The sequence below is a fragment of the Serinus canaria genome, chromosome 9, assembly GCF_022539315.1.
Source record: "Serinus canaria isolate serCan28SL12 chromosome 9, serCan2020, whole genome shotgun sequence".
Lineage (NCBI taxonomy): Eukaryota > Metazoa > Chordata > Aves > Passeriformes > Fringillidae > Serinus > Serinus canaria.
Genome location: NC_066323.1, coordinates 16,164,677 through 16,453,034, shown reverse-complemented (window position 1 = coordinate 16,453,034; position 288,358 = coordinate 16,164,677). Strand labels below are relative to the sequence as shown.

General features: G+C 42.0%; 4 protein-coding genes across 15 annotated transcripts; 1 reads left to right on the top strand and 3 right to left on the bottom strand.

Annotated features, from left to right (window-relative positions):
* Positions 1 to 4,874: 4,874 nt before the first annotated feature.
* Positions 4,875 to 9,502, bottom strand: FAM124B (family with sequence similarity 124 member B). 3 transcript variants are annotated; one of them, XM_018913340.3, is made up of 4 exons: positions 9,375 to 9,502; positions 9,004 to 9,113; positions 7,132 to 8,462; positions 4,875 to 5,732 (listed from the first exon to the last, which is right to left on the bottom strand). In XM_018913340.3, exons 3-4 carry the CDS (start codon positions 7,858 to 7,860, stop codon positions 5,103 to 5,105), a joined length of 1,359 nt encoding a protein of 452 aa, XP_018768885.3. In that variant the 5' UTR covers positions 7,861 to 8,462; positions 9,004 to 9,113; positions 9,375 to 9,502; the 3' UTR covers positions 4,875 to 5,102. The 3 variants fall into 3 exon arrangements, with proteins under 3 accessions (XP_018768885.3, XP_050833881.1, XP_050833882.1); XM_050977924.1 differs by having other exon boundaries at positions 7,132 to 8,457; XM_050977925.1 differs by lacking the exon at positions 9,375 to 9,502 and having other exon boundaries at positions 7,132 to 8,457; positions 9,004 to 9,344.
* A 9,503-nt stretch (positions 9,503 to 19,005) lies between these two features.
* CUL3 (cullin 3) lies at positions 19,006 to 71,323 on the bottom strand. Its single transcript, XM_030227007.2, has 16 exons — positions 70,878 to 71,323; positions 52,104 to 52,301; positions 46,849 to 46,962; positions 39,984 to 40,144; positions 38,991 to 39,105; positions 37,499 to 37,727; positions 35,751 to 35,896; positions 32,712 to 32,888; positions 31,505 to 31,675; positions 30,053 to 30,160; positions 26,842 to 26,966; positions 26,383 to 26,479; positions 25,273 to 25,407; positions 21,014 to 21,200; positions 20,127 to 20,272; positions 19,006 to 19,486 (listed from the first exon to the last, which is right to left on the bottom strand). The coding sequence occupies exons 1-16, from the start codon at positions 70,941 to 70,943 to the stop codon at positions 19,355 to 19,357; spliced, it is 2,307 nt and encodes a 768-aa protein (XP_030082867.1). The 5' UTR covers positions 70,944 to 71,323; the 3' UTR covers positions 19,006 to 19,354.
* Positions 71,324 to 92,569: 21,246 nt separating this feature from the next.
* Positions 92,570 to 111,301, top strand: LOC103815438 (guanylate cyclase soluble subunit beta-2-like). Its single transcript, XM_030227344.2, is given in 20 exon segments — positions 92,570 to 92,587; positions 92,590 to 92,674; positions 92,677 to 92,751; positions 92,754 to 92,795; positions 92,798 to 92,847; positions 93,852 to 93,925; positions 95,160 to 95,254; positions 95,443 to 95,603; positions 96,036 to 96,135; positions 97,252 to 97,472; positions 97,560 to 97,665; positions 99,305 to 99,408; positions 100,868 to 101,084; positions 102,604 to 102,924; positions 103,674 to 103,822; positions 105,992 to 106,138; positions 106,457 to 106,611; positions 108,081 to 108,295; positions 108,384 to 108,506; positions 109,218 to 111,301. Coding segments are annotated over 20 exon segments (2,610 nt in total). The 3' UTR covers positions 109,370 to 111,301.
* Positions 111,302 to 128,326: 17,025 nt separating this feature from the next.
* On the bottom strand, positions 128,327 to 264,044 carry DOCK10 (dedicator of cytokinesis 10). 10 transcript variants are annotated; one of them, XM_050978018.1, is made up of 56 exons: positions 263,877 to 264,044; positions 213,095 to 213,214; positions 205,692 to 205,781; positions 197,469 to 197,551; positions 193,743 to 193,815; positions 193,293 to 193,427; positions 192,863 to 192,997; positions 189,118 to 189,301; positions 187,418 to 187,503; positions 184,810 to 184,893; positions 183,798 to 183,953; positions 182,051 to 182,272; positions 181,237 to 181,359; positions 180,559 to 180,641; positions 176,193 to 176,315; positions 174,840 to 174,919; positions 173,586 to 173,773; positions 172,906 to 172,971; positions 171,949 to 172,041; positions 169,996 to 170,119; positions 169,736 to 169,857; positions 169,001 to 169,087; positions 168,366 to 168,458; positions 167,059 to 167,177; positions 164,726 to 164,795; positions 162,877 to 162,990; positions 161,724 to 161,795; positions 161,173 to 161,319; positions 160,038 to 160,121; positions 157,352 to 157,448; positions 156,703 to 156,747; positions 156,092 to 156,267; positions 155,864 to 155,980; positions 154,767 to 154,878; positions 153,929 to 154,050; positions 153,729 to 153,843; positions 153,497 to 153,563; positions 152,710 to 152,757; positions 151,955 to 152,056; positions 150,965 to 151,089; positions 150,463 to 150,575; positions 149,641 to 149,778; positions 147,946 to 148,128; positions 147,280 to 147,390; positions 145,686 to 145,901; positions 144,837 to 144,894; positions 144,404 to 144,502; positions 142,697 to 142,803; positions 142,108 to 142,230; positions 141,072 to 141,185; positions 136,345 to 136,491; positions 135,806 to 136,016; positions 133,340 to 133,530; positions 132,594 to 132,694; positions 132,119 to 132,257; positions 128,327 to 129,063 (listed from the first exon to the last, which is right to left on the bottom strand). In XM_050978018.1, exons 1-56 carry the CDS (start codon positions 263,973 to 263,975, stop codon positions 128,944 to 128,946), a joined length of 6,552 nt encoding a protein of 2,183 aa, XP_050833975.1. In that variant the 5' UTR covers positions 263,976 to 264,044; the 3' UTR covers positions 128,327 to 128,943. The 10 variants fall into 10 exon arrangements, with proteins under 10 accessions (XP_050833975.1, XP_050833977.1, XP_018768604.3 ...); XM_050978020.1 differs by having other exon boundaries at positions 213,095 to 213,211; XM_018913059.3 differs by lacking the exon at positions 263,877 to 264,044 and adding an exon at positions 244,251 to 244,549.
* Between the last annotated feature and the right edge of the window lie 24,314 nt (positions 264,045 to 288,358).

The following is a 288,358-nucleotide window of genomic DNA, read 5'->3' as shown; positions in this document are numbered from 1 at the left end:
CTGGGACAGGGATGTGCCTTCACACTTACCATAGCAGGGCCCTGAAGACTGAAGGAAAAATGAGTTTTCATTTCCCTGAGGACAAAAGAAAGGTGCGGGCAAACAGGAAAACACTGTCCTGAGAAGGGGACAAAGCAGAGCTCCAACAGCAATGTGCCCAAGTTGGGCAGCTCCATCCCAGCTGAGCCCCCTGCCTTAACATGTGTGTGCTCCACTCCTGCATGTCCCACCCCAGCCTGTCTGCCAGACTGGCAGGACTGATGCTTGGAGCTTTGCTCAGCACAATCCAGCAGCAAGACCTCACATCTTCAGCACACAGGCCCACAGAGCTGCTGCAGGGCTGAGTCTGTGTGCAGGAGTGCCAGGAAGGATGGGCAGCAGCTCCAGGCTGCAGTGGCCTTCCTCCCCTGAGCAGTGTCAGCAGCACCACGGGCAAAAGGGGCTGCAGAGAATTCTCCTGACTGCCAACCTACATGAATGATTGGAGGGAAGAGAAGGATGTGTGCCACACAGACAGGGCACCACAGGGAGACCCCAGGCCCTCTGTGCCCCTCTCACAGCCCAGACCTCTCCTTTGGCTTCACTTTGGCTTCTGCAGAAGTTTCCTGTTCCTGATTAGACAAAAGCAAAGCCTCAGGACCTTTGAGCTTCATAATCCACTTTGCAAGTAAGGCACAGAGAGAGACACTGGAACACTCTGTATCTGCTCCTGCTCTGCCCTGCCAAAGCAAAGGTCCCACTCCTCACCTCATCCCTGCTCTGCTCCATTACATCTGAACTAGTGATCATTCAGTGCTCAACTACTGATAGAAAGGGATAATTCATAGCATTTTTTAGTAAAACGTTTTTATAGCAAGCTTGTCAGTACTATATCAACTCTTCTTACACACAGCAGATGCAGTGACCACTGCACATGACATTGCACAGCATCAGTGGCTGAGGCTGCCAAAAAACAATAAAACACATCAAGAAGAACTCTATTTCCCCCTGTCACTTACATGACAGATCTCCCTAACTGACTACTTGCTGTCAGAGAAAATTAATGAATGAGAGAGAAATGGGCTTTCTTTGTTATTAGTACCTCTATTGCTTCCTAATCCATCCGGTTAATTTCGTGTTAATGACAGTGAGGATTAAAAGCCCCGGTTGCTGGAAGGGTGGGGACAGGGAGTGAAGCTCCATAAGGAGCTCAGACACACTGGAGCACGGCTGGGCTGGGAGATCTGCTGCTGCAGAAAGGCAGAGCCTGGGGAGGAGAGAGGAGAGCAGGCAGATCCCCCGGGCGGGGCTGGTTCTGGCAGCTCCGTCCTTCTGTCCGGCAGTGCCCCCGCAGGAGCAGCATCAGCCACCCGAGGCACCCCGGGCACCGCCCGGGGCAGGAGGGGAGGGGCAGAGACTGCACAGAGAGCAGGGCAGAGAAATGCCTTTCTGACCTTAATATTCCTATCCTGGTCCTTTAAATAAAATCTTCTCTGATGACCAAATATTCTGATCTTTAATGTGATTAATCAGGTTATATCCATGTGTGTGGGTGATAAAAAGATGACCAAGGCTTTTTCAAATCAAAAGGTTAACTGAGTTTTAGTAGGTAATTGCTATAGAGTTAAAAAGGCTAAATTATTGTGATGATGCCAACCTATAAAATAATCTAAGGAAAAGACTAAAAAACTGTGACTTATGCCAAAAATTTCTGAAAAATAACAAAAACTTACAGAGGCTTAAAGCTGCTGCTTGTCCCTTTTGAATGTTTGCTTAGACAAATTATGTTGAGGCATATATAGATGGAAGTATGGAAAAAATAGTGCATTGTTTATCAAGAATAGGGTCAGTTCTAGAATGACATCTTCTGTTTGAGCCATTGGTAATTGTTGTAAGACAGATAAAAAATGAGTTTTGTTTAAACTCACGTTTTGTCATAGAAATTTTAGCAAAATCTTTTCTGTTCGCTGTCCCTTTCCAAGAGCAATTCTCTGGTAAATTTTGAGCAGCTAATGAATGATAAATGATCTCATCCCAAGTGAGGGACACAGGGCGGGGGAAGGATGCTGTGTGCGGGCAGCAGGCGGAGCTGCTGTGACCGGGACAGCAGGACCGGCCCCGCAGCCCGCCCAGCGCAGCCGCGACATACGGCGACAGCAGAAACCCAACCAACCTAACTATCATCACAACAGCAATACCACCAGTAACAATAACAGCGATAATCTGGAAAGAGGTGACAGTAGAGGAGGTGGCCATCCCTGCTCCAGCCCTGCCCAGGTGACCGGTGGGTGCCGATTACACTCAGCCGGGCAGGGGCAGGAGCTGCCACACTCACCTTCAGCAAACGAGGCAGTTTCTGGTTCCTGCTCCCCTTACAAACAGGAGAGCTCTGAAACATCCGTTCTCCCCTGCCAAGGGGCTGCCAGGTTTGTTTGTACTGGGTGCAGAGCACGGCACCAACACGGGTGAAGAGAAGGAAAGCCCCAGCCCAGACTCAGTGTAAATCTGGGAAGCTCGGCTGCGCTCACAGAACTGCCTCGGGATTTACCGAGGCACTCATGAGAGCTGAATTTGGCCCAGAATTCAGGAAAAAGGGCTTTCAGCGTTTGTTTCCCCGAAAGAATCAAGGCTGCCAGCTTCTTTTTAGCAGGAGGGGCCGAGCCTGTGCTCTCACTGACCACGGCAGGGCTCTCCTGCCTGCCCACACCATGCCAGGAGTGGGGAGCAAGGGAGCCCCCACACCTTTGTGCTCGTATCCAGGCATCAGGGAGTGCTCCCGCTCCTCCCGGGCAACTCACCCCTCAGAAATACCACTGTGCTGGCTTCAGAGGAGACAAAAGACACAGTTGCTGTTTCCAGGGGCTAAACAAACAAAAAGCAACAGCACTCACCCCTTCAGGTTGTGTTAAAGTGACCCCAGAGCAAGTTCTCCTGTTTCTCGTGAGCCCAGCCCACAGCTCGCTCTGTCAGCACACACCCTGCTCCTGCAAGGACAGATTTCCTCCCTCCATCACCCAGACTGTGCCAGGGACCCAGGAGAAAAGCCTTTCAGTTCAGGTGGGCCTGTTCATCATCATCCCCTGTGGGTACACGGCAGTATATGTGCCCCCTCTGGGAGCAGGGTCACCCTGTGGGTCACAGGAGTCCCCGGGCCATGTCCTGAAAGAAATGGCACAGTGTGCAAGGAAGAAGTGTAAAAGAGAGGCTGCAGAGATCTGAACAGTCAGGAAAATGTGAATCTTTCCCTTCCACTACTGAATGTGTCTGTGGAGAAATGTGCCCTCTGACCCAACACACCCTGCACACCTGCCTGTGTAACACAGAATTTGTACTAGATATATCCTGTGCTTAAAATACACAGATTTTACACTGTTAAAGGCAGTATTTTCAGAGCCATCTTCCTTTGACTTGAGGCCCTTTTCCATGATCTGTTGCAGGCAGGTGAAACTTGTCCCTTTTTTCTCCAAATGAAGTATTTCCCCCAGGCTAGATACTGACCTTCTGCCTCTTTCTTTTAGATAAAATAAGATTATGCTAAGTAGTCACACTCAAGTACCTTTGGTATGAAAGAGTAGAGAGAAGGCCATGAAATCTCTTTAACGCTGTTTCTCCCAGGAATCCCACTTCTGCCTGGATTCCCAAGTTCATGATTATCCCATGCCTGCCCAGTGCAGGTCTGCAACCTCGTGTTTAGAGAGCACTGCCCTGCTCTGAGCCCCTCCTGTCCCCGTGAGCCTCCAGCCCACCCTGGCACACCCACAGCAGGCCTGGGGAGCCAGCCCCTGCAAGCTCCTCTTGCCTGTTCCCTACTGACCAGACATTCTCTCCAGCTCTGAAAAGCTCTGCTGAGTTTGCAGGAAAAATTAAATAATCACCCTTGGGGATGTAACATATCACAGTAGGATTCATTAAAGTCCACAATTTTTGTGGAGCTTGTGAAAACCTGGGGGAGGTTTGTTGAATGAAGGGTCCTGTTCTGTAGGTTTTGGTGCCCAAATTGAAGGGTTCATGAGCATTACTTGGCAGGGCAGAACCAGCTGGAAGGGCTCAGAGCAGGGACTTCCCTATATCCCCTCTAGAATTCAGATATATTTAAGGGAGAAAATACCTCTTTGCTGTACTCTTTGGAAGGCAAATATGCCCAGATGTGGCTTTTCTCTGTATAATTTCACTCCTCCTTCATTTTCTTCCTATCTCTTTCCCGCTGAGATTTATTTAATCCCACTTGAGACAGAAAACTGATCAAGATGGGAGTTATTTCAGCATCTGTTGATGCTGAATCATGATTTCATTTCTCCCGTCCTTTTTACTCTTGAGGATTTAGCAATTCCCTCCAAGACTCTCAACTTCTCTTGTCTTCTGTTAATTAAAAACCAGCTAGGATTGCCAGCTAATTGCACACTGGTTTAACAAAGCCTGGCCTGTTGCTGTGTTTATTTTAAGTGTCACATGAATAGGCAGCAGCAGGTTTTACTGGCACTTCTCTTCAAGTGTGTGGTTTTTGCATGTACTATGCTGAGCTGGGAAAAAGGTCTCAATAGAAATAGTTATCTTCAGAAGTATTTAAAAGAATATTCTTATGTTTCAAATCTTGCAAAAAAATTGATAACACTGACAGATTTTAAATACCAACAAAGGAAAACCAGCATGACCACTGTGACCATGCCACGAGCTTGTTCCAGTATGTCCTAGCAAGGATGGTGAGTCCCCACAGCTGAGGACATCCAGCTGCTTGGGCAGATCAGCCAAGCTGCACCTTCAAAACCCATCTGAAGATGTCACTGTCTATTTTTTAGCATCTTAGAACAGCTGTAGGAGTCACATGGCTTATTCCCATTCATTACACAACGTATCCCTCACCTATTGTGCATTAAAAAACCAAACCAAACAACAGCTTTCTGTAAATACAGTGTTATTTTTTTCCTGCAGCCTCCTCAGCATCTCTCCACGGAAATTCAGTGTCTGCCTCAGTGACCCCTAGTGGGATGTCACAGGACAGAGGTACACCCTGAGCAGCAGCAGCAGTCACAGCACAACCAAAAGCTGTGACTTTTGGTTGTGCTGTGACTGCTGCTCCGCTGTCCTTCGGCAAGCATGAGTCCATCAGGCCCGTTTGGTTTCGGTCATATATAGAATTCCTGCTCTTCGTCCCCTGCAGGCCGTGCCGGGCAGGACCTCGGGGCTGGCGGGGGGCAGCCCGGGGCTCCGTGCGCGGCTCTGTCGCTCCGGGCCGGGGCTCGCAGCGCCGGGCCGGGCAGGGCAGTGCCGGTCCCGGTCCCAGTGCCGGTCCCGGGGGCTGGCAGCGGCTGGAGGCTGCTCCGCAGGGCGCTGGGGAACAGGCTCAGCGGGCAGCGGCCGCTGCCGGGGCTCCGCACGGCCAGCCCGGTGTCCACGTCGGTCTCCGTTCCCCGCTGCCCGCGGCTGTCGGCGGGAGCCGCCCGCAGCCCCGCGCCCGCCTGCCCGCGCAGCGACAGCAGCGCTGCCCAGCACGGCTGCGGGGCTGGGACACCGGGAGCAGAGCGCAGGGGCCTCGGGAGGTCACTGCCGGCCCGCTCCGAGGCGAGGGCTTCACTTGGGGCAGATTTGGCTTTACCCTTCGGAGCTCTGACCTCCTGGCTCCTCCGCCCAGGATCACCCTGTTTTACAGCGAGAGGGGCTGGCACGCAGTCCTGCGGGATTCTTCCACTGCCTGTATTGTCATGCTGCTGGGAAAGCCCGATGTTTGTTTCGAGGGTCCTGGAGCTGCTTTGAACCTGTTGAGAATGAGAGAAGCCGGTTATCACACCCCTCTAGCCTGACCAAGGATGATGCTCGCTCCAGGCCCGGCTGTGCTGGGGTCACCTGCAGCCTGAGTCAGCACACCTGGGGGACGTTGTGGATACAATTCCATGTGGAGTCTGCGAGCAGAGCCTGGGATTTAGTTTGCAATATGGCAGGAGGTCGGGGCAGGGGGTAAATTGCAGGTACTCGAAAGAAAGATTTACAGTATGGGCTGAAGAGCTGCAGAGTAAAGCACTAGGCTGTCAGCCTGCTCTCTGGAACTTGGACACAAGATACATCCTCAAGTTCAAGTGGATTGCACCTTCCTTTGTGAGGGGCACAGTGCAGCATGGTCACATCCCAAAAAAAGCTTCCAATTTTCCTGCCAGTGTATTCATGTACATCTGTCATCTCAAAGACCTTGTACGTACAGCAGGAAGAGCCACAGGGTAATTTAGGAAGGGATCTCTGGAGGTCACCTGGCCCAGTCCCCTGCTCCAGACAGGACCAACTTCAAAGCTATGTGAAGATACCCAGGGCCTTGATCACTCCAAGAGGGTGAAAACCAGTTTCTAAATTGATATTGATTGAGGCAGCAAGGGCTGCCCTAAGATTAGTGTTCAGAGCAGCACAAAAATAGGCTGAACCAAGTAATTAACTTTACCTCTAAGAGAAGACTTCTGGGAGGAAAAAGCCAGGTCAAATAATTTAAAATCCAAATTACAAGAAAAATAACCAGAGGTGGGAGGGGTTATTAGAATGGAAAGAAAGCACACTGTGCCAAACTTCTATTCTACTCAGATGTGTAATTCTCACTACATATGATCTCAGCACAGACTTTGTCTTTTTTTTTTTTTTTTTTTTAAATTTGTATTCATGTAACCTCTGGACTGCACGCCTCAACAGAAAAGGCAGAAATTTCCTAGTACACATCTCTTTGTCACTTTTGCCCAACTGCAACTCACTTGTGATCTCACAACCTTAATTGCAGGCAGTGCTGTATCAACATTACACTTACAAAACTTCTGGTTTTGGATGCCAAAAATTTGCTTTGAAAAACATTTACACAGCAATGACTTATCAGAAAAAGATTAGGCTGCTACAGTCATTTTTTTGAGGCAGAGGAGGGAAGATGTTAAGCTAGTGTGCCCTAGAAAACATCAATAATCTGCATTTCAGGCAAGCAGTAATGATGTTAATTTAACTGTATAAAAACATCCCAAGGATCAGTGCTTCTATTTATCAACAGCATCACAGCACCGGCAGACACCGATTACTGTATTCACAAATTCAAAACAAAACATGAACAAACAAAATCATAATTTCCATTTTCAACCAGTCCTGCTTTCCTTGAAAACAAGTAGATAAAAGAGCTCAGCACCACAGACCCACCTTGAGCAGAATTGTATTTCCTTCATAGTCCTGTGTTTGCCACCTGGTGCTGCTGATGGGCACGCAGGGGTTGGGCAGGAGGGGCACCAGCTGCCCGATTTCCTGCACCTTGAACTGCAGGGCTGCCGCGTCGGGGGGCTCAGCCGCCACCCCGATGGGCAGCTGCTTCAGGCACAGCTGCACGGCCACGTGCGGGGTGGAGTGCAGCACGAAGACACACAGAGTGCCCTTCTGCAGAGTGCCCTCCTTCCGCAGGATCAGCTCGTAGAGCCGCACTGCATCCTCGTAGTTGTCGAAGCTGCAGTGGAGGGTGACGCGCAGGATTTCGGGGCCGCGGCGCACCCGCCTGATGCCCCACACAGGCAGCTGCTCCTCCAGGCCATAGAATTCCTGCTGGGATGGGGCCCAGGGGGGGCTCTGCCCGTTGGCAAACTGGGCACGCTGGTACCGCCAGGGAGGGCGCTGGAATTGCTCGTGCACCTGGAAGATCCGTTCTTCTCCCCAGTCCTCGTGCAGAAAAAGGAGGATGGATATCCCAGGAAAGCCGCAGCTCCTCCTGCGGTATCTCTCGTAGTATCTCAGCGGAGGAATTCGCTCGGACACCAGGAAAAGGCGAATGTCCAGGCAGAGCCACTCCAGAAGCCGATCCAGAGTTTGCTGCAGTGGGAATGAGCGTCCCAAATCGGTGAGGAGATGCACAGTCATCAGAGACTCTGCTCCGTCATCCATCGCAAAGACTCCAGGCAAAAAATGAAACCGGACAAATTGGTGCCTTCCTTTAACTCTGCCTCGGGAACACAAGGGTGTACTCTGAGCCTTGAAGAGAATGAGCTTGGACTCCTACAGGCTTTGCAGTAACCAGATGAAACACGTGGGTAAGCACAGCGTGCCCCAGAGGGGCCTGGTGCAGAGTGACAAGGCTTTAAGCGAGCGGTCCAGGTCACATCCCAGCGGAGCTCAGCTCAAGGCTCACTCCCAGCTCAGGAGCTCTGGGCACTGAGTACCTGCAACCCAAGCGTCCAATAACAGCACTGCATCCTCCTGCTCCTGCCGTTCACAATGCAGGACGGCAGAGCTGCACAGCACTGCAACACCAGCAGCGATTTTCCAGGGTGAGGCGATGCCCACTTGTCTCCCGGCAGTGGAAGTGGCCGCTCCGGACCCAGCCGAGTCCCACCAGTGCAGTCACTGCCTTTTGCAAAGCCCATGTGGCACTCATGGCTGAAACCCTCAGCAAATTTCCTTGTAGTCAGCAGGCTGGCTTTGGCTCATTGTAAAAAGCCTGTGATCTCTGTGAGTCCCACCCTTCTGGGGCACACAGATAAGCTGTTCTTTGAAAACAAGGAAGGAAAAGAAAATAACAAAAGAGAAAACCCAACCATGTGAATATAACAGATAACAATAAGGGCAGATATAAATCAGGAAAGAGGAGCTTTGGGAAAAAGTCTCAACTCATAGTTACACCCTTCCCAACACAGGTGACTTGCTGCCTAACTGGAAACCAGGTCCTGGGTTATTGTACATAGCCCATAAAAGCTGGGTACCAGGCTTTCCATTCTCAGTGCCCTCTTTTCTTCTTTTTCCTCCTTTATTTTTTTTTCCTGAGATACCCATGTAATCAGCAGCCTTAGTCAAAGTCCAAGGGTTTTTTTCTTGCTCCTTGTGTTTACATACTGGTACTTAGCTTACTGCATAAGCTACAATAGGAGTGCTGAAAATACACTGCTTTCCAGGTCTCTTCTAGTGTGGACAATAAATCACACTGTCCCTTCATCTCCCTACTTGCCAGCCCAGCAGCAGCACAGTACAGGTCAAGCCAAACCCACTTCCTATACAGAGCTGCCCCCACTGTAGCCAGTATTCAAATCAAACCTGGGCCTCTGGTGATCTGTCCAGCTCCATCTAATTAAGGGCAGCACGTCTCTCTCTCCTGACATCCCAACTTCCCTCTCAAACAGCCAAGCACACAAAGCAGTGGTTCACTGTTAAGAAATCCCAGCATTAATAAGTCAGTTATTCAAAATTCTGAACTACTTTTTTTAATATGACCCTAACTTTATATTCAACAAGTAAAATCTCCAAGGGCTAAAGGTATAAGCAGCAGTGCCTTGGTTTCTTTTAGGGAGATCCCTCTCACTGGTAGAAACTCATGTTCGTGCTTTAAAAGCTACACTGACACCTATGTACAATAAAAATTAAAAAGACTGTCTAGAAAATGAGAAAAAATATTATTTTGCACCCACCTGCAGCACTTCGAGCAAGTGACTGCTGTTGGGAGGGAGACAAAAACAAAATCCAGCCTTCAGACAATTGCAGGAAGAGAGTGAAGAGTGCAAGTGCTCAAAACATTAAAATGCTATAGATGAGCTCTGAACAACACAATTTCATTAAAATATGGAAAAGGAAATGATTCATCAACTCCTTGCTACAGGGCAGGGGCAGGCAGTCATCTGCCTTCCTGCCTGTGAAGATCAGGGGAATTTGCCTGTACAGGAAAACACTGAAACTAAGTGAATTCATCAGGCCCTGGGTTGTGGCTGGAAGCAGCTCCCATGAGCAGGGTCCCCTATTCCCACCCCAGGTGAGAATCCTTGGGCTGCTGCTGCACCACAGCCCCACTGCCCCCTCCCTGGGAGCCTGCAGGACCCCCACTCCTGCCCTGCAAACTGCTCCCACTCAGGGCACTGAGGAGGGAGCAAGGTCAGCCTCTCCTCGTGCAGAGCCATCGCTGCTGCCTTGGCAGCTCTCAGCCCCAGCCCTGCTCCAGTCTGCTGGATAAAATCTGGTGGGCAGCTGCAGCTCCTGGGTGAAGGTGACAGGGGACTGGGGATGAGAATTCTTGCAGAGCAGCTGTGGAGAGCAAGGGCTGGTTAGGGAATGATGCAGAAACCATGGCCCTCTCCAGCTCCTTCTGTGGCCAGAGGGAGCCAAATTGTTTTCCATATGGGTAGGTGCCTCCCACAGAGGCTGCTGAAGGTATGCAGCATCCCTCCTGTTTCCACAGCAGCCAAAAACCTGAGCCTTACTCACAAAAAGGGCTAAACCCTAAATCCTCCACTGTGTTTCCTCTGTGCTTGCTGGGGTGAGTCAGGGAAACAATCTCAGCTCTGAAACTCCACCTTATGAAGCTGCCTGGAGAGCAGTTTTAGGGCTGGTTCTCAGCTCCCCAGCAGCTCTGGGTCAGGAGAACCCACCAACCCTCCTGCAAGGAGCAAGAGAGGAGCTGAAGCTCAGCCTTTGCCTGACCCTCTCCCTCAGAGGAGGGCAGCCCCCCCACCCAGCTGAACCCTCCTGTTGCTCTTCCACTTGCTCTGAAACTCAATATCCTTGGGGAAGGGCTCACACCAGGCTCCTCAGCCTTGGACAAGTGTATCCTCACGCCCTCCCTTCATGTCCAATCCACTGCCCCCAGGCCTTGGGACAAAGCCTGGGTGCAATGGCCCTGACTGCTGAGCTAAGAGCCTTCATCCACTGCTGGGCTCAGGGGCAGAGGGATGGCTGCCACCAGAACAGTGCTGGCTTTTGCTGGGTCATCTAAGAAAAGCAAAGTGCTGGTTTCACTCTGATTCCTGAATGGAATGAGTCCTTGCCTTCCTCTCTGCCTCCCCTTCCCCCAGCTTCCCAGTCTGGCTGCCAAACAGAAAAGCACATTTTTCACAGTGACCTCCTGAATGTGCCAAGAAAGATTTCTTCAAGAGATTAGAAAAATAGCAGTTCAGTGGTATGTGAAAAGTGGCTTTGCTGAGGGGAGGAGGGGTGAACAATTCTGATATGGGACTCAAAAAAATTGGGGCCCCATTCCCTCCTAGCAGTGACTGGTAACACATCAGAACATACAGGAAGCCGCTGGGGCACTCCAGCTGTAAGAGCAGGACAAATATGAACAGGCACTAATGCATACACTGGTAAGCCCTGCACAAATTAAAGACCAAACATAAACAACTAATAAACACTTTATGGTATGAAACCTCAGAGAATACTATCTGCTGTAAGTCTAAAATTCTAGTGGAAAGGTTTTTAATTAATTTAATTAAACAGTCATTTTCATAATCAATTCCTGAGTTGTGCCTAGTCCTCTGCAATGTTCCAAAGGGCAAAGAGCCCTTTGCTCCAGCTGACACCACCAAAATTGATGATGCATCACAGGATTTAATAAGTTCAGAGCAACATCTGTAAGGATGGTACTTTACAAAGATTATTAGAATGTAATTAACTGGAGAGAGACTGAGTGTGTATTACCTAAGCATCTCGGGAGAAGGCCTCATTAAATACATGACTCAGGCGTCCTAATTTCTTTTAAAAACTTTCTCTTTTTGTTTTACACCAATCTCAAGCTCTGCCTATAACAAGGACAAAACTACTAAATTAACCTGCTAGATGACAGTTATATACAGCATACACAGTACTGAGATAAAGACCAAGATTAAGGCCTTACTTGAATACAAAAGCCTTTTCAGAGGTTTTCCCTGGCTTCAAACCCCTGTGACTCCAATCCATCACCACTTTGGTGGAACTAAAGACCCAATGACCAAAAGACCAAAACCCCATCTAACCTACTGCATTTATTTAAGTAGACTTCTTTCTCAAACGATTCTTATTTCTTCTTTTTAGCCAGCTAGCAGAAAGTAGTGATCCAGCAAGGGTCTGTCAGCAGGTGATGCAGACTTTGGGGCAAGGGCAAGGCTGAAAGCAGCACTGAGACACAGAGATGAGCTTCCTAGTAGTTACAAATATGCTGTAGAAAGGCACTGCATGGCCTTGGCTGGTTGCCATACTCAACTCTCACCAGGTTATGTGTCCTCAGCCAGCTACAGGGCACCTGCAGACAGTTCTATTTTCCCTCAGTTTTCAGTTTGTCTAAAATATTTTTTTAAAAACCCAAGACACTCCACCCAAACCAAGACCCACGAAATGTAACGAGCCAATTGGAGGTTATAGCAGGAACAAGTATTTGGTAACAAAGATCAGAGGAGGGGTCAGGTTGGAAGGGACTTCCATGGGACCTCCATCGTGTCCAACCTCCCTACTCAGGCAGGATCATCCCAGAGCACATGTCAGAGGATTTGGGTCCAGATGGTTCTGGACTATCTCCAGTGAGGGGAGACTCCACATCCTTTCCGGGCAACCTGATCCAGTGAAGTTCTTCCTCACATTCAGGTGCAACTTCCTGGGCATCAGTTTCTGCCATTGCCTTTTGTCCTATTGCTTCACACCATGGAGCAGAGCCTGGTCCATTCTCTCAACACCCTCCCTTCAGTCCCTTATAGACATTGATTTGATCCCCTCTCAGTTTTCCTGAGACTGAACAAGCCCAACTCTCTCAGCTTTTCCTGTGGTGTCCTGACTTTGAAGAGCCAGAATTTAGCACTGAGCCAAGATGGCATCTTCAGGATCCCTCTGCCACATTCCCAGTGTCACACTTCCACAGGTCAGAGTGGGACAAGGGGGAAGTCATCCTGCTACACATGCCCAACTCCAGAGACTCGTTTCTGAAAGGTTTAACCCAGCAATTTTTATATACATTACGCCTCAATTAAAAATCTTCCAGAAAAAGAAAACAGGCAGATCTGAACAAAGCCAAGACTTGCAGGGCCAGTGTTTGTTTAATCAGCTCACATTTAGCATTGTTGAAGGCCACTCAGCAGAATTCTTGGAAGGCCAGCAGGGCCCGGGTGTGACTGCTCCCTGCCGAGTGCTAATAAGAGCGAGTCCCCAGGAGGTGCTGACCTCGCCCGCCAGGACAAGCTCCAGCTCAAGGAACAAGTCAGACCCACGCACTGTGGAGGCTTCTAATTACTCCCATTCCTGAAGACAGCCTTCCTGAGATACAGAATAATACACCCAGAGTTTTAATTAGGAGAGCCTTGGCCTGGATCCCACATTATTCTGGAATTGCAGATTTGCATAATTAAGTTGATACCAAATGCTGTGACAGACTAGCTGCAGGAGATTATTAGCCTCATCTTTAACAAAATTTCAAAAGAAGCAAGACCCAAACAGCCAACAAATATCAGCACAAGTGGCTCTTGAGGTCTAGGAAGCTCAGGCATTACTGGGATTTGGGCATGTTCTGGTAACTTTGCAAAGGAAAATTTGCACATGAACTCAGAAGCCATTGTAGGGTACCACCAGGCTCTAATGCAGCAGCACTCTAAGGGCTTCAGGACTTCATATTGTGAGTGTTTCCTCCCAAAACCAGGACTGCTAAAATGAATGCTATTCATAAACAGGGGCTGGAAGTTGCACCTTCTAGTGGATGCCCATTTTCTCCCTCCAGTTTTACTCAGGCAAACAGGAGCATGGGGCCCTCCAGACAACTTCCTTGTCCTGTCTTCAGCTGGTCCAGATCAGCAGTTGCCCAGGACTGGGGAGGTGGAACAGGCCTTTCCCTCCTAGGCAGTAACTTGGTTCTTGCTTTAGCACAAACAGCTGCTGAGAGCAGGCAGACTGTCAGGCTGGCTGCAGACCCAGGCAGATACTGATGTGAGGTATGATCACACCACATTTGCAAGATTTTCTTTGCAGGTAAAAAAATGTGAAAAAAAAAAAAGTCAGAGATTGTGTTTGAAAAGACCAGAAGCACCAGCCTAAACCTCAGTGGCTTAGAGTGTAATGGGGCAGAGTGCACTTACCAGTGTGTGCATTTCCCTAAAAAAGCTGGGCTGTCCTTAAAAAAACTTGGCTTAATTTAAAAGATTGTAAAAACAGAGCCATTTACATTATCATATTTACATCTAAGTTCCTTAAAGCAAGGACTAATGCTGTGGCTTTCTTTCCACATATTGGATAAATACAGTGCGGTCAAAACTGAGCCTTCAAGTACTAACCTAATAAAAGTAAATAACTAAGATTAAAAACAAGAGGCTAAAAATACCACCAGACTAAACATGATCTTAACAGCCCACCTGGACAGAAAGCATGATTCTCCCTGGGCAACAAGATCACATCCATGGATTTTTCAGAGCACACTTGTTACTGCAGCTGAAGTGCAGAAGATGCCAAAGAAGCTAAAGATGCTGAAAAGTACAGAAGCAAGAGTGATTTGAGAACCTGGAGCCTATCTCCTGTCCTTTGTGATAGTATTTTCACTCTTTTCTGCTATTCACCAATTCCTAAAAGCTCATTTTTCTGTTGCTCATCCTTTTATGATGCCATTATTACCTGAGCAGATTGAGAATGAATATTATTCCATGTGGATATCCTTCTATATCACAACAATCAGACAAGAGCAGAGTGGTGTAACTTCAGACATTACTCCCTCACTTGGGTTCCAGTTCAAAAAAGACCAACAGCTGCATTTGAATCACATTTCCTAGAACCAGAATTTTTACTTGCCTCTTGGTGAAATTTGCATCCCTGGAGGAACACAATCCCCAGCTTCATCCAAGAGTGCAATGAGACACAAACTGCAGGAGCAGCTCGTTGAAGACGCTACTGGGTGTTTAACAGAGCTTCAGTCAAGGAAAGCAGGGGGTGAGAAGGCGCACCGGGGAGCCCTGTGAGGCACCGGGCAGCGGGGTCCCTGCCCCAGGACACAGCTCCGGATGTTCACAGCAGGTCTGTACTGCACACCCCACATCCCAGTAACACACATGGCGTGCTGACAGGCCCCCAGCACAGGTTAACGTCTTACACATGGTGAGCACAAGTTACTGAACCTGCCTTTTGCACCCCTCTGCCCCGTGACATTCGGCATTACCTCGGAACACGTTTTACTCCAGCCCTCCGTCGCTCCCCCCGAGATGCACCTTCCTCCCCGCAGGGCAGCCGGAGCGAAGACAGCACCAGCCTTCGGGGCAAACACACCTCCCTCTGCTGCCCTGAGCATCCCCCACCTGTGCTTCAGCTCCTGCCAGACCAAACATCACTGCTCTGACAGGTTTGAAGGACATAGCACACAAATGAAGTGAACCACAGCAGCACAGTGTTCACAGAGGAGGAAGAGAGTAGCTCTAAAATCCAAGGGCTCCTCTGCATCTGTTGTACCTGGAATAAAAGTTAACTTTTAAACTGCATTTAAAGAATGATTAGCAAAACATCACTGCTGTATGTTCAAATGTTACTTTTTTTCCTACACATAAGCTCTGTGTTCACCTAAAAGCTACTGCATGCATTAGCTCCCATGGACTTACACCCCATGAAAGCTCCAGTTTTGGAGAAGAAAGGAAGGAAGGAAAGAGCAGAAGTGAAGCTGCTTATACAGTTGACACATACTAATGCCAGCACAACACGACTCTCCTGGGACAAGAGGTCCAGCCATGTCCATGCAGTTACACCAACCACAGCTGAAAAATTCAGAATATTAAATGCAGTTTGGGGGCACAATCTATGAACACTTCCCTGCACAGAAGGACAGAAAAGAGGGTGAACTATTGTTCTGTATCTTTATCCAGCTTTCAGCTAGATATGTAAGTTCTGCATCTTACAGTCTTTTCAAATGAACATTCCAGAGGACTGAGGAACCAGTAAACTCACACTTCAAACTGAGCACAATGGTTATTACATTTTGATAGCTTGGTTATTACTGCCCAAGCTATCAAAATGAGAGTATCAACAGAAATTCAGCTTTGTCCCAGACACACACAAGATGATGCCAGCTGTACACATTATTTAGTCCAGTTCCAGGCTGTCAAACCAACCCTTGCTCTAAAGGGCTCCGTGGAAAGGGGAGCTCAGGATCAGAGTGCAGCTCCCCCTAAGCACCATGAGGAACAAAGCAGAGCCAAAGGGTTTGATTGAGCTACAGAGGTTCTGGCCAGTTTTGGACAAGCAGAGGCCATAAGTAGTTCCAGTTTTTGGTACTTCTGAAAAGACTGGAACCCCATCTCTGTGCAAGCTTATCCCAACTCTGCATTATGAAAGGCTCTATTACGATATGTATATATATGCAAGTGCCACCCATCAGGCACTACACAATTTGACTGCAGTACGTGTGAATGAAAATACTTCAGCCATCCAGCATATTTAGTGCAAAGCTTCTGTTTTCACAAGGTGAGGGAAAGTAAATCTGACACCAGTGGCCGATTCTAAATAAGCAGTAGCCCCTAGAACAAATTGTGTTGCATTGGAAGCTTCAGGGTCAACAGAGCAAAGTTTTTCTTTGGAAAAGAGGAAAGACATTGCATTCAGGAGTAGTTTAACATCACAGACTTGGTCTGCTTGGCATTCATTTATTCTGTGAATTGCCAGTGGGTAAATTGTATGGATTAATTCCAGAGGACATAAAGAGTAAATCAAAGCTGTAAAGGTAGTGAACAGGGAAAAGACCAAGAACTGCACCAGGGATCCATGGGATCATCATTTTTGTTATGATGGTAAATGAGGAATACTCTAAATCCTTTTAAATAAACTCATGCACAAGGAAAATACATGCCTACACATCTTCAAACAGCTATAAAACTCAAACCCTACTTTTAATTTTAAAAATTCCAAAGAATTAAACTCCAAGTTTATTAAGTCTTGTTACTGCATTTAGCTGCACATTAATGCAAAGAAACCAAACTTATAAATAACTGCACTCACACATGTAATCCATACAATCCTACAAATGAAATTTTAACAAAATTACAAAGAAGCTTTAAGTATAAATTAAGAGACAACTGAAATAAGGCTTAGCAGAATTTTACTATATATTGTAAATGAAATCCCACTAAGATACAAACATGTAAACATCAAACTCACCTTAAGCACAGTCCTAGTGACGTCTTGTTCTCTTACTGGAACTTTCACATTCTCCATTTTTCAATCCTCTACCTCATGTTCAATGGTAAAGGGCATATTTTTGAAATCTGACTTCAGCAGAAGTCTCTTCCTGAATAGCATCTTCAAAATTCTATTAAAATGGAAACTATACTCTTAATATTTTTCACTGAAGACAGCCATCACCACCTGCTGTTCTTCTGGCAAACACTCTTGCCCACACAGCTTTTAAAAAGACACTCTTCAACACCTAATTATACAGTCATTCACACAACATTCAGCCTCAGCCTCCCAAAAGCCACCAGAAGTAGGAAACTTCAGCTGCTGTACAACAGAAGTACAGAGGCAATGCACAGGACAGAGACCTCCTGTCCCAAATCACAACACTCACATCTCTGTAAACTTCATAGGGAAAAGGACTTGAACCCAATCATCCCTGCAAAGCACATGGGAAAACATTAACATACAATATCACAACACTGATGCTAATAAAGAGTCAGTTATACATAAAAGAAAACCTTCATGTTGGTGCATGGAAGAGTGATTTACATTTTGAGGAAGATGTTTCTGTTGACTTTAAACAAAAATCAAACCCCCAGATCAGCTCCCTATGTTTAGTACTGTTGTACTGGCTAAACAATGACATCTCAACTGAAGATTTGCATACCCTGTGCAGAGACAGAGGTGTTTTAGTAACAGCCAGCTAACACCTTTTCAATAGGGCCAATGGCACAGCTCATTTCTTTTGGGGATAAATTCCTGATGGATAAGGGCAAGAAAGTTCTTCAGCCACCACCTCCTGCTGATTCAAAAACTGCTCTGTGTGTGTGTGTGTAGGTGTGTTGGGGGTGTGCAGTAAACTTAAAGCTTCATAAAAAAATCTTCCAAATAGTCAAGCTAAAATATCATGCTAATTCCAGTCCCTCTCTTTAGAAGAAATATCCTACTTTTGAACAACAGCCAGGAGTTGTACCTTAACAGGCTGGAGAGGGGTAAAATTGTGGACACATTGTGAAAAACAGCCTCCAGTCACACTGGACTGTTGCACCAGCACCATGCACTTGTTTAGCACAGCCCATCAAGAACTGCTCTGGCACATGCTCTACAATCAAGCTTTTCTTTTTGCTTCATTTCTAGCTCTTCATGTTGGAAAGTCCATCCTAACAAAATTTTCGAGATCTATGGGTGAAAGTAATGTGATCCAAGACAAATAAATACTGTTCTGAATTAAAGCAGAAAAATACTTATGGCTGGGAAAGCACAGAATATGTGCATTGGAATGTCAGAAATATGGTTTAATAAAAACTGCAGTACAATGCACACTCAAAAATTTCTAACTGTGAGAAGAATGATGCCACCAAACTGCTATTTTTAATCTATTTTTGCAGCCTACTGTCAAGAAGAAAAAAAGTTTCAGGGTAAGAACTAAAATTTTCATTACAGTAACAATTTTTTATTGCATGTTTAAAATGCATTTTTAAAAACAAATAGTGCACGCTGGCTTCACTTTAATCTCCTGAAATATGCATTTATGATGGGAAGCCCTGGGGCTACACCTCCATCTATGATGTTCATTAACAAAATATAATCCCAGTACATACCCAGGGGACAGTATTTAGTTCCAAATGATTGTCAACCCTGTACTCTAACACACTTGAATTAGTTGTTTGTGTACACTAAATCCATTTATTTTAAATTTATTTTGTCCACATTTAGTGAAATAAAAACATCGCCCTGTACAATCCACCATCAGCAGTGAGTACAACAGCAAAAATTATTATACAGTTTATACACACTAAAATCTTGTCCTTTTTCCTATAAAGAAACCAGAAAAAAACCTAATCAATATAGAGTTTAATTTAGAAGAACTCAAATTACAGAAGGGAAAGCCAAAATTATTACGGTCTTTTCTGAGCCCCCAGAAGTTCCTGATTCATGTTGTTGGAACAGTGAGTGCAGCTGGAAGAGTGAAGCATGCTCAAGTTGTCTTCTTGGGTCTTCAAAAAATTAGCAAGTATTTAAATAAACATGTCTAGTTAAAAAAAAAACATTTGAAGCAGAGCAAGGTAAGTGGGAATTTTGCCTTACCACTTGTGGTTTCTTTTAAACCCAACTTATACAATGTGCGAAGTGCTAAGCAACACTACAGAAACACATTTACATCAACACTGAAGATCTGGGGAAATGAAATTCCAACAAATTTATTTTTTTAAATGAGCTGTATTTTCTAAAGTCATTTTTATTTCTCTGTTTTCATACAGTATTGAAAACAAACGCGGCACATTCACATTTTCCCGAAGAATTGTAAGGATGATCTCTACAGGGATAACGTTGAAAAGCCTGAAGCTCAATTAATTCATGTCAAAAACTCTCAAAAGGAGTAAAAGGCTTGATCTGAATGGTCTAGAACATGTACTGTAATTTAATAGAGAAGATGGTCGTCTTAATATTAATGATTTAAAAGAACTTCCCAGTTCATGCGAAGAGTATAGTCCAAGAATAAATCAAATTTTCTGAACGCATTTTATGCTACGTAAGTGTATACTTTGCGATCCTCAGGTGTTCGTGCCAAATATTCTCTCTCAATAAGTCCTTCAATACGTTTTTTAATAACAACTGGACTTGGTAAGAATCGGGCCTTCAGCTGCTGAGTTACCTAAAACAAAATAAACCCAACAATATAAAATCACAGCACAAGCAAGATCTTGACGTACCCTAACAGAACACAACAACCAGAAAAATGTATTAAGACAGAGATGGTGACAACAACAAAGAATAAAAAGCAGCTTGCAGACTTCTGACAGTCCCTCCTCTTGCATGCTCATGTTGGGGTATGATTTAAAGCTCCACAGAGGCATGGTCACAAGGTGAGAATGCTCTCAGTTTCACAGCTCTAAAGGCAGTCCAGGAGTGCAAAATGTGTCATGTCCTTGAGCTGTGTGAGCTTAGCAGTGAAAAGCAGCAGGACAGCTTCTCTGCTAAGAGCTCAAATCACTCAAACCTGGACCCAAGAGTCAGTAACAAGATCAAAGCCAAAAATAATGTAAAGCACACTGGTTTGCTTTTCAAGAAATTTAACATCATAACAGAACTAAAAGTAGGAAGGAAAATTACATACACCCATGAGTACATCCTAAAGTGAAGGGTAAGGATTTAGGTATGTCCTCAGATAGACATGGAGAAAAAACCAATGTGTTTAAATACAGCATCTCTCAAAAGCCTTTCAGAATCATGTTAGTAAGAGCCGTGTAACTTCAATGAGATAACAGCAAAAGCAAAACTCTGTACCAGCATACCTCTGCTACTAGCACATTGTGCTGCATCTTCTTTCTAGATTTCATTATCCGAACTATAGCAGCTTCTATCTCATGTTTTCTGTCATCATCTACTTTCTGCCTTGTTTCTTTCCTTTCTGGATCAGATTCTCCTTGTTTGGCAGCAACTTAAAGAAAATAGAGAATGTAAATTATGTTAGCAAAATTAAAATGTGTTTCACTGTGTGTTAGCTTCACTACTTATTTCATCTAGACATCAAGTTATATTTTCCAGAGTTTTGACATTTTCAAAGTTGATTATTTTTTTTTAATGAAAAGCAGCCACAAGAACATACTAACACTTCCTGGCATATTTTGATAGCAACTGACAAGATAACAAACTGTTATTTAATTACGACTATGTTAAAATTTGAACAGTACTTAAATCTGCTTTACAGGCACAAGCACCAACACTTCTATAAGCTAATGAAGTGGTGATCATACACTCAGCTTCCTTATTTGTTAAACCCAAATCACTGCCCAAAACCATTATAAGCTACCTGGTACTTGAAAATGGCTGTTGTATCATGGGCTAAAAACATCACTCATTTCACTGCAGTACAGCAACTTATGAGGCAATTTTCCTACTTCTGAATCAATCAGTAGCATATTTTTCATTTTATTATTTAATTTGAATTCTATTTTTCTTTCAGTATTTCCTGTAAGAGATAATTACAAATTTTGTAAAGTAAAAGGCTTAACTGACTTCCACACTTTTCTTGGCATTTGAATTTTAATTTTGATGCAACTAATCACCAAGAAAATAATTCTCTCCTTTTACCTCTATGGACATTAATCCTGCAAAAGATAATTTGAAGTTTTAAGGCAGATTTGGGACTGCAAGAGAGTAGAATATAAGGCTGACTTACCCGTCTGAATCTTGACTCTGTGTAGTTTAGATGTGAACTGATCATTCACTGTAAATATATGACCATTTTCTATTTCTTTTGACTTGGGCTCTTTTGTGAGAACACGTTGTGTTGGTTTGCCACATGCAAGGGACTGTAGGGCTCTAACCAGTTCTCTTTCAGGGATATCAGTTTCTTGCTGAATTTCCTAAAGAAGAATACTTAGTTAGCTTACGGCTGTGGTAGATGTATTGTGTGTTGCACACAACATCAGGGATTGCTAAAAAGTAATACTGTGACAGTTGTGGCACTTGAAAGGTAGAACTCATTCAGCAGCAAGGTCTCAGTGGGTACTGTGCAAAATGATCCACCTGGGTCAGCAGTCAGCAAATTCTGTCACATGAACAGCCACCATGAGCTGGAAGGAGAAGAATGAATAACCAGCTGCTCCATTTCCCTGCCATTTCTGAGAGGGCTGAAAGGATTTGTTAACTGTTTCCAGGGTTTGTTGAACAGGGTGAACCAAACCTTCTGACTAACTCAGTGATGCTGTTCATGACCAAGAGCTGCACAAACACTTTTGTGTTCAGCCACGCTGTTAAAAGACCTTTATAAATGGAGCAAACAATGTCTGGTTTCACTGTAGCATACAAATTCTCCACATCATCATACCTCTCTCCCTTCTGAATAGCTTCAACAATTTATTTACAGCCCAGATGCCTTTGGCTAGGACTTCTCCAGGTGAAATACAAAAAGAGCCCATTACAGTGCAGCAAATATATGAACTTTGAAGAAGACTGTTTGTAAAACATGTACATAACCCGGTGTACCTCTGTCACGTGAAGCCACACAAAACTATTTTGACATAAGGTCAAGTTAACTAGAATGAGGTAAAAAGAATAAAAACCAAGTCAAAAAAAAAAAAAAAAAAAAAAAAATCAGGATTTTTGATGTCTTCTGCTTATAGAGGATTTGGAAATACTAAAACGTTCCTAAGAATATTCTTAGCATAATGTATTCAGAAATATCTATACCATTTAAAATTGTGAATATCCACATATTTCAACTATTTCTTAGTATCAAATTGTTTCTTCCCTAGCCGCTCACAGAAAGTTACTATTTCTTCCTTTGCTGCTTTATTTCAAACACAGTCGTCACCTTCACACATTTTTTTCAGATTCAGTACACAGTAGTATTTAAAAAAAAAAAAATCCCAAGAAGGTATAATCCTTTACATGGTCACAACAAAAAAAACTTACTGTACTGATCAGCATAAGATTTACCAAACCAAGCGAAGGTGAAAGACTTTAGAGCTTAGATAAATGAAAAGCCTTGAAGGTTACAAACCAAACACAGCTTATTAATGATGTAATGCCAGTGACATGCAGGCTCCCAAACTTTGATTTTTCATCAACAATTAAAATTAATCCTTTTAAAACAACATGGGTTCTACAAGGCCATATATATATAAAAAATACTCTGCTTTTAACAAAAGTGAAACAAAGAGCAAAAGGGAATTTGAGGGGGTTTCATGCTATCCATCCTTATATAAAGCACTATTTGCTGTTGTACTTCACTCTGCAGCTGAGCCATGAACACACTTGAACCGTTTCACTTTTAGAATTTATAACCCCGCATTAAAGAAAGGACCACAAAGAATTGCACTGCAATATGCTGCCTCAGAAGGAGCCAGAAATTTCAAGCTGAATAAAAAAAAAATGCAGCTATGAATGTAAATGGGAATAACAGATGTTCCTGTGCTCTCTATGCCTCAGCCTGTGTATAACATTTTCCTGAACATATTTTTATGTAGATATTTGATGTAGCAGTGAGAAATGTATACTACTTCCTCATGTCCAAAAAAAATAGATTTGTGCACAGGAGTAGTACTGATTACACAATCTCAGTGGTAAAATATTACCAAGTGAGAGCTCTGAGGGCTACAAAAGGATCATTCCAGGTATGGAACTCTGTCAAGAACACAGATTATTAGAAGGAAAATGTGCAGAAAAAAACAAAGGAAAAGAACTGTCATCTTGTTGAAATAATAAAAAGTATTTTTACTTTTATTTACAGACTGCAACTTGTGTACTTTCCAAAGTAGACAGCAAAAGAGGGAACAGGTAATCCAATTTGCAGTTCTAGTTTACAGTTCTAATTTCACATTTTTGTGGAATTATTCCACAATTCTGCTATGGTCACATTTGTATTTCTTGTTTGTTAAACATAAAGAGCCACACTTATTTCTGATGCCATTACAAAAAGTGAGCATTTCACCTTTGAAAATACTGAGCTGTAATGTAAATCAACTGAAAAATATGTTGAGTATAAGACTTGATTAGAAAATGAATTTGTAGAAAAAATTAGCATTCTTTGAAGGCTTGCATGAAGATTCTTCCTCTTCCACTTCAGTAGCATTAACATACACCTATATGGCCAACAGCTATTTTGCATATATAAATAAAATGTTGCTGTGCAGGAATACAATAAATGTATACATTTATTGTGAAGAAATTTTTCTATGCAACAATCTTTTAAGTTTCCATAGTATTTTATGGATAATTTTTGCATTATCAGTATCCCATTTTTTTCTCTCAATCACATGGCTATTAGGATTATTATGAGGATCTTATCAAGTTTGCAATTAATAATCACACTGAATGCAAAATAAAACAGCAAAGTCTGTTCAGCTGTGAAGGCAACTTCAGATGAATCTGTTGAGCTGTGAATGTGCAGAAACACTTTGTGTATCAGACAGCTTTAGGATACACCAGCACACACAAGTCAGCTCACGTGCTGTGCTGCACTGAAAGCACTCATCTGACACAACAGAGAAGGAATGGTTGCCCAGCACTCAGCAGTTCATCAGGGTATCCAGTAATCAATGAACAAAGATAAAATGCATTCTCCTCTGAAGTTTTCATAAGCTTTCCTGGCTGGGGTTAAAGACAACTCCCACACACTTCACCAAAGAAACCAAACAACACAAATATGCCTCCTTAATGTTTTAGTTCAAGTTGGACCCCAAGCAAGAGCTTAAGAACTCCCAAACCAGAAATAAACAAAACATACAACCTGAAAGCAGATGGACATATTTCTCTATCATCTGGTCTTGGTAAAATAAAGTATAATTTAGAGCATGTATTAAAAACTGTATTTTTCACTGCTCTCTCAAGTGTTATTTATTCATATATGGGTAAGGCTCTACTATCATTAAGCTTGCAATTTGGTGGAAAAAGGCAGCTACCAGCCCAAAATCAGCTTCAAGAAAAAAGAGCTGTTAAGTTCCCCTCCTTGTTTTCACTCCCTCAAATATTCTGCAAAGTCCTCAAAGCTGTAATGCTCCTGTGATGGATCTCATAACACAGAGGACTTTGTGTTCTAAAATAATGTCTAAATTATCAGTAGTTTATTAAGAGTCCCTTATCAAATCCTGCCTTCCTTAATCACGACTGAGACCATTTCAAAGGAACTTTCTTTATTAACAGGCTAGAAATATGCCAAATAAGCTGAAAACACAATCCAAACAAAAAGGCAGATGATTACTATGCATAGCACAGTCAAAAGCAGATGAGAAAACCTGGAAATCAACTGTTTCAAACTGCACCATAGTGCTTTTCAAGGCTGCCAATGCTCTCTCAAACAGAAGATAATGTCCTAAACAAAACTAACAATTTATCTTAACAATATAGTGCTAACACAACAAAGCACATGATCCTCCTCCTCTCCTTAAGCTGTCTTCATCATTATCATCTCTTAGCTGACATTTCAACCTTTCTCAGCAACACCCCTCTGGTCTCCTTGTTAAGAATCTATCCAGACCCTTTTTCACTGTCCTTTCTGGCTGATCAGCTCAGAGAAGGGCTGGAAGTTCTTTGATTCATCCTCCAAGCATGGTCCAGCCTGCCAATTTTACTTAGGTATTCAAGAAGCCAGGATACAAACTCTTCCCCACCCTCTGGCCTCTTAATCCAGCTTCTCAAAGACAAAATGAGGAAATGGAGCCACCTGCTGCATTTCAACTTCAGCTTTTCTACAGCTCAGCGGCCTAGAATAACCACACTCACAATTCTCAAACATTTCTGAAACCTTCAGCTCCCAAATAATTTCCTCCCCCAGAACTGCTTCCCAGGTGCATTGCTAATGATCTGCTTGGCCTGATCCATACTCATACTCTCATAAAATGAGAGGCACCTGTTCTTCAAATGCCTAACTCAAGAGGACAAGAAAGTGCCCAAACCAGTTTTATTTAGAATCAGGTAAGAAACCCACACACTTACCTCAAAAGTGTATTTTTCTCTGTTGTTAAATAGCATTAATATTGTCATCTGGAAAGTGGAGACTTGCAATATGTGCTTCCGTGTATTTGAGCCAGTTACTTGGGCACCTCCTACACCGACTTCTGAGCCATCTTCCTATTTTAAAATTCCAAAACTACTGTTAGATTATTCTTCGCTGAAAAATGTTTTATCCTAATAAGATCAAAGCTTCACAGTGACACATTTCTCTAGGAGATCAGCCTACAGAAGTGACAGAAAAGCAAACACCTTGGGGCATGGCCAGGATGCTCCTCCAGCAGCTGCCTTACAATGCCAGGGATGCTGAGCTCCATACAGAATCCAGGCCAGGCCATCTACAGCCACCAATCAAACACTGACCATTGCTAAGCATGGAGACTTCACCAACTCTGAGGCTCCCGTTCCATTAGTTATCTACCCTTCAAGTTCTCATAAGCTTATCTTTAAAGTTATCAACATATTTATCCTACACTAACACAATTTCAACATCCTCACAAGTGCATGTTATTAATACTTTGTTGTAAGAATTTTGCTTTCATTTTGCATTGCCTCCTACATCCCCAAACATCATACCATTACTAGTTCCAGCTTAGCATTTTAGTATTGGTCTAATCACTACAAAATGCCTTTCCTGTACACATACAAATTAAGCATTGTACTTTTATAAACTCTGCTCAAGTCTTGGTTTTGAAAAAATGTTGTCTACATTGCACTCTGCATATGAAAAGCAGGCTAAACTTGGCTTAGCAAAAATAAGTAACAAGTCTCTTTTCACTTTTCACTGACAGTCAAAAAAATCCAAACCACTCAAACCATTGAGGTCCCTTCAAGATCACATTTATTCCTTTTCTTCAAGTAAAAGATGATGCAGAGTGATGCATTCAAATTAAATTCAGAGGGGAAAACATGCCAAAGCAAAACTACTGTACAGAAAGAATTAGACTATAAGGCTGATGGAAAGCATCTTTTTCTTATTCTTACATTCTCAATGGGTTTGCTTTTATTTTACAAAATTCTGAAGTTACAAAAAAAAAAAGGCGTTTGCAAACTTTTACCAAAAGATACAATATTTATATAATCTTGATTCTCTACCTTTTTAACAGGCCCATAGAAAGTGGCATTGAGATCTGCAGAACCCATGTGATGCTGGAGTGTCAGCTGTCGCCCACTGTGTTTGGCTAAATAAAATCTGTAATAGAATTGAAATGAAAATAATATATAGCTCACATTTTGTATTGAAGAGGAAATACATTTTAAAAGTTACAAAGCCTTTTGGAGCTATTGAGAACATTCTTAAAACATTTTTGCTTTTTCAAAACATTAACTTTTGTCAGAATTTTATTTAAAATCTCCCAAAACCTCAAGCATCATAATGCAAGTATTGCATTCTCTAATTTTCACATGAGCTGAAAAAGAAGAGTTTGCCAGCACATCTTTAACAGTAAAGCTGTTAAAAAAAAAATCTGTGCAAGTAAAAAAAAAAAAAATGTATAGCTAAGTTTAGAAAGTTTCATCTTAAACCTCTACCTAAAAATCTGCAGTAATACATACCTTCTAAATATTTCAAAAGCATGTCTGGGAGCTGGAGGGATGTTGCACTTTGGTGTGGCTGACTGGGTAGGCCAGTAACCTGTTGTGAGGACACGCACTGTGAGATCAACACCTCCTAGTGAGACCTAAGGGTAATTGGAAGAAAACATACACTGTTTTAAAACAAGACCATGTTTCACCACTTTGTCTGTATCAGTGTAAAATATTTAGAATTTTGTCTAGCTACAAAAGAAACAGACATATCTGTAAACGTTCCTTTTACAAAAACCAGACAAATACATTGATTCATCACTATTAGAGTAGATGGTACAGCAAAAATCCTCTACATTATTCCCCTCTAGCATTTAAGAGCATACAGAATTGAACAAAAGGAATTCTTAATCAAGAACTAAGTGTCTGTGATCATAAACAGAACTTGTGATACGTACAACAAATCTTTGTAAATGGGGTTTTTGATGACATGCAATAAAGCCAGGTTGCATGTAATGTGTCAGTTTCAAAATAACTCTTTCTAAATGCACTCTCTGGAAGTAGAGAGGAAATACTGCCTATCTAATGTTAAGCTCCCTATGGTTCATCTCTGGGCTGCAATGCCAACAGTTACTCACTTTTGCACAGCCTACCTACCGTCTTTCCCTAAGGACAGCCATGACTCTCAATATTCAGCACTGGTGAGGAACCATTCCCCAGCTCAAGTGCTGATCTATAAAGATGTGTTGGTAGATGATAAAGGTCTGGCTACCAGTGATGCATAATCCTCATTAGGTATCTCAACTAAGTTGAGTATTATTAAGCTTAAAATTGACTTTCAGCTTTAGGAGTTAGAACCAATACCTTCAAAGAACACACATTATGGACAAAAAACCCAAAGCAAACAATATTCAACTTCTATAAATCCACTACCCAGAAGTAGAACACATTATGTTTTAAAAGATCAAAACCTGCCACCTGAACCCAAACTTTCACTATTCAATAGCAGAGTAGCATTTCCATGCACTACAGAAGAGTTTTTGTCTTGTGTGTACTGAATGCCTGTATGCACCAACCAGCTTGTGCTCAGGAAAATTCTCATAAACCTAAGCAAGCTTCAACAGTTTTCTTCCTTCAAACAAAGTGTGGGAAAAGGCCATCAGTGCAGACAGAAAGATAGAGAAAATATATTTATCTGGAACTGAAACACTTGAGCTGAGATGGCAACAATTTCCCAAAAATTTTTGGTCTTTGCCAGACCAGAACACAGCACTAATTCAGAATGTCCCCCATCCTACACTATGAGCACTAAGCAGTTGGTAAGACAAAAAAGTTTTGGCAGCACTTTATTTACAAGATGTCTTTTCAGCATGAAAATGTTATGAATTAGTGGAAAGTACCCTGAAGTGACCCAGTCTTTACAGAACTCCAAGAAATGTTTCAGGATCACAGTTACAGAAATTTCTCAATCTATAAGCCTGGACTTCCCCTGGTGCTGAGCTTTCCACTTTCTGAGAGCAAATCAATCATCTACACAGACCTTGGCACTGCCCACATCTCAGGATAGGGGATGCAGAAGGAAACTTTGCAGGTAGGATTACTGTGAGAAAAGCAGATGCCTGACACCTCTAGGAGGCACTGTACACATTCAAGGCACTGAAACTGTTTAAAAAGGAGCAGAACAAACTATGTCATATAAAACACAGTATAACCAGCAATTTAACAGTAACAAAATCCCCCAAATCTTCCTGTATTTCCTAAATAGTACTTCTGGAAATTTCATTAAAAGGCCACAATTAGGCTGGCCACAAGGAAACCATCACATGAACTGCTGGTGTCTTGCCAAGAGAAAGATGAAGTTTCAAATAAAGCCTAATGGAACATCTGTTAACATTTTCAATTCATCTTCTTAGCTGTATATAGCTAAAAAGAAGATAGAGATATCATTTATTAACTCACTTATTTTAAGATTGTCACGTAAAGTACATGAATCTTTAAGAACCCCCTCTTTCCCTACATGTCCAAGCCTGCCATGCTACCAAGAAAAGGGAATACTCCAACAAATTTTTATTGAAATTTATATTTCAAGCATTCCAGAAGCAAAACATGACTAGCCTCTAAAGTAGAGAAACCAAACAAACCAGTAGTAAAGCTGCCTGTCCAAAAACACCTTTATCCACTTCCTCTCCATCCTTTTCTCATTCCCCTTAGAGAACATGCTGTTCTCCTACTCATGATGAGTCACAGAATGCTGATGAGGAGGACTTCAGCAACTGCTTCAAGACAACAAAGATTTCATATCACCTTGCACAACCAGGGACACTGGACAGAGTATATCCATGAAAATATTCCTGGCTTCAGACTTCTGAAACTGTCTCAAACAGGTTTGATGTACTGACCCTACTTACCTGCACACAGGGAACTACTTGGCTGTTTATTATACACTATTACACGCTACTGTAATTTTTCTGTACTGAGCATCAGTACAGAAAAAAAATGTTTTAGAGCAAGTAAACTGATAGCTCAAAAAAGAATGATGTCTCCCTAAAATATTAGAGGGGCCTACTTTTACAAGACAGAGTAATTTTTCTAATTAAACAACTAAATAAATATTTGACAATTTGCAAGAAAACTTCAAAAACTAAACTTTGAAATTTGCAATAAAATAGCAGTTTTAGCAAAGACATTAACTGTGTGAGGAAAGCTCAACATGAGATGGTGTGCTTTGCAAATACCTGCAGCACACAGTATTTTTCTTGCTCTTAGCAAAAAAATACACATCACAACTGACGATTAACCTTGAAGAATGGGAGGCTTTGCTGGGAAATACTCATGGGAGCTGGCAGCTGGGCCCTGGCGGGCAGCACAGCTGGGCTGGGCCGGGGGTGGGCACAGCTGGGCAGGCACAGCTGGGCCGGGGGGTGGGCACGGCACGCCCCCTGGCGGTGCCGCCCGGCAGAGCCGCTGAGCCCAGTCCTTTGGACACACGGAGTTTGTGGAATGGAACTGGCACCACTCGAGCTGTGGATGGAAGTCCCAACTGACTCTGGCATTTCAGGAAATGCTGATACAGTTTATAAGATAAGACACACAGTAAAAAAAGGAACAAGCTGTACAAGCTGACCAAGTCCTTATCACACATGCATTTACCAACAAATGAAGAACCACAAGCATGGGCACATGTGAGGGTGTGTACTGAAGCAAAAGATCAAGCACAAAGCACACAGACCCCAGCACTTACCCCTGTTGCCTGAAGATGTTGCCTGAACTCATCCATCGTTGTGTTTGAGATGCTCATGTCCCTGAACATTCCTTCCAGTTTCGACGTGAATTGACATCCACATTCAGTCTAAAACCACACAAAATAATTTGTTGTACCAGCACTATGATAACAAAGCTTCTGATAGGCAAACTGCAAGACTAAATTTAGTTATAAATCCCCAAAACTACATTTCTGTACTTTTGGTTACTGGAATTTCCATTTGCATTACATTCAGCTCCCAGAAAAGATTCCTATCTTATATAAAGATCTAACCCTACACAGATCTTAACTTGCTTTCCTTCTCTTTTCTCCATTATTGTATTTTGTCTTAGACTTCTATATCATATTAAAAACCGTGAAAGCTTATCAAATCAAGACATGCACTTTTACCTGCTTTTAACACAATTCTGTAAAGGCGAATGAACCCTATTTATATCACAAGGAAACTCCTGTTGTCCTAGGAGTGTTTTATTTTGAAGGCTGACTACAGATTACCCAGCAAGATTCCTAGGCCTTGTGAGAATGAGGAACACCTGCACATGGACAGATGTGCACAGGCAGGTCTGTGTGCCTGTGAATACATGGGAAAGGAAACCTGCTATTCAGCATCCTGACCACTCTGCAGCTCTGTAGAAAAGAGGGCACTTCATGTGCAATGATTCACCTTGCAAATGCATGTGTGCCCTGTGCTTTCTGAATCACCAGGCTCAAAGTGGTGGAGGGGTAATTGAGAAGGAATTAATACTGAGAGATTTGGAGAAATCTGATACAAGCAGGCTTGGCTCACTGATAGAATATGAAGTTCAAAAATAAGCATCAGTGCGGTTTGATTTTAGGATCCCTCTACTTCAGAAGTGCTCTAATAATTTATCATGCAACTTGAGAAGAACAGAACTTTAAGGTCTAGTCAACTTCAGGCTTTATCTTCTTCTCTAGCTCTTGGTCTATTTAATCAGTATTTACCCAGCTAAGGAAAATGTGTTTCTAGAGACTGATACAAAGATTATTTTTTCTCACACCACTTAATCAAAAAGGACTTGAGCATTATAACCAGTCTGCTGATAGAGACAACTGAAAAACAACACAAGCAATAACAAAATTGTACTGTAAATAACCGAAAACCCAGGACAAAACACAGTCTTCAAATTCAGTCACAGCAGTGGTCCTATTATTTAAAAACTTAGGAAAAAATTGTTTTCTAGATTGCACTCTCATCACAGGGGCTTTTCAGTACTTCCTTCCTTTTATTTTCATGAAAATATTTGAAAAACCTTTTGTAGTTTCTCTTGGAGCTTTCAAGATCAGCTCTGTATTTAGCAGCCATCAACAGTAGTATCATCTATATGTCTCATGTAAAACCAGAAGAAACCATATTTATGAAAAATAAAAAAGAAAGAAAAAGCCCTAAAAAGTATGCAAGTACTGCCTTACCTTTAATTTGGAGATCATATTTTTCTCAGAGTCATCTGAAACACTCTTATTTGTCAGAAGCCTTCTTGCCAAGTGCTGCTTGTAATAGCGTTCAAAAACATCTTTCTCTTGCATAAACCTGAATAAAACCATTGCCTTATCCAATATAGTTTCTACTTCTTGCTCTGTTAGCTGTAAAAGAAATAATTTGCTGGTTTTATTCTTCCAGCATAAGTGTCTTCCACAACCTAAGCACTTCAAGTAATTCAGAGCAGCAGATGGTCTAACAGTAGCCAACAAAACTGGTCCAATATATGATTGACAGCTGAAAGAACAGTGCACTAACTCAATAAAGTGGAGTAAGAAATAGATCTAAAATGAAGGGAAGGCAAGAGCAAGGGAAAAGAGAAACAACTAATGGGTAGAATTTGATAAATACAGTAAAAGTTCCTGGGTAAGTTTAAAACAGCATGAGGGAAATCAGTATTAGGAGTAGAAAAGTTCATTTGGAATTAAAATTTTTAACTGTTGAAACATCTTTTGCAAAGCCTGTCTAGTGCCACACAAATAAAACAATTATTTGTTTTATAAAAAACCAGAATTTACTCTTTGATTACCAAAGCCCAAGCTGTATGCTCTAATGCTAAGTTTTATTTGGAGTAACTGAAGCCTCAGCTGAACCATCCTGTCCAGTTCTGGATTCTGTACCTCAGAAAATGTCATGAAAGAAGCTAAGACTGAAGGCAACAGATGTACTCAGAACTAGAAGACAGATATGATAATAGTTCTCTGGTATGTAAAGACAGTAAAAAGCAGCAAAGACAAACCCTTTTCTCTAACCAAATTAATTTTCAAAAGAAATTATTAGATAATGAGAATAGCTGCCGAACTATTAATATACTTAAGGAAATTATATGTAAGGTTTCAAAATAAGAGAGCTGCAGAATCTACCAGAACGTAATTGTTTTTGAGACAGTATCTGCTGTAAGTAGTTCAGGTATGCTGCTTCAGAGGTAGGTGACAAGCCACACAGATCTCGTTATGTCTGATTTTTCTGTCAGTTTAGATCCAAGTTGTTATGAGCTCAGACGTGTTACATACACCTTTTTTGAAGGTAAAATTGTAATTTCTCTGAATTTAAAAATAATTCTTAGAAAAGTAGCTTAGTTTAATTCCATCCAAGTTTACAGAGCAAAAAGCATGATATTTTGAGCTCATTTATACTTACCCCTTTGACTCCCTTTTTCAGCTTATCATCAATAAATAATGAGAGGTACTCTGGAGACCTGGAGTTGAGGTTGAGGAAGTACTCGAAGTCACCCGCAATCGTCTGCTTGAAGAGCCGGTCGTTATTGAAAGACTCTTGGAGGAAGCGATCAAACCTACTCTTCAAGTCCAGCAAACCCTGTCAAAAATGAGAAGAAAGCAAAACCATTTTCACTGATGTGAAGTTGTAAGCTGGGAAACAATAATAATAGATGAGGCCATAGAGAAGACCAGATCTACAGTCAGAGGTTCTGCAATGCTCTCTGTTCAGCATTGTTAGAAAGTATCTGAAATGTCATTTGCCTTTCTAAATTTCTATTGCTGCCGTGAATCTCTTAGAGAAGCAATTTTCACATAAACTAGCTAAAAGATTGGTGTCAAACACTGGTGCAGTTTGTTATAATACACTTCTCAGATTAAGAAAGCTTTTTAACACCCTTGTTAAACAGGTTGACTTCCTGTATTTTTGAATCAACAACTTAAAGGAGGTATTTGTTGCACTCATTAAGCCTTTTCTATTCCAAACAATATAGACAAAGTCAGTATCATAAACACAGCATATGGGAAAGCTGAGGCTGAGCACCAATTAAGTGCATCCCTAGGGCTACTGAACAAGTTTGAGGAGAAAACACACTGCAACAACAGGCCTAAACTTGTCAGTGTTTGCTTCCCCAATTTAATCCAGGGACATGTTCTGTATTATTCAGTTGTGTGTTTCTTGCTGATCATCAGGTGTCACTGGGAGCATATGAAAGTTAGATACATGCATCAGGGTCCCGAACTGAACCACCTCCTCGGAACTAAACCATTGGACTCTCAACATCATTTTTAGATCTCCACCCAAGGTTAAAGCAACTGAGTATAGAAGCGGGAAGCATCTTAAAATCACCTGAGCACCTTGCTAAGTAAGTATGATAAACACAGGTTTTAACTGAGACAGCATTTGGCAGGCAGGGAGAGAGATTTTCACTTGAGAGTTAGATTTGTCAGGGACAACCACTGCCTGCAAAAACTCTTTAAGTTAAGTGATATTTACATCTTTGGGTTCTTAAGAAATTATTCATATGCGGTTACTTAAAGAAGCCATTCAAGAATTACTCAAAGAAGTAGTAATATTTCTTAGGAACTCACCATCTCACTTAAAGGAATGATCTTTAGACAGGCTAATTAATGCGTATTAGAAATTTTAAATTCAAAGTAAATCCCACTATCTCTCTGTTTACCAAGGTTAGCTCATGTCTCCTCTCCAGGAGTACACCATCTGAACAACCTGGTGTTAAACAGGAGAAACTGTTAGTACCTTGAATTACAAAAGCATTTCAACATCCCTTCAAACTATTATACAAAGTTTTAAATCTAATCCCCTGGCAATGCTGTTGCAAGCATCTCACCAATTATGCTCAGGGTGATGTCATGTTGTGGAAGTAGTGCTGAGCTATGATGGAGTTTTTTTCTTGATGGTTTAATGCAGCTTCCATGTCTGTCTCCTTAGTGCTATTGTCCTTGACAGAGTCACATGAACATGGCTGAGATGAAAAGAGCAAGGTGGTTTCTCAATTCATAGATATTCCTCTCTGCTTCCATCCCCTCAGTGGAAGTGGTGGATAAACCTTTCTGGGCATTTTTCAGTACCTGAATGTCAATCCCTGCCCCAGGACATCTTCATGAGATGCTGGAGGCCATACTGAGGGGCTGAGCTCTGCCGAAGCACATGGGCAAGTCCTCCTCAGCCTCATTTTGCCTTCCACCTTTGTGACAGAAAACCTTGATACTATCTTTATAATTAAGATTTTAGATCTGTTTTTCTCAGTTAAATTTTTTACGATACCTCTTTAGGCCCATCAGGAGCTAAAATTACTTCAAAGTAATCCAGACCCTTATTTTCCACATAATTTGCACACATTCCTGCCCCCCCCATCCTCACTTTTTTTTTTTTTTCACTACCACAAATGTAAGAGTCCTTAATCATTAAAGCTAATCATTTTTCAAGGGCATCCTCTCTTTTTTTAACCAGGCCTTGAAGAGGTGACTATTGTGCAAACCTGGTAAGAAGTTTGCTTCAGCATTGCCAGAAAATTAATAATCCAATCAAAAATGTTTTTATACTCAAATGGCTTCTTCAAAGAGTAACCAGTTCTAGCACAGTTATTGTCTTCAAACAAAACAGCAGAGATTGACAGACATCCATTAAACGTTTCTCATGAAGCACAGACACAAGGACTTGAACCACACATTTAAAAAACCGCAATGTTAATGAATACACACTTTCACAAGAAATATAAAACATCTTCCAGGTATAGAAACACAGCTTTAAGGTTCAATAAACTCCAAAGGTTTTATATGCAAATTTCAAACCATCTTCTCAGAGACAATGGAAGAGAAAAGATGACAATTCTGAAGCATATTTTGTGATCTTGATAAATTAATGGTACACATCACTTAGTGAAAGAGAACAAGAAAGAACACTCACATCTTTCAACATGCAGAACTGTTCTGTTTCTTATGGAGACAGAGAATGGAATGAGTAATCTGTTATGACTGATAAACACATTCACCCCTCAGTCACAGCTAAGCTTGCCATGAAACATTGCCATGTGATTTTTGCCTCAATAAACACTGATAGCTAATGTTACATAAAATTAAACAAACTGGACACTATAAAGCTATTTGTCAGCAGACATACAACTCACTCTGGAGGCACAGCATTTAGGGAAATCCAAGAAGTTTCCACCAGTTAGATAATTAGGCTGAGTAGGTTGTTTATTAAAAGCAAGTACGGAAAGCACAAAAACTTAGTATGTGCTTTCCAACCAATTTCAGTAAAAGTTCTAAACATGCCTGAAGATTCAGAGAATGTACATTAAAAAGCATTTATAAATTTAGCTTATTAATAACAACGCCTTTTGAATCAATACTAAGGCATACCTTATAAATTGTGTATGTGATGAACTGCTACTGTGGGGAATGTAGGAAAGAAAAGGAAGTTAAATACTTTAACTACCTGAATGTAGTCAACTGGATTCTTTCCTTCTCCCTCTTCAGAAACCAGTGCTTTGCCTTGCTCTCTCAGGTATGAGCTCATGCACTCACACATTGTCTTCAGACCATTTGGCACACGGCTGAACAACTTGTACATGCAAGCAAGGTCTGCAAGGAAGAATGAGAGATTATGCAGGACGCCTCTGTGTGTTACACTTCTGTAACTCATTCATCTCAGAGCTAAAGCTGACAGTTGAAGTTCAGCCTCTTGAGCCACAGAAAGCATCCTGTAACAGCTCAGGCACCAGATTCTTCTGATGTCTTTCCTTGAGCCCTGACAAGATGCTGACTGCAGCAGCACCAAACTGAAAAGCAAAGACTGTATTCAATTATTCTAGGTTGTCTGTAGCAGGGAACCTGTTATTGCTGACCTCCAGGCCAGCAAAGGATGATGCTAATTCTAAAGGAGAGTGAACAAGATTATGCTTTCCAGGGGTATTTAAGAAAGTAGCTTCCAAGATTATCATTCCCAAAATCAAGCGTTGCATCCAACTTTTTTTTTTTTTTTTTGAAAGCAAATAGGACAGAACTAATGAGATGCTTGTTTCTGTATTAAAAGCAAAAACTGGTAAAAACTTAAAGAGTTTAATTTATATTTGTCTTAAAGCCAGTCATACACTTTTACACTACTATGTTTCATCCACCTAAAATAATGAGAAGTGGGTTAGGCTAAACATTGCTTTCCAAAAGAACAATCCATCCTTGTACCTTTGTGAAAAATCTCATTTTCACAAAGCAGCATTTCCACTCTACTAGTTAACTGAATCAAACCAAGGCTGATAAAAGTTAAACAAATTCCTGTATTTTATGAATACCCTTCAATATCCTTGCACCCTCAGCCTGAAGTGAATCTAAACTGGATATTAAAGAAGAAAGTGTTAAGTATAGTATTATCACTTTCTTTTTAAACAGAGTAATTCTTTTTTACAGCTAGGAAATGTGCTCACTTTGTGCTCTGAGTTACCTAGTAATTGTGAAGCTGCTTTAATGAACAAAGGCCATTAATCAGAGCAGCAAGGCTGCTCCCCGTTTCTCATGGCTTTAGAGTGAGCACTGATTTCTAAACATAGATACTACAATCCCTCTTCGTTATGCTGCTTTAGAAACTTAGCTTCTATTTCCATAATAACTTTCATTCAGTCACTCTGTCCCACATCAACCTCTGTAAGGGAAAAGCAAATCAAGCCAAGCCCTTCTGTTTCAACCACTTCAATAAGCTGCTTCATATCCTGAAAAAACAGCCAACTCCTTTCTGCAACAACACCCCCTCCCAAGAATTGGTCCTGCAATGCTTCTGTTTAAGTCTTTTACACAAGTACTTCTTAAATAACTGCCTGTGGACCAAAAAAATGTGATTCATTTTCACAAATACATATTAGAGGAATGGAAATAATAAAATAAAATGGCTTGTGGTCAACTGGTGACAAAAACCACTACAATATATTTGCACTTTTCTTATGAGATACTTGGTTTACCAAAAAAACTACCTGTATCTGGCACTAAACAGAAACAAGTTAGGTGTATAGGCTCTGTTTTAAGAGGCATCTAATAGTCACTGAATATTCTCAGATGTTTGTGAAACAGTTACTAAATGTTGCCACAGAATGATTACACAGAAACACAGGTGTTAAGCTTGACTTATCTATCCCATGTTTAAAAACAATAAGCAGTATCAGAAGCATTTGTGTCACACAAATGATGCAGTCTTACCTTCTGTCTTCCCATTCTTCAGCATATGAACTAGCCCAGAGTTCTCCATTTCCACTATAGTTTTCATGTGCTTGGAAATAAGCTCCCTCTCAACAACTTTCACAATGGGTTCTTCTGTTGATTTATCCAGACAGTGCATCACCCGCTCTATTTCTTCATTAATTCTAGCTTCTACTTTCTTTATATATACAGAAGCACTGTTTTCAGCTAAAAATTTCTGACTTTCCATCTGTGATTAAGATAAATTAGTACTTTAGATTTTTTTTGTAAAGGGTAAAAGGAAAACATGTCAGATCAGCATTTATAAGCAAGTTCAAATCAAACACAGAATGTCCAACACATCCAAGATTCACATACAACTTAACACAAAATAAAGGTTCTATTATACTAAATGTGTTACATAAGGGGGTACATGCAATATAAACAATGTATTTTTCATAGTAAAACAACCCAAGCCAACTTAGTTTCCAGTTACCAACTACAGTTTTAGCCACAGGTTCAAAGAAAACAAAGATGGGGAAAGGGAAGGATCAAAAATTCCTTCCAAATACCAGTTTATGGTAGTTCTCCTTATTCTCATTAGTGACAATGCTGAGCCCATTATTTCATGTCAACTTGTTTTTATTCATACTGGTCAGCAGAGTCTTTGGAGAAAAGAAGTCTTTATTTTCAGGCAAAACTAAGTAATAGAACTTATATAAAATTAAGAAAAAGAATTACTTTCATTTAAGCACCAATGAAAAACAGAACACTGACATTTAAAGGGCTGTGCAACATATGCTTCTGCTTTTCAAGGAAGTTAGTAGATCAGAGCATATGACAATTGATCCTGCATGAGAAATGGGAGACTAACAAATTACCTTATCTAGATATTTTAAACATAATTTTTAAATTTCTACAAGTTTCCAGCAATAGATGATCATGATTACGCTCAACAAGCACTTAACTGGCTCTCCTCCTCCAAGTATCACACAGAAAAAAACCCTCAGAAAATATTTGGAATGTATTATTTGATGTTTGATCAGACTGGGATATGCTTAGTTTCTTGATTTGGTTTATTTTATTACAAAAAACCCTCACAAATGTGAAACTATGAAGGTATCAAAGTTTCCTCATAGGCAGTTTGACAGGTTTCCAAGCCTGAAACAGTCTCAACCTTTCATGGTACCGTCATTTCAAAGAGACTGTGGGGCAAAGCAGATGTAGACTAAGATACATGAAATAATCTAAAGCAGGCACAAGATTAGCATGGTGATTACTGTACAGGTCATTGGCACTCATAGCTCAAAACTACATTCCAATTATGCTAATTCTATAAAATCTGTGTTACTTTTTCCTGCCAAGTTAGCGATTATTTTTCTTACCTCATTTAATGGAGATGGACATACTCATCAAAAAAGCAACAAGTACGTAAAGTACCACCAAATCTGACAGTTTATTGATCTGAGAGTTATAACAGCATTCCAAATTTGGTATTAGAAAATTGCTGTACCTGAAAAAATTCTGCAGACATCTCCAAAAATGGAGCCTCAAAGTCTTCTTCATAGACTGACCTTCCTTCAAGACCTAGAATCATTAACATCTGGCAAGCATTTCTTATTGCGCCTCTGCCAAAAAGTAAGTTGTTAACAACTTGAGAAATCTATGTGGTTGTAAGACAGAGTACACAGCAGAATAACAACTCATAAGACAATATTAACTTTAATAAAATGTAGCAACAGAAAGTCCATTCTAATCTGTTTGGTACATGGCATTTTACACAAGCAAAATTGTTTGGTTTTGTTCAAAACTGAAGAGCTGACAATGTTTATTAATTATTTTAAATGCAATGACAGGGACAAATGACTCAAGTTCTACTAAGTCATAAAATTATGAAGAATACATATTAATATATAAGAAATATAACCAAAAATAGTACTTCAAAGAAAACTGCACACATAGGTCAGAACTGAGCAACTGCAACTTCAAAACAACTGCACATGTGGAAGTTGCTATGCAAAGTTTGAGGTTTTTGGATGGCTGGCTGTTTAAAAAAAAACAAACAAACACACAAAAATCTAAAAAAAAGAAATAAAAACCCCAGCTGAACACAAAATAAATGCCACCAAAATTCAAATGCATCAGCAAGTTAATGAAAACAAAAGAACTGCATCTAGAAAAAGATTCCACTTTCTGGCAGTAGGGGACAATACACAGCTGTAGCTGGAGAGTCTTTTTCTTTTCCTGAATTGCAGGTTGGGCAATCTTAGTCACACAGAAATGCAGGCAGAGTAGCAAGGTAAATATTGAAAATTATATTAACAAGCTACCCTGTTTACCATTATGCTAAAATACAATACACAAAGAAATGTTACTCTAGAATTGAAGAAATTTTAGTCACAAATGTGATTTTAAATAACGAATTATTTGTATATGTTCTTGAGTCACTCTTTAAAAATCGACAGCTATTCTTTACAACAAAAGACTCCACTTACAAACATCTTACCTGTCTACAACTTCTCCTTTCCTCTCTCTTGCAATCATATCCAGCAGGGTTTGCCTCAGGTGATCCCTGATGCAACCATAACGTACAACCTGATCTCGAAAAATGATCAGGCCCAAGTTGTAGACATTCTCCACGTTGTTCTGCTGCACATACACTCGGTCCTGCAGCAAGGGCATGAACAGCAATAACACTGTGAATTCACTGCAGCAGTGCTGCTCAAAAATACAAGAGATTGACTGCTTCTCCACAGTGCAAATATGACCAAATGTATCTTTTCTCTTAACAGAAAAAAATTATGCATACCCTTCAAAATTCAAAATCAAAACTTCATTTACACTGGAAGTTCTACGAGGCTTAGGAGTATCAGCACAGCATTTATGACTAAAGCATGCCATAGCAGATCTACAGCCTTCCCACTTTTTAGTCTGGGTGCAGAGGAGTCTCCAAGCACTGACTAAATGCATAGCACTAGAGGTTTTACTTACCTACTCAAACCCTTCCATCTCTTTCTGATCTTTTAAGAAAAATAATTTAACTTCCCCCTCCCCTCCATGCATTTTCCTACCACTCCTTTTAGGCAAAAGATATTCACTATTCAGTGGAATTTCCTAAAATAGCATCATTAGATAAAGAGCAGCAAATATAGAGCCAAAACAAAAAGAGTTACAATAAAAATCTTTATGGATTAGTACTACAAAATTTTACATAAGACTTCTGCAGACATCCCCCCCTCCACCCTCCCCAAATTCACTTTCATTCCACTTGAGCATTATTTCAAAACTTTGTTATGTTTCATTATAATCTCACCCATACACCACCTCCTCCCCAAAAAAAGAAGAGGGAGAGAAGAAAATATTTTTTACATTTCCATGTGTGCTTAAATGCTATCTCCCAATATAATCTCTGTCTATGGGAAGGATCAAGCTCCTCAACTACCCATTTTTTTATACACCTAAAAATCAACACTGATCCTCAGATCAGCATTTTTAAAACTGCACAGTCCAAAATCCATCATACAGATTTGACTGGGAATGCTAAGCAGACCCTGAGTCTCTTACTGCTACCCAAAGAAATGCTTCAAAAAATTTGTCTCTCCTTTCCTATTCCTCTCTCCCAACCCAACTCTGAAAAAAGGAAGGCTATTAATAAAGTCACTAGCAGACAGAAAATGCATGTATTTGATTAATAGCTACTACTGGGTCAGGCCACTTAATATTATGAATAGAAAAACTGTGAGTTTTTACAACCCCTTTCTGAGATGAGCAATCATTATTTTTGCTAATTTCTGTCAGGACATAGTCCATTTCTCTTATAGTTTGGGCAATTACTAAAAATACTGCTTTGCTATCGTTTAAGCATTAGGACAATGACATTAGAAAAAGCTAGGTGTACTCACAAATCTGACTAGGATGAGGTTTTGTAAGAATGCATATAGCTATAACAAAAACAATACTACTTTAAAAAAGAATCAAATTCTATAAAGGATGATGGTAATTTATGAAAATGAGTATAAAGATTAGCTTCTCCACTGGTTCCATCACAATCTTAAGTGCTTTATCAAGCACAGAATTAAAGAGTAAAGCTACTCAAACACCTGGAAAAATGAAACCATTAAAAGAACAAATGTTATGCTTCAGACTATGGAAAAAATATTCCAAAATTCAAGTTTGCATAAATTCCACAATTTCAAAAAAACAAGAAGGAAGAGACAGCCCAGCACTTAGCACCTGTATTCACATGGCAAAATTATTCCTAGACTAATTATATGCCAGATTGCCACTTGGTGACCACAAGAAAGCAAAACACTGGGTTCAGCAATTAATGTGTGATTTCCCACTCTCTACCTTCAGAAAGGCAGCCCTGAATTTAAATGAAAAAACAAGCTGGGAACATGTCAGATATGCCTCCTCTGTGGCTCCTGAAGCAAGCTCAGCTGTCTCAAAGCACAACATTTACTAACTGCTCTCATGAAGTCAGTTCAGATATGTGTAGTGGACTAAGTCTTTGCAATAGGTTACTTTTGCTTTTCTGTTTTTAGAAACAGGGTTGTTTATTTCACTTCCTTATTTACACACATCAAGAACAGAAGTAAATGTGATTCTCAAGTAAAACAAGCTTAAAATACATTTTCAAAGGGATGAAAGAGCAAATTAAAACACAGTGTCTAATACTGTAACTTGAAGAGAAAAGAATATAATTATTATTTCAAAAAAATATTCAGGCCTCTGAAGCACAAGCAGCAGGGTATCTAAAAGGATTAAGGCCATGGCCATGACTCATCTGCATAGCTTCTGTTGTGGCAGTGCTGAACACTGCCATTGTGAAAGAGTGACTCCTCTCAGTTTATCAGCAGCCTCTGTAGTAGGCCAGACCTCTCAACAATACCCAAACCAGAGCAGCAACATTAACATTTCTGATCCTGCTGATTTGCTCACCCTTGGTAACAGATCACATTTGCTGGAAGCTCTCCCAGCCTAAAAAAGAAAATCACAGAGAGCCCCGTTTGGGAACAGGTTTGACTGACAAGGCTACATCCTACTGAACAGAAATCACTTCCCATGGGGAAAAGTGGTGGGTGCTTAAAGGTAGGAGTAACTTTCAGGAGACAAGGATGGAGTTTCAGACAGCAGTTATTGATGAATTACAATCCTGCTTCTACTCCAGAATAATTCTACTGTAAGGTACAGGTAGCCACATTTTACCCATCTCTGCATGGATGCAGTACCTGGATGATGCAGCAGCCTTCAGACACCCTTGTGTATACAGTAAGTGTCTTTGATCCTAGTTCTGGAAATAAAAACAACACTTCTCTCTATCACCTTCTGAGTAAGCCATGGACAATGAGAGTCATTCGTCAAAACTCCCATATCCAACCTGTCAGTGCTGGCCTAAAAAAAAGACACCAGCTTTGTGCACAGCAAGATGAGAAGGGAATGCTCTGCCCTCTGAAAAATCCACAGCTGTATTTGCAGGAGCAATTGTTCACTTCTGACAGTAACTGGCACTACCCATTAGCTGTAATGCAGCCAGGGGTGTGACTGCTGCACTTGCATACCTGAAATTGCTTTAAATTTGGCAAGCACAAGTAATAGAGACACCACAGAATCCAGTTTAACCCAGTTTCCATTTGACATTCTAAGAATAAAGACATCTACACTGCTTGGAGAAAAACCTAAACTCCACCTCCATTGCTCCCATTCCATACAGCAGCCAAATAAAGCCCACTGTAGGTATGTTTACCTGCACTGCCACTGCAAGGCTGAATTTCAGATATGCCCAAATGTACTTCAGTACTTCAACCTTAGTACCTGACTTGACTCAGCAAGGATGCTGCTTAGCACATGACTTGACTGCTTCAGCACCTCACTGCTTGTCACAGACAGTGCCAGAATTTACAGAGTGTATTACATCTACTCTGGCACCAATTTCTGCAACCTAAACATGTAAAAAGGAAGAGAGCTTGTGCTGTATCAAACAAAATCCAGTGGAACTATGTAAACTTGAAATTCAGTCAGGGAACTGGAATGTCTCAAAATAATCAAAACAAACCTTGCACAATAAGTGCAGAAGATTGCAAAAACCTCATACTACACCTGCAACAGAAATGAAAGCAACATACTTTTACCAGAGAGCAATCACAAGAGACAAGGTAATTCACATTTTTAAAAGCATAACTATAAGGCAAATTTGAGAGCGTCTTGTGGAGGACGTTCTGCATGAACAATGAAATCCTGCCATAACCTCAAACAGCAAGTGTTCTAGTCATTAAGCACCATAATGCACAAACTGCACTATACAAAACACATACTTTCCTAAAAAAGATTTATTTGTATTGATTTTTATTTTAAAAATGGAAAAATTAAACAAAGGAAAGAAATTAGGGTGGGTTGAAAAGGTGTTTGTTTTGACTTAAATCATACAGCAGCTAATGGGTGAAACAAAGTTGGAAAAAAAAACGTGGCATTAAAACAGATACAATTTGGTTTAAGATGTTCAAGATGTAAAATCACTTGGCTGAAGCAGGAATTCAAGAGAGTAAGACCAGAATTCAAGAGGGTATTAAATGTTTTACTTTCACTGATGTCACAGTGTGGCCTGTTGGGCAATAGGTACATTTCCTGAAACTGATGTGTAATCGAGATGGCCTACAAAACAAGAGAAGGATTGGGTCATGCTTTACTTACAAACATAAGATAACTGCAGATACTCCTCCTGCTAGAACACAAGCATATTAATTTACAATGCCTGGTGACTCAGGTTATACAGTGTTTGGTGCTTTTTTTAGATAAAATATTTTTAATGTCAGTTATATTAGATTTGCTTGAATAGAGGTGTATAAATTATTTCTGACATAAATGATATGTTTATTTTATAAACATATCATTATAAACCTACGTGTCAGTCAGACTCAACATCAGAAAGTAAGGACAAATCACTCTTTATTTTATAAAATTCCTGAAAATGGTTTCTTTGAAAATCAGTCAGGTCTGATCTTTCACAGGTGCTTTATAATTCTGTGGCACTGGCAGCTTTCCCAAGCTTTTTGAATAAACACATGTTCAAGACTGGGAAGTTTTTTACTCTTAGTCTTTTGTGAATGAAGAAAATTATGTCTGACTCAAGAGAACATCCCAGTGACAAAGGTGAAAATGCAAATCTTTCAAAGTAGTCCTGTTTTAAATCATTGATTATTCTTTAATTTGTAATCAAAACATGTATTACTGACAATTTGTCTTATGCCCCTCCAAGTCAAATGATGAAGACTGCCCACTGTATTATACCTTCATACTAGATAGTTCTACTTAATAAAAATTAAAATTATAGTTGTGAACCCCATATTACATTACAGAGGTTTAACAAACAAGTATCAGTGCCCCTAGGTTTATATAAGCATTTTGAAAGAAAATTCTGTTCTATTTTTACTACTATACTATAAATATATTTTATTGTGGATAGTTTTTTTCTGTTTCTGTGGTATAGGGAAAAAAAACCAAACCTGTGGGAGTCAAATAATTAGTCAAGCAGAGGGCTCAACTGAACACCCACTTGAAATAATTAGGAACTGTCAACAGCACACAGAAGGCTGCATAGTCCAGAGGTATTCAAGCTTATTTGTTATTCTGTCTTGAATATAAAAGACAGCCAATGAAGTTCAATTTACACTTGAAGGAATGCTGCAGCTTTCCTTTTCCTGGAATCCTGGTGGAAAAGAAATGGCTGGCTGGATGTTTGAACAGCACTCTCATGCTTCAAAACCAAGTCAAGGCATTGCTCTTCTGACTGCAAATAATACTCAGGAAACAGCTCCCCTGCTCCCCCAGGAGTAGCAGGCCTTCCTCAAAGAGAAAAGGTTTTGGTCTTTAATATACTGGTCAAGCCACTAAAACAAGGAAAACTTATAAGCCAGTTTTCTCTGCCACTGTTTGAAAGATCAGAAACTTACTGATTTTAAGAGCAGCAGATAACATTGCAGTATCTATTACTTTGGACCACCCAGCACCTCCTGTGCTGAAATAATATATAATATTGGGCTAAAACACAACAGCTACTCCCCTAGAAAGCTCTGGATTCCATCTTCTAACCTTTCTGAAAATTCACCACTATCTTTGCTAGATTAATCTAATTATTAGATATTCTTGAATATACCTAGATGCAGTTAGCAGCAATTGATTTGTATTTTTCCTACACAAACAAATTAGGGAGTCCAGGATCTCTCACAGCAAGGACAGTACATCTTCAAAACAATCTGTCCATCTTCCTTCTGGCACACAAATCATTCCGTGTCACTGATGGCATGTTATCCAGCACTCTATTTTTTGATATGTGGTCTTTTCCCTACTGAAATAAACCAATTCCTCCAACATGAAGGCCAGTAAATCAATTAAAAAGAATTTATTGTGATTCTCTAGTTACTTCAAATTCTTTAACTTGTAGTAGCTTCTTGACCAAAGGGGACTTCACAGCTAATACAAACATGGTCAATGTCAGCACGAGATCTTTAACAGCTACAAGACAAGATCTTAACTCCTGTTGTTTAGCAGATAGAGTACAATTCCAGTTCATCTGCTTTTTGGACCAAAAAAATCCATTGTTGTCTGTCCTTCATTGTCAAGTACTGCATCAATAATTACATTTAGTATACTTTGGAGGGAAAAAATATTACACAAAAAACACAGTATCTCAAAACTTCCTTTTGAAGTCAAAACCTTTGTCTAGAAGCTAAGCAAAATTATTCTCTTGCATACTAAAACATCTCCAATATTACGGGAATTTTAATACTTACCCACAACCTAAAACATAACACAAAAATATTAGGACCTCTCTCTTAAAAAAAAAAGTCTTTTCTGTTGGCAATAGGTGAGAAATGGAAAGCATGCAACCAAAAATCACATTCTACATACACTGCTTAATCTTCTACACAAGTTGTTCATGAACAGCAAAGGATCCAACTACAATTTAACATTCAAGGACACACACTGTACCTAAGCAAAGTTATCTCTTTGAATCCTAAAGCTTAAAGAACAACCACACTGGAACTTTCAGGAGGCTTTACACCATAGTGCTTGCCACAGTAAGAAAACACCACTACCTGAACTAACATCTAAAATCTGCCAGAATGGGTCTGACTAGCTCATTTTTTAAGAACTGCAAAGTTCAAATACTTTTTAGATCAATTTTTCAGGTGATAATGAGATCACCTAAAACACAAATCCAATTACAATTTGTCAAACACCTGTAGCAGTCTTGCATGCATACAGAAAATTGAAAAAAAGGGACAGAGAGTAGTCCTTGGAAGAAAACTGATAAGCATGGTAAGAAGACAATTTATTACACTGTGAAATGTGTGAAATAGCAGAATACCCACCATATACATCAGGATGTCTCTAATCATCACCATTGCTGTTTGATGATCATTCCACGCTTGGTTTAGTGTTTGTAGGAAGTTGTTATTCAAGGAGTTTAACACATCTTCTCGCACCTGAAGAGCAAAAAAAAAAAAAAAAAAATTGACATTAACTCAAGTCAGTTTCTCCTACAGCATTTAAATCTAAAACTTAGCTTCAGCACAAGAATTCTTGCTCCTCTATGGACCTGAATTTTGCAAGCAGGTTCTCTCTTTTCCTGGGTGCTGACTATCCCTACCTCATGTTTCCCTTCTCTGGAAAAATAAGTAAGAAAAATTATGCTAGAAACAAGAGAAATAAAATAAACATGGGTTTTAAATTTCAAAGGAATTCCTGAAGTTTCAAATGTTAAAAATAGTCTTTGATGACTCCTCATAGCTTTCATTTCCTGTGTTATAGTGTTTCAATTGCTGGTAATTTTACTATCAAAAGTAATTTCAGAACATTGAGTAGTAGCAGTAAATGTTATAAACAGGAACAAGTACAGGTGGAAAATTGGCCATGATGACATTTAGAGAGACAAGCTGAGATAGCATAAAGATACAGCCAACAACAGTTCTGAAAGGAACCAATTGCTTGGTAAAGATCAGACTCTTACATTGATATCAACAACAAGACTCCATAGAAAAATAGTCATATTCATTTTTTATGAATGTATTTGCAATTTGCAAGTTAATCAGTCTCATCAACTTCAGATTTTATGCCTCTTTGCCACTACTCTCCCTACTAATAAAAAAGCCCATCCAGTTTCATATTTTGATTTTTTTCCAATAGGCATATACTGCAGTGCTCAAACTTGAAACTAATGTCAAAGAGAAACCTGTGTAAATGTAAAAAAAATTTTCCAGAGTTAATAAAATGTGGGAATTGACTTCTGCAGCAACATCTCATGCACTCACCTGACAGACTTCACTCTGTCATTCCAGTTTTATGAAGTTATTAGGCCAAACCAGAGTAACAGAATCCTGTCTGCCACACTACTGTACACACTCACAAACTCAGATGAGCAAACCAGAGACACAGCGTGGAACATCATAAGCTTTCAATACCTTTAAATAACTCTTGATTGAGTGTACACAAAGAAGACTTATGGCCTACTATTTCTATCTTACAGTGCCTGGCCTGATGCAGCAGCACAAATAGTTCAATTATGTAATTTCCACTACTGTAAGGACAGCCAGAACATCCTGAGGGGAGGAGCAGTACGGAACAGCACTTTCTGAACCAATGCTCAAGCTCTCAGAAATTTTATTATAGAGTTTCTTTTAGAAAAATCCAAGTAGTCTAAAAGATAGTATTCTAAAATCTTAGGAGTCCCAAGTAGGTTAATGGATTGACTACCAGAAATGTCTGTTCATCCCTGCAGCTGCTACCCTATTGCTAAAGGAAAAAACAAACAATGAAGAATACTGGGGATTCTCAAAAGTTATGTACTTTCGAGCAATTCCCTCACATCCTTTTGCCCTCCACATAATAGCAGACTTGATCAAGATCATCTGAAAACATCATTAAGAAAATATAAAGGCAGATAACACTCACACATTGCCAGTCAGGCTCACTCTACTGCTCAGTAGGTAATTTGCCTCCTACACAACTTCTTGTGTCATTCCTCCCTATTTCATTGATATTATGGAAATAATTTCAAACTCCCTGATGGAGATGACTCTTATCTCTCCCTTTTCTCTGCAACACTAACATAGCAAATTTTACAGCTTGCAAAGGACCCCAGACATAACTTTCTAAGTCCCAGAACAGACACACTTCTTTCAGCCAACACCTGCACCAGCACTCCACTCCTGCACTCACAGAGAGTGGCTGGTCCACTACATCAGCCAACTCCCCTGACTCTGGGATACCCCTTATTGGCCCTACTGACTTATACATAAAATGAACATTAAAAATATTATCCTGTAAGCTTTTTAACTTCAACTTTTTTTTACTGTAACACAAATGATGTTGCTTATCATCAAATGGTTTAGAGAGCTGTAAACTAAGGTCTGTGTGTTTTAAAAACACTTAACATTTGTGTGATGCAATAACAGACTAGGCTTGAGAAGTGTAAAGGAGGACCATCCACATTAAGCTACAAGATTGTCAGTGGGCAAGAAAGGCAGAAATTAGTGAAATATCAGAGGCATAGGAATTAAAAAATAAGGATGAAAGATTTCAGTACTTTCAAAATTCAACAGTATTTTTAAATAGCTCTAAATGTACCATAGGTAAATAATGATGTCAAGACACAGGTAAAGACAAGTTTTAGCATGTTCCTACCCCGTAGTAAAAACAAGGTAGCTCAAGACACCTGACTTATCTCAGTGATGCAGAGTACCTGGCTTACCACAGCCTTTATCCCACAGACAGAACAGGGTGATTTAGAATTGCAAACCACTGGGGTCTGCAAGTCTGAAACCAACCATTCTTGATAATAACTTGCTTGCACACACCTTGTATTGATCACATTTGCAAATATTATTTTATTTACAATTAAGCTGTCAAGACAGTGCATTGTATTCTCTTGTTGAGAAGTTAAATACTTTTCTCATTAGTGTTTGATTGCTAATTAAAATGCTGAATAAGCACAACTTTCACCAGGCAATTAAATTAGCATAAATCATAAATACAGCTCTTAACCATGCCTCACCAAACATGAAGGAATGCTTTCCAAGCTTTAAAACTATTTGTAAAAACAACTGAAAATATACACTGCCTCTACCCAGTCTCTTCATCTATTGCTAATTAACCAGCATGACTGGAATACCACAAGAATGCAACTTTTTCAAGAAGATAACCTGGAGATGTGGGCAGCAAATGACAGTTATGGCTGAAGGATTACTGCAGTTTCAAATCTGGGGTAGGCTCCTCAGCAGTGGTCCCTGAACTCAATACAGTTCTTCAGTAAAATCTATTAATCTGTGAACATTTCCATTTTTATAAAAGTTAAAGAATTTAATGAATAATATTTCAGTTGGCAAAACCCCCCTCTTCTAAATTCTAGCATTCACCACTGAATCTCTGAATAGAAGTTTTACAAAGACTTGTGATGAGATAATTTATCATTCATTAGCTACTTAAAATTTACCAGAGAATTGCTCTTGGAAAGGGACAGCAAACAGAAAAGATTTTGCTAAAATTTCTATGACAAAACGTGAGTTTAAACAAAACTCATTTTTTATCTGTCTTACAACAATTACCAATGGCTCAAAGAGAAAATGTCATTCTAGAACTGACCCTATTCTTGATAAACAATGCACTATTTTTTCCATACTTCCATCTATATATCCCTCAACATAATTTGTCTAAGCAAACATTCAAAAGGGACAAGCAGCAGCTTTTAGCCTCTGTAAGTTTTTGTTATTTTTCAGAAATTTTTGGCATAATTCACATTTTTTTAGTCTTTTCCTTAGATTATTTTATAGGTTGGCATCATCACAATAATTTAGCCTTTTTAACTCTATAGCAATTACCTACTAAAACTCAGTTAACCTTTTGATTTGAAAAAGCTTTGGTCATCTTTTTATCACCCACACACATGGATATAACCTGATTAATCACATTAAAGATCAGAATATTTGGTCATCAGAGAAGATTTTATTTAAAGGACCAGAATAGGAATGTTAAGTGTCAGAAAGGCATTTCTCTGCACTGCTGTCTGTGCAGTCCTCTCAGCCTCTGCACTGCAAGTACAAACTCAGAACATTCTGCTCTTTTGTTAGACTGCCACAATCAGCACTTCAGAATAATTAATTCTGCAAATGCATAATTTTTAATATGCAAAACAGCTAGGAACTAAGATAAGTGGCAAAATACCTAGGAACAAAGATAAAAAGACAACCATCAAATTAAACCAGGATAAACTAAAGCCTCGGAATAATAAAAGTTTAGTGTCACAATTATTAAATCCATAGACATATATAAGAACAAGGAAAAAAAAGCCTCAGCCATTTGCCACATTTTATATGAATAGTACAGATTATGAATGCACAGATAATGAAACCAGAAGTTTTTGAGAATCACAGATGTGCTACAATTATAGAAAAGAACTGCAAATTATTTAACCACTTCATAGAGGATGTCTCCTCTGGTGCACACAGTAAAAAAGCCCCACATTCAAAGCAGTTTTGGACTATACTTATCTGGACCACACCTTTGAAAACTAGGATTTTAGAAAAGAACACATTTCACAGCAGTAACTCCAGCTGGAACACACAAAAAATGTCCCCAAGCACCCTGCATTATTTAGCCATAAATCTCCTATCCATTCTCTGTAATTCAGCCAGAAGTAATCATCCAAGACACATGATGGTCTCTGACTTTCCTTTTCAGATCTTGTAAAAACAGGACAAAAATCTAATAGTCCATCTGAACCATGGCCAGAATATGGGATCAAAGTAGACACGTACCTCTCTGCTATGGATGTTACCATGAGGAGTAAGGCAGGCATCTCCCCTAGGCTTAGAATCCTATTGCCATGAAATATTATCTGGGGTCCTAAAAAGCAACTTCCAAATTTTCCACTTACATATTTATTAATCAATTCTAAACTTCTCTCAAAGACTAAAGAAGTGGTTCCATGGTTTAACACAAGACCTGAAGATTCCTCTTCTCAGATGACAGATCTTCGGAAAGTTTCTGCATGTCATTTTGACTGACATGGTTTTGCAAAGGCTGACATGGCAGAACGTGAGCTACTCAGGACTTTTGCTATTGCTGAGTTGCTGTTTTTGAACAGTGTCTACCGCCCCTTTAAAGAGCATAATCCCAGCACAACTGTCTCATTAACTGGGAATTAGTTCATTAGCCTATAGAAAACAAGTTCTTACATTGGTATTTATTTGTTCCACAGATGAAAAAAACTGACTGGCAAACAAGAAAAAATTTTGGCCTAAGAAAGTCACAAAATGCCACCAAAAATGACACAAACTGTTAAAGAAAAATTATCAGCTTTTAACAGTTATTTTTCAAAAAAAAAGTTGTTTCCTGTTACACTCTTTCAAGTGCTTCCTATGGTCTGCCTTCCATCAGTAATTTGCCAGAAACAGTACCAGGAACATGGAATCCTTTGAGCTTGATGTTAGCTCTATGCTACCATTTTTGAGAGAAGCTACACAACCACAACACAAGTTAACATAATAAAGTTAGATTTTCTGTCATTTAAGTAACTGTTCGGAATTCTTTCCCATAAGACACGTCTATTTTAATTCACAAATGGACAAACCTTATTTATTAGGTGCTCAGTGACCACTTCTCTTAGTCCAGTGTAGAGTTTTTCACCATGTTTATGCAACACCATTGTATAAGCATTTCTATACAGCTCCTCAAAACTGAGACCACTATTGTTCTTACGCTGAATCTCTTGGATTGCATTTTTCAGAAGATCCCAAATGCTGTTCACATATTTCTCATCCATAGTCATCTGTAAAAATAAAACATTACGTTATTGTTTTGAATAAGAAAAAGAATATAGATAATATGAGGTAATTGCTCTGCCCCATCTTGTTCATTCCATTATCACAAGATTTCTCAAACTTCATCAAAAGAAAAACAGTTTTTATGAGACTAGTACAGATTTCAAGAAATATTTATGAACATTGTAACTTGTAAAATTTGAATGCTTTTTTTTTGTCTCAGAATTGCAAATGCCCAGAATCCAACCCTAGAGCCTTTGGGGGTGGAAAGGCAGGTAATTGTGGACAAAAGTCTCTTCCTCACACTTCCTTCACAGGTTAACAGTGATAGATGGTTCACTCCCATTCCATATTAACACATTATTTGGCACCTGATAAATTGTACTGCCATCCTGATCTGCTTCACCAGACCTGAACAACAAAAGATAATAATGTCTGACACAGATTTAGGAAACTTGGTCATCTGCCTGAGCTAACTAGGGACTAACAGCTAAAGAATTACATACCTACAACATTGTACCTACAATTTAAATAATTATAGGTACCACTGACAACCCCAAGTGCCCAACTTAAACACCTGCATTGAACATATTCCCTCTGCACAAATACAATTAAATACCTTTCTAAAGAACATGTGCCAAGCACTAAGCATCTGCCTGATCTGTTATTCAGATGCAGTAAACTTCAGCAAATACGCAGAAAGAAAGAAAAAAGAGATTCAGAGAAGGAGAAAAACTCTTATTAAAATAGCCTCAATACAACAGCAATCTTCTATCTAGTACCTAGTGTGAATCATTTCACACACGTTCTTTACCAATGCAAAGATGCTTCAATATATGATGTGTTATAGATAAAGCAGTATCTGGGATTGAAGTAAGCATAGCAAAAAAAATCAGATGCCAGTATTGCTTAAAGTCTGTGATTCAGCCAAGTTTTATCACCCAAATGAAAAAAAAAAGCCAAACACTTTTAAGAGGAACCAATTTTATTTAAAGTTAAGTTTGGTTTAGTTTATACAAAATCAGGAACAGATTTAGCATTTTATAGCTACAGAAAAGGGCTGAAGAGAGAAGGGAAAAAGCTGCTATTCCCAGAATTACTACGGGAAGTGAAAATATCCCAGTCTATCAAGACTGTCAAAGTAGTCTTGAAAATAGGAACTGAAAGTATTAAAAGAGTAAAGAATAATGGTATAACACTATTGAGGAAAATCATGACCACCCCTAATCCACCTCTCCTTCTCCTTCCACAAAACCCACTAAGTAAATAGAGGAAAGATATGAAGACTAGATTTGACTGCATTTGTAATCAAATGCAATTAGTTAGCAGAATCTTTTTATTCCAAGTATATTTTTACTTGTATTTTCAAAATATCATATCACGTTTTCTAGGCATGATAAATAACAATATAGCTCACAATAAAGAGAAGCCATTCACTGCCTTGGGAGGGAATGGGCTGCTGAAAAAAATGAAAACAAGACATACAATCTTCTATCAAGTGCATCTTTTGGAGTTTTAGTTGAATACAAGGATTTTTATTATAAAAATAATCCTATTGTTACTTTTCCCACTTCTCTGATACCAGATCCACTTGACTACTAAACTCTATGTATCCCAAACTTAAGATGTGCCATTATATATCTAAAAGCAAAAACAAAATAAAATCACAAACACGCTGAAAAATTTGGAGCTCCCTATCTCCTAAATTCAAAGCCTCAAAGTAACAGAGGAATGGTGGATGGAATGTCACAGGTCCCTCCACACTTCCTTTTTCTGCTATGCGCAGCATTGAAAGGTCAGTAATTTTGTTTTTAATTTGCATTTGCTACATTGGTGCTCCTTCAGGGAAGTTATTTTCTACAGCCTTCCTGAACCAGCAATTTCACAAGTACTGATAATGAAGGCAACCATTTAGATTTGCAGACAGCAATCCAAGTAAAAGCTTTTCAGCTTTCCTTTCACAAACCCGAGGTTTTGTTTTCAAACAAAGGAGAGGCTCCCCCTGCTAATTAAAAAACTCTCAGCCAACACAACCTTTTTATCTCAACTGCAATTTAATTGCACTTGTGTTCTGAGCAAAGGTATGATCTGTATAAACCAGGCAAATCACTGGGCACCAGTCTGCAGAAGTATTACAGTGCTCCTGTTTTTGGGCGGGTCACAGGGAACATCTCAGTACAATACATACAGAGATAGAGCAGCACATCCGGTAATTCAGATCCCTTCAGCAAAAAGCTAAAAGCAAAGCGTTAATTCTTGTACTTTTAATCCAAATGTTATAAAATAGAAGGAAGGATTGCAACATTATTTGCTCCAAAGTCCCTGAATACAAACAAGAACACTGAGCTTTTTGCCACTTCACAATTGACACAGAATGAGCTACTCTGACAGCACAAGAAAGGTTAATAGAAGATAATTGTAAGGAGTACATATCTCCATGAGGTAAATATTTGAAAAAGTACTATAAAATTTTCTTATTACCTTTTAGGATTAAGCATTAAAAACTCTGATTTTCAATGCAGCTTCTTATTCTGTTTCTCACTCAGATTAACATCAGTGAGGTTTTATGGGAACAGGTTTGCTCAAGTTCTAGAATATCACATTAGAAGAGCACTGTCTTCCAAAAAGATCTAGCATAGCTAACTTGTTTGCAGCAGTGTTTTCTAACAAAGCAAAGACTCCTAATACTTTAAATAATCCCATTCTATTTGGCAGTAAGTCACTGCAGTAAAGTTTGAGCAAAAATGAATTATTTCCTCCCTGCTGCTGAAAAGTTGTTCAGCATTTGAGCAGAAGAGATCTTCCTGTATTCTCAAGGGTATGTAAGAATTGCAATGACTAAATCTATTCTTGGATTATTTAACTCACAGGTTCATGTCTTTTCATCCAATTCCTTAAGTCAGGCTTGTAGGCAGATATAAAATCCAAAAATCCAGTAACTAAGTTGTTGATGCTACTAGAACACTGGCATTTTTCAGAATTCTCTACAAAGGCATCCATCTCTGACTACACAACTGCAATCCTAATCTCCCAGTCTGACCCACCAATGAAGATTTATGCAACTCTCTAGATCCCTAGCAACAAAGTTTGTAAGAGATCGTCTTCCACAAATACAGGATCAGAGCCAAGATGCTTTTCCCAGATTTCTTCTAATGGTTATATTTTAGAACTAAAATCCACAGTTAGAATGCAGTTGTCTTGCTTGCGTCTTTGTATTCTCACAGATTTAAGCAGAATGCAGATTGCTGCTTCTGCTGATTTTTGAAAAAAATCACAAAGGTTTGAAAAGGCTTTCAGAAGCAAAATCCCAGTAATTTCAGTAGTGTCTACAGCCAGATTCACCAAGATAGCAAGAAGCCAGTGTCCAAGCAGAGGAAACGTGGTAATGTACTCCTGCTTATCTGAACATTACCTTTCTTGGGGAATGGGAAAGCGACCAAGTCTGTTATTGGCAGGAGAGAGAGCTGTTTATAAGAAGCCGCTGGTTGGAAAACTTCCACATACTGCTGCCCAAACGCTAATGATTCAAAGATGCAACTCGAGCACAAACATCTGAACTCAGAGTGTAGCACAAGTACATCTTGAGGAAATCAGACTAAAATGTCAGTGTACATGAAAGTACACTCATTTCACAAAAAAGAGACTACAAAGGACTCTAAAGATCCTTTATTCCACAGTGTGGAATAAAGCCTCTTCCTTTAACAATGCTTGCCTACCCTATTAAAATCATCAAGTCAAATAAACAATCTGTCAGCAATCTATTGTCATTATCACCTGAAAAGCAGGTAATGCTGACAACACTCCTGAAGAGACTTCTCAGTCTCTCCCTCCTAGAAGCTTACAGGCACCACCTGTTCCAAGTAACCTACCACAGCATTCAATCAGAATGAGCAAACAGCTCAATTCTTGTTATTTTCTGATCAACATGTAACTTCAAACAAAATGTTATCAGCTCCTTCTAGACGTGTAGTTCAAAGAGAAGAGCAACATTCCATCCCTAGGGGGAAGGAACAACCTCAGGCATTAATGCCTGCTGGGGCAAATGTCTGGAAAGCACATTTGGCAGAAAAGAACCCAAGGCTCTTGGTGGACATCAAGCTGATGACAAACCAATGGGCCCTTAAGGAAAGGAGGATTAATGGCCTCCTAGGCTGCATATGGAAGAGTTGCCAGCAGGCCAAGGGCTCTACTCAGCACTGGAAAGTCATATGTAGAGCACTGTGCCCAGTTCTGGGTTCCCCAGTATAAGAGACACAAACACCCTGGAGACAGTCCAGTGAAGGGCCACTAACAACTCTCTGGAGCATCTCTCATTGGAAGGACAGAGTCAGCCTCTAGAGCCAGCCTAGAGAAACCCTGCAGAGATCAAATCAGTATATATAAAATCCAAAAGGAGGGTGTACTGAAGAGGGAACCAGCCTCTGCAGTGGTGCAAGTGACAAGAGCAGAAACAGCAGGCACAAACACAGGAGATTCCCTGTAATCATCATGAAAACTTTTTTTTGTGTGGGTGACCAAGTACTGGCACAGGCTGCCCAGAGAGGCTGCAGAATTCTCCATCCTTAGGGACATTCAGAAGCCATTTGGATACAGTCCTAAGCAACCAGCTCTAGGTGACCCTGCTTGAGCAGGAGCAGTGGGGCAAGACAGGATTACTTCCTAAAGTGCCTTCCAGCCTTAACCACTGGTTGATCTGGTGACACACATTACACCTGGAGGCTGAGGAAGCTGGAAAACCAGGGCTCCCAGGAAACATGACCTTTTCAAACTGCCTGTACCAGTCTTCCAATGGAAATGCATTGTATGGTAACAAAAGGTGAGCAACAAAATACTTGAGGTCACCAGTGGAACCTGGTGTTTGCTTCCTAGCTTCTACCAACTATAGTCAAAAAAACCCCCACTAAAACTCACAGATTCAGGAACATCCAACACGTCTGTTGCTGGAAATCCAGATTACTTTGCAGAGAAATAAATGTTTTGGGGTATAATTTCCATTTTATTTACTTTAACTTCTACAACAGTTTCCTCTGAACACAATTTCATTCCACATTCATCTTTTTTTTTTTCTTGTCATCATTTTGTCCTTAACACTACACAGCTCACTCCTCTTATATAACCATGCTTGAAATGCTGTGAATTGCAAGGAAAAATTACAGAAGTAAACTGCTAGGAGCCTGCTGAAATCTTGATAGTTTATACCAGCTTTAATTAGCTATTTAGTCTTCTTAGCAAGAGGGGGTTAAGAAAGAAGTGAGAAAGAGGTAAGCAGATGTCCTACAGAGTGTCAGCAGGAAGATCCCCAGAAGACCACCAGCAGCAACAGGAGATACACAAACCAGTATTTCAAGATTAGTGACCAGACACAGCTTCCTTTCCTTCATGCAGAAGAAATTTCTAGACAAGTTCTAGAAAGTTCACACAAACATCTCATATCAAACTTGTTTTAACAGAGTGTCAACACATTTGCAGGACATTTTTACTCTCAAAAATGTTACAAACACTACTACGTTTTTCTACAGCATGGCTGGAGAGTGTTTACCATGATTCTACACATTAGCAGGTGAAACACGTCAGTCTGGAAGTGATTACTGCAGAACAAGGCTTCTCAAAGTTTTCAAAAAAAGCAACCATCTGCCTCATTCCTTCCCATGACATCCCTCACATGTCTAATACCACAGAGCACTGGCACAAGAACCAACTGGAATTACAGAATCCAGGTGTTTATGCTCTCTACCTTGAAGGAAGTGAATGGATACCAACATTTAAAGTTAGTTACCAGTGCTGGGAGTAACATTTGCACCTAATTGCCACCTATTCTCACACCACCATTTCCTATCCCTTGCAGAAAAAATGAAAAAGGTCCAACTGCTGTCATCTAAAACTGCCACCACAGGGGTGCAGTCCTTGAGGCAAAGGAGACTGTCACCAACACTGTTCCCTTCCACTGCAAGACTGGGCATTCATCAAGAAGGTATTAAATAGACTGTTACACAGTAACTCAGGATCCTGAGCCTGTATCCTTCATTCTGGATGAAGTTTGGCTGAGGTTATCCAGAAAAGGGCAAGAGCAGCACATTTCCTGCCTCAGAACCTAATCACTATTTGAATTTTTATAAACCCTTTGAATATTGTTAATATAAAAGACAAGAATTTACAATGACAGAGATACATTGTCTAGCATTTGCTCCAAGAATATCTCTGAAAAATGGCATATTAAGATATGGAACTACATTTTTTTTCAACTACAGAGCAGATAAAATGTACTCCTATTAATGTCAAATTCAGAGTTCAATGTCCACACTTTTCTGAGTTCTTAAGTTTTCCTCACTATGTAACAGTGAGTATATCTGGAAGAGGATGCATGGGCTACACACAATCTCCCACAAATAAAAATAACAGATCTCTGAACAACAAAAACCACCACAAACAAAGTTCCCCAAAGTTCCTCAACCGTGTTATCTGAACAGGTCAGCTGTGACACACCAAAAGCATGACTGAAGGCTAAGAGAAGGAGCATGAAGAAAGTAAGGGGCACCCTGTCACACTGCTGTTCTCCTGCTTCTGGGCTATTCATCTTAGGACATCTGCCAAGAGTCACAGGGAAGTCCTAGAAACGCTCTACCAAAACTGTCCTAATAAGTAGGACACCTTTTGCTCCTAGGTGACCTTTAGCAACAAAGATGACAATACAGTATTATCCCCATCTCCTAAGGAGTGTCAGGAAATGCCTATTACAGTATTATACTCGCTCAGAGGGTGTGTGTGGTGGGGGGAAATCAATGCCTATAACTTGCTTATGACATCTGCCAGTTGTCATTTACAAGATTAAATACTGACACAATTTTTAATATCTGTGTTTTGTTCTTCACTCTTCCCTTGATATTCAAGCATTGCCCTTGTTTGGGTGGGCAAATCCTCCACTAAAAGTCTCCAGATTTCTCTTACAAGGAATATTTCCAGCCTGCACCATGCTCCATTCCAGGCTCAGCAGATGCGTAACCAGTGCTGAGAGAAATCCTCTGAAGGCCAAGGAAAAAATCAACTCTAGTCTCACACTCAGAAAGGCTCAAGCCTCTGCAGGCAGGGCTCCCTGACAATACCCCATCAGTGACAGAAATGCAGGAATTGCAATATCCACCTCTCCTTCCCAGGCTTTACTCAGCAGAAGCAAGCAGAACATGCAATGAAATCAAAGAGAAGTCCTCTTTCTCAACTGAAACATCCAAGAGCTGCAGTATTTTAGACTAAACCATTTCCTTCTCCACTTGGCTTGAATGGGTGCTGCAGCACTGAAAAGCTGTTCTGCCAGCACGAAGCAGTTGGGTTGAGCAGCTTCAAAAGTGATGGCTCCTATAAAGCAGGAGTCACTCCTGCACCATGACTGACACATCTGGTTTACCTCCAAGGCATTGTCTCAGAGCAGGCTGGTCTCCTCACCAAACAAGGGCTGCTCTGGGGTAGGAGCTTGAAGAGGAAGGCAGGTTGGCTGGTTGGTTTTGAGCTTTATAGCAAAAGGCAATATCCTCCAAGAACTTCCTTTTCTAGTAAATCCCAGGGAAAAAGGATTTGTTTCTTCTCTCAAAATGTAACCCTTGCCTGCATTATAGCTAGGCCTGATAGGAGTTTCACTACACAACAGCAAAATTTAACAGCCTACATGAAAAGTTTAAAACAATTCTTTATTAGAACATGTAATACTGCAGCAACAGTTTTGACATGCTTAGGTAACTGAACAAAATTAAGGATCAGATACTCATTTATCTGTCAAATTTTAGGAACCAACTCAGAAGGATGAGACTAATCTTAAACTACCAACATTCGTCTCTTACTCTAGATTTCAACTTCAATTTAATACAGTTTCTTTGTTTTTCCCAAATGCCCTTCCTCATCTTTAGTCTTGCAAATCTATGGAACATAAAAGGGGAGAAAATTGAGAAAAAAATAACTCCCAAACACCTGCTTCATCTGAACTGAGACAAAGAACTATATAATTTTGAGCAGCCATCACTTACCAGATAAACACAAGGCAAAAGATAATAAAGGTTTTGTTTCATTTCTTTAAAAAAAATGCAAGAAGCAGAGAGATTCTGAAGAGGCAAACTGAAACATGAAGTTACACAGTGGTGATTCTGTGAACAAAGACAACTTTCTTCTTACAGACCTTTGCACACTTTCCCAACACTATCTCATACTAATGGGCAACTACAAACCGTTATACTCCCCAAAAATCAACTTATGGGTTCACTTTGCAATTTATGATGTTCAACCTACAAAAGGCTCCTTCAGTCACTCTATTATTACAGAAAAAAAAGAACTCTTATTAATACAGACAAAGGCAGAATACTGCTTGAGTAGGCCAATGAAAAATGGATGCTGGCTCACCAGTCTCATTTTTCATCCATTTATTGGTGTATATGTATGGATTCACACAGACCAGTGTTCAAGGCTCTCTCTGAAATCTGTATCAGCAGGTTAAGTAACAAGAGGGGATAAGCTGGTAGCACCTGCATCTGTGATCATTTATACCAAGCTTAACTCTGTCTCTTCCTCACTCATCTGCCTTGCTACTTATTTCCCACAAGACTCAAATTGCTTGAGAAAAGCATAAGCTTTATTCAGCATGGATTAATGGATGTTGTCCTCCAAAAGGGCTGGATACTGAGGAAAAACAAAGAAAACACACCAAAATAAACTTATTTTCAACATTAACTAAGATGCTACTATTTACACTAAAGAGCTTATTTTACCAGTTGCATGCTTTGCCCAAAGACACCAGAATAATATTAATTAAAATACAGAAATCCAAGTTTTTAAATAACATCTTTTTTCCCCAGCATGTGCAGACAAATCTAAATGCCTTTCAAATATCAAAAGGCATTCACTGTGAATGAGTAAATCTCCCCTGCCATGATGCAAGCTTCTGCCCACCTGACATTACATTATGAAACTTATTTTTTAAAAAGTTGTATTTAAAAGAAAACAATTAATTGGTTTTGTTCAAGCATCTAGAAGAACTGAATTGCTAAGAGGCTAAATATAGGAAGTTCTAGCTCAAAAGATAGTTGTCACTGATACAGAATGGAAGTGCTTAAACAGCCAAAAGAGTGACATTATTAACCAAGGCTCTTTTCAAAAACATTCAGTGACATTTCTACAGTGCTCATTACTACAGCACCTGAAAAGAGAGGAGGATTATAAAACACCTGCAATGAAAGTACTGATTTCCCACGAGCACTTCAAACTAACAAGGGTAAAGAAGAGCTGTCTATACTGCTGTATATATACACTCCATATACATTGTATACTGCCTAGACTCTTACTTCTCGGGGAAATTCAGAGCTGAAGTCCAGATCAAAGCCACAGTTCACAAAGTCTGATCTTTCACTTTCAGCTTTGGAAATGAACATAAGCATTTTCAGACCTGGAGTAAGTTTTTGACTTATTTTAGTAGATGTACTGTCACTTGTGGTGCAAATAACATGCGGGGGGGAAAAAAGTGCATTGTGTCAGGATTGCTTAACTCAAGAAAAATCCATTCTGAATGAAACAGAGGAAGAAATACAACAAGGATTTGACACCAAAGATCTACCTTCTTCCTCTGTCTACCGAAAAGAATAAAAATTATTATCAGTATTTTGAAAACTAATGAGAAGTTTAGAGTCCTCCTGACTCACTTCAGAAGTAGTAATACTGAAACAACTTTCCTCAAACTAAAGCTGTGTAAAAAAAAATTTAAAAGGCTTTTGTAACAGGAGGAAATATGTTCCTGAAAGAAATACAATAGCTTTGTTTCTATGCTAAACAAAGTTGGTGTTAAAAGAAAATATTTGAAGCTAATTAGAACAGCAGAATATTGAACAAAGAAAACCTGGATTTCTGGCAGTGAATCATCCCTCACTTGTCAGTAGGATCCTGGAGATCTGTAAGTCTAGGGAGGGACAGGTACAACTCAGCTGTGTGTCTGGCTGTCAAACAGGCTCTTGGCAAAGGTGAAATGACAAGACAGTGCAAACAGTGGCACAAAAAATTATAAATTACTGGGAATGCATTTTCCCACTTACAAACAGGAGCAAATCCTAAAAATTTCATTCAAGCCATTTAGCATTCTACTGCAACAAAAGCTTGTAAGAGCCAAGGACAAGCTCTTCAAAACCTGAGGACTGTGTGACTGTGAGCAAACTACATAAAATATACTCGCCTGCAATTTCCTCAAAGCTGCTTACTTGGGATAAAGGGACATGTGCAGGCTCTTACACTGCAGGAGAAGGAAGGTGGCCCCTTCCTCTTCCACTGGAGTTACTTCCAATTTACCAAAGACTTGAAAGCAGAAAGGGAAGATGTTTGCTTACAGATAACCTAATAAGATTTACTAGCAAAGACTGAAGACAGCTGGAAATACCAAATTTCAGTGGGATTTAGGTCCCTGACCCTCTTCATTTCCTTTTGTAACAGTGGGAGCTCAGCACTGCAGGTGATGAACAGCAGGTTGTCCTGAGAGTGCCATACCTGACAACAAGTCACTGTCAGCAGAAGCAGCACCACTATACCCCAGACTGCTCAAATCATTCCTAACTCTAAATTAACAGAAATATTGTTTTTAACCTAGTCAGAACAGACTAAAACTTTGATTCAATATGTGATCATATGTCCATTTCGTTTTAAGACCACTACCCAACAAACATTAAAAAGTAAAAATAAAAAAAATCTTTAATTTAATAAGGGATTAAATTAATCAGGTTTTTTGGCAAATCTTTTGTATTGTTGACTTCTATAATATGAACATTATAATAACCCTAAAAATGACAGATGCTGCATGCCTCAATCCCAGTTAAGAAGTGCCAAAGGAAAGAGCAATGCTGTTCTGCCCATCCATACCTTCTGTGGAAGGCACCAAGTCTCCTCAGAGGTATCATCTCTCCAAGAGAAAAAATCCATTAGTTCATTAACTTTCCAGCTTTTATGACCTGAATTCAGAAAGCTTCCCTGAACTACAAATAGCCCATTCCTCACCTACTCAACACTGAAGGCAAATCCCACAAGAATTGTTTCTGGCTTTTTTCAATTAACCTACAAGTAGCTCAGTATTTTACTATTGTCCAAAAATCAACACTATGTAAAGAGGAAATCTGTGAAATACACAGCAGTTTATACAGATTGCAGACACATTTCCTGTAGTAATTTCAAAATAAGGAACACAATCAATGATGAGGGGGATGAAGAAAGAGAGGGAGATGGTGGGGCTGAAGGGCCTTGAGAGGTTTTGGGGGCCTGATGAAAATTCCTCCTCCATAAAAATAGCAGCAGAACAATTTGAGAACTTGCATAGGAATAGCAAGATAAAATTTTATGGTAAACAGAGGCCAACAGAGGATGATTCTTTTTTCCTCCTCAGCTTCAGGTAGGAGAGAGAAGACACAATTAATAAGCGTCTTACAAATTTACAGATAATCAATACCACTGTGTCCTGATAATAACCTCTCTCTGGGGCATTTTTGTATCACACAGTGCAAACACCATGATCAGATGCACAGATCAGCAGTGCCTGCAAGACTTAAGACTAACACTGAAATTTTTGCAAAAGAAAAAAATTCACAGCTATACAGAAAATTAAATCCACATATGTAATATAAAAAACCAGGTCCACTCAGATGCTATCAACACTTTAAAAACAAAACTAGTGTGGAAGTAAAATGTTTATTTCAACAAAAATTTTTTCTTACATTTTGTAAGTGAAGAAACATGCACAGCCTATGCTCAGACCACATGCAATCTGAGAAATTCATGTTATGAATTTATTATATAAGCTTGTCCAATTTTATATCATTCACATGTATAATTTAAGTTATTGCCCTAATTTATGTTTATGCTCATTAGCATTAAACAAGAATTGTCTTTTCCACAAATGCACCTCATTCATAACCATACACCAATAAAGCAAGTTATCTGCTCACATTTTGCATAGTATTATACCTTATTTAAACTACAAGCAAGACAGTTTCAGCCCTCAAACACTGATTTTACACACAGCTAATTAAAGAATTGAGGCCACTCCACTGCAAACACCATCCACACATAAGTGTTTATTACAGTTTTGTCCTCCTTGCAGTGCTCATGTATGAAGTGCACTTTTTACCTTTCCTAAAATGTTGAAGTCAATATGGAAGTTCTTTTGTTAAGCCATCTAACAGTATTTACTTATGCTGAGATGTCAGTACTTGCACCTTCAGAAAAGAAACATCAGTCATTTAAATTCTACCAGCTTTAACTGACCTTCAGAAAAATAAAATAATCATGTGATTAAAAGTGTGTCTGGCCAGGCTGGTGTTTTCTACAATGCTACTTTCCTGCTCTGTGTTCCCACAAAACCTGACTCTGAATGAAAAGCATGACCTTACTTCTCAAGAGCTGCTTTTCCACTTGTACAGCTACTAGAAATCAAAGATAAGATCCAGTGAGCATATGTACAAGGTCAAGAACCTATTACAGACTGTAACACAATCACTCTGTTTTATGAATGGACTCACTCAAACTATCTTAAGAAAAATCTGTCCCAGTCTGTCACAAAATGTTTTCACCTCATACAGAGACACTGACACTGCACATCAGTCGTGGTGATGGAAATTTAAAAGCACCTGCACTTGGACTACCTGCCCTACAGATCAAAGCCTAAGACCTCAGAATACTTGCTTGAAATTCTGAAAAATGGGGTCACTTATGTTGTGTGTACCCGTCCAGAGCAGATTAAAAAGAATATTTTGAGAAATTTTACTATATTTTACAGAAAAGAGCCTAATTGTACATTACATACTACTATTACAATTATTCACGTAGAATATCAAAAACTCTTCATCAGTTTTGTAGTACTCTCATAGAGTTCTTTTACCTACCACTACCAGGGAAAAACAGTAATTCCTGTTTAATAATGCATTACTGTACAACTTGAGTGAAGGGATGGAGAACCCTAATGAAGCCACTTGAAAAGGCTCAGATTGAATGAGCCAGTATAAAAATCCTAACAGGTCACTTCATCTTTAGCCTTGCAGTCCTGTGCAAAATCAAGCAAATTTCAAATACAGCAAGATTCATAAATGGCACTGCTCCTTCCTGAGCCACACAAAGGCACTGCCTCAAAACTCTATACCAACACAAATGATGACTGCTCAGAACTTAAGATCCAGTTAACAAGGAAAATCAAGAAAATTTGTAACTGAAACCTGAACATCTACAGAACTGAGGAATGCTAATGAGATTAGACAAAAACTAAATGATAATATCCACCATGTGTTACAAATTAAACAACAAAATAAAAACCCACCTACAACTAATTACTCAGACTGCCCTGCAATTAGTGCTTTCACCTTTTAAAAATTCTAAATGTATTATCAGGACATTCAGTTTGCTCACAGCATTTCATAAAAAAAAATTAATTGTGAAAACTGCAAGGATTTCATAAGCTTAATTGTGCAGTAAGCAAGTCTTTCCATGTTTTTCTTAATTTGCACAACCCCCCCCTTCCTTTTAATAAGAAAGAGTGTTTTAGTGTTCTGTTCCTAGTTTTTAAGCCTACCAAAATTTCAGTTGTGAATGTGAACTCATGACAGTGAACGCTACATGGGTTTAGCTAAGATGCTCTCATAAATATGTCTGAGAACACAAAGTAATCTAGATTCACAAGGCAAGCATGTAAAACATGGAGTTAACCAGGTGATCTCACAGCACTTGGTATGTTCACAATATTTTATTCAGAGCTGAAAAAGCCTGCAGTAAACCACCCCCCATTCCACTCTTTTCCCACATTCCATGCCTCTTCCTGCTCTCCCCAACACCTCACACAGGCTCTGAGGGTTACAAGCCACAGCAGATCCTCACATACAGCTTACATAACCTGAACGCTTCAAAATTTAACCACACTTCACTGTTTTTTCTAGGGGCTATCTGCTCTAAGATGTTCAAGATGGACCAAATTTACATCAACTTCTGGATTTGATAGATCTTCATGTTGTAGGCTGAAGCATAAATTTAACAAACCTCATCTCAACTTGCATCATCAATTCCCCAAGACTCAAAACAAACCACAGAAGCAGTTGGTGCTCCCTGAAAAAAAAAAAAAGCCTTCTGCCTACACAAAGCCTAGAACAAGTGGCTGTTAGACCGAGGAGAAAGGAGTGCTGGCAATGAAAATATGAGTCTTAATACTTTCTCATGGAAGAGCTGGAGTTATTTACTTCTAAGTTTATGTAACTTTCTTTAAGGAAGAAGTAACATAAATCGATAACCAGTTGAAGGAAACCAAAGGTTGTCTGTCTTTCTACACAAGATTGATCAAAATGAGAATTTCCTTGGGCACAAGTATTTCAAATAAAACTAGTCAGAAGCTTCCACATTTTTTTTAAATGACACAAGTAATTGAAAGACTTGTTCTAGTGCAAGTGCACATGTAGGATCTCTCTAAATGCTGTGAAGAATTCATAATGTAACTGTGTAACACTGATCCACCAAAATAGTTCTGAGAACTGGCAAAACACTACTTTGTAGCACTGCTCTAGAGAAGAAAGATATCTCTGCAGGAAAGGAAAATTATTGTAAGCATTCAAAAAAACCACTCCAACTGCAATGATCAAACCAAATAACCTACGCTGGCTCATGCTGACTTACAGAAAGATCTGTCCGACCAATTTTATGATGATACCTGCACTGAGAGAAAAATGAGCTCTTGCAAAAAAGTCCATTCAACACAGCTTAATGCTGCTTGTTTAAATTTTGAAAACTAATTCCACAAATGCTTTCTGAATTCCCACATTCTAATTATTTCTGTAAGAAATGTCAATTTTTTTTTACTATGTACAACTTTCCTGTCAAAATACATTTAAGGCTACAGTTTTCCACTAGCTAACCAGTCACAGCAAAACAGCTCAAATACAGGAAACATAATTTATGCATAAACTTGCAGGAAACATAATTTATACATTCTAGATCTCCCTTACAGAAATCACATCTCTCCAAAAGTTTTAAGTGCAAACCTACCATTTTTGGCAGCATTTTGACAGATCAACTAAATCATCTCAAAATTAGATTTGCTGCAAACTTGCTTGAGAGCTTTGAAAGCATTCTTGTAGCCAGCAGTAATGGGCTCACTGAGAGTTAAGGAGTGAGAGCCACTTTGAGACCCTGAGAGCACCTTTAAACCTGGAAGAAAACAACTCTCAACACTTCTTCAAAACAGGTGCAATTAATGTTCTGCAGATGTATCAAACCTGCATTTTCATATCATGTACATGAAATCAGTAGACCACTGCACTCTTCCAAATAATTTTAAAAATCCCAACTTACTAACTGCAGTCAATGTATATACTGGACAATTACATGATATTTCTGAAATATTGTTATTTTTAGCATCCATATTCATATCTGTTGCAGTGTGTATGAATTTGAAACATCAAAGCTTGAAGAGTGCTTGAGAAAAAGGAACCTTCTGTCTTCTGAAAGCCCTCTTGCACTGTTCCATTTCTGGCTTTAACATCACCTTGAATGCTCTCTGGATAGACCTTAGGTAAATGTGGAACAGCTAGATTTCATGGAGGTGTTAAAAGTACCAGAAGTGGATCCTGAAAGTAGCACACTGGAAGTCTTCTGTGGTGGTACATAAGGATAACTGCACAAGCTCAACCTCATGAATTTGCTTTCCTGAATATACAACAAACTGTCTCAGGTTTGAAACATGCTCAAGTCTGAAGCCTCAGAGAATGCATCCTCATCTGGACTACCTCTAATGTAAAGATTATCACCGTCTTTAAGTCATGATGAAGAAGAGAATACAAAGTTATTTATAGTAAGATAGTCTATAAATTAAGAAAAGAACAACTGGTTAAACATACAGAGAAACATTCTTCTCAGTTGCTCTTGATTACTCTACAACCCACTTGTGCACAACCAAAACAGTGTACCCACGCCATTGACCCTGAGGTAAGAAAAAGCACATCACACACCAGGAGCTAGCAAATCTTAATGGATACTTGGGATGACAGATAATCTGGCACCAATTACAAGAATTATAAAAAAGAAATCTAGAATGAAACTAGCTCCTAAGAATTAAGATCTCCAGGTAGAAGACTGGTGCTTTTCCAATGTTTTGGTCCACTTCTATCAAATTTTTCATAAGGTAGAAAAGGTAAACTTTGGTAATGTTTGGCAAGTTACTATTTCTCAATTCCTTTAGCTATTATAAAACATAATAACAGAACTATGAAGAACATTATAAAAATGTAAAATATTAAAAACCCAGAACCTGCATGAAGGAAGTTATGCTAGTATAGCTATGCTCCAGGAACACCACCATTCCAATTTGGCTGTTTCTAGCATAATGTAACAGTAAATAGCTACCTCCATGCAAGAAGAAAACTAATCTAAAACAGAAAGACCTCCTGAGGAAAGATGATCAATAAGAAGACAAATTGAAGCAGCCTACAAAACCACCTCTGGAAGCACTCTTAATTGAGAGCCAAAGAGCAGAACCACCACATTTGGGACAAAGGAGCCAGGGTCCATAGCTGCTGCATGAGTACCACATTTTCTAAACACAGACTCTACTCCCCACGAAAATGCAGCTCATTGACACAAACAATCCCACTGCAGTCTCTAGCACCAAGTCATTTCCTGGACCAAGCTTCAGAACCACTTAGGCATACACAAAATGTGTGCTAAGATTTTTACATCACCTAAAGCTGCTGACTTCTGCAATTAACAAAGGGAAACCCCTCCAAATCTCTCAACAAAGTACATGCTTCTTTTCTATAAACACTTTATCAACAGGATTGTCAATAAAAATGTCTTAGGTAAGAAAAAAAATATCTGAGGGGACACCTGGAAAGTTGCTATCAAGAGATGTCCCCATACAGTTGCAGGCCTTGATGACTTCTGACTTACTGAATTATTTTAGGAAGAAGACACTTTGTTTTTAACATTTTAACCTAGATATTCTTTAAGCAACTGAAAAAAGAGACAACGCTAGTAAAAACAGTTTTAAAAACTTGACAGTGTTTAACTTTATGTAAGAACAGGGCCCCATTAGAGTATTTCTCACCCCTGCAAAACAAATTTCACAAAGAGAAGAGGTGAAATATACAAGCTTCAGTTTATCACATTGTCAAGTCTGCCTTTGTTGTCTGACCCATAGCTACATATTCACAGTTGGAATACATGAACCTGTTTATCAAATTAAAAGACTGCTATCTTAGGTGCAGTTTGTTACAAAACATACACGTTGCTTTCGTGGTGGTTTATTTTTGTACAGGTTTTCCTACTGCTTCTTAGTCAAACCATGGCCACATGGCAGGAAGTCTTCTTTATTTCTACAATCCAAAACTGACATTCTTGGAAAAGGCTTTTTAAAGAAATAAATGAAATATGGAAATTAAAAACTATCATCAGCTAAAATTCCTAATCTCACAGTCCACTTTTTTCTTTTTACTTATACCACTAAATACAACTATCAGCGATTAAAAGTAGAGGAAAGAGTAAAACAGCATAACTCAGATTGCTGTAAAGCTGGCTGCTGAGACTATAAAGAATCTTCTAATTTCATCAGCAAGGGTTTGGATGAAGCAAATATATTGATATATGCCTTGCCAGTGAAATGAGATAAACAGGTATGTCCAGTTTCTCCATAAAGGCACAGCACATTAGTTCTACAACACTGCATACTGGGACCAGACACAGCATTGAAAAGTTCACAGTAAACCTGAAAAGCCAACGCTAAGCCTTAAAAGCCAGCGACTCAACTAAGTATCTTCTTTTTAACACACACCCCGCTGCACACACACAAGCTTCCTGGTCATCCTCCGGCAGACTGAACCTTTCCTATTCCTCTCGTTCCCCAACGCCATTACTCGTGCTGTAGTTGTTATTCTGTTGTAAGCTTTAATTGAACCGATTGTCAAAACACAGCAGCGTTATGGCACTTCAAATTAATAATTTGGCTCCTTCCCCTCTGTAACTCAATGCGAAGGAACGCTCACGACTCCACCGAACCTGCAGAAGTTACCTATACCTACATGTTTATAGTAGCACCTTCTCAACAGCTGGCATTGTGCCACCTACATTTTATAATCATACGACTTAGTGCCTCTTCTACGGAGCGGAGAGATAAATTCAGCAAGAGGAAACTCCGCAGAAGACATAAATAAATATTCCCCCCCTCACCTTCCGGGGCTAACTAATTTTGTTGATGAAGGCGCATAACCTTCGGGTCCCTCTTTGAGGCCTTTTCCTTGAAAACAAAGAAATCGTTGCCCACTGCCCCCCTTCCCACTGCCGTACGTGGATTTTCATAATTGATTTGTTTGACGGGGGAGGCGATAATCGCAGGGACCAGCTCCTCCGCCTCCCACTCTCCGTGCGGCACCGCTTCCCCGAGGAGCGCCTTCCGCACGCTCCCCCCGCCGCGCAGGGCCCGGGGGTGCCCAGGCCGGCTGACAGCTCCCCCCGCCCCGCTCGCACCCGCTGCCCGCGGCCCCGCCGCACAGCGCGGCCCACGGGGCGCCGGGGCCTGCGGAGGCCGCTCGGCCCGGCCCAGGCCCGGTACTCACGGGGAAGGCGCGGATCCGCATCTTGGTGTCCTTCCGGCTGCCCGTCCCCTTGCTCAGGTTCGACATCTTCGGGTCCGGCGGCGCCTCCGGCGCGGGGCGGCAGAGCCGGGGGACGCGCGGCGGGGCGGTGGACCCGGGAACGGGGCCGGGGGAGGCCGCTGGCGACCTTCGCTGCGAGCGCGGCCCCCGGAGGGGCGCGGAGGGCGCGGGGGCCGGGCCGACCGGGCCGGGCCGGGCGGGAGAGGCGGCGGCGCGGGCCCCTCGCTCCGCTGGCGGCGCTTCCTTCAGCCTCCGCCGCGATGGCGGACAAACATCGCTCACTGCGCAGGGCCGGGCGCCCCCCCTTCCCTTCTCTTCCTTCCCTTGCTCTCCTTCCCTTCCTTCCCTCCCCTCCCACCGCCCGGCACACTCGGATCCGGCCGCGGTGGGGCGGGGGCGGCGGGAGGGCCGGGGGCGGGGGCGGAGGGGGGCCTCGTCGCTCTCGCGAGGTTTCCCCCGCTCTCGCGAGATGTCCCGTCTCCGGCGGGCCGACACGGCCGCGGCGGGCGGGGAGTTGAGGGCGGGCGAGGCGCGCGGGTGGGGAGGGCCCCGCTGATTGGCGGAAAGCTGCGCCGCGCGAGGGGGGCGGGGCCAGGGTGGACGGGCGGCGCGTCCCGTGAGGGCGGCGGGGCCGCGGCTGCCTGGGATGGTTCGCAGCCCCGCCGGTGCCACGGGAGCGGGGAATCGCGGCATCACGGCGTCGTCGGGGTCGGAAGAGAGCTGTAAAATCATGCAGTCCAACCGTCCACTCAGCGCTGCCCCGTGACCCCTAAGCAACTGAACCATATTACCCAGCGCCAGACCCAGACGCCTCTTAAACACCTCCAGGAATGGCGACTCCACCACCTGCTCCACATCCCACTCGTCGGGCTTGTGGCGGTTGTTTTATTAGGTTTAAAGTGCAGGTTTTGGTACCACTACAGGGTTGTGCCCGTGGGCCTCGCAGCAGCTGCAGCCCCGCGGGCAGACGGGGCACGTCCCCGGCCGGGCAGCACCTGCCCCTTGCCTGGTACCTGGTGCCAGCCTGGCATCGCGTCCTTCTTTCTGTTCCTTGCCCTTGGCAATCTCCCGGCTGCCAGTGCTGCCCCTGTGAATCATGCCAGCGGCACGCGGGTCCCGCCGCACAGTGCCGTGATGCAAGGCAGGTGTATTCACCGATGCTCCCTGTCTGTGCAGTGCCAGGTGTATTCACCGATGCTCCATAGCTGCACACTGCCAGGTGTATCCAGCGATGCTCCATAGCGGCACACTGCCAGGTGTATCCAGCGATGCTCTGTGGCTCTGCAGTGCCAGGTGTATCCAGCGATGCTCTGTGGCTGCATTGCAGTGCATGCTTGGGAAATGAGGGTGCTACCTGAGGCAACGCTTACATGTGCCTGGAGTTAAATATAGGTCGTTCAGCCAAGGGCAGTTACTGTAGAATGGTTAGAAAACGTCAGATTCTGTAAGTTAACAGAGGGGCACTTCTGGAAGTTAGGCTGGTCAGCCAGAAAGAATCTAGGTCCCAGATGCCAGGGGGCTGACTGAAAAGTTAGTGGGTTTTGAAGTGAAATGTGCATCAAAACATGTCTTGCTCAAGATTCCCCGAAGGAAGGAGGTGGCATAGCCAGGAAGAGAATTTCTTTGGGATGACTCTTGAACTGGACTCTGAATACCATGGCACATTTTGCATTCTGCTCCACGTACCTCGATCATCAGTGTTTTCCTATGGTGCCTGTATGCTGCACCTGTTCACAGGGCACAGAAACAGCTTTCCTTCTCTGAGCTAGTTTACCTTCTGTACCAGTGATTTCACCAGTTTTGTCTCTTGAAGTTGGGTACAAACACTTCCTATTGGGACTATGCATGTTCATCTACAACATATTTTTTTAATCTCCTGATCAGAATTAAGTATATACGCCTAGAGTAGGTGTTATATAAGAGCAACACAATAAACAATGATTGCAACATGACTATGCAATGGGAACCAGTCCTTTTCAAAATTACAGTATAGTCAAAATGCAGATCAAAGATGAGATGAGAAGGGAAAGATTACTGGTTGTTAATATGAAGAATATGGCTTACACAGTGTTTCAATATAATTTCAATGCCATTTCCTCTCCTAGGCATTTTCTTTGCCAAATGAGGACAACCTCTTATGTTAATGCAGGTTTTTTCCCAGTCCATAACAGTTAGGATAAAATAATTTGAAAATGTTTGACTCCTGTAAAAACAGTTTGCAGAACAGAAATAAAAGTAAATTTCTACTAAAACACAGATTTTTTTTTCATTTTGAAAATGCTGCAAGAACACTTTTCAACAAATTTAGTGCACTTTCAAAACCCAAAATTTCCCCCAGACACCATTTTTGAAGAACTGGCATTTGTTCTTTCAAGAAAGAAGAAAACCCCAACTTTTACTGTCCCCATTACTGCATTTGGCTGTGGATTAACTTCTCTAACGATTGCTTCTGTGCTTCCTGCCACTGGCCTTATGCTTATGGCAGCCCTGGACAGCCAGCCTTTTTGCCTTTTAAGTTACTCTTAATGCACATTTTTTATCTAAAAGTAGAAGAGTGCTGACTCACCCTCAGACACTGTTCAGGCTGGCACATAACACCCAACAAAAAATAAAATTATGCTCCTACTAAGGAATCTCAATTCTCACATCAAATAGCTTTCTTTTACACATGAGTTTATAGCTACCACACACTAGCACAAGTGCAATGATGGCTCTAATTTTATTACTAAATGCTGAATTTGGAGCCTGAGCCTTCTTTTGGTGCAGATTTATGACCCAGTGTGTCACATCTGCTAAGACAGATTCCTCTGGAGCTCCTCCTTTCATGTCTGAGCTCTGTTCTGTGACTGTCCAAGGTGCGGACAATTACCATTTTTTAGTACAAATTTTATATTTCCATACATAATATACAGAAGTAGGTTTCACTAAAAGTTACCCTTTGAGCTTACACAGAGAACTAATTGAGATGTTTGTTAAGTGCTTATAATCTTAATTCTAGGCGGGATTAAACCTGAAGGAAGACAGGCAGGTGGAAGAGAACAGATCAGCACAGGAAGCATGATGCACCCTGTGGCTTCCCAGGTCAGCCCAGCTGTGTCCCAAACATCTCATGTCCTTCTGTGGTCTAGCCACAGAGGAATGGTTCTTGTGCACAGGGTGGTCACCCCTGTTGGAAACTTCACCTTTGAGCATTGAGCAGCCTGAAACCCAGCTTACAGCAACCACAACAACTGCAGAGCTATGAACACCCCCAGAATCATTTACCCTAGTGCAGAGAAGAGCTCAGCATGATCCTAAGAAGTCATTTAAAGCTTGGATTTTATTTTTTCCTGAAGTCCTATCAGTCCTCTGATTTTAGGTACTGATGATCTCACTAAATGACACGGAGCATTGCTTAGGTGCCTGCCAGTCCACACAGAATATCTCTACCCAAGTAACACATCACCTCCTTGCTGTCAGCACCAGAAGGATGGCCCTTTGCATTGACCTGTATATCTTGCAGGTCACAGCAAAGCTTTAATTATTTAAATACTGGTTTATAATTTGATTTATATCTTAACATAAAATCTTAATCATGTGAAAGGCATCAGAAATTTTAGAAGAATGTAAAGAGTACATTATATTGGAATTGATCTAAATTTATGTTTTTATAATTAGGCCTTTAGGCAGAACATAGCTTGTATTAACTTCAAGAAAAATATTCAATATATACTTGTGCAAATATGATTTCTTTATTTTAAATTATGATCTTTCTGCTTGGTAAGGCTTAATTGTGTTTCCCATGCCAAGAACTGTGACTTTTCTTTTTTTAAGTAACCATCCTTTCCAAGGAATCATACATGCATATTCTCAGGTCTTCCTTACACAGGGGTGAGGGATTGAAATACAAAAACATAAAGAAAAAAGTATTTTTATCACAGAAGGATGCAGAAGGACCACATCCTGGTTTGCAGAGCACTAAATGCCTGACTGCAAATGCAGGGACAAACATTGCAGGGATTGAACTCACTGTAAGGTAGAAAAAAAAATTCTTTGGCAGGAAAAAATGAGATCCCTCCCTGTAAAGCCCAGATTCAGGAGGAAGGCTTTTCTCACCCCAAAATCTTTAATTTTTTTCACTTTTTTTTCCTGTGAGTGCCTGCATCAGCTTGCATGCAATGGTTGCTTTCAGATTTGCATAATTGATACCTGACACTGTAACCATATACAAGACAGCTCAAGCATCCAATGAATGAACCACAGACTGGCTTTTAATTGATTATATTGAGGATTCTGCCAAAAGCAGAATCTTATTCTAAGTCACTGAAAGAACAAAAAAAAAGCTCAGGAAAACCTGATAAATGTATACTTGTAGTGCCTTAATTCCTTCCCTGCAAATCACAACCAACTGACTGATTTGTGTACAGGGTTCTTAGATTCCAGTAGGTACAGGGACAATAGCTTGCTGTAGAAACAGGATCAATATTCAGAAATATGATTTACCAGGACACTATTACATTTCTCTTTGAAGAAACAGAACCATTTCAAGCCATAAGGTTTCACATTATTATTTCTCTATCCATTGAGAGACTTTTTTTCCCTTTCATGTGTGTCCTTGATGAAGAAAAAACTTGTTTTTATCTTCCTCAATCACTATTTCAGAGGAGTTTAGGTAGAGGTATAATTCACTGTAATAAAGTTGCTTGCATTTCGGGTAAATCAGTAAATTTGGAGTTGGTTTTTTTCCCCTTATTTCTTCCTTCTCTGGAATAACGTACAAAATATTTTGTTTGCTTTAAGAAGGAGCACACTTTGTTTTTTTTTTGGGGGGGGGTTGTCTTTTTTGACATGATAGGGGTGGCTGAGAGGCCTGGGGGTGCAGTGAAAGGCTGTGGAGTGGTAAGACAAGAAGGAAAACAAGCAGCATAAAGTTACTTGCTTGCTCACGCATGGAAACTTGTTGCTTGGAACATTTAGCTAGGATGTGTTTAAATTTAATTTCTGTTGCATTTAAATGCCACCACAAACACAGTAAATGCTAAAATATGTCAGTCTAAATAACTCAACAGTTTCAAAATTAAAACAGACTAAATGACTTTCAAATATTTTTGCAAGCAGGAAGAGATGTTGAGGTAGTGTCTCAACCCTGTTTTCTCTGTTCCTGCCCTGACTTACAGACAGAGCCCTTGCTGCTGGGCACAGCTGAAGGCAGGCTGTCCCTCAGAGTTCTGTGCATGGCTTTGCACAGCAGCAGCAGCAGCAGCAGCAGCAGGCTCCAGCAGCACTGGTTGCACAAGACCTGCCTGCAGTGCCGGCCGACTCACAGTGGGCTGTTTACAGCACCGTGCTGAGGATGGGCAGGAGGAGATGATGAGGCTGCTGTAATGAGCACATCATGTAGTGGCACATTTCAAAAACAGGTCTAACCAGACAATGCACATAATAACCAAAATTAATGCTGTCCAAACACCACTGGCTTCCCTTTCAGTACCTGACCCACTTCAAGTTCGTCGGAATAACACTGAAGTCCTTAACAGGCTAAGTCAAGTGTCAGTTCCAGTGCAAACTCCCATCTCTGATGCAGGTCGTTGACGGTGATCTTGCACAATGTGACTGCAAAAAACACGAGCAAACCATGGCCTGTAATTCCTGTAATTCCCCAGCACTGGAGCTTCCCTGATGGCAGCAATCCACGCCCTGCCTGGGTCTGTGTCAAACAGGGGCTGCAGCAGCACCGTGGGTCAGTGTCTGTCCTTGCTGCAACAGGAGAGGCTGTCCCACCGGGAACAGACAGGCTCCTGGCCAACTGCCCCCGGTCTGAGCTGTGAAATCACTGCTTCACTGTCAAGGGCAGAGTGTAGACAGGCTTCCAGCAGTGTGACAGGAGATGTAGTTGGAGCACATTGTTTGTGCAAAGCTCATGTTAGGAAAAAAAAAAACATGCTACAGAGTTGCAGCCAAGGGTGAAAGCTGCAGTGGTGTGGTCAGACAAATGGTTCAGGTTCAGATGTCTTCCCTATCACATCACAACAATATGCTCTCAAGAGGTGAACAAATGTGAATATATTGTGTCAGAAGATAGCCTCAGAGACCCAGATGCATCAAAACACTCAAAGCAACCTTTCAGGAAAAAAACCAGCCTGTTTTCTGTGACAAACTACAGAAGAAAATACTGTGCACCAGCCCAAGTAAAATTAAAAAAGCTGTACCAGTACCATCATACTACACAAACACCTACCAAAAGGTTAGGGGTAACTTGTCCTTGGTGTATAAAACACCCACCTGGGAAAGTGGTTTCTGAGAGTACTGCCATTTACATCTAGTAGGAAAAGAGAGCCCGACAAATTGGTTGGAAACTGAAGCACGATCAAAAACAATGCAACACCAAAGATAATTATTCCTTACAACTATTTACTTACATATGTGACAGATCCCGCATTATTCACCTGTCAAATGAAGCTTAGTAACCTGCTAAATACCAAGTCAGAGTCCAAACGGGGTGAGTTCTGTCAGTAGCCACTAATGCCACGTTCTTCCAGAACCTCTGGATTTATTCACTTCAGTAGTAATAGCAGCAGCAGCTCTTGGCATCATCTGCAGATGCAGGTGTGTAATGTAGACTTTTGGGAGCATTTACCCGCTGCTTTGTGTGGCACAGACAGGGCTGATGGAGAATGTCTGAGATAGCTGACAAATCTTTCTTCTTATGAGATCTAGTGTCTTAGCACCAATTCAGTTTCTGTGGGACTGGAGGAAGTTACTTTGAAGCTTGAGGGAAAAACACATTTCACATTTTTCATGGTTACACTCACCAGAGATTACTTTATTTGTGGCTGTTACTGACTTTCACGCCTCAGCTATTCTGACGTTTCCTGTTTGCTAAGTGACAGAGAATTGCTTGCCTTGAGTACTTAAAATGCCTGTACATTTGTGGCCTTTTCACATTCTCTAAACCTGGGTAAAACTCTAGGTTTCCCACATGTACATTTCTTTTAAAATGTACACATTGTTCTAAAAGTTACCTCTGCATGGGAGAAGGCTCTACCCAGGTGCAGTTTGCATCCTTTGCAGGTCCTTTACACTGCCACAACAAGCCTTGTGCTGTACAGTGACTAATGTTCAGTGTCACATCATGCATTTAGTGGCCAAGCAGCTGTGCCAGTTTAAGATGTGACCAACATTCAGGTGTTTGTCATCACTCTGCAGCAGCTGTACAGCCAACCCAGGGTATGAAAAGCTATATAAAAAAATCAGTGTTTAAATTCCAGCAGAAAAGTCTGGTGGGTTGTTTTTTATTCCAATAGTGGGTGAACTCACATCACTCCTACCAGCACTTACTAACCTGCTGTCTTTGCACTAAAACCCATGATGAGAGCCCAGATGATTTATTCTGACATCTAAGTTATAGCAGGAAGAAGGTAATTTTCAGCTTATGGCTGGGGATGGACATCTTCAAGTGCCACAAAGCCATTTCTGCAGTGACCATGTGACTGAAGCCTCAGAAAACAGTCATTATTTTGCAGACAGCTGGTAAACATCCTCTTCCAGACCTGGTTCTGCAGGCTAAAGATGCCAGGTATCTGGAATGGGCATTCCCAGAAACCAGGGCTCTCCCTGGAATGAAGTGGAATTGTGCTGCAGTTTTCCTGATCTGCCTGAGACAAAGCATGCTGGTTAGTCAAGCCTGCCTTTGGCAGCTGTTTGATCTAACCCAGCAGAACTTGCCTGAAACAGAGTAGTGAGCATTAATTGCCCTGGTTACACCTTTTTGGCAGAGTTGTGCTGTTGGTAACTCCTGGTTGTGATGAAAATGCAAAACTGGAGGCAGAGAGAGCAAGATTTCAGCAGTCAAAGGGGTTTGCAAAATGGTAATGGCACATGACCATCAAATAGTCAACAAATTGCATAGTACAACTGTCCATTTTTTTTTCCTAGTTCTGATTAAAAAATACAAAACATCAATGAAAAACACAACTGTCTTTCAGCCCTTAAACAGCTCTCAAATCACAAGGTTGAGTTCAATGCAAGAAATGATCTTTTAATAGTCTTTATTCCATGACAGTAGATTCAGATAAGATGCCTCTTTAAACCACAAGATTATTGCTACTATCTTTACTACACTGGCATCTGAGAGCCAACAAACAGTACTTTTATCTGGCACTAGACAAGAACAAAAAATAGACAACTTCTGCAAAAAGGTTTGCAAAAGTTGCAGATAAGGCAGGTTATAGGAAAGGTGTGGCAGGAAGGAAGATGTGTTTCAGGAATGGGATTATGGCCCTTGGCCTTGCAGTCTGAAAGGAGGCCTAAAGCAAGGGAGAAAAAGATCACATAGTAGATATATTGAAGCTGGTGTGAACATGCATGAGATCACCTTGGTGTGCATCTGTTTCTTGTGCAGAGCAAAGCAGGCCCACGTGTGCTGAGCCTGGCTTTTGGAACAGTCATGACATGGATGCAAGGTAAAAACAACTGGATGCTAATGTGTTATTTATTTGATCTTAGAGAAGAACCTAAATAAATAATGTCCTCATGAGAGAGCATGGTGTGTTGGTAGTGCAGACCCATTCCCATGAAATTGCTACAGTTTCTCGAGACATTAAAAGACAGAGTGCAGAAAAAAGAAGAGCTACATAAAACTAAATAAAAATCTATATGCAAGACCATCTTCCTAGGATGGGTATATCAGATGCATTGCAAAATTTTCCTAATGTAAATACAATGTATCAAGAAAAGTTCATTGGTACTGGTGTACTTTACACAAGCTTCCTCTGCTGATAAAAAGAAAATAAATATTTGATCAAACAGTGACACCTTTTCAAGGTGATACTCAGGTTGGCAACCACATTTCTTAGTGTCTCTCTCTGACCCAAATTCTTTCTAGGGATTGAACTCAGCTGTGGCCAGATCTCAAGGCTTATTTGGCTCTAGCTTCATGGCTAGGGGATGTTTTATTCATGTCATTACTAAAATCACTACTTCAATTTAAAATGCTGTCAGACAGTCTGCAGATTCTGCCCGTAGAGGATAAGCCAAGCAATATTCCTCAAATGAGCTGTATTGCACATAGCACTCTTGAAAATCAATTTTTATTGCATATACCATTGATATTTCTTAATTTGAGCAAACAGCAAGTTCGATACCACTGTAAAAAAATATGACTCTGTAAAACACTTCTGGTTTAGTATGGAGAGAGGATAGTAGTAATGTTAAGACAGACAATAAGAATTATTTCTAGGAGATATTTTACTTCTTCTCTGTTTAATGGGATCCTTCCAATATCTAACTGGGAGTGGAGGACTAAAAAAAAAATTCTACAAATTTCTTAACCATAATCTCCCTCACCAACTTTTCTGGTTCTTCTAATTGAGAAATTATAACAGCTAGGGATAGGCACATGTTATTATCAGAAATCTTTTGCAACTGGTAACATGGATCCAGTTATATGCTTTATTACTTTTTGTTGGTTTCATGAGTGTAGTATAAAAAAATGCAAAAAGGACATGAAAACACAAAAACCCCCAATATTCTGGCATTTTAAAATGCTACAATTTATTTTTTTTTCAACATTATTACAAATTTCTTTCTATTTTGCTTTAAGGCCATTGTAAGGGATATTTCTGACGTCTGCAGTATGCAGGACAGCTGTGTGTATGCAGATTTATTGGAAACCCCATCAATCCACCTGTCTTTAAAAATGCTCTTAATTAACTTGCAAGGGTTTGGGTTCACATTAGCTAAAGACCCTCAGAAATTCTCCTCCTCAAAGATTTCCAATTTTATTTTATTTTTTAAGCGAACCAGGCATCTTAACAGAACATGAATTTAACAAATGTGCATATTAATGAAGTGAATGTGGGATGAATGTTAATTGCAAACCTTGTCTCCAGTACCAGATTGTTCAGGAAAATAGAAGTAAGTAAATTCTAGGGTAGTCTTGAGGTGTTTTAGAAATAACAGGAACGACACTTGTGCTATTTTAGCCATTTTGTTGTTGAAATGCTATCACTGTTTAGCAACTCCTAGACATCAGGCAACAGATCAGCAAATCTGAGCTAGGTTTGCAGATTTCTTAAAACCAGGAGCGTCAAAGAGTTTTCCTCTGCCAAATTAGACAAAGTCAGCCAAATGGAAAGGTGTAAATCTGTCCTCTTGAGCTCGGAGCATCTCTAGCCCCCTCCAGGGCCTGGCAGAGGTCGAAGCTGTCAGCTATTAGCAGCTGTAAAGAGCATGAGGCATAATGCCAGCTTTTAAATTAAACAAACAAAAGTACTTTTCCTGTTGACTTTTAAAGGCATGTATATTTCTTTCACACTTAGTGCTCAGTACATGGTCTTATTTAAGTGAGTGGCTGGAAAAGTACCAAAGACTTTTATATGCTTTCATTGCCAAAAGGAAGACTGCAGGATCTAGGAAGACATCCCCCGCTTCATCTCTGGACCAGCTGGACTATTAGGAGTAGGGAGGATTTTTGACCAGATTGGAAAGTCCTAAAGGTCATTTCACAAGCCTCATCAATCAGCCTAATGCTGGGCCACTTGCCATAGCAGAAACATGTTTAAAGAATTTCTGATTAGTTAAAAGGGCGATTCATTTAATTGTAGATTTTTACCCAGGAAGAATGGCATGTGTTTGTTTTTTTATTTATTTTATTAATTTTTTTTAAAATTAAATGCTGCTTTCACATTTCAGAACTACCCTGACTTAAAGAATTTATCCTAATGAATGGACATCTCTTATTCAAATACAAATGTTACACTTAATAAAGTGCTCCAAACACTTCTTCACCATGGGTAAGAGAAAGCATATATAAATGCTTTTCCAAAAGGGGGAGAAATTATTAAAAGTGACTCACTTACTGGAGTTTTGTGTAAGGTGTAGCTGGTACATCATATACAGGAGTGGTGTTGTTATTTAGCACACACACGTGGGTTCCAGTAAATGCAGTGCTGGGCTGTGGAAAGAGTGACATACAGTGCTTACTAACAAGAAAACATGTTCAGTTGCCTATGAGAAGAAATGCTAAGATATTCTAGAGCTGCTTTTTTCCCAACAGATTCCCAGATGTTGGAAAGCATCCAGAAAGAAGAGAGTAACTTCCAAGTCTGACTCTAGGTACCTTCTGCCAAACTTCAAAAATACTCATCTGATCTGAAGAGGGCTAAATAGCTGAAAAAAAACATGTGGTGGAACAGGTGCAATTCTTTCCAGAGGGAACACAAATTTTCTAGTTTCCAGAGCACAAACCATTAGCACTCTCTCTCTCTCTTCATGTCCCTTTTCCATTTCTTGTCTCTTTCCTAGATATTGCTCACCAAAAAACCCCAACTAAGCCAGCCTTTCCTACATAGAAATCTACACCACACCAGTCAGTCCTTTACATAACTCTGCCAAGCTCTTTCCACACATTTCAGCACTAGCTTGTGGCATTATTTTTAGGCTTTTTCTTTCTGATTGAAACTCTTTGCACCAGAGTCTGGGACGCCTCCTCCAGAGCAAGCTTCCAGAGCCACCATTGTGAAACTGCTGCAGCACTGAATGCAACCAGAGCAAGGCAGGAGGCTTGCATTCATTGCTGCAGAGGTACTACTGGGCCAGATGTCTTGCTTTACAAACATTTACATTGTATACATACATATATATGTATATTTCTTCTCAGTGGAGAAGAACCTACCTACTCGTCCATAGCATTGTACATATCACCGACACATCTCTTGAGGAGGCCTTCTAAACCTGAAAGTCAAACATTTAATTAAAAATTACTCTGATTTCTATGCCTTTTAGGCTTCCATTGGAGCCCAGGTGCTGCATGTGGTGAGGCAGTGCCAGGCTGGCTGTCAGGTGCACAGTGCTTGGTCAGACCCACTGCTGACAGGAAATTCATCCAAGGTCCAGTTTCTGCAGCCATAAGGAAAAATGTATCTGCTTTTGGATGGCAGTAATTTAATGATTCAAACAAGATTTTTACTCACAGTGTTTTCTTCTCAGTATTACACAGAGGGTGGAATGCAGAGGACTTTGCTCTGTGTTTTAATGAAGACCTGTAGCGATGGCAGAATTTTTCATTCAATGATTTTCCAGGCCTACAAGAATGACTTTGCTTGAAGGATTGGGTGTCCAAACACACAGATTACCCAATGCAATCTATTATTTTCCTGGTGTTCATTAGTCCAAGTCCTGTGAATCAAGAGTCTGTTGGGTAATCCTGCATGCACTCTGATGACATGTGGATTCACAAGATTCTTCAGGATTACTTTATGTACCAAGTGCTCTGATACTGGATGGCTGTTGAATTGCTCTGCCTTGTCTTCCCTTCTTTTAAAACTGTGTAAGGAAATATTTGCACTACATAGAAGACACAGGAACCACAGAAACAATCCTGAATGTAGGATGGATTTCCAGACCATCATGTCAAAGGCATTACTTGCAGAAGAGCCCAAAGCCTGGGCAGTTTCCATGACAGCAGTGACCTTGTTGCTTGTGTCAAGTCACTGTTTTGGCATGAGAATATTTCATTGCTATTCCCATCTCTTTTCCCCAAAGCATGGAAACCAAGGCATTAAGTTGAGGATGTTAGCCTATGTTAGAAAAACAGCCTCAAAAGGTACTCTAATATTTCTTACCCAATTAACAATTCTCTCACTTTCAGGCATGGAAGCAGGAAATGATATCTTCTCTTTAATCCCATTAAAGAGATAACTCTTCCATGTGAGAAAAGAGGTGTTGCCTAGAACCCTAGCAAGTTTCATAAATAAAACACCATTAGAAATTTTGGTAGCTGGGTGTTGCCACAGGGCAAAACGAGGAATTAAACTGTTGGCTTATGGGTAGCAAATGGAAGTCTGGGAAGCAGTGGAAGCCCATGTAACTTAGACTCTGTCATCCTAATGGGCAAGCCTTGAAAATACTTGTCCCTGTAGATTTGGGTTGGCTTTACCTGCGATATTCATTCCTGCATCTCTGCATCCAGCTGCAGTTAAGACTCTAGTAACCAGCCTGTACATGTTACTGGACAGCAGGATTATTGTTGTTTTTAATGTATTACACCATCAGGCAAGCTGTTAGGACAGAACAGCTGTACAAGTTGGTGCTAGCCTCCTCCCAATTAACTGCATGGTGGTTCTTCTTCTCACTTAGAAGCTCACATCTCACCACCTATGCATTTGTACTTGCTTATTTCAGCTAATAAAACAGGTTCAGTGTACAAGTCTGATGGCCAGCAGCTCTGGCATTACATGCTGGATCATCAGCCCTGTGTCCCATTGCACATTGCACTGCTCCTCTGTTTTCCCCCTGGGAAAATGTGGACATCACCATTCCCCTGCATTACAAGCACCACTTGTGCAAGGCTTTGAAGAGAGACACAGCATACTCTGGTGTCTGATGTTGACTTTATACAGTACTCAACGCCCATCAAACATGGATAAAATTAACATTTTAGCACTAATTCACAAATTAGTTTAAATCTATTTCTCACAAACACTGTCACTGTCAAAGAACTGAAGTCCTTCAGGTCGTTCAGGCTCTTCACCTGCCTGGCAGTCTTTCCTGGCAGCTCACACATACTGTGATGGCCACACTGTGCAGCACAGATTTTCCCAGTCAAGGTTCAATTGGAGCTGGTTTGTTTGCATTGCAGTGCTTCAGAAACACCCTGCTTTGCCTTCCCCACAAGGCTACTCTGTCAGAGTAAGGAAAAGAAGGGAGAAAAGAAAGGGGAACTAGCAAAGCAGCACGAAATGAGGGGAAGAAAGCCCCAGCACACTCCTTGAGGGGCTACAGGCACTGCTGTGCATGCTGCAGGGAAGACAAATTGCTCCAATGTGATCCTGCATGGTTTGAAATGGTTCCATGCACACAAACACACGGCAGCATGCTCGCTGGCCACACAGACAAATGCAGGGGCTGGGCTGAACCCTGTAACTCCATGCAGCCAAAGATAGCAGGCACCTCTGAGCTGTAGTTCGTGCTGCAGAGGAGCTCCTGTTTTCCATGTGCACACGTCATCCCACTGCACTGATTCCACAGCCAGCTCCCACACTCACTCATGTCCCTCCACCTCCGTGAAAGACCAGGATTTGGATTCCCCTTCTTTCAGCTGGGAAATCCAGCATCAGTCCTGGTCACGACAAAAAATGGAGCAAAGCTGGCATTCACACAGCAGGAAGAAGTTAGCTGTACTTGCAAACCATGTTTGTAAAGGCCAGTGATGCCCAGATTTGGGCAGCTCTCTGCTACACCCACTGTGCAGTCAGTGCCAGTGTCCCAGTGTGTGACACATCTACATTGGAGCATGGCACAAACATTAATTCTCTGCTTCTGATCCTACTGGTGGCCCAGAGATGAGCACCAGCAATTTATCTTGCTTCTTGGACAGATCTTACACTCTTTGGCAAGTTCTTTGTTCTTCATCTGTCTGGGGCAGAACTAGTTCAAGCAGACTAGACAGGGGTGCAGATGTAGGTTCTTATTCTAAAAAAAAAAAATAGCATTTCAGTACAGCTGCTCCCTAGCCTCAGAGGCACACTAGAAAAAACAGCTTTGATGAAACCAAGATGGTTCAAGTCAAGAAAGGAAAACACTGGTTTTGGCAAAGCAAATTATCAGAGGAAAAAATCAATCTCAAGGGAATTGCTGAAGATCTCAAATAGTCCTAACTCCACATTTACATTAAAACTCTCAAAATCTCAATTTTAGTATATCTAGTGTTCAAATCAGTGCAATGCCAAGCACAAAACCAAAACCAGAATAAAGACCACTACTGTCCCCAGATTAATCCACAAGGGCTATTAGATGGCTACAGCAGAGGTCAGAAAGGTGCAGTGCATTTTCAGTAGCTAGCCTAAGCTAGAAAGGCTTTTTAAATTATTGTTAGTTTACAGAAAGGTAGTTTCTGTTCCTGAGGATGAGTGTGACTAGCTGCAGCAGAAGTCAGAGCAATAATTGAAACTGTTTGGTGAATCTTTTCAAACATCTAATGCTGGCTGTTTTGGCTCTATTGTTTTGATTGGAGAGGTAGGGAAAGACCTTCATGCATTACAAATAAATCAAATACAAATACACAGGGAAGTCAGAAGAGAGAATAATCATCAGCAAGAACCAAAGGGATCATTTCTAGGTTTTCTTGGTAGTACAGATTTTAGCTCTTTTCCTCTCTGCTCAACTGCTTAACACACAGGGCTTTTCAAGTTTGTTCATTGTTGGTTGGATGGAAGGGTGTGGTTTAAGGCTAAAAGGAAAATGACAGAGATTTTGGGGTAATCCTCTGAATGTTTTTGCCAGGGTGACAGCCACTCCCCCATCACATGATCCAGCTGCCCTCCATGTACAAATGTCTGGCTAGTCAGGTGCTGGTTAGATCATCACCAACACCCCCAGTTTCGAAAGCAGAGATCAAAAAGGAGATTGCAGTTGTAGGCAGAGACAGAGGAAACACAGGGCTACTTCCAACTTCTTCTTACTAACTGCTCTCAGCTAGCCTGTGAGTTTCTCATCCCCTCAGCTCACCTTACCAGAGACAGGTGTGTCACTTTAATTGTCCAGCTAAGCCCTAACCCCTTGTAGAGCCCATTACAAAAAATAAAGCTGCTCTAACTTCCAGCAAGCACCTGCCATCTTCATCATTCCTGATCACAGCATTTCTCCCTGTGCAGGAGCAATGGGAACTACCATCCCTTTGTGCCTTTAAAAACCAAGTTGACACACACTGGTCACAGAGGCAAGCACTTCATGCTTTCAGTCTTCCTTTTCCTTTTACTTCAATAGAATTTACATTTCTTCCTTAGAACTTGAATTTTTTAAAGTCAGTAACCATTCTGGCTTTAACATTTATAAACTCCTGGCCAAGAGCCCTGCTATTTGACAAACAGGGATTCCTCAGAGCTTCAGCCTTTGGATCCCTCCTGTATTACCATCAAAGATCTCCACTTCGATTTTCCAGCAGAGTTTACTACTCCCTATTTAGCATTCCCTACTAAATTAAAATTTTTGCTTCTCCTGCTTAAACAAGGGAATTGTGTTTTGTATACTTCCTCCTTTTCATGAAGTGCTTTGCTGTCAAAGCTCAGGTCCAATTCTTCTTGGGGATCATGGGAGCTGTTGTCCTCTGGAAACTCAGACCTAAAGCTGTAGAACAGCTTGTCCCTAGTGACAGAAAAAGATATTAAACTTCACCTTTGTACAGAATGGATCCAGGTATTTTTCAGAGATACCCCATGGGATATAGTTCAGAGATTCAGTTCAAACAAGGAAAGCTAGAGTAAATATGTATTTGCTAATAATGGTATGAGAAATCTAAGCATGCTGTATAATTAATATTCTTGCAAAATGTTACTTGGAGGAGTACAAGCAACAAGGAAGCAGCAAGAAGCTGAAGCACCAAGAGAGCATCCGTGGTAGGTGGTTCAGTGGGAGAAGATAGCCAAGGAGAAAGCTCACTGGATTATCAACATACCCATTAAGATTTGCAGTTTAACAGGTAGAGGTCTTCATACCCACAGGCACAGGAAACCTGGGCCCACCTCTTAAGCACAAACCCCAGATAGTTATTATGCTACAATGGAGGATATCTAGATTATAATTTCCAAAAGTAAAGGAGCAATCTCTCACAATATGAACGACAAATAAAGCTACAGCCAGCATTTACCATTTGCTGGTTTGACTTTCTCAGGGCTGTGCTGCTAAACTGCTTTGGGTTCTTCAACTGGGCCTTTGGAGATTTTGAGTTACATGGCAGATGATTGGTGACATGAATATTCCAGGAAATGCCCTCTCTTCAAATCACAGGAGAGGGACACTGGTGAGATGGAAGGGAAATACACCACAGATCCCTCAGATACTCCCTGTTTAGCAGCACTCCTGCACAGGCTGGTACTACACTATTTCTTCATTTGGCACAGGCACCCTGTCATTTGGAGTTACATTTCCAAAGGAACAAGGTGCCAGAAAGTGACCAAACAGCTCCACAGGCTGCTGTGTTGGAGCCACGAGGCTGAAGTACAATACAGATACAACAGCAAAGCACCAAAGATTGATGAGCCTCAGCTTTTACCCATTTTTGCATTATTCTTGACTGCATTCTTCCAGTCTCCTGGATAACTCTGCCATCTGGGAGCTATAGCTGAAGCGAGGCTGGCCTAGGCAGTTGAGCCAAGTGAGTCTTTGTAGCTCATTGCTGCAGTGATGTTACAGCTGGAACCAATTTCATTAACTAGCAATCAGAGGGGGAAAATACAAGCAACGAGCCATTTTCTTAGCAGAAAACAAAGATATCAGATGGGAGCTCTTGAATGGGAGTAGCCATACAAGAAGTGAGAGAAAGAAAATACCCAGAGGAACGTGCACAAAGACTTTAACCAGAAAGTTTCATGCAAATGTCCCTCCAGGGCCTGTTTCTCCTTGGCATGAGACCTTTCCAGGGGTGCATCCCTGACTCCCACGGATCAGAGGAGTGCTGAGGAAGGGAAACCTCAGGGGGATCACACACAGGGAGAGCAGAGCTCCATGGCAGCAGGCATGGAGAGCCAGGGGAGAGGGACCTGTGCCAGTGACCATCCAGCTCTTGGAGGAATCATTCATTTCCTCAGTTCCCTCCCCATCTGTGTGCTCAAGAGCACCTGTGGATAGATTTTGGACCTGAGCTGGTGACTTTTTCCAAGTTAATTCCCCTCTAAAATATTATTGATGTCCTGGGGTTTTGAAAGCTTTCTTGAGGACAAAGCCTGCACTTGTGCAGTTTCACTGCTGTTGAGTTAGTCTACAAAAATGTCATTTAAATTTTGCCCAGGGTCTTTAATAAGAATTCAAATATAACTGCTGGGGGTTTAAAATATGTGTTTTGAAAATTGGAGCCATCCAAACTATGCAGGACAGCACATCTCCTGTGTTTATTTTTATTCCTGATCTAGACTCTGCATCAGCTGTCTTCATGGTTTGGTAGTGTGAAGTACTGGAAGCCTACCAATGCACATATATATATAAAACTTCCTTTTTGGTTTGCATCAGTAGAAGGACAGATTCTTTTTCACTTTGAGTCACTAAAAAGTCACTGTGCAGGCTAATTTAAGACAAATGTGAACACATGATATCTGAACAACGGATGTGAGGCTGTGTTTGAAGGAAGTATGCTGAAAAGCTCTGCATCCTTAGGGGTCTTTGGTAGGAGACAGTGCTGGCAGCCACTTGCAGAAAGGATTCTGTTACTGCTGTGGTATTTTGGGCTCCAGGGTGCAACATTTAGAATGTGCTCTGCTCAGACAGTCATGGAAGGAGCCCCTCCACCACGGCAAATCACATATGACTTTGCATTGTTGGTAATGATCACACAGCAGAGAGAAAGAGAAGAAAAAGGAGGATGGCCTTGCATATGCAGACCATGACAGTCTATGACTGCATTCTCCAAGGCTGTAACCAGGAGTTTTAAATTGCTGTATTGCATATTTTCACCTCTCATCTAATTGAAGAAACAGAGTATACAGCTTTGCAGATGGCCCATTTATTTTGCTGAACTACCAAGGGCTCAAGGATACTGTTTAGAACTAACTGGGTACAAGCACAACAAAGGGCAGGGGAAATTGCCTCTTGAAAAAATCAATTGTCAGGTATGGATGAACATCTTTTTTGCAAGGCCACAGCACCTCCCTTCTAAATTAATGAACCTTTTGCCACAAAGGCAGAAAGAAAATATACGGCACACTTGCTCACAAACTGCCAGGAACGTTGCAGAAATTTCCAGAATTTCACAGCAGCACAGTCCTCAGGCTGCTGTTTGGATATCAGCACTGGATGCTGAGTGGGCTACAGGAGGAAGGAATGGCTATGTGCAGGTGCAGCCCCTGGAGGACTCTTCAGACACATTTCACCCGTGCCCTTTGCAAGAGCCTCAGCCTTGCAGGAGAATTCCAGCGTGCAGTTCTGTCTGAGCCTATGCCTGAGCCACCCTCTGTGTTCTGGGAAGCAAGAAACCCTCTGAAACAAAAGGCATCTTGTTCCAGCCTCCCCTCTACATCCCCAAACATACCTACTCTGCTGCAGCAAGGGGCAGGCTGGGCCAATGCCAGATCTGTGCAATGAGGTCCAGGATAGGCTGGGAGACCTGACTGTGCTGTGCCAAGAGAGAGCAGAATCACCATCACCAGAGCACAGCAACAGATTGGAAAGGGGAGTATTGTTTCCTTCATTTCACACAGAGTGGGCTGAGATACAGAAACATGTTGGATGTTGTCTTTGATTACAGACTGGGGGTTATACACAGAAATGGCTGCTGATTTCAAAATTCTAGGAAGTGTTGATTACATTGTGCCAAAGGAATAAAGAACCCCTAGTGACACCAGAAGTGCATTACAATGTTTTTACCTTTTGATTTCTTTTCTTTTACTTGGAAGGTTTCTGTTATCTAACTTGAGACGTCAGAGGTGACTTGAGATGACCAAGGACGCATTATAGGCTGTAAAGGATGAGCAGCCTAATGACCAAGAAAAACCCATCCTGACTTTTATATTCTTTATACAGATTTCTTTAATGATCCCAAACAGACCAGAAAAAACTAATAGAATCAATTCACTAACCAAAGAAGGGCTAAAGCAATAATAAATTAAATTACAGTATGACTTACCTTGAACAATACAGATGTAGTATATAGATATTGTATTTGCAGGGATCCCCATGGCAGGGAGGAATGAGGAATCTGACTCCATGTTCTCAGAAGGCTCATTTATTATTTTATGACACTATATTATATTAAAGGATACTAAACTAAACTACACTAAAGAATACATAAAGGATACTTACAGAATGCTGATAAGATAATAATGAAAACTTGTGACTCTCTTCAGAGTCTGACACAGCTTGGCCTGATTGGCCAGTGAGTGAAAACAACTCACACCAGAATCCAATGAAACAATCACTGTGGGTAAACAATCTCCAAACACATTCCACATGTGAGCACAACACAGGAGAAGCAAATGAGATAAGAATTTGTTCCTTTTTCTCTGAGGTTTCTCAGCTTCCCAGGAGAAAAATCCTGGGCAAAGGGACTTTTTTCAGAGAATGTGAATGCCACATATAGGTACTAATGTGAGTTTTGGAGAGCTTACCTGAATTGCATTTCCAAATCTTTTTGATAGTTGCTAATCTTTGCTACTAAAGTGACTGTATTGCTTATAAGAGAAAAAGAAAAGATACTAAAGTACTAGAAGAGAGAATACTAAAGTTCTTACTGTAATTGCAAATCCCACCAGTGACTCAAGTTTTATAAACCTTAAAATGAGTTTCATTTCTATATAATAGAAATTAATTTATAGATCAAAGGCAGTAAGCATACCTATCCAATTCTTAGATGACATGGTGTTTATTCCCCTCAGGTACTGCTGGCTGGGCTGTGGGGCTGAGTCTGTGGTTCCAGGACCACCTTTTGCCCTGCAGCAGGCATGGATGCTCCTTGGAATCACAGCAGGGAGAGAAAACCAGGAGATAGGCCATCTGTTGTGCTGGCCAATGCTATCTCCAACAGGTGCGTGTTTGAACAAATATTTGATATTGTCCAGGGAATACAGAGGGGTTTGTGTACATGTTTCTGTGCTAAACTAGTCCTCTGCACACAGCACTGGGAACACAGCAGGGCACAAATTTTGTTAGTTCTCTTCCCCTGGGCCTGGCCCTGACCAGGCTTTGGCTCACGAGGCAGCTTTTGAGAGGAGACCCAGGTCTCTTAGTGAGGTCACAGGGGAGTCACGGGTGGTGTGGGACAGAAAGGCTGTGGGAGGGCAGAGAGAGCACAGGGCTGGTGGGAAGGCTGTGATTGCCAAAAAATCAGCAGTTCTGTAGCCTGGTGTAGGGCTTTGGCCCAGATTTTGATGTGCCTGCTGACCACATGCAGTAGTGGAGGGCTGAGGATCAAAGAGCCGTGAAGATGGTGCCTTATAATCGCCACACCAAGAGCAAAACCCTCCCTGCCAGACAGGCACAGAGCCCTGGCTCAATGCACAATCCCCTGCAGCAGACAGCAGCAATGGGGTGGTGGCACAGGACTTCAGCATCCACTGCCTCTGCCAGTTTGGCTGATGGAGGACAGAAACTCATCTTTATCAAGGGGAGAGGGATTTTCTCCAAAAAGTTCTTCATTCTGTTCCTTCAGGACTCTCAAACCCCTCAAATCTCTCACTCCACAAATAATTATTAAATGGAGGAAATGAGATAACTCTGCCAAGCCCCAAACCCCATGAATTCATTGCACCTAACACCAATCAATCACTGTGCTCCCGTTAACATCCCTGCTGCTGTCCTTCCCTCTCAGACAGGCTGGGTGGCTGCAGACACAGCTTGGATGATGGCAGCCGCATGCAGGGAGCTTCACCTCCTGCTTCTTGTCAGGCCTCTGGCAGCAACTCCCAGCTCAGTAGCAGTCGAATGGAAAGTGCTGCTTCTCCCCACAAACCTCCTGTCCTTGGGTGGGGGTGGCTATCGACTCCACCATTTCTGCTCCTGCTCTAAGGGCAGTTTAAAGAAACCCTTGGCAAGAAACCTCCTCCTCTCTTGTCACTCTCCCGGCTCCCTGCCCTCCGGAGCTTGGGACCCGCTGATCCCGGCCGTGCCAGGCAGCGTCCAGCCGGGGCTCAGTAGCGGGACGGGGGACCTGCCGTGAGCTGCCGTCGTGCCGGCGATGCCGCGGCCCCGGGATGCTCCTCGGCATCACCCGGAATTCCCGACACAGCCGCAGCTGCGGGGAGCGCGCCTCTCCTGCGGAAAACAGCCGGGCCCGTGGGGGGCGCGGAGGGGACCGGGACCGCGCCGCTCGGGGCCGCTCCGAGCTCCGGCGGCGCCTCCCTGCCCGCGGCCACTGGCTGCCACCGGGTGCCACCGCCGCGGGCGAGCGCGGCGGGGCCGGGCCTGGCCGGGCCGCCCCCCCCGGGCCGGCAGCGGGCGGTGCGGCGGGACCGGCGGCAGCGGCAGGATGGTGAGCGGGGCGGCCGGGACAGACAGACACACAGACAGCCAGCTCTTGCCGGGGACAGACAGACAGATAGACAGGTAGCTCCTGCTGGGGACAGATATGCAGACAGGTAGCTCCTGTCGTGCACAAACAGCTGCGGCCAGGAACAGACAGGCAGCCCCTGCTGGGGACGGACGGACAGACAGACAGACAGACGGGAAAACCCTGCTGGGGACGGACAGACAGATAGACGGGCAGCCCCTCCCGGGGACGGACGGACAGACAGGCAGGCAGCCCCTCCCGGGGACGGACGGACAGACAGACAGACAGACGGGCAGCCCCTGCTGGGGACGGACGATCAGACGGGCAGCCCCTGCCGCTGGTCCCCAGCCCGAGAGCCGGGGCTGAGCGCCGTGCCGGGACAGGGTGCTGCGGGGCACTCGGGCACACCGCGCCGGGGCTGTTGCGCTCTGTTTCCCGGGCCGCTCTCTCGGCGTTGCCCCGGTCCCAGCGAGGCTGGCGGTGCGGAGGCGGCAGCGCGGCTCGGCCGGGTCTCCGCGGCTGCCGCAGCCGTGCCGGGATGCTGTGCCGGGATGCTGTGCCCGAGCCGCAGCCGTGCCGGGATGCTGTGCGGAGCCGCAGCCGTGCTGGGATGCTGTGCCGGGATGCTGTGCCCGAGCCGCAGCCGTGCCGGGATGCTGTGCCGAGCCGCAGGGCCCGGCTCCCGCAGCAGCCGCGCACAGGGCACCCCCGGCCGGCCCGGCCTCGGCCCTTCCCTGCGAAACACCGCTGGCTGCGTGCTCTCACCTGCTGAATGCTTGTGAAACGCTGAGGGAAACGCTGCGCTGTTTACTGAGAGACATAATGGCTGTCCAACATTACTTTCTCTTTAGGCCGTCAAGCATTATTACTTCTTCTCTTGCAATATAAAATTAGCAGAGGAATCTGAAATACAAAAAGGTGGCATGTTGGGGCAGCATTTGAGAAACCAGTACATTTTCTCCATGTTCGCGTATTTGCTTTTGCAGTATGGATTTATAAACACGTGCCTGAAGTCTTTGGTGGTTGAAAAGTATGGTGAAGAAACATGGGAAAAATTAAGGTAATGTGTTCCCAATAAATGCAGTGTGTTGAAAGAAGGTGCTCAGGAATTCAGCAGCAGGGGACATAATTTCTTATAAAATGGTAGCTGATGTGTATCTCAAGTAATAATTAGGAGTAACTTAAAGGGCAAAAGCAAGAGTTTCTTGCCTTGTAACACTTCATCCTCTGATACTAATTTGTCCCAATTAATTTGTCATATCAGATAATTAAAGATGACATTTAGTCTTATAGACAAATTTGCAATAGACTTGGTGGATCACAGTGACAATATTGAGAAGTAATTACACTGAAAAGGTGTCATCCTTAATATAAAGTCAGTTTAATTCCAGTACTCAGAAAAGCAGCTAAATTACAGAATCATAGGTCATCTGGTTCCAATCCCCCTGCCATGAGCAGGGAGCCTGCCACTAGGCCAGATTGCTCAAAGTCCCATTCAATCTTGTTATCATATCTGGTTTTGTCTTGTTTTTATGAGCTATATGGTATTTCCAAAATACATGAGTGATACTTAGATGCCGTATAATCCAGCCACGATATATAATCATCCATTGAATGTAGAGGGTGATCTTGCAAGCCCAATGAGTTGCAGCTGGGTCAGTTGCTGAAGATTGGAGGTGGGCCTGATCTTAACAGGCCACACACTGCAATCAATAAGAACTAGTGATACATAAGAGTAAGGAAAGAGGAGAGTCAGATTACTGTGAGGACCTGGAGAAGTCAGTGTGTAGAGGAGCTGCCTGTATCAAGAAGGTATGAAGCTCTGATAATATGAAATCCTTGTACTATGATGATGATAGAACCTTTGTTATCTAAGACAACAATTGAAGCCAATATAAAAAAATCACCAGGTTTGAAGAGCCCCAAGAGCTTGATATTGTGGCCACATTGAACAACAAACCAGTGGACCAGAAGACAAACTAAGACTCCACTTGCTCTGGCACCCCACAGATGTCCTAATCCTTGAAAGAGTTCACTGTAATACCATAATGTGAAATAGCAGAAATGGTGAGGTGGACACCTCCATTCAGCCATGTTAAAGCAATTGAATTAATTTAAAGCACTTTGATATTAAACTTACATCATTAGGTGAAGCAGTGTGTTCCAAGAGAACACTTGAGGGAGTTGAGGAGTACGTTCACAGCAAACAGTACTTAACAAATGCCAGCTGGGTCACCCAAGCATCTTGTATTTACAGCCCTGCTGAGACAAGGATGTTGTCTTCTCTGTTGTAGGCTGCAGGCTGGAGTCCAGGATTCTTTCTTGACTTTTGAGGTTTACAAAGATGAGATCACAATGCAGCTTGTTGACAAGGCCTGCAAAGTATTAGGTATGTGTTAGCATGCCTCAAGGATGGATAAGCCTGGGTCAGGCCTGAGACTGCAGCCCAGCTTTTGTCTCCTGTGCCCTTGGGAATACCTTTGTTGCAAATCTTCTGCCTTCAGTCTTAATCCACCCGACAGCATTGCAAGAACTTCCAAACCTTTCTTATTCCTTAAGGTATCTTTATTTTGCCAGGTGTCCCTGCTGACATTGTTCTGAGGGAGTTTGGAAAGTATTTCTTTGAATTCTGCAAGCGCTCAGGCTACGACCACATGCTGAGGACACTGGGGGGAAATCTCTATGAGTTCATAGAGAACCTGGATGCATTGCACAGCTACCTGTCCCTTTCTTACCAGGCAAGTCTGAGTAGTAACTTCTGAGCAGGTATGGATGGATGGACTCTGCCAGAGTTCATAACACAAGGAACAGCACCTCGTAGGTGTGAATAAAAGGTATGAAAAAATCACCAAAACATGTTCTCTTCTGCTATGTTCTGAAACAGATTACTCCAAATGTTAGGATGTTTTCTAAAAATGATTGGTTTTGTCTAGTCCTCAGCATTAGATGCTATTTACTACATTGGCTCTAATGCATAGCAGATTTTCTTCACAGGTGAGAATATTTAATTTTCCGTTTTTCAGCTTATTTATATTACAGTTTATATTATCAAGGCATGAGATGCTTTTGTACAAGTGGAATTCATCAGTCTACTTTCTGAAAAAGTAGACTTTTCCAGAAAAAATATATTGAGGTTCTGGCTTTGGTTTTTTTTTTTTTTTTTCCCTCAGGAGATGAATGCACCATCATTTAGAGTAGAAAAGAATGAAGATGGGTCAATGCATTTACATTACTATTCAGACAGAAGAGGTCTGTGCCATATTGTGCCAGGTAATGAGACTTAATGCAGAGTACAACAATGCAATGTACAAACAGGGTAATCAGATATTTGCAGGTGCACTCAGAGTTCAGTATCTTTTTTCAGATGAGGTCTGGCCATGGAGTTGAGGCGTGGTAGAGTTCAGTGTCCAGACTCTGAACTCAGTATTTCCCTACTGCCTGATCCCTCCTGGCTCCCAGTAAATTTCATCAAAATTTGAGGAAATTTTTGGTATGACAACCCCAGGCCATAAATGTCCATTCTTGCTCTAGAATTCCCTCCCTGGAAAAAGAATTGACATTCATGGTGTGTATTGTGCCTGTTTATTAATTAATTAATAATGCTTTTTAAATTCCTGTGAAGTAGAAGTTCTAGTTGAGTTGAAGTCATTCATCCACCCTGTCATACATCCAGTCTGTGAAACTCCTACTGAAACCTGCTCCAAAATGAATCTTTCACCAGCATTTACCAGCATCTCCAGAGCTGTGCTTGTACAAGCATTAGAGAGCTATAAGTCTGTAAGAGATGGTCATATTCCTTTCTTTCATAAATGATGGTGAATTTAGAAGTTCATCAAAACTTCCCCCGTTGTCAAAACTTACTTGATATTGAAAGCACAGAATTATTTGGAATTTCAGACAGAACTTTTGATGTAATTTTGATGTCCAGTATTTTGCCTAATACCTGACCAGAAATGAGAGAACTGCTTGTGAATCTGCATGAAAGATATTTCCTTCCTTTCAAAATACAATATTCTTCAATGACTGAAATAGATTGTATAGCAGCATCTCTTTAGACTCCCTGCACTCTTTGGGTTGATGGGAATTCATATTCCTGCTCTATGGCTACTTGAACACATTCTTCAGCTCTCCTGCTGAGCTGCTCCTGGTGAAAATCAGCATTTGTCCTCAGCCAAGGCAAAAGCAGCAGTCGCTTTGAAGCTGACCTCCTATGATCATATTCTCATCATGGCAGCTGGAGCAAGGACGACATACGTTCCTTTCTTCTTCCAGAGTTCTTTGGGAAAGTGATTTCTGAAACAGTGAAATTCCACTGGGGGCCCTCTAAAAGGGGAATTGAAAAGGTTTTGTTCTTGGCAATACCTTGTCTTTTTGTTTCCCCTTCAGGAATCATCGGTGCAGCAGCCCTGGATTTTTTTAACATTGAGATTTCAATGAAAATAGTCAATCAAACAGAAGAAGAAGAACGAACTGGGAAAAAAGAACATATTGTTTTTCTTGTCACTCAAAACCCTCTATTTCCATGCAAGGAAAGAAAAGAATTTTCTTCCTCATCTCAATGTCTTGTTGACTCTGAAAAACAAATTGAGAACCAACTGAATAAAGAGGTATTTTAATATTCATTATCACCATATTACTAAAATATATTTAAAATAAAAACACCCTTGAATTTCCCTTTGGATTTATTTCAACAGGACCTTGAAAAAGCCAAGAATGCAATTGGAGACAGAGGAAACTCTGTTTGTCCTGTTAAGAAAAGTCACTGGAAAACATTGAGAGGAATAATCACATTAGGAAAAGGTGAGAGAATTCAGTGGGAGCTTGTCATCATTTCTGAGCCTCTTCAGCTAGAAATTCAGTAAGCCTCCCTATCCCCACCCACCCATCCATTTTGAAGTTACCATTTATATTTCCTCTGCAACTTTTCAAAATGTTTCTGGTTAAGTTTCTTTCAGTTTGACATTGATGCACAAAGAAAAATTGCAGATAATAAGCATGCTTAGTAATGACAGATACTTAAGTGGAATATGACCTGTCACTTTTGTCTCTTAAACAGGGCTTTCATCTGAAAAGTGTTCTTCTGTAAAATGCCATTGTGTGGTGGATTTGATTCTTCATTTTCATGTCACTTAGTTTAAGATGCTGAATTTAAAAGTGTGTTTTTTAACTTGATAGATACTACTCCTTTCCAAAATTATCAACTGTAGTAAATTTTGAAAGCCAAAATACATCCTCCACTTCAAAAGTCTACTGCTGATCTCTCTGTTCTTGCCGTTATGTATTAGATGTTTATATATGTTTATAAAATGGAAGGAATTTTTCAGTTAGGTTCTTTTGATTCCCCAAAAGGAATGAGAATCTAGTTCAGTATTGCCAAGATGTCTGCATTCTGGGATGAGTGAAAAATTGAACCTGGTATCACCTGGCATTACAAGGGCAGATATACTAAGTAAGAAATTAATATATATTCAAAATAAAATTTTAGACTAGCATTATTTCTTAAAAAATGATAATTCTTTAGCTGTGAGTGTGTGTTATCAAGAGCCAGACTGTGATAAATTAAAAACCCACACTGACTTCCCCTGAAGCAAAAAGAGGTCTAAAAGCTAGGTTCTAAGTTTGCAATATTTTGCACCAATCTCTTGAGTGACTTGAACATTTATTCTCAGGAGAACTTACTGGAGTAACTGTCATAGCCACCTTCAGGGGGGAAGAGATCGCTGGAAGTAATCATCTTTTTAATTCTGGTGGGTTACTGGGAGTCCAAGTTTATGCCATGAAGATCAAAGGGTTTTGGGTGCTTTACTCAAAAGATGAGCTGCTTTGATATTTTACCCATTGTATTCCTTTTACAAAAATGTCTGCTAGTAAGCACAAACTGCTCTCTAGATTTGTGACCATTTTGTGAAAAATCTCAGGGTAAGTAAAATAGAAACCAAACAGCAATTCTGTCTCTGTGCTATGGACATTGTACATATGGTTTATTGTACAGGAGACTAAAACCCAGATCACACTGTTTTTTTTCTCTTAGTGTTCCTTAGTAGCTGGCAAAGTGCATTAAATCCACTGCTGGGCACATTTTTGTGGGATGTGCCTGTGTTATATTGCTATGGCATCTGCAGATTCATAGAGAAGTAATGTCTACAGTTGTTCATCTATTCTTATTTTTTCAGCATAATTTCATGCATCTAGTGCCCTGTGTTTTTTGTGTGCTTAAGTTTTAAACACTCAGCCAACTCAGATTAGTTGCTGATCAGCTGTGGATTACACTGCAGAGCATTTAGCACAGATGGGGGCACATTTCTGGGCCCACACACTGTTTGCTTTGTCTTCACTCACTATGATATAGGCTCCTGTCTCACTGAGTGATAAAAAGTCATGCTGACTGGTTTTATGAAGTGCAGCCTGATTTAAAAACTACACATTTATCTCACCACAGGTAAGCTCCTGAGAGGATTTGATCCTGTTTATCCCAAGAGCCTCTGGATTGACACAAAAACATTTTGCAATGGACTTCCTTTTCATATGGTTTTTGACAAAGAGGTAGGACAAGCATGTGGTCAGGGCCCTTAGTTTGCACAAACCTCAGAGTAATTTCCCTTTGTTTTGACTGCTCTGTGTGCAGTGTACACTCACTTACAGGATTTGCAGAAATACTCTGTACAGAGACATGCTCTCTATCACTGCAGATAGGCATCTCCTTGGAATTCATGGAGTTTCCAGGTCTGAAGCACCTGCAGATATGCCAGCAAGGTTTATTGCAGCAGTCTCTCTGTTACCAAATAGTGAGCAGAATTTTTTGAGGTTTCTGGTCACCTTCCTGTCCCTGGATATACCAGAGCCACGTCCCATCCTTTAAACTGGCTTTGCATTTACAGTTTCCCTCTCTCCTCCCAGTTACTAATCTGTCCCAAGGCTTGGAGGGCTTTGCTGGCAGCTCCATGTGCTGCCTGAGTCTGCTCCTACAGGCTTCTGCTGGGAAAGCCCAGCCACCTACAGCATGCAGCCCCTCTGGGACCCCAAAATCTCTTTACCTTCTGGGGCAGGATTGAGTCTCCTCTGCTGTGCACAGACCCTCTGCAGCCCCTTGGCAGGGCTGCCCTCTGGCTGCTCCCCAGCTCACCTGGGTTCCCACCAAGCTACAGGTGGGAACCCTGCTCTGAACCCTGTGGAGAGAATGTTGGCTTAAGACAGGAGCAAAGAAAGGAGAAGCTGAGGATGGGACAGCAGAAGAGCACTGAATCCATTCCTCTCAAGGAATGTGTATTGGCATTGTGCTGATTGAGATACCAGAACATATAATCTGATTCATGCCATTGTCCCAAATACAGCCAAAATACACAGTCTGAAACCTTTAACCTTAAACCTAAAGTCTTTCTTTTGCTGACCTAAAAAAAAGGCCAGTATGCATAATTTAATAAAATTACTAGTGTGCAAAGAATAAAAGTCCTACACCCATTACTGGTAGCCAGGTCAGAGCTTCAACAACAATGGCAAGTAGAGAAGAACGTTTCTGCAGAATTTAAGAGCTCATGTATGGTCAGCAAAGCAAAGGAAAATGACTAAACCTTTACACTTTAAGAGAAAGTAACCCGTCTATTAGAAAATTCATATTTGCCAATGCCTTTTTTGCCACAGTTATTTTCATTTTGGAATACAACACATTCCAGTATCTCAAATTTTCTCCTGCAAAATTCTCAAATTTTCTCCTTTGTGAGGCCTGCACAAATGCAAGCAGGGATAATAGCAGGTAGTTTGGGGGGGTTTTCACAACTGACAGGAAGGAACATTTTAGTAACAGCATTCCTTTCTTGGGGCTTTGTCTTGCTATGAAGGGCATGCATTCAGGGCTGTGCAGCACTACACTGACAAGGTAGAAACTTTGCCCAGAAATAAGCCATGTGCTCTAGGAAGGCTAAGTCTGTGGAAATGTTTGAACAGTTGCTTGGTCTGAACCCAAAGGGACATGAATTGTAACATTGGTCCTTATTTTCTTTTTAAGCTCAAAGTGAAGCAAGCTGGGGTGAGCATTCAAAAGATTGTACCTGGCCTTCAGACCATGGGCATCTCCTTGGATCAGTATTTCAGGATCGTTCACCCAGAAGTGCCCTTCACCATCTCCAGCATTCAGAAATTCATCAACAGCCAATTTGTTTTCCAGACGAGAAGAGAGATGATGCCTGAGTCATGGAAAGAGAGGCCAATGCTGGAGCTGAGAGGTACTTCAGTGTTTGCAGCAGCCTAAGTGCTCATATTAAATCAGGAATTAGGCTGAGGTGCACTCCTGACCTCACTCCAGTCCTATAAATAGCCTTTGGCCAGTGAGGAGATTAGATGGTTCTGTTTAGAGAAGCAGTAGATGCTTGTACACAAATTCTGCTGTCATCTCACCACATTTTGAAGGCTTTTAGTCAGAAACAACGACACTGCACCTATTTGAAAGGCTTAGAAATATGGTGATTTTCTGATGCTGCAAAACCCAGATGTGAATACATGGTTTGTTCTTAATTTATGCCTTTGAGGGGAGTTATTTGCTACTGGCTGGGTTTCCAATGTGATTAAAAATAGATTAGTTCTCTGTGCTTTTATTTTTTGTAGCACATTTTCAGGTTCTGTCTTCACACACCCCCCCAAAGCCACATAATAGAGTTTACCAGTTAAAATTATCTCAGCAAAAAAGATATTGCATTTGCTTTATTTTTACTGAGAGGACTGAATATGGGATGGTCCTCAGCTTGGTGTAATTTACTATAATGGCATTTGGTTTAATTTTTCTGTGACTTCAGTTTTTCTTTTATGAACTCTGTAATGTGACCTAATTTTCTCTTCTCTCCTTCCACCTTTATGTAATGAGTGTCAAATCTTGTTTTCCTGGGGTTCAGAAAAAAATTAAATGTTTAGGGACAACCTTGAAAAAAGTAATGCTGCCAAAACAAGGAGCTTTGACCAGTCATGGGCACAATTGTACTTCCTGTTATCCTCTGGGGGTTAGTTCACATGTATTTCTGATGTTTCAATCCTCTTAGTTTTAAAGCTGTTCATCCACTAGCCCTGGGGATGGGGTGAGGGACAGAGAAAGGAATAGGAATTTAATAATAATGATGATGATAACGATAATGATAATGATAATAATAAATATACCTCAACCAAAACCTAAAAAACTCGATTCCCCACCAAAAATCCCTTTCACATTTCAGGCATTTTTGTTACTGTGTATTTAGATTATGATAGTAACTGAAAGCTCCAATTTCCAGGGAGGAAAGTGCCATTGACTTTACTGGGACACAAACTGTGCACTGTGAAATTAAACTTCAAATGTTTTGCTTAACCACTGTGAGTCTCAGTTCCCCTGTGCATGATTCTGACAGATTGGCTTCAGGAACAGCCTGGGAACTAGGAGAAGGGGAAGGGAAAATACCGAGAGGAGCAGAAAGGAGAGGGGAGATGTTGTGAGCGCTGGGGTTCCTCATGAGGAGGAGGGAATTGATTCCTAGTTGGGCTCTGCCCAGCACCTGCAACACCTGAGGGAGTTACTGCTTCCTGGGTTCAAAAATTTTGTTATTGGCTCCTCTGAACAAGTTCACCTCGAATTCCTAGGAAATCAATTCCTGTCATCATCCAGACCCTAAAGAAGCCCACCTACCTTAGAACTCATCCCCTAAAACTAACACCAGTATTGCAGAGCACCCTGTGAAAGGCCACCCTGCTGAAAAGCCTTGCCCACGCTGGTTCCCACAGGCCAGATGATGTGGATGGAGCCCCTGCAGTGCATGCTGTACCTCTGCTCGCCCCTGCTGCGCAGCCTGCACGAGCTGGAGGAGCGGCAGATGCACATCGCGGACATCGCGCCCCACGACGTCACCCGCGACTTGATCCTCCTCAATCAGCAGCGCCTGGCAGAGATGGAGCTCTCCAGCCAGCTGGAGAGGAAGAAGGAGGAGCTGAGGATCCTATCGAAGCACCTGGAGGAGGAGAAGAAGAAGACTGAAGCTCTGCTCTATGCCATGCTGCCCCAGCACGTGGCCAACCAGCTGAAAGAGGGGAAGAGAGTTGAGGCAGGTGAATGAACGGGATGCATTTGGGATGTGTGATTTGTGCAGTGGGGATGGGGATAGAGAGAGACTGGGGTGCTGGCACAGCCCCTTTGCCACTGCCCTGGAGTCCTTTCTCTACTTGGTGACATCCGTGGGTAGGAGGATGATCACAGACCCTTAATTTCACTGATAAAAAAAAAATAAAATAAAAAAAATAAAATTAGATAAAATTAGGCTATTCTTTCAAAGAAAGCTTTGGAAGCTCTTTGCCAAAATTGTTTCTAAAGTGGTGAAAGGTGGTAGTGCTGCCTATTCAGTGAACAAAATTCAGTGTTTCAGCAGTAATCTGATATTTTGGTTTTAACAGGGGTATACAGGAAGACGAGGGGTCAGAAGTGAAGGGCGTAAAGAGGTCTTTGCTAGAAAATTCTCTTAGTACCTTTATGCTATGTATAGATGTAGGATCATGATGATTCCCATTGTTATTAAAGGTAGCAATATTATGCTTAAATTCCCTTTAGTAAGCATATATATGAAATTAGGGATAATGAGTTAAGTCTTTCTTGTATATGGTGTATTCACATGTTTGGGCTGTTTGAGATGTGCAATTATTCCTGCATTGATACCGTCTTACTCTGACACCTCTCCTTCATCTCAGCACCCTTGTATGATTATTACCAGTGAGAGGCCATAGAATGATCTTTTCAAACAAGTCTCAAACGGATTCTGTGATTGTGCAGCCATTACAAATACCACTGCTCTTTCTGCCCACAGGAGAGTTCAAGGAGTGCACTATATTGTTCAGTGATGTGGTGACCTTTACCAGCATTTGTGCCCAGTGTGAGCCTATTCAGATAGTTCTCATGCTAAATTCAATGTACCTGAGGTTTGACAGACTGACCACAGTGCATGATGTGTACAAGGTAGGTACTGACCAAAAAAGGCTGCAGAAATTTTTGCTGATTTTTTTTGTTGTTTGTTTGGGTTTTTGTTTTGTTTTAATGTACTTTAATCCTCTTCACCACAGAATATTTGTTGATTAAACCATTAAATATTACTTATTTTTAGTGGCCACACAAACTGAAAAACAGGGAGAAGTGGACATTATTGGACAGGAATGCAACTTCTATCATAGGCTAAAGTCTCTTTCCACAATGCTAATACCAGAATGGCTCTTCTTTCATATATTTCTCTTTCCCTCCCTTCTCAAATGCCTATCCAACATGAATAATTTGCCTAGTTCTTTTATTTGAACCTCTTCTAAATAGGTCACTTTGCCATTGTCTCTCGTGGTGGGAAATAGCATTATAGACAATACCCAGACAACAGCTAGACTTCTGTTTCGTGGAGATCTTCAGCAATGGTATCCTCTCCTGCTAACCCCCACAGAGCATCAATTAGACCTAGACTGTACATGTGATCTCCAAACTGTGCTGGAAAGATCAGAGCCCTGGCTGGCCTACACTAATAGTGTTATTAACACTTCCAGAGGTACCAGTTTTGATGTGCTGAAGAACAGTTCCTAAGTTTCTGTCTGTCCCCAGCTCATTAAATATTGAGGAAGGCAGAAATAGTAAAGGGTGAAATCCAAATGTCATTTATTCTTTACTCAGGCAAGGCTTGCAGTTCATCCCACAATAAATTGTACTGGGAAATCAGAAGCATTTCTTCCTTGGTAAGGAATCTGTATTCAATAATTGAAGAATCCAGGACATGGCCCACAGATTTCAGGATGAATTAGCATCATATTCTATCTAAATCATCCATCATAAGTAAATGATCTGTCACTATAATAATCTCCTTTTGAAGCCTGTATATAACTCCTATTAATATTGAAGGAAGTTACTGGGGTACAGAGAGCAAGGATGAGATTACTATGGCAGGGAATTGGGAAAGCAGTGAAATAGTGACATTGATCAAAGAAACTTGGCCCAAGCTTATAAACATCTGAAGTTATGAATAAGTCCTGTTAAATTAAATCTTCTGCTATAGCTGAAAAATAATTAGGGTATCTATTTGCATTAGTAGCTTTTTACAGTTGTTTTTAATTTGTTACAGAAAATTACTGGCATCACTGTGGGTTTGGCTGTCTGATAGAAGGCATGGACAGGAACACATTCTTTGGGGTTGAAGTGAGGGACTGTTTTAAGTCATTGTGTTAATTTAATATTTGGGTTTGTTCATTATCTTTCCACTCTCCAATCGGTGTTAATTTTTAAGAAAGTCAATTAGTCTAAAAGATCTCTATTTTACTGATGATAAATGGGCCAGTGAAGCCTCATCAGAGCAGTTTAGAAAATTTCATTACCATGTAACAGGCTCTTACAGTGGAACATTTAAGAATTCTCTTTTTCAAACAGGTCTATTCCCAGCAAAATTTCTGTTACAGGAACAAAATCCAAAGTTTTTCTCAGGTACTTTAGCATGTATTTCAAGGAGACTGGATGCCTGAAGGAGGACAAACCCTTCAGCATTTGTCCCTCAGGCTGCAGCTGTTGTGGGAAAACAGCTGGTTGTAGGGAAGGATGCTCCCAAATTGTTTAGCTCGCACTCTGTTCTGTGAGATCCTGGAGACTGGAGGTTCCTTAATTTTGTGTGAATTCCTTAATCATAATCAACAGTGAATGGGCTCCCTTGCTGTATTGTGACTTTTAGAAATAAATCTCTCTCAAAGAAGAAATACGCTTTTAGCACCAATTGTGAATTAGAGCTAATTAGCAACACTCGTCTATCAGGTAACCTTTGGCTCAGGAGGCTGTGCCTCAGGCCAGCTCTCTGCATGTACCCAGGGTAAGAGGAAGGCAAACAGTCTGGCACTTGCACAGCAGCCCTTTCTCCTTAGGGTCTCTCACACAGATATCTAAAGTGGGTCAAGTGAGCAGAGACAGAATGCCATGGAATTTTTAGTGTGGAGGGAAGGAAAGGAACTCCATCTCAAGGAAACTCATGTGTGCTAAAGCTTTTCAGTGACTGGAAGCATCTTTTAAGAGAAAGGGGGAGTTGGTGCAGATGAGAAGAGCCCTGAAGAGCAAACCACTGACCTGAGTGAGATGCACCTGGTATGCTCATGTGCTTGTCCCTCTCAATTAAAGGTGGAGACGATTGGAGATGCCTACATGGTGGTGGGGGGCGTCCCTGTGCCTGTACCCACTCACGCAGAGAGAGTTGCTAACTTTGCCTTGGGCATGATAATGGCAGCCAAAGGAGTACAGAACCCAGTTTCTGGAAATCCTATCCAAGTAAGTTAACACAAAGGTGCACGTGTGTCTGTCTGCTTCTTGTGCTGAGCTTCTGGTTTACGTATTGCAGCAGCAGCTCAAAGAGCTGCTTCTTACCCCTCTTTGGGGTATGTGCCCACGTGGGCACATTTCCATGAGGAGCCTCTCCCTGTGGATATTTGATATCATCACATCATCTCATCACATATATATATTTGATATCATCACAGCACAGGCGTCCAGCGTTGTGTTGAGATGAACTTTGCGGTGGCTGGACAGCATTAAGAAAGATGTTATTTACCAAGTGACATTTTTGGGGGGTGTTTTATCTTTGTAAAGATTCGAGTTGGGATCCATACAGGTCCTGTCCTGGCGGGGGTTGTTGGAGAAAAGATGCCTCGTTACTGCTTGTTTGGAGACACGGTGAATATCGCCTCCCGCATGGAGAGCCACGGCGTGCCCAGCAAAATCCACCTGAGCTCCAGTGCCTACCAGTGAGTGACCCTGAGGGAAACCTTACCTGCTCCAATCCACTGCCTTGCCACTGCACCTCTCAGTGCAGATGGTGCTCAGTCACTCATTTAAGCAGCTCGTAAAGGGAAGTCACTGCTTGTGAAGAGTCTGATTTTTTTCCCAATTATTCCAAATGTACTTATACATAGAAGCAGAGGTTTGAGAGTCTCCATGCTAGACAGCAAAATATTAAAAAAAAAATGGTGATAACTTGTTTGGAAATGCTGATAAATTGATGCAGGTGCTAGAAAGACAGTCAGAACATCTAGAACATTTAATAACAAAAGGCTCTAAATCTCTCTGATTGAGCACCATAATTTGTAGTGAAACAGTTTCATTTACACTTACTAAGTATTAATTGCATAAACAGCTATCCTCTTCATGCTGGAATTTACTTTTCAGAAACTCATGTTTGTAAAAAATTAAGACTACCTTTCCAATAGCTTTATGTATGTGTAAAATCTGTATGCAAGAGCGGAAGCAAAGACAAACTACAATGGAAGGAGTACAACAACATTGTCTGGGCACACAGGAATGATGTTGGGAAAATGAGAACTCAGCTGGCATTGAAACGGGAAACAAAGTTCAAAGGCAGTCAGAGGAGCTCTGCAATGTTAGAATATAAATAGAACCATGGACCTGCTGTAGCAGGTGATTTAGTGACAGTGCCCTGAAGAAAGGCTGAGTTACTCAAGGCCTCTCTTGCTTTGGTCCTCACTGACGAGATCTTCAAGGTCCCTGCACCAAGAGTCAGGGTTCAAGGAGTAGGTGAGCTATGAGTACTGGAAGAGGATCAGAGCAGGGGTCTTTTGAGACATCTTAATCTACAGAAAAGCACGGGAGCAGAAGGGATCTGAGGTAATGAGAGCTGGGTGGTGGCGCAGCAGAGCTGCTGGCTGTCAGCTCTGGCAGGCCATGACTGTCAGCACCGCAGCAGCTGAGGAAAGCTACAGCTGTATGGAAAAATGGCAAGGGTGACATGGTGAAACTGCAGGCTGATCAGCCTCATGTCAGTCCCAGAGAAAATCAAATGGCCATTTCTGGATACATGAAAATGACAATTGGGAATAGCAAGCCTGGATGTAAAATAAATGAGTCAGTCATGCTTGACGGACCTGATTGCCTTCTCTGATGGAATGACTGGGCATAATTCTGCCTAGCTGATATTGGCTGCCTCAGTTCTTCACTTCTATTTACTGGTAAATAAGAACCCTCCACCCTACTGAAGTATTTGACTATGTGATCCATTAATTTTTGATCAGGCTGTATGTGTAATGCTATGAAAGCACAGCAGGCTTGAATAAACAGTTGAAACAACTCCTCAGTTGTTCACAAATTGAGACTCTTTTCCCCAGACTGTTGTGATTTGATCACTCAGCTCTTTGAAAACATCAGTGTCATTTTTACTTGTCTTGAATTTTCATGTGTCATTTTGCTTCTGATACTTTAGGTGCCTAAAATACAAGAATTTTGAGATTACTGAAAGAGGAGAAATAGAAGTAAAAGGCAAAGGGAAAATGCACACATATTTCCTCATTAGAAATAAATCTGCAACTGAGAATGAGATTATGGGAAGACCAATGAAAGATTTAGATTCTGGCCATGAATCTGTTCAGTCCTTTCCAGAAGGCAAGACTGAAACTATACCAAGTTCTCATCAGCCAGGTAGAGTCAACTCAACACATATTTTCCTCCTTTAACAAATGAACAATAATACAAGCCAATTAAATGTCCTTTTGTATTCTTCTTTCAGCTACTCAGGCTCAGCAAAAGAAGGACCAGACCCCAACTGTTGCAATGAAGTATGTTGATGCCCCCACAGATGCACAAAACAGCCTCAGAAGAAGGAATCAGATGAAAGCTGGAGATTTAACAGGTATTTATTCAGTTACCATCTCACAAAGAGCACAGAACTAGGAAGTAACTGAGGCTTAATCTTTCAAGTTCTTTATATTAATCTTCTAAATAACCATAGTTTTGTCAAGCCAGAACTTCATGCCAAGATATACACATTACCCTTCTGCACAATCTTTAGGGCCAGACAGGTTTCACCTTTGGAGCAATCCCAGGTGTTGGCTTGCACTAGTGAGAATGAAGCTGACAGAGCTGTCAAACCCCAGAGCCCTTCTGGGAGTGCAAATAGAATGGATAAACATTTGACAGCTCTTCACAGGGACAGACCCTTGAACTGTTCATGTACACATCTTTTCCTAGGAAAGATGTAGTTAGGGGGGAGCCTTACCAACTCAAGAGAGACCTCAGTCCTGCCTGCTGCAGGAGTCAGAAGGATTTATTGCCATGCTCATGTTCTGTGACCAAAGTTCATTCTCCTTTGAAGCAGCTGAGACTGAGATAACAGATTTGATGCCATAACAACCTAATCTAATGCAGCAAGTCTTGTAGCTCTATTTATGTGTTTTGTGGGTTTTAAACAGGCTAAATATGTTGTCGCTAATTGCTAGAAAATATTTCACTGCCTTCCCTCCCACCTGCTTAGATGTGGTGGTTAATCTAGTATGTGGTGTGCTGACAAACAGAAACCTCTCTGGTCCTTAAAAACTCACAGTGCAGGAGTGTTTCCTTTCAGGCAAAACTTGTGATTCCAAAAGCGATGGGAGTCTCCATGGCAACCAGCATGCAGATGATGGTCCTCGTCCTCCAAACCAGGGAAGAGTCAAACCTGCTGCTGAAGAGCCACAGAATAGAAATGTTCGCTCTAATTTTTGCACTTTACTCTAAGTTTCTTACTTTTACATCAAACAGAGAAATTTTATTATGATTTTATGCATTTTGCTGTTATGGGACTGATTTTGTATATGAGTACCACATGATTTTGTAAAGAAAGAAGAAAAAAGACATTTCATCACAGTTTTCAGTAAAAATAAAACAGTGGAGGAAATTTTTTTTAATCCATCTACATGGGCCATAATATTTCCAGTAGAGAAAGAAACCCTTGCAGGATGGTTTGAAGATGCATTTTTAGCTTGTGCCACATCTTTGAATATCCTTGTGTAAAAATCATGTGTTGGTATCTGATGCAGCAATCGGGAAAGAGGTGACTCATCCAGCTAGAAATATTCCTACTCAAATGAGCACTTGCCATAAAAGAAACATTCCCTGAAGTGACCATCTGTCTTGGCTCCAGCACAGCCAGCAACTTCCCCATGTAAGGTTAGCAGCATTCCACCTATGTTTTAGCTGCAATAACAGCTTAATTTCATAACTTATCCTTGGTTGGGTCAAGGCATTATGAAGTAGAAGTGCAGAATAGATCTAAAACAACCTGTATTTTTGCATCTTGAAGAGAGAATAATGTGTGTTTGATAGCAGCCAACAGTAGAGAGGAGCACCTGTGATCTCTGAACCAGCCATAGATCCTGTGCACAGAAGGACATGGAAATGGTGGAGATACCACGCATCAGATTTGTCACACTGAAGGACTGTTCAAGGCTTACAACCTATTTGAGACCTTCAAATGAGTTTCAAGTTTATTTCTTATTTTTCCAGCTAGACAAAAAAAAACCAAAACAGAACCAAAACCATGTAGGACTGCAGAAGGAGACTGTCAGTGCTGGAATCAATGTTGCTAGCACCATTGAAAACAACAGCATTAGAGATCAGCATTACCTGGTATCAGAGGCTGCTCACCTGAAATACTTCCAGGCTGACATATTCTCTAGATTATGCCTGATCAGAAATGGGAGAGAAAAATTGAAGCTCAGTTGTCAGGGATTTCAGAGAGAGGAGCAAAAATACAATGGCTATAAAGGTTGTGGACAATTTGGTGCATCATAAATTGTGCTCTCACTCCTATAAATGGAGCTTGGACCAGGTGGGTGACTTTGACAGAAGATGTGCCCTGCACACTGATTTATTACCTTTGGCTGTGGATTCTTCAGCTAAAGATGCAGGCATGAGACCAATGTGAACTCTGGGCAGGAACTCACTGGAGAAGGTGATAAAGTTACTCCTCTCTGACAGTCTGGAGCATCACATTTCCACCTCTGTGTCTGCAGCAAGAGCGAGGCTCTTTAAACACCAGACAGAGAGCAAAGACTGATGAAAGGCATCTCCTCCTCTTTATAGTCTGGCCAGATGAAATTTCACCTGCTTAGAGTTTTTTTCTTTCCAAATCTCTGAGACAGGAGCTGGGCAGCTCAGTCTGCAGGAACAATTAGTGCAATTAGACCAGCAGAGGAGGATGCACAGAGTGAAACCATTGGTGCTGATCTCCACTGAAGAGGTGTTCCAGGGGTTTGCTGGGTGTGATCCCACACAATGAACACCCATTAGCTTTTGGAGCCCCTCACAAGCACATGCTCTGGCTTAGCTTCCTCCAGAAGAGATCCATTGAACACTTGCTTTGCTTAAACCTGCCCTTCCTGCTCTGAACAATCTGTGGGTGTTTGATATTGGAATGTTTTAATTGCCAGTAAGTGCTCCATGGTAAGTTACTTCATGCTGTCCTGTGGTGAAAATGGTGTGCTCAGTGGATTCTCTGTGGCATCTGCTACAATCTGGTTCTCCTGGGGGTGCAGAGCTGGGTCAAATCTGCACAACTGCTTCTAAAAATTAATGTGCCTGTGCAGCATCATGTGTTCTTAAGTCTGTAGGCATTTCTAAAGACTGCAAAAACATAATTCAAAAATAAATATTTTCATTAATATACCAGCTGCCATTTGTCAGTGATTCCTTTGATTCCTGTCCCTCTTTTCCCTTCCACCTTTGCTGTTCTCCTTTTCCTCTAGGCCTACAAAAGTGCTCAGTCTTTGGGTCAGCCACATATCTACAGAGAATTGACACAAAAAGGGTGGGAGAAGAGAATTCCCACTGCTGCTTCACGGAAGCTGAGGCTTAGAAAAATTAAAAGTTGAGACTTTTGAAAGCTTTCTAAAGCATATGGACTCCCAAATCCCATGAAATCTGGTGTTAAAACCCTAGCTGTAAAAGTTTGGGTACCATAAAGGTCCAGGGGCCAGATTTTTCAAAGACTTTTGTTACTTTCCTGAGGAAAAACAACTGGATTTAGGTGCTTAAATGAGCACATATGCAGTGTTTAATTCCCAAAAATGATGCTTTCCTTAAAACATTGGTAAAGCACTTCCCTGTAGAGCCTTCTAAAATGGGCTGTTTAGTAAACTTTCCAAACTGGAACCTTGTTTGCATTAATTCATTACTTCTGACATTACAATGCAGCTCTGTATGGATCCCAGCTGAACATAAAAGTACTCAAATAAAATAGCAGTAAAATTGAAATTATTACTTCAATGGTCAGAATATATTAAAACCTCACTTGAATATAAAAAACTATGGTGAAATTCCAAATGAAAAAAGAAACACACTATTTTATAGAAGTGTACAACATCATGGAAAATCCAGAGGGGTTTATTTTTTTTTTTTCTACTAAGTCTCTGCTTCCACCTTAGAAAACTCAAGACTTTAAGATCATACAATGTGATTAAAATCTTCCTTAAAGTTATCTGCACAAACATCTACTATTCATGTATTCTTTATACAGTATTCAATCATCAGTGCTTCCTGTACAGAAAGAAATAGCAGTGTGCAGTGATTTGATTCCATAAATACTTGTAATCAAAATAAACACATGGAATGTTATCTTCACTTATATGATTAGACTAACAAGCACTGCTCATTTTTTACAAGCTGTCTGTAGTTCTATCTCACAGTTATGTTATACTTACTTGCTGAATTTCTGCTAATGATTTTTGGTCTGAGCTATGCTGAGAAGCCATTCCTAAAAAATTCTGATATTCACAGTTCTTCCTATTTTGACTTGGTGTCCAGCCTTCAGTCTCCAGCTGGATGAACACACCATGTAAGGAGGAGGTTTGTGGTCACACTTTCATACCAAGAAGTACTTACTCTGCCCTGTGCTCTGTTAGAAGTGAACCCCAAAAGGACAAAAACTCATTGTCAAGCTCTGGAGAAATTCAGGGCAGCATTAACTGCCTCTGTAATAACTTTGCTGTCTTAGTGAAGCCTGAGAGTTTTACCTACAGAGAAAACCTCCCAGGCTCTTTGACAGTTCTTATTTTGTCATTTGCAGCAGACACCTTTCTGTCAAGGGAATCAGCAAACACAGGTGGTGACAGGGTTTCTGCTTTTTGAGACAAACACACCAAACCCAGCTTCAGCACCCTGTTCTCATCAGTCCTGAGGGAAGGGGTCCTTGAACACAGGAGCACTTTGTGGAGGCACCTTTGCTTTGTTGGTTTCATCTCAGTGTCTGGGCTCCCAGCTGCTTTGTTGTGGCTCCCATTTCCACGCTGAACATCAGGCCAGTGACCCAAAACACGGCTGGGTGATGCTCTGTGGGCATCCTGCCAAAACGTTTTGCAGGGGAGGAACCTGACACACAGCTATCATTTAAGGCAAATTGATCTCAGGAATCAATGGGCCTTTAAAAATTCACCAGCTCACATATCCTTTTCAGTGATGGTCATCAGATGTTTCATGCTCTGATTTTGCGGGCTTTTCAGAGACCCTTGCTTTTCAGCAAATGATGACATATCTGTTGGTAAGAGGAAACTCACAGCCTTCACTTTACCCCTGGAGAAAAAAAGAGAAATCATTATGAGGATTACAAATGTATAAAACATGCAGGGAAAGTAAAAATCCCCAAAACACCAACCCGACCCAGCAAGGAAACAGTAAAAGCTTTCAAGTCTTGCATGCTGCTGGAGGCAGGATTTCATGCCACCCACATGGCCATCCCAAAGGCCCAGGCATGGTGCTCTCTGCTGGAAGCATCTGCCTTTTTCCATCGAGTCTCACATCTCCCTGTCAGTGCCTGACCTGTGTGTACAAAGCTGTGTGTGCACAGAACCCTGGGGGTGCATGTGCACCCACAGAGACCCTTCAGTAATTTTAGTATAATAGCTCTGAAAAGAGTTCTTAGCCTCTCTTATCCTGTTTTTAAATATTTAATGGTTTTTTTTTTTCATTTACCAAACACAGTGGGAATCCCTTGATAGAAATAATACTTTGGCATATATGAATTAAAATATTTTAGACATGCAAATTAGAGATTATTTGTTAGCAGTGCTGTTTTTTTATTACTTGGGTGCAATGGCACTCTATAAAAATTCAAGGTGATACTTCTACAGAGTTAATTTTAAAGCAAAAATATTCACATCACATCCAGCATTATAGCTTTGGAGCAAAATGTGAGGAAGCAACAATAAACTAAGAATAGGAAAACCTGCCATGAAGCAGCATGCTGAAAGGCAAAAATGTCATCCTTGTAAAAAATTAAGCTTCATAAGCTTGCTGAACTAATTGCTAGAAACTACCTTGCTGGTGAAAAGTTAAGATGTGTCAGACATTTGAGTATATAATGGAAGCATCCACCATTAAGACCATAAAAGATTCTAGATGGTTTTTTTGGGTGCAAGAAACACAGAGCTTAGTGCTTCAGGACACCACCCAGCCTGCCGAGGGGGTGAGGTGAGGAGCTCTTCCTACAGCCCCTTCTCCCCCTGCAGCAGGCAGCAGTGAGTGCCCATGGTCACTGCTCAGCCTGGCCAGGCAGCTCTGATCAAACCAGCACTGCTGCATTTGGCCACAGGGCACTCACTGCACTCCATGGAACACATCTGTGCTGCAGCCTTGAGTGCTTGGAAAGCTCCTTCCCCTCGTGAGCCAGCAGCAGGATTTGCCATTGCCATCCCAGGCCTGCCCATGTTTGCTCCCATGCACATCTCCCACCTGGCTGGCTCCAGGGCAAAGCCCCTGTGCACACCCAGGGCACTGGAATGTTTCTCTGTCTGCTCTGGGCTGCCCTGACCCCCAGGGGAGCACTGACTCTGACCCTCATCCATGAGAAAGTTTCCTGCACTTCAAGATAAACTAGAATCCCCAAAATGTGGAACAGATTATAGAGAGCAGTGTAGGTGTGTCACCTAGTGAGAAATTGAGGTTTGGGATTTTTAGTGTGCTGTGGATGGAAGCAAGATGGAGGGCACAGGGTGCTGTCCTGGGTTTCTTCTTCATGCTTCTTCTTCCTTCTTCTCCATGGGTTTGGGTGACATTTTGTAATTGGGCAGAAAGGTCTGCATTGGGGGCTCTGTGGGATCAGTGGGTTAAAAGATGAAATAATCCAGGTGTGAGTTCTTCATTGGATAGTTTAGTCTTAAAAGCCCTTGTGACCAAGAGATTGTTGGCCATTTTGTGCCTTCTAATGAAGAGCTGCTGAACTCACAGCAGTGAGATTGTTTTACTGAGAAGAAACAATAAACACCTGAGTCCCAACATGAAATACTGCCTCAAGTGCCTTCAATGCAGACCCAGGGAAACCCACAGCTGGTGCCCCCCAACCCCTGAAGTTGGGCACCCAGAGCCCTGAGTGTCCCTGAGCCAGCAGGGCATGCACAGAAACCCAGAGTTACAGGGTCAGGGTGCTTTGCAAAATGATACCAGTTCTCTGCCAGGGACTAAATTTAGGTGTCCAACTGCTGTAAAACGCCTGACCCAGAAATGTCCTTACAAGAAACCCAGGTGCCTCTGAAAGCCTGACCTTGCTGTCCCCTGCAGCTTCTCAGAGAGGAGCTGGGCCCCAAATCAGCTTTGCACAGGGAGTGCCAGGGGCTGGGCACTGGTCTGCTCTGAGCATGTAGGGGGACAGAATAAAAGCTGTTGTGCTGTGCCATGCACAGGTACCTCCACACAGGTGACACAAGGCACAGCAGTGCCAGCCCCAGGGCTGGAGTCCTGTCCCAGGACATGCATGGGCAGGCAGGGAGAGCCTTGGACTTCTCCCTGCTCAAACACCTGCTTTGAGGGCATTTGGATGATTGTCCTTTTGAGCACAGCAGGATTGGGCTGAGCCCAGGAATCAGCATGACTTCCCAAGGTGGGTATATCAGCCACAGGATGTGGCTGGGCTATCATAAATCACAGTCTCACTACTGCTGGTTCTACCTGTGGCTGTTGTCCTGTGATGGAAAGCTTCTCATCAGTGAGCAGAGACACTCAGGGCTGGTCCAGCAGCCATTTCACTTAATTTAGAAGCTGTCCTCAGACTGCTTTTTTCAAGGCTGAAAGCATTAACTTGTAATGCTTCAGTTCCAGGGGAAATATGATACAATACATCTAAATCTACGAGCCACAGTAATCACACTTCTAACACTTCTATAGTGCAGAGTTCCTTGGTATTTCTGTGCTTTTTGTTCAAAGTTTAAAAATCCCTTTCAAGCTTAGCTTGTCAGAACATCACATCAACCTGCAAAACTCTGCCTGGCTTTAACAGAGCAAAGATTTCAACCAGCCACCACTGCCAAACCTCATGCAGTGCAGGGGAGAGCACAACCCCTCAAAAGAGGTCTCCAGTCTGCTCAGGGCCCATACACCCCCAAACAACTCTTTTGCTGATTACACACCAAAACCCAGAGCAAACCCTGGGTCTATCTAATGAGGAGAAGCCTGTGGCCAGCCCAGGCAGGGGGTGCTGTGAAGGCAAACCAGACCTACTGGCACTTGTAGACCTGCTCCTGGAACAGCTTCACGTGGCTGGGGTGGCTGTAGGAGAGACAGCTGGCTGGTGATTTTCCAAGCCCTTCCTCCTGTTCCCTGCTGAGCTGTGCTGCAGCAGGAGGGGCTGGTGGCTGGGCACTGCCTGGCACCTCCAGGAGCCCAGTGCTTGGGGGCTGTCTGCCAGCCCAGTGGGACCTGGTGCTGGAAGGAGCAGGAGCTGGGGTGGCAGTGGGGTAGCGTCTCACAGTCATGGCAGTGTCTGAGGAGCAGAGAAAAAAGCAGAGATAAAAACAATACTAATAGCATTAATAATAATGACAATTCAGATTTCCTCAATGTGTTTTTGAAGAGAGACTTTTAAGTGTGCAGATAGTGCTAGAAGAAGGGAGAAGAGTTTTAAGCTAAAAGAGGGGACATGAGAGTTTAAGAGTGAGGCACTGGCACAGGTTGCCCAGAGAAGTTGTGAATGCCCCATCCCTGGAAGTGTTCAAGGCCAGGATGGATGAGTCTCTGAGCAACCAGGTTTGAAACACTAGCAGGAATGTTTGAACTAGATTATATTTAAGGTCCCCAACCCCAAATGATCTACCATTCTATTTAAAATCAAATTTTTGGGGCTGAAAACCATTTTGTATGTGGTGAAGCTGAGAGGCAGAGGATGCCAGACAGCCCCTTTAGGTCCCACCCTTTGCCCTAGAATGCAGCTGGAGAGGAAGAGCCACAGGGCTAGAAAGCCCTTTCTGCAGCTTTCCCCTTGCCAAAAGGCCATGGAGCTGCTCCCAAACTGATGACACCTCCAGCCAGCAGCAGCCCCTTCAGGCTGCTAACCTGGCCACGGGGTCAGTGGGACTGGCAACACCCACTGTCCATCAGAGTTGCCCTCTGGCTGCATGGAAATCCACTCGTGCTGCTCAGCCTCTCATTCCTTCACACAGCTTTGTCTCCATGAAAACTTGTGGGGCCGTTTCTCCAATACTTCTCACCAAGCCACATTTTGCTCTGATTCCTGCTTCATTAATTCCTCCAGAAGTCCCAATCAGACTTCTATAATTGAGGAATATTTCCATTTTTCTCCTCTGATAAAGTTGTGAAGAGAATGTATTCCTATATATTGACCCCTCTCTGCCTCAAGAAGAACAATCTGTGTTATCTGCAAAAATAAACTGCACATCTGGCATGATGGATGCAGCCAAGCCGTTATTCTTTGCTATTTTTTGTAGCATTTTTCTCATCTTTGACCGAGGCAGGATGGGTTATGACACGGTGAAGAGTGTTGGCCCTTTTCTGCCTGGAACAGAGAGGAGGCAGGCGTGGGGAGGAGAGTCCACACCTGTGAAATCCCAAAGCAGAAAGCCAAATTCTGCTTAAGCAAACTGAACTCTGAGTCGAATCCTTTGTTTGAGCAGCAGCGAAATACTCCACAGAGCTCAGCTGGGAGGGATGCGCCCTGAAAAGCCCACGGAGCAAGGCACGCAGTGCTGTGGGGTTGCTGTGAGCACAGAATAGGTCCAGGGCACTTCCACGGAGCTAACCAGAAGGCAGCTGGCAGCTCATCCCCCTTCCCTGCTGGCACACGCTGCACGGGCAGTGCCAGGGTGCCAGGACAGCCCCTTCGCCAGTACCTGTCTGTTCCCCCGGCGCTGGAGCGGCCGCTGCGCCTCCCTGCAGGGATGCTGTGGATGCCGGGGATGCTGCGGATGCCGGGGATGCCGCCGGTCCCCCCGCACCGCGGGCGGGCTCCCCTCTCCTCGCCCCGCCGCTCCCGTCTCCCCGTGCCGGCAGCGCTGTGTGTCCGCAGCCCCGCAGCTCTCCCTTCAGGGCCCTGTTTTCCCTCTCCAGCTTGTTGATTTGGGAGCGCATCTTGCGGATGACCTGCAGGAGGTGCGGGTTCCCCTCCATGCTCCCCTGCCCGCGGAGCCGCCCCTCGGCCCGGGCGGACGCTGCCCTTAAAGCCCCGGGACAATGCGGGTCCCTCCCCGCACGCCCAGCGCGGATCGGATCCCGGCCTGGGGGGCTGGACCGAGCTGCCAAGATATGGCCATGAGTTATTCATGTCGGGGCTCGCGTTTCAAGGCACAAATCACGGTCAGCCCCAGGAGAAACCCTCCCGTACCTCGGGTTTCTCCGCACGGCCCCTCTCCTTTGGTCTGCCCGAAAAGCCCAGTGGTGATCTCCGTGGCACAGAGAGAGGGAAGGTTTTGTAAACTCAGTGGGGTCCAAGATGCGTGCTTACCCTGCCAGCTCCTGGATGCTGCAGGGAAACATGTTTGGTGCCTCTTAGCCACGGCACACTCACAGGCTGCAGATGTTGGTGAGTGTATCTTCAGTGTGCCTGCCTGAGCCTGCTGCAGACACCTGTAACTGTGTGGGGATTGCTATAAAGCACCTCAGCTTTGCTGGACAGCAATTCATCTCTTCCCTAACACGGGGTGATTTACGCTTCTTTGCTCTATGTACCTGGAACTTCCATTCCAGAATTAGTAATTTCTCTCAGGAAAGTTAAATTTCTAAATGAAAGCTGATACAGTGCAAGAACCCTGCTATTAACAGCACATGCCAGCAGCTGTGATGGACAAGCAGGAGCACCAAAGCTCTCCCGGAAGGCTGCAGCAGAGCCTGGGCCCTTCTGGGCACCCAGGGAGGCTCACTGGAGTGCAGCTCTGGCACCAGCACCCAGGAGTGTAACGAGAGACAGACCAGGCATGATTCTTGCATTAGCAAGAGAAACACAATCTCCCTGTATTTCTCTCATCACCTAGTCCCTAAAGCCATCTTTCTTCTGGCATTAAGATGCAAAAACCTGTGGAGCAGTCTTCCCATTCCCCGAATCCTACTTCAAAATACAGAGCTGAGAATGCCAGAAAGTCACCAGGGAAATAATTTAACACACCTTCTGCTTTGAGGTCCTTCACTTCCCAATAGCTCAACAGTGACTCAGGAATAACTGAGAGAGGGAAAAAAAGCCCATTTCATCTGTGTGCATTTCCCCACTCTGCTGCTGGAGCCTGAGGGAAAAAAGGAAAACTGTTGTGAGATGCTTCAAACATGAGATGACTCAGTCTTTGTGTTTCCATAGGTGTCAGAAGGGCTGTGGGTCTGTGGGAGGTGCTGCTGGCCAGCATCAGCCCTGCTGTCACCTCCTGGGAGCCTCTCCAGAGGGCTCTGCATGGTTCTGACTGCAGGCAGAGAGGTGAAACAAATGTGAGTTCTCAGGCTGCAGATGAAGTCCACAGCACCTATGCATTTTTCTTGAGCTTGGACCCAGGCTTAAACAACAGTGCAGGTGCCTCTGTGCTGGGGATAACGTGTAGGGAGCATTATGGGTCAGTTTCTCCAGCAAGCAGATCAGGCACTGGAGCAGTGACAGCACCCATGTGTAATTTTAATATTGCTGCTGCCCCTGCAGCTGGCAGGTGTGGCTGGGCAGGGGACACTCACAGCTCAGCAATTAGCTTACCTCAGCTGTAGCTGCAGACATCTGCTCCTCTCATCCCATGCCTGCTGCTCCTCTGGAACCAGACTGGAGCAGGCACAGACCTTCTGATGCACCAGAAATGTCTGTGGAAATGACTTGTAACCCTGTACAGCTGCCCCTGCTGAAAGGGCCAGATGAGACAGGAGTTTTGGACACTGAAATCCTGTCAAAGCTGCCTTTGCCACTCTGGCTGACCAGAGTGCTCCCTGAAAGCATAAAGAGCTCCATGCACCCAACCTTGTTTTTTGTAAGCTCAGTGGGGTCCAAGATGTGTGCTTCCCCTGCCAGCTCCGGGATGCTGCTCTGTGTGCCATGGAGGGAAGGATGCTGGGTGCCCCAGCCACAGCACACTCACAGGCTGCAGATTTTGGTGAGTGTACCTTCAGTGTGCCTGCCTGAGCCTGCTGCAGACACCTGTAACTGTGTGGGGTTTGCTATAAAGCACCTCAGCTTTAACAGAAGGGGAAATTTCTCACACCTGAGATGTTTTAGCCAGTTGTCCTTGGTAGGAAATGGGCCCAGGTAAAATTGTTTGGTGTGAAAATTGTTTTCACCCTCACTCATATCCAAAGCTCTCTGCTAGGAGCCCCACAGCAATATCTCTGTGTGGCTGCTGGTGGATGTGCTCCATCTCAGTGGACTGTACAAACTGCATACCAAATTTCTGCAGCAGAAAACCTGTAAACAAAACTCAGAAACCTTTTGGAGCATCTTCATCCAAAGCATGGGGAGCTCAGCTCGTTGTTCTGCCCCTGCCCAGCAGGGTGATGTGCAGCAGCTCTGTGTGTGCATGGTGCTGCAGGGGCTCCCTGGGGAAGGGCTGCACTGAGAGCTGGGAAGGGACAGTGTGAAAACTGCCACCAGCAGGAAGCAGCACCTGCACAGCCAGCACCACTGCTGAACAGTTTTTGTAGCTGTCTCACTTTCCAGATCCCTCTTGCTCCCCTGAGGTGAGATAAAAATCAAAAAGGACTCATTGCTACTCTAGTACAATGATTTTTTTTCAGCTTACCACAACATTTTGTCCTGGAAAATCCATCAGCAACAGGTGTGTGGATGTGTTCTGCTGCAGCTGGAGGTGTGTCCTGCCTCCCAGTGGCACGGGAGCCCCTGTGCAAAAAGACAGAGCCTCCCTTTCCTGGGGCTGAGCCCGACCAACAGAGCACAGGTACTGCACTGCATCTCCAGCCTCGCTGGGGCAGGAGGGGGGAGAAGCACAGCAGCCCACCTGCCCCAACAGGAAATCCTGGGGAACAGAACAGCTCACAGGTCCATCATCCCAGCAGCAAACCTGCAGCCCAGATCTCTGTCAGGGCTGGAGTCTCCAGGGGGGTTTGCTGCTAATCAGCCTTGGATGTCAGCAGCACTGGATAAAAGATTATCACAGCATCCTATAAAACATTACCAGGCAAAAGTGTAACAGCAGCTCTGCTCGGGGTCAGTGCCAGTCCTTCCAATTCTCACTGTGCAAGAACACGGCTGTGCCCTGAGTCCTTGATTTCTGACTTTGACATGTTTTATGCTTCACTGTGGTACAAAAGAGCCTGATTCGCTTTTGAATCTGGCTGTACAACTTAAGGAGGAAAAAAGAATATTTCAATAGATTTAAAAAATTAACAAAAAGATTTTTTGTGTGTGTGCTGATTCTGTTTTGCTTATACGCTTCTGATGATTTTTCTCCTGTACATCTGAAAGGACTGAATAGGTTTAATGTCCAAATTTGATCCCATATTGGCCCCTCTCAGTGGCTTCTCCATTTAAATAGTAAAGTAAGAGGTAAACAGTAAATTTAAGAAGAAAACTTATATTTCCCCCCAATTTTCATTCCTCCCCAAGTTGAGACATTTAGATGCTTATGCCTTTAAATTATCCCTGTGCTTTGCTTGGCCTAACCCATTGCCTGAGGCTCAGCAGCAGGTTTAAGACTGATGCTCAACTTGAATTTATTTTCCTCTGAGCACTCAAATAGCAGCTTGAATGCAGTGGGACATGCAAGTCTGCAAGGCCCTTCCTCACCTGAGCCCAGCATGCTGGCAGCCACATCAGTGGTGCTGCTCTGCCAGGCCAGGTCACATTTTGCTTTGGGTGCATTCCACCTGCAAATGCACATCCATGTAAAGAAATGCATCCTTGTGAGGAAAGGATTTCACAAAGAAGATTTTGCATCAGAAATTGGATATGTTCTGATAATTGGACAAATGGCCCAGTCTCTCAAGTTGGCTGGTCACCCCTGTGTTCAAAGCAGTTTCCTGGCTGTGCACTCCCCGGGGAGGGTGCTGCTCTCAGCCCCCAGCCTGTGTTCACCCCCAAATCTCCATCCCTGCAGGGTCCCTGCTCCTTCCTTGGGCCAGCCTGGGCTCCTTTCCAGGGCTGAGCTGCCACAGGGCAGGCAGGCACAGGAGCCTGTGCCAATGTCTGCAGCAGTGCCTCAGGCAATCAGGTAATTATTCACTGACCAGATTCCCTACAGGGCTGTTTGGAGCACCCCCAGTTTTAGCTATGGGGGTACCTCCCCTCCTCTGAGCTGGCACCACTCTATAGCCAAACAGAGGAACCTGGAGGCCCATTTTGGCACTTGATACAAATACCAAAAAATACCCATTCTTATTCTGAAAAGTGTGGCTTTTGGGTCTTACCTATTGCACAGCTGAAACCTGCTATTCCTAAGCCCCTTCTGAAGGACAAGGGGGAGAGCAAATACTGGATTTGCTTACTTTTAACAAAAAATAAAATATTTATGTAGCCTTTACCTTTTTACCAGGCCCACAGAAAGTGGCATGGAGACCTGCAGAACTCACCCACGTGTCACCTGAGTACATTTTCAGAGTGCTCCCTGCAGAGTGACAGCAACCCAGGGGCTTGGCAGGACCAGCCCAGGAGGGAACTACAAGGCTGCAGGGATGCTCTGTCCTGGACATGGATGTGGGAAGTGCTCCAGCTGAGTGGGATGGGGACAGGGGTACAGGGGGACACAGGACATGGGGACAGGGGCTGCCTTGGGGCACAGACATGGGCAGCAGAACTGGGGGTGGGGGGGAGCCCGTGGAATCGCCCCAGCCTCACGTGTAGCCAGGCATGAGCAGGCAAACCTGGCTGCTCTCTCAGCTTGAACGAGAGCTTGCCTTCCTCTAATGATTAATTAAACTAATTAAACACTCCCTCTCAGCCACGGCTGAGTGGGGACTCCCTCACAGCCTGCACAGTGAGGAGCTGTGGGGAGAGAGCTCCACAATCTCCTAGAAACAAGATGGCAAAATTCAATTATATGTGTAAAGCAGTTTCAGGTTTCGAGATCTCATTAGGTAATGATGGCACAAAGTTATCTGATGAGTCTCTTAAAAGGTAATTGTTTAACTTATTAATGTCTGCTAAGCATCCTTTTCCTTTTGCAAGGACCATTTGCCTGACTGTGCCTTAACACCCACATGCATGCAGAAAATCCCACATGTCCCATATTTAAATTAAATTTTGATTTTAAACATGCAAGGTTTCTGAAAGGGGTCTGAATTCCAGCAGGGGATGCTCAACACTTTTGAAAAACCAGGCTTTACTTGAAAATGTGAAATAGAAACACCAAGATACATGAGTCACATCTGAAAACCTTGGTTTTGGACTGGGCTGGCATGAAGTTTGGCTACAGAAACATTTCAAACTTTCAAGAGGGCACTTTATGTGCCTGTGTTGAATTTCCAATGCTCTGTCCCTTTAAATGGATCCTTAGTGTGGAATAATCAGAATTAGTCTCTTTTATGCCAGCACCCTGCAAGCACAACATATGCTGCAGAGTACAAACCCATGCCTCATGCAAGAGAATCTTTATGCTCAGCTGGAGATTTTCATAATGAGGAGCTCACAACTGGGCCCAAAGTTACCTGCACAGAGCTTTCAAATTAAAACAAGCCCTCACTCATGGGAGAGAGCTTCACGATTACAGAACACAAAATACATCCTAAAATTATTATTATTAATAATTTCTTACTCTGCTTTCTTTTCTCAAGCAAAACACCCCATAGAAAATGTGAGTGTATTTGAAACCCTGCAGCTATAAGGAACCTCACCACAGGCAATCTGTGCCATGACATCTAAATCAGAACTACAGGCAACATCACATGGCATTTGCAGGTCTCAAAAACCCATCACAGCATAAGTAACACCCTCACAGCTGTCCCTAACAAAAAGTGAGTGACTCCACCTCACTGAAGCAGCACGTGGGGAGCACAGCTTAAAAAGCACACCAAAACTGCAGCTTCTGTAAGATGAGGAGTAGTTCATAGGAAAAAAGGAAACTGCTGCTATGCAGATATGAGATGCTCTAGTGAGTTATGAAAAAACTCAGCCTGGACAGAGAGGTCAGTAATTATGATTGCACTTTTGCATTACTGAGAATTTTCTAAAAATGCCTGTACATTGTCAACTCAATGAGACATTGCAAACCATGCACATATCTCGTCTAGGCTGTGATTCCCAGCTTAAAGAGCACTCATTGCTCTGACTCCCACCTGACTGTGCCTCAGAGATGCTCTTGAAGGCATGGGATGTGCCCTGGGCTGATCCCAAACCTCTGTAGGGTACAGCTTCCCTGAGGGGCAGCAGCACCTCCTTCCACAGTGCCAGCAGCCACAACTGTTTGGGTGTTGTCATCTCATTGCAGAAGTTCCATACCTTCTTGGTGATTTCTCATGGGCAGCTCCTCACAGCACTGACTCCTCCTTCTTCACAGCACAGCCAACAAACTCCAGCTCTCTCCTCAACCAGGAGGATGTGCCAGGACAGTAACATGGGGCACTCTTTTGTAGCACTCTTCTTCTTATTGGACACAGCTGGGGCCTATTAAGGGCAGGCCTGTTCCTAATCTTTGGTGATTAGTACAGCTGCAAATCCTCAGGGGTGAGATTGCCTTCTGCACTATCTTTATCTTCCTACATTCTATCCCCCCACATTTGGGTGCCAGTGTTTTTGCATCTTGAGGCTACAGTGAGAAATACACACACCACTTACTGACTGGGAGGCTGTCCCAGATGAGCTCTTTTCCATCCTCCTTAAAACCACTCAATCTCTCTTGGCCTGTGGCAGCTCTCCCCTGACACTGCTGGTTTCACTGTACTTTTACTTTTTCCCATCTCCAGATGCTCCAACACATGCCTGGAGGGTAGGAAAGTCACTTGATAATTTCCATAGCTAATATTTCACCAAGGAACTGTGCTGGATTTTTCTTGAAAAGAATAACAATGCTCTCACTTCCTCCCCCAGCTGCCCAGCGAGCTGATGGCTGCCCAGAGCTGCTCTCTGTGGACTGCAAGCAAAAACAGCCTGGAAAGGTCCAGGTGGGCACCCAGGCTGGGGTCTGCATGCTCTGCCACTGGCCATGAGCCCACCATGGGCTGTCAGGGCTGGCTCAGCCCCAGCACAGCCAGAGGAACCAGCCTCGTTTGGAACAAACTCTGCACGTCCCTGATTTAAGTCATTTTGAAACAAAAGCATCAATTTGGCATTTCCCAAAATTTCCCCTGCTTTTCCCAACTAAAATTGGTTATTCTGTTCAGTTTTAATTTCTTTGTTCTCATTTGATATTTGATTTAAACACCCTTTGATTTTTAACTGCCTAGGTTCAGAGCTCACTTCACGGTGTTAATATGTAGTGACTGTGAACACTAATTATTTTTGTGATAATCTAAATATTAAGAGAAAAATCTTCTGTGTGCATACCAAACTTGTTAAATATTGGTAAACACATTCAAGTCCATGGCAGATACCCTTGACAGATCATGTCTTGAAAGATTCATTGCCCCATGTTACTTACAGCTGAAATATTGAGCAGACAGTTACCAGCTTAAAAAGTGTTCAAACTGATGTAAAATGTACCTGCAGCCTGGAGCTTCTCAGCACATGTGGGACAGCAGTTTTCATGCTGAGATGAAAAAAGCCACATTTAAAGGATGCAATTTCACTTCCCAGATCCAGGTCCATGGATGGCCAGCACAGGGTTGTTGTATCTGGAGTCTGAATGGTATAGATCATCCCCTTACATTTCTCATTTGGATATTATTCAAAAATAAAATAAAAAAAAATTTTCCTCTTCTGATCAATATTAGGTTGCCAAGATAACATCCTTCCAGTGAATGTTAAGATATAATTACCCTGTAAGGAATGATTCCTATTAAACATTTAATACACCTCCCTCTAATTGAAATTTAAGCCTTTGGTTGTGGTTGGGTGTCACTAAAGATGTGATTAAACATAAAATATGTATAACACTTAACTCCTTTTGGGATGTTGAGATAGCTTCCACTAAGTAACAAACATGAATAATTTCTTTTGCACTCTGTGAAGTTTTTAAAGAAGCTCAGTTTGAGTCTGGCTTGCACAGATCTCCTTCCTTGGATGAAAGGGAATCTGTCACCAGCTCTGCCTACAGCACCAGGGGGATGAGCCTCCTCCAGCTGGAGGAAAAGGTGTAATAATAGATTGTGAAATAATTTACTGGAGAAACCCTCAGCTCCAAGAACAGCCAGTCATGATCTTATGGCTGCCCCAGACAAAAGGAGTCTCAAAGGGGAGCTTCTGGTAGGAAAAAAGAAATGGTGCAGACCTCATGTAATACTATGAGTTTAAAAAGCAGCAATTTTGTGAAGAGCCTTTTCCTACAGCATCACAGACAGGGTGGGTGTGGGATTCAGTGCTACACATCTCACTTCTGCAGTTTGGGATGCTGAGTTTGATCAAGGGAAAGGGCCAGACCTCATCCTTGTAATCATCCTACAGCCTCACATGCATTTCTTTCGTTCTCTCCCCTCAAACAGTGGGACCATCCATGGTTTAATGCTTCATTTTCTCTCCCTGCTGCAGCCTTGGTTCAAAGCTGATGTTTGTGCTAATTGCTTTCACCCGACAACATTTAAAGTGAGTGAACACAGCAGGAGGGGAGGAGCCATCTGGAGCAAGGACCCAGCTACACTCGAGCCTGAGCATCTCCAACACCAGCAACAAGGCAAGCCCAGAATATGGGCTGGTTCTCAAGTCCCAGAGGAGGCTGCAGAGCTGGCTGCTATAAATAAACCAAATCCCTTGGTTTTGGATATAAATATATAAAACCATGTTATATATTTATAGCCAAATATATATATATATATATATAATTTGAATATAAATAAACCAAGCCATTGGACTTACTTATGAGAAACTCATTTTGTGTGCAAGCTGTTGAGAAAACAATCCAGGGGTTTCCTTACCTCTGCTTTACAGACCACAGCTTGGCTTCAGCCCAGCCTGCAACATTCTCTCAGTGCAAACCATGCTTCTGCAATCCAGTTATTCCCGGAGATGGCCACCAACAGATGTAGGGCTCACTTCTTGTGAACATCAACTAGAAACAGCCTGGCTCCAAATCACCTTGATGGCCTCTAAGTGCCCATCCACAAATCATCATAAACACAAAATGAGTCCAGTGAGACCAACAAACCAAGGGACAGGTGCTCCCTCACCTCTCTGCACAGCACAGTCCTACTGCCACCACTGATGACACATATATACATTATATATGGGCTCCTCCCACAGATATATAGAAACAGCAGTTTTATATTCATACATATACACAGCATAAAGCCAGTTACAATTTGGGCCAGCCACCATTCCTTTCAGCACACCGCTGCTTTTGCAGAGTGCAGTGTCCAAAGAGCAGGGCTGGCCTGTCAGGGTGAGGATGAGGAGGGCTCAGCTCCTGCCCAGCTGTGCTTGATGCTACTGTGCAGTGCCCAGGTGAGAGCCTGGGCTCTTTCCAAGCCCCAGGTGAGGGTCACGCTGTGGCTGCACTGAGGCTGGAGGAGGACCATCCCAAAGCAAGGTTTGCCCATCCCAACCATTGCCCTCCTTCCCCCCCCAGCCAAGGACACTGGGGAGGGTTCCAAACCACAGCCAACAATTCTGGAAAACTCCTGATCTGCTGAGTGAGACAGCAGCAGGTGCTGGCAGCAGCTGCAAGCAGGTGGAGCCTGGGTCATGGCACCTCTACCTTGCATGCAGGGATGGGGTGAATTCTGAGCCCACCCTTGACTCTGGCCTGCAGGGCCAGGCTACAACTCCAGCTGAGATGCACCAGTTGTGAACCTGGGGTGTTATGAGAAGTGACAGGAGGGCAGAATGAGGCAAAACACTGGAAAATTCCTCCTGGTACCCCCAGGTAGAAAGCCCTAGCGCTGGCTTCTGCCCTGAACAAACCTGTGGAGGCCTCAGGGCAATCACCAGGGCTTCTCCAGGGGAAATGAGATAAAAGAAAAAACCAGCTTAGCAGAATGGTGGGGACTGTGTGCACAGGAAAGAATTCTAACACACAGGTACTAAGAGCAGGGACTGCTGCAAGCAGGGGTTTGCAGTGAATGAACATGAAGGAGTGTGGGAACTCCTAAGAGCTGGCACAATCACTCCACCTTATCCCCACATGATGCAGAAACTGAAACAAACATCTCATAAAGGCACGTGGCTTCCCAGTGTGCCCTGGGCAAAATCTGGGACTATGAACTTCAAAGGAAAATCTGAGTTTTCTTGGTCCCAATTCCTACACCAAGCTGCTTCTCAGGGTGACTCCAGTCTGGGGTCATGGAGAGAACCCAAAGCCACGTTCTGCAGATGTCACAGGTGTCTATCAGCATCCACAACATCACAGGCACTTGGGATGATCCTGATCTCCACCACTCCAGAGAGTGCTGTCATAGCAATGAACCAATGCACAGAGCTTCAAAGAGAAAATTTTATGGACGCTTTTATACACATACACAAATATTTTAATATAATGGTAACTGAAATGTTATCCATATTCTTAGTACTGTCATAATTAACTAAAAAGATATTTTTTAAAATTTTGTAAAAATGACATATTTTACACATCTTCTATTTACAATTGCAATATGCTTAAATGTTATAAAACATCCACTCTGACCTTTAAAATATATGTATACTAGGACTTAGTATTAGATATATTATAATTTATAGCAAACTTAGGGTTTGCTGTGTACCTACCTATTCGATGGGAATTTTGTAATCAGCCTGGCTTAATAAAGGCTGCTCAAAACCAAAAATGGACAACAAAAAAGAAAAAGAAAAAAGAAAGGGAATGTGCAAATATTGGGTCAGGCAAAAAAAAAAAATTCTCAAGCTTGCATTTTTTTAAAATAATACCATGAAGACTTCCAATAAATTAAAATCTTAACCCTCAAATCCTTTTCCTGGTATTGTCCATCACCTTAATTTTCAGTACTATTAATCTAAAAGGAAAAAATACCCTCAAGAACAAAGGCCAAACCCCACCCCAGGGAGCAGCTCTTCCTGAGGCTGTGTGCTGCCCAGGCTGCAGTCAGGCATCAGGGCTGGCTGGAGTGGCTGCTGCTGGCACAGAGGAGCTGGCTCTATGGATGACTCGGGAATACGTGCGCTCCATCCCCGGAGGTTTTGCTGACTCCTCCTTGTAGGCAATCTTTTCAGGAAAAAAAAAAAAAAAAAAGCAACAGTGAGAGAGATCTGAATGATTTGGGGTCTGAAGTGTCTGTTGTCTAACCAAGGGTTTCCCATTTTTTAATTGTTACACAACAATGCCAAGGATCTGACAGAGGAAGGGACCTTTCTGTGGAAAATTGAGGCTGCAGGGGCAGGGATGGCATCCTCTGAGTCAGGGCTAAAATGGGGCTGGGCTGACCTCTGCCAAGCTCCACGGGGTTCCCTGAACTGCACCACTCTCACACAAGTCCCCTACACTTGGCAAACTCCTGGACACCCACACCAGCACCTCCTGACCGTGGCACAGGCAGGCCCAGCTCTGCCCACACTGTCATCAAGCAGCAGTGGCAAAAGCTCTGCCCTGCCCTTTGGGTAGGCTTTAGCAAGAAGGAAGATCTTTTTCCTCAAGAAGCTCTTCTAGCCTTGGTAAAAGCTCTTTTTTCCTCCTTCTATAAAAGCAGACTGAACACCTGTCTTCCTCCATGGGTGCTTTGTGGAAGCATCCACAGCAGAGACAGGGCAGTCCCCATGGACCACACAGCACCAGCCCTGGAAGAGAAGCCTCTCCCCTAGACCAAGCTCCAGGTGGAACCCTGCACCATCAACCCCCAGGGGTCCCTGGCCAGGGCTGCAGGCCAGCCACACCTCAGCTGTCACCTGGGCAGACATGAGCAGGGACAGCTTCAGCAGCTGGGGCAGCTCTGGGCAGGAGCTGCTCTCACATCGTGGGCTGCAGGAAGGGCACTGGGACTTGGGCACGCCCTGGCAGCTGCTTTGGCTGCTCTTGGCACTTGCTTTGGCTGCTCTTGGCACTTGCTTTGGCTGCTCTTGGCACTTGCTTTTCCATCAGGGGGCTCTTGTGGAGCTGCCTCACTGGCCTCCCCAAAGCTCACAACTAGGATCCCAAAGAACAGACCTCTCAGGACTGATGCACAACACATCACACACAGAGCTCAGATCTTTCTTTAAACTCCCTGAGAAGGGAGCCATTAGAGATGGAATGAAACAAACATACCCAGTAGAAAAACCAGCAAGTGAGGGAAGTAAATGACATTGAAAGAAAAAAATAGATGTAAGAAAAATGAACATACCACTTTTGGCTATAGTATTGAGGGAAATGTTAGACAGGGAAGAAGAGAAGCTGTATAAGCAAGGACCATGACAGAGCTGTCAGAAAAGAAAAACAAAAAAAAAGAGAAAAACAAAAAAGAGAAAAACATATGGTGATGAAAAAGTCACTGTCAGTAGGTGAGAAACAAAACTCTCTTGAATACAACAATGGGAAAGATGGCAAATTGCACTGGTGTAAAGCACACAGCACAGATGCAAGAGAGCCTCAAGCTTTCCAGCTGTGAGATAAATATTTCAGCCACAGTTTATGGCATGTGATTTCTCTGAGGAAATACTCTGCTCAGAAGCAGGGAGTTCATGAGTTCACTGCAAGAGGAGCAGAGTTTTCTCAAAACCCCCCACTGCCCAGAAAATGGGGCTGTCACTCTTTAGGCTTCCCCAAAGAACTGCAAGTGGGAGACTGTTTTCAGGGTGGATTTAAAATTCAGACAATTTTGGTACAAGAGGTGACAATTTTGACTTTTGTTGGATGAACTCATTACACATTAGCACTGGTTTGTACAAGTAATTTTGTATTATTTAGTATGAAGAAAACTCAGAGCTCACAGAGGTAAATACAGGTATGAGAATTGAACAGAACTCCAAATGTTTTATGAATTCTGAATCTCATGGGCTGCTCATGCCTCATTTGAGCTGACCATCCATTTTCCATTCTTGTGGGAAACAGTGGCTCACACAAGACATATGGTGCTGCCAATGCACACTGACTGATGGCCAAAATAACTTCCATGTGAGATGCATGAATATTGATTAACAAATACAATTACATACTTAACAAAACAGTGATAAATACTAGTTAGGATAAAATCACTGGAAGGCTTGAGGTTCACAAATCTTTATACACCTGAAGAGGAGAGGAGCACAACTCCCAGACCTGCAGCCACCCCTGAGCTCGACCCCATCCAGCAGGCACCAGGCCTCCAAGCAATTAGGAGCTTTATACCCAAGGAAAAACTCACTCAATTCTATAGTGAGTACAACAATGGGCAAAAAATGCAGGTCAACCCTTATTCTACTGATATGTGAAGATGAATGATACAGCAGGGGGTAATGGAGAGCCATGTGGGCACTTCTGTGAGATGCCACCACTGCTACCAGTGCTTAAACCAGGTTACTCTACACCAACAGGGCTTTTGGATGCTACAGGCACCTGGAAATGCAGCACAGCTGCTAGAGAGGAACTATTTATCACATGCAATCTAAGGCAGCCTGCCCATAAACATGCAGAGATATAATTCAACATGGTTCAATTAGCACTTCAGTATGCAAATTGCTCAATATTCAATTGAAATTGAAAATATATAAAAAAAAAAAATCTGCCTGGACACAGCAGTAGAATAGCTGCAAGTGTGCCCTGGAGTCCAATTCAGAACTTTGGGATGCAATTCATATAATGTATAAATGCATGTTCATCTTTCTGGAGCTGCTAAAATACATGGCATCTACCCTGACAGTGTACTCAAGTATACAAAAAAATTTGAAAAATACCCTTCTCTGAAAGTTGAATATAAATAGACACAATAAAGATACCTCCTGTGGTTACAAGCTACATCTTAATAGCAATTTACTGTTTTAATTAAATACATCACAGCCATAGGACAAAGCTAGCAAAGCATAAAGTTTAGACTAGTTTAGACTGTTTTTCTCTGCCTCTAAACCCCAGTCAACATTTAGCCTCACAAACATTCAGCTTTTCAAGGCAGGCAGAAAACAGATCTTTGTTGACCAGCTATAGAATATACTTCTATTTAAAAAAAAAGAAGGGAAGAAACAAGAGCCAAAACCACAAAAAAATAAACTGCAAGGTTTTACTTCTAGTATTTTGCTCTACAGCTTCATTTGTCCCTAGAAGACAATGAAGCCCCCTCATGGAGCCCAACCAGCACCAAAAGAGACATTCTGACCTGTTCATTCATAACTACAGAGAGCTCGCTGAGCATGTCCTTGTAGTGAGACTTCATCTCTCCCTGATACTCAAACTGGTCCTCCTTAATGAGGCGCTCGTTGACATCCAGGGCATGGCCACAGGCTTCAGCAAACTGCCTGCAAGCACCAGAACACACAAACAGTGACACAGCTTTTGGAGTAGTGAAAAAACCGACCTACACACACACAGGGCTGCATCTCTTCTGCCCCTTGCAAACTGCACCCTGTTGGAAGTGAATTTCAGAACTCATTCTCAGTTCAAAAGGAATGTATTCTACTAGGGTAGCCCAGAACTCCAGTAAATGTTCCTCAGGAGTGACTTGTAAGATAGGGTAAATGCAGGTGTAAATTAGGGTGGCTCAAATGAGCCTGATTTTGTGTCTTGCCTGCCTGTGCTGTGCAGAGTGTCCTATATGCTATGTAGGGGGTGAAAAGCCTAAAATTAATATTTACCTGAAGATTTCCTTCAGAAGCTTAACTTGATTATCAGGATATCTCTTAGCATTTGTCTCTTCAAGAAAAGCTCGAGCATAGGCCATTGGTCCAGCATTTACCTGGGTGAGAAACACACAGCTTAGGAACAGAGAACAAGCCATACATTGTTGTTTCTCTTGTGCTCCAGGGCTTGGAGACTGGCCTCAGGCAAGCTAGGCTGTGAGAAGAACATCCCCTCACTCCTTTTGTCACCAGGATGGAAGCTGGGGGTTTTACTGAGGAAACAGGAGCTGCTCAACCTCACGGAAGCTGCAAATCTTTTTGCTGGCCTTTCCAAGTCCCCAGCCAGCCAGTCACCCAGACAGCTGCATGTTTGTTTGTAGATATTTCAATGAGAGTACCAGGAATACACATACCTGTCACAATCCCAACTTTCCTAAATAGGGAATGACAAAGCCAATCCTAGCAAAACTCCCTTTAAAGAATCCACCTGCTTGTGATGGGCCATATTCTCAAGTGATACGTGACAGACTTGTTGGAAAGGTCTTAGTTGTTTTTAGAGTAGAATTGAATTAAATAATTAGCCTATAAAACCAGCAGTCATCAAGGCCAGTGGGAAACTTTCCATTCCTTAGAGTGATATCTAACAGCATATAATACAAGATATGCCAAAGACAAAAAAATGTCTGGAATGATGAAAATCAGAATAAAAAATTGGGTAGATGCATTGAAAAAAGAGACAAAAGGCAGCAAATGGACATTACCTTGACACTGACACTTCCTTGGAGCTTGAGCTGCAGTCGGATCATGTCCACTTCTTCCATTGTGCAAAGCTGATTGAGCTCTGAGACCTTTTTGGACATCTCATCAATGGCCACTTCGATGGGGTTCAGCTCTGTGCTGGTTTGGCTTATGACCTGAATCCTCTTCTTCACGTAGGGGAACAAGTGACTGGCTACTCGAGAGAGAGAAATGGCTCAGAGAACTCACCCAGCAAGAGAGTGTTTAGGAAAGCAGAACAATTAAGTCAAAGCAGTAACTTTTGACTTTGTGAATCTCTTTATTAATCCATACACCTGCAGATGAACCTACTATTAAAACATCATCCTTAAAGCAGTGAAGAGGTACTTTTAACATTCAACCTAAATACCGCCATGGGAGCTGACAGAGGAATTATTCATCTTTCAAACTCTTCTAGTCAAGGCTTTTCATGGATCTCAGGGAGTTTGGCAAAGGTACTGTTATGGTGCATTAAGTGTGGTCTGAGCTAACACTTTTCTGATTGCCCTACATGCTTTGGAAGGTCTCCCAAACTCCATGCACGTCCTTCTCCACTAAGCATCTGCTTCCAGTCAGCTCAGACCTAAACAAGCTCCAGCTTACAGTGTGCCTGTCTCATTGGAGAGCAGGAAACCCAGGACTTGCAGGGCTGGAAGCACGAGCCAGGCATGGCAGAGAGCCAGTGAACCAAGGGCTGCAGCCACACTGCACTTGCCCTTGGCCCAGCAGGATGGGAGCAGATGCAGTGCAGGTGCCACTGCAGCCACCCAGGCACAACTGACTTCAGCACTCCTCCAGCCACAGCAGAAGCCTTGCTTTCTTCTCAAACTGAAAGTGTTTAAGTTTACCCAGGAAACAAATGAAAACACATGACTTTATCAAACAGGAGTGGGGGAAAAAAAAAAAAAAAAAAAAGTTTACTTTAGTGAAAAGCTCTGAGGTGAGGTAGGTGCCAAAGGGAAAAGCAGGGGAGAAGAGGAGTCATCAAATTCCCACCTAATGCCAAAGATGGAGCAGGGCTGATGACAGAATGTAATAGGCCAGCGAAAATATTCTGCCAGAAGAACAGCCCTCTCTGTTTTTGCCAGACAGACCATAACAGACTTGCACTTTCAAGTCAGTGAAACTACCTGCTTCAACACAGATCTCAAAACACCTACTGCTGCCCAAGCTCTTAAAAAAACCACACACAAGCTATTCCTCCTTTCTCTTACAGGCAAAGCTGCGTCATGTAACAAGACTCCCTCAGACACCAGTGCCTCTTTCCTGGCTTGCCAGAACAAAACTTTTAGGTGACTATGCTTGCACTGTAAGCAGTTTTTTTCACTTTGTCCATTGGGGGAAGCAGATGCACTGAAGTTGGCAGGGAACTGATTTTCTGTCACTTGGGAGCCTTTGCTGTGAACATCACCCTCTCTGCCCATGGCTGCCCATGAGAACAACGCCTCCATCTCAGACAGTTCCTCATACATCAAAATTCAGACATGTCAAGTTTCAGCAGTAGTCTCACAAAGGAGGCTTTTTAAAAGAGAGATTTCAATCATGATAAGGAGCAAAAAATTTCAGTCTAATGTGACTCATTAAGAGAATATCTAGTGCTCCTGACATTCCTGCCTTAAAACAATGATTGAAATCTTATGTCTATCTTAAAATAATTCTCCATAATGTATCTTACTCCCATTTAGAACAAAAATTTCTATCTGCAAGTTTTAGTCTTAGCAGAACAGACATCCTACTTGGCTTTTTCTTTGAATTGGTTATTATGAAAAGAAAATAGTTCTGAGCTGCCTCCAGAAAATAGTGCTAAGCTGCCTCCAGCAGAACCACTCCCAAGTTACATCACTGCAAGTACAGTTAAGATGTCAATTAAAAGGAAAAAAAAAAGCAGCTGAATGAAAATAAGTATCCCTAAGATGGGCAGCAGGTCTGTAACGAAGACATGGCCAAGACCCACAGTGAAAGGATGAGTTATCATTCTGCACAACACTCATCTGCAGATGAACCTACTATTAAAACATCATCCTTAAAGCAGTGAAGAGGTACTTTTAACATTCAACCTAAATACCGCCATGGGAGCTGACAGGGGAATTATTCACCTTTCAAACTCTTCTAGTCAAGGCTTTTCATGGATCTCAGGGAGTTTGGCAAAGGTACTGTTATGGTGCATTAAGTGTGGTCTGAGCTAACACTTTTCTGATTGCCCTACATGCTTTGGAAGGTCTCCCAAACTCCATGCACGTCCTTCTCCACTAAGCATCTGCTTCCAGTCAGCTCAGACCTAAACAAGCTCCAGCTTACAGCGTGCCTGTCTCATTGGAGAGCAGGAAACCCAGGACTTGCAGGGCTGGAAGCACGAGCCAGGCATGGCAGAGAGCCAGCGAACCAGCAATGGAGCCTGAGCTGCCCCTCTGGGCTGGGCAGGCAGGAAGGGAGCAGGGGAGCAGACGTACTGGTGAGGATGGTGCGCCTCTTGCACTGCTCCTCCACCCCGCCGTGCTTCTTGCCCGAGAGCGTGAAGGGCGTCTCGAAGACGAAGCGGTTGATGTTGTGGTGCATCTCAAAGTCCGTCCTGCGATCCTCGGCCTCCTTCTCCTCGAAGAAAGGCGTCACGTAGGTCACCTGGATGTAGGCGTATTTGGGATCCAGGTCCTTGGGGTTCACCTGCGGGACGGTGGCACAGCAATGAAATGAAGTGTGATGAGCTCCCAAGGCATCCATAACGTTTTTGATGTGTTTATTTATTTACAGCCATACCGATGAAAACTGAGACTTCCAAATGTAGTACTCAGGTCATGGATGGATACAAGGGTATTTCACCAAGAGTTCCCTAAGAAGAGTGGGACCTTTGACTATAGCCATTGGCAAAAATGGATGAAAGCTAAATGAGACAGAAAACAACCTGCTTCTGCACTGCAGCAAACATCTGCCTGCTCGTCTTGCACCACGCACTCAGTTCTCTCCCTCATGCAAAACCACACGTTTTTCATACCTTGTTGGAATCCTGGATGATCTTCACGTTATCTATTCCAAACTTGTCTGCATAAAGTTTCATCAGCCTTTGAGAGATCTCAGACAAGCCAGTTAATTTGGGCTCTTTATAGATATACTCTTTACCTTCCTCTTCTTCAAAAAAGCCCTGTTTGGAAAGAAACAAAAGGATACAGTGAATGTAACAGCCATGGCAAAATGAGGTGCTTACATCAGGAATCAAAGTTGCCTGTATACCCACCAGAGCCTCCAGCAGGCCACTTCCAGCACCTAAGTTAAAAGCTTACCTCTGTCCACTCCTAGCAGGCATGTGCCCAGAGGTCAGTGTTTATACTGGTCTGCAATCTCCAAAGTTACCCAGGAAAAGACCCCTTGATATTTATTCACTTAAGAGACTGAGCAGCTTAAAGAGTTAAAGGGCTTCCTTGAAAATGATGATGTGTGTATAACGAAAAATCCCCTCATGGATTAAAAACTAGAATTAAAAATTCTTTAAATCTTAATAATTTGGTTCAATTAACAGCTGTTTGGCCTTAATAAAAGGGTCCACTAAGAGCTGAACGTGAATCTGTCATGCTTCAGAAGAAATGCCAACCTCTGAAAGTTAACAGAGCATTGCATCACCTGCAGGTGAGACACTCAACTGCCACGAGATGAGCATGTACATCAGTGCTGCAGGAGAAGCCCTCCCAGCTGGGCAGAAAGCAGCAGGTGCCCCTTTAACAAGGACTGCATTTGTCCCAGTGCCAGGAGCAGCACCAGTCCCCTCCTAGGGTTTCCTGTGCAGCTCGGTGGTGGGCACCACTGCAGCTACACTCAAAGCCTCTTCCTTTCACCTTAATGCAAAGTGAGCCAGAGGAAAACACCTGAAGCTGCAGGGATAGGGGGAAAGGCAGACAGCATTAATGAGGTCAGACCCATGGCCATTTGAACTTCACATGATGTGGCTTGGATGGCCAATTCTACAACATGCCTAAGCAAACTGCTATCTGTAGAAAAACAGAGAAGCAGAAATTAATGAAGGCAAGAGATATCTCCAAAATCTATTCAGAAGGTCCTCGTGCAAAATCCAGCTTTTTTATCTGGAAGTGTGTTTCAACTTTGCCCTCTAAAATTATTGATTAGGCAAATCTTCACAAAAAAATCCCAAACCAAATTAAAATAAAATAAGCTATGAATTTCATTGCTTCTTTAGAACCCCCCCCACCAAGCTTTATTTCAAATATATGTATCTCTGGTTTCTCCTTCAGTGAGGACAAGGGGCAATAAAATTGTCTTTTAATTTGGCAAGTGTCAGGAGTACTGTGGGCATTGCTGGAAACCAATAACTAACAGCTGCAACAGCAGCTCATCTGACAGCATCTTCTTCAGTCTCACAGGGGCCTTCTAACATTGCATGATCTCTAAGAACATCTTCAATTAAATTCCATGGGCACATGAAGACTTCACAAGTAATTGGAGAAAAAATCTAGAGCTCTAAAGTTGACATCCTACAAACATCTGTTGAGCTGGGCAGGCAATTGACTTCCTATTGATTACACAGAAAAAATATCTACAGGATCATAATCTGGTTTCTGATCTTGTTTCCACTGAAGCAAAACTGCTTTATGTGGGAAAACTTCCATTGGTTTGATGCAATCATACTTAAACATACTACTCTGGACTGTTTCTGTCAAAAGACATCTGCTTTCTGTTACTATTCAGTAACAAAATTTTTGTTTTCAACAAAACCCCTCATGTTTCCCAAAATGATCACCTAGCAAGCTACAATATAGTTTATGCTCTTAAATCCTGAGTCTGTGTATGTTTGCATGCTGGAACACAGTGCTTACATGTTGGTGCCAAATCTCTGCTGATGCTGCATGGCACACTGAGGTGACACCTCTGTTAATCATTTTACTTTAAAAAAAAATACCTGAAAAGAAAAAAAACTAACAAATTTAGTCTTATCTCTAATACAAGAGACATCATTTAAGTAGATATTCCCTACAGTATTTCAGCTGACAAATGACAAGCAGAAGTTAACTGTGAGCTATAAATAATAATGTCTGCCATATGCTATATGCCTGGCAAAGGCTATTAAAAGTAAGATTAAATACTTCTCAGAAGCCAAATATCCTCCAATTTCAGGATTTTAAAATATTAAGCAGCCAAGGTTACATTATCAATGCATATCCCTGGATTATTTTCATCCTGGCTGGTTTGGTCCTGCAAGGACAATGCAGCCTCACAGATGAAAATTATGGCAGGGAGCAGCTGATGGTGATGGAAGGCAGATGACCTCCTGAACAGCAGGTTACTGGTTTCCACTGAGCTCTGATGCTCTGAGAGACAAGTTTTGACCCAGGCCTATCACTGCAGGAGTTCTGATAAGGCCCTTCCTCATCCTCACAAACCTCCAGACACAGCCCTGGAGCTCACAGTACATCAGATCCTTCTCTGCCCTTTGGTGAGAGGTGCTGAGGTAAAGCTTGACCTGCCAGGAATTGGCAACTTATGGTTCTTTCCCTGTCTCATCCCACAGAAAGTGATTGTGATCACTCTGAAACTCTGCCCACCAGCTTCTTGGACACACAGCAGAACAAACCCTCAGCTCTACCTTTGCCTGACACTGCTCTGAAAAACAGGTCTTGAATGTCTTTGCTTATCAGCACAATATGAGTTCTCAGCTCTTCAGTATATTTAACAGGATTTTTTTTTTTTTGGCTCTTAATTCAAGAAAGACACTGACTTCTCAAACACTCCTCTGTGAGTGAACTGGGATGCACTGGCTAGTGTGGTCACCTGGGGGTGCAATGAGACATTGTCACCAAAAGCCTTGAACAGAAAGTGCAGTCCAAACCAGCAGCTGCCATGAGATCTGGCTCCCTGAGCTGGCAAATAAATCTTGCAGGTGAAAACAGATGACTGTGTCCCTCCTAAGGATCACATTAATTCAAACCATCCTTGCACAGGGTCCCTGCAGCAATGCAGTAACCAAATTCTGCCTCTGCCTTTGCATGAAGAACAGTTTTCAGGTGCAGCAGCACATCATCTTTCTCCACTAAGAACCCCCAAATTCTCCCTCCCAGTTATCAACATTATTCTTTTGATCTTTAATCTGCTTTCCCTGCAGCTTTTGTTTCTGTTAAGGAACAGCAGCCACATCACATCTCTCCTGCAAAGGGCAAGGAGGAAGCAGTGCCTGTTGCCTTTAGAGCCCAGTGACTGGGGGGAACAAACAGAGGAAGACAGTGGTGACAAGGTCAGACCCTTCAGAGCACTAAAGCTGTTTAAATGAAGTTGCCCTTGTGGCACTGGCACCTGGAAAGTCCTTGCACTGTTACAGAGATGCTAACCCAGTTCAGCAGAAGTGCTGCAGCGAAATTACCCAGTGGGAGAGCCCCTGGCTCTGGGAGAGTGCTGGCCAGAGGCTGCAAGTAGGAGAGCTCTGTTTTGCCCTGTGCTGCTTCCATCATGAGGAGGCCAGGCATAAGGAAAACTCTGCCCCTCCTCAGGTGCAGCTCCTTGCATTTGGCGAATTCAGCTCTGCTAATCTGTCCAGCCAGGACCTGCCATTCCCCCTGAATTCCATTTGCTTGCTCCTACCAGGGATTGCCAGGACCTTGGCCATGGCCATGGCCTGCCCAGAGTGCTCCAGTGGCCACTGCCATGGACCTCAGAGTGACACAGCAGCCCTCCCCTTGGGAGCTGCAGTGCAGGCCAGGAAAGCAGGCTTGCATTCAAACAGCATTAATGCTACCCCAGCACTGGCAACAGAGGGAGAGGGGCTCCAATCCCAGTCCCAGTGAAGCTGGCAGGAACTTCCACTGAGATGAGATGAAGCAGCATTGGGCCCCACAGTGCACACACAACATGATGACAGGTACAGCTCAGTAATTCAGGTAACTGAACAAACAAAAGTTAGTTTGCAGGATGCAACAATGAATGCAGCAAGGTTATTTTATCTGCCACGAACCAAGGAATCGAGAGCACAGGAAAATCAATGTTAAGTAACAGTAGAGGGAAGGATGAAGGATGTGTGAGGAGAATTAAATAAAACATGCAACAGAACTAAACTTACCACAGCCTTGAATAAGATCAAAAGGAGAAAAGAGCAAATTTCTGCATTAAAATCTAATTAGCAAACAGAATGATTCACATCAATCTGTTGTTTACACACTTTATATTTTAGAGCACAGGAAAATTTATGCTTGCCAAAACCAGGACTAAAAGGAACATGCTGGATTGCTACACTGGTTTGTGGTGGAAAAAAGCACAAAATAATGCTTCAAGGGTGCTGAAGCACAGCAGAGGGAAAAATGCTATTCTAAGTACATTGCACAGAACCAGAGGTAGCCTGGAAGCAGAAGGCAGAGTCAGTGAAAAACACAACAAAGCATCTACTGCACACTGCTCTGCTGTGAGATCTGTTGGAGGAGAGTGCCACATATCAAAGATGCCTTATCTGGTTCTACTTATGCTGTAGCTTGAAAAAACCTGTCCTGCCTCAGTCTCAGCTTTGCTTTATGAATTCAAGAACTAAAGCTGACACAGAAGTCTGGTCTCTAATACACCCGAAATCCACAGGAGTGGTTTACACAGAGGCAGCTGAGTGCTCCCTGCTGACTAAAGTCCTGCTGGGAGTCTGACCCATGAGGCAGCTTTTACCCTGATTCACCACCAAGTGCTTCCCTGAACTCTCTCAGCAACAGGTCTGTGGAGACAGAAGAGCCCAGGCTCACTCACCTGCCCATAAAATGCCACCCTGTAGTATCTCCCAAAGAGACGTTTCTCAGAGTTCACCACCTCTGCAACCTTCAGGTAGGAGCGGTGGATGTCGTAGTACAGGTCAGACAGCTTCTGCATGGACAGACAGACAGACAGAGGGAGGGCAGGTGAGGGCATGGGAAATGCCACCACAGCTCTGCACAGCCTTGCTTGCCTTAGCTGGCCTCCCAAACCTTTGCCAAGAGGGCAGGACGTGCTAAGGGAACAGTTTCACCTCGTTAGCAGTCCCTAAGAGTCACTGCAAGCTTTCTGTCATCTTCTGAGGTTTGGTGGCAGTGGAGCCTTCGTGTGCAGGCTCACAGAGAACCATCCCACCACCAGACTGGGCTGCTGACCTGCCAAGGGGTCAGAGAACCCAGGGGCTGTTTGTGCAGGGAGGAACAAGGTGCCAACACCTCCAATCAGCTCCCAACCCCACACAAAGATGTGCTGTCCACAGTTACCACTAACCAGCACTTTCTCAGGATAGTGAACCAAAATTTCAGCTAAGAGAACACCCGAGGATCTGCTTCCTTAGCATACACCTTGTGTCTCTTCAATTTAATCCCAGAAAAATCAGTACATGCAATTATCATCTGGCTATCCATTATGTATTGAAATTGCCAAGTAAATAAGAAACTAAGAAACCCTGAAATTGTGAGGAAATCATGCAATTTATCAGCATTTTCTGAACTTAAATACAATGCAAATCTCCTCTTGGTTTAAAACCTATGTAAAAATAATATCCACTGGCTAAGACAAGAGGTTTATTTGAAATTTTTTTTACAGTTACTGTTGCATTGATGCTGAAAAGAGGCAGGAAAGACTGCCTCTTTTATAAATAAAAATCAATGTTTTTTATTTTCTCACAGCACAAAACATTAAAAGGAGAAATTACCGACAGGAAGAAAAAAAACATTCCTTTTAAAGAAAGCACATTTTTTTCCCTAAAAATTTTGATCTTGAGTGTTAGCCTTAGGATAATTAAAAAGACCCAAAGCAAACACCCACTTACCTTAAAGTCCCTCTGCTTTTCACAAACAGCAATGATAGGCTTGTTGACCTCAGCAATAAGTTCATATCTCTCAGACTTCCAGAGGTAGTCAACACACAACTCCAGCTGCTCCACGAGGATATTCTGCAATTCCACAAATGCAAATAGTTCAGTGACTTGACAGCTGGTGGCATTTAATTAACAGCAATGCAGCAGAAGCACATACACACTACTTCATTTTTATCCTGGAACTTCCATATTAAGGTTTATTGCCATTGCACAATGTTTAATCAAGTATTGGTGACCTAGCTCTTCTTTAGACAAAAAACCTGAAATAACAGTAACACAAAAATACATGAATAGTTGACATCTCATGCAGAAGAATGGGTTTGATTCATGGCTTTCCCCTGCCCTGACTTTCAGCTCTGGTACTTTATGCTCTCCTTAGCTAAACACCACTGCAACAGCTGTGACATTTCACTCAAAAGCTGTGTGCCTTTTAACATTGCCTGAGTACATTCACTCTCATTTGCTGCAACATGCACAGGATTCCACTAGAAACAACATTCTGTGAGTACAGAACAGGTATGTAAAGGTTAACATTGCTGACCTCATTATAGGGTGTATCTTGCATCCCAGAGTCTTCCTTCATAGCACCTTCTTCTTTAATGTTGGGGGTAATGCTCAGAAAAGCAGGCCATCCCATGGAGAACAGGCCTTGAAGTGCAAGTCACAAGAAAGGCTGTTAATGACTCAGAGACCAGATCCTTCAAGAAGTTACTAGATGCCATTAAAACAGAGCTGAGGAGTTCATTTCTTTTGCAGCCCAAGTAATGAGAAGCACAAATGGAGCTGATGGAATTTATAAGACTATTCCACATTTTCCTCAATGATATAAATTCACTTCTCCAGGCAAAGGGGAATGCCAGCACTCTCCTGGTGCAGTGTTATTCCTCTCTTTGGCATTTTGGTTCCTGAGCTCTAAGTGCTGGCAGCCCTGGCAAAGCTTCACGTGCAGCACTCCTTTGTGCACAGGAATGACCCTGGCAGGCTGAGGTGACACAATTCACACCTGGGGAGCCTGCAGGTGTCCCCCTGTCAGGTGTCCTGGGGGCACAGTCCCCAGGACTGCCCAGGCCAGGGGAGGTGGCTCCAGGACACGCTGGCAGTGCTTTCCTGTCCTGCCCTGGCTCAGCAGCGCTGGCAAGGCCCAGCCAAGGGACTCCCTTGCAGAAACCTCTGGCTGGTGGCAGCAGCTGTGGATGGAAAGGCTCACGAGGAATAAACTGAGCTTAAATCTTAAACTCAGCTTAGTATTTGCTAAGCTGAGGCCTTCAGTACCATGGCTGCATCAGAAACAGCTTGCACAGGCATCACACTTTATAGATCAGGAAGGTTCTGCCCTGTGAGGATTTTACCACTGCTCTGGAGTGGAGAAGGCAAAGCTGCCAGGGGAGGGGACCAACTGCTGGCAAAGCCCACGTTTAATTTAACAGCAGGAAAATGCTACTATGGCTCAATAAAAAAGCTAAGCCATAGATACTGAGATGGGAGCCTCCATTCTCTCTCTCAAGTTTTGAAAACTGTTTAAGTACAGGTTTAAAATTACCCAAGTTCTTCACTCTAGCTACTATAATCTTTATTCAGGCAAAGTCTTTTACCACTACTGAACTGTCTCACAACTACTGCTCTTCACAGAAAAATTCCTTCTAAAAGGATGCATTTTTTTCATTTTGTCCACAGACACTTCCAAATATATTGAAGGACTATAGTCTTTCCATGTTTTCTCTTCCCCAGATATTTGCCCTTGATCCTGGAAATTGCTAACATATCTCATGCTGAGAATTACTATGAAATACAGAATTCATAACCTAAATAACCATTGGCATAGAAACATTAAAAAATATAAGCCTGCACTTTATTTTTAAATAAGTACCATAGATTTTAAAAAAACCCTTTATCTGTACTAAGTTACATATGGACAACCAGATATTAATTCCATCCCCCTGCCCTCCCAGCTTTGGACAGCCAAGGAATTGAACATGGATTTGCATGCTAAACACCAATTGACCCAAGAGGGATTTTCCTGCTGCAAAAGCCCATAACCAGAGACATTCTGAGCAATCCATCAAACCAGCCAAAGAGCATCAGGAAAGGAACTCATGATGTTTCCAGCACTGCTTTCTACAACAGCCTTCAACATGCACTAGAAACAGGTTTGATTTGGTTGATATCTTTCCAGATCAGTTGGAAAACAGCAGTTTGATCTCCTAATCATGTTATTTGACCCACAGACAGGCACGGTTAGAGCACTCACTTCCTCCATTGTGAGTTGTTAGTAACACATTACTATCAGAGACTTGAGCATCTTCCAGGAGCATACGTGAGGTACAAATCTTTTCCATTTTCCAGTAACCTATGATATTGTAAGATGGTATTAGTATACTGCTACTGGTCTGTGTTAATACATGCATATTTCAAAACAACAGACTGACAAGTGAAGCATTCTCTATTAGCACTGGCTTGCTAAACATTTAATTAAACCTCTTTACACAAAACACACTTTCACTGTTCCAGTCTAAGACCAGCATTTATGATATATTTTAAAAATGAAACATTTGGGAAGAATTCAAGCTGCTTTAAGAATACTTTACATATAAGGAAGGAAAGCAGGAGAGCCAAAAAATGATTTTGAACAGTAATATTTATATATATATATACACAGTTGGTTTTGGATATGATGATCTTACCTTTTCTCTTCAGGTACTCTGCAATGAGAGCAGCAATATGAATATAGCACATAGCAGCCTGTAACGAGAGGCCAGCATACATGGATATGTCAAAGCAGCCTGAATTACAGCACACGTGTGATAAGGAGCATATACTTTCAGCTCTGCCAGATCATGAGGCAGAAAAGTGAGACAAAAATAATCTAAGAAAATAAAGGATTAAAAGATGAAATCCTCCTCAAGTGTAAATTTCACGAGGTGTCTTACATAATCCATAGATTTTCTCAAGAAAACCATTAAGATGACTTAGTAAATAAGGTATTCCTGGGTTATGCAGTGGAATTTTGCATCACCCACTCCGTCTTAGATGAACATGACAACACATTATAAGCAAAGCTCCTCTCCTGGGCCATAGTGAGGGAGAAGAAAATCCTTTCTGTGAGTTACTCACTGCCCATAATCTCCTCTACACTACAGCTACTGTGCCTGCTAGGGGTAGGCAGCAGAGGTGCCAAAGTGACACTGCCCTCAGCTCCCCTGTCAGACAGTTTCAAGCCTTGCTCCAGCATGTAGCAGGCACTCAAGGTCAGGCAAGCTGTGATGGGCATATCACATCTCCAGGTGTTTCATATCACATCTCCAGGTGTTTCATATCACATCTCCAGGTGTTTCATATCACATCTCCAGGTGTTTCATATCACATCTCCAGGTGTTTCATATCACATCTCCAGCTGTTTTCAGACCTGTACTCCTCTGATTTCAAATACATGAGAGACACTGTATGATTCTCTTAACTCACTACCAAAGCCCTTTCACCAGAACAGCTCAGCCTATAGACAGATGGATTTCCTGTTCATTTATTCACATTACCTCTGATAAATCTCCATTTCTTGCGTGAATCTTGGCCATGCTTTCGAGCCACGTCCTGCGTAGCTCAGGTGTGCTGGCATAGGAATTGGCCAGGCTGTACTGCAGGTCCACCAGCATCTCAGGGTCCTTCTCATGCTCCTTCATCTGAGCTGTGGCCATCAGAACCGTCCTGATGCGCTTGGTCAGATCCTTCACCTCTGCTGGGAAATTAACGTTCTTTGGGAAAGATAAGCAATGCATCACTGAAACCATCCACAGAGCCCCATGCTGCACCCCCAGCAAAACAAAGCTCTGCACACAGAGGGCCTCCACCCCCTCCCTGGCTGGGCAGGCTTTGGAGCAGTCACAGCTCCAGAGCACGCACACATTGCACACAAGCCCTGGGTGATTGTTCCTGATGCCTCACAGCACTATAAGATGGCCCAAGTCAGTCACCTGCTCCACTGCCATGTGCAACAGCTCTGCTGAAGCCAGGGAACTGGAACAGGTGTTCCTCAATTGCTTACTGGGTCCAAAACTGGACCCTTGCACACTGAGCAACAGCACCGTGTGCTATAGATAGTCCTGCTTAACTACACTCCCAGCATGTTTCACCATGGGAATAAAGCACAAGTCTGGCTCCTGACCTTCTCACACTGTGCTAGATTAAAACAGAGTCCTTACATTACTCACACCAGCTGTTCTCAACATATTTAGCTCAGCTCTTCAGTTTTTCTTTTTCAGAAAAGCAGTGAAATACATTTGTTTTCAGACTTATTTTCATCCTTTGTTTTGTTTAAAAGCAAAACATTCAGAAAAAGTAAATGAAATTAAATACTCTCTCCTCTATGTCACACAGAGATAAGCAAGTCACTGAAGCAGTGTGACTGTCTGCAGTGCTGTGAAATCAAAGCTGGACTTTAAAAACAAATAGAATTGTAATGACATCTCATCAGATAATACATTGAACTACTTCTGCTAACTATCTACCAACTTGCTTATGCTAACTTTATTATTAATCTCAGTGGAGATACCCTAAAGTCACCTTCAGAGAAGAACAACACCTCCAAAGTATAAAACTGAAAATGAACACTGACATGTGTTTGGACAAGAATTGTAAAAATTAAAAACCAGAATACTTTTCCAACAATTTTTGTATAGACTATAACAGCAGTGGTAACTTGTCTAAGAGCCAAGTATACCTTCAGTGAGCTAGCAAGGTCTTACAAAACCCAACTGTTGTGCCTGATTTTGCTACACATTTACTGAACAGAGGAAAGGGAGCAATTGCGGACTAAAAACTGTTTGCTAACTGCAATTGTGTTCCATTAGTCCCAATGCATGACCCCTGACATGAGGCAGATGAACAAAATAAGCGATAAATAACAAATAATACAATTTTCAAATAAAATATTTTTGTTTAAATATTATTTTCACTTATTAAGCTTTGGAGTCCCAAACACCTTCATGAACTTCAGATTGCCTGAGAAAGGCACACTATGAATGCATAAATCACTGGCTAATAGAACCAACAATTTTATTTACTGAAACACTTGCTCCTGTGAAATTGTTGACCTTTTGCAAGAGGTAGTGATTGACAAAAAATGCTTCTTACTTTCATCTGCTTGTCTCCATTAGCAAAATTATTTATAATTGCGAGCGAATGCTGAAACCGCGATCCGCCAATCCCCGCATCCGCTATCAGCTGGCTCACTGCCTTGATGAGCTGCACAGGGAGCAAACACAGGATGCAATTAGCAAAGAAATCAAGAGTTTCAGAAGGGTTTTTAACCCCTGTTTAAGTGTGACTTGATGTACTTGTAATTTCATGCAGTGTCATTCCATACCTGTCCTACGAAGGTAACATGTACAAAGGCAAGGACTGTGAGTAATCTTTCACAGTTTAGTAGCTGCTCACATTTTGCAGTGTAAATTTGTTATTACTGGACTTTACAGGTCTGTTCCTGTACTGTCAGATTCTTTTTCGTTTCTTCATCAGCTGTGCTCTGACTGCTGTAAGCAACACGTGAGTCAAGAAAAGCCATTAATCTGGCAATGCAGATACATTCACAGCTGTTGTCTCTCCCTGGAGCAGAGCTGAGCAGCCCAAGAACAGCAGACAATCCAGTCCAACTTCAGACTTGGCAAGAAAATCAAGCTGCCACAGACAACTGCCTGTCTGAGGACTGCTAAAGGATTGCCTTTCTTCAATGCATTAAAAAAAAAAAAAAGATAAAAACTAACGCACATCAGTTAAATATTGATCTCACACTTCACTTACCTGTAGATGGGACCTGACTATTGATTTCTGCTTGTTAAATTCAAAGTTCTTCCTCATGAAAAAATAAAGAAGAGCAGATGCTTCAGTCTGAGTTGAACGTGACCTATGGTTACAGCACTTCAGGATTTCATAGCAGAGGGAGCCACAGAGATCTGCTTGTCCTTGGAAGAATGCTGATGGGAACTATTGAAAGAAATGTGGGAACATGTTCAGTACTACTCTTAGGTCTTGGTGCAGTTGTTCTGAGTTAACAATTTTTTTAAACCTTTCAGTAACTCTCCCACAGTTATACCAGGGTTTAAACTAAGCATAGTCCCACACTTAAATGAAGATTAATTAAGAACTACACTCAGATTTTCCTAGAAACACTATATGCCATCAAACTAGCTTCTAGGAAACCCAGAAGCAGCTGGCATACAGCAAGCCCAGCAAGCAGCCAGGAATCTGCCAGGAATGCACAACAGCTAACCAGGAAAAGCAGGGGGAGCTCTGCATGGGTATAAAAGCTGGTCAGCAGAAGGAAAGTAGTTTGAGTGGCAAGGTCAGTGAACTTCCAGCAGTCAAGGGTCTGAAGAGCAGGAGACAACAGAGGAGGGCTTTCCAAACCATACCCACTGTTAGCAGCAGGGTGAATGTAACAGAAGACTGAGGGAGAGAGGTGGAAATGCACACATGGGCTATAAACTTTAACTACTGCCTGTGGGGTTCTGCTGCAGGAACCACAACAGATCCCTGCTCCCACAGAACCATGAAGGGAGAATTCAATCCCAAAAGCTACAGGATAAATGAGAACGGCAATTCTGGATACTTATTCATTTTCCCCATTGCATAGTCCCAGCTGCCTGGGATGTCATTTAAAGCTGTCTGTGGATGGTTTACTTCATATTTCCCCCACGTCCTCCAGCTGCACACTGGGAGAAGCATGATTTCCTCCTCCTTTCCCCTGAGACAACAACCAGAGGGAGGCCACATGCTGTAAACTCAGCTACACTCTTGTGCTTCATAGAAACCCTTAGGAACCAAGGCCAGCCTTGCTTATTGTCACTTCCCCAGAGCAATTGCTTTGTGAGTGCTACCTTCTGGTTGGTTTTCAGAGGATCTCATCTAGCTCTGTGACTTGGAAATTGTGCAGCCTTTGCAGCTGGCATCAAGTGCCTAATTGACCATGCCAATCTACACAAGTGCAATGCAAGCAAAGAAACACTTTGACACATATCCAAACTGTTTCCACTGTTTAAAACCAGGTATTTGCAGAACTGTATTAGTGTGGAAGAACTTTTGGTGAAATGTATGGAATACCCTCCTGCTGGTTCCTCTGGGGACAGCAGTAACAATTCACTGGTGGATTCTGCAAACCTGGTACCTGCCACAAAGACCACAGACTTCTAGGGTTTCAAGCTTTGTTCTAGAGGTGGTAAAAGCAGGAAAGGCAATGGATACACCACAGAGCTAGACATCACTCATCCACTTACATCAAAAATTCTCCCTTCCTAGCAAATTTTTCAATTTCAAAACAGAACTGGTTTTTTTCAGACATTGTAATCTTCTTTCTTTTAAATAGCAATAAATCAGACTGTCTTTGTCAGGAATAAGTATTAACAGAGTAAGTTCAGAACTCTTGCCAAGTCTCCAATGGTCCCCCAGCTGTACTTGCTGTGACATACTGCCAGGCTAAAAGAACAAACCCAGAGTTACCTTGCCCACAAAGAGCCGGAGAGCAGCAAAGACGTGTTTGAGAGCTGCTGCTGACTGGTTGATTTGCAAAAAGAGCATGTGTGTGTCAAAGACCTTCTTCATCAGCACATTCTGGCAATCAGACTGCTGGAGCTGCCTCTGAAAAGTTTACAGACAGGACAGGACACTGTGGTTATTGAAGTGAATAAACAGGAGAAGGATCTGCTGGACATTACCTCAGAGTGCTTTTTTCCATGTGAAATTTCTGCAGATGATGCTTTCCCAGCCTGATGCAGACTCTTGCAGTTTTTCAAGGAAAGCACTTGGCTATGCCTGTACTACTCATGGATTGTATACACTGTATTTAAGGGTTAGGCTGACAGAGAGGGAGCACTAAAATGGGAAAGCAGCTGCTTGCTGTATTGTGGCTCTGAGACCTTCAGCAAGTCATCTGGGCTTGCTGAAGCAATCTGAGCAATTTTTAAGGAGGTTGACTTGCAGAGATAGAGATAACAAGCAGGTTGGAAATCTGTTTAAAATCACTGAAATCTAGTGGGATAAGCATGGTTCAGAAAAGTTGATGTAATACTAGATGCAAGACACTTCCAAAGCAGAGAAGGGTTGTACACAGCCCTGGATGTTTCTTCTTCCACCTCTTTCTATTCAGTTTGGGTACTATGAACCAATGCCCTTCTAAAAGACCTTCACTGAGGACTGGCATATGTTATTTCCCTATTCTGCTGTCTCAGACATTTCAGGTTTTCTGTGTGCCTGCTCCCCCAGGCCTTCCTTTTACCCCATATCCCACCAGCTCAAGCAGAAAAGAAAACCAGCAAAACATACCTGGTGATTCAGAGTGTAAAGACACAACAGGTCAAGGATTATGAGGGAAACTTCTGTAGCAATGTTTGCCTCTGTGTCTACATACTGAACAATGTCTGTTTCATTGGAGGTGCCTGCAGCATAAAAAAAAGAAAGATTAAAACCAATCTTCTGAGTGTTGTTAAAGATGATTTAATTCTGCAATCTGGTCCTTAAGTCTCATCACAGCAGAGATGGTGTCCTAACTGCACTTTTAACCAAAGTGGTATTTGGAAAAAAACTGCTCATAGGAGATGAAAGGGGAGGAAATTTGGGTCAACTCTCACCAGCTGCACCAGTGATGTGAGTACATCCTCTCACTGTCTCTGTTCATCCTCAAAGGAGGGAAGAAACCTAACTGGGAAGTGGGATAGATGACTCCAATCTCATTGTTTTAAGAGCCTCTGGTCAAGAAAAGGTCTGTATAGATCCTGATCTAAATCCCACAGAATTCCAGAGGGAAGTAAATAATTTCTGTACTTACTTGCAGTGCTACTGTCTATCATCTGCAAGAGTTTGGGGTTAGAAAGTGCATTTTTGCCCCGGATTATTGGCAATGTTTGAGATCTGTGGTGCTTGTGGCCATCGTGACTTGAAGTAGAATGCATCCTGCAATTGAAAGGTACCACTAAGAACAGCAAAACAGAATAAACTACTGTGCCCACTCAGAATTTTCCATGCCAGTTCCATAAGTGATTCTCAATGGCTGAATTAAACAAGATGAAGCAAAATTCTTCAGAGAAACAAAGATGTGGAAGTCAGTGAGGTGGACAAAGCAAAGATGTGCTGTGATTTCCTGAAATCTCAGGGGACAAAACTCCATTAAGCACTGAAAAAAAAAAAGCATCAGCTTAAATAACTGGCTGGTGTTGAGAAAACTGTCTTTGGGTGAAGAAAAATCGAGGTAAGTTCTGTTAACTCAGAATATAAGAAAAATATATCCCGTTCAAGAAAGAAATAATACAGTTTCTATGAGGTGAAAGAAATGATAATAAACTGACAATGACAGTAAAAATACAAGTGTGCATATTTGTGTGTTCTTTTAGTCCTCTTTGATGCTGGCAAACACATCATTAATTTATAATGAGAAGCTTAGACCTAAAATACCAATGATTATTATAAGTTTTTAAAGGATTTTATATTTGTAACTGAGGAAGACTCAACATCTCAAAATTCAGGTAACTTTTTAAAATACATTTCCTGTTTACTTCTTTTAAAAATGTAATTTCATAAATTTACATTATTAAAATTATTCTAGGACAGAATTACTCCCTGAACATAACACTCTAACCAACAGCTTGTAAATCAAGCCAGAGAGACTCAACTTTTTTATAGTTTAAAGCTCTGGGGCCTCTGAAATTTGTTAGATATTTTGTCAACCTCTTTTCAGTCAGTGCTGTGACAGAGGGTGGGGGCTGGAGGATGAGAGCCCAGGCTGGGGGCTTGCAGAGTTAGGAATTCCATGCACCATTACCATTGTGAGAGCAGCCCTGATGCCTGGCCAGAGGAGTTTGAACCTTTCAGAGTTCCATTATTCTGGGTGGCCTGGACAAACTTAAAAGCAGCAGCAATTTTCCTGTCAAGAGAAAGAGAAAATAAGTGCTGATCTGTTATGAAACGTGACACTGATTTTGCCATGTCCCTGAAGAGTAAATGCAGGCCTGACTAAACCTGGTGTGGAGCAAGAACTGGCTCCTCTGGTGACCTTTAATTTTGACACTGCATGACATATAGACAAATTCACAGCAGTAATATAAAATTAAAAGTGAAACATCAGCTGAGACAAAGCGTGCATTCCACATTTCACAGCTGAACACGATGTCACATTTTTTCAGGGAGGCAGGAGATTTTTTTTTTTACTGCTGAGAAACAATTATCTATGCCCATTAAAACTATTCTTTCCATGACATGGATGGAAATCCAGCGTTCAAAGTTCCCTTGTTTGGCATATGCACAGAAACGTGGTCAAGAGTGGCCCCAGTATTTTGGGTTATAAATGCAATAGTGGCTATCACATCATGCAGTTCATCCTTTAGAGCATACTCAGATATGCAGAACATCACAATAACATCATTTGCATAAAAGAAAAAATGAAGCATACATTGGCTTCAGATCCACAAAGAGATTCTTTCAGGAGAAAATTGATGGATACATTGTTAATCTCATTTAATTCTGATAAATGCTGCAATATTTAAATACTGCAACACAGAGTCTGTAATACAGAATTACCTGACAATATTGCGCTTTCCTAGATATCTGAAGTTTTGCAGACAAACCCTGGAAGATAAAACAACACATTTTATGTCTATTAATGGCTTTGTATTTATGAAAAAAATAAAGAAATGCTGAATCTTAGTGCCTCAATGAGACCTATTGCATATGCACCTGCTAGTAAGCAAAAATATTGAGTGCAGCAGCTCCCAGCCTAGGGACACAGGAGGTGTGGCAGCACTTTGCACACCAGTGCTCTCTTTCTCTCCTGGTGAGATGGCAAAGGCAAAAACCTGGCTGCAAAAGCATTGCTGCATCACCAGCTGAAGGAAAATGACTCACATTTCAACAACAAGATGCTGAGGAAATTCCAAAACCAGCTACCTGCTGGATTCTGCAGTCATGCACAGATTGGACTGAGCAAACCACCCTGGGGATGTGAAAAGCAGGCCATCCTACATTATGTGACTTTTTTATGGCTGGGAAGTTTTGAGGAGCTAAATAATTTTCTCAAGGGAAAAACAGAATCTCAACACCAAATGGGAAACTAATATGAAAATCTCTTTTAGAAGGAAGACCTAAAGCATTATGACCCCCTTTTTCATAGTAATTACAACATATTGGAAGATATGTATCTTATTAATAATCTCTCATTATGACTTTGGAAGACTATAGCAAAATGATGTAAGATACAAGAGCTATCTCAGACTATTCCAATAGGTGGACAAACCCAAAGAGGAATTGTTTGTAGCCAGCACTTTGGAATATTCAACACAAAAATCAAACAACCACAAAGTAAACTTACTCTAAAATGCTGAAAAAGTCTGTTATTTCTGAGAAGGGTGCTCGCAACCAGTAGGAAATCAGTGCATCTAAGGGGAGATATTAAAATATATTATGTATCCATTATAGGGAATTATACTTAGCCCAAAGCCTGTAAAACACACTGATAATTATTCTAATTTAATGTTCACTGGATTCAGTACACACAGTATTTCACAGCAACACAAATTAAGTAGTGAGTGCACAGTTTTTACCTTCTGAAATGGTTTTCATAATGTGAAGGAAGCACATAAGAAGGCTTCTAGTTTCAGCTTGATCCAGCTTGTCAAAACGAAGAGTTGACCCAATCAAAGACAAAGGTCTCATGATCTGTTGAGGTGACAGCAAAGGGCCCCATTAAGCACAGTGATGGACTCCCACCTCCAGCAAGCATCTCCAACATTTGCACATGTACCTTTTCACACGTGTCAGTTCTCTCACTGTTTTTTTCATTGGTACTTGGGTTAGATTCAAGACTTGCTAAGGAAGCTCTGGAGTCAGCATGGTTTGCTGCAGAGATAGCTATTGATGAAAAGGCTGTAAATGAAAGTCACAGCAAACATGCTAAACTAAAACATTTATGGATACAAAAACCAACAAAAAAAATGGAGAACTCAAAATGTGTCACATGCTGGATTGAGACAAGTGCTTTGACCTTCCAATAGCAAAGCTATTGATGGCTATGTTTAGTACTGAAAACATGCAACAAGTTGAAGTACAATGATTCAGTTTGCCATTTTTCATGGCATTAAAATGGCCTGCTGCATTCTGTAAGAACTGACCTAAGGACACAAACATCAGTGGAAAGATGCCTGAATTCATTTCCCTGAATTTTGAAACAGGGTTGGAGGTAGTGAATAAAATAAGTTGTATTTCTACTCTTCTGTTAAGCCTGAAAAAACTATGAATGTTTGCCTCCATGAGACATCAGGAGTTTTCAGGAGAAACCTTGGAACTCTTTTTGAGTCAGGCAGAGACTACAAGAATGACCTCAGGCAAAGGGATTTCTTAGAGCCTGAATACTGGCATCATTCCAAAGCAGGAGAGTAAGTGAAGCAGTGGAAGTAGAACAGCTTCACAAGTGAAAGTCAATCCAAAGACACCCAAAGGGCAGAGAAACATTGCACACCATGTTTCCCGGGATATGGTATAACAGAAGTTCATGATATCCTTCATGAACTCTAAGCAGAAAGCACAATGGGTTGAGATACACACAAATCTGTCTGTGTGTCTGTTCAATCTGTCATTTGTACCTGCAATAGAGTTCAGAACATCTTTGGAGAAGGAGGTGTCCACAGAGTTTGCATGTTTCATTGCTGTCTGGCTCTGAAACCCGCCAGCCGTGCTCAGGTCATCCCTGGATCCCTGTATGTGAAAGACACAGACCCAGCTCCAGTCCTCCATGTCATTATCCACAACTTGGATAATGACAGCACACCCAGGAGGCTTTTCTAAGACTCTGAGTTTGAGAACCTACTTCCAGTTGTTTTGACATGACAGCCTTGAAGGATCAAGGCTTGCCATAGTGTGCTGAGAAGTTTCCTGCAATATGAGACTCTCTCACAGTGGAAACATGAAGGACTGGTCAAGTCTAACTAGTGTTTGTTCCTGAAACATCAACACAGCACTGGGAACGGAACATTAATTGCCATTAGCAATGCTCAAATTTAAATGGAATTTTATTTGCTGGAAGGACTGAAAGACACAACACCCCTGCAGAAATCTGCTTCTAGTTTTCCAAGCATTATGGTTATAACATCTATGAAACAAACATATCCCTTCAGATATGCAGTTGATACAGACATTTTCTGGGGCAGTAAAGCTGTTTTATGACGTTTCTGTATCCCTTCCCTCTTTCAGTTACTTGTAAGCATTCCCTCTGCCTCCTGGTATAGCTTATGGTCCCTCAGTTGTACCACCTTTGGGTACACAAAGCAATCCTGCAAAGACTCTGTAGGCAGTGGGAGGATTTCTTTACACCAGTGTGTGCCAGCCTCCTGCCTGAGGACACGTCCTCAGACCCCAGCCTGTGGCAGAGCTACTGGACACATTGTCTGGGGCTCCAGATCTCTAACCCTGAATCTGCAGCCCTGGGACAGCAGTGTCCTGGGTCTCTTTCAGACCCCCATTCTGTTCCATGACAGTACAGACTCCCAGGGCTCTGCAGGTGCTCTGTAAATTGAGACCTTCCAAATTAAACTTTGCAGATGCAAATATATCAGCAATTTCAGAACTGTTTTCTGCTACCCAACTGGTGACCAGCATAAACCTGGACCTCTACCCACTGGGTCAGACTGCTCACTTTGATCATTTCAGTGCACCAAAAAAAAAAAAATCCCAGATGGATTACCTGATTGGAAGTATTGATATTGAAGAGGAACATGTCTTTCATGTAAATCCTTGGCATATTGTCCAAAAGCATTCCATAGAGTGGCATATACAGGTTTGCTATTTGTGCTTGTTTTGCCTGAAAACAAAGACACCTCATCATCCTCAGGAAGCAGTGCTAAGGAAGTGTCATGTATGTTTAGGTGCTGCATGAGCAAGGAATGGAAAAGGTTTCAGCCAGTTTCTTTACCGGCTCAGCGTATCGGTCATCGAACGAGTGCTTGGCCATCAGGTTCTTCAGCACAGCCAGAGCCAAGTGCCTGATGTCCTGGTCCTCTTGCAAGGCAAAGCCAACCTCCCTGAGCAGGACTCCAATCAGGAAATGCTTACGGCAAAACTCATTGGTCAGTGTGTACTCTGGAATGTCTTGGGGTAGAATGGACAAGAAGGTTTAAATGAATACATAGGTTACATACATCCTTCCCCTCTCCATTTTCCAAATGTTCCATTGGTAAACCTGCATTTCCTGGTCTCATTTTGCCCCTTCATTTCTCAGAATGAATGAATCTAATATAATTATCTACTGAAATCATGCAGTTTATTTATTTAATATATAAGTTTATTATTTAATAATAAAAGATGATTTATATACATGTTCCCACATGAGAACCTCAACTGTTTGCTCATTAGACTACTGACTTCTTCCAGGCCCAAAGTCCAAATTATTGTTCCCACATCCTAAGCTAGGGGAGTTCTAGAACACAGAGTGAGAGCAATTCCACCTCTGAAGAGGAGAAGATTTGCCACAATGCAGTGGTCAGAGTAAGACCCTGCTCACTGATGCAGTCACATTGCTCATACCTGATGTTCGATATTCCTGTGCTGATTCTGAAGGCGTCACAGTGTCTTCATTATTCATAAACGGAAGAAAATAGGCAAAAAAATTGCACTTTTTAATTATTAGTAAAAAAGATATTTGCTCACTTATTAAATAATTTGACTCCAATTTGAACTAAACAGCTTCTACTTTCAAAAAAGAAAGCCCTGAGTGTCAAAACTGAACTCATTTTTTGATGCTGAAAACTGGGGTCAAAAGGAGATAAGAGCCCATTTTTGAGCTTCTCCTCCTTCCTGCTGTACCTCCCAGTTTACCCCCTCCCAAGGCTATGGCAGTAGCTTTACTGATTTAGTAAATCAGCCATCACAAAAACTCCAGTTAAAACTTCCAGTGAGAAGCTTCCACCTCCCACCCCCTAACTGAGCTGCCAGAGGCTGCATTTATTTACAGGAAGGCATACCGAAATTTTATTTTTAACTGAACATTTAAATTATTTTTATTTTCAACTGAAACGTTATTTTTATCACACTGCTAAGTACCACACCTGAAAAGCTGTTGGGGGCCTCTGAGCCTGATGTACAGACACAGCTCTGGAGAGAGTTATTTATTACCTGCTCTTTGAACCTCCCACCAATTCACTGCTGCACAGAAATCCTCCTGAGGGGGCCTTACCAGGAATGTTTGAAGACCTTATGGGCAGGCACAGAGGGATGAAGTGCTCATGGTGACAGACTTCTTGGAGAAAGTCAAATTTGAACTGGTGCAAAGTCTGAAAATCACAACAGGCAATAGTTCAGTTCACATTAAAACAGGGAAAATGGTGAGGCAGAGCTCCACTACTGCTTATTTACCTCAAACTTCCCACTCACACCCAAGAATGAAACCTTAGAGCTTGTTATGCCAAGCTGCACAAACAGCAAACAAGTGGTTTTCATCTCTGTTATCAAAAGAATTTGTCTCAGACAAAGAAGCTTTTTGGATTTTTAAACTATGATTTTTTCATTGAAGATGATTACAGCTACACTGGGTCTTCTGATGACATCTTGCCTGCACTGAATCACAGTGAAGTGTCTTGTCCAGTCCACAGACATTTTCAACCATCACAGTTATTATGAATTTTTTTTTTTTAATAAAGTTTCAGCCACACAGGTCACACCCAGAGCTTACTAACAGTAGTGAAAACTTCCTCTGTTGATGCCAATGAGTTCCACCTCCAAGGAATTTGGGCAATATATAGTTTTGGTATTATTTATTTAATATCTCCCTTCAAAGAAGCCATCCAGATAATTTTTGGAGCTGAGCACCTACCTCAAGGATTTATCATTCCTTCTGTAATGATGTGACATTGAGATATAAAGATAACACACCACTTCCAGCAACACATTTTTATTTCCATCATCTCATCTCACTGTTCTCAGTGGCCAAGCTTTCATTCAGCAGGGTTACTCTGAATGCCCTAACATTAGAAAGCACTTGTAAAAGTCTTTTAATTTGCACTAAAATTGAATTGTAGCATTTCTGCTGCCACCAACAGGCTGGGATACCTAGAAAATGCACTTTTCTGAGTCTGCCAAGGAGGGGATGGTAGAGATTTTCCTCCTAAAATATTTTCCTGCACTGTAGTACCTCTTCAGGAATGCAGCATGTTAGCTGGACATGCTAATGGCAAATAAAGAAGTGAAGCATCTGAAATGTGTTCCCCAGGAGGAACTGTGACATTTTGAGGGAGCACAGCAACGAACTGATTTCTAATGAGGTATTTCAGCTTTTGAATACATGTTTCTCAAAACAATATTTAAATGTCAAAATATGGAATACCATAAGGGATATTTCCGTGGAACAGAAATTATGTTGCTTCATCCAGAATTACAATATATTGAAACTGCACAGTTACACATTGATACACCCACAAAATATTCAGGCACCAATATACACTGTTGAATTTTCTGAAAAGACAGGTCAGATTGCAGTATCTTTTTTGATACATAAATAATCAAGTTAAAGAGGCAAAAAACACACAAAAAGAAATCGTTCAGCACATTTAGAAGACTGACTCCTGCTTAGGCATTGGACTGAAATGAAAATGATGCCAGGCCTCTCTCTCCTTGAGGTCAGAAATCTCTGACTTTATTTTGTGACTATTGTTTCCAAGTGCCACAAAGCTGCTCCAGCTGCACATCTGTCCCAGCCCCACAGTGAATCTGCTGGCAGATGGGTCTGGAGGGATGCTGGCAATGTTCACACACTTACTGCCAAGAAGGTGCTAAGCACTGCTCTGCACACTGATTAATCTTAGCCTTCTCCACTGACCATTAATGGGCTTTTTTAATTAAACATCTGTTTCTGTGGTTGAATGTATTTAGGGAAGTTTGAAATGTGGAAACAGTTTTCAGATTGCATAATATTATTTACAGAATTACAGACCTCAGGCTATGACATTAATAACTGAGAGACTCCACTCTACAGCTGCTGCAGAGATTAAGGGAAAGATCTGGGTTCAGATTGAAGCTGGTTTTGGTAAAAAGCAAAGCAGACCTGGAGTAATCTCATTCTTTAGCCACAAATGCACATATTACCAGTGAAGAATTATAAAAAATTAATGGACAAAAGCTTTGTGAGCTTTCTGGGGAAAGATGAATCATTCAAAGTGTGTATCTTGACTACACTGTGTTACTAAATATATGCTCATAAACTCTGGCATGGAAGAGAAAAAGCCTGTGACTCATCCTGGTGGATGAAGAGCAATGGAGTGACACTGAATAATTCGGGGACCTCTCGTTGTTTGAAATTTATTGTTCAAACTCTATCAGTTTCTAGTGCAGTTCTGTATAAAAAATTCAGGCTGAAAGGAATTTTCCTCACAGCCAGCACAAATTAATTTGGAGCAGATTTACCTTCTTGCATCATCAATGAGGTAAGAGCATGGCACTCACACAAAGTAAAGATGTTACAGTCTCACTTGAGTTTACACAATGATAACTTTTTAATATGCTCTCACTTTATTCTCCTCAAATAAAATTACTGCCAATTGCTGATGATATTTATAGACAAATGTACTTTCAAAAAATCAAAGCTTAAATTCAGTCTCTTGGAGTCTTTGGTCTGAGCAGTCTGTGCAGAGTCTGCTCATGCAGACTGAGCAGTTGTTTGAACATGGCTATTTACTCCCAGAGAAGGGGGCACATGGATTATTAAACCCAGGAGGTTTTAACCCATATTTACTCTAAATGTTTTCACTGACTTGAGTTCTGAGCATGGTGAAGTCATGGAAACATAAAAAGTTTCAATATGAAAAATATTCTGCTTGTCAGAACATACTTTAGAAAAACAGACACAAACAAATAAAGCAGAGCCATACCTTGCTATCTCCAGCTCCAAACATACTTATATAGTTGTTGACCATCCTGAACACAAATCCACGATCCATAAATGTAAAACAGCGCTAAGAAAGGGGAAAAAATAATTATTATTTTATAGCCAAAACCCCAAAAGATGGCCTCAGTTACCTGGCTGATCACTTTGTGTCCCCTGTACACTGCAATCATGTACACAGATGAGGTAAGTATTAGGCAGGTCAAGGAACATCAGGGACCTGGTGAATCTCCCTTGATTTTTATATTTATTTTCAGTAACAATGAATTAATCAAACTTTTCATTTTCACTGTGTCTGCAGCCTAAAGCAACCACCACAATGTACAGAGCACTTGAGGAAGCTTCTCTGGTGGCAGCCAGTCCTGTTTGGCAGCACTGCATCCACCACTGGAGGATGGGGGCTGAGCTGAGCATCCCCTCAGGGACAGGGCAGGGACTGGGGAGGAACCAACCCACAGTGCTCACTGTCTGAGCTGTGCTCTCCCTCTGGGACAAAGGGTGACCCTACACTGCTTTGTGGTGAGAACACAGCTCTTCCTGACTGCTGGGGATAAATATTGACAGAAGGTGAAAAGGTTTTGAGGGCCCTGGTTCTGCAGTTACTGACATGATTTCCTTGCAGAGTCAGCATACAGGGTAGAGAATGCAATCGTGAATTCCCTCCTTCTCTGCACTTCCTGAACTCTGCAAAACCAGCAAAGCCTTCTGCTACACACATTCAAACATGATTCCTTGATTAGAAACAGTCAATCCACCCACAGTCATCCAGAACTACAGCATTTAAAAAAAGAGTATCAGCTCAAGTCTAACTCACGTCACATTCCTTACCAAATGTTTGACCCATCTGAATATAAGGTAAGAATGTGCAAAACTTGAACACTTTGACTCTTAAGAGCATAGACAGAAATGAATGACAATTGCTTTAGAGCAGATTTACATGAAGCTTTTGCATCCTCAAAGACCAAAGGCCATAGAAAACTGAACAATCTCCACTGAATTTGGAAATTGAGCCATCTCCACTCAGAACTGGTTTTACTCCCTTTGACTAGATGGGACTGGTCTGGAGTTTGCATTAAATATGGGGAAGAAAGTGCATGTGCTGTAATGCCAGAACACCTCACCTTGAGGAATTTGGCAGTGCTGTAGTTTGCATTTCTGGTTTCCTCAAGAGCATCTTTGTACTTCCAAACAACATGGTCTGCTAAAACCATCACAAGGGTGTCCAGCTCAGTTTGAAATGATTCTGGGAACCTCCGAGTCCGAGAAACCTAAGCAGGGAATAGATCAGCAGCTTAAGAGAGCATGAGGCTGCACATCAAACATTCAGGCCAAGAATAAAGACAACAAACCACAGGCCATTCAACAGAGAAGAAAACTATTCCTAGAGTTCTGTGGATCTATTCTGAGCACAAAGCCCAAACAGAAGAGTCTGGTGCACAGGAAAATGGGAAATATGCCCTCAGCCTACCCTCAACCTATCTTTGTACTATCAAGAACAGGTTTGAGCCTAGCAGGTAAGATAATGTTTTTGTAGGTCAACCAAATATTTTATCAAGTATCACAGGATTTATTTTATTGGCCAGTCAAGCAGCAAAGTTCAAGTACATTCAAGTGTATTTGTCAGGATTCTGCATTTTATATTTTCCCTAAGAGATTTTGTATATAAACTTACCTTTATTTTGTTTGTATCAACCAAGTGCTGTGCCATTGATTTTAAGATGACTGCAAAGAAGAACCAGGAATGCTGTTCAAAAGAAGGAAAAGAGTGAATGAATAATGATTACCTGATAAACATCTAATGATGCATCACCATTCCTTACAGATGGATTGCATACCTTGGTAATGGGCAGTGTTAAACACTATGTGACAAATAAAGTTAAAAATCTAAGGGCCATGTATCTGAGCAAAACTGGATCATGTCCTTGAGAGAGGTGAAGCCATCTCAGGAATTTGTCACTGTGGCTTTTTGCAATAAGGAGCCTCCAAACAGCACTCCTACAAACTTCCCATTCCTACTGAGCACTGTCTTCATGGTTTGCTTGCAGGGAATGGCAGAAAGGTGTGAGGCAGAGAACCTCAGAGAATAACCTGCCCTGTGAGTTCCATCAGATATTTGGTAATTTGGCACAGAATAAGACGGTGCTTGAACAGAGTGGCTCTTCAAATACCATTTGAAATGGTGATAAGTATGATACAGGTTAATATCTCAGGATATATGTGAAACAAATGCACTCCAAAAGCTTATACATTGAAAAAAACCCAAACCTCCCCACAATAAACCCATGCACAGGCACTTTTTTGTGTGGCCCAGAATTTCTGCAGGTTTTCTGCCTTCTTCAGACTATTTTTTCCTTAATGGCTCAATAAAGAAAATCAGAACTGGTTCATTTTAAACAGGTGAACACATCTTTGCCTCTGAGAAGTCCTGGGCAGCTCTTGTACCATAACCCAAAGGCTCAGGGAGGGACCTTACAGATGTATGAATTTCATACAATTAATATTTTCCTTGCACCTTCCAAGTTAAAAATTAAAACAGAGTATCCTAAAAGCAATTACCCACATCATACTGTGTAAGAATTAGGTCTCAGGTTCTGACTGAGCTGTAACAGACAGGAGAAATTTTACTATGCAAACCACAGCATCTTGAGATACGTGTTATGCTGAGAACCTGCAGCAGCTCTGCTCAGTCTGACTGTGGAATCACTGCAGGACATGATTTGCACAAAGGTCATACAGGGAAAAGGAAGAGGAGGAAGAGATAAGTGAGTTTCAGGCAGAAAACCAGTAGTAAAACTCCAAATGTGCTAACTCAAGTTATCATTCACCTTTAAAACCTGTTTCACAGTTACTTGTTCATTGGACTTCAGCAGCCCAGTCACATTCTTGGATAGCTCCTCGTGGACAGTTCTTTCATCCAATGATTTGGTCCTGAACACATACTGAAGAAGAAAGAAAAAATGAAAAACTTCAAGTGTGCATTAAAACAAATATAAAAAAGCCTTAGCAGGAGATGATGAATTGTTTGTGTACCACTAACAGCTGACAATCTTTGCTGCCAAAAGATCTTGACTAAATAATCCATTCACATAAGGTTTAATTTCCCTGGCAGTAATGGCACAACACTACAGAACCTCAGTTTTAAACACAGCTTCCTGTTGATTTCAGCTTAATGTGAATCAAGAGGAAATTCTGCTTAAAACCAGTGCTATGATTTACTATTCAATAGATTATAGAACCTGACACCTCCAAACTGCCTTTCAAGCCATTCCACCTGGGAAGAAAAGAAAAGGCAAGCAGAGGAAGTGTGGAGGGCTTTCCACCCACCTTGTCCAGGTCACCTCTCACCTGCTCCTTCCTTCCAGTGGCAACAGCTACTCAGAGCTGGTAACAACTCCACATCCTGAAAGGAGCAGAGCACCCACTGCAGCTGACTGATGGGCAAAACTATACCCCTTGTTGAAACTCAGCTCCCAAGGGAGGAATTTACCTAGGAACTCATAAACCTACCATGATACTCAACAATTTAAGCCAATAGTTTGGTACCACTGCACCTTCCCTAAAACAAGAGCTCTGTCAGGGAATCAGTGGGGATTAAAAAATCTTTTCAATACAAGCAGGTTGGCAAAAGAAACAAATATTTCTTGAAAACATGTTATTAATATTCAGCTTTGTTTCCACAGCAGATGCCATAAGCTTCTCCCTGTGCAGTTTGGCACTTCTGGGTCCAGTTATTTAAGTCAGTGTAATTTCACATTATTGCTGCATTGTGAGTCACAATTCTTGACTTACTGATTCCCAAAACAGCATTTGTAAAGTAGGCATTTGTTTCTTTACAGTTGGAAAACAAAGAGATTACCAGTTATTGGGTTTTGGCTGCTGCTGGAAATGAGAAAACAGACCAAGTGGACTTATGGGGCAACTTAATGAGCACCTGTAATTTCAAACATTATTAGCTGGTCATGTAGTAGATATCAACTGCAATTTTTAAAAGTTATTGAGTAGAAGAAGTCTTAATACCCATTTAATTAACTACATTTACATGTTACATAGTTTATTTATTTTGGAGCCTGAAGAGCTCTGCTGGACCTCAGCAGAATTCTTCTGTGCTTAAACTGGGGTACTTGAGGCTAAAATTGAACTACTCAGAGGCTGAGGTGCATGACCTGTGAACACATACATTCATACAGACTGCAAGCATCATCAAATGCCTCTCACTGTAGAGTTGAAGTTTCACAATCTTTCATGTTATCTGCCCCTTCCCTTCTCTCAAACCCTGCACAGTGGGAAATTCTTGCTTTAGCATCATGTCAAAGACTGACACCCTACACTTCTAAAAGCTCAGTGCTAGTACATTTGCACCAGGTTTTGGTTCTAAAATATAAGTTCTGGTTATCAGCTGAATGCACTGCAGCTTCTCCCTCCTGTGCTTGCTCAGCTTGCTGTTCTATGGGAAAAAAAGCTGCAGCAGCAGCAGAGACCTGAGCAGCTGCTTGTCCTCAACAGAAGAGTTTTAAAGTTTCTTAAGCAGAGTCTCTCAGTGGCAGAAAGTTATGATGCAAATGCAGAAAAAGCTACAAACAAGTAGAACTAAGAGTAAACAGGAAAAAATCCGTAAAACCACCAAACTCAACCCATCTCTCCACAAAAAAATGAACATTTCAACACCAGCCATACCGTCACGTAAGAATTGATGCAGTTGTCTAGCTGTTCTTCATGGCACTTGGCAACAATGTTGGTAAGGACTCTGCAAGATAAAAGAAGAACAGAACTTGAGCTATTTTTTGTCATAAGGCAGAGAAAGTCTTCTTGATACTCACATTTTACTGCTCTACTAAGCTCATCTAAAACAGTGCATGAGGGATGTGATCCAAATGATGAATAACATGTGCAAAATCTGTCCACTGGGAAAAGCCAGTCATTTCTTGGGCTTTCCACTTGCTTGGATTGTGCTGTTCTATATGCATTTGCTTAACACTGCACCCAGTGTCAAGGATAATAACTGTGCTGTCACCACAACAAGAGAAAACATCAACTAACTGAATGTTATGCAGGCCTTGGATATGTAGGGATAACAAAAATTAGAGTACTTTAATGAAACAGAGAGGCAAGAGCAACTTTCTCCAGGAATGCTACTTGCTAAGGTCTTGCTAAGACTCTGCAATTTTATAATCTTATTTTTATGTTAAAGAATTTAGGGATAGGCATAGCAACAGTATGACTAAAATAGATTAATTATTATTAATCTATTTTAGTCATACTATGCCTGACTGTGGCCCACATACAAGTGCTCCTTCTGACTACCTTGGTGACTCGAGTGGCTTCTGGCAATCCTTATTATTGGATCCAAAAGCTTTCTAAGTCCCTAAAGTATTTTTAATTTATCTCATTTCTTGCTTTTAGTAGGAGAAGCAAAACTTGCAGCAAAACACAAAAGCTATGACAATTAGTTGTGGGCATTCTGATCTTTTAACCTTCATTATGATTTGAAACTGAAATGAGCTCTGGCAAAAATGTGACAGAGAAATGATGACAGGACTGGGCCCCCAGACAAGTAAATAACCATGAGTATAACAGGAATAATGTTTCCTCCACAACACATAAGCCAATCCATGCTCTCATTCTGTTGTTGTTGCTTTCAGAAAAGTTCAACACAAGCTGCTTCAAGCTATTCAGAGCAAACCACAGTGTGTATATATAGGACATGTCAATGAATGACACACAGCAGACATGCATATTCCCACTGGCATCAGCTCTGCCAGCACAAAAGACAAGACACCACACATGCAAGAAAAACACTGAGAGTCCTTCTTATTTTCCTTTTTTTTTGGGCCAGGTGTACAGTCAAAATTTGAAGCATGGAAAAAAAATAACATCCTTCCATTTTTCCACCTAATCATGAAAACTGTATTTAAAGAGCTGCTTCCTCTGCAGCATTTCCCCAGTCAGTTAACTGATGCTGACACCTGGGACACAATTCATCATTTTCTCTAGACTTAGCAGTAGTTGATTTGCTGGCCACAAAGCTGTCCCCAGCAAAGGTTTGCTGGCCTCTCCCCCTTTAATAACAGTGTGCACTGATGAAATCCACACACTTATGAGGAAAGGATCTTTTCACCCTAGTACATAGCTGTGGAAAAATGGACTTTGCCCTGGAAAAGGACCCTTTGATAAAGCATAATGAAACTCTTGCTCTCCAAGGCTAAGATGGGGAACTCAATCTCCTTGCTCCTTTAATTTTCCCTAAATAATCATTCTTCAGGAACAAATTCAGAAGTACAATCTGTGGAAGGAAAGAAAGAACACTGACAGCAGATCAGTCTAACAGGCTTGCAGAGGACAGCTGTAATTTTTTCCTAGCAGGAGTATTGTAGTCCCCACGTTTAGCTGCTGGAGAAAGTACAACAAAAACATCACTATGGACACAAGTAAATGCAACACAACTTTCTGCCCTCCTGCAGAGACTAATAATAATAATCTTGCCAGTATTTTTTTCCTGCTGCCCTGATTAACAGCATCAATAAAGACAATTTCATTATGTGAGGGGTGAGAGACTCAGCAAATCATTGCAGTTGTTTGCCTGCTCTCTGGAAAATGCTTCTATTGCTTTGCAGTTATTGCTGACATATTCTAATTAAAAAATGCCCCTGAATGGTGTGACCTGGTTGTTTGACTCTGCATTGGATGCAGCAAGAAGCTGAGCTTTCCCTGTGCTGAGAGAGACAAACAGAATCCAAAGGTGAAACCCAGCTTTGTCAGGAAGCTCTCAGCTGCTCAGGAATGAAAACCTTTCCCTAGGATTGCCCCAGGGCAATCAGACATGCCCCCCATGGTCAATAATTTCCAGCCACATGATCCCAACACTTCCACGTGCTGTTTGCAGAGCCCAGTGCTGGGGGGAAGCAGCATTCTCACCCACTGAACTCCAAATGAGCAGCTCTAACTGGACCAACACCTGCATTAGTGCTCCTGAGTGAACTCTGTCCATCCCACAGGGGTTATCCAGATACCTGGTCACAGCTGTTGCAACTTCATCATCACTGTTCTGCACCAAAACCCAGAAGAGTTGGTTCAGGACTACAGGAAGAAAATTCATAATCACATGGATCTTCTCAATCCTCAACAAATTCTGTAAGGGAGGGAAGAAGGAAAGGGAGAGACTTTCAGAGTATGCAGAGCAGCCACTGGTGTACCAGCAGCAGGAAAACAGGGCACCCAAGTAGAGAACAGGTTCCCCATGAGGCCTGTTTTAAATATGACCATCAACACAACTGTAGCTATTGTCCAGAATTCCAGTACTTTGTGCCATACTGACTTAAGGGAAAAAAAAAATAAACCAAAGAAACCAAACCCTATTTTTGTATTTCACTAAGGATACTATGTAAGGGCAATAAAAGAAGTCAACTATTTTAAAAATATGCATTTTCTAATAATTTTAGGAAAACTCTAGTTTTTAATGCAGAGATCTGTTAAATTCAACATGTTGTGGCTAAAATACTTTTGTTAAAAGCACAGTGGTAAAAATTAATATTAACACACTAACTTGACATTTTATTATTTTATCTAATGAAAGAAGGTATTGAGCTTTTAATAAAAAACAAACTCCTTTGAATTTATCCTATGTTTTTTTTCAGGTATTTCCAAATAGTTCCAGAACTTCTAGCAAAGGTACTAGTAATTTATAAATAAAAGCAAAATACCCTAGGGAAGATTATTTACTATGGTTATATTGCATAGTTAATTTCTTGTTGCATACAATTTGCTTGTCACACTCCTCCCTTCTCACAGGTTTTCACCTCTACTGAACACAGGCACATTTAATGCAGCTCTTGCTTCATCTTTGCAGATGTTCTTTCTGGTTTCAGAACTTGAGAGGCAACAAGCACCCTTGATTTACACACACCAAACACCCTGAGCAGCCCTTGGAATGGCACCCAGGATTTTAGAGGAGGTAAGGAGAGAAGTTATTTAAGGCAAGAGAGGATTATCAGCAACACTGCAGCTCTACAGCTCCCTTGCCCAGACCTTGCTGGGGCAACATTCCCTGATCCCCTGATGGGATCAGAGCCTGGCACAGGCTGGATTAGCTGCTGCTGGGGCAGATGCAGCCCTGCTCTAGATGGGAGGCAGCTGGTGACCAGCAGAGCATCTGTCACATTAAGTCCATCTGAGTGGAGCTGTCACAGACCCTGTGCCCCCTGGCAAACCTGTGCCATGGCTGGAACTCTGCAGTGGGGGATGAATTGAGAGAAAGCCCTAAATACATTGTACAGCTGTACAGTGCAATTTGTAGGTTGTACTATATGGGTTACTTTACCTTACAAGAATTGATAAAGTTTGAGGTAGGAGGCTGAGACAGATCCTTTTCCCTTTCCTGGCACTGATGGAAAAAGTTATTCAGGTATGGATCCTAAAATAGGAAACATTCTCATTAATGTATACTATAGATGGTTAGAATTTAGTGCCCAAAACTGGTTACAGCAATCACCTGTGACACCCATGAACACACCTGGCCCCCACCATCTCATACAGGAGCCACAGAAAGAAAATCAATTTATTGAATCCAACCCATTGGTCAGCACAGCTTGCTAAATGCCAGCTGCTCTGACAAATCCTTTTTCACTGTTGTGATTAATTTTTTCCTCACAACCCATGGGATTTCAAAGCCCGGATTTCTGTTTTCTTCCTGGTGCTTATAATTTATTTTCTTGCTGTTTAAACTGATATTCCACAATTTTTCTATTGGTATTATGTTAAAAAAAATTATTTTTTCCTTGAACTGTGCAACCCTAAAGTATGTATTCCATCATTGGCATCTTGTCTTTTTGCACTGAAATAATCTTTAAATGTTATAGAAACAAATTCATGGATGATTTTAAAACCCTTTTGAGACATTCCCTGACACTTTTTGTGTGTAAGCAGGTCACAGAGCTAAGAGGAATATTGGCTTACCTGAGTATTTACTGTTGATACAACGAAAGTAGAGACTTTGAAAAGTGGTTTCCCACTGTCTACCCATTTTATGTCACTGCCAATCTGCTGTTAAAGCAAAAACAACAAAAACATATTTTTCCACCTGTTTCCTACTTATAGAAGTTTGCATCAAATTTTGAGTGCACAGCTTTGCACGTGAGAGTGCCTGAAGTGCACTGGCTGCTGTGCTTTCACAAACACCACCACTGCAGTTCAGAGCCACTTTTCTGCACAAGACCAAGGCTGCCATTCAAGGGACCAGATCCTGCCCCACCCTGTCCTCATGACAATGGCAAAACAAACACAAGGAGGCAGAAATAATCCAAGCTGGACTGGATCAGCAGGAAAATATGATATCACACCACAAAGCTGGAGAATGAATCATGACTGTGGATCACATCAGCTGGAGAATGAATGTCATATGGCCTGAGTTTGTGGAAGAAGTTCTTTTTGACCACTCTGATTCACATTTTGAGGAGTTATAACATTGTAGAATACACAAAATACACTTTTTCCACGTACACCTGTGAATCAGCAACACAGGACACAGTGCTGCATATGTTAGTTCCTATAGTCAGTGACATACAAATAAATATTCCAAACCAGAAACCCTATTTACCATTTCCACTCCCCAAGAAACACAAATGGAAACTGATCTCATGCAAACCACCTGGAAATGACAGCTCTGTGCCACAAGGAGGGGGGAGTGCATACCTTGGTGCTTGCTGGCTCCTGCAGGCTCAGGTAGTTGGGGGGCAGGCTGCTGGCCACTGGCACCTGGTGCTCCCGGGAAGCCAACTGGGCATCTTTCAACAAAGGCAGCCAGGCAAACCCCACTGTGCACAAGAACAAATAAAACCAAACTTAACTTTTGGAAAAACCAAGTTTAAAGGAAGACAATAACATCCAGCTAAAAACTTATTTGAATGTATATAATGCAAATTTATAATTGAAAATAATTCTACTACAGGTACCTGGTGTTTCCAGAGCCTCTTTCTTTTTGGCATTAGATTTTGCATTTATGTCACAGGTGACATGATAAAATGAAAACAGAATGTGGTGTTTCTTATGGAGTTGAGTGGGAAGTTCAATTTTCACCTGAAATGTAAAATGTTACACCTCACTTTAGTTTAAAAATCAATTAAACCAGGCATCAGAGATGGGCTACATGAGTGACATCTCTCTACACAGAGGTCTAAGGACAGCCTGCCTTTCCTGGGTAATGTTTGCCCCATGGTAAGAAATGCTCTCTTAAGGAAATTGTTGATGAGGATCACTTAAAACAGCTTTTTTCAACTTTGTCTTGGGGAGGAATATTTTCATTAATGATGAAAGAGGACAAAACTAAAGAGTGGTGGACTCTGCTTAGAAGTGATCACCTGCTCTTTAAAGCTAGCCCCGTGCTCATATTTTCAGGATGACCAAACTAAAACTAAAATGAAATCTCTCCTACTGCTTCATAAGCATTTCATGACAAAGACCAAGTAACCAAGGCTGACATGAAAACAAACTTTTATTTATAATTTATGCTCAGTCTTAAATCCCAGATCATGCCATCCATAAAATCCTACATACTGTTTTTCAGGTATTATTAGCCTATTGGAATAAAAATACAAACTAATCAGAACATGGTACCATAGGAACTAATAAAAATGACCCTTTGCTCTTGTGAGCAGTGATGAAATTTATCCAAGCTAATCCTGTGCTAAAGTAAGGGTTAGAAATGGTTGATAAATGCTTCCAGTGTTAAACCAGCTTATGGGTAAGAACCTAATACCATAAACATAGATATAAAATGGGCACCCAGAGATAGAGATGAAGACAGCTTTCTTCTCAACATGCTCCATTCTTTTAAATTCTGCACCTGCTTTGCCAGGGACATTTAGGACAGGTGCACACCTCTTCCAGCCAAATTGGCTATTCATATCTGAATTCAGCTCCTCATTCATCTCCCCAAACCAACTGGCTGACTAGCATCACATGAAAGACATTTTCAGATGTGTTAAACCCCAAAACACATCTTGTAAAGGATTAACAAGGAGTTCAAAATCTCTGAAAATGTAGTGCTTTAAGTTCCACCCCAGTTCCTAAACAGAAATCTTAAAATTGATACTTCACATGTATTTGTACATTATCTGCTGATCTTGCCACAGCAATTTTATCAAAGTAAATTTTAACTGAAAAAGGAAATTTTACTGACTATGAGAACAGTTTGGAAAATGCTGGCTCTAAACTCTGTGCTGTTTGCCAGTCTCATCACTGCACACAAAGCAGTAGTGGAAAATCCAGAACAGACAGTCGACATTCACAAGCCATCAAACACACCCGTCCCTGAGAGGGTGAAATTAATTCCACCTGCAGGAAGCCTGGGGAGCCAACACTTGGTGTTGGTGAGACAAAAAGATGCAGGTGTGAGTAACATTTGGCAAAGGCCACCACATGAACTGCTCCAGAGCTGCACCCTCAGCAGCAGCAGCTGAAGGACTTGCTGCAGCCACCACACGTCACTGTACATTCTGTTCAGACCACTGCATCAACAAAATGCCCCACTGCAGATCTTGGATGTCAGAGAGGGATTTGTTCTGACACTTGGCTCCACACTTCATTGTAATGTTTACTGTTTCCATTAAATTCAGAGATGCAGCTGGATCCTTAATGTAAGCCAGACATGCATTTTAGAGAGCTGGACTGTTCCTAATTAATTCTACAGCATCTTAACTGTACTCAGAACATCTTACAAAAGGAACAATCCACTGAGTTGGTTTAAGAAGAAAAACAAAACGTGATCCTGTGTGTCAATCTCCAGAGCACAGCCCTTCCAGATACACCAGCAATGGCAACACAAGCATTGTCAACAGGTATTTTTCTGTCTCATTGGCAAACAGGTGGCATTGGCAGACGTTTAATGAAAGAAAAAGCAGACTGACCTCATCATAGAAATCAGGATTCTGGGAATGATGCAGCACAGCAGTGTAGGCTGAGGTTGTAAATAAGGGTCCACCTGGCTTCCCATAAATGCACTGATAAAAGTAACATGTTTTCATTACATTGAGAAATTCTGCTGAAGATACTAGTACTGGTATATCTAATATACATGCACATTTAAAACAATTATCATGAAAGATTGATCATTACTTTATCAAATATTAAAAGAAATGTTTTAAGTGCTCAAACCTGGATTTTTTAATACACCCTTCCAGTAAAAGTCCATTGATTCTGTGATAATTACCCTATGCTCAATTAAGCAATGCAGACTCCTTAGACTTCTTCCTTGCTGTTATCAATTTCAGAGTTTTCTGCAAAAAGCTTTACAAAATCTATTTCACTTTCATGCAGTTCAATACACAATACAGTGCTTTTACTGAATTTCAAATGTTACAAAAGCTATCCCTGTTAAGAATCTCTTTTCTGGCAGGGTCCTGTCTGGGAGCTCTTGATTACTGAGTAATGGCAGTTTTATTTATTGCTGGAAAAACTAGACCACAACTAGACTATGCAACAGCCCCTGGGCAATAGCAAAGTTAAGAATTAAGCCTCAGGTCCTTCTCATTTTTTGCCTCACTCTTTTCAATCAAGTCTCCAGAGCTCAATGAGAAATGAAGAAAAAGTGATAAATTCTAGAAAAAGCAAGCTGCACTGTAAAAATGGCTCAATTTTCTAATATTATCTCCTTTCCCCTCCAGCAGTCAGAATGCTGGCACTGCAAAATGGAATCTCTATGGCCAGCTAGGATATAACAGAACTACAGTGCAAAATTAGAGGGATGCAATACAACATCCACTCCTGAATTGCTCTGGGTCAGTGTCACCCCCCCTTATTCCTGGGTTTTATAGGCAATGTTCTCAGAAACAGCCCCCTCTGAACACACTGCTCTTGCAGCTCACCTTGAGTGGCTTTGCTCCTTCTTCATCAGAGCTTTTGAACTCAATGCACACTGTTATATTCCGTGCCTGGAGAGACAGGAGCATATCAAAGCTGAGATCAGAAATGGGGTGCCCAGGAAAACAGGTAAAACTACAGACCTGGAATAAGGCCTTTTCAGAATCCAAGAGAAACATGCAGATGGTGTATAAATATTTATAAATGCCTGTAAGTCTCAGTGATATCACTAGAAATACAATTTCCAAGAAAAATGCAAAATGCCAGCCAGGCCTCAAAATGACTGAGTAGAGGCAGACTGTTAAGTGACCAGGATTTACCTCTATCTTGTCCTTAATTAGTTTTCAACCACCATGGAAACACAAGTGGTACCAGGTTTCATTTAAGAACTACAAACATTAGCTAGATTAATTTTATCTGCACATGTTATGTCATTAATATAAAGACCTTCTGAAAACTGTGAAGAAGGTATTACCACATTATCTCTCTCTGAATCACTGTTACAACTTAAAATTAATCCATAGATCATCAAAATTGTACCAATGTTTCATGATTGATAAAGGTGAAAAAGATGAAGAGCCAACTCAGTGACATCACCATTTTCCTCTCCTTTCTAAATTCTCCTGGATCCTTGAAAGAGCTCATGCAGGCCACTGCTAGCCCATGAATCTGTCACATTCTGTACCTTGTTGAAGTGTTTTTGGCTGTCATACTTGAGGTGTTTTGGATAGATGTAGATTTGGTTCTTGTACACCCTGTAGGGTCGAGAATATTTTGTTGATTCCTGCACAAACTCCTCAACTTCCACTGTTGGCTGATGCTCCTTTACATTATGGAATGGCTTGATTGGAATAAAGGATGAAGTTACACAGTCTTCAAAAGAAAAGAAGAGAGCCCCATCACATATTGTGTTTGTTTTCACTGTCTTACTGCTAAGAATAAGTAATATTGAGATGGAACATACAAAATCCTGCCTTAACTCAGGAAAAATGACTGATGCTGAGATGCCTTAAATTTACACATTACCTCAGAACAGTGGCAATAGCTCATCCTTAAGTGATTTCTCACTTGAATTAAACTGGACAGCACTGGTAACCTTTTTAGACACCCACAGTGTTTGGTGACATTTGATGGTGTAACAGTCCCATTGGTATATGGACAGCTTCTACAGAATGTACTGAGTGATGCTGCTTCTCATCAATTTTACAGCTCAACAGCTCATTTAAGTTTTTCTATTATCTAATAACATACTAAATAAAATGCAGTGCAGCACTAGATCAAATAGATGATGCAATTGGGATAACTGAAATCAGATCAGGAAACAGAGGACAAAAATAAGCCCTCTGTCACTGAGCCTGGGAGAGATTAAAACTGGACAGAGAACACTTTTTCTTCCTATGCCATTAAAGCAGTGAGGCATTTAATTTCATGGGGAACTGAAGCTGAGAGGGGCTACCAACTTAGAGATGTCCAGAGCAACCAGAACTATTTCTGGGAAAAGCCATTGGACAGACCCAGCCTACAAATTCCTTCCTCAAATCATAGGATAATCCCCAGGAAAAGTCTACCAATATGTTGTGAGGAAGCTGAAAGAAGCCTGGGATCCCTCACATACACCATGCCAAATTTTGCCTCCTTCTAACCTAGTACAAGAGGGAATTGCCAGTTTCAGAGTAATGCAGGTGCTCTGCAGCCCAGGGAGAGGTGGCTGCAGCAGTGGGGTTTCTTTTTTCCCTTTCACAGACACTGAAAACTGGGCTGGATCCGGCCAGGTACAGGATGAAACAAAGAGTGGTGTAATTAAATGACAGCAAGTCCAAACCACTCCCCTGCATACATTTTCCTACACAAAGGACACCCCTCTGTCAGAACTGTCTCAAGGCACAATTATGGATGGAAAGCCTACTATTTAATTAGAATAACTAAAGTGGAATCATACTTGGATGTTCCAAAGGAACACAATCAACTGCAATGTCCAAACAGCCAGGTATAGTCTGTATTTTGCTAATCTTCTCTGCTCTGCAATGAGATAAACGAAAACATTTTAGAAAATTAGGACAACAGAGATCACAATAACATCACAGGAATTAACTGAAAATGAAAAACAGACCCTTATTTAAGATATTTAAGTTACATTAAACTCATTTAACATATACCTGCTGGCTATTAAACTCTAATAAAATGTAACAGCACAAATAAAATATAATTTGGTTTGTGGTTTCTTTTTTTTTTTTTCCTTAGTCTCACTCCTGCCTTCTCTTTGCAAGCAGAATTATTTTGTAGAAAAGGAAGGAAGTGATGAAGCAAAATTTATGAGAATTAACTTATCTACTTTTACTTTCTGAAATCTAAATGAAATATTCCCTAAAAGGAATTCAGTGAGCACTGGGATGAGAGGAGTTCACAGCATTGTGACTTCTGCTAGTGCCATGCTCAAAAGGGACCAAGACACATTCCTTGTGCCCGAGCAATTTGAGCAGTGCCAAAACCACAATTCTAAATCTCTTTTTTCCAGGAGATGCTTTAGGAACACAAACACAGCAGTGGTGACACCAATGAATAGTCAGTGGAGTGTCCTGACAGTAACAGCAAGGTGGCACAAGAAGTTAAGGGCCTAATCCAAGCCCTGCAGCTGACATTCAATGTTTCTATGATCTCTTTTTATATGCATGGGACAGAAGTTATTTAGATTAATTCATTTTTAGGCCCATTTAGAGCAGAAGAGACAAGGAGAAATACATGGTTCAATTCTCATGTCACTTAGCCAGTATAAACACAGACCCTGCTCTAGGATTAATCTGATTTATACCTGTACGGAAAATATCCAGCCAAACCTCCTCAGAAATTTACAGGCTGTAAAACACTTGGAGAAGGTTTTTACTTTCAATGTCCACTCTTGAGTTTGCCACGGAGACTCAAACAAACAAAAGCAAGGAGTTGGGAAACCCACAAAAGAATGATTTTGTATCTCGGTCACTCTTTTGCTTTTTTTCCCCTGAGATAATGTTGGGTACTCCACCTGCATTTCCCCTGATAAAAGCTGATTTAAGCAATCACTATTTTTAGGTTATAATAACGTTTATTTTAATGTGCCAAATGACGTCTCAATTTTCCTGGAAAGTCCAACCTCAAGCACTCTTTGGCAGGTAATACCCTAATGTGAAAAACACTAATGTAATATAATTTAACATGGCCACTTTGGCACACTGTGTTAAATTAAGAAAAAAACCCAGCTACAATTATTCTGCACAGCTTTATAAAGCTTCAAAGCAAACTAGAAACTTTTCCTTACCTTCTGTATTCTGCTATTAGTTTAATCAAATCTTCCATGGAAATCTTATTACTTTCCTGCCTGAATAATGGTGAGAATCGGGAGTCTCTGTCAACATTGCCCTGATTATCTTTAAACACTGGCCTATAAAGAAAGAAAAATGACATATTTATAAACACTCATCCATATGCATGTATGTATGTATATATTTGAGCATTTGAAATTGTCATGTAATCTTTTAACAAGGTTGTGACAGGAATCCTCACACAAATTCATGGCCTATCTGCAGATTTTCACCCAACAGAGCCCTGCCAAGCTTTATGCTTGCAGGACAAAGGCAATTTCAGTTTATTCCATGTGCATCCCAGTCCTGCAAACACCTCAGGTCTGGTTTGAGCAAGAGCCTCTCACCTGTCATGGACATGACTCCTCTCTTCAACAAAGAGATTGAATTGATTGATTGATTCCTTATTTCAAGGAAGTAATTTGAAGAATTCAGTGTATCAGCAGGTAGTTTCATCCATAGGTAATTTCATCCAAGAAGTTATTATCCAAGGACAATCATTACAGTTTTAAAGAATGGAAATCATAGCTAGCTGTCAAGTCTCAACCACCACCTCTTACCACAATGAAACACATGCTTTCACAGAGCCAGGTTAGAGACCTCAGTGAATGTTCCTGTGCACTAAATCTGTTCTGTCCCCTCCAGGAGCACGACACCAGCTCACTGTGGCTTAGCACTCCTTCACAAAACAAGTTTGTGGAGCACCAACTATATTTCTGATGAACCAGCTAGGAAGTGCCCAATGAACTGGGAAAGAAGGATCTATATCATCTATAACTGAGAACAATAAATATCAGCTGTTGTGTGCACAGGAAAACATTTCCAGACCTTTCCATTCCTGCTCATTGACACTTGCAGGATTTAATTAAGACTTTGCAGTGCCCTTTGTGTATCCTCAAGGGTCACACAGGCTGGCTGGACCGGATAATGTAACAGCTATCCAAATTAATGACCCTTGGATTCAACTGCAGGATGAAAAAACATTGCTTAACAAAAGTAAAATGTTCTTGACACTAAGTGCTGTTCTGTGAATCATTTGGCCAATCTTGCTTCCTTAATTTACTTCTCTGTTCCACTGCCAGTGGGAAGAAGAATTGATGCCAGGACAAATTGTTGCCAGATGCAAAACAACGGAGCAAACCTTTGGAAGAGGAGCCCAAGAATAAGGACAAATGCACCATATCTTCACTTAATTGACTGAGAGAAGCACCCCTATCCATTTCTTTGCAACTGTCAAGAGTGATCAACTCTCTTCTATCAGATTTTTACCTCCAGCTGTTGGAGGGAATAAGGTCCAAACCAACACACCATGTCAAAAAGTGTACTAGGGAGAAACCAGACCTCCTTTCTGGCAGCCACCACTTACTCTACAGATCCTATTAAACAGCTGTCAGAAAAAAAGAAAAAGGAAAGAAAAAAGATTTCATAATTATTACAGTATAGGTGACATGATGATATTTCTTGGACTCAGCACTGCTTCCTCCTCCAGACTAACAGAGGGGAGGGACCAACACGTTGGGTGAGTGATTTCCTCTGTGCCACTGGGCTCTGCTGGGCAATGCTGAGCAAACCCAGCTCTGCTGGAAACTATTAGCTGATTTCAGAGCAGGCTCTGACACTGAGCAAACCTCTGCTCAGTGCTGCAGGGGGTAGGAGCACTCACCAAGGAGGGCTGTGGATGCAAGTGAGAAAGGAAATGAAGCTGGAAGTAGCTCACTCTGGGTCAGTGGTATTGAGCACTGCCTTCCAGGAAGCTCAGGGACACAGCATCCTGATCCTCAAGGCACCTTCAAACCCAAAAGATTCCACCACTGCCCACTCCTTCCCTCTGGTTTGGAGTCAGAAGGGCTTTACAAAGTCATTCTGCCTACAGCCACTGCTCCAGAGCATCAGTGCTCCCTGGCTATCACATGCTCTGCCTCTAGGACTGCTTCAGCAGCATGTTCCTGCCTAAATAATGCACCCAGGACAAAATTAAAGGCATGAAACCACTACAAAACAGGGAAGCATTTTTATCTCTCCAGTTTGCACACAGTACTCCATTTATATAAAGGTCTTACAACCACATGAGTAGTTTAGATGTCCACTGAAAACAAGATAACCCTTCTTAAAAAGGCATATTTTATGCACAGATCAAATTGTGCTGGTGTTTCCACTCCCCAGGTTCATTAAAGTTGAGGAATTGCCAGAGCAGCAAGTATTGAATGTGTCACAGCTGCAGTTAAGTAACTGTAAAGTTAAGTAAATCCCATGTTTTGCCATATCCTTGCAGGTGGAACAAGAGTGCTCCTTTTCACAGGGATCATGCTGAAGGCACTGAGAATGACAATTGTCACATCAAAACAAAGAAATGCTTTAAAAACTTCTACAGTCCAGGAGTCCAGTATTTCCAGTCTAACACATTAACAATGTACCATACTGCTGGGTACCTAATTACTGAGGTATTTTAATAAGAAAAAATTCACTGAACTAAACTCCTGAGCTGATTCTAAAAGTGATAATTTAGGGGAAAGCTAGTCAATAGATTATACTAAAAAACTGAAACATCATCTCAGTACTTAATTCTTTACACCGTTCTGCTCTTCTGACATTGTTAGCTGTCCACAATCCTAAAAACTAGTGAAGCACAGAAACCTGCACATTGTTCATGACTCAAATTTGAAAAAGGTTACTTTTGAAGGAGTGGTTTATGATTTGAGGGACAATTGCTCACCTCCAGGGTTAGACACTCAGTGGAAGATCTGCAGCTCCTGGAAACCAGGGCAGACTCACTGCCTTCAGCTACCCCAACCTGTGGCAGCTGAACTGAATCAGCAGCTGCACAAGCTGCTGGAGGATTAAAATATTAGGCTCTAAAACATGAAGTTGACGAGGGTGGAGAAGGTTTGAAGGAGTAAGAGTGTAAAAACTAATCTCTGTGAATGAAGTTTCCCCCACATCTACAATATGTAGCTGAGGCAGATATTTGCAAACTTTGGCAGTTCTGGCAGGAATATGAGACTCTGACACACTGTAATTCTAACACATACTGTAATTATACCTGCAAGAGCACACAGACACCAGATTTCCCAGCAGGAACTCAGGGAAGAACCCTGAGTCATGCTTTTGAGCAATGCTAACAAACTGGTGCCACAGCAGCTAATTAAGAGTTTCAGTCACATGTGCAATACTCAGCTGTCAAGAGTTTGGCTTGCTGAATGCATACGTAAAAATTGCACTGTGGCCATCTGTAACTGCTTTAAGCAGGGAAATTTCCACACAAAAACAGGAGTGTGGTTAATGCCAGAATGAACTAACTGGAAAGCACATTTCCAAACCCAGGGTTTTGCTATTTATCATAGCCAAACCATTTCTTTCCCCCTGTAGTGCGATAGCCTCGTGTGGAAACTTCTATTTTCAAGCTGTGAAAACAGAAATAGATTTTATACTTTGCTTTCACCAAACCTGAGCAGTGTTAACACAGAAGCAGATGTAAATGAGTGTGGAATTTGAACTTTCTCAGTGCACCCTAGCTTGGCAGGTATTGAGGGAGCACTCTGCCTCCCAGGGACAGCAGCAAAACTTGAAGGGAGAACAAATGGACAAAAAAAGCCAGATTTGGTAAAAGGGGATCAAAAGGCAGAGGGGTGTCTCAGTCTTGAGATGAGACCAGCAAAAATTATACAGGAGGAGAGAGAGAAAGACTAAAAATCCATTACTACCACTTCACTGCCCTGCAATAAAACCCAGCTGGACTGCTGAATGAGAAAACAGAAGTTCTCCATCACCTACCAACCATGAAAAATGCACCAGTACCTGAACCATTATCCCTCCATACGACCCCCAAAGCATTTCAAGTCCTTGGTTAGATTTTTCTTAAAGCTTGACAGCCATCAAAACAAGAACAGAGCCTCAAGAACCTGTGCACCTACTTTCTAAGTAGCCACTGCAACTTTATTTCAGACCACAATTATCTTTGCAGGATATTCTTATGAGAAGTGTGACTTTGAAATCTCTTCAGTCATTTTTAGCAGCCAGTGAATGGTGGAGCTCATGATAAATTTGATATTCTGTCAGCTACCTTTGCTGCTCCCAGGCAACTTCAGTACATACCTGAAGAAAAGATTCCACCACAGCAACATTTAATGAGCAAGTAAGTGACGTTTAGCTGTGAGAAAAATAGGGCAATGAGACAAAAAGCCTGCAGGATATTCTGGGGTCCTGGACCAGAGAGAAAGCTTTGCTTAGCTTCAGGCAGAAAAAGTGGAAAAGAATAAAAAGATAGAAGTCCAAGGGAATAAGCTATAGGATGCTTATAAAATCATGAAAAGAATGAATACACACCTCACTGACCAAGCAAATGGCATACGGTACCTCCCCAGCTTGCTGCAGAACTGTTTATTGGATTTTAACACTTTCTGTGCACACTGCAAAAAAGGAAATGTCAATTATTTCATCAGTATCATTATAACATCCTAAATGCTGCATAAAATACATCCAACTGAAGAGGCTACAGTGTCCTACCACAATTTGGCCTGATATTGTTCACAACAAAAGGGTTCTGGATTGGGCAGCAGGGATATCACAAGATGAATATGATGCTGCTGACAAATTAAGCCCTGTCACCACTCCTTCATTCAGAACTGCATTGAAGTTGTTATTGCAGTTTTCTGTGACTACCCAATGCAGGTGCAGTGCAGCTCTCAGAGACAGAGAGGTGCCTACCCCAACTTTGCTCCTGTACAATGTTCCACAGCTCATAATTTCTGAAACATTGCTGAAACAGAACATCCCTGTACTAAGGCAGAACCAGCACAGCAATGCACCACAGATGGACTTGCAAGCTGCAGACAAAGTGGAGCTTCATCCGTCCAGCCAGTGGAAGCTGGACATTTGCTTTCTGAAGCATGGGGCTCCCAGGAGCCTGTCCTGTTCAGGAACCTGAGATTTGTCAGCACAAATTGCAATGCCTGCAGCAGGCTGAAGCTCACAGAGCAGGAAATGATGCTCCTGTTACATTACCTTAAAGGAATCAGGATTCTTAATGTAAGGCTCAGCACTGCTGGCAATGTTTCCCGTAAGCACCTTTTCTATTTTTGCCACCAGTACAATCTCAGAGTGAGGATTACTTATGGAGAAAAGAGCCTGTGGATAAAAGGGAGAACAGTTCAAAAGTATACAGTGATACTGAAGAAAAGAAATACTGCCAGTGCTCTCTGCTGATGGAAAGAGTAACACACCAAATCCAGAAAGGATTAGTAAGGATTATCATCTCTAATTATTCAACACAGCCAGATGGAAAAGACAATCTCTGTGCTATTGCTGAAGTCAGCAGACAAGGTGATTCAAGTCTTGACTGATTCAAGTCAAAAAGCAGTGTGACCATGTTAGTATGGCCTAAGCCAACTGTTCCTCTTGGGCAGCACCTAAGAGCTGACCCCAGGGCAATGAAAGGAGGAGAAAAGGTAACACATGCTGTTTCAGGCCACAGCTTATGGCAACAGCAAGAATGTGGAAGCACTTTGAGATTATTGCAGCATCTAGGTGCTGCTTGGAGTTGTGATTTTGTTTGGCTGGTTGGGAGACGTCAGCAAATGAACCCAAACAGCACAGGGAATATTCTCTAAACAAGAGACACTTGCTTTTATCAGTTCTGACAGTAAATGGTCTATACAGGAAGCTCAGAATGCAAGTGGCTCCATACAACTGACACACAAATGAGAATTTTGTTGAAAACAAGGAGATAACATGCAAAAGCTCTCCAATGAAAAGGAACATTACCAAACTAAAATAAGTCACACAAGTCACTAAGCCATGCAAGTCACATGTGGAATACCTGTTTGGGGTATTTCAGCCACTCTTCTGGGAACCCTTTGACATGTGGCTCTTCCATTTCATTTGAGTCAATATTTTCAACTGCACCATTTTCCAATGGACTTGAGGAACCTGAAATCATCTGTCTAACCAAAGTGTGGTTCAAATCCACATGAAAATCAGCAGAGATCTTCCTGCCATCCCTGACATCATACAGTGCTACGCTCACAAAGAAAGGCTCTACCTGCAGAAAACACCAGAAATATAATACAGTGATAACTGAGAGAATGGGGGTAAAGGCTATCTTCTAATGGGTTTCTGCAACTAGAAAAAAAAAGAAAGTAAACAAATATTATTTACAAATTATGAGATACATTAAAAATACATGTCCACACACACCCTAGATTAGTTTCCAGCCATGCAATTTTAGGGGCTTTTAAAGAAAGCTTTTTAACAAGGTGCCAGAAGAGGAGCTGACAGCTTAGGAACTCAAACAATCAAAACCAAATATACAACTAATTATTAGAGTAAATGAATAGAACCCCAGAAAACACAGAGCAGGATTTTTAAAGTGTAAATTGAGAGTCATTATAAGAGAGGGAAGAGCAAGTGTGGGCTTTCCAGGGATTGTCAGAAATGCAACACAAAGATGACAAATGTAAGGGGATGGAAAATGTTTACTGGTACAAACACAAAAGCGTGGGTGTATTATTCTGTGGGGAACACATGTTCCATTTTGCTGGGAAACCAAGAGCATTCAAACCCCTCTGACAGTGCCCACTTATCCTATGGCAGAGTACCAGGGAATTCAGTCCTGTGACTCAAAGTAACCTCCTAAGAGCATCCATAGTTCTGACAGAATAAATCAGCCTCAGGATAACACCACCTGAGCTGTCCAGAAACCAGAACCTTAAAAGTGTGGAGATCAAGAGCAGTGCATAGCAGGTACAATGCCCTTTGCTTTTCCAGCCTCTGCAGGGAATATTGCATGCCCTTGGTGCAGTTATCATGGCTTTATTTAAACAGTTATTCCAGTCTGCCAAAAAAAGATATTGATTACATCATGCTGAATGTGCACTCACTGTAGAGGTCATCTTCAAATGAAAAACAAACAAATCAACAAACAAAATCAATGCCTCATATGTAATATATGAAAGTGGAGTTGCTGGGACACTGATGGCTCATAACTTAACTGCTTCAGAGGAGAATTAACTAAAAGCTATAGACTGACATCAACATCTCAATTTTCCCAGCTCTTTTTTTTTTTTTTTTTTACAGTAAGAATAAGCAAAATGTTCTGTTTTGTCCCAGTTTTAGCTGGATTTTTCCACTAGATGAAACAGCTTGTCCTTTCTATTTTGCCTCCTCTCCTGTAACTTTATCTGCTTGGTTCCTTGTCTCTCCCTGAAAAACAACAAAAAACCCCAGTTCACCAGCAACTGATATTCCACTGCCTCCCTACATAGGTCTTGGCAGTTGAAACTTCTTATAGCAATTGTTAAGAATCCTCAAGGTTTGAAACATTTTTAATCCTTCACTGAACTGTAGCTAAAAGTCTGCAATATAAATCAGCTTCAAAATATCTATTGAAAAGTTAATCAGTTTTGTTATTTAGTCCAAAGGGAGCACTATGCATGTGTGACACAGCTTTCCTTTCACTTCTCTCTCCAAACTAACACATGTATGAAAAAAAAAAAAACCAAAAAAACCAACAATCCAACCAAAAATAGAAAGAAAAAAAAAAGCACAGAGAAATAAGAAAAGCTTACATTGGTTGTGGGATCATTTTCATTTTCAGTAACACAGGCCTGGAGATTCAAACTGAGGGATTTGCAGGTAACCAGGATCCTCTTTGCAGGCTTTTCTTCAAATGGCTTTATCACTGAGTTTGTCCCTGGAAACTCCTTTTTCTGAGGATTCAGTGCCTGAAATAAGTAGGGAAATTTGTTATACATAGGAAAAAGTATCATATTCCAAAATAAAGTAAGCTTTTTAAAGGTCTTTGCAACCAGTGAAACACCTGAAAACCTCAAAAGTCACTGTTGGTCTCTTCATATTACTACAGTAAACGAGCATTATTCCTAATTTATAGATTAAAAAGCAAACCAAAAAGATTTTCTGAGGACAGATATAATTTCAGAATCAGAATTAGGGATTTAAATTAGTTTCCTATAATTTTAGAACATACTTTTTTTCTTGTTTGCTTACTTTTTCTAAAACTTCAGCTTTTAACTTCTTCATATAGATTAAGAACCCTCACATTTTCAGATTATTAACAGCACATTTTAAAATGAGATTCCAGGCATTCCCCGTTACTTATATACCACATCACTATTTTAATTTGCTTAATACTTTGAATAAAGGTCTTATAGTTGATTGACATCAGGCTCAAGTTTAAATACACACTGATCCCAATGTTACTTAAGCCTTCTTTTTAACTAAAATAAAATTTCCATTTAAATCACATTCAGTGCAAGAAATAACTTTATTTTGAATCCTGACATTAAATGCTAAACTTTGCTTTAATGCTTGTTTGAAACTAATTCTGAGCTTAGCTCAGCTGGGCTGGATGACCTCCAGAGGTCACTGCCATCCTCAGCCATCCTGCAGCCCAAGGGCAGAGCCTGTACAGAAGAAATCTCTGTACAGCTCCCCTCCCTCTTCACTGCTGAAGCCTTGGCTATACCCAGCTGCTTGCTGAAGTTCAACTCACTCACTCACAGTTCAACCTGTGTTTTAAAACTTCTAAGATTTAACATGAAAAAACTAAATATTGCTTACTGCTATATCAGGATCCAAAGAGAATAGGTTCAGTCGCTCTGTATTTCGAGAGGCTTTCACTGTTTCTTCTGTTTCTGTGATGTACTGTGGTGACAGATAATAAATTAGTTTTCTGCACAAGAACAGAAATCCATAGAGCTGTTAGGCTTCTAAATGAGTGATCAATGCTTCACTCAGAACAACATTTCCCCCTTCTGCAGCAGTTATCCCCAAGCAACTCCAAGCACTCCTTGTTTGTGAAGCAGGGCTTTTCAGGCCATGACACACTTCCAAGGAATCCCAAAATAGATCAATTAAGTAATTCAAGTTTTTGTATGTTCACATATCCTGTCCATTATCATTGTTGGGCCTCCCCAATGCAGGGAATGATGTGCTCTGACTCCTTGAATCTGAAGGCTGAACAACTGCTTATTAAGATAAGTTATATTACACTAATACTATAACAAATTACATACTAAAGAGATACTACACTACACAAAAAGAACACTAAAGAAAAACCTGTGACTGTCTGAGACAGCCAGGACACAGCTTTGACCTACTTGGGCAAGGAATCAAAACAACCTCCACTGGTGTCCAATTAACAAATCACTTTGAGTCAACAATCTCTGTAACACATTCCACATGTGCAAAACAGGAGCACTGAATAGAGATAAGAATTGTTCTCTTCTCTCTGTGCTTCTCACTGCCTTCCCCAGAAAAATCCTGGGAGAGAGTTGTTCTTGCTGCTCTCTGCGAAGAGAGCTGCAGTCACAATCCACTGAGGAAGATGTCAGATCTCTGCACCAAAATCAGTTTAGAGATTCCCAAGCTGAGGGAAATAAACCCCACCAAACCAGCCCCACAGAAAAACACCTGAGCCAGGAGAGGGCAGAAGGGGAGCAGCAGATGCCACCCAGCCTCCCAGGCTGAGCAGGCACAGACTGCAGTGTCACCCAAAGGGAAGGCTGGCACTCCCCTCCCACCCACCCTCTGCCACAGGGACCATCAGACATACCCATTTCCTTTCTGACACATGCTTAAGTCAATAGCAAGCTCTCTGACAAAACCAGCTTCACCTTCTGAAGCCACCTGGTGCTTTCCTACCCTACCTTCTAAAAGTTTATCCCTACGTCTAACTGCAAAAACCTTTTTCCTCACTAGTTAAGATCATTTATCCAATATGTAAAGTAAGCCCTACACATTCCCTTCCCCTTAAAGATCCCATGGGATATTTCAATTGCTCAATTCCTTCAGTCTTTCTTTGCACATTTTCTCTAACTTTAAAAAAAATTAAAAAAAATCTAATCTCTGAAATATTAAAAGAGTGTCCATCTTTTCTGGTTGCCTAGGACTGAGCACCACCCTTAGCTGACATGGCAGAGGATATTCTCTTGGTCAGTGTTTCCTGTCTCCCACAACATCATGGTATTGCCAGTACACATCAAGTACCAAGCAGCAGCAGCCCAGCAGGACCAAGAGCTCTGTGCTCACTTGCTAGCATGCACTGCCCATGGCCTGACCTGCAGAGGAGCACTGGGTGTGGCTCTGGTAGCCTGGTTTAGACAGAGATGGGACCAGGATGTTCATCTGCCACGGAACAGGGAAAGGCCACAGAACACTGCTGCAGCCAGGCCTGTAGAGCCAGGGTGGGGGAACAGGAATTACCCATAAAAAGGGCAAAAAAAGCATCAGAAAACAAGCTGACCATCTCCTATAGCCTTCCAGGCACCAGTGGTCTTTGAGATATCTGCATCAACTAAACCATTAGAAGGAACCTACCCACACACAAGATGATCAGACACTTCTGTTGCCCTTAATACATAAACTCGGATATATTTCATTTCATTCTGTTTTTATTTTGCTTGGTGATCTGATTTTATTTTGCTTTTTCACATTCTAGGTGACCACTTCACATTTACGAATATGACCTACAGTAAAATTATGTCCTCAATTGCACAGACAGCTTTCAGTTCAAATCTGTGTGACATCCTCAAACAGCATTTGGCTCTGTAGGCAGGCAGCATCTACAGCAGCTCACTGGCAGAAGGCTACAAACAGATTGTGCACTCGTTTAAGAGAAAGCAGTGAAGCATTTCCAATCTAGCTTTTCATTTAAAAGCTTCTTAGCACCATACACAATTATCTCATCCACATGAAGCAGTTTATGAGCTCTAGAGGACAAAATGCCTCTCCTGGTAGCACATGCATCTTTCAGTGAAGTTACAGAAGGCAATGAGCAGTTCAGAGCTCACTTCCCTGCCAGTCACACAGGAAATCTTGGCTCTCTCCAAGGGCCAGATTCTACTGAAATGCAGCTCAGATGAGCAAATATTTCACACATAACTGAGGGGACTGTACCCTTACTGACTTGACAGGTCTAAATCAAATTAGATTTGATTTATATCAAAAAAATCTCTCTTTGTATCTGATGGATATTTTCTTACTGAAACAAAAGGATGAGTCGCTCAGGAAGGATTATTTCTGTCACTTGTTGTGTCTCTAACAATTGTAATAGACTGTGCTATATTTTTCAACCTTTCAGAATACTGATGATCAGGTATTGGCAGGCATTTTTCACCTAGGAAGTCCTTTCCACTAGACTTGTAAAGAAAAGTGTAACATCCATTACTTTGGCGAAGTCTGGGTGCAAGGTGTTCTCTGAAGAATCTGCCTCTTCTTGAGAGCAATCATAATTCACTGGAACTTCTGCAGGGTCTTGAAGAGAAGGAAAAATAAATACAAAATGGTTTTATTATCCTTGCTATTACCATAGGGTTTAAAAGATAAATCTCCATATTTCCATGTCATTTCTTTTTACTCCCTTCAGACTCATCATCTCTCCAAATGGAAGCAATGCTCTGTAAACCTCTGTCCTCCTCAACCTCATCTCTCACTGCTGCTCACTCTTAATCTAAATTTAAGCTCCCAAACAACAGGCCTGACTACTCAGTGAACCATCCCACACATTCACCCATGACAAATATTCACACCCACAACCAAGACACCTTTTCCTCTCAGTCCCTTCTGACGCAACACCAGGGGTTTACATCAACCAAGAGCTTTGGGATTCCCATAAAGGGAGCAGTGAGGCAGGCAGGACCTGGCCTCTCTCTGGGGTCTCTGTTACACAGTCTGCACTCCATGAGCTGCAAACCTATGGGTGCAGAGAACAGCACTGAACACGAGCCCTGAGCTTTACCCAGCTCAGCAGAGAGGGCTCTGTTCTCCTGCTGTAATTCAGCCCCATGTGAAAGAAGTCACTACAGTCACTTAGGGCTCTTCTTGCCAAGGAAACCTCATGTTTTTTTACAAATTAACTCTACAGCACATTCCTGTTGCTTGTTATCAGCTTTTTTATCAGTAGAGACTTCTGGTTTTGGTTAGCCTGTGTTTTTGACCTCTTATGCACATATTTCTTCCTGTTTTATTAATATTCCTTATGGATCACATTTTCAAAAGTACTCCTCTGATTCTGAAGTGCAAGTCTCTTGTGCCTCCAAGTTCTAAAAACATCTTTGTCTATATGAGTATCCTGTCCTTCCAAAATTAGAACTTACTATAAACATCAGGGTAGAGAGTTCAATTAGCTCTGAACATCCCTAAGATTCAGATGCATATGGATGCAAAGCTTTGACTCAGCTGAGAGCACACACATTTTACATCTGTATTAAGGTTTCAAGTGTTTTCAGCCTTAGAATTTCATCTGGAGTGCATCCAAACTGTATGTGGATTTATTAGGTGGAGGAATGAGTTACTGCCACATGAAGACTGCAGTATAACAGAGCATCCAATTCTTTCTTCCACTGTGAGAGCATAATATGCAAGCTCAAAAAAGCAAGAAGCAAAAGTCAATAAGCTTTCAGAGAAAGAGCCATATACCACAGCTGGTTTTTTTTCTTTTAAATTATTAGCTCCAATTTTTAAAGAAAGCATAATGTTCGAAAAAGAACTGCTCAAACCACTCTCCAGCACAAAACTTATTTAAACCTTCAGTGTTCCAGGACAGTAAAACACAAAGTACCAGCAAGATCACTGACAGAGAGGACTAAATATAAAAAAGAGCTGCATATGCAAAGTGGAGCCACGTTGCTCCTGCTGACTTTGTGGGAACAGCTTTACCTCCCCTCCAGCCATTTGAAAATGATCTGAGGGGAGTTAGCTGAAATTGTTCAGGGATTGCCAAGACTGGAGCTGCTTCATCAGGAATCAATAGGTACAGAATCCATTACAGACTCAGGCAGTTAAAATGATTAAATACTCATGTGAAGGTTCCACTTTTTTCACTTGTTTAAAAAACCCCCGGCAATAGAAGAGATTTTTCACTCTTACCAAGTCTCAGATCAGTGAGATCTGCACTCTTCCTCTCCTGAATGGTTCCCTCTGGATTTATTTGCAGGATTTTGTTGAGAGTAAAAATCCAGTCATCCATATCCTGCTCATTTTCAGCTGCCAGCACAAAGTATGTGAGGTCATTCATCTTCAGCTCAAAGGCATGTTTCCTGAGCCTGTTATTCTGTTGGAACAAAAGGAAAATAAAAATAAGCACTAGAACTAATACAGAAAGGTACTGAAAAAGGCATCCATCTGATGGACTTGTCTATGGCCACTCCTTGAAAATGACATTTAAGCAAACTTCAGTGGCTTTAAAGAAAATTTAAACAGTGTGATACTAACACAAATTTCTGTCATTTGTGCATTTAAGAGCTTCTGTGGCCAGACATATGTTCTATATTTTGCCACAGAAATCTAAACTATGGACAATAGTTCAGCAGGGAACACCTCCCATGTAGATCAATAACAAAACCCCTGGTCACAAAATTCAGCACTGGTACACAAGCTGGAGTGGTCTGGAGAGAATAGCTCTAAAAAACAAGCTCTTGCACTTGACCAGCCCATCAGACACCCAAAAAGATAAATCAAAGTATTGCTAAGTCATATAAATATTTGGGGGAGAGTGGGAACAGGACTTTCCAGAAGATTGCAACAGGACAAATTCCTGCACAGTAACCATTACAGTGGGTACTTCCCACATCTACTTTTGCCTTAGAAGGATTTTAAAAACAACTTAGGGGATTTCAACAGTTTTTCACAAAAGGCAAAGGTGAGGTATAGTGCTGCTCAGTCATTGCAATGCTATCCTTTTCCAGCACAAAATAAGAACAAATGCCCAGTATACTGGGAATAGATTGAGTCCTGAGAGCTGCTCTCTGTCACCAGATTTTACCTGCAGGAGATGAGAAATCTATCAGTTTCTGTCATAAGAATTAACAGGTACTTAGCTACTGAAACAGCTCAAACAAACCAAATAAAGTGATGGGATCTAACAAAATGTGATTCATTTCTCAAATTTACCCAATTAGTGAGGCACATATCTCTTAGTCCTAAGGAAGCAGTTGCATCAATTTTCTCTCCTTCTTGCTTATATCTGAGAGAACAGCAAAGTGTTTTATCCCCTACTGTTTTACTGAACTTTTAAAGCTGACTGATACTGGACATCAGTGCCACCATTTTGATTTCAATATTTCAGAAGATTGCTGATAATTTTTTTAATCTATTGCTGATAGATTCAGATTGTTGATAGATTTAACCTTGGAGTGATGATGACAAATGAAAAAAAAATCTCCCACCCCATAACTGGTCATTTCACTCCATTTTTTTCTTCCTTAACAGTCCCAAATGACATCACAGGGGTCTCCTGTAGTTCTGCATACTGGAAGTATTTTTCTGCACAGTTCTATATGAACAAGTTAATAAGAGGTTTCTAAGCCAGATGGTGAGATGACAGTGATGTTTTAAGAGGAACAGAGGCAGAATCTGATACTGATTAGCAGAGGAGGATGAGAACCCAGGACACTGAGAAGCAAGTTCCATGAACATTTTTTTCCAGCAGCAGAGATGATTTAGAAGATTCCTACCCAATCTGTTGCTAATCACTTGCTCCAGTTCTTATTGTACATGTCATGACCCAGATCAGGAATCACTTAAGACTGAACTACTTCTTCTGGAGCTACCTGGGTCAATGGGGTCAGACAAATCCTGGCTTTTCCAACTGACTTGGGATTGTCTCTGTGCATATGTGTGCACGTGTGCTATTTTTCAGTTCTGCTACTGGAAATTCTCCTGATAGGAAATAATTTTCCTCTCAAGTACTTTATAGAGGTGAATATTCTTTCAGGGTTATAAATTTTAATTCATCAAGTGCAGAGTAAGAGCAGGCTTGGGTTTTGTAGCAATTGGTTCTTGGGTGTTCAGTATTTATCCTGATCCTGAATTTACTCCTCTCCTCCAATCATACATTCAAGATTATGTAAAACAAGGACTAAAACTTCACTAAAACCTGTTACATATATATAAAATTATAGAAGGGCTTGACCAAGAGCTAAAAGTTCAACAAAACTATGAGCTATGCCAAGGATCTTAGGTAATGGCCACTTAAAACTTTCAAAGCCAGATTACTTATAAAGTATATTATGTACACCAGTTTATGCACAATCTATAAAGAATACTCTGTTTCAATTTTACTTCAGATAAGAGAAAAGCATTTAAAATTAATGGGTTTATTTTCTATTTTATATATTGCCCTTTATGACATGGCCAAGATCTTTAAATCAGGTACTGAAAGACTATCAGACATTATCTAATACAGCAATACATTTTGCATGCTGAACCTTAAAAACATCAGGCAGGGCAGGAAAACTTCAATATCCACTTTTCCATCTGCACTTCAGACTTCTGGCAAGCAGATGAGATCTACAGCAAAGTCTTTGTTTCAAATCTAAGGCCAACTATTTTACCTTCCTGATCAGTTAAAAGGAAAAAAAAAAAAAAACCCAAAACCAACAATGTACCATTTCTCAGTTTGCTCCTCTATAAAACTCCTTCCATATGGCATATAGACCTTAACTTGTAATCTTCAACAATTAATTTCAAGTTCAAAAAATTTCTTCCAGAAAGAAGTAATACAAAATTCAAAAAAGAGACTATGAATGAGTTATAAATGAAACATCAGGCTAAGTCTAATGCCTGCAGGCTCATTCTTCCAAACCAACGGATTGTTTTGGAAGCATTTTGTATTTTATCTGGAGATGATTTCTCTGGGATATTTACTACAATTTTGATATTCTATCTCAATCAAACAGGAGCTCAAAACAGAGCTAGGCATAGCTGCTGTCATGGGTTTTTAGCAAACGCACAAGTGCTAGTGGTATCTTGCTCTAAAGGGGTTTAGAGGTAAGGGATGGACATCACAACCAAGAAAACTTCTTGTTTATCAAGGGCCTTCCCTTGTGTTACCTGAAAGGTTTCTTTCAAAGCAATCCTCAAATCAGCCTGCCCAGTACTGTTACACATCTTTACTGGTTAAGTTGTCAAGTATGGATTAAATAAAAGGCATTTCCCTATTCACAGAAATATTGGGCTAGATCCCTCAATAGTCACATACCATTCAAGGTAACCTCTTGTTTAGAATGGAACAACAGAAAATCAGAAATATAATATTAGAATGAGAGCCAAGGAAGAACAAGATGGGAAAAAAAATGCTAAGAACAAAGTCTAAGGGTAACAAAAGGGAAAAAATGATTTAGACATTTCTAGGTAACAAACAATAAGGTTCTGTCCTACCTGATGCCATTAAGACTCTTTATCATCTCCAAAAGTGCTGACCTTCAAGGGGGCTCAGGACACAAGATTGATTTCACACTTGCCCAACAGGCAGTGCTTTGTAACCTGAATCTCTTTACCCCACAACAAGCAAGCATGCTCTTAGTAAGCATGAGGTAAAATCTGACATATCAGAAAACAATTTCAGTGAAACCCCTCCTGAAAATTTCACAGTATTTTTTTCTCATGTTTGCCATGGACAAAGAGTGTGTGCATGGTCTGGTACCATAATTCAGCTGTGCTTTTTTGTAACTTGTCAGCCTGAGCATCTGCATCAAATTAAAGAGCAAAACCATTGGTGCTTTATTTCCTGAAACTGCTAATGAGACCATTAATCTGCTAATGAACGCGTTCTTCCACTTGCCTTTTTAAACCCTACACCCGAAACACTACAATGAAATAAACTGAAACTTACCTGTACAACTCCCGTGCAAGAATCCAAAAAAATACATCCCTTTGGCTCCTTTGAGATTTTTTCATCTTTATAAAAATTCATAATATATGAGTTATCTGACAACTGGGTCAGCTGGAAGTAGCGCTTTTTGAAGGACTGCAGGGGTGGGAAAGAAGCAGCATGAAAATTGTTGCACTGCAAATTATTTTCACTGGCACTTTATTCACAGGGTTTAAATAACAGGAAACTCCTGACTCCATTTCAATCACTATTCTGCAGACAAGTGAAATATTACTTTATTATCATTTAAAGCAATATGATTAAACCTGAGATATAAACAATGTAATCAACCCTGAGCTATAAATAGCTAAGTGACAATGGCAAAAAAGTGTGCCTCTGTGGGGAAAAGAAACACAAATGGAATAAAGAAAGAATAACGCTGTTTCCTTACCCGAACAGTAATGCTATTGTTGACAGTGCTGTTGAAATTCCCTTTATAAAGCCATCCAGACTTGTAAACTCCTGCTGCTAATCCTCCTCCTCCTCCACCACCACCACCTTTAGAAGATGAGTGGGATGTTGTGTCCTGCAGGGAAGACAAGGTTAAAATTGCACAGACTTGTTTTCTGAATTCCAAGACAAAAAAACTGTAATGTGTGAATATCTGCTTGATAACAAATAATCACCCTTTAATTCCTTCTGAAATAAGACATTATTAGTAGCCCTCCCCATACGTGGGATGACATGAGACAAAGCTGTTCCACTAATTTCAGAGCTATTGAAAGTATGAAGAATTTTATAGGAGATAATGACCCTCCATTATCATGCTTTATTTGATATTAAAGTAATAAATAACTTCCCCAGCAGAAAAAACAACCCATGCCAAAACCAGAATACATACTTCATCCTTATCCACATCTTCATGATCGATTTCAAAGGAATGCGACGGCAGCTTCTCTGGTCTACATTCACTTCTGGCAGGGGGGAAAATGTATTTATTGGTTTAATAAAAACAAATAATGTACCTGCTATTTCAGGGAGGTAACCATACTGAGCCCTCACTGCAATGTCAGTACACCTTTTGCTGTGATCCTATTGTCTCCTTTAAAACCACGACATTTTAAAATACCTTTTTCCTAAGCCACATGTATCTTTTTCCCCTGAGACTCTGAAGCTATAACAGCTCTATACAAATGATAAAATACCAATTCTTGGTCTCTTTGCTGCTCTTCCATCACAATGGGCAACAAACCCAAAACAATTTCCAAAGAGATATTCTATTCAAGGCTGGCAAAGGAAGGAGACTGAGCTCTTAAACAGATTTCTAAACCAAGGCCATTAGAACTTTCATCTTAAAGCTTCTATATAATTTCATGATATCAAGATTTTTCTGTCTATTCTATATGAACACAGCCTTCAAGCAATTTTTCACAAGATATAGATGTCTTTTTTATTTGATGCCATTTATGTTCTTTATACTGTATACTCAAACCCACAACTGAATATGAAAAAGCAAACCACTTAAGCATTTGCTTAATTTTAAGCACATAAATAACTGTACTTAGGCCCAGAGTACTCATGCTGCAGAATTAAACAGTATGTAACAGCCAAATGCTCACGAGAAAAATTCAAGAGTATTTTTAAATGGAAAAATTAGATTTTTCAGTGCCCTGAAAAATTCCAGTACTGTTTTCAAATTCCTGAAGATTACAAACCTCATCCTGAAAACCTTCAGTTGTGATATGAAAACCTAAAAGAGTTTTCATGCTAAAAGCTATTATTTATTAGGAAGATTGACTTTTCCAGAATAAAAAATTAAAACAAAAAAAAACCCAGAAAAGATAACTTTGACCTTTTTCATTTTTATTCATTCATACATAAAGTACAGATAATGAAGATCAGCCTAATGAGCAATACCTATCTCCTTTCATTTTCCCCATTTCAAAACCAGTGTTCCCATTAAGTCCCCATACCACCAAAAGTGCACAGAGAACATGAGAGTGTTTCATTCCCTCTTTGGTTTGTTCCACTTTTGCAGTTTATTTACTGCAAAAAACTGATCAATGTTTTGAATAAAACAACATTTACAATCTACTGGCATTTTGAGATCTGTAAAGCTTTAATAGTCAGAATATTTGTGATGGAAAACCACCGCAGGTTTTCCAATGCAACCAAAGGCAGCTGTTAAAAATTCTTTTACAAAAAAGAGGCACCAGACCTGAAATATCAACCAAGTATTCCAGGTTTCCTCTAAACAGCAGCAAAAGCTTTGCTGATGACTCTTTCTGTTCCCAGGCAGTCAGCACAGCACACACTAAGCAACCCCTAAACTATTCCCACCCATCCACTTGCTCAAGAAGCAAGAACACACCGGCACAAAGCATAAAACATGGTGTAAAAGAGGTAGTGAGAGCTCACAGAGAGGAATTTAAGGGGTTAGAAAGAGCTGAGAAAAACCTCCAAGGAGGAACACACTCAGAGAAAAACCAAACCATTGCTAAATATTTTGATCCTGTCATGCACAGGGTGCTGAGCTCTGTCCTGGTGCCGCAGCAGATGCTGAGCACTCACTGCCTGCCCTGGGAGCTCAGCATCACCCAGCAGCTGCTTCCAATCAGAAAGGGTCAGCACCCAGAAAGAGCAACTCTGTCAAAAATCTGCCACAGCATGCAGCCATTACTCGAGTGTGTGACCCAGCACAGCACGGCCTCAAGCACACCCAAGCATGAAGTCCTTCAGCTTCAGTATGCTTGTTTATGCATGGAAAAGCCCACAGGAAAGTTCAGCACACCCTCAGTGAAGGGAATGACTTCAGCCACAGTTATAACTGGTATTGTAAATGATATTCCTTTCCCACAATGTAAAGCTAAATACTTAACACTCATCCAATACAACGACTTCCTATAAAGGGATTGATGCAAGAATATGTTCACATTTCTGAAAGTATGACAACAGGTTTCTTCAAATCAAACAAAAGCCAGTAAAAAGTGGTAGAAAGATCCAGAACTATCAACAGTGAGATACAATACAATGACCAGGACATATCAAGTTTCTTTCTTTTTCTTGAAAAGGTTTAGTCTAAAACACCCAACTTTGTAACATGCACATGCAAATCAAGGTAGAAGAGGCTGGAAACAATATGAAATGAGGTGGATCTCAAACCAGATCTGTTAAAGATATATTAAGCTCAAAAGCCATGGAGGTTTCCAGCAAACAAAATTCAGACAAGCCCTGTTATAGCTTTGTGTCTGAAATATCAACAAGTGTGGCACCCAAACCTTCCCAATGAGATACAAGACACAAGATCTCATGTCAGTATAACCCTCAGTACAACGTATGTGCTAGCAGGGGGGAAAAACTAAGATGTAAGACACCCTGGAACCCCTGGAGGATGAACCCATGACAGCAAATCCCATTAAGCACCACACTAAAATATCCTTTGCAGAAGGGGATGTATGTAATCAGCTAAAACGCACTTTTGTGCATAGTAATGCACCCACATCTGCCCCATGCATATTTCATAAGAGTGAAGACATTTAAGGTTAAATGGAAAACTGCTGTGCTACAACCATTTTTCTGGAGCACTAAATGCATTAATTTTCTAAACCAATCAGCAGGCTGGATACTTAAGAAAGGGTGTTTTTTATAATCTCTGATTAGAAAAACTGCTCTTAATGGCTTTTTGTACTACCATATACGTTGTTCATAAAAATGCTAACCAACAAGAGCAAATGCAGGTCTAAAGGAAGGTTTGCAGTGCAAAACCCTCTGAACACAGCATCTAACTGGGCCATAAAACTCAATTTTATGAGTTTTTTCAGTTCTTGCAGTAATGAAGGTAGTACTAGTTTCCATCCAACCCAAGTTTGGAGCACTCATGCATTCCTGTCTTATGTGCAGGTAAAAACCTTTTTCATCCAGTTAATTTTAATGACTTAAACTCCATGACAGGAGGCAGTAAAACAGCTCCTTCTGGCACTTGTGATTTTGGTAACTGCTCTCTAAAATCTTCCAGAAACAAGAGTATGGGTTGAAACTCACTCATGTAGGAATGAGCACCAGATTCTGCATTTCTTTCCACTCAAGTCCAGGAACTTGTTTCTGTTCCTCCCAGCACTTCTCCAGTGATTTCAATGTTCATGTTCTTCCAAGCACAGGAGGAATGCCCCTTGCCCTGACACTGGCACACCTCCACTGCCTTGTACCATCAGTGCACCCAGCTCTCCTGTACCATGCAGCCATAAAGCACTGAAATCCTACTCTCTGTTCCACAGGGCAACTAAAGGAGAATAAATCCCAGTGAAAGGTGAGTGACATTTATGCATTATTAAGGAAAAGGAAAAGCCACCTCTCCTGTATCAACTGTGCTCTGAAAACGCAAATACACTTGTAAGGATTTGAATCAGCACTAATGGAGTTGGTTGATACCAGTGAATTCTGCAGAGTCTTGAACTTTTCTGAAGGACCTTTGCTTCCCCTTTTTAAAAATGCAAGGCACTAAAAATACGGTAAAACAAGCACAGCTTAGAAGACAAAGGAAAGTGCAAATATGGACAAAGCTCAGCAAATAACACAAGCTTAATGGGGAAAAAAATAATAAAAAAGGGGAACTTATGTGAGTTCTTACTGTGGTAAGTGTCGAAAGTCTTCTGAATAGGCTTCATATTTGTAGTTCACAACATGCCAGTGGGAACTGTAGTATTTACAAGCCTAAACAGAAGAAACACAAACAACAACAATAGAATTACTACAAGGGTTTAGACTCAAGAAGGCTAGAGAACCAATAAAGTGGGCAGCCCACATGCTGGAGAACATATTCTTCTCTTTTAGAGCTGGGTGCTCAGTTCTCAAAGGAAAGCCAGAGTCATGTTCCCATATTTTGAAGCCCAATTTCCCTTTAAAATCAAATGCACTGAATCACACAAGATGGAGAAGGGAGCTGATAGCAATTTAATATGCTTTACTGATTCTCATCTGCTTTCTAGGAAGCATCATTAAATTAGATAGTTACTGCCTCAAAAGACAAGATCTAGTTTAGGCCTGACTTCCTCCATAGACATTGATTACACATTTTTTGTTTGCATCCTGTTTCATTACCTAAGCCTTCCACTGTAAATACATTTGCCTTACTCTTTTTATTCTCCCTTGTTGCAGCACAAGTGCTCTACTTCTTATTCTTATTCTTAGAATTGATCTTTAACCTCTTAATAGCATTCAGGAATGTATTTATAGGACTATAATTTTTCACCAGTCTCATTTTGCCTTCCACACTGAATTTGTTCAGTCATGTCATCATGAAGTTTTCGCTGTCTAAAAATTTTCTTGCAGGTTTTGCATTCACCTTTGAAAATTGATCTAAGTACATCAACCTCCCTTAAATAAAGAAGCCAAACCTGAACCATACAGAAGGGCTTGGCTGTGCTGTCAAATAGACCAAAATATCTGTGCAATTTATTTGATGCAGAACTTTAATCAATGCAGCTAAACACAACATGACATTTTGAAAGGCAACAAGATGCATAAAATATGTACAGTTACTGCTAAGGTGCACATCTACAAGAAAAATGTCACTATGTCAGAATTTCCAGTGATTCTTCACACAGAGTGTAAACTGCAAAGTGATATTTGTACAGTATGCTGAAGATTTCACCACAGTATTGTATTATTTTCTCCCCACGCTCCAACTGGAGATCTGTACCAGCCCGCCTGAGATGGAAAGGAAGAAAGAGAGGGATCAAGCCTAGAATCCAACAGCAGAAGATGCTGCCCAAGAAGTTCTTTCCCAAGACCACAGGGAAAAGGAGGCACATCAGGAAGGAAAAGGGTGGGGATCCACAGCAGAGAAAGAAGCAGCAGGACTGAACGGGATCTGAGGTGGGAACAGTAAAGACAGTCTCACAGAAAGGTATGAGACTCCAGGAGTCCAACAGAATGGAATAACAGATGGATCAAAGGTGTCTAAATACCAAGGGCTGTGCAGGGAAAGTAGAAGGAAAGACAATAAAAGGACAATTATAAATTAGTATAAAAAAGTTGACTTCTTCAACTGGGAGTATTCCCTCTCTTCATTCCCAGCTTCTTCTGAAGTGCCCATGGGAGTCATTGCTTGCACAGGGCTCTCTGCCTCAGAGGGACAGAGAAGGGATTATCAGGCTGCAGGAGCAAACCTGAGATGGGCTGTCTAGATTACTCAGCACTGGCTTCACAGATCTCTTTTTCTAAATCTTGTGCAAAATAGGCAGAGTATGTAGCCATAAATTATCTTAGGAAGTAATCTTTTTTGTATTCTTCTGTGACAGCTTTATTTGGTTTGGAGTGTGGAAAAGGTGGGAAGGAAGTGGGGGCACATTTATAGGCACTTTTCACCCTGGCAGCTGAGCACAACCAAAGGCAGCAAACACATTCCATGTGGATCCAGTATCTACCTTCTCATCTGACACAAGCCCTCCTTATTTCACAGGATGAAGAATAAAGTGTGACCATTAGACAACACAATGCCATATTCTCCAAGAATGAAGATAATATTGCAGCATTATAACTGACTCTCTCTGCACTTGCCAGGGTCAGGTTCAAAGCTACCCCTGAAAACCACTCCAGCACTGACTGCCCTTGGCCTCTGAATGTAGAGATAATAAAAAAAAAACACTTCACACCCAACTTTCTGTCTTATGATTCTTCCTAAAACAACCTGGTCACTCTTGTATTTGTGTTAAATGTGTATGACAGTCACCCAGGCTTTAGAAATACTCTTACAAGAGAAACACATTCTCTATTCTACATAAGCCAAGGAGAAGCTCACAGAGCACTGTGAGGGTGAGCCCAGAACCTCCAATTCACACATCCCTCCCCTTCTCCTTGGCAAATGTAAACCAAGAGAACCTTCTACAGAAAGGAGCACTTTCCCCCTGTGGTACTTTCATTACTCAGTATTTTATTTAACAGATGCAATTAAAGCCCACAGAGAGCTCTCAATGTCAGCTTTTATTGCAAACATTATAGGCTGGTGTGTTCAAAAAAGCAGTTGTGAATAACATATAAAGCAGGCCACAGTATTTGGGTTTGTAACTATAAAGGTTTATTGTGCTCCTCCAAGAAAAAGCTAATCAAAATAAAAATCAAAGGGGACAGAGCAGCACATTCAAGTATCACTCAATAAATTCACAAAGGACAAGCCAGCCCAGTGCAACAGCTACCACTGTTCTTGAGCTAGCTTCTGTGGGGAAACTAAAGCTAACTTAAATAGTAACACCAAAAAAAGATTTTCTCTTCAGAATATTCCAACTGAAAATTAAATACGTCTGCTGACTGTACTGACTTAGAATGATTTTTTTTAAATTGGAAATTATTACTGGAAATTAAGTTTTAGCAAGGAGGAACAATACCTGCAAACCTGATTTGAGGAGAAAGTAAAACCTTTATAGAGGCAGAGGTTTCAAGAAGAGGCCAGAGCTGGATACTTCCTGGCAAAGAACAGAGGCACCAGTGCAGGGGCTGTTGAGCTCAAGTGAACTGTGGGGGAGGAAAAATATAGACGGAGAAATGGAAGTTTTGGGATGTGGGAGGCTTGGCACACGTTTGCATGAACTTTCTACTGCTCTGCTGCCCAGGCAGGCAGCACAGCCCATTCCCAGGGGCCCTATCAAACTAAGGTCTTTCCTTTGTTTTTTTTAATTTTTCTTTTTGTCCAGATGGCCTAAATTTCCTTGGAGGGACAGACAATCCTGCAGACTTTTTCCATGTTTCTGGACTTCTTATCTCTGGTTCTGGTGATGACAGCATGATGGCTACCACTGTGAAAAAGACTAGATTTACCCAGCAATGGAAAGGAACCTTTTGGAAGGGAAAAAAAACAAAACAAAACACCAACCAATCAGAAAAAAGCCCAAATAAACAAAAAGAGAAAACAAAAAAAAAGGGGGAAGTGAGGGAAACAAAAAGGAAACAACTTCCCTGCTTATCTTCTCTCTAAGACAGCACTAGTATGTGGCCTTGAGAAACAGAGATGCACATACAAGAGAAGTCATTAGTGGAACAGGAGGGCTCCTTGCAGGGGAACTGCAAGCACAGAGAAACTCTCCCCAGCCTGGCAGAGTGGCTGTTCCTGAGGTGGAACAGGGCAGGGCAAGCCCAGGAGGAGCCTGGGACAGAACGCCAGGACATTCAGAGCTGGCTGTGGCACTGCAGAGGTGGCTCTGTGCTCTGCCCATGACGTGCACAGCCCTGCTCACAGAGCCTCCCCTCTCTCCTCTGACCTCAGCTGCAGCACCAAAGGAAGGAAATGTGTGGGGATTTGGGGAGGTGGAAGGAGCTGAGATCACCCTGGGTGGAAATGCAGCCCAGTGAGCATGGCAGCGTCAGCAGCGGCTGCTGCCAACCCGGACCTTCATTCTGGGGCTCTCAAAACTGTTCCCAAAATAACAGATCACACCAAGTCCAGTGACACAGGCAACTAACAAGCCAAAACATTGAAACACACTATTGCTTTAAAGTATCAAACATTTTAACAAGTGTTTATCCTCTGTGCTATGAAAAGACTCACTATCCTTTAATAATCTACGTCTAGCCCTGAGACCACAGCTCTTTCATGCACTAAAAAAACTTAGAGTTTGAAGATGGGGAAAATTACACTGTGATGAACAACAAGAAAACTTTCTGGGTGTCACTGTCAACTGGAGTTCCCATTTTAGTCTGGGAAAAAGGTGAGAACAATGCAGATTGGCCTGCAAATCAAAAAGCCTCTGAAATCAACACTATGGGCACACCACCATTTTCAGAAGCTATACAGGAGGCTGTGGCTTTTTTACACTGTGATTAATAAAACCCATGTTTTGTAATTACTTACAGATCCTGTAAGCCCAACCTGCAATACCTCAAACAAAAACTCCCTCAGATGAGCAGCAAGGGTTCTGTAGGCTTACAACAAGTGACAGCTCTCTCTTGTGTGTCTAGAAAACCTCAACAGGAAACTTCAGAGACACCCACATGAACACAGTATTATCACAGACAAAATTAACTACATCTTTCACTGAATGAAATTGCAATTTTCCTACACTGTTATTTCATTTTGATTTGTTTATCACACAGGAAGATCCCTCCTTCTGCCCCTGCACAGCTCCTACACCTCCTCATTCATGGGGACAGCCTCTCTCTGCAAACATGTTTCCCAAAAACTCATCCACATAGCACCTTTTTTTTTAAGGATCACCTGACTTAAACTCATTTCTTAAAGGAGAGTTGGCAACTAATATTTATTTACTTTCTGTTTTTTTCTTTTTTTTACATATACCTAGACTTTTATTCCTATAGATACATACACACAAACAGCATGTATTAGTGTGCCCATGCCTGCATTCTTGCTGAAAATGCTGGCTTCATGCAAACCAAGATGGGATTAAATACATTACAATCAGGTAGTTTAGGTTCCCCAAACTAAATGTAACTCTGAATAGCAAAGTGCAGCATCCCCTTACATTTCCAAATGAAATGTGGGGAAAATCCCAAGAATTCCCATTTGATCTGCATATTCAGGATACAGACTTAGGAAATGTGATATTAGGGATGTTTTAATTATCTATAAGGAAGAATTTTGTTTCTAGTGAAGAGAATGTTTCTTTTTGCCAAAATTATGGACCACGAGGACAATGCTGACTGGCATTAATGCAGTAGACGTGCAGCAGACTCTGTGAGGAATGAGAAAATTCAGAATTTGGAAGGAAGCAGCATGATAAAAGAAGTCAAGAATACTTAAAACAACAAACCACTGAAGACAATTTTATTCTGGCTTTAGAAGTTTCTGGAAACTTCTCCTTTCTTGGAACCTGATTTAGTTCCTCAGGCTGGTCCTGCCTAAGAAAAGCTAAGAAGGGAAAAATCCACAAGGAAAAGATCCTAATACCACTACAGGTATAGGAATAATCAATTCACAAAGTATTAACTTTAAAATAAAGCTAATACTTAGGAGGTATAAATTAATAAAGGGACTCAGATATTAATCAGTCACAAAATGCAAAATATTTATGCTCTTTGCAGACATAAAATACTTATTAAGGGATTATTTATTTGTCACCTTGGTTGTATTTTGTTTTAGATTTTGCAGTTTCAGCAAAACACAGGTGGGTCAGACATCTTATTCAAAGTCAATTCTTCTGCCCCACCCATTGCAATAACATTTCAATATCACCAATAGGGAAAGTTTTGAGTTCCTGAGGAATGCAAAAGCAGTGTTAAGAGAACTCAGTAGACAGCCAGAGGCAGAAACCCCCCACTACAGGTGGACAGCATCAAATGCCTTTGATACTGAAAGCTTTCCTCAGCCTCATCTGTCTCCATCTGTCTGTTCAGCTCTTTTGGATCCATAATCTGACACTTCCCAGGCAATGGAGTCCTCCTGGTGTGCCTCTAAGTACTGCTTGTGGTTGCTTGAGGAAGGGAAATCTGATCAAATCCCCAAGCTGTCTCTGTATGGATTTTGGTAAGGGCTGGGGGAAAAACCCCTCATCCTTGAAGGGCTGCAGCAATGAAAGGGCTAGAGGTGGAGGAAAAGCTTTCCTGCTGCCACCAGTGGGAAACACACAGCCAGGAAGAGACAGACAGGATGTTAAGGCACTATCACAGACTTCTGACAACCCTTAAAAAATGACCTTGTCTTGTAGACAAGACCATCTGAACACCACCAAGCTTCCAGAAGGAGGAGACAAGAGATCATGGATGTGAGGTCTTTAACAGCTTCAGTACCATGTCCTCACACTGCACCATGCAGAGGGAATTACCCCTCCAAGAGCAGACCCTTCTTTTAGAGCTCACCAGCTCGCTCCATGTCTGTCTCAACTTGCTGAAGTACTGAGATAGTGAGCAGCCAGAGACAGCTGATACCAAAATGGTTTCAGCATGTGGAGCTGGACATTGCCCAGAGCCTCATCAGGAATTAGGCATTTGGTCCTGGGTTGCCACAAGTCCAGGTGACCAACAGTCAGTCAAGTGTGCACAAGGTGGACACTCTCACTGCTCATGCTGTGCTCTATTTGAAGAAAGACTCCTCCAGTGAGTGAAGAGGTGGCTTTTCCACAGTTCCAAGACAGAAAAGAAGGCCACCAGCTCCACTCCTGTACAACTGTCCCAAAGTGCTGAACACCTGCTGTGAACACAACAGACTGCAGCTAGGGCAGTAACATCTCTGCAATTGCTGCAGGAGACAACCATCACAGATCTTCACAGAGCCCCATGCTCAGTTTTGCCTCATTTTGGACTGGAAACCCTCCTCTTCATAGAGTTTAATTTATTGTGTATATATGCATAGTTTTTGGCTTTGTGGCAAATTGGAACATATGCATTACTACTTTAAACAGGCTCCCTACCCTGCTACTCTTCCATGCACAGCCTTAGTCCTGCAGTACTGCTTTTTTCCAGTGCTTTTCTCCTCTCTCCCCCTCCCCTTGGCTCACTGGAAGAGCAGAGAAAGCTGATAGATGCACTCAATATGTGTTTTACCAGGTTGCCATTAGCATCCCCTGGCCTACTCTGCTGTAATGATTCCCAGGCTCTGTGCACTGTGTTCCATTTTTAGACCCACCACTTTCTCTGTAAAGCCATGAGCACAGTGCTGGCCTTGAAACTTGTGGAACCTTAACATAAAAAGCAGACCCCAAAGTGCTGAAAGGGCAGTGAGGCTTCTGGGAAGGGAGATAACTCCACAAGCTATGTTATCTTTTAACACTGCTGCCAGATTAACAAAGATGCCAAAGTTCAGGCAATCTGAGCCAGCAGCAAATTATTATTGCTCCTTTTAGACCTGCTGAAAAGAAATAGGGCCAGCCTGTAAAATGTCACATTGCATACAATTCAACAGCTTCATTTCTGACTAATTTTGGACTTAAGGATTTCTAATCCCTGTGCTTGTCTGCGACTGCCTTTTCCTCACAGTTTCCTCTTGCAATTATAGCACATATGAAATACTTTATCAGACCAGAAGCAAGGTGTGAAAAATCCCAATCTGTGAAAAAAAGGCTGAGAACCATCACATTATGGGCTAATCATTTTGGTCAAAGCTGGCCAAAAATTTGGTTTCATAAACCTCTTTTGTTAATGCAAATGGTGAGCTATTTTGTACATCCATAATGAAAGACTGGAATGTTCAGAGGATCATCAAAAGCAAATTCCTTTGAACAGTGCAACCAGCTCCTCTAAAGTCCTTCAAAATGATAAAACCAGTGACAACATGAAATATTCCTGAGGCAGCAGAATGAGAAATCTCCTACAATGTGAAATCAGGCATGGAAACAATACAACCATAGGGGTTTATTAAAGATAGAGCAATTTTTTCACTCCTGGTGGGCCTCTAACTGTCAAGGCAGAACTCGTCCAACTTTCTGTTATGGTAAGGCGAAACAGACTCTAAATACTGACAATAAATATAAACCCCTAAACACCCTTCAGAGTGCACTACTCCTCATGTGTACACCTGCAAATGAGATACATACACACCTAGGAGTCTAAACCAGTGCCAACTGGTTATCTATTTTTGGAAAGGTATCAATATTTTCCAAGTGCAAAGCACATGCAGATCACCGATCATTAGCAGTGATGTAAAAATACCAACATCAATACAGTGGAGTAGTGGTGACAGGGAATGCAGCTGGAAAACAGCACAATGACAGGCTAATTCAGTGCATTTGCATTTTTTCTAGATACAAACATCTCACAGTAGGCAACTGCAGACATGCTGTTAACCCTCCCCCCTCCTACTGGCCTTCAAAATTCAAATCACCTAAAGCATATAAAAAGAAAAACGTTGTTCATTATAAACACAGCAAACCTCCCCCAGACTCTTGGTTTCATTTAAAATTATACTTACCTCTCTAACAAATAAATTTTCTGCTTTTTGTTCTGCATCTTCAGGTACAGAAGGATACAATGTCCTGATTTCCAGTGAAATTGTGTCTATCTGACAATAAAAAAACAAAACAAAAAAAAAAAAAAGGCAATTTAGTCAAAGCCAAACAGAAGAGCAGTTGTGTCTCAGGAAGAGGTTAAGAACCTTGCTATCATGGCTTGCATTTTTCACTTTGTCGTGCAGCCAACACACATGCATACCAACAACTACAACCCAGCTCCTGCCCACACACACTACTCAATGCTATCAGCTAAGGCATTAATCACAAGGAAGAACAGTAGACAAGTAGATTTCTGGGAATAAAACTGTTCCAAGCAAAGTTCCTTCAGTCTCTGAGGTTTCTGATAAAAACAAGTCAATTTTCCCTACATCCTCTCGCAGACATACGTGCCAAATCCAACAGTGATGCTTGCTTCCTCCACTTCCCTTCTCCACCTCATGCCTTTTTGGGGAGGAATGTGGTAAAAGCTTTGACTCAAGGGGAGCAGAGTGGCCCCAGGAAGCTGCAAAAGGAGAGCCACAGGACAGCTCCATGGCTGGAAAGCAAGGAGAAGCAGGCAGCAGCTTCTTGGAGGGACATTCCCACCTGTGGGCACAGGCTGCAGGACACTGGCACCGCCTGCAGCCTCTTCCAGCCTCCACAAAGTAAGCCCCATTTCTGAAAGCAGCTGCTGGCTGAGCTGTCTTGTCAGGGCCCAGAGCAGGAAACCGCAGAGGGAAGTGGATCTCCTGAAGTTCTCCACAAGGAGCCAAGCCTCTCTTGGCTCCCAGCAGGACAGCAAGAGGCCCGGGCCACCAGCAGTGCCTGTGTCACCCTGGGGCTGGCCAAGGCAGCCACTCCACAGAAGGCTCACAAGAGGAAGATTGGGGGTGCCTCCAATTAACCTACAGATCTGTCCCACTCATTTTCTCTGCCGTAGAAGAAAACAACCCAAATCAATGCCCAGCAGCCCTGTTGTATGCTCTCAGTTACAATGGAGTAACTCTGCCAGTCAGGATAGCAAAGGACTGAAACCCAGACAAATCTGGCCTCCCAAACACATTTTCTCTTCCACTACAGAAAGACCCACAGTTTCCAGAGGAAGGCCTGAGGCATACAACTGCTTTAGTATGAAGAATCACTACATACTAATCCCATGAAGCAGCTTGCAGTACCTCCTGCATCCCTGGAGGCTTTCCTCCATATCCTCAGCCTCAGACTAAAAGGTGATGTTTTTTCTCCATAAACTCAAGCACCCAAACTCTACACAACAAGTGCCTGGATATCACTGACTGCATTTTTCCTTAGAGTCTGTGTGAACTGCTCTGATTTCCCCCCATCACTTTCCACATGAGTGGTTATGAAAAAAAGGCACCTATCACTCAGGCAGAAACATCATGGGATTCCCCAAACTTCTGCTTCATCTGGAGAGCTCAAGATACAATTTGATTAAACCATGGCTCTCACAAAAAATGATGGGGGCCTCATGGACACCAGAAAGTGAAAAAAACCCCATTGTTCTGACAAACAGAGCACAGTTTTCTAAAAAGTGGGTTCCTGGGCTGTACCCATCTGTGTTACCAATGCCTGCATGAAGTGATTTACACAATCATTGGGTCTGTGAGTAAAAGAAGGCAGAGGAGTATGAATTTTCAGGCCATGCTTAGTAATACATGTCTGAGTTCTTGGTTGCTTAGGGACTTCCCAGCAGTACTCACAGTCTCTGAAAGGCACCTTATTCCTTTTACTTCACACATGTGTGACATTTTAAGCAGTGAAGTTTTTTAAGCAGCCACGACAAGACGCAATCCCTGAGCACAGCTGGAAAGCCCGGGGTGCCCCTGTGGCCCATGATATGAAATGCAGATGTAATGCACCCTGTACCTCACACTGACCCTGCCATGGTGGTGACTAAGCTTCAGAGAGATCTGCTCTGCTTGCCCACAGCAAAACTTGCCTGCTCCACATAATGCACAGAAAGTAGTTGCAAGTATCTTTTTTTTTTATAGGTAAAACTTGGAGTAAGTCAGTTTTTTTTACTTAATACAACACTTCTTGTCACTGATATGAGCACACTGGCTGAGAGAGCTACTGTTTGCCTCAGTGGGGCCATTTTGCCTCCCTGTCCTTACACAGCCTGTCACAAACACTGCACCTGAACCAGACAGGTAACCCAAGCCCACTGTTCTGCCCACTGTACATTCCCCCACTGTCCTTCCCAACAAGACTGTGCTTGAAAGAAAGAACCACAACCTTACAAACCTAAGAAATCAGGTAACACTGGGCTTGTTGCCTTTGTTGACTTTGACAAAGAACATCACAGGTTTATTTACAAAGAACTGGGACATGGAAAATGTTGCATACTGTTATATTTAAACTCGTGTTAAAAACTACAAAGCACTTCCCTTCTGAGAACTGGTTATGTTTAACCACTTTGCTGCAAAAGCTTGGCCACAAAGGCTCTTCCTGTTCATAGTTGATTACTTTCAAAGTTACATGTTCTTAAAGGCTGATCAGGCATGGCATTATTCACCAAAACTGCTTTATTCAGAAAAGAACTAAATTTCAACAACAGAATATGTGCTTCTGAAACAGTCATCCAAAAAATTAGAGATTTTATTTAGAGAATTCAGTATTTATAAATATGCTGTGAATTCAGCCTAATTTTCTAATGTTTAGGCAATCATGGCAATTGTTTGTTCAACCCAGAGACCAATTACCCTCTCATTTGTGCATGCAAACTGTGGTGATCAAATAATGCAGGTATCAGCCTAAAGCATCCAAGTCTGTAATTCTTCTGAATTATTTTTAATTTATTTTATATAAATACCCTAACCATGATTACTGGCGCTGCTGGGCTGTCTCATTTGCATAAGCTGTTGGCCTCAGGTGTTGGATGAGCTATAAGGTGCAATTTCAGTAAGTGCCTTCTCTTGCCACACTCACCTTCCATGGTGAAACACAGAAGTTAATACTGCTCCTTCTCAAGCACTGATTAGGAATAATGTTTTCAGGCAGTGACTACATCCCCGTGACATGGTGAATTTAGCATTTGAGAATGGAGTTCAAACTCCATTAGCCATTTCAAGCATTTCCAGTCTGATTCTCTTCCGAACAGCTTTTAGTCTGAAAGCACGTTAGCAGTGGGTAAACCTTCAGAGGGATGCACCAACAACAATGATATTTACTTCCTGCAAAGGCTGCCCTTCAGAGACACCTCACTACACTCTGGCTGACCTGTTTCCTCCCTGGTAATGCTGAAATTCAGGCTCTCTAATGAAAAGCTGCTCAACCCCACTTCCATCCAAGTAAACAGATTTACTAAACGTTACCAAAACATGCAATGACATAGGCAACACCCATCAAAATAAAACAGAAGGCTGGGATGCAACTGTGCTGTACAAACACCACAGTGCTGAGGCTGCTGTGGTCCAGGGCTCCCTGCCAGGCTGCAGTCCCAGCACAGACCTCACCACCTGTGTGCAGAAAGGAAAGCAGGAACGGAGCACATTTAAAGGACAGATTTTGCCCCATCACGCCCTGAATGACATTCAGGGTCAGCAGCTATGCTTTGCCCACAGCTTGCTTTGCTGACTAAATTAGGTCTCTCTGTTTACAGCTGGAGTGCCTCCCTAGGAGTCCAGATAGCTCTCACTGTCCTGCTCTGCCAGCCCATGCAAGCTTGCATGTCAAGGATTGCCATAACCCCATTAACCATGACAGTAAGGGACTCCATTTCTGCTCCTCTAAGAATGAGCAGGTACTCCCATGGAAAGTGGGAGCTAAATCATGTGCTATTTGAAATAACTCATGATTTTACCACTGTAACTCTTCTGATCTTAGACATAACAGTCAGGTTCCCAGGGGATTTTCCAAGGCCTGCATTCCAGCTGCCCCTATGGACCACAGGTTTCATGTTAGGAGACAGTGTCCTTGTCTTGCTCCCTCCCCTTACAGATGCATGGCTCTGCCATGAACTTCTGTATCCAAAGGAACAACTTTTGTCCCTGCACAGCATCTAGAAAGCAGAGGTTTCACAGCCTGAAAAACAGGGAGATTTTGGCTTTTGTTCAGAGCTTAAAAAAAGAAGCCTGGAAACAATTAGTGATGGCAAGTTCAGCAATTTCACAAGTCAGCCCCTCCTGTTCTAAGGGCTCCATGGTGCTTGGAGGGAACAGGGCTCCCCAGTTGGGCCTTTAGAAGCCCAGAGGGTCAGGAGCACTTCAAAATGAACTTCAACAGCTTTTGCATTATGCAGGCAAGTTTTGCCATCTTACACCCATCCTAAATTTAGGCAATGAATTATTGTTTCTGTTGCACGTTGAAAACCAGGCATTCAGGCATATTTCTACAAATAGTTTAAAAGAAAGTCTGAGTTCCACTTTTCACACAGATTTAGGAAAGTCATACGTGAGAAGAAGGAACAAATTTTCATGAACCAGAGAGTTTAACATGCTTTTATCCCATACAAATTTAAGTGACTATTAAATATTTTAATCTACCTTTTTAATACAATTAACATATACTTCCCAACATAGTATTAACATATTTAGCTACTAAACCTCCACACAAGTAAAGCTATTAGCAAAGGAGTGCTGCTCCTGCCAGCCCTCCTTGCCACTAAGGAAGAGCAGCAGTGATTTTAAGCAAGACCTCAGATCCTGGAGATTTGAAAAGAGACTACTGGGTGTTTGGTAAATTTCTAAGGGATGGAAGAAAAGATAAAAAAATACCTATGAAGGGATACAGCAAGTATTTTGTTTGGATGTATGACAGTGCTTAGGTGAGAAATAGGAATCCCAGACAGCAGCAGCTCCAGTTATCAAGGAAAGTGAAGCCAGGTTTGGGGAGCAGAAGGTGAAGGAAGCACAGCATTGCACCAATGGTGAGGATGCAAACCTACCAGGATCATCCCCAAGCTTTTTATAATTACAACAGGAAGCCCATCAACTCCCCCTCACTACCACCAAAAGTACAGTGTAAGCTCTGTACTGATGTATGGCTGCAGACATTTCCACTGGCCATTATTTCACAGCACAGCAACAGAAGGGAAATTTGTTCATGGGATCCAGGAACAGGTGAAAAATGAAGCTGAGCCAACATGTTTTTTCTGAAATGAAAAATGGACTTTAGGCAGGCAAATGAGTTATAAGGAAGGAATTGCCAGGAAAACAAGAAGTGGAACTGGTGTGAATCAAATATATTTTTATTTTTCTAAGGGGTTATTAAGCATGGTTACAAAAGAAGTGAAATATCTTTTTCTTAACCGGACTAAAACCAGAGAAGGCATCTGTAATGTATACATCTTGCACCCTTCTGTGGAGATGCTGGGAATGGAGGAATACAGTCTATCAGGCTCAGATTGATATAAAGAATTCACTGCTGTTCCACAGACTTCACATAAGATGTTGGAAATTTTTGAACCTGAAATTCCAACAGGAAATGACCAACAGAAGCCATGTGAGAATAACAGCATTCTCTCTGAATGCAAGTCAAAAAGAGAAACAAATCTGAGATGAAACAACAGCTACGATAATTCACCCAAAACTGACGCATGTGGTGAACACGACAGATCCAAAAATAGGAAATCATTATTAAAAGCAGAATTTTCTCCTATGTTCACTACTTCAGCCAACTCTTTTGGGTGGGGTTTTACTCTGAAGAGACTTTTGCCTGTAGGATGTGCTCACCCACAGGCCCAAATTGGGGCTGTGTCAACACTGAGACACAAAGTCTGCAGCAAGTGTAATCATTAGGAGTTACACAGAGCTGGCCACCATTTCCTTGGGCATTATCACATTAAATCCCACTCAGAGCCAGCCTGGGAACCTCCTAATTCAGTCAGACACGGATCTCTTTCTACTCAAATGGCTGACCCAGACTTTTGTGCTCAGGTAATATTTCAGCAGGAGGGATCAGGACTGTAAATAGATACTTTGCAACTGGAAAACCTGGGAGAAAAGCCCTGCAGTCCTGTCTGGTGGCATAGGCTCCTGCCACTGCCACTGACTTCAACAGGAGATAGCAAACATGAGATGTTCATGACAAGGATATGGACCCCAACTACCATGGCCTTTGCTCTTCTGTGAGCACAGACATCTCCACCATGCAGCTACCTCTCTCATCTGTCTTAATCTATTTTTTATTAGTATTTTTTGAATTAAAATGGAATATGCCAAATAGTTGCAAAGCATAACACAGAGGAAACAAAATAGAACTAGCTTCTAAAAATCCAGGCAACGACTGCTCAAAATAAAATGAGAATAAGGATATGAAAATATGCTTGACAGCAGAGGTCTTCAGCAGTAGGACAAGATTCTTCTTTCATTAAGAAGATTTGCTCCATGAGCTTGCGCTCAGTTACTTTAAATCAAAGGGCTCAAGGGCCTTGTGACAGCACACAGTATGTCTAGTCAGCTTTGTAAAGCTAAGTTTCAATTTCAAAAATTGACAAATGTGCAAAATGGATAAAGGAATTAACAATAATGAGGAAATCTATTCTGTTTAGCTTCTCTCAATCCCATGAGCACATTAACTCAGTTAATGCCACCAAGGAAATAGAGCCATTTAGTAAAACAAAGCACTCGATTAGATTAAGCTGCCCTCCTAGGACAGTAGCAGTGCCATGAGCTGATGGGAAGGGCCCTCACAGAGCAGTTACAATTGGTCACAAATTGAAATGTCTTTCCATTAGAGAATGCCTATTCATCAAAACCTAAACGTTACACAAAGATGGGGTGATTTTGCAGAAGTTGCTGCTCAATGCAGGCAATGTGCCCAATAAGCCTGGCAACACAGCTCCCCAGGCATCCTTCTGAGCACCCAGCCCTGCCCCTGAGAGCTGCCCTGGCCCTCCAGGCTCCCAGGGTCTGCAGTTTGCCAGGACAAGCAATGGGAAACCCAGGATGAGGTCTGCAGCTCCATGCTCCTCAGCTGTACACCATGAGAGCTTTCCTCAGCACCAGAGGCTCTGTCTAGTGACCAAATACATCAAACAGAACAGGATCAGGAGTTACAGATTAAATTAGGCTATAACAGTATGGAGAGATTCTAGGACTGGCCAAACTAATACTGTGCTGAGCTAAGAGACAAGTATACATTATAGAATAACATGTTTAGTGGGTTCCTGAACATTTGTTTCTGGGAACAACCAGGGCTCCAAACTTTTTCTAATCCTGAGCAGTAGAGTCATGCATATATAAATATCAGAGAAAAAAAAAAGCCAAGTGAAGCTGGTGGGAGGGAAGTATGGCCTTATGCATGAGCTAAGAAAATCTTAGAGAGCCCTTGGACAATATCTGGCTCTCCCTCTAGCAGTGGAGATAAAATCAATGAACAGAACAAACCTAAGCAAAGGAACCACACATATTTGTCTTGTACTTACTGAAAAGTCATCATCAGGGAATAATATCAGATCCTTAAACTGGATGTCCCCAATATTTTTTTCGATCTCTGTGATAACAGCTTCATAATCCAAAGGCTCCAAGAATTTGGGTTTTTCCTGCTGTGGAGAAAAAGAAAAGATCAGGTGATCTCTCTACACACAAATTTGCTTTCCTCCCCCTTCATAAACTGAGATCTCTGGCATTTTTGCTTTTGTACACCAAAGCATGAATAACTTCTCCTTTCATTCCATTCTGCTCAGCTTGTTGCACCTGAGCTCATGCATGAGAGTAAAGTGAGGAAGTTGGGCCACTTGTAAGAGCTACTCTCCATCTCAAAACTCCAGAGCAATCTGTCAGCTCATTACAGAGACTGAAACCACCACATTAATTTTCCTGGAAGTCTCAGGAATTCTCTCTCTCTTTCTCCATAAATACATCAAGAAAACTGATGGACACAGTTTGAACTGAACATAGATAGGACTTTGAGTATTTAAATTTGAGTATTTAATTTGAGTATTTAAACACTTTTTAATGTGTTTCAGAATAAGAAACCTTCTTTTTCTTAGCTGTCATACAAAATACATCTTTTGAACTGCTGGCAGCTCTTGAAAGCCACCATATTGTTTTACTTGGTAATAATCCAAGGTTATTCTCCTGGGATAAACTATCTGGCATCCACCTCCACAGCTTCTCTTGTCAGAAAGCAGGACGAGTATCATCATAGCAGAACTACTATTGCCTGAAACAGCCCTAAAGTAAGAAACCACTACAGGAAAAAGTCACAGTGCCTTGAAACACAACCCAAAAATAGAAAAAGAGAAGCCTGCCTGACATGCTAGAATACATTAAACAAATGAAGAGTCATGTACTAGAGTGAGAACATTTGCTCAATTCAAAGATGTAAGCATCAGGAAGAGTGAATGAGAAAGGGCAAGAGAACTGCCAGAAGGGATGGAAATGAAAGTGATGAGAGAGAAAAGGACATTACTGGAAAGCAAATGCAGAAACATTTACTTTCTTAGTCTGATTCAAAAGAGGATATTAGATAAGCAGTATTTTATTCACTGTTCTTGCATTGAGCTATTCAAAATTATATCAAATTTTCCTCTGTCTTCCCTAAATCAAAACCAAGGTGTATTGAGAAAGAAAGCTTTGACATCTCCATAAAACAACTTTCTCCAATGAGATCAGTAAAATCCTATAGGATGGACAATCTTGTTCATGTATGGTCCATTATACACATAATGATTCAAATGTAATGGCTCCTCTCTTGACTTTGTCCTAGAAAGTTCTTGTTTATTCTGTAATCTCAAGATCTTTTATGAAACATTGTTTCCCTTCTATACTGAGTCCAAGACTCCCCTTGGCATCAAATGCATCTATGAATAGCTTAATTAAGTATCAGTAACACAGCCACACAAATTAGATTAAAACACAGGAATACACATGTTCTAAGACATTTGTTCAATTGCTGAACAGCTGCTGCAAGAATCACAAAACAACTCATCTGCAGGTCATCTACTCCAACTCCCTGCTTAAAGCACAAAAGCTCCACCAAAGTCTGGCAAGGCAATTAAAAAAGTTCAATCTATTACCTCTCTTCTCAATCTATTAACTCTCACACTCCCATTTGCACACTTAAGAATAATAAACTTCTAAAAATCATTACTATTTAGCACTCACAGGCCTCAAGCACTATCTACTGATGCTGAGACATTAAAGGAAGATCAACACATAACAGTAACAAATCGAAGAAAACCACTTGAATGTTTGATTTAGATTCTGTGACAGGACTGGATTCTGTTTTTGTGATGTCCAGTTAAGACATAAGACTTCATAACAACCCAGCCACATCACCTTAGGCTGTCCCAAGGCAGTACTTCGTCCTGGCCTGCCCCAGCTGGCACACAAATATCCAGTCCTGCTCAAGGAGCTCTTGGGCTCAGGATCAGCCATACCCTTAGTGAGGTCTCTCTGTGTTTTGCTGACAGTGGCTCCCCACAGGAACTTAATGGGGTCACTTGACCACATCACCATAACAGCTTGCTCTCACTCCCTTCCCAACTGTGTTAGCCACTGTAGTATCTTCTTGACAGGAGTTTCAGACTTTGTCACTAAACCTGTCATTGCATCTATTTATTAAATATTGCTTTATAAACATACATTTCAAGGAGTTAGAACCATGAAGAGAAAACACCAGTGCACCCTGAGTGTACCATCTATGCTGTACCACTGATTTTGGTAATGATACCTAGGCCTGAACAAAGTTCATTCAGTTCAAGTTCAGCAGAAAGCAAACTTACCTTCAGTAGGAAACCTCATAGCAACCATTTACCAGAAACCTCAAAGTAAAAGAAATATGTGCACTGACATTTACAAGCCATCAGTGCTTCACACAGGCATTTTCCTATGTAGTGGTTTCACTAAAACATGAACATTTTCTACAGAAAATTTATGACATTGACTACACAGATAACCCTTCCTTTTGAGAGCTGATAGTGCCAGGCTAATGATTCTGCAACGATCTCAACTCTTAGTAAGACAGATATACCACTGAAATCATAAAATGTCTGCTCTCCAAAACAAGACATGTGTCAACACAATCTTAATCTTGGTCAGATGCTCCTTGGAAAAATCATGAATGTCAGTTTTCAGAATTTCCTAAAAAAACATTAAGAAAATAAAGGACATAAGTAGTCACCTTCCTATTGAAGCTGTAGACTAGGGAGGAGCCAGGAAAGCCCAGAAATTTTGGGACTTCTCTTGAAATATGGGGAAATCCCATAAAAATGTGTGGCATTTGCAGGTTTTCTATGCCTGTGGAAACCACCTTTTTTTCTGGGGCTGGCAGAAGGAAGAGGTATTCCTTCTTCCCCATGGAAATCCCAGTAAGGTTGGGGTGAATGCAGCTACATCCCCTTCCAAGTTAATATTCTGCAGATGTTGGGGGGCAGGGTAAGCTATGCCACATTGCCCAAACCAGCAATGCTCACAAAGCCATTGCTGAAAGCTGCCTCTAGCACTCCAGGGGAAAACTTCTCCTTGGCAGCTGCAAGGTCATTTACATGAGACAAAAATACAGCTCGAGAAAACCCCGGAGCAGAGGAACACAGCAAGCACATGAACATCTCTGTTCCCACAGCACCAATTCTCCTGCTCTCACTGCTGCAAAGGGCATGATCTGATGGAAGCATTTTAACAGATGTTAACAGAGAAGTCTTTGGAGAAACATTACACATCTGAACTAAACACAAATAGATATGACATTATCAAACCTACAGCAAAACTTTTCACTGAACATCACTTATGCTGATGTTTTCCTACTGATGCAATAAAAATTACTTTCTTCCTTCCATGCCAGTACAGCAAAATCCTGTGTAAAATGCAATACTGTATTATGCCAGCTCCCATAAATCATAGATGCAAGTAATAGCCCATCCTTGTCAATACACTGGCTGCAGAGGTAATTCAGTCCATTCCCTGCCAGCATCAAGCATGATACTCTAATAAACATGATGCCTCTCTCCATCAATTCTGCATGTTCTCACAGACCATAGGACTCTGCTCTGTGGACACTGACTCCATGCTTTGCAGAGCCAGCATTCTGGACTTGGCAAGGCTCAGAGTGCAGTGCTGGTGTTGCAGTTGTGATGGGAAGTGGCAGCTGGTTAGTTAGCAGCTTATCTCTGCGGGTGTGGGGTGGCTGCTGGGTTTTTCCCTCCCAAGCAGACAGAAGCAGTGATGTTGGGATTAGCAAATTCCTCCCTGCAAGCACTAGCAGAGATCTGTAAATGAGTGGGGCTGATTTAAAGCTAATTTAATAACCACAGCACTGCCTCTTCTCAATTTAACTTGTCTGTTCCTTTTGGAAATAGGCCAACCTGGCAATCCGTGCCAAAATCGAATTATGCTGGCTTGGATTTCTGTAATGCTCTTTATATTCTCCATCTCAAGTGAGTAATGAATTTAGTTGTGCTGAAATGGTTGTGAATACATCTAGTAAAAAGGCATTCTCTGACTCCTCACCTGCTACAACATCTCAGCAGTACCATTTACTTCACACCCTGACAGTGTAATGCAGCTTTGGATGTTGTTGAGCCAGCTTTTCCACACTCTTTTGGAATACTGGAGGGATGTTAAATCAGAGCCAACACCATAAGAGGATAATATAGTTTCACAGGGGTGAAACCAGCCAGATTCCACCAGTGATATAAGGCTTCATTGCCATCATCTTCTGGTCTAGGTAAGAAAGGATTATAGTTCCCAGTAGTAATTACCCAAAATATCCACATAAATGATATTACAGAATCAAATATGGTACTTGACTTGCCTCCAGATGCACAGACATTGTGCACTGATGCTAGCACCCATCTTTTCTTCATAATTCTATCGCATTCTCCTAAAGCTGCATTTCTGTGAACACAGTCTGAGGAGGAAATGATGTAACAGAGACCAATAGTCTCTGAACAGTCATCCCAAGAACTTCCCCATCCTAAAATTAGCTAGACTAACTGCTATGATTTCTATGCTTTAATGCCATATTATTCTGACACCAAATCTTGAATATCTAGAATTTATTGAATTTAATAGATATGTTTAAATTAATTCTTTCTCTTCCATGCACCAGGAAGAAAAAAAAATATAAGGAAACAGATAAACAGAAAGAAGTTAAGTTGATGAAACTCAGTTACCTGGACTTCAGTTACCCTAACCCTTTCTCTGTGACAGGAGGATCCATGTTCATAAAGAGAGTCAAAACTACTGTGATGGCCAGATTGGTAAAGATCAAGCAAGACTCAGATTTTATATTTCATCCAAGCTATGGCTTGTCAAAAATGACAATTCATTCTAATATACATTTGAAATACTGAAATGGGCACTTAAAAGAAAAAAGGCCACTTACCAAAACAACAGCATCATCTTCCTTCATTTTTTTAGACTTCTTAATGATAATATGAACCAAACCAAATCTCACCAAAACTCAAATTAAACTGCTTTCTAGGATGACACCAACACTAAGTGCTTCTCACACTCCTTTGTTCTTCTTTTCCTTTCTCCAGTTAAACACTGTGTCTCTGATATAACACGTACCTCTATGTATTTATATGGTTAATATATGTAGCTAATTATATTCCACCAGGGCAGGCCAACTTCAATTGAATATTTCTTTGCCAAGTCTGTCCAAGCTGAAGCTAAAGAACAGCCAGAACTCCATGACTTTTGGAGAAAATGCAGGATAAGGGCTGAATTTACCCCTGTCTCAGATATGCCATGCCCAGCAGTTCTGAGATGTGCTACATGAACACTCAAGGAGCTGAAGCTGAGGCCATAAAACAATTTGGGTTTCACAGAGTCGCCAAAACTTTTGCATTTCTGTAGGACCAATCTATGTCCCTACTCACAGGGCAGCAGAGCAGTCTGGTGCCTGGGGTGAATTCCATGGGAAGGATATCTCCATGGGGTGAACCTTTTCCCTCACATGCCATGTGGTGGGTGGACAGCCCAAAATCCTGTGTACTCCTGGCAGGGAGTCCCACAGTGGCACTTGTATCCAGGGGCACAGACAGCACAGCCCTCTGGGATTAAGGGGTAAAAAAATTCATTTAATCCCCAACAGCCTCAAGCAGCTGAGCTGGGAGTGACAGGAATCACACACTCAGGCCTGCCCTCCCTCTGCTCCCAACACACAGGATCTGCATCATCTAACAGATTTCCTTTAAGGAAAATTCGTTTTGCATTTCAAGCACAGGGCAGTCAACCCAAGGTCTGCAAAAGGTGTCTGGGGTAGGGATGGGGAGGCACAGCCAGAACCAGCAGGCAGACAGTCCTCCCCTTTTGATTCAGATCTTCTTTATGACTGCTTGGCCTGTTCTGCATCTATATACAGTCAACAAACTCTCTGGCCACATTACTAAGGCTTCCTTTGGCTCAGTATGTGATCCACAGTCAACAAATTTATTAAAATTAGTGGTACAAAGAAAATTTTCTTTGACACACCCCCTCCCACCTTAAAATAGATTCACTTGTCAGGTCCAAAGTATTTAATTTGTCATGACTTTCAGTAAACCTTGGAGAATTGCACTTGGAAAGAATCCAGTCAGGGCTGCACAGCACAACTAATATACTCTTCAGTGTCAGCACTGAAGCCAACGTGCCAATAAATTTCATTAAGGGGATTTCCAGTTCCCACACGATTCTGCTACAGAGAAAATCACAAAGAATTATGAAGAATCCAACCCCCAATTCCTGGCACTTCAGAAATTACTGGCCAAACTGCTATAGCACCCATCAGCTCAAGCAGAGCAAAAGAAAGGAAACCTGTTGAAAACCCCTCTGGGAAAACCAAAAGTGAAAAGTAATTTTCAATCTTTAAAGCCTCTTTATTCGAATAAAATTCTGCTGGATACCATTAAGTGACCTGCTTGACTAAATGAGACTTTGTGCAAATACAGCTGGGATAGGATGAATCCAGATTGCTTATACTGCCATTGTTTCATGGATCACAATCTCTGCAAGCCTACTTCGCATTATGTTCCAGCTTTAAAAATCACTGTCAGAGAATTCAGCATGTCTTGAAAAACAGAAGCACCTCTCATGTGGATGAGCTAACTCAAAACTTTCATGTCAGCTGATGGTCCAGCTGGAGCCCCTGGAGCCTTCGGTGGCACACGGAGCGGCTCCAGCACGGCCAGCGGCCGGGCTAAGGCTGCTCAAACCACAGAGAGCTGTTCTCAGGCACCTGGGTGTGACCCACTCCTTCTAGCACCTCTTGTTTCTCAGGACAGACCTTATCCTTCCTCTCATGATGAATTTTGAAAGCTCCAGCCCTCATAAAACTACCTCCCTTCTGGTTAAACTGTGGAAGCCACACAGGACTGTTGGTTCAGCAAAGCATCCAGCTGGGGGGTGAGAGGAGATGCTCTGTGTCTGACTTAGCCACATGCAATTCCTGAATTCTGCCTCCCAACCACGACTGTGCACCTGGCATTGCAGCCCTGTGACTCTGGAATGCCCATCTTCATGGACTAGCACTTGTCCTTTTAGACAGTTGATAAAATGATCAGGACAATCTGCAAAAAACATTCAGGGTAACACCGCAACAACTTACTCGTTCTCTCTGCTTAGGGAGTGAAACTTGAAACTCTCCTTAGGAAGGAGATTAAAAAATTTCATTTAACCATGAAACTGCTAAAATCAGCCACTGACAAGAAAGTACTAAGTTTTAAATTTGGATTTAACTGGTTGGCTTTTCAAAATGTCAAGAATAACAGCTTCTAAATAGTGAGGATTTCTGAAGACTAGACTAAATATTTGTCCATAGGTCAACTCAGGGGAAAAACAAGAAAGTTTTGTAAAGCATAGTAAGTTCTTTTTTTTTTTAATAATTTACATAGACATCTAACCTAGCAACACTCAGCCACTTTCTCTCCCCTTACCTGACCTAAACCTGGGAAAAAAAAAAAAAAAAGAGCAGTTTTAGCAACAAAAGGCTTTCTTTGAATCTTCCACACAGAATCTATTCATGAAGAAAGCACTCAAAAGCCAAAGATGCAATTCAGTGCTCTTCATAAAGGCATCTGAAGGGACAGGTAGGATGTGGTGGAAGGGGACTGGGCAGAAGGGATGGGAACTGTGGGGAGCAGACAGGAGCTGCCAACAGAGCTGGAGTGCTCTGCTCAGGCACTTGCCTTGTTCGTGATTACTTCAGCCCAGGGAAGGAAAAGGGCATTGTCCTGCCCTGGGCACCACAAAGGGGATGCTGAAGTGAGTCTAGTTCAGCTCTTCTGGGGACAGGCTTTGCTTCATTTCTGCTTCTTCCAGCACAGCCTCAGGTGGGCAGAGCCATGGCCTCGAGCAGAAGCATTAACAAAACCAGCCTACAAGCTGCACACAGTGGATTTGACCAAAGCTTGTCAGCTTCCAGTATAAAATTTATATAAACAGCACTTCTGAGTCTGTTGGAGCATGCATGCACTCACACAGACATACATGTGTAACTTCACACAGTCTTTGTAGGCTCAGGAAAATCTACATTTAAAGAAAAGATACTCCCAGTTTTTGCCCTTAAGCAGCACTCCTAGCAGAGGCAGGAGCCCAGCTCTGACACCTACAGCATCTACAGAGCAATAATAGAAGTGGACAGAGAAACAGGCAAACTGGTCCCCTCTGTTTGTGCAAACTGGATGAATTAGGGAGGCAGAGGGATCTACCCATGGTTATAAGTGTACAGGTTCAGGGGAAGTACAAAAAGAAGGATGTGCCAGGCATTCCTACCTCACCCACCCCTCCACCAGCTTCATCCAGCACAAACCTGCTGCTAAAATGGGGTAGGATTTTACATGACACCCCGTGCAGCGCAGGACTGTCTTTAAAATAGTTTTATTTACTTTGAAACTCAAGATTTCTTTTTAGCAGACTTTGGTTTTAGAATGCATAGGAGAGTTTGTTTTTCAAGGACTGAAGGGAAAGCTCTAATGTCTGTTCATTAGATCACACTCTGATGCTAAAGGCTTTGATCACTATGTATGTCTGATGAGTTGCAAAGCAGTGCAAAGGCAAACATCCATTGTTCATTTTCCATTAAAACCTGAAATTTAGATGTATGAAGATCTAGACATGTTGACTAAGCAAACAACTGTTTTGAAAAGGGCTCAACCACTTCAGAAGCTCCTGAAGCAAAAACAACGAACAAAAATGTTTGCATTAGCTCTAAATAAACTTTTCAAAGATATCATTTAACTTCTAGAGTACTTAGTAATAAGTCACTGTCCCATGGAGCAAATCTCATGTATGGTGTTCTGCTTCATTTTACTCATACCTCTTTCTCTACTTGCACTGTGGTTACTTATTTTTTCACAAGTGACAGGTATTTCTCATGCTACATATCTGAGTAAGTGATTTAAGTATTTCCACAGAGGCTTTATTTGTAAAATTAACACCATGTGTACATGGCCACTGTAAACCCAGCTCTCACAATGACGTTAAACCTGTAACTGTTTCCTTGACATCAACTCCTCTCCCAGTCAGTTATCTGGCCATCAATGCATTTACACACACAGGATGTAAATGAGAGCAAAATCTGGTCAACCACACCAAACTCCATCATCACCCTTATAACAATTAAAGCTAATCAGATAATAATTAGTCTTACAAAAAAAGGAGCTTCCAGCAAATAATGGGAGTCCACCTACAGAAAACACAGGTCTAAGAATAGTATCTGAAGAAATGCACTCTTTGAGTAAGGTCCCCATAAACAAAATCCTTTACAGCTGCAGTGGGAGCTGACATCACTTTGAAATCTGTGTGGAGGTGCACAGGGCTGATCCATGAAGGAGAGACTGGCTGCTGGTTGAGAGCAAAAAGTGCCTGTAGGCCAAAGATTTAACATGCTCCAATTATGAAATATTGGGCAGAAAGACACAGATTTCAAGGCACAAAAGTAAAGCCAAGTGTGCCTGCATTTCCTAAGGGCTAAACAAACTACAGAGAAATACATCTACAGAGTAATATGACACAGTGACCCATCTTAGTCCATCTCATGTTTGAAAAGAACAGAAATCAGCACAGATTCCCCTGCAAAGCTGAGCTGTGCAGCTGACATAAAGGAGCCATCCACGTCAGGGGAAGTGCAGCGTGACCCACAAGCCTCTGATGAAACAGTCTTGTTTCCTATTTCCAATCACAGGCAACAGGCCCAGGGTTACAAGTGCTCTCTGTGTTTTAGGTCAAACTACAATGCCTTGTTGACATTTCTGTTTAGCACCACTAAATTGGATGCTCAGTTTCTGTTATCTGAGGATACATGCAAAAGGGAGCAAGTATATTCCTCTTTATCTGCAGGCAGGCTTATTGTTACCATTTGGACTTTATTCCCAGCCATCCTTTCCTGTAGGGCTGCAGCCACTTCTGGTGAGCACTAATAGAGTACAGTCAGGATTTGTACAAAAATGACAAAAACCCCTCCTCACCAGGATTTGAGAGGATAAGTCAAGTAAGCAGTGCCTACCTCCTACCAAAGCCCTGTGACCTGGCAGGGTTAGATGCTTTCAGCAGCACCAGCAGCTGATTCCTGGGACCCTTGACCATGAAGCTCAAACATGTCACATCTCATGCCAATGACTCGGGGCAGCAGAAACTACACCATAAAGTAGCCTTGTCAGAAAGAGCCACTTCCATGTAAAGTACCTATCCAAAAGGCAGCTAGTCACAAGCAAAACCCAAACATTACTAGATGAACCACAAACCATCTTAACTGGTGACCAAGTGTTACAACTGCAAAGTTCTTTTCCTTCCTATTTAGAAAAGAAAATGAGAATACTCTTCTGGGTTGTATTATTGCTGATTCTGTTACACTGAACACGCTGAAAAGCCTCAAAAGAGCCCTCTGCATGCACATGCAAACAGAATAATTGGAGGAACAAAATTATGGAAGAAAACCAAACACCTCTTGCCTTGAGGAAAAGGATTCCTTGTCTCTTCTTGGGGAAGCCATTAAATGGTTTATGAGCTAAAGCAGATTTTCAAGTGAAGAGAATACACTGAAAACCAGTACTTGCCTAAGACTCCTACACAGCAGGCTCTAAGGGTTTTGCTTTTACCTCTTGCTGTCTGCGGTTTCAATTTCAGCCAGGAAAGTTTAGGCACAGTGCAGTTAATGTGCCCCACAGAGCAGCTTCAGGAGGTTCAGTCCTGTCCCAAAGCAATCAGTGGCAAAGCTGCTGTGCAGCCCACGGGGAAGAACCTCACCCTAGCTTTCCACCAAAGCTTCTGGAGCTTTCTCCAGTGGCTCCCTGCACTGTCTTCCTCCTCTTCCTGGCCTTGAGAGGTGCCCATCACAGATCACAAACTCTGAAATAGCACACAGGAACTTTCTACTCCAGAAGCAGCACTATGAATTTTCATGGAACTTCCAAGCACTTGCTATTGGTGCCAGAGAGACTGTCAAACACTGCTGCTCTCAGAATGTTTCTGACCAGCAATGTCAGGCTGAAAAAGTCTCCCTAACGTTCTTGAGTTCTGTAAACTCCTGAACTGGCTGTGCTTCAGTCTCACTCTCCAGTGCTCAGTCCCTAATCACAGAGTGAATGAGGCTTGGTGACTCCTACATAAACAACAGGCAAGAAATCCTACTCTTTCCCAAGTGTACTCGTAAGACTGACCTGCAATTTCTTAGCCCTTTCTCAGAAGAGGTGGAAGAAGGGTGCATACTCACACAGCTCAATCTTTGAATTTCTCCTTGATTCACTCTCCTAGTGGTCCTTCTCTTCCTCCGCAGTTCACTGGCCTCCCTTCTGAATCTCCCACGAAAGCTCATTGTGTCCGTAGGAATTAATAACAGCCAACAAATATCTGTTCAAAAACTGTGCTCCTATAACCTCCTTCCTGCAGCAGCTTCAGCACAACAACTGGAAGCTGCATGTGCTGTTCAAGGGAGAAGTAGGTCTAAAAGTTACATGCTGTATCCACAGTAACTGAACAGAAAGAAGAAGAAAACCAGCAATAACTCATTTCTTCCTGTGAACAACATTCTGCTATTAAGGCAAGAGCATCTCATTAAACCATAAATACACCCAGTCCCCACCTCTAATGCAAATCGAAATAGGAAGTTGTAGAAAAAGCCCTGCAAGTGAACATCTATCTTTGTCTCAAACACCATCACATCCTCTCTCCTCACCACCCTCCTCGACTCGAAAGCCAAAACAGCTGCACTTTTACTTTATGTGTGTGTGTGTGCAAGATAAGAACAGTCATTCACAGCACAGCCATCTCCTCCAGAGCCCCTGGGCAGCCGGCTGGGACCGCAGAGCAGGCAGGGACAGATATGTGCTGCCAGGGCCATTGCTGCTTTTGGACCAAGGTAGCAGTTCCCCTTTCAACACAGCACGAAACACCAATAAGAGGAACAACCCTGCAAATTCCTGAATTTGCAGACAGTTAAAAAAAGGGGAAAACAGAGTAATTCATATGCTGATGTCCAAAATACATTTTTTGCTTGTAAAAAACAGGTTTTAGACGTGCTTGTAACCTGCCAGCTGAGAATTTCCTTGCTTAACACCCTGCTCCCACCTCAGAAGTAAAGCTGCCAGACTGAGCCTGCTTCCCAAATGCCCCCCACATGGGGAATGCCAGCAGCTCCCCTTGCCCACTACCCCATACAGGGGCAATCCTAGCAGCACCTTGGCAATGGAGAAGCCTTCACTCAGTGCCTCAGAACTGCAGTGCCAACAGGAGCAGCGACATGGCCAGTCGAAAAAACCTTAATTAAGGTAGAACACTCACCCAGTGCTCAGCTGTCTGAAGGCTGGCAGGGCACAAAGGTCTTTTAAAACTGAACAAACTCCCTCAGTGCCCACACATGTGCAGGCACACACACAGACCCTTTTCTTCTTTGTTCCAGCTGAGGATTCATCCTGCTGCAGCAGCAATGCTGCACTCCCCTATGCACACAGCCCTCCTGAGGCATGCATTAGGTTTTTATTTTTATTGAGTATCTGTGTGCATAGCTAGGACAAAGGGATAGTTTTTCTGCTTTCTCATTCTGTATTTTTTGCCAATTGCACAATAAGCATCATTTTCACAACCTGTTTGAATTAATTAATTCCTCTGAGATCTGCAACTTTATCCTGAGCGCCATTTTTTTTCCTTTCCAACAAGTAATTCTGACTTCTACAAAATCTAGGAACTCTTTCACACATTTCTCAAGATTAGTGACATTTGATCCAAAGTAACAAACCTCTGCAGGAGTTCCAAGGATTGTTCCATATGCTAGGTTTCCATCCTGGGAGAGCAGACACACTGAGCCCAGCACGTCTGACCCGAACACCACAAAACCACATCTGTCTGATCCCTTGCTTTCCTCTTCCAAAGTTAAAACATGGTGCAACCCCTGAATTAACCCCCCATCTCAGCACTATCTTTGTCACTCAGCTTTGCCTTTGAGAAGATCACCTCCTTTAAAGTGAGTGCTACCAGCCTGCTGTGTGATGCCCTAAAACAGATTTCACTGCACTCCTACTTAGTGGTGAAAGCCATCTGTCTGGCCCTAGGAAACAAAAAAGACAACAGAAACCCTTTGCCAAGGTATGCAGACTTTTCAAGTAGCCACCAACACAGAAGCACAGCATTAACCAAGCTGGAATCACCCTTGTTTTCTCTCCAACTACCAGGCTATCTCTGCTGGAGTCCCTGGTGTCTCTCATGTAACACAGGGAACGGCGCTGCCAAGACCAGAGCTCCTTGCCAGGAGTTAAATTTAATGCTGGAATCATCAGCTCTGCTGGCTTAACTTGGGCAGGTATCAGCTCCTCTGAGGCTCCTTTGCTTATCCACTCCTTAACTCAGCTGTCACACAGAAGAAGCAGAGTTCCATCCTTCCTTTCCCTGGCAAGGCTCTCCTCAGCTTCCTGCCTCCCACAGCACAGAGGAGCCTGTCCAGGGTGCCCTTTCCACTGGGATAAGGGTCACTAGCACTTCCTGAAACTTTAATGAGCTTGAATTACTCCAAAATAATACAAAAGATGAACTTAGGTTCAAGCTTCCAGCTGGTCCACATCCAGTTTACTCAACTGAATGTCTTTTGTCCAAAAGATTTTCATTCCTAATATTATCATTAAACCTCATTTATTGCCATATCTCTGGCAGATATGTTTTCAGGAAGAATACAAAAATCACTGTATTTTCTCAACACCAGGGCATTAAAAAGTTGAAACACTGAAATAACAAATAAGCTACAGCATTCACACAGAGATATGAACCAAAATAACAGTAAACAACTGCAAAAAAAGATTCCACTTTCTTAGATCTGTTTTGGATGCAAATCCCTCTTGCAATGGGGAATAACAAAACCATTCAAATGTCTAATAATGCTTTGTCCTGTAGCAAAGTACAAAGTAAACTTCATTAGCATCAGTGTGACTATAAAAGATTTCCTACCTTTTCCTCAAGACTTCTCTATCTCTTCAGTTAAAGATGCCAGATAATTTAAGATAGTTATAGAATTGGTTATGTTATGTTAATATGAGTAAAGCTCCTGTACTGCTTTTAAATTCAGAACTATAATGTAAAAGATGAGAAGTATTATCCATACGTCAGGGTATTCTAAGAAGAGAGGTATTTGGCCCCAGGAAAACCATAAGCCTTGGTTCACATTTGTGAACTGCTGTACCCAATTCACAGAGTCAAAATAAGGATGCTGAAGCCCTTCAAAAAACAATCCATTATGTAAAGTAGTCTATTAAGTGTTTAATTGCCTTCTGCTCTGCTTTGTGGGACAGGTTCATCTGCTCCCAGCAGTTTTCAGCAATGTATAAATATCCAGATGGGAAGAATAATGATATTTGATATCTCTGCTCCAGTTAAGGTAAAAAACTATGCATTCCTTTTGCTGCAGAACCACTAGCATTTAATTTTCCAATGGGGGTCACAAGTTCTTTAGTAACTTTAATTGCCTTTTCCTCCATTTCTTCTAGAGTTGCTCATTTCCCTTTTTGATCTATTAATTGCCATGCTTCATTTACTTTGGTTTGCATTGTGATATGCAGCAACATGTGAAAAATACCATTGAACAAAACAAATTCACTGCTACAGTACACCATGTGATCACTGGAAAATGCATTTCAATAGTGCTTTGTTAGGAGCCATAAAAAGATTAAAAAATTCAGTTCCTAAAGTGTGTACCTTCAATTAACATAAAAGACACGCCCAAAACAGGCTGAATATTTGCTGTGGAGTAAATAATCAATCCACCATACTCTCCTTCTAAAACAGTACAACCTACCAACTCCAACCAAGCAGGATCAAGGACTGCTACTTTTGTCTCTTACACTGGCATTTTTACCACCCAGATTTACAGAAGAAAAAAAAAATATCTCATGCTAACATCAAATTCATAGCAAATTTCAGGGAATGAATGCTTCCCTTCAGCTCAGGACTTCTCTCTGGGAGCAATGCTGACCTGAACAGAGTACAAGTCAAAAACACAATCTTGACTTCTGCCAGTGTATAGATGAATAATTGTATAATCCTGACTCAGACCTTTTGTTTAACAGATTTGAGAAAAAGTTCATTTAACAAGTCAGAAAGCTCCTTTTGCTGGAACAAGCTGCATCAACTGCATATTATGCCTATGCTAAGATTAAATTCTGAAATTAAACAAAAGCTTTTCAGAAGAACACTTGTTTCATTTAAAAACTAAGACCCCTGTGATGACAGTGACACTGCCATTCAGAAAGTCTGTGCAGCCCAGACCAGGACAAAGGGATCTTCTGACACACCTGAAGTTTCACAGCTTGGCAGAGTGCAGATTGGAGCCTCCCCACCTCCCTTGAATGGCTTGTGGCACTTCTAGCACTTCAGAGCTCCTGGAAGAACCACTAAAGTCACAGAAGAAAAACCAGAGGATGCCAGCCTGCCCAACACCCAGCCCCTGGGGTAGGACCAGAAACCATCCTGCACTCTGTGACCACGGTCACAGGTTGGCACATGGGGAACAGGCAGCTATCAGCTCAGGTACTGGGGAGAAGAAGAAAAATCATGGCTCCTGGAGAGGGTCACAAAGAGCTCTTGATATTTTTAAATTTAAGTATTTTCACATAATGTTCTTCAAAGCTTGTTGACGTAGCTGGTGTACTCATCTTCTGAGGCCAGTGATAAGGAGATTGACACAGTTAACAGCCCACAGCACCCAGGCAGTGCAGGGGGCACAGGCTGATGCTGCTTTTCATGTCTTCAGTGTTAATCCCCCAGCAGGTGCCCCACCACGGTCTGTGACACCTGAGCAGGGCAATGCTGCCAGAAGCCAGTTTTGGGTTTGGACAAAGCCAGCAGGATCAGACATTACACACTGTCCTTTCTGTGGTCACAATGCTCTCTAGGACATTGATTGCACTGAGTGGCCACACACTGGATGTGTTTTTTTCAGATATGACTGTCAAAATCCTCCTAATGGGACTGTGAGACTAAAGCTGAGGCGACAGGGGCTGGACACCACGCTCACCTTACCTGCATCGCCCGGGCTCTGGAGTGGTGGGTGACTGCCCCCAAAAACTGCCCTGCAAAAGCTTCATGCTGGACAGGTAAAGCAGATCACTTCACTGGGGCCAGGGACAGATAGCTGCTTTTTACTAGCACCTAACAAAGATCATAGAAAGCACTAGTGACCTCCATCCCAATCCCTTTGTCAAGGATTGAACATTCTCTCCTCTCCTCCTCCCCCATCAAAAAACATCCAAATCAAACAAGAGGTTGTATTTTGGAATTAAATGCTCACTATTGATCCATACACATATAAACACGTCCTTTATTTTAAAAAAAGGAAAAATATGAAACCAAAACAATGTAAACAGAAAGGTAAAACAACAGTTAGAAAAACTACATTGAAAGCAACCTTTTGCAAAGCCATTCTGGTATTGAATCAACTGAAATTGAATGACTTTTTTTGAGAAATATGACTCCACCTATGGTTTAACAGCTTAAGCTGACACATCAAACCTTGCATACAAACACTCCACAAAGCCTTTAGAGCAGCTGGTGCTTGCATTTTGCCCACACATCCATACAGCTTGCTCCAACCAGGCAAAGGGCTGGGAATCCATCACAGTTAAAATGACACCAGCTCACAAGGTGAGCTCTCCAAGGCAGGGGAACGGTGCCCCTGCATAAATATCCATGAAAAGCAGCCCTTCTATCTGTCAGAGCTCTGCTAACAGATCTTTCCAGAGAGCACTCCCTGATCCCAGAGTCTCTGCCTGAGTCAATCTATCTCCATCCTTCCCAGGCAGACCAGCGTGCTGATCTCAGCAATTCCTCCCTCTGTGCCTTCCCCTTCTCTTTGTGCCCCAGCTACCATCAGTGCACTCACACAGAACACCTTTGGGAGAGGCTGCTGTGTCTCTCTGCCCTGAGTGCAAGGCTGAAACAGCCCCTGCAGCTCAGCTGCTGGTGACAGCAGCCATGCACAGGTTGCCCAGTCTGTGCCTTGCCAGAGGATCACCCAGGGCCAAAGGGGTCCCTGATGGGGTGAGGAGAAGGCATTGGGAGAGCAATTTGGCAGCTCCCAGCCTGATCACCCACACAGCACCCCATGGCCATTTCACCACCCCAGTGTGGTGCCCATGTAAACACAAGGGCTGGCTGCTTCCACACCCCAAAAGTCACTTGCTACTTCACCTTGCTGAATTTACAGCTCCTAAAGAACATCCTGTTAGAGAAGCAGGCTTGGCTGAGCCATAGGCAGTCCCTCCCTGTCCCACAGGCTGAGAATGCTGCTCCCCCTGCACACACCATCCTGCTCCCAGCCTGCCACCACAACTCTGCTGTCAGCTCACCCCACAGGAACACTGATGGAACAGCAGCATCATTCCAGCAGCTTCCCAAGCTGGAACCCCACCTGCACCTGGCACAAATACAATACATTCCATTGCCACAAGGCTGAATGAAAATGAAAAGGGCCTTGGAGAACAGAATGATGGTCTCATTTACAGACACCATCACCCCAGCTCTTGTGTTTGCTGCCGTTCCTCTCCTACCCCATCAGCCCTCTGGGCACAGAGCCCCGGGGAGCACAGGGAGCAGGGCACTGTCCTGTGCCACGGTGCTGCCAGCTGGTGCCCTGTGCCAGTGCCAGGCTCCCCAGGGCACTGCAGCCCCACCAGAGCACAGCTGAGCACAGCCTGGGCACCAACTCTGCCCCTGCTCTCTTTAGGCAAACAAAATGCTGCTTCTTACACCAGCAATCAGGTTGCAAGAATAAACTTCCCATTAGGAATGTTGTCCTGCTGATGTGTACAAAAGCAAAATACGCAATTACTTTAATTTCTGCTTTAGCTTTATCCATTGGGAAATTTCAAATAAACATTACCCCTTTTGTTTTCATCTGCTTGGACTGGAACCAGCCCTTGACAGTGACACACATAGTGAGGAAGGGACCTGCAAGGTGATTAAATAACATAATGATCTGACTTTATGCTATCTCCAGACACAAAAATGCAGCTGTGACTTTGGCTCCTGTTGCTTGCTTTTCTGAATGTAATTTGAATGCTTTTTATTAAGGTCTATGCTATGCTGCAAAAATGATTTTTTCTTTTTCTTTACTAAGAGAAACCTCAGATCAACACATCTGGCTTATAAAGAGAATCCACATTTTCACCCAATTCTCCAGCTGGAATAACTGAAGCAAAAGGAGGCTGGGCAACTCATTTACTCAAGGTCACAACCACCATCTGCAATGCTATAATATTGATATAAAATATCCTAGAATCCTCTCCCTTTCTTTTCTTTTTTTTTTTTACACTAAAACACTCCTCCACACATGTGCAAGCTGACTCTACAATCATTATTGTGTTTGATATCATATATTTGTAACTTACAATCAATGTCACAAATCCTGTACACCCTCCTCTAGTGCCTGTGGGTATCTCAAGCAATTGAGAAAACAACTGCATGTAATAATTAATCATCTGGATCCTATAATTGAAAGTTAATAATGGCATTGTGGAAGAGACAAAAAGCACACAAATTTCAAAAGCAAATAAGCAAGATTATTTTTTCATTTTAGAAAAAAAAGGTGTGAAGTATAAAACTCTGCAAGACAGATTTACATTAATTAAATCTCATGTGTGGAAAAGAGAGAAAGACAATTTGTGTCCTTTTGACATTGCCCTTCTTTTTTTGTTCTCCTGGAACACAGAAAATAAAACATCATCAAATTGTGCCAACATCTGATATGGTATTTCTCACTCTGACATAACTTTCTGTAAACCTAGAGAATTATTTCACCTTTCCAGGTGTTTGTGATTAATTTCTTAATTAAAACCTGCTTATCCTAATTGAGACATAAAAAAAAATATGCAATCTTCAGTATTACCAAAATAAGAAGGCAAAACCTATAAGGAAAATACCCAAGTGGCAGTGCTTAGGGTCCCTGAGTGAGCCATTAAAACTACATGTAACCTTGACCAAAAAAAGAGATAGAATGTAATCCATCAGATTGTACTCCTTCAGTTATCCCATGCCAAATTCCAGTTTTTGTAAGCACAGTCATAACAAGTAGGATTTAAACCACATTTCTGCCCTTGTGTCTAAGCAGGTGCTTAGGTAGAAGTACAGAACTTGGTCATTGGAACAGAATTTCTCCTGAATACCCCCTCCTTTCAGTCTGCACTCATGCAGGTTCCCAGCCTGAGACACCAGCAGCTTATTTACAAGCCCTCAAAGACTTTTCTCTCACAAATTTTTGCAGCCATTCTTCAAACCTACACATTTTGTGGCAAGGAAATTCAGTTTTAATTTCTGTATACTTTTCCCCCAAAACATGTCCCCCATAAGTTTAATTTGATGATCCCTAGTCCATCTTCTCTCACTTTTCTGAGAAAAAAACTGCAAGCAAAGCTTACATGCATCTGACCACTCCTGATTTGTATGACTTTCATCATATCCCCTGAGAGTTATTTTTCAGGCAAGTCCAGGTCCACTCCTTATGGACAAATGCAGTCATGGGCTAATTTTGCTGATTCTCCTCACCCTTCTCTGCAATATTCCAATTCCTGTAAGTCTGTCTGAATTCTGTGAGGTATTAAAGGCCTCCCAAGAAGCTGCTAGAGAACTCTTCTATCCAAGGTTAGACCAAAAATCAAAACTTATTTACGATTTCTCAGTGAGCTGGAAAACAGCTCCAAAATGATGTCGTTTTTAACACAGTAAAGCTGCTCTAAGCTTCCAGCTCCCAGCCCCTGCAAGACAGAGAGCTGAATCATAGTGATTGCTCTTCCTTCAACCCTTTCTGGATGATTTTCTCCAGTGGGATAAGCCAGTATTCCTCCCCTTGTGTTCCTCCCCCCTCCCATATTGTGCTCTTTGTACCCAACACACAAACACAATTGTTTGCACCTTCACTCTGGCCTGATACCAACCCTGAACTGGTCACTGACAACTGACTCTGTACCAAGAAGTCCTTTTTTAATTTGGAAATTCTGGGGGGTTTGTAATATGGAAATTCTGGAAAGTCCAAAAAATTCCCTTTTACTGGGAAATTGCTCGAACATCATGACTCTTGTTTCTATTAAGCGCCACTTGAGCTGGAATCAAAAGAATTGGTCAGAAAATCAGAAACTAAAAGGTTAACTTCTGATTTCCTCCAAATACACACTACAGCCAGGCATAAACAAGTGCCAGAAAAGGATGTGGATGGGAAATAAAGCAGAGTTTGCTGCAGTTTCTCCTCACTCAGCTCCTTGTTCTGCCTGAAACACTGCAGACACCTCCTTCTGTAGGAACAAAACCTTTTTTGACAGTATTTCCAAGAAATACAGTTGTCTTTTGAATGCATTTTACACAACACAATGTTTAGCCACAGATTCAGATTCTTTCTTTAGGCTCATGTAACTTAAAATTGCCTTTGAGTTCTTTTAGAAAGGAAAAACTGGCAAGCACTTAGCATGTACTAAAGCTTTTGGCAGCTTAAAAATACTGTGCAAAGAAACTTCTCAGTGGGAACTGGTACAAACTTTTATGTCAGCTCATCTCAAACATTTCATCTGGGCAGGTCTGCTTTGGTGTATTCTTCAAGAATTGGCTTTTTTAACACAGTAAAACATTTCAGAACTACATTTTATTAACTGATACTTACAGTTTCATTTAGATTCAGAGAGAACAGGCTAAAACATATTAGTTTAATTCCAGGCTTGGATTCACTTTAATTTTTTATATAAAAAGCAGAATTAAGCACATGTTAGTAAACATTTATATTATTTCCCAATAGTTCTTCAGTTCAAGCTATGTTTATGAGTATTCTGTACACTTCCATACACTCTGCTAAAATATTTTGCACTTGCAGATGAGTTTGAGGAATGAGCATGCTGTCTGTCAGAGCTGCTTGGTCAGAGGGTTTCTGAACAAAAGCAGGTGACAGATACACAAACACTCAGTCACGAGTCCCCCACCAAGTGATGCCTTTGCTGCACTGTCACCACAAATAAAATCAGGTGCTACAAGGGGCAAATGGTCATCATGAAGAATCAGCTGCATCATGAACAACAAAATATATTGTGTATTGAAATGCTGGAAAGTGCAAAGCAACAGTGAGTGTTTCCTGCTGGGTGCACCAGATTCAAGGTTAGGATTGCTTTCCCTTTGCCATGTGATGCTCACGTTCATCTGGAGGATGTCCTTTGGAGCACATGTCTGACACCTGGGAGCAGACAGCAAGCAAGGCTTTGGTTTCTTTCCTAACAGCCCAGTTCAAGATAAAAGGAGAGCCAGCTGCAAGGTTGAAAGGCCAAAGGAACTGGACATTCTTGGCAACAAACAAGCTACTAGGTAACTGCTTAGATCACTGCACCTCCTCAAGGGCTGTGCCCTTGCTTAAAACCAAAGAGCTGACAAAGAGTGGACAATAGCTGGAGGAACTCGAGCCCTGCAAAAGCCGAGCAGAGTCACAGCTGGGATGAGCAAAGTCAGGCTCAAGCACCACCTGGCAGGTGGAGAGACCAAACAGGCAGCTGGATGCATTTTCTGGGGAGCTCTAGGGAGGTGAGAAAAGCTCTCCTCAAGCTCATGGGAGAATAAAGATAGGGAAAGGGATAATGCACTGAAAAGAAAGATCAGCTGTGTGAGCAGTTTTTATTCTTTAACTTCAAGCCATAATAGAGAAGGATCCAAAAATGAGAAAGAATAGGCCCAATTCCAAGAGCAGTTTCTCCCAAGAACTTCCCTGTAATCTCATTAAGATCAGATCTCCTATAGTGATGGCTGCAATGAATGCTTGCACATAATTTACTAATGGCAGAAACATCTCAGACAATGGGGGAGCATCTGGTTCCAGGAATCCACATTTCAGTAATTAATCTCTTTACTGCTAAGGCTCATACTCTGCACAAGCTAATTTTAGCACATAAGTCACAACCTGTGGAAAACATCAAGGTAATAACACCAAACCCTTCCTTGAAACGCCAAAGAAAGTCATGAGTGATTGGTGGCATGATGTTCAACTCCCAGCATCCCCTTTTCAGAGCCAATCTCTGACTGATCCAGCCAGGCCACACACATTTTCCACTCTACACTTCATGATTTCTTTTTTTTGGAGAGAGAAACATGCAAGCAGCACAGAATTAAACTTCTGATCTGGTTTACTGCTTTAAGTCAAAACCTTGTTCTGCTGGATTTGCACACATTTAACTGAGAACTGAATCTGGCTGACTCATCTTCATGCAAGTATCAATACTAATGAAAAGAAAATGAGCACAGCAGTTGACAGACGAGAAGTGAGGAAAAACAAACACCAAAGACACGAAGTATTCAATTGTACTGGCTCCATACACTGCACTCAGAATAATCCCTGAGGCAGAAAGTCCAACAAACATCACAATGGCTATTTTTCATTGAAAACCACACACAGAGAATCTATTATTTTTTAAGCTAACCACAAATTGTCAATAATTATTAACAGACAGCAATTGTAAAGTAAGATATTGCACATAGTTTCTGTTTGGACAGAAAATAACATTTTGTTCTGAAGAGGCACCACATTAACAGGCTAATGAAAGTACATTTTTATAGAATATATTTACTTAGAGTTTTAAATAAGAGAAACAATTCAGCCCCAGAACAATGAAACAATCAGTTTCTGTCTGACTGGAAATGTGTGCACATGTGTACAGCTACCACACCTTGGCACAGGAGATCATGGCCCATGGTCTGAGCCAGCTTCAGCTGGACTGGACTTGGAATAGTGCCTTGAGATGATGTCAAACCCTTGCCACCCAAAACATCCTGAAGTATTCATGTGACTTGCTTTCTGATGCTGCATCCTAATCCTTTCACTACTGTGGTATTTCTCACTCCAATCACTCATTCAAGCTGGAAGCCTTAATTATTCAAGGAAGTGATTTAAAGCTGAAAGGCCAGGAATGGTTCCCACATTCCTTGACAGTGCATTTTCCTTCATCTTCCTTAGCTCCAGACACATCTGAAGATAACAAACCTGCTCCTATATTCCTGAACAACATTACTGCAGGGAACAAAAGTTCAGTTCAGGACTTCAGCAGGTAATTTTTGTTTTACTCATAAAAGTAGAGTTGCCAGTAGTAGCTGACATCCTCAAACTCACTGAAACGCTGCATAGACCTAGAAATGGAATCCTGTGTTTTGCCTTTACAAACATCTCTTTGTTCAAGGGGACATCAAAACCATTTGCCTGTGTCTGTCCAGCTCCCCTTCCACCACAGGAGATGCTGCAAGCTGGAGCTGGTCTGTATTCACCCCCACAATGACAGCAGGCAGCTGATGTTCATGAAGCACTGCTGCCTTTCATCAAACCCCGTATGGCTCAGGAAACGTAATCTAGCAGTCAGAATCTCTTCTTTGAGAAGAAGAGATCAGGTGGGAATCCCCATGAGATGCACAGAAAAAGCCAAGAACAAAGCCACCCACACCAGGTTCTGCAGCCCACAGTTGAACACACTTAATTTTATGCTGCAGGTGCATTCACAGTATCTAATCATCCACTCATCTTTCTGCACAGCTGATGGTGGAAGGGTCGAGCAGCTGCTATGGAGAGAAGTGACTCCTGTTACCACATGACCTTGCTTTACAGAGCAACAGAGACCCTCCACAGACACCAAAACCAAATAGTTCTGATGGGTGGGAGAGTATGAAGCATGGAGATAAAGGTTCAGAGATATAGCTCTGTCTCTCAAGAGCAGTGAAACTTTGCATAATGCTTTTGTCTGAAATGTGCTAAACTGGCATTCTGGTTTATTTGAACTAGGTTTAAAGCAAGTGTATTAAGATTGGTGCTGTAAAGGAGAAATTTCACGGGAGTGAGAAATATCAGGAACAGTTCTGTTGCACTCCATGCAGATTTCCAATCCAGGCAGGGGAGGGGAATGGAGCATATTTATGCTGAAGTCAAAGCAGATTTTACACTTTGGGAAGGGGGAAATGGAAGAAGAGCAAGGGAGAAGAATTTCATATCAGTGAGGAAGAGGCATATTCACTTTGAAGTAAAACCAAAGCTTTTGAAGAAAACAAGGTGGGAGGGAAAAAGCAGCACTAGAATATGATATATCAACAGAGCAATGGTGGGTACCCTCTAAAACCAAGTATCTGACCAAAGTTTAACAGCAGTGTGCCTATTTAATTCCAGATGAGAAGAAATTTCCCTCTTGGCTTCTCTCTCATCACTTAACTCTTCCTCTCTTACACATTGTCTTTGCCTCAACAGCCCTCCCTGCCAGCAGCTCTTCCTTTGGCAGTGCTTTTGGCTGACCAGTGCTCTCTGAGGGCCCTGTGTCTTTATGGCTCCCTTCTGCACTCAGCATGCCTCTTACAGGGCACAACTGCTTCCAAGCTAAATCAATATCCCATATTTGTGGCCAAAGGCCCAAAATGGACTCTGGACTCAGCCATATGCATCTAAATCCAGTTCAGTGCTGCTCTGAGGACTCTGAATTGACAACAGCAGGAAAAAGAAAGCCCAGCCCAGCTCTCAGGGCTGCAGCCAGCAGTGAGTTAAGGCCAGAGAGAGGCAAGGGCTGAGAGCTGGCACTAATACCACTTTCTGAAAGCACGAGCTTTATGTACTGTTCCTTTGTGCTCTTCTGGAAGCAGCTGCAACTCCCCTAACTCAGCCAGAGAGACCCAGTCTGCCACAGCCTGGGCCAGGGACAGCGAGCACACGGTCAGATGTGAGTGCTGCTGCCCCTGGTGCCACTGTCCCTGCTGCCACCGCACTGCCACTGTCCCTGGTGCCACTGTCCCTGCCAGGCAGAGGCTGTCCAGCTGCCCTGCCCACCGCAGGTTGGTGCTCCAGCAGTGGATCCCTGCAGGAATGCTCTCACTGGTAATGCAGTGCCAACACCTGTGCTGGGAGTGGGAATGGGGCACCTCAGGGTCATTCTGCACTCCTCTGGCAAGACAGACTGCCTGTGCTGCCCCAGCCTGCCTCCTGTGAGCTATGGGCAGTGACAGTGCTGCTACACTCAGAGGGTGAATTCTGCCTAATGTAAGGGAGCAGGGAACCACCTGCTTCTCAGCCAAGACACTGCAGCAGTTTTATCCCTGTTATCACTCAATTAGATAAATTATGTAGATATGAAGTATCAGCCTAAGCCACTCCCACAGCCTGGTCAGTACCGTGCCAGCAGCAGCCACACATCCTAATACCAAAACCTGCCTGGGGGAAGCAAAAATCCAAATTATTTGAACAAAATCATGAGTCTGGAACTCCTTGTGCAGCTCAAGACATGCATAAAAAAGCCCAGAGATACTCTGAAGTTATACCTAAGGCTGCTGGTCCCAAACACACACATACATGTTTTATATTTCTATCCAACACTACATTGTCTACTGTCAAAATGAAAGAAAATACCTCTACTAAATTCTGTGTGAAATGCATTACAAATCAAGTCTCCAGAGCTTCAAAGACATTACTTTAGGTGGTTCATCCTGTGTCTAGGCATTTTAATCTATGTTAGTATCTTAATTATTATTCAGTTTATCTTTTTGTTATAATTAATTCAAGTATTTAATATTATGATAAACACAGGAGACACACAAACAAATGCAAAATCCGTGCTTGTGGCTGACTTGGTGTATGAGTGCACCACACCATGTAGAGAGCTTCAGGTTACTAGAACCACTGCTCACCCAGTTCCAAGATCCCAGACTACACAGATCACTGGGATCATCTTCTTAACTCTCCTACCTTCCTCTGTGTGACGATCCAAAGAGCAAAATGCCAAAGGGAAATACAGAAAGCTTGCATTTGCTAAAGCCCCTGAGAGCTGGAGCCAAGCTGAACTGCAGAGCATCACTGACAAACCTGTGACAAAGCAGGCATGTGTGTGCACAGCTCTGTCTGCATATGTGCCTGTGCCTCAGCACTGTGCCTGCAGATGGCCAAAGCCTGAAAAACCTGACTTGGCTTTTTCCTGCTTGTCTTGTGCAGGTTGGTTTCTCTCTTTGTATTCTTGGCTTTAATCAAGTTCCCTTGCCTTTCTATAGGTCAATTTTCTTCTCTCTCAAGTAGTATTTTGAACACACATCCTAAATTGGGATTTTTGTGAAATGCATAAATCACCTTCCCAAAGCATTCCCAAGGACTGAGACTTACAGACTTTCTGTGCCTCTTTAATTTATATCCTACTCTTTCAGATAGGCATTGCTTAAATAGAAATAGCTTATTTCTCTCTTTTTTCCCTAGAAAAAAAGAGAATAGATTCCTCATATATAGGAGAATGTTTTCATCACTTTATTGCTTTGAGCCCACACTCTTCATAAGCTGTCATAAAAAATTTGGTTAACACATTCATAATAATTACATTTCACACACTGTCATCCTATACACATTGCTGAAACACTAATAAGAAGTGAAAGCTATATAAAACATTGCTCAGAGTACCAAAGTCAGATGGAGAAGATTTGCTCAGTGGTAAAAGGCCACTTTTAACACCAGCTTTTCTTGAAACACATGCATACACTACATGGTACTGCAACACTGAGGAATGAAAACTGACCCACATTTCCTCCCCTCTGCATATAAGAAACTGTACCCAGAGCCACAGCTGCTGTCTGAAGAGGTGAACACCAAAACAAACCCAACATCCTGCTGAGGAGCAGCAAGGGACACTGTCCCTGGTGCCCAGGGGAAGGAAGGGCTGGCAGTCACTGTAGCCACTCACAGGCCTGAGGGCACTGGGCACAACACAGAGCAGCTGCAATGGCAACAAGAGCAGTGGCCAGAATTACTCTGAAGCAGAACTGCACTTTGTGCATCACTTACTACTTCTCCTCTTTACACTCCAATGTTATTCATTTATTCAAACGTGGGCCTGTTTCTGTTCCTGCTGAGGTCAAGTGCTGAAGTGGAAGTTAAGGTCAAATAAAGCTCCATATGCTTATGATTGCTTAAAAGTGTATTATACATTGAAGCTACTGACTTGAGCTAAGAAGTCATGAAAATTTTGAAGTTGATTTTTTTCATTTTGCAGCTCTGGGTAATCTTGCTTTGCAAAGACAATCCCTCCTCCAAGACATTGCAAGAGAGGAACACCCTTCTGTCCCCAGGGTTGAACCTCCAAAAGGCACTGCAATTCCCCACATCTGAGTATACACAGACACATTGCCACATTCAAAACCAGTAAGTTATGAGTCAGAGATCCTGCAATTCCTAGAGCTGCCAGCCATTGATAGCACTCATATTGCATAGGCCTTCAGGAGAGAAATGTATACAAATGAAATGAGTGGACAAAATTATTTCAACTAAAAGTAGAAAATTAACACAGACTGTACAACAAAACTTAAGGAACACAGTTCTGGAGGCAAACTTCAATACCAGATGATGGAAAATTCTCAAAGCCATGCTTCTGTTCTCTCTACTGCTTTTAGAAGAGTAAAAATTAATTTACTAACTATGTGATGTGACCTGAGAAGCAGCTTGGGCATCATTAATGAAGTGAATATTGCTGTGTTCAAGCTAATAAGTCAGCTCAAGTTACACTATTTTATTCAAGATGCAAAAAAATTTTTACATTTTTATGTAGCTGATTACCCAGGGCAGGAAAGCTGGGGGTGGGAGAAAGTAGGATCATATCCTCAAATACACAAATCATATAAGAGGATCATATCCTCTTATTACACAAACCTCAGCTGGCACAGTTTGTAATAAATTGCATGAGTAAACCCAAAGAATGACCTGCTAGATAAAGCTCAACTTCAAGTCACAAGTTCCAAATGCAAACCATCATCTTGAATGTTAGTGCCCCCCTTAAAACACCAAACATAACCCATGTACTTCATTTTCTTCCTTCAGGCATCTTCCTCTTCTCCTTTTTGTTGTGGAAACAGCATGTACAGCCATTTGCATTCACTCTAGAAGGGGTTTTAGTACCTCAAACCTCAGCATCTCAGTCTTATTTTGAAAGCCAGTTCTGGCAGACATGCTCTTAAAGGAACAGAACACAAGGGTCAATTAAATCACTGTCACTGAACAAATTGATTGAACTTGTACACTATATTAGAGGTTGTTTGGACACTTACTTTCCATGTCTCTGGCACACTCTGGTACAGGATTTCATCCAAGAGAAGATGACACACCATAGTAATTGACAGAGAATTCACAATTTTCCCTTTCCAATATCTCTCCCAGCTCTGTGGATCCAGTCAAGATCTAAAACTAATGACTTATCTGTCTTGCCTAAGGGCAAAACCAGATTTCTAAACTAACAAACAGAAGAAAAAAATTTTCTCTGAATAAAGACATCGATCCTCATGTTCTGCAAGGACCAGAATGTTAGAAATGCCTGCTGTGATGCCTAAAGGCTTCACACAGCGATTACTAGGTAGCCATTAGGCAATAGCTGGAGGCTCTGCTTGGGACCTCTTCCTTTCTTTTCTCATAGAGTGCACCCACAGAATCTCCTGTTGGGAGTGCCACTGGCAAAAACAACTCCTAGAAGAATATCCTACCAGGATGCTCCTCTTCAGTGACTAACAAAGGAAAATGGGGCACGTCCCTAGAGCTGTTTATTTACTTGAAGTATTTTAGGTAGACTGCTGTTCTCTCTGGTTCAGGGTTGCTTTCTGTTACTTTTGCTACACACAGGACAGGCTAACTTGCAAGAACAGACCACAGAGCCTGGTGGCTCCAAAAAGCTGTTCAACCAGAAGGCATAGTTTGTCTCCTGAAATCAATACCAAAGGCTCCCACTTTCAGCAGGGCACAGAGACAGTGGCACACAAGCTACAGAGGAAGACCCTTTCACCTGAAGGCATGAACAGACAGAACGCCAGATCTTCAGCTGGCAGGAGCCAAATGATGACACCCAGGCCCATCAGTGTACTCCTGGCATTCTGCATTTGAGATTTCCTCACCTCTCATCTTTGGGCACTCCAGTTACTCACTGCCCTCAGACATGAGCACTTGGGAATCTCATTTGGATCAGTGTAGCTCCTGGCATCTGCAAATGTGCATAATGGCACTGGGAACCAAACACTCTTGCTCATCTACATAGTTGCCTCCTTTCTATTATCCAGACATAATCCTCAATGATCTACAACAGACCCAGGGGAAAAACCAATTTGTTGGGACCATAACGTGTTGTATTAAGGCCCAGTAGCCTCCAGCTCTCTTTAACATGCTGTTCTTTCAACTAACATGAATTCAGAGGGAAACAGGACCATCCATTCTGCCACAAAGTGCTCTGAAGCAGCACTTTTCTCTCAGCTTGCCAAGTCTCCACATCATTCCTAAGCCTAACTCCAAAGTTTGATGGCAAATTCATTTAGATATTTACATTAATTTAGCTATTTACTGCTTCAAAACAAAAGCATGGTAATAATACACATCCTGAGGACAGGGCTGGACCACTCCTCCTCCTCTTCTCAAAGGGGCTGAGAAGGAGAAAATGATCCCAACAAAGCTCCTGGGGAAGGGCAGCCTTTTGGCAGGACAAGCACCAGTGCATTAACCACTGACAGAAAACCTAAGCCCCTGTTAGCACAGCTGGGGAATGAGTTTGAGGTGCTCAGAGCCCACATCCAGCATCAGGTAACACATCACCTTGACCAGAATGTCTCTCCTGCACACTGCAGGGTAAAGCCTCACCTCCCTGAGAGCCCAGGGACCTTTGCTCTTGGAGCCCTGATCTCAGGACCTTAGCACATAAAGAAACACAGCTCAAGCTGCTGATGAGTGTTTCTGGGTTTGGCAAGGCAGGCACAGGGTTTGCTGCCACAACACCCAAGACTACCCTTTTCTTCAAGGACTGAAGCAAGTTAGACAGATGATCCATACACTCAGATGTGCTTCCAGACACTTCTCACTTCATCATGCTTGAATTTACTACCAGGAAGAACCCATTTATTCATTTAAACACTGTTGAGGTCACTTATTTAACCATTTAAGTGGGGAAAAAAAAAGTTTGTTGTATAGACATAGATACTTTTAGAGCAAAAGAAGCTTTAACATCAGATTGACAATGATGAAATCAATTTTCTTTCTCCTTATGACCATGTAACTCCCCCCTGCACTGGAGAATACCCTCAGCTGATAGATAGAGCACTGTGAGATTGGGTCCTCGCTACTATCGTTGCCATGACTGCACCACACACCTCTGCATGGGCAGCAATGCTCTAACTCAAAACAGCTGCTCAGGACAGCTATTAAATTCTCTAATGGCACCCTCTACCACTAAGTTACAGCCCTGTGTGGGATCAGAGTACCATGGGAGTGCGCTTTGAACTTAATCAAATTTCTACCACTTAAATGATATAAATGAGTGTCCTGACAAACAGACAAAAATATTATTTTGAGTGTCTTTGTAATATTTTTATCAAGTGATAGCCACAGAGTAACAAATCATTGCCACCTCAGATGCAAACCACTCCAGGGTTCTGGAAATGCTCACCATCTGTGTATTTGGCAAGGAAGAGCAGTAACTGGGCAGTAAGTGTATTCCTCATTCTGAAACAGTGATTTATAATCAGGAACAACCCAGTTGCTTATTTCTAATAAACCTATAGTGCTTATTATATTCCCATGACAAAATAAAAATTTATTTCAGGAAGAAAATGACGCTCAGAGACAGACAGCCTTTCAAGCCCTCCTTCATTAAAGAACAGAGGCAACTCAGTAACCCGGAAAGCAGTGATCCAGCAAACATTGTGCTGCTGCAAACTGTTTGAGGCAAAGATATATGGGAGTTTATTTGCATATAACTTCATATGAATTCCAACTGCATCTTGGGTGCAAGTAAAGCTTGGGGTTTTTTTTGTTTTGTTTGGCTTTTGGGTTTGTTTTTGTTTTTATGATGAACAGACTTAGCAAACACTTCCTAAGCTGTCTGTCTGCCGTTTGGAATTCCAAGTCTGAAATAAAGCATAACCACACTACCAGCTCCAGTGCTGCATGTCTCACAAAAAACCCCACCAACAATTAAATAAAAGAACATTTACTTTACACAGAGCCCACGTGCAGCTTACAGCTTCACCAATAAAGTAGCATGACAGATACAGCAAATCTAGCAACAAACGAACCGAACTGACAAACTGCCTGTCAGTGCTCTCTCTCTACAAATACAAACTCAAAGGAAAAAAAATCATCACATAACATCTGCAATAATAATTCTGTCACCTCTCTCTTGGTGTTAAAGTGTACCATACCATTATGATGAGAGTCCTGGGTCTGCTCATTTCATCATCACTATCCAGCGGCAGAATTTCATGTGACAACTCCTCTCGTCGCCGGCGCCTGCAGATATGTGGACAGTTCCTCTGTACCACAGAACGAAAGGCTTGGAGCAGAACAATGCTGGCAGCACAACCCATATCTGCATCCTGAAGCCTACAAAATAACTTCTATGTTTATGCTATGTTTGAAAAACAGTGGCTCCTTGTCCCTGAGAACAGCCTACAGTGCAGCTGCAGCCAGCTCGCTCTCCAATCGCTTCCTTGAGCTCTGATCATCTGATCACAACCAAATAGCTTGGATGCAGACAGAGGAAAGATTTGATCCACTGAAACAGAAACACACGCAATATTACGATGCTTTCCTCTCCCTCCCTCCCTGCCCCTGAATTCACATGAGAAAATGCACTCCCTCTCCTGTACAATCATCCACCTCCTCCGATTCCAGTTTCATGGAACTGAAAGTATTAAAATTCCCAGTTCAAAAGAGCCAGCTGTTCATTAAACACACAGAGGCATCCACAGCAACTGGCTGGATCAGTTTAAATACCTTCTTAAAAAAGTCATACGTAGCAAAAAAGCCAATATCTGCACAGTTATTAACTCTCATTATCAGCTCTGCTGGGTTTAAAACACTTTGCCTAAGGGGTTTTTTACCACACACACACAAAAAGCTCACAGAGGGATTTGCCTACAATATTTTCACCACTTCTTGCAATTTTCTGAAGCACAGCAAGTTCATTTGAGTTGTAAATGTAACAAGTGGCAAAAAGGCAGAAATCTGGGTGCCTCATCCAGCTCATGCTGAAAGAACCATGGCTGAAGGCGAAGCAGCAGCTCTGACATGCCTCTCAACAGTGGGGCTGTTCTGTGCTCCTGCACACAACCTTCTGCCTTCACACAGAAACATCTGCACACCTGCACAGGGGCAGGGTCTCACTCTGAACCACACAGTGATGACCTTCCCAGAGGGTGAGAAGAGAGGGTTTCTGTGTGTTATCAGTGTGCAGGCTGGGGGAAGCTGCTGCTGGCAGCCAGCACTAACAACTTGCCTCTCTGGCTCCTGCCTGGCAAGTCATTCAAAAAGCAGGCAGGGATGCTCAGCAATCACATGGCTGACCTGGAAACACAGCAAGCACTAATGGGAGAGTGTGTAAGATAATAGCACAGGAGAGGAAGTTAGCACTAAAAATACCTACAGAAAATGGATTTCTCCTACACATTAGGAAAACTAAAAATTTCCAATAGGGTTTCCAGAGCAGCTGCTTTTAAGCTAATATGTATAACTTTATTATGTGTGCACCCAAAACCATATTTACCTTGCATCAAAAGGTTTTTGTTTCTAATGAAGGCCATGAAAAGTTTTGTCATCAATTCCCACGGGGGCATCGTCAGCTTTATAACGTCTGTTAATGAGATATTTGTAAATAATACCCTCTTTCACAATCTGAGCCAGGAACTACACTGAAAACTTCTTATGGAAGTACTTTTTCTGGGCTGAAGTAGAGTTTAATTGCTCAGAAATCTGGCAAAAGACATCATAATTCTAATTAAAGCATTCCCCAGAAAAGGTAAATCCTTTGGATCTGTCCTTTAATAACAACAAACTCATCACCATTATTTCTTGCCTTTATTTCTTTAGAGCAAACAGCTTTAAGTGCATGTGGAAAACAGCAGCACTGGCAGGCACTGCACAACCTGATTCCCAGCCCTGCCAATGCATCCACCTGGCTCTTCCTCCCCTTGGATCCTCCTGGGCACACCCTTCACACACTGTTGAGATGTCCCTGTCCCTCCAGCAGCAAACCCTGCAGAGGGGGCCTCCTACCATGCTTGTTAGTCTGACTTTGCTAATGGGATTACAAGGGCACAGTGGCACAGCTGAGTAATTCCTGCACCAAAGCAGCAATCCTGCTGCTACTGCTATTGTTTGTGCTTTCATCAGCCCCCTGCCTACTCCAGAGCTGCAAATGACACCTTGGCCCCACCAAGGATGCACTTGGCAGCTGGGACACCTCCATTCCTACTCCAATTCCAGCAGCAGCAATATAGTCCTGGGTAACATCTGCTGCTGGCTGTTATGGCAACTGCTCTGCTGCCATGGAGGCTGCTAACACATCTCCTGTCTGTCTGTACAGCCTCCTCCTTCACTCACCAGGGCTCAGCTGGGAGAGTTGGCAGCACTTTTTTGAAATTTGGTTTCCATAGCACAGCCCAACACAGTCGCACATGTGTGCGCACGTGTGTCTGGAACAGCACCCTGGGGCTCGACCCAAAGCTTCCCTTTGTTCTCAGAGAGGAATCCCATTCATTCCAGGGGTCTTTGGATCACACTATTCTCTGCCAGTAGCCTTAGTAACTTCATTACAATTATTTGTGGATTAAGCTATTATTAGATACAAGTAGAAATGACACAATCTTGGCATTTTGGCACTTTGGAGAGAAAAATGAAACTTAGCCTGAAAGCAAGTAAACTAACAAGCCAAAGCCAGCTAAAAGTAGCCTCCAGCTCTTGATCAAAATTCAAGAACTGAAAAACAGCTAATGCACAGGGGAAAAGAAACCACTGAGGAGCTAAAAAAAAATCTCTTCTGTTTTAAGGAAATCTCACAGAGGCATGAGCTATCATTGGAAAGGAAACCTCCCAGCCACTAAAAATGCCTGGACACATACAGAGTATCAACAGCTTTGTTTTACAAAGGTAGGGATCTCATTAGAATACATTATGTTTATATACCAGTTATCAACAGTGTTAGTTACTCTTACAGTGAAGCATTCAGCACTATTTTGTGTTAATTAGCACTTTAATCCAGAAACAAAATTCAGTGAAACCCCCTGGGAAGCAAAATACTCCTTAGTGCAAGCAACTCTTTAATTCCCCATTCTGAAGGCTTTGGCAGCCATGCTGGGCTAAGGAATATGCACACTGGAAACCTTCCACTGCCCACTCCCACCCCACTCTTATCCACCACTCCCTTTAGCTATGCTACATAGACATGTGACAGCAGCATCATGGTTTGTGGGGACAGCCTGGGAAGGCAACTACAAGGAACTAAGGCACTCAGTGAAGAAAAGTGCTAAAGGCAACTCAGTGAAGAAAAGCAAAAGAAAAATTAGACAGGCAAGACAATTGTTTTAACCCAGAGGACTTGAGTGACCCAGTCCTCAGCACCTCCCTGGGCTGGCTCTGTGTAGCAGCCGAGCTGTGCAGGAACAGAAGTGGGTCACACTTGCCATGTCTTATAAAGTCCATGATAAGAAAGCAGAGTTCAAAGGCATCTGTATCCTCGAGCTCACAGCTATTCCAGCCCCAGCTTCCACATGAAAGAGATGCCAGCTCTGCAACAGGGCAGCCAGGGTGTGAGGAGGCAAACTCTCTCTTGCACTAAGTCTGTACCAGACAGTAAATGCCTTCTCCTCCAAGCACTGGGTTATTTCTCTTCCACAGTATTCCTGTATTTCTGTTCCTGCAGACTGCATGAGTTTCTAAAGATGCTACCAAACATTTTCTTACACACCTATTTCATACCTCATTAGCACACCACATTAAAAGCTGTTTTCCTTCCCACAGCTTACTTTATTCCATTAATTTTCCTTGCTCTTTGTGGCATTTGAATTCCTGTGATCATAATAAACAGGATACAATCTATTGGTATTTTGGTCTTCAGCTGAGGGCTTTAAAGAGGCAGGCAGAAAGGCAAGTGTTGGAGAAGATCCTTTAGTGAGAGGATGACTTATCAAATTCAACACTGATCCTTCTCCTACCCCTAAAGGAGGCTGCATTCTTCTCCACAAGGAGGATGGATGCAGGTTAGAGGCCCCCTTTGCCATGAGACCTCTCAGCTGCCAGCATGACAGGCAACATTTTATTGGGTTTTTTAAATCTGGGAAACAAGCCTGCCTCTCCACGGTATTTTTGCATGACACATCCTGAGAAGCTCCACAGAAGCTCTTGCAGTGTGACAATCCTAAAGCAGCAGTAGCAAGGGAGCCCAGGAGCCCTCAAAATGAACAGGAACACCCCTGGAACTGCTTACAGCAGTGTGTTTAGTCTGGCCCACAGAAGCCTCAAACCAGCAGCAGGAACTAAAGGCAGCATAGCAGTACAAGCAAGAAGAACTCACAGTTACAAGTGCTAAGGCTCATGCCACCATTACAAGTTACCATTAAAGTTCCCATTCCACATAAATCATACGATGTGTAAACAGATGATGAGCAGCTCCCCAGCAGCACACAAACAACACCAGTGGCCAGTGGCTGTCACCCACAGCTCCACACATAGACCCACAGTTTATAGTGAAACTTCTCTTAAGTTAGTCCATACAAATAGCAGATAAACATTTGAAGCAAGACATGACAACAAAATTACAGTCTCTGCCTTGATGCAAACAAGGATCACTCATATTTTGGTAAGCTCATGTCTCATTTTTCAACACTTAAATATTCATCACCCACCCTTTCAAAACAAAAAGAGCTGATACACATTTTCTTCGCAAAGGTCTTTGTCTCCAGTATTTATTTCCATGAAGGCCTGAAGGCACTTGCAAAGAAAGCAGAGGGGCAAAAACACACCCAAGTCTGAAAGACTCTTATGCTCTGTTACACCAAAACAAACAGGGGAACCCCAACTGGCCCCAAGGAGCACAGAGACCCAGCTCAGACACCTGCAGTACTCCCAGAGATGGTCTTCATGGCAGGCAGCTTAATGAGACAAACCCTCATTGATAGGCCTCTTTTCCTTGCACATTTTATACATGAGGAAAAGCTACAAGTACATACACCTGAGTATAAGCTCAGGTCTTTCCATGCACTTTTTTCTTATGACTACAGCCTTAAAGCAATGTGGAGGATGCCATGCTAGTGTGGCATCTCTCACTGCCACAGAGGCAGCGTTTCCAACACACCTCAAGGAGCAGCCCTGTCTTCTCTTTCCAAAAGTTATGTCCCAAACCTTTCACACACAGCCCAGAGAACAGGAGGCTGTGCAGGGCTAGGCTGAACCACTGCTGCCACATCTTTTGAGGGAGGAGAAAAAAAAAAGTGCTTTAAAGGACACATGGGGATCTCATATTTACTTTAAAGAAAGCTTATGCAGTCACAGGTGCTACAAACCATAAATAGCACCTGTGCCTTCCACTCATAACTTCCCTCTTGCACTCACTTCAAAACATTCATCCACTGTATCTTGAAGTGTTGCTGCAAAAATGGTTAAATATCAAAACCACCGAGGTCTCAAACAGCAGAGGGAGTGACTAGGAGAAAACACAGGCTCTAATACTTTAGTTTCCACCAGCTGCTCCTGAGTGACCCAGGAAAGCAGGTATTTACTGCAGTAACTGGTCAGCACAAATCCTGAACCATTCACAGCTGTTTCATCTTGGCACTGTTTCCTTCTCACAAAGTTATCCTTGACCAACACAAACGATTGATAACACACGGGTTACAGTAAGCAGAAACCCAGGAATGAGAGCACACGCTTGAGACGGTGTGAGAGCTGCTTGAACCAGTCAGCCCGGTCATTTCTGCTCACTGCACCTTCCAGAGCCAGCGATGCTCGCCCTGCTGCGGGCCGGAGGAGCCAGCACTGCCACCGGGCCGGTGGCACCGGGCCGCAGAACGCCAGCAGTGCCACCGGGCCGGTGGCACCGGGCCGCAGAACGCCAGCAGTGCCACCGGGCCGGTGGCACCGGGCTGCGAGCAGAGGCTGCAGAAGGCGGGCGTGTGGCACCCTCTAGGGAGGAGCAGATGAAAGACCAGCTCCCAACTGCTGCTTCCCCAAACCGGCTGCTCAAAGCGGAAACAATTGCTACAGACATGGCAAGAAAGGAAAAAAAAGCCAGGTAAGGCCAGAAGCAGGCTTCTCACCAGTGCCTGTGCTAGCGCTGCCCCTCTCTTATGGATATTCCTTTGTTCTTTCACGTTGATGTGTGGTGACAGTGCTACACAGACTCTTAATTACTACCACACTGTACACGGCCCTAACACAGGTTTCCCCCATTAGATCTTCCAGCAGATTGCATCAACAAATTGCAACCACTTGACAAAAAAGAAAACAAAGTGATAAAAGAGTCATGTAAGGACTTCCAACAGGCTGGTCTACAATTCTGTATCTCTGGAGCTTCAACCTCTAAAGAGGTTTCTCAGAATATTCTCTTTACAAAAAGTGAAACAAATCTGTAATCTGCATATCAGTAGTTTCCACATTCTTATTTTCAACTCAGGTGAAGCACCCTACTGATTTGCAAGAAATTGCTCACTTTGACAGGTAGTTTTCCATAATTACAGCCTCTGTGAGATCAATGGGATTATTCTTAGGTCAAGTAAAATGGAGAACTGCAACCCATAGGCAGTGATGAAAACCTCCTTATTTCAACTTCAGTGGCTTCTGGATCTAGCAGGGAACATTCTAAAATGCAGCTAAGAGCATTGTTGTGGTTTCCTTAAGCATGTAACAGGAAAAGAAATATTTGACTTCAAACCAGGAAAAATAACTACTTAACCTACAAAGCAAATGTTTGTTTGTTTAAAAAAAAAACTTTTATTATCCCATAAAACTGGCGGGGAATTAGCTGGAGCTACCAAAACTCATCTTTTCTTTGGCACACAGTTAAATAAAAACAGAAAGTACTAAGATAAACTCTGTGAAGAGATTTCACCAGAAGTTATAACCCTGGCTGAGCTCAGACTTCCAAAGCAAAGATTTTACAGATAAGTCACACCAGAAAAAAAAAGCAGCCACCACCCCACAGGTTCCCAAAAAGAACTGATAGAAAATTATTATCCTCTTTCAGAAAGATACACATTTAACTTCCACCTAGCCCCTCAAACTGCATTATCAACAGCTGATCCTGTTTCCAGGTGACCTCCATTTCACTAGCCCAATGGGAGAGCATCTGAAAACCAAAACTGGCATGGAGGAAAAAAAACCTGAAAGACCACAGTGCCTGTTTTCACTGTAACATGTTGGTTTTGTGGCACTCCTTACAGCTAAACAGAGTGCTACAAGATCTCCGTGACATGCATAAATCCCAAAGCCCTTTGTCTAGATGTTTCCCAAATCAATTTTGTGGAACCAAACACACCCAGCTACATGGCAAGGTGCTCTTCCCACAGAAGAGTAAATGCATTCTCCATTTGCTGCCCTGGCACCAGCCCTGCCACTTATGGAAACACTGGAAAGAGAACCAAGCAACAGGGGAGAGAGAGCAGGAGGAACATTCCCAGGGCACAGGGAGACAGAGATGTCAGCAGCCACTAATGAAGTTTTAGGAACAAGATGTGGGTTTGGATGAGGTGTCCTTTGTACAGCAATGTTCTCTATGCTGAATGGCCTGAACAGCACCGTGGTTTAGTAAACCAACTCTTCTCTAAAATATGATCAAAGGCCTAAAATACCACTGCAAAACATCTCACCCACATCCACAAACTTTGGACAAGAGCCACAGAAACCTTTGCTGCTGAAATCTCATCTTCAGGATGTGCAACCTATTCTCTACTTCTGTAGCAGCCACAGCTTGCCATAACCCAAAACTAGTATTTCTGTTCAACTACAGGCCAGAAATACAGGGCAAACACAGAGACAGAGAGGGACTGGAGTTACTTTCAAAAAGACCACTCAACTGTGGACTAGAGCAGAGTTTTAGACAGTGATATCTTGGTAGAAAATTCATTTCTTATTCTGATTTGCCTCCAATCCAAGCCAATGACATGTTTGTATTTACAACCCAGCTATCAACAATAACAAACCCCAGAACTGCTCCATAACCACAGCACTTTCATCCTCTAACTCTTTGAAAAGATAACTCTTTTTTGGGTCACAAGAGAGCCTGCAAAGGAAGGTATTTATTGGCACACTCCAATCTACTTGTACACTCCTTTTGTTTTTAGACAACTCACTTGAGTACAAAAAAAAGCACATGCCTCAACATTTGAGGTAGGAATTTAAACAACAAATGAATTCTTTTATTTAATGCTTTTCATATTGTTTAACAAAGAAAAACTACTGATTTACAACGAAGAAAGAGTGGAAACAGGTATTAAATGAACAGGTCATGCTTCACACCCAAATGCCACAGATTACACAGGACAGGTGTAAATTCAGGCCATACCAGATAAGCTGGAGAAGCAGGACCATATTGATTGCAAATGGACACATGGTAAAAACGTTTGGAGAAATGAAGTGTGGAACTCAGGGCAGGCTGGATGCATCTATACCTCAGTCACAGCGTTCCAGCACAGTTTCAAATTCTTCAGCACTCAGAATGGGAGCTAAGCTTGTTTCCTTATTTGTCTGCATGAAAAATTAAAAAGAACCCAAACCACACAATTTTTTTCCCTCCAGATGAAGTCAGGCCAGAGACATACAGTCACTCATCTTTTGGCTCCCATTTTTGATATCCTTCCTCTCTCTCAGATGCCAGACTGACATTACAAAAGTAATATCCAGCACCTTCTGCCTCTGAGTCAGGACTCTGCATGTGATGGAGGCCAGCAGCAATTCCCACCTGGCTCTGCACATGCTCTTCACAGAAGGCTGTTGGATTTTCAAGCCAAGAAAGACTCTTCCAAAGTCCCTCACCAAAATAATTGTCTGTCACAGGGAGCCAGGAGTTGAGCTGCCTGAAGCATTCCAGACTAATTTAATAAATTTTTAATACAAAATATCAACTTCCTTGAAGCTTAGAATTTCTACTGCAAGCTGGGCATTCAGCAGCTGAAAACAAAGGAGAAAGAGCTGGAAGCAGAGGCCAATACCAAAATGATCATCAACTACCAGTATGACACCAGCACAAGCAGAGGTCAGTGTAGTTCTGGATATCATGCCAGGTAACTCTAGCAAAGGGGGTACTCACACTACTGTGTTTAAAAGTGATGGCATGAGCACCCTGCTGAGACATCACTGAGAGCACATGAATGGGCCTGGCCACCTTCAAGAATGAACCAGCTGCAGAACAGACCTGCCAACGTGCCCAGGAAATTAATGTGGTTACTGTGTCCAGCTCTCAGACTCCCAGCACAAGTCTACTGAGACAGAGGATCAAGCTCTTTGCAAGATCACCAAGACAGACTGAGGCTGGAGGAAATGATGAGGAAAATACCTTTGTCCAGCCATAAGAAATGAAGGTTGATGGAAAACCTTGCCTGTCTATACTCTCATAGGGTCTAGAGAAGGGAGGGGCTTTGCACAGAGACATAGCAGCAGGGGATGAGAAAATGAACAGAACACATGTGAGAGTGGACATTTCAATTAAACACAGTAAAATAAACTTTTAACCACAAAGAGTGGTCAAACACAGGAACAGGGCATCCTTGGAGAGTGGACAGGGCCCTGAGCAACCTTATCTCTTGGGAGGGACCTGACACCCTCCAGAAGGTTCTTTCCAAAACTGTTATTTCATGAATGTCTAAGAACAGGGCTTATTCAGCCTAACAAACCAGAGCCCAATTTGTGCCCTCTTTGGGACAGCCCCAAACACAACCAAAGCAAAAGAGCCACCTAAGCCAAAGCCTTAGACCAAAGGCTAGCAGATGAACTGGCCATTCAGGCCATACAATTTCCCTTCACACAAGGCTCTGTTTCTAAACTAACCCAGAAATGAACAAAAGAGGCTCCCAATCAGGCTTCTTTCAACTCTAAGTCAGCTGCACAATCCCTGCTTATTATTTCAAGGCAATTTCACTTTGAGGCATATACAAAGAGTTCAGCCAGAAGCAAGGAACCAAAAGGAACAATCTCATTCAATTTCCGAGCATAAGCTTCTACAGCTGCAAAAGGGAAAATTAGGCACAAAATGTGGACATAGTAAAAAAAGGAAATGCAAAGTAAAATCTGTACACATGGGGCCAGCAGAATCTGTGCTGTCTCAGGTGCTGCTCTCCCATCACCCCAGTCCCCCAAATACAGCAGCTGCAGATGTATCCTTGTATCTGTCAGCAAAGATCCCACAAGAAGAACACGGATTGTTTCTACTAGCAGTATAATACTGTGGCTTCAGATTCCTTTCTTATTATCAGTGCCAAGAATCCAAAATAAAGAAGCTAAGAGTTAGGACTCTCTGAAAGTTTTTAAGGCTATAAATATTACAGAGCTGTCTTGATTTTTTTGTTTGTTTACATATTACTCAAAAATCCCTGCCCTAATCTGACAGGTCCAGGGGCAGCCAGCCAAGCACCTTTTCCCTGCTTGACCATGTCAAGTATCACCTAACCATGACACTTCTTGGGCTAAAGCACACAGGGCAAACAAATTCTTAATTTCTACAGAGCAATCCACCTACAGAGAATCCTACTGGCATAAACATCAGCCCTCACCAGACAAGAAAAGGGATCTGTGTGTACACAGTGCCAATACTGGAAGAGAAGTCATCCTCTTGATTGCAGTGTGGGGGCTGATTAGCCCCAAACCCTTCCCTTTCTTAGCACATCTAGGAGCTCAGGGAGGCTCACATTCCTCCTGCTTTACACCAGCCAGGAAGCCCAGGCTGCACAATGGAACAGTGAGACCACCCAGAAGACAGCATGGAAAAGAGACAGGGTCCCTCAGACCCACACTGCTCACTGGGACCTTGTCACCCTTTCAGAAAGGAGCAGCTCAAACCCAGCTCCTCACACAACACCCAAGGAAGTGCCTGAAACCCACAGCTTTGCCCTTATCACCATGGAAAAAAAAAAAAAAAAGCACCCCAAAATGCAAAACAAAACACACCAAACCAATCAAAAAGCATCCTGCCCCTTTTAGAAATAATATTGCTGGGTTTTTGTCACAGCACAACAATGTGCTCACTATATCAAACCAAGGAACAGCTATTGTAGCAGCTAATGAGTGACACTGTCCCCTGGACAGCTCTTCTGTACAACATGTGGTTTTCATTTCATGTCTCTTGTCAGGATATCACTCCCTTTCTTTTATTTGACCTCCAGAAGATAATAAAATCATACAAAATCTAAAACTAACGGGCCTTACATTTCTGGCATCCATTAACATTCACATCCACAAGGCTGTTGATTCAACAAAATACAAAATAAGCAAAACCAGGCCAGTTATAAGTTGTTTGGCCAGTATTTGTTAAGTTCTAACACAGTCTCTATAAACATATGTCTTCTGGTTGGTATTTCAGGAAGAAATCCTTAGAAGAATAATATTTTGATTAGTAACATGTGTGTTTTGAAAGACTAATACTGAACTCCAAGGGAGATTAAAATATGAGTAGAAGCTATGAGCTAAATACACATATGTGCAAAGAGCTTTCATTCTCACTGACTGAAATGTCTGACTACAAGTAACTTGTTGTTATTATTCAAGTCCTAATAGCTTGTGCTATTGACTTTTGGTAAAATTAACTGGTACTTATGAAAATATCCTGTTCTTACAGAACCACTTTTGAACATTCCTTAAAAAAATTACCTAGTATATAACAGAAGCAATGTCATTCTCTAGATTATTATGACACATCTCAAACTTCCAAAGGGTCCCAGAAATTTTAGGTATCCAAATGTTGACCTCTTCTCTTTTTAGTCTTTCAGGACTTCTCAAACAAGCAAGAAATAGAAATCAGCCAGATAGTGTTTTTCAAGAAATCACAACTATTTACACTCACAAAACTATTGATTTACTTCAGGGCATCAAGCAGTTCCCAGTGTGCAACATGCAATTAGACTTTTAAACAGATGACCAACTCCCTAGGCCCCCCTCATTCTTCTGCTGACAGATGGGCATTCAACAGGGTTCTGTTCTTAAGTAGCTCCAGTAGAACAAGTGAAAATGCATAAGTAAAGGATTTAAATATTACAGAGTAAACATGGGAACATTAACCCAAAAGATTGTTTATAGTTGTTTTTTAAGGAAGTCTGGTTGTCTGTGCTGCCAAAGCTTTCATTAGAACACGGGATATCCAAGTGAAAATATGATGGTACATGTACATTCCCTCTAAATACACCCCTTTCCCACACCAAGGGGAAATATTCTTAACTTTCTCTTACAATTCAGATGGAAATTTAAATGCAGAGATAGCAATTTCTGCTGAAATCCACACCAATATATAATCAGTGCTCTAATTAAAGTTAACCCATTTGTCACTTTCTATGTAATGTCACAATTATTTCATGGTGACACAGAGTTGCAGCCAACAGAAGAACTCTCACCTCGATGTCATTTATGCTTTTATCAAGCAGCTGAGCAAATTAGGAACAGTTCCAGCTAAATACCAAACACACCCTGCCAGGCATGAGGGCAGACCTGGTTACAATTACTCACTCTCAGCATCCGTGCTTCACTCTTGATGCAGGAACAGTAAATTCAACACAACTGCTCTTCACAAAAGATCAGGCTGGCAATTTACTGAGGAGACTGCTGGGGCACAGTGGCACTGGCATGCACAAACACCGGCAATGGAAGCTGCTGCATTTCCAGGGAGACACCTAGAGATGTCCCCCACCCAGCACAAACGTGCCTGCAGATCTCAGCTCTCTGGGAAGCAGCAGCCTCTGCCTTTCAAATCTCATCTATCAGCATCTGGTTTGATAAAACCCCAAGTTTAAAAGCCAGCCCCAAAAGACTGGTTGGTGCACCCTGATAGGAGGTACTGCCCTAACCAAGCCATCCTGCTGAACCAGGGCTCACATGACTGTGCCAGCCAAGAGGAACAGGCAGGGTGAAAGGTTAAGAGAGGTTCACCTCTATCACACAAGAGTTTGGGTTGGAAGGCACCTGGACACACCTGTGGACAGCATTTGCTTGAGGTCTCAAAAGATAAGGACACAATTCCTCTTAAGAAAATAATGGAGAAGATTGATCTATCATCCTATTACAAATGTAAATTCATCTGGTGATCTGCAAAGCACATCAAATGGCACTGCAGTCATTTCCTGGAGTGCTGAGGAACCTTGTCACAGCACATGTCACAGTTGAGACAGCCACCATACACAGAGTGTCACCACACAATGTCAGAAAGCCTCATCCCACACACAGCAACACCTCACCTCATCAGAAGGCTTCAGGCATCTGCCCATACAGAGTAACACCTTGTCACTTCAGCAGGCTGCAAGCACCTGCCCCTCTTGTTCCTTAGCCCAGCCTTTTATCCCCTCCTGTTGCTGCCCTGCCCCTGTGTGCCCTCTGCTCCCTTTGGTGGTTGGTCAGTGCCCCTGGGCACTCCATGGCTCATTGCTGTCAGTGCTGCTCACCTGCTCTCACAGCTGTGCCCAGTTGGGGATGAGGCTGGGCCAGCCCCATCCCAATCACCACCAACTGTGTGCCTACAGAACCTGGCACCTGCCTGTGCCACAGGACTTCTGGAAGCTCTGATCTGATCCAGAAGAGCAAGCCACACCAGTATGAGCCTATATTTAAAGGCAAATCTAATCCCACTTTCCAACTTGACTATGCAGACAGAAATCGGAAGATACACTGCAGTCAAAAGAACTACAGCATAATTCTGCATTTTTTAACCAGGACCTGTTCAATCTTCTTAAAGGAACAACTACATTTAAATTTGGCTGTCTCTGACGTTGTCTATGCCACCATAACAACAAATGTTGAAGCCCCAGATGGGTTAATATTTATGAGAAAGTCAACAGAACATCAAAAGAACAGGAAACAGCATTTCCTGCCAAACTGTCTAAAAGCAGTCATACCGTTAGCACTGCACTTTGCTGGCTTTTATTCCTGTTATCTCACAAACAGACATGAAAAAGCTAAAAAAATCTGCTAAGCTGAGCCCATAATAATAGCAGTTAGAATGTATTATTCCTTAGTCATGGCTCAATTTTAATTTCTTTTTGCACCCTTATGACAGAAAAAGGTATTTGTTAAATTGTCTGTGTTAGCTAATGCCAGCAGGATGTGTTTGGCATACTGGCTCCGGGGCATGTCTGGAGCTCTGACACTGGCAAAAAAAAATCAGACAACTCTCTTGCATTATCTTTTGTACGTCATAGATGTTAACAACAACCAGCAAACTGGTTGCAAACTGAGCCAGGTGGGTTCAGGACTTGCAGCTGGGATGATGACAGACTCAGTTACAGACTGAGCAGCAACCCTTCATTGTGCTTCACTGAGCTTTCATACCTCAGTTTTCAAGCTCTAATTACAAGTCATTTGCTGACTCCCATTCTTGATCACTCAAAATCTTCTTCCAAAAGAAAGAAACTCAAATTTCTTATCTGAATCCCTGACACATCGTTTAGGATGAGGAATGAGGATCTTCTGAAATACACACTGGGAAACAGTGGTAGAAAACACAAACCCAGAACCCTTGGGGCACAAAGACCAAGCAGAGCAGCCCTTATACCTCATTCTAGCACAGCTCAATAGCCATCATCATGGAATTTAAATGCAAACTTCTTGTTTTAAAACCCCCCAAATCAGGCATGCCCCATTATTCCTAGGAAACTGATAGTAGCCCTATTTACCTGAGTCAATTTTAAAAGAAATATAAATCCATTGATATATTCACACATCACAACATGAACTTGTCTTTCACACTGCACTGAACAGGGAACACTGCTTCCTTTAAGGAAACAGACACAGGAAAAGTTCTTCTTCCAAGAAGAGTCCCTCAGTATTATTTGAACTATATTTTATCTGGTGAACAGTCATTCAAATAGCACCTAGCAACACAAACCCACGTGTTCAATGCAAAAGCTCTCACTAAAGGCAGAGGAGAGGCCTGTTCCCATAGCCAAAGGCTTTCCATTGCCACTTGGGGAGAGAGGCAGGGCTGGGCAGAGCAGCACGGGGCAGCTGCTCAGGAGGGGAGGAGCACAGAGATTAACTCACAGAACTGGCAAGGAGCATTCCTGGAAGAAGTGGGTTTAATGTGGCACGGATGGCAGGCAGAGATAGGGTGCCTGCCACAACTGACACACTGTTCCCTGCACAGAGAGGCATTAACAGAGGCTCTGAGACAAGTGGGAGTGGGACACAAAGCACAACGAGGATCCAGGACTGGGAGGGGTGAGGGCAGCAAAGCAGGCAGTGGGCAGATGTGAGAATGGAGAAATGAGAGAAAGATAATATTTAACTGTAACATACAGGCCATGGCTAGTGGTTTTGAAGGACTCTCATTGTAAGAAAAATTCTAGGGAAAAAAAGGAGATAAATTTCACATTAAGGCATGTAAGACATTGTGTCCCACTGTACTACTGCCCATCCTGCAACACAAGTAACTGGTAACATTCACCTGAAACCTCTCTGCAAACAGTGTTCTCCTCACCCTTTCTGAGGAAAGAACATTTAGAAGGCAAAAAGCATTTCATTGCCAACATCTCCAGCCAGCTGGAACTATCATGGCTACATAAACCCACCCCCCCAAAAAAAAAACCTACCATTCCATCTTCTTCCATTTCCAAGCCAATTGGAGTTAAAACACTTGGAGCTGGTGTGTTGAGCTCCATTTCTTTTAGAAAGTATACAGAAACATGGAAACAACTGGGTATGCATTTGAAATATAAAAAGAAGCAGGTGTCTTCTGAAAGACACCTGAAGAAAAGTAATCATCCACCTTGACTACAATTTTTTTGTTTGTTTGTTTATATTAGGGGTTTCCTAACATTACTATTAAATCACAGGTTATTATTTGACCAGAAAAGCCAAATTTCTGTTCATGGATCTCCTGAATTTCTGTTTTGCAGGTTCCCTTACAAAACCTACAAACCAGTTTTCACTGAATGAGGGGAAGCAATGAGGATAAATTCATCCAGCACTAAAGAGACCAGTATAATTCAACCCTACTTAATGTTGTACAACTTCATTTCCATCAGTGCTTGAGATTTTAGCTGCTTAATGAAAGGGTGTCAGCAGAACAGAGGCACTGTGCAATCACACAGCTCAAAGAAAAAGACAACTGTTACTCCTGTAAAAGGCAACTGTTGCCTGACGTGAGAGGCAGCTTTGGAACAGGCAGATGCTTTTCAGTAACTTGCTTTCAGAGGAGAGCTGTGCACGATATTCACCGTCTGCATAGCTCCTGTGATTGCTCTCTATCCACTCTGGAAGTCCACCTGCCACCCATGAATTGGAGGAGAAAACATGTGCCTATATACTGACAACAGAAACGTGATGGCTCAGCACATATCTTACTATGCACTGCAAATATGTGAATACCAAAGGTATTCACACGCCACATGATATTCTAGAATATCAAAGTCTGATCATTACTGGTTTTAATACTGACTCATCACTCCCTTTCTCTCTGCACACAGAACCAGAGGGATGACTCAGGACTTGTTTTCCCAAGGTCTCTTCCTGTCAATGCACTGTTGTTCACAAGAACAAGCTTTTATGTATTTCATTCAATATAGCTTCAAGTTCAAAGCCACAAAACAGTTCTATCCCCAGGATGGCCAAATTTAGGCCCCTGAACCACTTTTTAGACTTGAGACCACTTGAGGCTAAGTAACAAAAAAAGAGAAGCCAGGGAAAAGGCAGTGCACTTGTATCTTCAAAGAGAGACTGAGATTGCTACAAATACCACAAGTTATTTATGGCCTGTGAAATGCAACAGAGGCATTCCTAACAAAAGACATCAAGCCTGGCCTGTGCCATGGTACTTGCACAGCAATGGAGAAAGCTCTTTCACAGGACAGGCTCCAAAGATGACATTATCTAAACAAGCACAGCCCAATCAATAGCCTCCAGGCTGATCTCAGCCCACCACTCTCACCCAAAGACTCAACAAGCTCTGAATCCTTTCTCCTGCACCTACTCATAGCATGGAAAGGAGAGCTGTGTTTGCTTCCAAAGGGGAGAGAAGGGGGATGTGGAGGACTGGCATCCTGCCCTCCCTCAAACTGAACATACACTTTGCACAGTGTCTGGGTACAGGCAGCCTTTCCTTCCTCTATTCTGTTGACTTTTTGGCTCAGACTCCCCCCAGGGCTGCCAGGGCTTGCAAAGGACTAAGAGGAAAGAAGGCAGGGAGTAGAGAGTGGGCAAGGAGGAAGCTGCAATAAGCACCTCACAGCAGAAGAAAGAGGCAGAACAAGTAGTTTAAGGCTTTGTTACACACCACTGTGGCCAGAGGATACCAGAGGAGTCTTCCCCCTCCTTCTCCTCATGTCCCTCTGCCATGCACTTTCTCTGTCCCAGAGCCTGGCAAACACTGAGATCACAGGAGAATATTCTCACACTTTAAAAATTCATTTTCTTCAAACCATGTCAACCTCTGCCCCTAAACCACAAGAAAAACCCAATCCAGAGCAAAGATCATTAAGGAATTCGCATCAAAAGATAGACAATAACCCTTAGTTGCAATGTTCAGGTAGCTTTTGGATAAGCTACCTGGAACATTTTCAGGTAGCAACTGGAAAACTTTCCTGATGCTTCTAGGCCTTGTTTGCAGAGCCACTGGGCTCCCCATGTGGGGAACTTTTAATTTAGCCCCAGAAAAGCAGAGCCAAAAGACACTTAAGAGATCAGATTTTCATTCCTGCCTATAAATTACACTCCTCAAAGTCATCAGCCTAAACATGGTTACCAAAGCAGGTACATCTAGCATGGGCAAGCAATACACTTAGACAATGACAACTGAAAAACCAAAATACAAAGATAACAGATTTTCTTTTTGCTATTCTAAACATTGCTAGTTGCTCCACTTTCAGAGAGAATATTTCTGCATTACTCCTGTGACAAACAGCAACACATAAAAAAATGAAACCTTTTCCCCCTCTATCATATCCAATTCAATTGCATTCATTAAATTGCATTATATCTACATCATTTAATTTAGGTCAACATGTCAAAGTAACCTAGGATCATGTTTGCTTTAAGTCAGCCAGCATTCTTCTCCCACCTGAAGTGCCCCTTTCAGACTCAGTGACAGAATTACACTCCATGAAGGAAAAACTACACTGCAATTAAAAACCACTGCAATGCTGACAGCATACTAAGCTTCTGTACAATGAATATTCTACAACTGCTCAACAGCAATAACAGGAAGAAAGTCTAGCAGCAAGTTAATTGTAATTTATTAATGACTGCACTAGGAATTTAAAATGTAATACACTGTATCTTTCAACTTTTGAGGTTTCCTTTTTTTTTTCTTTTGGTCTGCAGCTAAAACCTTGTTTCACAGAGGCAGCAGAAGACTCCTCCTGCAGGGAAGTACCATCTCCCTTCTCCCACATTTTCCTGGGAATCCAGTGACAGTAGCTGCAGTTCACACTGCTGTCTGCACAGTGTGAACTCGCACACGTCACAAACATCCAGATTTCCCCATCTGATGTACCTTTATACAAGCTTAAAGAACATCTATATTATATCATTTCAAAACATTACACTGTGTTCCAAAACATGCAGTATTTGGGCTCCAGCTGAAAAGCAACTTTAGAGTACCCAAGCAGAGGCTGGATGTTGGCTCCCAGTGTAACACTGGGAAGGAGAGGCTGGGCAGCCCCCCCTACCCCCAGGGCTCTAAGGGAACTCTCTGCCTGTGTAAAATTTAAGAAAAAAATGCAACATTGACCTCTTCCTGTCTGTATCATGAAGGAAAAACTAGTACCAGAAATGACAAATAATCTACAAAAAATGTATTTAAGGAATGCAATTTAGGTTGTGATTATGCATCACTGTTATGAAGGAGAAAAAAATAATTAGAATACTGCCTTGAGCACCCAAATTAAAAAAGCCTTCCCAGCTCTGGAAGGCTCCACTGACACACATCACCACATCACCATCTAACACTAATGCAGCTCAGCTCCCTGCTACTTCTCTGTTTGTGCTCTGCCCAGAAAGGGACAACGTGAGCTGAAGTCATTTACATTAAGCAAGCATGCAAAGGACAGGCAGCCCTCAGTCTTCTTACATTTTTCAAGAGAGGGAAAAATTTGCCCATGTGAGAAATTAGGGGAAGGCAAATTATTCATCCATGTGAGGCAGGACATTTATTCCCCTGTGAGGGGGATAAACTTGGAGACAATCATTCATTTATTGCATGAACTTGGGCAGTTAAGCTCCTGGTGTTTTGTTTTCCTTATCAGCAAAAACAGGGATAAAGCTGACTTTTGCTAAAATAAGAATATTCAGTTGTTGTAAAACAGACAGTGAGTATAATTCAGAGTCAGAAAATTGTTACTGAGTTCTGTGAAACGCAGGGAATCCTAAACTGGAAACATTATACACATGACAAGCAATTCTTTGTGCAATAATCACATCTGTGTCACTACTTCATAGGCCTTTGACCTCATGCTAGAAAAGTTACAAACATGTTTTGACTTCTGGCAGTGACATATGCCCTGCAGAATTGCCTGTTAGAAACCACAACAATATTAAACCATCTCTCTGTGTATCCATCCTCCTCCAAAGCCAACACAAGGCTTAATTTTCCAGCTTCTCTTTGCTATTAATGCTCATTCTCTCCCTCTCAAGACCCCTTATTTAACCTTGAAGGCAAAAGGAAAAAAGTTAATGCAACTTCTACAAACTGAAAGCATTCTGAGTTACTCAAAATTCAAGTGAGTCCACTTTCCATGAATTTAAAAGAAAGTGTTGGTCAAGTGACAAGAGTAAAAACCCTGCATTAACCCAAGTGCCTGGGTCTCCCCACCTGCTAAATGACTGCCCAGGGGTGCACATTAATGGCTCATCTGCACAAGTTATTCACCAACCTGACGAAACTTTCTTGCAGCTCTCTTCGTTTCTTTCCTTCGTTTTATCGCCTTCTTCAGCCTCTCCTTCCCCACAAAGTCTTTTCTTTTTTCCCCCATTTTCTCCAATGCTTTTCTTCTTTCTAAACCATTTTCTTCCCTTCTCTGTCTCCACCCTCTCTGAGGCTCTGTTCCCTTATCTTCTTTTCCTCATTTCTGCATCAATTTCATCCCCAGTGCCAGATGAAGTTCCTAGAATTGCTCAGAAGCAGACTTTGTCCTTTTTGTCTGCCTGCAGAGGAGGGAAGGGAGCCTTCTAGCTGGAGAATGTGCAAGTAGTGCATTCTTGCCTGTACCCTTTGCTTGATTTGCCCTTACATCTGAGCTCCAGCAGCCAGCTGAAAGCAATCAGAGCCTTGCCTGAGCCAGACCAAGTGTTCTAGGGATACCCCAGCTGAAAAACATCTACAGAATTGCTTGTCAGACACTCCAAAACAACATAAATGGTTAATAAAGGAGACCACTTGCAAATAACATGGGTCTTGTGCTTGAGCAAGTAAGGGATGTCACACAGGCTATAAATTAAAGGTAAGTTTTTTAGTGTAGATTCGTGAACAAGGTTCACAGGTATATTACAAATATAAATGAGCTATTTAATATTTCAACATTGCACAAGGTTGTTAACATTCTAAACACGCCTGTCAAGTTGTCTGCCCTGGGCAAACCCTAACATCTCAAATGCCAAGGCCTGCCATAACAGAACTCCAGCTCCAGACCTGCAGGTGAGACTCTCTTACACTGCTGCCATGAACAGACTCTCCCAGCCACTAGACCAGGATGAGGCTTTCTCTGTATGCATGTGCCCTTAAGATTACTGCACCACTCTGGGGATTTTCTCAGGGAAATAGACAAAAGATCTAGTGGCAGCTGTGGGAAGACAGTGCCTGTGCACCTACGTACAAGCACACAGAGTCTGTTTTGGGTAAAACACCACAACAGACTCACTGCCTTTATAAATGCATTACTTGGGAACAATAGACTCACTGCCTTTATAAATGCATTACTAACAGAACACATCAGAACATCCTCAGGAGAAAGGAGTCTTTCTTCACAGTGCACTTTCTGTCTTTGGAGCAGCTCAGGTAGCACTGTACCTTCTGCACAGATGGAGTTTTCAGTGCTATTTCATTCACAACATGCAAGCCCAATCACATAATGACAAGAGGCCATACAGAATAGGCACAGCCCAAGTTCTGGTATCATTATCCAGCTACCAAGGCAGTGGGTGCTCCCTGTGAGGCTGGAAACCACACACAAAACTCTTCTTGAGAGACTAAAGCACACCACCGGAGTCACAAAGCACTTCATTACCCCCTCAAAACTAGAAATATACAACCACAACATAAACAGAGATGATATTTATTATTTGTAAAGCACATGAAATACACATGGGAAACTAAGGGGATCTGTTCTTTCAGGGAGGAATTATGGTGGTTCCAGGTAAGGTAAAAAGGAGAGGAACCCATACTGTGCAGAAGAGAGAGCCATGTAATCCAGACTTCCATGTGAGAGAGAGCCAGTACTGAGGGATTGGACACCACAACTCTGTGCTTGGCTGCAGTGGGATGGAAAAAAACCTGTGCCAAAAAAAAGACACGTGGAGCAACAGCCCAATTCCAAACTGCTATTAACTTGTTTAACGATGGCAGAGATGAGGAGCAAGACCTGCCACAGCTCTTTTATAAAAGCAATGTCACAACACTTTATGTAAAGCATGAGGACTGCAGCCAGCAGTACTTAGCCAAATTAATTGAGATCTGGAAATCATAGTATGACATAAAGTTCAGTACTAGCTGAGCACTTAGCAAGCTGATTTCTAGGAAAACTGACTGGCCCATTCCCACTTTAAAAACCTCCAGTAGAATACTGCTGCAGTGACAGACACAAGTGAAACAACAGACATATTAATTTCCCTTTCTTGTGCATGGCTATTCAGCTCTCCTGGGCAGTGGCAGCAAGTGCTCATAAGGCAACTTTCAAACAAGTGTTTCCTATTAGAAGAGACAAAGAATTTCACATCAAAGTTTCAAAATGCAATAAATTATTTACCTTCTAGATGATGCTGATCTATTTCACCAGCTAGTTTGGTGAATTGCCATTATTACTTGAAAGCTTAAGGAGGCAATGGAAACAACCTGAAGTACAGCCATACACCATTAACACCTGATAGCACCACTCCTCCCATTGCTGAAGAGTTGGGTAATTAATGTAGAACCTGCTACTTCTGCCAAAACACAGCAGTTACTACTCCCTACCAGTGAGATACACACATATATTCCACCTTCAATCTCCGTTTCCACTTTTTATCTTTCAGGGCACTGCAGAAGTTCCTCTCTTATACAACACCAAATGACAAATGTCCTTACTTTTGCCAGCTCATTTTTCCTGACTATAATGGCACCTTCTTTTTTTACAAACAAATTTGTGTGCTGAACACAAGCAACTATTAAATGAATAAATGACACAAAGGAAGACGCAATCTATATGAAAACAGTAAAGAGCTGTAAGACACAACACTTGACTTTTCTCTAAGATAGTTTAGACATTTGATCCCTATGCTCCTACTGAACTGAAGGGTTGCACCTAGAGCAGGTGCTGTCCAAACATTACCAGCAGAAGTCCAGCAGCAACTCACTACAGGACATAGACAAAAGCAGTACCAGAAGGCTTAGTTCTTTGTTCTTTACACATAATTCTTTACACATTACACATTTATGCTTCCCCTCCTTTGTAGCTGCCAGTTATTTGCAGAGTCTTGACAGCAGCTGAGCCAACTTCCAGGACACTCCAACACAAGCCAGATTTAGTGTAACTGGAATATATGGTGCTGATACATCCTGAGTAAGATGTGCTGAGAACCAACAGACCTCACTGAATACACCAAATTTTTCTTTTCAGTGGGAATTTTCTCTTCTGGTCAGTTGAAATTCAGCCAGAAATTTCAGCTTCTGTGGAACTTTTTTACAAAAGCAAGACAGCTCTACTGCAATGGCTGTGCCATCCCAGCATCCCTGAGTGCAAGGCACAGAGGCTAGAGGGAACTAGCACACCTCAGCAGACCTGCCACCCTGGCATTCTGTTTTACAGATCCAGAGGCAGCAATCACTGCCCAGGACAGAACACCAGAGTTCTACCTGGCAGCCCCAAAGCACATCTGCCAAGAGATCTGCCTGCTAGCCAAGATACAATGGTTGATTCTGCTCAATCTAGCTGATGTAGGTAGAGAAGATTTAACCCTAAAGGGAACAGCTTTGTACTCTGTCATGAGACCTCAGGCATGAGGCATTTTATAAAACTTTGCCTTTCAGAGGTAACATTAGTGGCAGCCCAAAAAAGTATGGTAAAAAGATGGTAACTCCATTAAATTCCCCAGAGCTGTATATATTCAACACAGCAAGCAACTCAGACTTCAGAACCATTGTGCCTGCTGGTGACTAAAACACATCTGGAAGTCCCTAAGTGATCCCACTGAGTGGGATAACTGAAACCAGAATTTCGTCTGGCATCTTCAGATCTTAACTTCAGTATCTTCCAAAGACCATCTTCTCAGATCTGACTGTATTTGCTTCACATATTGCATCAAAAGCCCTGATGAAATCCAGCACCAGTGTATTTCATCAGTCAACAGGAAGTCTCACAGAAGACTCACAGAAGTGGCAGATGATTTTTGTCACCCTAGAACTGAAGTCTCAATGTTTTAAAGACAGATTGAATAAAATACAATGTGAATACATGAGGAGTAATAAATGCTATATTGAGATAACAGTATAAGATTTGTTAGCAACACATTAAAAGCACCACTGTAGTCTAAGGAAACAGACCATCAATTTCAGATTTGCTTCATCAGTTTCATTCTGTTTTGTTTCTGCATTCCTGCAGCAAAGGCACAGCAGAGTAAAATACATTGCTAACAAAACTTCATTTATAATACTCCAAGATGCAATGAGACAATCCAATAGTTTAGCTGGTGCCTGAACTGAAACATAGCCTCTTAGGGGACTCAGCACAGTGTCTGGTCAGAACTCAAACCAATAATGTTGGTTCCTTGAGGATTTCCACCAAAACTCCATCAATGCAGTTCATCCTGTTTGATAATGAGCCAAATTCTGATCTCTGTGCCCAACAGGTGGGACCATGTAAATCTGTTGGTGGTGCAGTTGTAGGGATGCTTTGGAATTGACAAAGGCTGATAGCATGCACAACATCTATGGAAAGTCAGGAGAGACGTGTAACTTCTTCTAAGTTTTCAAAAAGCAGAAGTTTTGGAATACTTTATGAACACATTCAAAGCTGACTGTAAAAGCACTTCAAATCTCATGCTGTAAAGAAAACAACTCACATTTGATGTAGAGGTAGCTAGGAACTGTGAACTGGCTGCTGCCTCTAAGCCCAGCAGTCACTTTAGCACAGCTGTCCATTTGTACTGGGCAAGACCCCTCAGATGACAGAAAATGCCCATGAACTTTATGGGAACACACCTACAGAACTGCTTTCTGTTTTATGCAGAGGATGTATTACAGCTAGGCACTGCTGTAGGGTAAACTGATGACTGATGACCTTTCATTTAAAACTTTCCCTCTACTTCATGAGCTGTCTTGCCTGAAAAACTAGAAAAGGAAAATATTTATCTAAATTAAATGATTCACAGAAATTATATGCTTAATCACCTAAAGAGTCATGTAAATCTCATAACTCATAGCTTTAAGTCCAAAGCAACTTTAATATCGAAATGGCTAATAAATGACTCATAAATACCTAGAGATTTGAAAAAGCTCGTGAACCCTAGCAATTTGCCATCTATGCCTTCCAGCTAAGGACTTAGGTACAACTGTGTAAAGGAGGAGAACACTCCACTGATGGAGAGACACGGGGCCTGAAGCCTCATGCGGTGCATTTTAAAAGCGAACGCAAGTAGGAAGAACGGGGTCTGCGTTTCCGTGGCATTCGAGGCTTCTTGCGCGGGGTTTCCAGTGGAAATCACCGCGAGCGCACCCGCTCCTCGCAGCGATGGTGCCACCCGGCTGCGCGGACCGACACTCACGTGACTGTCACACACCGGCACCCGCGCCTGTCCCGCTCCGGCCGGGCGCTCCCCGCTCTCCCTGCACCCGCCACCCCAGGCGCAGCCGGAGGGACAGAAAACCGCCCAAGGCGAAGGGAGGATGCCGGGCCGCCGGCGGGGCTGTCAGCGAGGGCTGTCAGCGAGGGCTGTCAGCCGCCGGCCGCAGCGCGGGGAGGCGCGGAGCGGAGCGGCTCGGGCGGGCCAGCGCTGCCCCCGGGCTGCTCCGCTCGGGGCCGGACCGGCCGGGGCTCCCGGCGCCGCCGCCGCGCCCTCCCCGGGACCCGAGCGCGCCTCGCACCTGGGCCGGTGCCCGCAGCCCGCCGGGCGCTGCCCCGCCGCACTCACCCGCAGCTGCAGCCGCCCGCTGGCGGCCGCGGCGGGCTCCGCGTGAAGCGCCGCGTCCGCTCGCCGGCCATGGGCGCCGGCAGCCCCGCGCTCCGGCCGCCGCTCCCCGCCCGAGCCGCGGCGCCGTCAGGAAGCGGAACTGGGGGTTTCCCTCCCGCTCCCCCCGCGCGGGGGAGGTGTGCGGGGCGGGGGCCGCCCGCCGACCCTCCCCGGGGCAGCGTCGCGCCCCCGCCGCCCGCGCTGGCCATGTGCGCGCCGGGACAGCGCCGGCCCCAGAGGCGCCGCGGGCACGGCCCCGGCTGCCCGAGACGGCTGCGCACCGAGGGGGTACCGGCGCTCCGGGAGGGAGCCCGGGCCGGGCCAGCGCAGCCACACCGCTTTCCGTGCGTGTGCAGCCAAAGGATGCTCTCCCGGCAAGGCTGCGGGTGGGCTCGGCCCAGGAAGAGCTACTCTTGGTGTTAACCACTTGCTAAGGTGGGAACCGCGGTTCAGGGGATGAAACTGAAGTGGCGTCCAGGTTTCTTAAGAAATCTGCTCTCTGGTCATCACCACCATCCACTGAGCTCTTAGAAAGCATCCTCCAAGCAGCACGGAGACCCTGCACAGATCAAGGCTGGATGTCTCCCCGTCCTTCTGCCAGCTGGCATGGCATCCCTCTCTCTTCACCATGGAAAACTCAGCCGATCCACAATTAAGTTTAGCCATTTAAGCCCACAGAAGTTACACAATAGTCACAGCTCTCCCAGCCCTCAGCACAGTGATCATACCTTCTGTTAGTAGGAACACAGCTTTATGCCTTAACACTAAAGCTGCAATGTGGAGACTAAAAGATTGCTGTGAGCGCTGTATCTTAATTTCTTTGCACAGTAATACTTATATTCTCCTCTGTAATGCAGAGTTTTCTTTCTCCAGTTAAACTTGTAGGGATGGGAAAGGAGGTCACTATGAGAGATAGCATACCTGAGTGCATGGCAATCCATGTAAGAAAAGATTGAAAGAAAACCCGAGGAGCTTCAGGTGCAATCCCTGAAGGGCAACACTGCTGTACACGTGCGAGCGCAACAGCTGAAGCTGCAAAGGTGCTAAAACACAAAACCCAACAGAGTCAGTTAACATATAATTAGACTTTATATTAGAGAATTAAGTGTTGCAAGAACTCCTGGATTACATCCTCGCTGAGAAGCACTGTGTGTGTTTTGAGGTAGCTGTCTGTAAGACACGGCAGGTTGCAGTGTGGTATGAATTTGCTGCAGCCTCCTTGTGGCTCACAGTTCTCTCCTCCAAGCTTACTGAAGATACCAAAGGCAGCAATGATAACAGAGTTTAAGTATTGCTCTGCAAAGAAAATGTTTCCCTGTAAGTGAATTATCTGAAGTGTGCTCCAGAACTGGCTTAAAACAATTAAGTACTCTAGTCTAGCCATTTCTACCAGGCAACAGGTGCCACATTGTAATATCTTGTAGATGACACTTGTTTGAAGCTAAAGCTCAATAAGAAAGTACTACTGTATTGGAAAAGATTTCTTGAAAAATTTGACTGTGAGATGATAAAGGAGACTCCATTCATTTTGCAAACAATCCATATAAGGCTCATTTTAGGAATGCAGTCTGATGTTGCAAAGAAACAAAAAAGAAGAATAAGTAGCCTCAGAGATGAGGGAAGCATTCTGCCTCAACCCAATGATGTAATTTAGGATAAATTTGACTGCAATTTATTGCAGACAGCAAAGAAAACACACTGCATATGTGAGAAAGGACAAAGAAAATAGTGGTTTCTTCCATTCAGTATGTGCATGTACATTCTGAAAAATGGTTTTAAGAAAATCATCACCATAAAGCAAACCAGAAATGTCCAGCCATCCCTGTCTTTGGGCACAGTGCTGTTGCTCGTGCTCAGATGTGGTCAGCTCTGTGGTCAGGCCTGTGCTCCACAAAACTTCTCCCTTCACAACAGCACATGGGCAAGCTGGGGTTGAGTGAATATGCAGATACTTGTCAGTGAGCATTTGGCTGCTGAAATCTATTAGCGGACATCAAGAAATAAAAGAGCCAGCTGTTTCTACACCACAAACATTTTCAAACCTGCAGGGAAGCAAGAAATATCCACAAATACTCAAATAATGAGCAAAAAAGGCAGTAGGATTAAATAGAACACATTTTTTATTATCATCCTCCTAAGTAAAAATTCAGGGATAGTCTAGGAAAGGACCTCTGTCAAAAACAATCTGAGCCTCTCAAATTGTCACAAACAGTCCAAAGCACAAGTGGCCAGGATTTTGTATGCATGTGGCTGTTACCAAAATCTCTTATGCAAGAGTATCTCTGGGTGTGTTTCACAGTTCTTCTGTATTTCTGAAGTTCTTTGGTTTTCAGATTTCAGTCAGTTGTTACACAAGGCCACTGCACTCCCTAAGAGGCTTTCAATTTGATTTTGGGTACCCCATAGTGTGGTTCTTCTAAAAAGGTGTATATTCTATAAGCTGTTAATTCTCCACCTTTAAAAAGCTGTCACCTTGATAAACCTGTATTCAGCATTAGTAAAATAGCAGCAACAGCAATGTAACTTTGGATATCCAATTGATCTAGGACTAGAGATTTTTATTTACACAAACAAGTCATTCCTAAAACATGAGTTTGAAGCCTATTCCTACAACTACTTAAGGCTGCCCCTGAGAGATGGATGATATAGCATCACTGATGGAGAGCAATTTCAGCACAGCATAAAATGACTGGCAGTAACTGTTTGGACTGGGTTTCACACTCAAAGGTGGCTTTGGATCTGGAACATTTCTTTTTCAAATTTCAGGAATGTTTGGAATAATTTTGTTTCAATACCACTGGTAATCAGAAGCAAACCTCTTCAATTTACAGTTGCATTAAATAGCAAGGCCATGTGAGTCTTGTCTCTGTTTAGCAAGACCATGGAAACTATTTTCCTTCACAACTGTGTGTGAGCTTTGATAGACAAAAGTTCCACTTTCTCACAAATGCATCAAAGAATTGACTCCCTTTCCCCCAGTGACCATTTCTCCCAGACTTACAGCAAAACAAAAGATAGTGACCCTCTGTTTAGGTTTGCTTCTTTAGCATGTTTGGTAATCTAACATTTCTAGAACTGCCTTTTGAAGAATATTACAAAAATCTGTCATTTTATATATCTGTATTGGCACAACTTAGCCAGTATGCATCAGTTTTCTAACACAGACATCCAGCTTTGTTATCTGGGGATTCTAGTTCATGCCAACAGGTCACTGAGGAGTGTGTACATTTAAACATTTTACCTAAGTTTTCTTTGTCCCTGAAATGGTCATTAATTTGATTTGTGAAAAAGGCATTTCTTATACCATTAAGCTAGTGCAAGCAAACATTCAAGACAAACATTTTTTTCATTGAGATAACACCTTTTTCCTACCCGTGCCTCTTCTGCCCCAACCACAAATGCATTTCTGTCTTGTTATCAGCACACACTAACTGCAAAGTGAAACTAACTGCTGTGGGTTTTTATCATCTGAGCTGCAAAAAATCCCAAAACGTGCTGTACAGTGTAGCTTCATTTTCTCATGGGCTTTGAGCTTTTTACTGTGTCCAATGTAAAGAATCTTCCTGTCCATGAGACCTTCCTTAGCTTCTAGTACAGTTTTAAGTTGTCACTAAATGCTGATGCAGATGTTTGTTGCATGGAATTTGGGAATCCCCACCACCACTCATAGCACAAGAAGGTTGACTCCTTGAACATGATTCTAAATGCAAGTGCTTTTTACATTGGTCCAGTAACTTAGAAATTTTTAGTCTTCACTATTCACTTTCCAGGTAATTGCTCCTGCATCTGATTTGTTACAAATGACAGCATTGCACAATCTTTAACAGTTCTGCCACCAGCAGAACATCACATCCATCCTGCTCACAGGCACTACCCTTCCCAGGATGACCATGGCTGCTCTGGAGCACAGCTCAGCCTGCCCAGGCACAGCACTGAGGAGAGCTTTCTCCCTCCACAGCTGATACCTGCGCTGCATCTGCATTGCTTCACAGTGGGTGAACTCAACAAATTCAAGGTGATAGATCTGTTTGGAGTTCAATGTGTCATAACACGAGATAGCAACAGAAGGAAATGAAAACCTGCAAACACCTCCTTCAATGCTCAAATTAAAAACTGCAAAAGTAATACTCTTGCACATGCCTTTAATATCTACACATATAGGCCCACTCTGCTGCAAAGGTTACACTCTGTAAAAACAGGCTCATAGCATAAAGGATATTAAGAGAAATGAGTCTCCAGCTCTTCATTTACCCTTTCTCTAAGGCCAGGTTGGTGTAGCTGCCAGAGTTGAACCATCATTGGCAGCAGTAGGGGTATTTTAGCAAGGCAAGTAAGAGGGTCACTGGGTGGCTTTAAATATTTCAAGCTTCATACTAAGACCTACTCTGTGAATGCACATAAATTTAACTATTTCTGCTAGATTTGTAAGGATAACTGACAGATCACAGTGGAACTGTTTTTATTAATCAATTAACACATGTATGCCTTTAATGAATCAGGATCACGTTAGTAGTTAAGTTAAATCTCAAACACTGGGCAAACGGTGCCCTTATCCTTTTCATAAGTTCTTCTTACTGAAAATGCACTGCTTGTAGAAGACAGGCTATGTCATTATTTTGCAAGTTCAGCAAGGTCAGAATGTCCTTCCTTAATTACAGAATATCAAGTCTGGCCTCACGTTTCGTTACAATGCCAGGGCAGAATTCTAGTCCTTTTAGAGAGTTAAATGCAGGAAATTAAGATGAATAGAACACTGCAGGGTTAAAAAAACCCTCCATATTTAAATGCCTCAAAAGTACCCAAGTACACAATTTAAATAAAAACAAAGATATACACATATTTAATGTTATCTCTGACCAGGGCATGCAATCACATACGCAGCCAGAAAATCCAGTATGTCTTGTGGATCTGAATTCATTCATGCTTTGAACTCTAGAGATAAGCTCCTCTCCCATCCCAACACCCTTAAATTTAATACTACAAGAAGCATTTATTAATCCAAACCAGTTTCTTTAGGGTAATGTGTCTTTGCATGATGAATAGGCATAAAATTTACTGCCAGTTTTTATGTGGCATGGTTTTAAACCTGAGAGGGCACTACCTAATGGTTAAGGCAATAATCTGGACACTTGTGTTGATTCCTATTCTGCAGGATTTATCTTCTCTATCTGACTTTTCTCCAGAGGATGGAAAAACTATATCCTCACCATGGGTGTAGTATAATGGGGTACAAATGTTTAGTTCACAAGGTCCAAATGAGTAACAAGGTTATCTGTGTCTATATGTAAATATTTGTAAGAATAGTCTCATTCAGAGCTGGAATTTCACAAAAAATTTCCATCTAAATATTGTATTCCGTTTTCTGGTCAGCTGTATAAGTCCCATTAATCATTCTCCCAATAAACAGTTTCAATACTTTCCCCTTTACTATGGTAAAAGTGCAAGAGTAATGCTGTTTATACAGCATTCAAACACTGCATTCAGACCAGCATTATAACTACCTAGCTGGAACACACAAAAAGAGTTCTTTTCACATCAGCTGTGCTAAGGCAAACCCTTGAATTTGTGACAGCTGTATTAGCCTCTTAGGAGAAGATTCACTCATGGATTTAAGCACCTTTATGGAGCAGAAGCATTACTCAGTGATTCATGAGACACTCATCCTGTAAGTGCTCAGGCACTCACAGGACTACAGACATCGTGAAATACAGAGTGCTTTTTTTAAGTGTGCAGAAAATAACAAGTTTGGTGTTTAAACCTTTCTCTCTCCAAAGCTGTTATGAATTCTCAAGCATGGCAGCACTGAGCACTGCAACCCTTCTAAGACTCATTCTTCACATCCCCTCTCTGTTGAGTCATCAGGCTCATTTTGGAAATTCTCATAAAATTCTAACATGGAAGCTGCAAGGAAAATCATGTCAAATCAATTTCAAGTTAATCTTAATCACTGGATGATTGATACATTCTCAATTTCAAAATAAGACTCCATTATCAATTACATTAAACATACATTGCTGAGAGGCTCCATTTGGTATGATGGATGCAACGTCATGCATGATTTAATTTTGACACCAAAGCTCTTGTAAATAGACTGAGGTCCATGTCACAAAAAACAGATCTCTGTCATATTTTGCATTGGTGAAAGTGCACATAATCACACAAATTAAACTACAGCTCCTTTTCCCTTTTAAACAGCAGCCTTTTCCCTTTTACAGTAGAAATTCTCTGTTCCATGTAGCACTTGACAAGTGTGCATCATTAGAACCACCTCTTTAGTTTAAAAAATTGGCAGAATATTTAAATATAAAATAGCAGAAGCTTAAGATAATTGTGATCACAGTCTTAATTTAGGAATATTCAGAGCAGCTTGAAACTTCTAGTAAGTGCTCCACCTGCACATTTTTCACTGTACTTATAGATGATGCTAAAGGCAAGATTAATTGTCTTCATGCTTTTAATTCTCACTTTCATGTCCCATACCTCCAAAGCACATACTCTTCTTTCACAATAAGCATATTTTACCATTTGTGGAAGTCAACCAGGTCAAGATCCTGACCTTTCCATTTTTAAATGCTGTTTTTCCATGATACTCTATACAAAGTGTACTTGGCATTGAGGATTGCATTCCAGGATCCTCTTTTTTCTTTTCTAAATACATAGTCTGCTTGATTTTTCTACTGCTTGAAATGATTAATAGGATAGGTCTTGTGAACTCTAAATTTAAATTTTAAAATGTATTTGGTCCTCTCCCTCATAGGTAAAACTCCCAATGGAAAAGAACTGGCATGAGAATTGAATACAACCATAATTTAAAGGGTGAAATCATCTTGGGTGAAATCTGGATTCTTTGTCATATTTTCCTTTTTTAAAAGCAGATGTTGCACAAATGTTTTTTCCTTCATGAAAATGCAGAGCACATAGACAATAAGATCTATGGTATAAAACAATAAACAGCAAAACCAGCCAGCCTGACTTTACTCTGCCAAAACTCTTGGGCACTGCATATTCACAAACAGTCAACTCTTTGGAAAAGGAAGACATAACCATTACCAAGAAAAAAGCAGGCAGCAGAAATAAGGCAGAAAGCCCATTATATATTTCAGTCATTTTTATAAAGATGAACACGGGTTTCAATAGAGTAAAGGTCCAGTTTAAAGCAGGAGGAAGTAAAGGCTGAACCTACTACTACCCCTTTCTTTAGGTGGTTTGTTGGGATGCAGCAACACACCTATAGCAATGTACTGCTGCCACGGTGGGAAGCAGCTGCTGGAGACTGGAAATTCTGCAAGACCAGATGGGAGTGAAAAGGATAAATGTACTGGACATGATTCAGTACTTTCCTTTGGGAGGAAAGAACTTTTTTTTTTCTTTCTTGCTCCACTTGAGGAAAAAAAAAAAAGAAAAAAAAAAAGACTAGATGCTAGAGTTCATAGTCAGAGCACTCAAATTGTGGAAGAGGTTGTTCAGGAAATGTATCCACCAGCTTGCACATCCCTAAATGCAGCCAGGAACATCAGTGAGTGGCCTCTGCCCTTATCCTTGACTTCCTCCCACCACCCTGCCTGCACAGGGGGAGGAATTGTCCTCAAATGTCACAGGAAAAGCAGAGGCCTTTCCTCTGCTCCCTCTCAGACTCTTCTGCTATTGCTGTGCTGGAAAAGTGAGTAGGAGCCACAGCAGCAGCTCTGTGCAATCTTGTCCCTACCACAAACACTCACACGCTAGCTACTAAAGCCTGCTCCTTGAAGTGGAAACGTGGTCACATCATGTGGCTTTGAGGGAAGCTTTCTTCTCTATTTCCACTCTTGCCTCTCACACAAAGTGGCTGAAATCATTTTTAGTTTCACTTCGTGAAGAAACGCTCACAGTGAGACCTAATCTTCTCACTCTCTTTGCCACCAAAATGCAGAAAGATTTAAGATGTCTCCCACAACCCCTCTGAAATCTTGTCTGGACACTGCAAGAACACTATTGCCAGAGCTGATTTAGTTGTGGAAAACACTCAGATTGATTTAATCTGGCTCTTTATAAACCGTCCAGAGACTTGAATTTTCCAAGTTAGAAGACTCTTGGGCCCACTCCCGCTTCTGAGTCAGAAGGGTTGAACAAAGTGCTGCACCATAAACATGTGTCAGAAAAAAAATGTAAACAGGCATTCTGAAATTTACTCTGTAGAGGTCTAATTTTGCTAAAATTTGCTGCTTTCTTCTTCACTTTCAAGGGAACTCGTGGAATAAGAAAAAGAAGATAGTCAAGTTATCTTCCTCTGTCCTATTCAGTGATGAACAGGTAAAATACTAAAAACCCTCAACAGCTCACACAGATGCATTGGCAGGAGAAAGAAGGGAAAATGTTATCCCTGAAGTATAAACTCTTTGCTTAGCAGCTGATTGTAACCAATTTATGTGAGTGAAAATCCAGAGCTTAATCTAGTTTCTGTGTCTATAAGAGCTGCTGCTGGGTCCAATTTGTTTGCACCATCAAAAGTTCGTGTGCTCTCCAGCAATCACTTGATATTTACAAATAGCAATACTAGAATGGCAATAGGTCCACTTTTAACTTAAATTTAGACAATTAATAAATTAAAAATATTGTATTTTAAACAAAAATCCTTTTTACCTATCCAGCAACAAGGCCAATTTGAGGTCAAGCTCAGATTACAACTCACATGATGTAAATGAAAGCAGCAGGTTTTATAGTATATTTCACACTGGAGAATCAAAGGAGTTCTTTCTGATGGACTTCTTGAGTCTTTGGAGTGTATCACAAAATCTATAAATAGAAGTTTAATACAGAACAAAGTACAAAAATACTAATGAATTATTAGAAAGTGATTTGTTTTTAAACAAGAGCACAGATGGGCACCATAGCTACATAACATCCAATGGAGAGAGCTACCAAGGAGACCAACTGCAAATCTGAACAGGAATTTCTGCCAGCATCAGTCAATGCAAAATAATTCTCCCCCTCTGTCTGTAACAATGACAGGTGCCAAGACATCTCTCTTTCTGTACTCATAAATAAACACATTCAACAAGATGGAATAATAAATTACTCTGTTTAGGGTAACACTATATACCTAATGTAACTAGAGAAGAGTGTTAAAAGCTGGCCTGCAACTGTACTCTGAAGCTGTTATCAGATTCTGGCTTTTACTTGATAGTAACAATACATCATGTTATTGAGATTGACCAAATCTCATTAAAGTTCATGGGACAAAATCCACTAATTTTACTGGACTCTGACATTCTCTCCTTCATAAGCAAGAGGGACCCACAACTAACTTACTACTGAAGTACATCATTAACATGAGGGAAAAACTCTCTCCTGAAGTGTACACAGGTATTCTCATCCAACTTCCATAGATTAATTAATGTGGCAGAGGGGAAAGATGCATATATTGCATGTAAGGAAAGATTTTTACAGTAATTGTCACCTCCTTTTTTCTATTTGATACCTTTTATGTTACCATCTGTGCAGTGGAACACAGAGCTGCTCATTTCCCTAGGTGCAGAAAATTAACTTTAAAAGAGAGCCTTCCCTCCCTGTTACTCCTACAGTGGAAACAGTCATGTAGAATATTCTTGGCCCACCTTTGCCTTCAACATGCCATGCTAGTAAACCACCTGGTTTTTAATCTTACTGCTACAGTTATGTGACAGGTCCCTGTAGCCTGCAGGCCCAAATGAGGTTCCACTACAGACCACTGTCTCTCATTAGTTTATAAGGCAATAAACTACTGGGAATGACTCATGGGTGGATCAGAGACAAGCAAACAGAAATCCTTCTACACACATTTGGAGAGTTGGTGGGACAGGAAAACTGTAAATGCTTTGGCACTACAAGCAGCAGGTAGAGTTTAGAGCAGGTGCCATTTTCATCAGCAATGGTTCTTAAATGGAAACTACATTCAGAAAGCTGAAAAAAATACAACTTGGAATGTGTCACATGTAAAAGATAACTGAGAACAACAGAAAATGCAAGTGTTACAGACTGCATTAGTGCAGTGCCTGGGACTTGATACTGCAGATTCACAAAGGCATTTACTGTGTGTGTATTTCTCCTAGAGTAGTGTGCTCAGTAGGCAGATAGCAAGAACAAAATCAGTTTCTAGCCTCAGCATCTGCCTACATGATAAACTGTCCAGGTGGCTTTGACTGCAGCTCTGGGTCCATCACAATTACACTACTGCTCTGCTTTCTGAGCTGCTTCATCGTCCTTAAAGTTATCTCTTCAACTTTAGAATAAGACATTTCTTCCCTGCTCAGCCAGAAGACCTGTAATACTTAATAGCTTCTTTGAGGGATAATAACAAAAACATCAGGGGTTAACATCAGGATTGCTTTTATGAGTATTTAATATTTATTTATGACTAGTGGCACATTAATAATTATAGTTCCCTGGATTCCCAGTTTAACATGCAGGGAGTCCCTAACTGTGTCCTTAAATGTTGTTTTATATGGACCCCAACAAGTCAGAATTTCTGGGTCCACCTTCTCATCACCTTACATTTACACAGAAGTGGAACAATACATGCAAATCAGACATAACACATGCCATAAAAAAAATGAGGATTAGTCATTCCCTCCCCATAGATGCATGGTGTAAAGTCCCTCTTTAAAGCTCTATCCCTAGCCAGATTTCACCTGGGGGGTGATACTTGAGTTTCTGCCAGCTGATTAGTCACAGGTGGGAGATAAGCTCTGTCCCTGTAAATGGTTTCCCACCTATAGTGAAAGTTACAATTAGATGATTAAACAAGAATATTATTCATCCATTAATCCTAAAAAGCCCAATTCACTTATAATTATTTATTCCATTTTACATTCTCTCTTTTTACCTCAATTGACCTCAGATTAGGTAAGGAAGCCTTTCTGTAGAAAAGACATGTAAGGGCATAGGGGTCATAAGAGTTTACATCTTTTTTTGGAGGCAGGGCCAAGAATATCCTCAAGGCTTGGTATTATGTCTCTTTCCTCCACCCTTTGCCTTCTTTTCTTCCTGGACTAAACTCTCTCATTTTTCTCATCACAGAGTTCTGTCCTCACAGTAACATCACCATCTTGATATTCCCATAGAGGCGTCAGCCATTCCTGCATGTTTCCACTGCTTGGCTGGTTACTCTCCTATTTCATATTTGAGTACCCAATTTCTCTGAAATGCAACGTTTTGGACCTGGAATGAATGTCAAGTGGTGAATTTCAGACTGTTTATTAAATGTCTGAATATTCTGGTTATCTACATCAAAGTACTGCAAGCCTTTCCTGCAAAGCTCCATCTACAAATGTTAATAGACCATCTTTGTTCTACTCTTATGTCAGTAGCCAAGAGATATATTACAGTTAAGCTGAGGACAGATTTCTCTTGAAATTTCCTTCTGTTTTAGCAAACCAATTGACACCTGACCTTTGGACAGTTTTCAGCTTGTCATGTACTCAGCTAACGATGATTTCATCTAGATTCTGCTGCCTTAGTCTGTTTATGAGAATGTCATGTGAGCATGTGTTCTCAGGGTGCCACGTATCTGATATAGCAGAACCCTGCTCTGGAAGGTCAGCTGGTCTGTCACAGAAGAAAATTTTACTGCCTGAATGCAAATGCTTTGACATATCTACTGCTAAGGCAATTTGGGCTACAGAGTGCACAGAGAATAAACGAGATGGAAATACCCCACAGATAGATATGCCTCTCCTCTTCTGGGCAATTGCCAGTACTCCAGTTTTTCATGCCCTCTTTGTCTCAATCCTTATTTGATTGCTGCCTGCACCTAAAAGCCAACAGTATTCCAGCTTTTATTTCAGCAGGGAAATGGAGAGATGTGAGGCCATTGGGTTCCAGCTTTCCCATGTGCTCTGAGCAGCCTGTGGCCACGTCCAAGTGTAACTCCAGCACCCTGCTGCTTTTAAGAGACAGACAGTTCACACAGCAATAAGGGACTGAAAAATCTTCAGGAAAACTGGAAAGATGCTGTAGAGTGTCTGTGATGTCCTTCTGCACTGCAGACACTGATCTGAAGGCTGAATACCTCAACCCTACAGACGTTTATTAGGGCTTTATCCTGGGAGAGAGGGATTCAGATTAACTCACCTAAATAGAAAGCTGATCTGGGATTTCCAGCATTTCAGATGCGTGCCCTAGCCATGGATCTGCTGGATAAGGCATGCATGCTATTTCTTTTCACTGTTGTTGATGTTCTCCACAAGATCCCTGCCCCAATCTGTCAGGCAGACCTGGAATACATCAGCCTGTGCCCTCAAGATGAGTAAGACAGAAAGATGCAGACTGTGAATCCTAAAAGGGGCTAAGCATTACTTTTGTGCACTCGTACTTAATGCTTACTAAAGTGAGACACTTCTTTTCAAGAAGCCAGAATGTGATGGCTTGGGACACTGGTACAAGTTTAGACAAGTTTAGAAAGAGGAGACTAGCAGAGTCAAAGTCTTCCACAGTTTGAATTTTTAATGAAGTAGCAGTCAAGTATTTCAACTTTGAATGGTATTAAATCCCATGGTCTGTTAGTGACATTTTTTATCTGTGCTCTAAAACAATTATCTAGACTGTTCCAGTGATGCAACATTAAGCTATTCCTGTACATGACTCCTGGAGATCAGGGATTTTAAGTCAGTGTAAAAATATAACCCCTCCCACACACATTGTCTTTGTGTGTATATAGGACAGCAACACTCAAGAGCTGTCCTGCAGGCAACAAGAGCATTGGAGATCAAAGTAGTACACAAATAAAATAAGTTCAGTATATAAATACATAAAAGTTTAAGAGCTTTTCCCAGTGAAAGCTTTTCAAATAGAAGTATCATTCATTTAAAATTCTACAACTCTTCTGTTTAAAATCAGAAGGAAAAAGTCAAGCTGGTTAGAATTTGGAATGTTCTGCAATTCTTTATTTCTCATTCCACTCAGCATATCATTGGGTAAATTAGTCCTGTTGATATCATCTTCACGTGTCAGACTGTGGCACGTCTAGTTTTATATGAAATACCAGATATTAGTACAGTAGCCAACTTCCTGCCAGTCTTTGCTTGCTTATAACTAGAACTGACTTACACTTAGTCTATATTTAACCCTCTTATTTTTTATCATCATATTTAGATTTGTTGCCCAACCTATGGATATAAAAAATTACCTTTGCAGCTTTTCATCTGATGTTTTCAAACTTTCTCTGGAGGTTTGAAGCTACATAGACATAAACACAAATGTAACATGCACAGACATGCAAGAGAAACACCAGTATATAAATGAGAAAATAACATTAACAAGGTAAAAAACAAATACATCTCCTCTTCACATAGACTGACATGAAAAGGGAAGCAGGAAATTGCTTGCCAAAATGGTCAATATCAGAATACAGTACTTTCAAGGAAGACTAAGGGAAGACTTGAAGGCAGGAAACTTTGTTTGGGGTTTCAGCCCTGGCATGGATTTTTATTGCAAAAACAATAGTGAATTCCTTTGGACTAGATCAGAAATCCAGTTTAAAAAGTAGCTGTACTATTTGACCTACAATACTTCAGCATTCTTGCATAATGCCAAAATGCAAGGACACGTTCATTCTTTTTGATGCCTGTTGTCTTTGTGTATTTCCAGAGAGCTGAATTGGTTTTGTACAAAGGTATTGCTTCAGCCAGACACAGAGCAGTTTCTGCTGCTGGCACTATAGCCAAAGGAATGGGAAACATGGGTTTGAAACCTCTCAAAAAAGGGAAAAACTTTCCCAATCCACTATTTTCTACACAACAATCCCAATTCAAAATACCAAAATGGCTTAAAGAGGACAATTTAGAGCAAGGAATTCCTGAACACCTTTTTCTTAGGAAATTTGTATTGAAACAAGCAGCCACAACTGAGCCTCCTCCTATGCACTCCATGTGCTCTGAGAAACTTATTACCGGACCCATTGCCAAACTGTGTTGCTCAGGTGCTGTGGCAACAGTTTGGTGGGGTTTGTAGGATCACAGCTTTGCACCTAAACCACCCAAATTCCACCTGCCTTCATGCTAGGTGGCAAATCCAGTTTTAAATTGCTGAAGTGTTCAGCTGGTGGTTGGGAGACTCCAGGAAGGCCCACCAGCTCAGAGCAGCCCCAAAACACAGAGATTTTAAACTGCTTGACCTGCTGTTTTCAAGAGATAAAATGGGAAAGAAATAATGGTCTGCAGTATCACAACTGCTTTTTCAGAAAGGCAAACATTAGAACACCCATCTAGAGCCATGGCCTAGAAAAATGCCTACATGATCTTCTGTGCCAGATTTTCTGCATGTTCTTCATGGAGGTGTAAGCCATTACCAACAGCCTACCCAGAAGGTCTGCATTTTGAGGACATTTTACCTCACATGAACCATTTGTAGGCATTCTTTTCTATCAGACTTAAAGTTCTACTTACTTCCTAACTTAAATTCTATCCCTCTCTCAGCTCAAGTAGAAGTCAAAGTACTATATAATTGTGCTAGTAAAACATGCAAATCCTACTGACTGGGAAAGTGGAGCTGGGGGCAGGGTGGCACGGGGAGGGAAAGAGAAGTCCTAGTGCTTCAGAAATGGGAAGGGAGAGACACTGCAACTGTGGGCTGGCACTGCTCTGTGCCTGGCTGGGACCTGTGGGTTCCCATAAGAGCAGGCATTTTATAAGGAAGTGAAGAAAGGAAGAACAAAAGCATAAACCACAATCTTTAAGGTTTTTCTTTAGCTTCAAAACCCCTGTGTTTCACAGAGCACATTTCTTACTTCAGATTTGATCCAGCCATTTTCCCCCTTCAGAGTCTTAAATGTTTTCCTTATGTTTAACATTCTTCTAATGTATTTTCCATCTATATAATGCATTGTCTATTCTATTTCTATTCAGCCTCTTTGTCTAATCAGCAGGACACTCTCTCTGATCCAATAACTAATTTGCCAGCATAGGGCTGGAACTCCTCTGTTATCTAGGAGTACTCCTATTACTAAGAGTAATTTGCTAATATACTATAGGTAGCACTTCACATGCTAGTGTCCTTGCTTTTGCAATATTAATTACTAAGAATCATATTCCACAATGCTCTAGGTTACAGCTGCCCCAAAACATATGCTTATAATTTCCTCCTGGGTTGAAACTTCCCCAGCATAAATTATTTTCTTGTGATCCCAATCTGTGTAAGTGTTCTGGTGCCCAGGACAGTCTCAAGTATATTGGATTGCATTTGTTTCAACTTAGCAGTCCTTGTTGATTAATAGCTCTTAACTCATCTCCTCACACAATTTCCTGCAAGTATTCAGATAATCCATCTTCTTTTGCCAGTGTTAAATTAAAGCATCATCTTTCCTTTAGGGAATATCATGGAGAGGTTCCCACTCCCCAGAACTAATACAGTATTTCATAACTCTCTCCTAGGTGTCCTTACCCAAGGCATTCACAGCCTAACTTCTGCTCCCAGATTGTTTTCCTTCAGGAGCTTTTCATCCCCCAACTATTCTGTGCAGAATAGACACCTGGAAGTCCAAACAGGGAAATAAATTGTTTGCTCTGTTTGGTTATTGGGACCAAAACTAGCAGAGAACAGCTCAGGCTCAGACAGCAGCAGGTGGCAGGGCATGGAAGTAATGTGGGAAGAACAGGACAATTCAAGCATGTCCTGCCACCCCTTGGCTGCCTTCCACACCCACAGCAGTTCTGCAGCTCTTGTTACATGGGCTCTCCTTGGAGCACATGGTCCTTGAACCACTTCCTCCATGTTTCTGTACAATTTACCTGCTTTCTGCACTTCACACAATGCCAGACAGGCTTCTTAATACAACCCCTCAGACAGCTACAGGCTGCTGGCTTTGGCTCCCCATAGGCAGTCTTCAGAAATGGAATAAGGTTGTGTGATGTGTTGAGAGGGCTGAGCCAAACACCCATTACAGCAAATCTGTCACATCAGGCTCTCCCTGGGACGTCACTGCTGGGCTGGCAGCAAGGCCTGGGCCATGCCAGGTGACTGGGAAGTCACAGGGTGCCAGCACTAGCTCTTGAGCTGGTGAGGTGGGACTGTATGAAATGCTGGCACCCTCATCTCTGACAGAAGAGATAGAGGTAAGGATAGAGTAGGTAGAGCAGGTAAGGATCACTGGAAAGAAGTGCCCGTGTCCTCTGTCTGCTGAACTGTTCTTTCAGACTAAACCCCAAAATGCTTCTCCCTTGTTTCTTTCCTTATGTCTAAGAACTACAGAAATATGTTCTCATTCTCTGACTTATTCTGTGTAGGAACATAAATCAGCTCCAGATCAGGCTCTGCTATTCCAAAGCTCTTCACACAATGGCAGGCATTAGTCAATAGCACTCTGGTGGATTTAACATGTGAAAATTAGACATGGGGAAAAGAACTACAATTAAGATTAGTGATGTATGGCCCTAAAGTGAGAAATATTTTAGGTCATATTAGAAGGACAAAGTAAGCCAGTAGAGTACTTATGAGCTCCCTCTTGAGGTCTGGGCTTTGGACCTGAAGCTGGCTCAGTAGGCAGGTGAAATCAGAACATGAGAGCAACACTTTTCTTTCCAGGTCTTTTTATGCAAGTCATTTCTCCCCTCAGCTCCTCTTCAAGTACACTGGAATAGAAAACATGACATGCTCTGAAATAATTTTCATAGTGTGTAATTTGGGAGCTGTTTTAAATGCTAAAAATCTTTAAAAAGTACACTAGGACAGCTCCTGGGAGACTGTGAGCCATGTTCTTTGACAGTTTGCAAAGAAAGACACAGGGCACTGCTTCTCTGGTCATTCCAGAGCACACCATAAAATACAGCTACTGTGGTGTCCATAGTTACCTTTTCCACTTATTCAGTCATCCTTCTTTCTACTCCTTTCTCTTAGAATCACAAGCTCTATCTCCTATCACCACCTATCAGATTGTATAATTTGAAAGTAGAAAATTTGGATATTTCCTCACCCACCTATCATCTTTGCAGAGGTATCTGTGGTAAATCTTGGCCAGAAATCTGGCTTGTTAGCCTTATCCTAACACCAGTATATACTTAAGCAACCAACACTTCAGCTATACAACCAGAGGAATGATCTTCTTGTCTCTCATGCCAGCTCAGTGCTGGGCTCCCCCTTCCTACTTAAATTAACAAGACTTAGCAGCTACTATGTGCCTTTGAGAATTCCAGATTATCTCTGCACAGCTTATGAAGACAAAACACTAATAGGGCACATAGTAATGGTCATGCTAGAACAAGGAAAAATCCCAGCACCTTGATTTGAGGCACCTTAGAGAAAAGCTCTGCTACCTCCTATACATATTATCATTCTCAGTAGCTCAATAGAGCAAGTTGCTCCTGCACAGCAAGTGCTTACTAACTGTTATCAAAGCTGACTTCATTAATCGTTCTGCATAAATTCAGACAAATTACTGAAGTTCTAGAAAGAATGTAGCAGTGAGAAGGAAACAATTCCTCATGTTAGTGACTCCACAATCTGTTCATCCTGCTGTGCTCATCAAACTTGACAGCCATTTCCAGAGCCAGCGACTCATTTTAAGTTTGCATTTCAGGAAACTTTCCCATATAGAAACGCCAAAATAGAAGAGCGTTCCCCTCCAAACAATGGTGCCACGAGTGCTGAAAATGGACTGTTTAAATTATTTAAAACCTTCTGCTTGGGTGGGGCTGAGGAGGGATTGCCCAATCTGTAGTTCCTAGGAGCATCAGTAGGTTGCAGCAGAGTGTTAGGTACAGCCTGGGACGAGGGTGTTCAAAGGGCAGAGCATCACAGGACACTGCTGTCACAAAATGTGACTGAAGCCAACACAGCGATGTCTTGGGAGATAGGAGGGAGAATTTTGCTGAACAGACTTGAACCTTAAGAAGGTGGACTTCAAATTACCATACAGCCAGAACCTGTGTTTTCTTAGGATGCCAGTGTTAGTCTTGGGGCCTCATCATCTGCCAGTGACACGATGGATTGACATCACTGATGTGGGAAAGGGAAGTTTCATTTCTGTGGTACCAGCTCTGCAGTTTGGTTTGAATTCAGGAAGGGAAATGTTGCCATTAGATGTTTTTCTCCATAGAACGCTACAGTGAAACCCAGCAATTTATGGGAGAAAGAATGGAAATAAGAAAAATCAAAGCAGCAGATTAATATGATACAGTAGTTGTACAAAAAAAAAGTAAATTTTGGCCAAGTAAAAACAACACAATCTAGTACTGCAATAATAAAACCACCATACAGAATTTTTTGTCTCTTGATGATACATTTGGATATAAAAAAAAAAAAAGAGTACTTCAATCAAGGCTCCCAGCAGTTATTAGTGGGGTCTCTGTTCCCTTCAATTGTTCTTTTTCTCTAATTGGATTGTAAATAATAACTCCACAGCTGTGTCTTCTGTAACCAGTTCCATCTCTCTAGGTTCCTATATTTAGCATACATACAAGCATGTGCAAAAAGTAACAAAGACAGAAGAATGCTGCTTAGCCTTTAGCAAAATCATACAAAAGAGCTAATGAAGCTCACTCTAATAAGCTTTACTGAATGACCAGCTGTAAACCTTCTTTTGTATTCCACAACAGGAATACTCAGAGAATGTTACCCTTTCTCTAAAGGTATCGAGTTACTCCCTTTCCAAAGTATCACACTTCAATGAGTAACAGAGATTTCTTGCAAACTGAAAGCAATGCCATTGCCAGAAATGGCCTTGTGCAACTGGTCAAAGGATGCTTCTTCATACAAAGAAATTTCAGGTAATAAAATTTCCACTTCTCTTTCTATTTTTAGTGAATCAGCAGGCTACCTGAAAAAATAACTATCACATAACTATGCTGGTACTGATAACATCTTCCTTTTCACAATTTCTTCTTTGTCTGCATCCTACACTAAACCCACATTTCTGTGCTGTTGTGTACCAATGAAGCCTGTAGACAGTTTTTCCAGTGGCAGGGGAAATGTTTAAGACTTAGTAACTGATGCTTCTGTACTGTCAAACCATGGACAGTGGCTAACATCATTTATAGTAACCTTGGTGTCC

Excerpts from the sequence above, each read along its gene's own strand:
- CUL3 (XM_030227007.2), bottom strand. The coding sequence starts at position 70,943 with ATGTCGAACCTGAGCAAGGGGACGGGCAGCCGGAAGGACACCAAGATG. Across the intron at positions 52,302-70,877 it reads TGCGGATCCGCGCCTTCCCC|ATGACTATGGATGAGAAATA; the intron begins GTGAGTACCGGG and ends TTATTTTTACAG. Across the intron at positions 35,897-37,498 it reads GAAGAATGGGAAGACAGAAG|ACCTTGCTTGCATGTACAAG; the intron begins GTAAGACTGCAT and ends TCTTCCTTGCAG.
- FAM124B (XM_018913340.3), bottom strand. The coding sequence starts at position 7,860 with ATGGATGACGGAGCAGAGTCTCTGATGACTGTGCATCTCCTCACCGAT. Across the intron at positions 5,733-7,131 it reads GAAATACAATTCTGCTCAAG|GTTCAAAGCAGCTCCAGGAC; the intron begins GTGGGTCTGTGG and ends CATTCTCAACAG.
- DOCK10 (XM_018913059.3), bottom strand. The coding sequence starts at position 244,415 with ATGGGTTGTGCTGCCAGCATTGTTCTGCTCCAAGCCTTTCGTTCTGTG. Across the intron at positions 181,360-182,050 it reads GGCTGAAATACCCCAAACAG|GCTCTTTTCTCCATAAGTAA; the intron begins GTATTCCACATG and ends TTTTATCCACAG. Across the intron at positions 170,120-171,948 it reads ATCCTGATTTCTATGATGAG|GTGAAAATTGAACTTCCCAC; the intron begins GTCAGTCTGCTT and ends TTTACATTTCAG.